The sequence below is a fragment of the Aegilops tauschii genome, chromosome 4 (genome assembly GCF_002575655.3).
Source record: "Aegilops tauschii subsp. strangulata cultivar AL8/78 chromosome 4, Aet v6.0, whole genome shotgun sequence".
Lineage (NCBI taxonomy): Eukaryota > Viridiplantae > Streptophyta > Magnoliopsida > Poales > Poaceae > Aegilops > Aegilops tauschii.
This window is the reverse complement of record NC_053038.3, coordinates 344,530,174-344,818,531: the sequence shown is the minus strand read 5'-3', so window position 1 is coordinate 344,818,531 and position 288,358 is coordinate 344,530,174. Positions and strand designations below refer to the sequence as shown.

Here is a 288,358-nt window from a genome sequence, read left to right as displayed (position 1 = left end):
GGCCTGGTGCAGCGGCTTGCTGACGCGGTGCCGCGTATCGACGCTGTGAAGCGGTCGGCGTGCATTGAAGGTGCACGGATGGCCTTCGCCCGAGTCAAGACATTCTGGGGGAAGATGAAGGCCATCAATATTGCAACGAAGAGTCCACCCGAAGGCAAGGACCGTCTGGAACCGGAGCATTATTTTGGAGATGTCCTAGAGGCCGCCCGCTTGATAGAGGGTCAGTGCTTGAAAGACATAATATTCGAGTGATGTGTACAAGGGTTGTAACAGACAACTTTATAGTTAATCTATTTTTTTGCTTGAAAGCTTGTATTCCTCCTGTGCGGCCGTTTTAATGTAATTTGAAAGTTTTCCAGTCGTCGGCTTCAGCCCCCTCGTAGGAAATACGAGGGTGTTCGGAAAAGCATTGAATCACTCTTTATCCAACGTCTTGGTCCATAAAGGAGGTGATAATGCGGCGAACCAGGCAATCGGACTATAGGGCGTTAACACTTTCACTTAGCCATATGAGTTTTATGGTGGGGCTACGACATAGCCCCTGGTACGTATGCGGCATATCGTAATATTATGCCTTACATGTTTTGATCTGAAAAAGATCCTTCGTGTGACACGGAGAATCGCTAAAGATTCGAATAAGTCGTCAAGTGATTGACCAGCTCTCGCCGCATCATGACAGTCAGTTTTCGGCTTTCTCTACTGAGGTGCTCATCCGGTCAAAGTGTGACGCCCCTGATTTGACCGTACACTAATCATGCACGCAAATGTGTACGATCAAGATCAGGGACTCACGGGAAGATATCACAACACAACTCTAAAACATAAATAAGTCATACGAGCATTATAATACAAGCCAGGGGCCTCGAGGGCTCGAATACAAGTGCTCGATCATAGACGAGTCAGCGGAAGCAACAATATCTGAGTACAGATATAAGTTAAACAGATTTGCCTTAAGAAGGCTAGCACAAAAGTAGCAACGATCGAAAAGGCAAGGCCTCCTGCCTGGGACCTCCCAACTACTCCTCAAAGCCGAACTCCATGTAGCATCATCCTCGGGATCTCTAGCTCCTGGACTCCAGCATCTGGTTGCGACAATCCGGTATAGAAAAAGGGAAAAGAGGGAGAAAAGCAACCGTGAGTACTCATCCAAAGTACTCGCAAGCAAGGAGCTACACTACATATGCATGGGTATATGTGTAAAGGGCCATATCAGTGGACTGAACTGCAGAATGCCAGAATAAAAGGGGGATAGCTAGTCCTGTCGAAGACTACGCTTCTGGACATCTCCATCTTGCAGCATGTAGAAGAGAGTAGATTGAAGTCCTCCAAGTAGCATCGCATAGCATAATCCTACCAGGCGATCCCCTCCTCGTCGCCCTGTTAGAGAGCGATCACCGGGTTGTATCTGGCACTTGGAAGGGTGTATTTTATTCAGTATCCAGTTCTAGTTGTCATAAGGTCAAGGTACAACTCCGGGTCGTCCTTTTACCGAGGGACACGGCTATTCGAATAGATAAACTTCCCTGCAGGGGTGCACCACATAACCCAACACGCTCGATCCCATTTGCCGGACACACTTTTCTGGGTCATGCCCGGCCTCGTAAGATCAACGCGTCGCAGCCCCACCTAAGCACAACAGAGAGGTTAGCACGCCGGTCTAACCCTATGCGCGCAGGGGTCTGGGGCCATCGCCCTATGCACACCTGCACGTTGCGTACAAGGCCGGAAGCAGACCTAGCCTAGTGGCGTTCCAGTCCAATCCGGCGTGCGCCACTCAGTCGCTGACGTCACGAAGGCTTCGGCTGATACCACGACGCCGGGATACCCATAACTACTCCCGCGTAGATGGTTAGTGCGTATAGACCAAATGGCCAGACTCAGATCAAATACCAAGATATCGTTAAGCGTGTTAAGTATCCGCGAACGCCGACCAGGGCCAGGCCCACCTCTCACCTAGGCGGTCTCAACCTGCCCTGTCGCTCCGCCACAAGTAACAGTCGGGGGCCGTCAGGAACCCAGGCCCACCTCTACCGGGGTGGAGCCACCTGTCCTTTCAGCCCCCTCATCAGAATCACTTGCGGGTACTCACCGAGCCGACCCGACTTTAGTCACCACATGTGTCATGTATATAGTATATAAGTATATACCCGTGATCACCGCCCAGGTGATCACGGCCCGATAGTATAGCACAGCAGACGGACAAGAATGTAGGGCCACTGATGGAAAACTAGCATCCTATACTAAGCATGTAGGATTGCAGGTAAAGGTAACAACAGTAGTAGCAAGGATAGGCTATGCATCAGGATAGGATATCAAAAAGCAGTAACATGCTACACTACTCTAATGCAAGCAGTATAGAGAAGAATAGGCGATATCTGGTGATCAAGGGGGGGCTTGCCTGGTTGCTCTGGCAAGTAGGAGGGGTCGTCGACTCCGTAGTCGAACTGGGCAGCAGCAGTGTCGGTCTCGTTGTCTACCGGAGAGAAGGGGGGAAAGAAACAGTAAATACATGCAAACATAAGCATGACGATGCGTGACATGACAATGAGCGGTGCTAGGTGTGTCCTAACGCGACAGTAGGTGGTACCGGCGAAGGGGGGGAACATCCGGGAAGTAATCCCGATGTTTCGCGTTTCCGGACAGACGGACCGGAGGGGGAAAGTTGCTAGTTCGATAAGTTAGGGAGGTGTGGTGGACGAACGGACTGCGTATTTGGATTCGTCTCGTCGTTCTGAGCAACTTTCATGTACAAAGTTTTTCGATCCGAGTTACGGTTAATTTACTATGATTTTTCAAAGATATAAACAATCTTCTGAATTTATTATAATTCGAAAATAAATATTAAATTGCTATGGGCACCCAGTTCTGTGTACACAGAAGTGTACACAGAGGATGACAAGTGGGCTAGGGGAGGTCCAGTCAGCAGTTGACCAGTCAACTGTTGACTGGTCAATAGGGTTAAAGTGGACCCACATGTCATTGTCACATTAGGTTAATTAGCTAATTAGCTAATTAGCTAGGCTATCTAATTAATTAATTTAATTAAACAAGATTACTTAAGTTAATTAAGTGTTTAACTAATTAATTATTCTTATTAATATATATTTTTACACTTCCCTTTTTTTAGGGGAGGGGCCCCAGCTGCCAGTGGCACAAAGGCCACTGGAGCGGGCACGGCTAACGAGCGCTGCCCCGGGCAGAGGCCGAACCCGCCCCGGTGCGAGGCGAGGCGAGGCGCGTCGGGGCGCCGGCAGCCGGCAGGGACGGCTGCAGGGCCAAGCGTCGTGGGAGCAGCCATAGGAGGGGGGCAAGGCCATGCGGAGGCTGACGCCGGCGGCGAGGCGTGCTCGCGGTGTGAGCAACGGCGACGTGAGACGCGGACGACAGAGGGGCGAGCCGGGCACGGCCAGGGCGCGCCGGACGACGACGGGGAGAAGGGAGAAGGGGGAAACGGGCGGCGCTCACAACGGAGCTTAGGGGAGCGGCAGTGGGCTCGGGTGGGGCCGGGGAGGCGGTCGGCGACGTCGTGGCGAGGTCGCGTCGGCGTAGGGGCAGGCGACCCGAGGCGGCACCGGGCGGCGGCGTCGAGGCAGCGTTGACGAGCAGCGGCGGCGGGGTCGTCCGTCGATGGGGAGGCCTTCGGGCGACGGCGGACGAGGCGTCAAGCGCGACGAGTACGGCGGCGGTTCGATGACGGAGAGGACGGCGGCGGTGGTGGTGCACGGCGACGACGAGCAGGTGGGGCCGGGGCGTGCGGGAGGAGTCGGAGAGGCGGGCGGTGGCTTTGGGCGGCGCGGCTGGGGCCGGGCCGGGGAGGGGCGCCTGCGGTGGAGGCACGGGATCGGGCTCCTCCCCGATCCAAGCGAGTGGGGAGGGAGAGAGTGGGGGGATCGTGGGGGATCTGGGGGAGATGGGGATAGGTTAGGGTTTGGGGTCGGGGGGTTAAGCAGGGGTGAGGGGCCGGTTGGGCCAGTGGGCTGGCCGGCTGGGCCGTTGGCCCAGTTGGCCAGGGGGCCTTTTGTCTTTTTTTTTGGATTTTAGTTTCCTTTTGTTTTTTTGTATCTTATTTCTTTTCTGTTTTATTTTGTTCCTCATTTTATTTTAGTTTTGTAAAGTACAAAATGATCCCTAAATTAGTACTACCACTAAACCCACTGCGATAAAAAGTTTAACACCTAACTAGAATAGTTTAACATTTTATTAATTATAAAAGGCATTTCAATAATTGTTTTGACTACTGTTTTATTCATTTTAGAGTATTTAAAGATTTTATATAAGTGTGGTTTTCTCCATCATAATTATCCATGATTTATTTGAATCCCCCCGAACATTTTAGTTTTAATATTTGAAAACTTTTATTGTTTGCTTGATTTTGAATTTGAGTTCGAACCGGTTTCGAACTAACGAGAGATTAGTAACAGTAACCGAGGTGACGTGGCATCATTAGCGTGGGATCACTGTAGCCTAATTATCCGGGCGTTACACAAAGCCAGGGCACAATCGCAGTAGTTCTCCCTTTACTACCCTAGCCGATAGAACGGAACGTAGGGTAGCAAGCACAGGAGCCGGGCAACCCAACTATTGACCAAAGACAATGATTCGGAGTTGATGCATATAAGACCAGACTTGCGACGCCGAAGTACGCTATAGAGCTGTTCGGACTTTTATTGGCGACTCATTTGTTCCCATACCGAGCCCCTGGCAGGTTATGCCGAGGTGCGTCTTGTAACACCGCCGTTACGGCCGTACTCATTGTAAAAAGAGTATAGAAGATTAGTTCGGATGAAGTTTACTGGAAGTGGAGCAATAAGCCAATGATAAATTCATATATATAAAAAGAAGAGAAAAACCACAACCCGGCTATTTGACATGCTCGGGGTCGGGAACGGAGGAAAAAGGCATAGTACAGGCTCAGAATAAAGAGTGCGGTCTACAAAAAGCTATTTTGGACCTCCTGTCGCACGTCTGTGCCGCCCGTCCTCTGGGAGGGGAGTCCTTAACTGAAGTAGCCCCTTAGGTGAGTGTGCGGATCCGAACTCCGACAAAGTCCGTTGTATATGCAGTCCTGTCGGTCACCTGTTTATAATAAAGAAAAATAAAGAAAATGGATAAAAAGCGTTACGGGAATGCTTGCAGGGTTGTCCGTATTGTGCTTCCGCCGATGCCCATGGTATCTTGAGCGTGTAGTGATGTACGCGTGGTGTAAATCCTGCATCATAGTGGGTGGGTGGCGGAAGCCGAACAGCTATTTCTGCTCCGGTAGTGGTCGAACGTCGGAGGGAAACTGCTTCTGGCCCCCGGTGTTCGGCTGGCGAGCCTTGCCGTCGTCTTTATCGCTTGGTGGCCTTCTCCCTTTGTATTCGGCATTAAGCTTGCCTGCCTACTTGAAGACCCAACAGTTTCTGTTGGTATGATTAGCTGGCTTATCAGGGTGGCCGTGAATCTGACAGGGTCGGTCCAATATCCTGTCAAGGGCGGATGGTCCGTCCTGTTTGGCCTTAAATGGCTTCTTCCGTTGACCGGGTTTCGGATTGTGAAATCCAGCGTTGACCGCTGTGTCACGCAATCTTTTCTTATTGCTGCGACTGTTATGCTCTTTCAGTCGTGGCTTGCCGTTGCCGTCTCGGATTTCGGAAGTGCCCGGGTCGCTGGCATTGTTGCTTTTGCGAGCGAGCCAGTTGTCTTCTCCCGCACAAAAGCGAGTCATTAGAGCGGTAAGGGATGTCATGGATTTAGGTCCTTCCTGGCCGAGGTGACGTGCTAGCCATTCATCCCGGACGCTATGTTTGAAGGCCGCGAGGGCTTCCGCATCTGGACAGTCGACGATTTGATTCTTTTTGACTAGGAACCTAGTCCAGAGCTCCCTGGCTGACTCGCCGGGCTGTTGGACAATATGACTTAAGTCATCGGCATCTTGTGGCCGGACATATGTTCCTTGGAAGTTGTCACGGAAGGCGTCTTCCAGATCTTCCCAGCTGCCAATAGAATTTTCTGGCAAACTGTTTAGCCAGTACCGTGCTGGCCCCTTAAGCTTGACAGGCAGGTATTTAATCCATACTACGGAGGAGGAGGAAGTCCTCAATCCATACTGCGGGATCTGTTGTTCCATCGTATGATTCGATGTTGATGGGTTTAAACCCGTCTGGAAATTCATGCTCCATTACCTCGTTCGTGAAGCAAAGAGGGTGTGCGGCTCCTCTATGTTGGGCCACACTGTGAAGCACCTCCAGCGGACTCCACTTACGGTTTTCGGCCCGAGCGTGCTCGGGTCTGTTGTGTCCGAATAGATAACCGTTATTACTGGCCGGGGCTTGTCTCCGCGGTCTGTGTGTCGATTTTGTGTGTCCTGTTCTACCCTCCGGGTCTTGTTGGATGTCGCGAGTGCTCCCCTGAGCTTCTTTATTCTTGCTTGGACGGACGAATGGGTTGGCATGGTGCTCTGCTGGGGCTGCTGCTTTGCCCGGACCGAACTGTGGTTGGCCTACCGGCTTATTGGATGGTGGTGTGGGCTCCAAAGCCTTGCCATCATATTGAGGGAGCCACCTACTGTTGTGGTGGCTTTTGTCTGGGATGCTAAGGCCGTATTCTTTGGCGGACTTTGCGAGCTTTGCTATTATGGTTGGATCTTATGATGTTTCTCCCCCTCTACTCTCTTGTAATGGATTGATTTTTCCCTTTGAAGTTATCTTATCGGATTGAGTCTTTAAGGATTTGAGAACACTTGATGTATGTCTTGCGTGGGATACCCGTGGTGACAATGGGGTATTCTATTGATCCACTTGATGTATGTTTTGGTGATCAACTTGCGGGTTCCGCCCATGAACCTATGCATAGGGGTTGGCACACGTTTTTGTCTTGACTCTCCGGTAGAAACTTTGGGGCGCTCTTTGAAGTACTTTCTGTTGGTTGAATAGATGAATCTGAGATTGTGTGGTGCATATCGTATAATCATACCCACGGATACTTGAGGTGACATTGGAGTATCTAGGTGACATTAGGGTTTTGGTTGATTTGTGTCTTAAGGTGTTATTCTAGTACGAACTCTTGAATAGATCGATCCGAAAGAATAACTTTGAGGTGGTTTCGTACCCTACCATAATCTCTTCGTTTGTTCTCCGCTATTAGTGACTTTGGAGTGACTCTTTGTTGCATGTTGAGGGATAGTTATATGATCCAATTATGTTATTATTGTTGAGAGAACTTGCACTAGTGAAAGTATGAACCCTAGGCCTTGTTTCCTAGCATTGCAATACCGTTTACGCTCACTTTTATCATTAGTTACCTTGCTGTTTTTATATTTTCATATTACAAAAACCTATATCTACCATCCATATTGCACATGTATCACCATCTCTTCGCCGAACTAGTGCACCTATACAATTTACCATTGTATTAGGTGTGTTGGGGACACAAGAGACTCTTTGTTATCTGGTTGCAGGGTTGTTTGAGAGAGACCATCTTCATCCTACGCTCCCACGGATTGATAAACCTTAGGTCATCCACTTGAGGGAAATTTGCTACTGTCCTACAAACCTTTGCACTTGGAGGCCCAACAACGTCTACAAGAAGGTTGTGTAGTAGACATCAAGCAGCGCAGCGTTGGCGTGAGGCGGAGCGCGGACGGCGACAGAGAGCGACATCATCCAGCTTCAAAGCTGAGCTCCTCGAGCTGATCTAGGGCAGGGGATAAAAACCATTCGTCGAACCTGGCTTGGACCTTGTAGTTGGTACTGAACATGCGGATGTCAAGGCGTCTGGCTGGCCCAGGGTGGAGTGAAAGGATCTTCGAGACTGCGGCCATGCGTTTGCAATCCCCGTCGCAGAGGCAGCTGTCGACGGTGAGGTGGAGGGGGACGCGGCGCCAGAGGGGGCGCCACCGCCGGGAGAGCAGGGCGGTCCGCACGACAGATTTGGTGGGGAGGAGGCCGATGATGACGAGAAGCATGTCGTCGGGGAGGCTGCTGATGAAGTCCAGGCTCGCCGGATGCGGTTTTGGCTCGAGCCGCCTCCGCTTGTTGGCTGCCTCATCGTGTATCTCAACCGGCGGCGACGCCGGTGTACATGTGTGCTGGTGTGTGTTGTGTGCTGGCCTGCTGGGTGTGCGCGAGTGCGTCCTTCTGTGCATGCCACCGCGCAGTGGTGAATTGTGCGCGAGTGCGTCCTTCACGCGGAAGAAGTGTGTCCTCAATACGCCCTCAATTTACTAGCGTGCGGGGTGCTACCCCGAGTGGTTTCAACTTTGTTTACTTCACCGCGTGTCAGGTGGGCCTCTAGTTTACTTATTTTCACCCACTGCCACATGGGCCAGCACGCGAAGATAGAGAACATGAGCTGACAAGGCAGCATGTGGACTAGTTGACCAGTCAACTAAACAATATACGGAGCTATACGCTGACACAGTGAGTGTATAATCCATCGGTATAGGGAGTTCGAGTGAGAGGAGAGACCCGTGAGAGATAGCAGAGAGAGAAAGAGCTACTCCCTCCGTTCGATAATGTAGTGCCAACATTTTTTTTAAAGTCAAACTTTTGAAATTCTGACCAAGTTTATAAAGAAATTACTTATATCTAGCCAAAGATAAATGATAGTATGAAGTTAGTACATGTTGTGAAGAATCTAATGATCGTTCCAGATGTAAATGTTTTTCTCCACATATACCTGGTCAAACTTTTCTAAGGTTTGACTCTTCAAAACATCCATATGCTTATGGACGTGAGAGAGTCCCTAACTAGAGAGAGAGAGAGTGTGTGTGTGTGTGAAATAGAAAGAGTGAGTGAAAAAAGTGTGTCTGCGTGTGTGAAAGAGACATGGACAACACATGATAAAAGTAGAGAAAAGGCGTGTGTGTCTTATGCAAACATATCACACATGCATCTTCGACAACAGAAGCAAGGTGAGGAGATAGTGTGTGGTTGTTTGCAACCGAGAGAGAAAGACCCCTAGCACGTGGCCAAGAGGGGTCTGACAAACAAGGGAGAGAGGTCGAGAGAGACGTACGGAGAAAATGCAAACATGGGGAGGAGAGAGTGTATGTTTGTCATAGAGAGATCCCCTAGAGATCGTGATGGGACTACATGGGTGGGAGATCGAATGACAAGGTGTGTGCACGACAGAAGATACCCCGAGAGATATCAAGATAGACGTATGGATGGAAGGAGACAATACGTGTGTTCCTGATGGCTAGTGAGAGATAATCATACTTAGGGGGGGAGTGCGTGCGCCTATGATGGAGTGAGGGATTATGGTACTTAGGGGGGTGCGTGTCACATAGAGAGAGAGAGAGAGAACAAGGGCAGAGAGTGTTGGATGGGTCTATATGTAGCGCGAGCGAGACATGTGTATGTGTGAACCAGGGAGATATAAAGTTTGAGAGAGATAGAGGAGCCCCGATAAGACTGAGTGGTGCGTCAGATAGCTGAGAGGGGGAAAGAGATATTCCATCCGCTCGATAATGCAGTGCATGTAATTTTTTAGAAGTCGAACTTTGGAAACTTTGATCAGGTTTACGCAAATGTTATTTATATCTACAATACTAAAGATACATCATACGAAACTACATCTCATGATGAATCTAATGGTATATGTTTGCCATTCTATATGTAAATGTTTTTCTCCACGTACATGGTCAAACTTTGTGATGTTTGACTTTTCAATAAATCTATATGCTATGGACCGAAGAGAGTGCCTAAGTCGAGAGAGATCAAGTGCGTGTGAAGGAGAATGAGTAAGTGTGCAAAAAGATTATGTGTGTGAAAGAGAAAGGGACAACAAACAATAATTAGAGAGAGTGTGTTTTTCGTTTCTTATGCAAACATATCACGCATGCATCTCCGAGATAGAAAAGCGAGGTGAGGAGATACACGAAGATAGCTAGTGCGTGATTGTTTGCAATGGAGAGAGACACCCCTATAGCACATGTCCAATAGAGGTCTGGCCAACAAGGAACAAAGGTCGAGAGGGACACATGGAGAACATGGACACATGGGGAGGGAGAGAGGGTGTGTTTGTGATAGAGAGATCCCCTCGAGATCGTGAGGGGACTATATGGGTGGGAGATCGAGGGAGGTGCGTGCGCGATAGAAAGATGCCCCGAGAGAAATCAAGATAGACCATGCGCATGTTTGTGATGGAGACTAAGACTAGCTAGTCATATACATATAGGGGGGACTACGTGTGCCTAGAATTGAGTGAGAGACCATCATACTTGGCTAGGCATGAGATTGTGTGTGTGTGTGTGCATGTGAGATGGAGAGAGAACGATGGAGAGAGAACGAGGGACAGAGATAGAGTTTTAGATGGGTCTATCGAGTGCGAGTGAGATATGCAAGTGTATGTGTGACCCAGGTAGATGGAGAGTTTGAGAGAGAGAGAGAGAGAGAGGGAAGAGCTCCGAGACGACAGAGTGGTGCATGAGAGAGTTACGGGCAACGAGCCAAGGAATTTGTGTGCTTACGATGAGTGCACCCAAGATATTTAGCTTGGACTAGAGAATCATACATAGTGTGCGAGAGAGACCTATAGATGGATTATATATGCATGCGAACTAGAAAGACCCCCCACACACACACGCACAAAGAGAGAGAGAGAGAGAGAGATGGAGAGAGAGGAAGAGGGACCAACAAGGTTTGTGTGTTGGATGCGTTCGACAAAATTGAAGATTGTCGGCGAGAGAGAGAGAGAGCAGGAGTCCGGGAGAGGGGGACGTCCCGTTTTATGCATCAAAGACTGATACAAACCATGTTTCGATACAAACTTGCATTCAAATATTTAAATTAGAGAACATGTTGTCTACAATCCACACATGAACGGAGATATGCGTATATCAAACAAGTTCATTAATTTGACTTTCAACATGTTCATGGAGTACTATAATATTGTACAACATGCTACTCGATTGAGGTGTTCAATTTTGGATTTAGTTCACTATTTTGACCTGGTTAATGAGCTATTTCATTGAATTGAGATATTTCATTTTGGGCTTGATTCCCGTTTTTGAGTGGGTCAACTATATGTCATATAGTAAATTGCTAGCAACGAGCATGTAAAAACATATTACTCCCGAGCATCATCTCTCCATCTAAAAAAGAAGTGGAAAGCTAATATTTCAAAATTTGATTCGAATCGACTTGGTAAGGTAGACATGGATGCTCGTTCTCCCAAAATTTGAACGAACCGTTAAACACCCTCTGCTCGGTGGAATTCGCCCGAGCAAATAAATGCACTACAAAAAAAGACACATCCGTGACATTTTGGGCCGAATGAAAAAAAATCTGTCATACTTATGACACTTCTATGACGATAATTGTGACAAAACCCGGTATCAACATAGATGTGGTGGGGTCCTACTTCTATGACAAAAAATCATGACAGAAAATGGGCTTTTCGTCCTGGGCGGGCCGGAGACACAGCTGTATGACATTCTTTGGGCCGTCCATGACGAAAAAAACCGTGGTAGAAGCGAGGGCGAGGAAAATATCGGGGTGTTCCTAGTTACGGTAGGTGGTCGGGGCCGAGCGATGTGCGTTTCTCTCGTACACGCACGCGCGTGGGTGCGAGGCGTTGGGCTCTATCTGAACCCGAGCGAGGCGTTGGGCTCTAACTGAACCCGAGCGATTGCACTGCAGGCTACGCGTTACTGAACCCAAGCGATCGATCGATGGCTGTTAACTGAACCCGAGCGAGCGATTCCTTCGCTACTGCTGCTAATTGAAGCCGATCGATGCTGCCTCTGGATGAACAATGAGCGTTGCTGGGGGGGTTTGGATGAACAGTTCCCGGTGGGGGTTGATGAACAGGACCCCATGGTGTTGCCTCTGGATGAACAGGACCCCGATCGATCGAGCCAGTTGGGGCTGGATGAACAGGACCCCGTGGAGGGCTGGATGAACAGGACCACCCCGTGGAGGGCTGGATGAATACTAGACGGTGGAGGGCTAGATGAACAGTAGCCCATGGAGGGGTGGTTGAACAGGAGCCCGTGGAGGGGGCTGGTTGAACAGTAGCCGGTGGAGTAGCGTGCGGTGGAGGCTGGATGAACAGGAGCCCGTGGATGAATAGTCGCAGGTGTAGGCTGGAGGAGGTCGACGGTGGATGAACAGTAGCCCATGGAGGCTAGAGGGGGTCAACGGTGGAGATGAACAGTATCCCGTGGAGTCCCGTTTTGCAGTACGCCACACCCCTCCCGATGAACAGGACCCCCGTTTCGACCGTAGCGCTCCAACACAAGTCTGTTTCCTCCGTTTTGCGGTACGCCACACCCCTCCCAATCAACAGGACCCCCATTTCGACCGTAGGAGGTTCGTTTCCTCCGTTTTGCGGTACGCCAGACCGCTCCCGATGAACAGGATCCCGTTTCGAACGTGGCCGGTCGAACACTAGGCCGTTTCCTCCGTTCTGGGGCACACCAGGCCTCGTTTCCATCAGCTGTTCCATCCAAGCCCTCCTGATGAACACGACGACGCATTCCGTTCCGACCCAGCCGGTTGGCTCCCCATGAACACGACGACGCTGTTTCTCCGTTCCGACCAAGCCATGTACACGAGCCCTGGCCGTACGTATGCGCGAGTAGGCGTTCAAGACCCTGCCCGTATGTACGTACGTGGCCGTATTTTTCTTTCTTGCACACTGGCCGCTGTACATACGTGTACATGCTACGTGCGCGCCTCTACTACGACATGTGCGCGCCTCTACATCGACCAGCATGTACGTACACGTTCCCGACCAGAATGACAACGCTACGTACGCTTCGATCAGGTGGGTCCCGACTGTCAGGCACTTCCTTGCGTGCGAAGATGTAGCTGGCGGGTCCCGACAGTCAGGGGGGCAAATCGTTTTTTTTGCCCGGACACACTTCCTTGCAGGCGAAGATGTAGCTGGTGGAACCCAGCAGTCAAGGGGAAACTTTTTTTCGCGAAATACGGTGGCCTGTCCGGTGGGTCCCCGCTGTCAGGTGGAGGAATAATTATTTTGCGCGTAATAAGGAGGCACTTCCTTGCTGCGGGCCGTGGACCCAGCTGTCAGCCTCTCCACATACAGTACTCTTCCGATGGAAGTCGTTCCTTGACCATGTTGACCACGCCGCGCTGAGAGCACCAGGGCGGTGGACGACGGCGAGGCCTAGGAAGGGGACGACGCGGAGCCGGGGAAGACGCGGCAGTGGAAGCCCGCGCGGAGAGGAGTACGAGGGTTCACTAGTTCGGCTGCGGTGTGAGGCTGCCGTCGCCGCAGGGCCTGGCCAGCGGTGGGAATAGTAGGGGCGGTGAGGCCTCCGCGGCAGCATAGCCAGCCACGGGAGGCTGGAGCATGCGGCACGACCGGTGCTGCTTTGGGCGGCTGGAGCAAGAAGACCAGAGGTTGAAGAAGCACTACGGCCGTTGGATGGACATCGTACGGTCACTGGAGCTAGAATCGTTCATATTGACTAAGTTGACAAAGCACTCCGTTCCAGTCAACTTAGTAGGCCCACAAGTCAGCCACCCACCAAGGTGGGTCCCAACTAGCAGGGGGAGTATTCATTTTTTGTGCGTAATAAGGAGGCACTTCCGGTGGGTCCGAGCTGACAGCGGGGGGAACGTTTTTTCACGAAATACGGTGACCCATCCGGTGGGTCCCAGCAGTCAGGGGGAAACATTTTTTTGTGCAAAATACGGTGGCCCATCCGATGGGTCCCTGCTGTTAGGTGGAGGAATCATTATTTTCTGCGTAATAAGGAGGCACTTACTTGCTGCGGTTGTGGACCCAGCTGTCAGCCTCTCCACGTACAGGACACTTCCGATGGAAGTCGTTCCTTGACCATGTTGACCACGCCACGTTCCGTTGCATGCATGCGTCCATGGGCGTGGTGCGTTCCCACTGTCAGCCTCTCACGTATAGTCATCTTCCGATGACTCTCGGTTGTTGACCACGTTGACCACACCGTGCCGAGCGCACCAAAGGCCGGTGGACGACGGCGAGGCCCCAGACTGGAACGACCCGGAGATGGGGAAGACGGTGCAGTGGAGTCGCAGATGGAGAGGAGTGGGAAACTTGACTGGTTCGGGTGCGCGGCAGCACAGCCGCGATGCCGCCCACGGGAGACAGGAGCAAGAACAGAGGTTAAAGAAGGAGCACGGCTGTTGGATTAACATCCAACGGTCCAGCTACTAGAATCATTTGTTGATTAAGTTGACAAAGCCCTACGTACACGTCCACTTAGTTGGCCCACAAGTCAGCCACCAATCTGACGGGTCCCAGCTGTCAACGGGAGGAATAATTTTTTTCGCATAACAAGGAGGCACTTCCTTCCGTGCGAAGATACAGCCGGTGGGTCCCAGCTGTCAGGGGGAGGAAACATTTTTTTCAGCTTAATAAGGAGGAACTTTCCTTGCGTGCGACCATGGACCTCGTGGGTCCCAGCCGTCAGGCTCTCCACGTACAGTCCCTCTTCCGATGACTCTCATTTGTTGACCACGCCGCACCGAGCGCAGCGAGGCGGTGGACGACGGCGAGGCCCCGGACGGGAACGACTCGGAGATGGGAAGACGCGGTAGTGGAGTCGCAGATTGAGTGGAGGAGAAGGGTTATAACTGGTTCTGGTGCGGCGTGGGGCTGCAGTCGGTGGAGAATAACAGGAGGTGTGGAGGGGTGGAGGGATAGCCTGGCCGGCGGTGGGGTAGCGCTTCACAGCGATGCGTGCTAAGCAGAACCGCTAGCCGCCGGAGGCCGGACCAGGCGGTCCCGGCGACGCTGGAGGAAGAAGACGAGAGATTGAAGGTGCATGCCGACCAAGTTGACAACGCCCTGCGTAGGCTTCGACCTATTGGCCCACATGTCAGCCTACAAAAATGTGGCATGTATTTAACCCATGTTTTCTAGAATGTACAGTCCATTTGCTGGGCTGGGTGAAGAAATAATTTCACGTCAACGCGGCCCATTTATATTATCTAAGAAATCCCAGCCCATTTGCACTTCCTTCAAATAAACGAATTAGCTGGGCTCGTTATATATATAATGTTATGTTAGAAGGAGCAATTAATATAAAAAATAAACCGGAGAGGCACATTTTTTATATACATAATTAACAAATTAGCGAGTTATTGCTCAGAATAAAAATGAGCGCGTTATTATTACATTGGTCCTTAAAATCTTTGCAAGCTTTTGTACACAATCACCAGGATTTTCCTTGCCTGTGAGTCAAAAACAACCAGGATTTTCCTTGCCAACTTCTGTTAAACATTTACTTTTATAAGTTAATAACACCTGGGATGTTTTTATAATGTATATATAAGTCTCTATAAAATATACGATAATAGTAATAATATAAATATATATAATGTGGTTGAAAAAATACATTGGGCCGCCGATCTTTAAGAAAAAGCCCATAGGCCGGTATGGACCTCAAAAAATAAGTTGAAACCACTGTTACCATATGTCGTGGGCTACGCATGTTAAAATACAAAACCTAGGCCTAGCTGATACTTGTTCGCCCTCTGGAAAAAGTGATACCAGATCCCCGAGCGAACTGGATTATAGAGGGGGCGGGCGGCACGACTGAAGAAGCACATCAGGAGCGATTTTTTTTCTTCAGTGGAAGGCTCTCGATGGCATTTTTTTTACTTGCCTCTGCACCATACAACTTGTATTTTTAGCCTCCTAGCCCGTGGTGGACCAGCAGCCCATTTGCTGGGCGGGCCAACCTACAGAAACCAACACTCGATTTTTCATCAAGCCCCCAAAACAACACAGTACTATGTTTGTTTTGAGGCCGAAAACATTACGGCAGGGGTTGAGCGGGGGAGGGGGCAAGACAGAGCAAAAATATTAAAAAGAGCCGATGCGCCGTTGCTACCCTAACAAATCAGGTTCAATTCTTCTCGGGGAGAAGGTGTGCCGTTGACACCCACACATCACATACCCCACAGTAGGCATACTAACAAGTTCACACACAAGCACAACAGAAAAGGTAAACATTCGTATCAAACTCAGGTTCACGGGACACGTTCATATTCATAGCCAACATTCACTATCAACAACTCAAAAGATTCATATATACACAAGTTCAGCATGTCTATGGATCCAAATGATTGATAGATCACACAACAATATTCATAGATAATTCACAAAAAGATTTAGATATACACATGTTCAGTATGTTTATGCATCCAAATGATTGAGATCACAGCCAATAGGATCCATGTACAAACTTTAATTACCTAGGGTACAGACTGGTAAATGGTGTTCAGTCGGAGGTACTTCTTGCTAAAATTAATGCTTGTACGAGTAACCTTTCGAGTACATAAGAGGCAGCACAGACAATCTGAACTTTGCTCGTAGGTTTTATTCTCAAATAGTGGCCTCATGCCGAGGGAGGTTTGAGCAACTTGGCCACTACTTTCATCCAACTAGTTTACTGGCTCATCTTGGTCCTGTAGCTCGCCAAAATTCTACATTGCAGACTGGTAAATGGTGTTCAGTCGGAGGTACTTCTTGCTAAAATTAATGCTTGTACGAGTAAACATTCGAGTACATAAGAGGCAGCACAGACAATCTGAACTTTGCTTGTAAGTTTATCCTCAAATAGTGGCCTTGTGCCGAGGGAGGTTTGAGCAACTTGGCCACTACTTCCATCCAACTAGTTTACTGGCTCATCTTGGTCCTGTAGCTCGCCAAAATTCTACATTGCAGACGAGAAAGGAGGCGGTTGAGAAAATGAACCACCCAAATTTTTTGTGCAGTTCAACTGAAATGGAGCATCCCTCGCGTGCAGACTGATTAAGTGCCAGATGAATATACGCGTCAACCAACTTGTCTGGAATCTTTAGACTCCATGCCATACAGTTCGCTACCATATCTGCCGATAACCAAAAGGCACAAGTTGGGACCAAGACTGGACTGTGTTTTTCCGGGCTATGCGCCAAGCAATATTTTTAGCGTTCACTCTCCTAATACTTGGAGTTTGACAACTGGTTGACGCCGGTTGATACACGAATGAATATAGGCACTTCTTGTCAACATTGATGCTTGTCTGAGTGAACTTTGGAGTACATAGCAGCAGCATAAGTATCTGTCCATCTGATTTTTGTGTGCAGTTCTACTAAAATCACCCAATGCAATGATTTGCATGCGAGTTCAGGCTCCAAGTTACTCCTTTATAAAATCGGCAAACAGTAACACAATACCAAATTACCAATACATGACAAGCACAATAATCAGGATAAAGACTAGTACCAACCTGCGTGAGGTAGCATATCAATTACTTTTTCCTTTGACTGGAAGCCGAGATAAGCGAAGCGACTGACAGCAAAGGAAGAAAGCAGGCCCAGATTAGCGACAGACAGCAAAGGACGAAAGCTGTCGAGGCAATGAAGCACCCAAAGTTTTTGTGCAGTTCCACCAAAATTGAGCATCCCTGTTGGCACATATATTGACAGAGTGAGATTACTGTAATAGTGGGACTAGTTGATGAAACATACACTAAAAAATAGAAGCACCCTCATTATCTTAATGGATAAAGTTAGCAACATAGTAGTCTTGCTTAAAGAGAGGTGTTAGTTTATTTAATCAGTGCCAATTAGCTCAACACTCAAAGCATTGCCATGTATCATAGGTTGCAAAACATTAACGTGCAAAGATAAAGGAGTTTCTCATGAAAGTAGCACGATACAAATAGAGATGACAGCAAACTAATATGGATGAAGGCCTTAGGCCATACCAACCTGAGGAAAAAAGCTTATTCATGTAGTCCCATAAGAGATGATAAAGCACTCACTGGAATCACTCAATAGTATATATTTTTGTGCACTTCAAATGTGTGGTTGAAATCACTCTTGTTTACTAGTGCTGAGTTTATATCGAAAGATTATCAAGAACTTCCAGCAGAATTAAAGCACAGGCTGGGATACAGTTCATTGTATTGTCTTGTGTAGTTCCACTAAAATGTATGATTGGCACAACATGATCCCTGTTTGCACAAGTAGGAACAAGGTGAAACCTTCATTAGCTTAGTGAGAAAGGATAGAAAGACATTAGCATATTACTCTAACAGTAGCATCAAATTCATGATGGACAATACGCAAAACATTGCCTCATTGAACCAATGGCAATAAATTGACATGCAAAACAATAGCACTATTATGTCATGACACTAATAATATTCCCTCCCTGCTCCACCACATGATTCACCTCCATAGACAAACATACACACGTACATGATTCAGCATAGGGTGCTACTAAAGATTTGTTTAACTCCGACAGGAAAATTAGGGAGCAATAAATTAGTACTTAAGTACTCCTAATTAATTAAGTGAGATAGCAGAAGTGGAAGGGCTCCCTGGAGGATCGTCTCACATGTAAGGTAGTCGTTGCCGGAGCCCTTGAATGGCCTCGACTGAGGCCTCTGGCTTCAGCAAGATCGCCTTGGCACTGTTTATTATTCTTCTTCTCCCTCTTCATGCTCTTTTTCTCATTCTCCTCACCAGTTGGTGAAACCAAGTACATGATTGGCCTTCTATTTCAGAATTGGTTTTGTCAGTGAGGGAGTACAAGTGTACTAGTAAAAAATAGCATTATTTTCTCATGGCAGTCGCAAAATAGAGATGAACACATGCATTAAATAACATTCTTACCTAAAGGAAGGTTATGGTGCCAATATGGATGATGAGGATTGGAACACAGATCTCCCTTTGTGCAGTTCCACCGAAATGAACCAACTGTTCCATTCTGACATTCCAGTTAAACAGCACAAAAGTCACTTCTTTTAAGAAGAGTTTTGTGCAGTGCACCAAAAGGTCACAACAGCAACCAGGTGAAATGGATATCCCTGTTTACACAAAAAGCTACAGAGGAAACAGTCAGAGTCTCAAACAATTACAGGCAAAAACATTTGGCTAAACTTGTCATGGCTTATAACAGTGGCATGGCTTCATTTTTACCAGGGGCATTAGATTAAGAACAGCTAAATATTTGGTATAAGGGCATGGGACAGTGGGTGCACCAGCAGTCCAGCACCATGTACCTAAACAGGGGCATAAAGTGGTGATTCATAGTTTGTTGCCCCGAGAAACAAACATCCAAGAAACATATCTGGGTTGGTCCCATTTTTGTTCACTCTAGCCACCCACTCCTATGTGTGGATAGCAAATCTAGTCCTGGTCATACCACTGTGTTCAGCGTTACCCCTATATTTCCCTTTTCGACCAAGAGACCGGTTGGATGACCAGTCTGTACTACTTTCACCCCCTTTCCTTCCTGTTTGTACCCAGTCCGATGTACTACATGCTAAATTCCCCCACCCCCACTTTATTTCTTGTTTGAATCAAGTACAAGATTCGACTCCATGAAGTAGCTTTACCTCTAACAATAGAAGAAGAAAAATAGGTGACGTTGGACCATCCGATCGAGAGGGGCTGAGAGGTAGAAAATGATGCACATGCAGCGACGTAGCGAGCTGGGGAAGTAGAGCTAAGGCGGTTTCGAAGGAAGATATACCTGAAGGTCGTCGGGATGTGGATAGGTGGGCGGCGGGAGGCCGGATCCGCCCACACTAGGGCAACGACGAAGGGATCGGAGGACCTCCCGCGCCGGCGCTCGGCCAGAGATAACGGTGCGGCCGGCAGAGGGTCTCCTCCCTCACTGTCGACGACGGCCTAAATGCTTCCCCTCCTCCCCTTCACCGGCGAAGGGGGATACGTCCGGATCTGTAACCAGCGGTGAGGATAGAAAGACAGTGTTTTTTGAAGGGAGAAAGACAGTGTTACCACCCCTATCTTGTTTAGATCTGGAGAGGATGAGAGTTTGTGAATAGAGCAACCCTAGCAAGCAAGTGCGGAGGCTCATGCCTATATATACGTAGTGGGGTAGTTTTCTTTTTTCACTCCATCAAAACAATCGTTTAAAATTGTGTACTACGTGCCAGGTCGCCTTTTTTAGTTGTTGATTGTTTTTTGAGATAGATACCCGCTTGTTCCAAGTGGTGTTACGGTGTGCTAGGTCGCACTTTGTATCGTTCAAGTCTGGTACAAGTCCCTCCATTAAATGAACAACCACCCCCTCGTAAAAATTGTGAACAAGCCCAAGGCTAAAATTATCGGAAACGTGGGTTGCCCCAACATGCATTATTATTTATATTTTTTACTCCCTCCGTTCCTAAATATAAGTATTTTTTATTAGCCACACCTAAGAGAAGATTTTTTTTATTAGCAGTGAACCCCACATGTCATAGACACAAAAAGTGTGGCAAGATTCCCTTAGGCAAGCCAAAGTGTGTCTAACAATTTGAGCAACTCAAGTTAGGAAAGTGTGGCAAGTGTGGGAAAAATAATGTGGCAACATAATACAAACATAGTCACAATCCAAACAGCCCCGTAATTTTTTGTGACATCCATGAAAATTTGGTTAGTTAAATTTATAGTTAAAATTTAGCAAGGTGCATCAAATCGACATATGCAAGTATCAAAAGGGAAGTCACGGCATGCATGCATGCATTGTACTACCTCCGTTTCCAAATATAAGTCTTTTTAGAGATTGCAACAAGTGACTACATACGAAGCAAAATATGTCTACATACGTCCGTATGTAGTAGTCCATTTGAAATGTGTAAATAGACTTATATCGAGTGCAGTGCTTTGATGTGTCGCATCAACTCGTACAAGACCGAGAAGTTTGATTACTACAACGCCCTCTCCCTCGCGGAATGAGCTCCGGTGCCTTAACTGCACCTGCCTTTGGCTGCATGACAGGTGGGCCAACCACCTGTTGGGCCCACCTATGATAGATGCAAAGGCAGGAGCAGTATGTCAATGAAGCTGCGTCCCTCCCTCGCGCATGAGCGTGGTGGCTGGCAGGACTAGTAGGAGCTTTCGCTACACGCTTCTTGACGTCGGCGAACTTGCGGATGGAGTTGACCATCATGTCGTCCATGCGAGAGGCGAAGCCAGCGTTGGCGAGGGCTACGACGCCGGCGGTCGCCAGCACCGTCTGGAAACGCTGCGGCGTGCGGGGCCGCAGGCCGGCGCCTTGGATGATTTGGCACAGCCGACTGCCGCTCGCGACCATCGCCTCCATAGGTGCTTCTGGCTTCTGGTCACTTGGTCTTGGATTGGAGTGAGTAGTGTTGCGCAGAGACTAAGGAGTAGATGGATTGGAGTGGTGGGGCCCCTTTATATTAGAATCCAAACTCTGTTGCATTCACATCGTGCTGCCTCTATTCTGCTTCTCCAATTAATTCCCTCTGCATGTAGAGTAATTTGAGGATGCATCATTGACCGTTCAACGTCTCAGGAACCCCTACCCTCTCCCTCCTTGACATTCAAGCACCTATGGAGGCGACTGCCACTCGCGTCTATCGCGTGTCAGGAGACGTTCCCGTCGACGACGAGGTGCCTATGGTGACTTCGTAAATTTCAAGATGATAGTACTAGTATACTCAATATTGTGCACCGCGACCAAGGCCGAGAGGAAAACGAGAGAACTACGTATTTATTTACGGTGTAGATTCACTCATTTTGCTCCATATGTAATCCGTCTCGGTGTAGTCTAGTCACTTGTTGAAATCTCTAGAAAGGCAAATACTCCTTTCTGGTTTACAGGGCTATACTAGAAAGTACTACAATAGTGGGCTCACATAGCAATTTTGTCTCATGCAAGAGCCTCGCTATATGCGTGCTCCAAGGTTCGCAACTGCCACGTTCGGGTTGCACTTGGCTCTTCGCCTCTTCAAGAAGACGAACAATGATGTTACTACTAATGCTTCTATAGTATCGAATCCACTGCTGCATGTCCGTCCACCGCGAGCGGGAGGGATAGCTTGTTGTAGTACTATAAGCAAAAGCCTGTCCTCGTCTGCGAGCCACCGCGCGCATGGGCGAGGGAGAAGGCGTGTAGTAGTAAAATCAAGCTTCTCCTCGTTGTACGAGTTGACGCGACACATCATAGCACTGGCCCCACATGGTTGCCTCTAAACTTGGCTGGAAGACCCGCAATGTACAATACTCCATTTGCTGCAACCTCTAACATTTACCCCACCACAAATTAAAATATGTATTCCTGTCTTGACCAGATGAGCGTGCAAACTAGAATCACCAGGATGAGATGTAGGGCCAGAAGATTATTTTAATCAAAAAAATATAGCATGGAGCCGACCCCAACGATTTTAAGCTTACAGGCACGGTACACGCTATCCTAGACTACTCTACACATGAAACTGCCACACGAGCGTCCGGGTTGCGCTTGGCTCTTCGCCTCTTTGGGAGTACTACTGTAGTGGAGGAGCACTACAGTATGCTTCTCGCCATCTGACACCGATTGAACTGCTGCATGTCCACCGCGTACGGGAGGGAGAGCGTGTAGCGAACGAAAGCTTCTCCTAGTCCTGCCAGCCACCACGCTCATGGGCGAGGGAGGGACGCAGCTTCATTGACTTACTGCTCCTGCCTTTGCGTCCATGACAGGTGGGCCTAACAGGTCGGTGGCCCACCTGTGATGCAGCCAAAGGCAGGTGCGGTTAAGTCGAGAGGGCATTGTAGTAATCAAACTTCTTGGTCTTGTACGAGTTGACGCGACACATCAAAGCACTGCACTCGATATATTTCAATAATTTGCGTTCACCGATGCATTAATTACAACGCATGCATGCATGCCATGACTCTCCTTTTGATACTTGCATGTGTTGGTTTAATGCACCTTGAAGTAGTATGAATAGGTGACGGAAGCTTTGTAATGCCCCGGCCCTAATAAAGCGAGAGATGGTTGTGCACGAGGAGGGCGAGATCATGCAGACGGAACAGGACCCGACGATGGAGCTCTCTATGGTCTCGATGGACCTCACCTTGCTCCACTGCCCCTTGTGCCTCCGCCCCTTGAAGCCTCCAGTGTATGAGGTTCGAATACACCTCGTCCGTTCGGCTGATCGAGCAAGGTGCAGGTTTCTTGATTGATGTGTTGTTCGATTGATTTATGCAGTGCACGGGAGGGCACCTGGCTTGCGCGGACTGCCGCGTCGAGCGCCTCGGGAACCAGCGGCAGTGCCAGAAGTGCGAGCACGGTGGTGGCTTCGACGTGCCGAACACGGCGGTGGACGCCGTCCTTTCCTCGGTGAGGGTGGAGTGCCCGCACGAAGGCTGTGGGCTCTACATCACTTACCACAAGCTCGCCGATCACCAGAGCGTGTGTCCGCTCGCGCCCTACAAATGCCCCATGCCCGTCTGCGGCTACGAAGGCCCGCCGCCGGTGCTCTCCCACCACATCAGCACTGTGCATCCCATGCTCGTGCACAGGATCTAGTACGGCAAGGCGCTCCAGCTGCAAGTGCCACTGTCGGAGCCACGGCTCTCGCTGTTCGCGAAGGAGGACGAAACAGCTTATAATTTGGGTAAGGCGCTCCAGCTGCAAGTAATTTCGAACAGCCGAATGGATATTTTGTGTCTGTTGGATATAAAGATCCTTTGGGTAAGAAGTAACAGCTTATATGCTTTTTTTCGAAACGGAACAGCGATACTAGTATAATTTTTGTTGACATGCACTAATATTTTCGAAACGGACGTCGGGCTATAGCTAGAAGGGCGGCTGGGACGCTGCATCGGCCCATACCGCGGTGACCCCCGATTGGGACGCACCGACTATGGATTTTCTCCCTCGCCGATGTCGACCGCGTCTACGCAGAACATTGTTCCCTTCCCCCAGCTGCGGGATCAGGCTGGATATGTGACCAGCGGTGTGGCCACCTTCGTTCTATGCTTGTGAAGAGAGCAACCCAAGCAAGCGGGCTTGTAGCTTAGGCTCCTGCTAGTGTATATATAGTGGTTTTCTTTTTCTCTCCATATCAACCATTTTATATTGCGTACGTGTCATTGAAGAGTGAAATGATGGTTGCTTCTTCCGACTAACTTACTGTGTGCTTTGACTGCTCCTTTAGTGGCCCCTACATGTACTCCCCCTACGTGTATGCAACAGTCACGCATACACATGGACGCAAGAACGCGCGCGACGCCCTAATGCATGCATGTCCGAGCACACGACGGAACACACACGGTGACGCTCAAGTGCTCAACCTACACGTGCATGCACACACATACTCAGCCAGGGTGAGCTAGTGACCGTATAAACACCGGAAAATGTATATATTGAGCGCAATGAGCGTATTATGAAGTCCACTGACCGTATTTTTACAAATATACAGTGACAGACAGTGTATTTATCTCGTTTGAAATTAAGCCATCTTAACCAGAGAGGAGGCAGTATGGACTAGCATTACTTTGCTATATCCCGTCAACTTGCCAAATGAGGAGAAGCTTGCAGGACGGGAGAAGCTTGCGCGCGGTGGCTCGCAGGACAAGGAGAAACTTTTGACTAATGCAAGCTCTCCTTCGCTCAGGCGGTGGACGTGCAACAGTTAATTTGGTGTCAGATTGCCAGAAGCATACACTACACTAGTACTATTATTGTTGCACTTCCCGAAGAGGCGAACAGCCAAGCGCAAAGTTTACTAGTACTAGTAATACTACTATCGTCTATAGAGGTATGTACTATACTAGTACTAGGAACCGGATGGAGGAGTGTCTGCACTCTTATTATATTTTTAAAATGTGATAAAGCAATCTTCAACACATTTGGTTCTCTTCGAGGGTTCTCGCATGTGATAATGGAAGTTGATTGCATGGAACACTCGCCACAATTCTCGCTTAATTCTGGCTCATATCCTGTTACAAATAGGAGCGCTCGGTAATATTTCCTCTTTTTTTGTTATTCAGCATGTAAAGAGGTCAGCAAACCTTGCGGCGCATCTTTGTGCGAACCGTGCTTGATGCACTTTGAATGTGGCCGAGAGCTGTCTTGATGAAACACCTCGCTTCCTACTTCTTTTTTTGTGGGGTACCTCGCTTCCTAGTGACCAGTGTCTTGGCTGATCATCCTAAGAATGCTTATATATGAATAAAGCTCTCTCATTTACCCGCAAAAAAGATTAAGCCATATTAACCGGAAAGGAGGGAGTATGGACTAGCACTACTTGTTGGTGTGTCCCGTCAACTCGCAGAACGAGGAGAAGCTTGCAGGACAAGGTGAAGCTCACTTACGCCTTTTGACTAATGCAACGTACACTCACCCAGGCGGTGGACATGCATCAGTTCATTCGGTGTCACATTGCCAGAGGCATACACTGTAGTACCGAACATGCGGAGTACCATCATTGTTCGACTTCACGAAGAGGCGAAGAGCCAAGTGCAAGGTTTAGTGGTATGAGTAGTACTACTACTAGAACCGCATGGTGGAGCCTCTGTACTCATATTTTTTAATCTCTGATAAAGTACACATTTATTCCGGAGAAGGGCGGAAAACGGCAGCCCAAGATGTAATGATGATATCGATCAACCACGCTCGAATATATCTTGGCCTCCGTGCGAGCCCGTCTGTGTGTTCTCGCTCCTCGTCTCTCTCAAGGAACAGCGGGTTGGCCATTTTGCCGTCAATTGAGATCGGTTTGCTCACACTCCGGTCCCACATGTCAGTGATATGCCAAGAGGAGGTGCGTTGACCGACTGGCCATACGCGTACTTGGTTTTGCACCTTCATACTACTCCTCCCTCCGTCATAGTTTACAGGGCGCGCTTCATTATGATGCATTTCTCTCAATGCATTTCCACCACCATAGAGACTTTAGACGCGTTTGGTTTAATGCTCAATTAATTAGGGTGTGGTAACAACAATTTTCTCTCGATGTAGTACTACGGAGTGGAGTAAGTGCATGCATGTGTGTACCCGGGGTGGAAGCACTGCATGCATGTGTGTACGCATTATTTCCTCTAGTAGTAATAGACGCCGTGCTATAACTACCAATGCTATTTTTCAGGCCGATCGGTAGTCGCCTTGGTCCCAGAGATTTTCTCTTTTTCTAAAGCGCGCTCTATAAACAATGACGGATGGAGTAGTATGAGCGGATTCAAAGAAGAGCGTATTGATGGTTGCTTCTTCCGAGCAACTTACAGAGGGAAAGGTGGGGCTTATGATTTGACTACTCATTACTCACTATTAATGCGGCGCAACGACCGGTCTGAGTCTCCCATGCGGCTGTGCACTACCCCCTCGGTTCTTAAATATACTCCGGAGTATTTGTCTTTCTAGAGATTTCAACGAGTGACTACTCAAATATTTGTCTTTTTAGAGATTCAAATGGACTACTACATACGGATGTATATAGACATATTTTAGAGTGTAGATTCACTCCTTTTGCTCCGTATGTAGTCACTTGTTGAAATCTCTAGAAAGACAAATATTTAGGAATAGAGGGAGTACACATACGAAGCAAAATGAGTGAATCTACACTCTAAAATATGCCCATTTGAAATTTGTAAAAAGACAAATATTGTTGATGACAGTTGCGACGACAAAAAAGAAGCATATTCCTTGTCCTAAGGGAAGATAACAACACGGTTGTGTTTGTCTAAAATGGTGTGAGGACGAGATTGCAATATGGAAAGTACGCCGGACGAACTACGTTTTGTGCAAAGAACTATGGAAGATCCACATGCAGCGACGTGGGAAGATGGGCAGTGGAGCAAGGCCGGAGGGGATACCTGGAGGTCGTCGGGATGTAACTAGGTGAGCGGCGGCGGGCGGAATCTGCCCATACTGCGGCAGCGAGAAGGTGGCGTAGGCCCTACCACGCCGGAGCTTGGTCAGACAGAACGGCGTGTACCGCAGATCAGGACGTGCTGCCTCAGCGCCGTCGAACGGAGAAACGATGCACGTCCTCCCTTTCCGCCGGCGGATGGGATGCGGCCGGATCAGTGACCAACGGTGAGAGAGAGAGAGAAGCCACCACAACCTTGTGTGAGATACTCTGAAGAGAGACAAACCAGGCAGGGAGGCTCCATTGTATATAGTGGAGCGGACTACCTTTTCTCCATTAAAATCGTTTTATATTCTGTGTACGTGCCATTGAGCGATATAACTTTATTTAAAAATAACGCGACAACGCATCAAGTCAAACTTTGTTTCGTGCACGTGTGGTACACGACCTCCGTAGGTAAACAACCGCTACACGCGTTCAAATTACCACGTGGGCTGCCATTTCGTACAGAAATGAGCTCCACCGTGTACCCGCGTGGGTGTGGCTGGGTGATACGTCCATTTTGCATCATGCTTTTATATCGATATTTATTGCATTATGGGCTGTTATTACACATTATGTCACAATACTTATGCCTATTCTCTCTTATTTTACAAGGTTTACATAAGGAGGGAGAATGCCGGCAGCTGGAATTCAAGTCTTGAAACTCCACAAAAGTTATTTTTGGAAATAATAAAAAATACTGAGCGGAAGAAATACCAGAGGGGGCCCACACCCTGGCCATGAGGGTGGGGGCGCGCCCTACCCCCCGGGGCACGTCCCCTGCCTCGTGGGCCCCCTCTTGGCCCTCCGGTGCCCATCTTCTGCTATATGAAGTCTTTCGTCCGAAGAAAAATCATAAGCAAGCTTTCGGGACGAGACTCCGCCGCCACGAGGCGGAACCTTGGCGGAACCAATCTAGGGCTCCGGCAGAGCTGTTCTGCCGGGGACACTTCCCTCTGGGAGGGGGAAATCATCGCCATCGGCATCACCAATGCTCCTCTCATCGGGAGAGGGAAATCTCCATCAACATCTTCACCAGCACCATCTCCTCTCAAACCCTAGTTCATCTCTTGTATCCAATTCTTGTCTCTAAGTCTGGGATTGGTACCTTTAGGTTGCTAGTAGTGTTGATTACTCCTTGTAGTTGATGCTAGTTGGTTTATTTGGTGGAAGATCATATGTTCAGATCCTTTATGCATATTAATACTCCTCTGATTATGAACATGAATATGCTTTGTGAGCAGTTACGTTTGTTCCTGAGGACATGGGAGAAGTCTTGCTATTAGTAGTCATGTGAATTTGGTATTCGTTCGATATTTTGATGAGATGTATGTTGTCTATCCTCTAGTGGTGTTATGTGAACGTCGACTACATGACACTTCACCACTGTTTGGGCCTAGAGGAAGGCATTGGGAAGTGATAAGTTGATGATGGGTTGCTAGAGTGACAGAAGCTTCAACCCTAGTTTATCCGTTGTTTCGTAAGGGGCTGATTTGGATCCATATGTTTCATGCTATGGTTAGGTTTACCTTAATACTTCTTTTGTAGTTGCGGATTCTTGCAATAGGGGTTAATCATAAGTGGGATGCTTGTCCAAGTAAGGACAGCACCCAAGCACCGGTCCACCCACATATCAAATTATCAAAGTACCGAACGCGAATCATATGAACGTGATGAAAACTAGCTTGACGATAATTCCCATGTGTCCTCGGGAGCGCTTTTCTCTATATAAGAGTTTGTCCAGGCTTGTCCTTTGCTACAAAAAGGATTGGGCCACCTTGCTGCACTTTATTTACTTTTGTTACTTGTTGCTCGTTACAAATTATCTTATCACAAAACTATCTGTTGCCTATTATTTCAGTGCTAGCAGAGAATACCTTGCTGAAAACCGCTTATCATTTCCTTCTGCTCCTCGTTGGGTTCGACACTCTTACTTATCGAAAGGACTACGATAGATCCCCTATACTTGTGGGTCATTAAGACTCTTTTCTGGCGCCGTTGCCGGGGAGTGAAGCGCCTTTGGTAGGTGGAATTTGGTAAGGAAAAAATTTATATAGTGTGCTGAAATTTATTTACTGCCACTTGTTACTATGGAAAGTAATCCTCTGAGGGGCTTGTTCGGGGTATCTTTACCCTGACCAGTAGAGCAAAGAGTTGCTCCTCAACCTACTCAACCTACTGAACCTACTGAAAATGAAAATGTCTACTTTGAGATTCCTTCGGGTATGATAGAAAAACTGCTAGCTAATCCTTTTGCAGGAGACGGAACAATGCATCCTGATGAGCATCTAATATATGTGAATGAAGTTTGTGGATTATTTAAGCTTGCAGGTGTGCCCGATGATGTTATCAAGAATAAGGTCTTCCCTTTATCTTTGAAGGGAGATGCATTAACATGGTATATGCTATGTGATGATATGGGATCATGGAACTACAAACGATTGAAATTGGAATTTCACCAGAAGTTTTATCCTACGCATCTTGTTCATCGTGATCGCAATTATATATATAATTTTTGGCCTCGCGAAGGAGAAAGCATCGCTCAAGCTTGGGGGAGGCTTAAATCAATGTTATATTCATGCACCAATCATGAGCTCCCAAGAGAAATAATTATTCAAAATTTTTATGCTCGGCTTTCTGATAACAATCGCACCATGCTCGATACTTCTTGTGCTGGCTCTTTTACGATGAAGACTATTGAATTCAAATGGGATTTATTGGAAAGAATTAAACGCAACTCTGAAGATTGGGACATCGACGAAGGTAAGGAGTCAGGTATGACACCTAAGTTTGATTGTGTTAAATCTTTTATGGATACCGATGTTTTCCGTAAATTTAGCACTAAATATGGACTTGACTCTAAGATAGTAGTTTCCTTTTGTGAATCTTTTGCTGCTCATGTTGATCTCCCTAAGGAGAAGTGGTTTAAATATCATCCTCCCATAGAAGTAAAAGTAGCTGCACCTATTAAAGTTGAAGAAAAGACTATCACTTATAATGATCCAATTGTTCCTACTGCTTATGTTAAGAAATCACCTTTTCCTGTTAGGATAAAAGATCATGCTAAAGCTTCAACTGTGGTTCGTAAAAGCAATATTAGAACCTATACACCTCCTGAGCAAGTTAAAGTTGAACCTAATATTGCTATAGTTAAAGATCTCTTGGCTGATAATATTGATGGGCATGTTATTTATTTCTGTGATGGAACTGCTAGAATTGCTAAACCGTGTGCTAAAGATAAACATAGACCTGTGGTAGGCATGCCTGTTATTTCTGTTAAAATAGGAGATCATTGTTATCATGGCTTGTGTGATATGGGTGCTAGTGCTAGTGCAATACCTTTTGACTTATACAAAGAAATTATGCATGATATTGCACCTGCTGAGATAGAAGATATTGATGTCACAATTAAACTTGCCAATAGAGATACTATATCACCAATGGGAATTGTTAGAGATGTTGAAGTCCTGTGTGGGAAAACTAAATATCCTACTGATTTTCTTGTTCTCGGTTCCCCACAAGATAGCTTTTGCCCAATTATATTTGGTAGACCCTTCTTGAACACATTTAATGCTAAGATAGACTGCAAAAAGGATGTCGTTACTATTGGTTTGGGTGATATGTCTCATGAGTTTAATTTCTCTATATTTCGGAGACAACACCGTGAAGAGGAATTGCCTAGTAAAGATGAAATTATTAGTCTTGCTTCTATTGCCGTACCTCCTAGTGATCCTTTAGAACAATATTTGCTAGACCATGAAAATGATATGTTTATGAATGAAAGAAGGGAAATAGATGAAGTATTCTTTAAATAGGAACCCATCCTGAAACACAATTTGCCTGTTGAAATCGTAGGGGATCCTCCTCCACCCAAGGGTGATCCCGTGTTTGAGCTTAAGCTGTTACCTGACACTCTTAAATATGCTTATCTTGATGAGAGAAAGGTATATCCTGTTATTATTAGTGCTAACCTTTCAGAGCATAAAGAAGAGAGATTATTGAAAACTCTAAAGAAGCATCGTGCTGCTATTGGATATACTCTTGATGATCTTAAGGGCATTAGTCCCACTCTATGCCAACACAAAATAAATTTGGAAAAAGATGCCAAACTAGTTCGTGATCACCAACGACGGCTGAATCCTAAAATGAAAGAAGTGGTAAGAAAGGAAATACTAAAGCTCCTTGGGGCAGGTATAATCTATCCCGTTGCTGATAGTCAGTGGGTAAGTCATGTCCATTGTGTTCCTAAGAAGGGAGGTATTACCGTCGTTCCTAATGATAAAGATGAATTGATTCCGCAAAGAATTATTATAGGTTATAGGATGGTAATTGATTTCCACAAATTAAATAAGGCTACTAAAAAGGATCATTACCCCTTACCTTTTATTGATCAAATGCTAGAAAGATTATCCAAACTTACGCATTTTTGCTTCCTAGATGGTTATTCTGGTTTCTCTCAAATACCTGTGTCAGCCGATGATCAATCAAAGACCACTTTTACTTCCCCCTTCGGTACTTTTGCTTATAGACGTATGCCTTTTGGTTTATGTAATGCACCTGCTACCTTTCAAAGATGCATGATGGCTATATTCTCTGACTTTTGTGAAAAGATTTGTGAGGTTTTCATGGACGATTTCTCCGTTTATGGATCCTCTTTTGATGATTGCTTGAGCAACCTTGATCAAGTTTTGCAGAGTTGTGAAGAAACTAATCTTGTCTTGAACTGGGAGAAGTGCCAGTTTATGGTTAATGAAGGTATTGTCTTGGGGCATAAAGTTTCTGAAAGAGGTATTGAAGTTGATAAAGCCAAGGTTGATGCTATTGAAAAGATGCCATGTCCCAAGGACATCAAAGCTATAAGAAGTTTCCTTGGTCCTGCCGGTTTTTATAGGAGGTTCATTAAGGACTTCTCAAAAATTTCTCGGCCTCTGACTAATTTGTTACAAAAAGATATACCATTTGTCTTTGATGATGATTGCGTAGGAGCATTTGAAATACTTAAGAAAGCATTGATCTCTGCACCTATTGTTCAGCCACCTGATTGGAATTTACCTTTTGAAATTATGTGTGATGCTAGTGATTATGCTGTAGGTGCTGTTCTAGGGCAAAGAGTTGATAAGAAATTAAATGTTATTCAATATGCTAGTAAAACTCTAGACAATGCTCAGAGAAATTATGCTACTACTGAAAAAGAATTCTTAGTAGTTGTATTTGCTTGTGATAAGTTCAGACCTTATATTGTTGATTCTAAAGTAACTATTCACACGGATCATGCTGCTATTAAATATCTTATGGAAAAGAAAGATGCTAAACCTAGACTTATTAGATGGGTTCTCTTGCTACAAGAATTTGATTTGCATATTATTGATAGAAAGGGAGCTGAGAACCCCGTTGCAGACAACTTGTCTAGGTTAGAGAATGTTCTTGTTGATCCACTACCTATTGATGATAGCTTTCCTGATGAACAATTAAATGTCATAAATGCTTCTCATACTGCTCCATGGTATGCCGATTATGCTAATTACATTGTTGCTAAATTTATACCACCTAGTTTCACATACCAGCAAAAGAAAAAGTGTTTCTATGATTTGAGACATTACTTTTGGGATAACCCCACTACTAGGAAAAGGGCTATAGATAATATGGACACTAATGGTGCACCGGACATGCGGTGCGCCACTACTATATAGTAGTGGCGCACCGTGTGTTGGAGCACCATTAGTGTGATAGACACTAATGGCGCACCACAACCATGGTGCGCCACTACTAACATTTTTTTTCTTTTTTCCAAAAATACAAATGGCGCACCGGGGCACAGTGCGCCATTACTAGTTTTGACTAGTAATGGCGCACCAGTCACCCCGTGCGCCACTACTATCATTTTTTGTTTTTTTTGCAAAACTACAAATGGCGCACCGCCAGCTGGTGCGCCATTAGTAACCAGGGTTACTAATGGCGCATTTGTGGGTGGTGCGCCATTAGTAACCTGGGACCAGCTAGATATTTTGGACAGCCACCTACACACTCACTTTCCCCACTTCATTCTATCCACCTCCTCCTCCAAGCTTGTCTCGGCTGCCTCCTCCTCCTCACCTCATTTGCACCATAGATTCATCCAAATTAAGTGGTTAAATTACCTTTTTTGACAGGTAAGTAAGGGGAAATCTTTCTTTATGTTGTAGATCTATTTTTTTCTCCCTCCAACAACGTGCACACGCACTTTTTATGGCCTAGCTAGATCTATGTATGTTTGTGGTGTTGCATATGTTTGTGGTGTTGCATATATGTTTGTGTTTGCAGGTACCGGTATTTGAAATGCGATAGTTGCCAATATTTTGCCGGAATGTTGATTCATTTCTGTTTCGACGAGAATTTTGGCACTATGCATTCTTTTTGGTCCTATTTTTAGGCAAAGTCATGCCAAATTTTTTCTTGCTTCTAAAATATCGTTTTGCTCTACCCCGCAGGCGACCATGGTCCGCACGATGACCGAAGGCATCGTGAATAGGTTCTTGAGCTCCGCGAAGGCCGAGATGCTTCAAAAGAACGAGACGGAGATAAGATGTCCGTGTCGAAGATGCAAGCTGAGGAGCCTTATGGACCCGGATTCCGTACAGGTGCGGGGCCACCTGCTCTTGCGTGGTTTCATGGATGGCTATCGGTGGCAAGGTGATGAAGATGATTATGAAGTCGTCCATGGGGGCCGGGCAAGAAACGAGGAAGGGCAGCAAGACAACCGCGGCGAGGGCGGGCGAGAAGACGAAGAATCTCCAGGACATGATCACGAAGTAGATGCAATACACAGTCATCATGTAGAAGATGCCGGACATGATGATGAGGAAGATGCCGGAGCAGACAAAGGGCATGATCATGAAGATGAAGATGCCGGAGTAGACGACGATGGACCATCGATGGGCTGGGTGCAGGACCCTCATATTCAAGAGCTGCTTCTCAAGCAAACGGATAACGCAAGAGCCGCCGCCCGAGAGAAAGCCAAACTGGATCAACTGGAGATAGACGCGGTTACTCCATTGTATGAAGGATGCAGGCCCGAGGATACCCGCCTGAAAGTAACGCTCATGGCTCTGGAGATGAAGGTAAAACACAAATTGACCGACGCATGCTTCGACGAGAACATGTCATTCTGGCACGAATGTCTTCCCTAGGGGAACAAGTGCCGGACCAGTTTCAAGGAGGCGAAGAAAATCATGTGTCCTCTGGATTTACCGCACGTGAAATACCATGTGTGCATGAACAATTGCATCATTTATCGGGACGAGCACGCGAGTCTACCATATGTCCGGTGTGCGGCGTCACTCGATACAAGAAGAGGAAGAAAGCTCCTCGAAAAGTGGTGTGGTACTTTCCGATCACTCCTCGTCTGCAGCGGTATTTCGCAGACCCTAAGGTAGCAAAGCTCTTGAGTTGGCACGCGGATAGGGAGGAGAAGAAGAGAGAAGATGACGCAAATGATCTGGAGATAAATAAAAAAGACAAAATGCTGAGTCACCCTAAGGATGGGAGCCAGTGGCAAGCGTTGAACTTCGAACACCCAGAATTTGGGAACGAACCAAGGAACATCGTGCTGGGCGCGAGCACCGATGGAGTCAATCCGTTTGGCAGCCAGAGAAGCACACATAGCACCTGGCCTGTGTTTGTGTGGATGTACAACCTTCCCCCCTGGTTGTCCATGAAGAGGAAGTACATTCACATGAGTATGCTAATTGAAGGGCCGAAACAGCTAGGGAACGACATCAATCTGTATCTGGAGCTGCTGAAAGAGGAGCTAGACACACTGTGGAAAACGCCAGCCAATACGTGGGACGCCGCAGAGAAAGAATATTTCCCTATGAGAGCCGCACTGCTCACGACGGTGCACGACTATCTCGGTTACGGATATGTCGCGGGGCAGGTGGTCCACGGATTTTCTGGATGCGTCAGGTGCATGGATGACACAACGTATCGCCAGCTAGATAGAGATCCCGGGTCTTCGAAAACCGTGTTCATGGGACATCGAAGGTGGCTTCGCGACGATGACTCATGGAGAAAACGCAAGGATCTGTTCGATGGTGAAACCATAACCCGAAGACGCCCGCGTACGAGGAGCGGCGAGGAAATAGATGAGTTGTTGAAAAATTGGAAAGATTGCCCACTGCCGGGAAAGAAGCAAAAGGCGCCAGAGCCGGGAAAGAAGCGAAAGGCGCAAGAGCCGCTGCTGAAGGTATGGAAAACGAGGTCTGTTTTCTGGGACTTGCCGTACTGGAAGATCCACCGTGTGCCTCACAGCCTTGATGTCATGCATATCACGAAGAACGTGTGTGAGAGTCTGCTTGGTACCCTGCTCAACATGCCAGAGAGGACTAAAGATGGGCTGAAAGCAAGGGCAGACTTGAAATCAATGGGCATCAGGGAGGAGCTTCACGTTAATGATGATGATGATGAGGCGAAGCAGGACACGGAAAGTCGTCGCAAAGGCAAAAAGGCCAAGAAGACCGGAAATGACTTCCCTCCCGCGTGCTTCACTCTAAGTCAGGAGGAGATCGATCAGTTTTTCACCTGCCTCGTAGGAGTAAAACTTCCTTACGGTTACGCGGGGAAGATAAGCAGATACCTAGACTCAGCGAAGCAGAAGTTCAGCGGGATGAAGTCTCACGACTGTCACGTGCTGATGACGCAGATACTTCCAGTTGCAATCCGTGGGATCATGGACGCGCACGTCCGTGAAACGCTATTTGGCCTATGCAACTTTTTCGACGTCATCTCTCGGAAGTCGGTTGGCGTGAGGCAACTCAGAAGGCTACAGGAAGAGATCGTGGTGATACTATGCGAGCTTGAGATGTACTTCCCGCCCGCATTCTTCGACGTTATGGTGCATCTGCTGGTCCATATCGTGGAGGATATCATCCAACTCGGGCCGACGTTCCTGCACAGCATGATGCCGTTCGAAAGGATGAATGGTGTCATCAAAGGATACATTTGCAACATGTCACGTCCAGAGGGAAGCATAGCCAGGGGCTTTCTGGCCGAAGAGTGCATCTCCTACTGCACGAATTATCTAGGCATCGAGAACCCCGTTGGTCTGCCCGTCCACAGGCACCTCGGCAACCTCGCTGGATGGGGTCACCGTGAGGGTCACCGCGAAATGCATTTTGACTTCGAGGGTCGACTCGCCGACTTTGAAAGAGCAAACCTAGTCGCGCTACAACACATAGAAGTGGTCGATCCTTGGGTGGTAGAGCACAAAACCTTTATTGAGAAGACATACAATGATCGAGGCCAACAGAGGACGGACAGAGATATAATCAAAGAGCACAACTCATGTTTCACGCGTTGGTTCAAGCAGAAGCTTTTGTCGTACCCTTGACATGAGGATTCTTCCGCAGAAGAACAACTCATATTCGCCTTGTCACAGGGCGCTGAGCACAACCTGATGACGTATGAGGCGTACGATATCAACGGCTACACATTCTACACCGAGGGAAAGGACATGAAGAGCGATGGTTATCAGAACTCCGGGGTAACGATGGAATCCTACACCGGTAACGACAAGGACAGATACTACGGAAGGATCGAGGAGATCTGGGAGCTGAGCTACGCTAGAGAGAAGGTCCCGATGTTCCGTGTCAGATGGGCCAAGAGTGTCCTAAAAGAAGACCGGTATTTCACCACCATGGTTATACCCGAAGCCAAATCCAAGACCGCGGGTGCAAACGTCACCGTGAAAAATGAGCCATGGGTACTGGCTTCCCAAGTGGACCAATGCTTCTTCATTACCGACCCGTCAAAGCCCAGTCGTGTTGTCGTGAGGAGAGGCAAAAGGAAGATCATCAGAATGGATGGAGTGGCCAATGAGCAAGACTTCGACAAGTACGGCGACCCGAAGATGGAACATGACGACGACGATGAAGTACCAGCATACACCACAAGAAGAAGCAGGACCACCCTACCTAAAGGACGTTCGTTCAAGAGAAGAACTCCATTTACGAAAAATAAGGGCAAGAAGATTGTGAACAGATAGCTAGCTAAGATCGATTGTATTTAAATTGTAGCCTTCATTTCTCGATTGTATTTCGACATATTGAAATGATATTTCTTCTGTTCTAGTGTCCTCATGAATATTTATTTATGTTTATTATGGTATTGAATTTCTAACTCACAAAAAGTATTGAATTTGTTAATATTTTTTGAACTCATGAATATTTTTAAATTTCATGGGCACTTTTTGAATTCATGAATAATTTTCAAATTTGATGATATTTTTTCATATTCAATATGAAAAAAATATTGAATATTCATGAGGACACTCCATCTCGATCGCTGTCCCCCCTCACCAGATCCCCCTCGCCGCCGAGCACCCCCCCCACCCTCCCCCGCTCCACCGCCGCCGCCGACCCCCCGCATCCTCCCCCGCTCCACCGCCGCCGAGCACCCACCGCACCCTCCCCTGCTCCACCGCCGCCGCCGACCCCCGCACCCTCCCCGGCCCGCTCCACCACCGCCGAGCACCCCCGGCACCCTCCCCCACTCCACCGCCGCAGACGACCCCCCGCACCCTCCCCCGCTCCCCCTCTGCCGCCGACTCCCCGCACCCTCCCCGCTCCACCGCCGCCGACGACCCCCCGCACCCTCCCCTGTCTCCTCGCTCGGTTCCCCCTCCCTCCCCCCCGAGCGCCATTGCTATACAAAAAAAAGATTACTAATGGCGCACCTCTTTGGGGTGCGCCATTGCTATTGAAAAAGAAGATTACTAATGCCGCACCTCTCTGGGATGCGCCATTGCTATACAAAAAAAAGATTACTAATGGCGCACCGCGTGTGGATGCACCATTGCTATCAAAAAAAAATTCTAATGGCGCACCACTCGAGGATGCGCCATTGCTAACCCTTCCCCCCACTAAAATCCCCAGTCCCCTATCTATCTCTCAACCGCCCACTGCCCCGCCCCGACCCGACCCGTACTGCGCCGCCGCCGCCCCCGCGCCCTGTGCGAACCGCCGCCGCCCCCGCACCTTCCCACTTCCCCTCCCCTCGCGCTGCTTCACCCGACTATGTCGTCGCCGTCACCGCATCGTCCCCGCGACCACCGTCGTCCCCGCACCCCACCAAGGAGTCCAGGAGCTCACCGCGGATCGAGGTCTTCTTCCACCTCCGGCCACCGCGGCCTCACCGTCGATCCGCGTCACCTCGTCAACCCCGGCCCCGCACGAGCTCGCCATCGTCTTCCTCTCGGTGAGCTGCACCGGTTCCCCTCCCCCCCTTCGATTTCGTCGTCGTAGACTGTCGCACCACCGCGCCCCAGCTCCTGGTTGCCGCCCCCCGTGGCCGTGCTCCCCTCGGCCCCTGGTCGCGCCCTGGCCCCGCCCAGGCGCGCTCACCGCCCTCTTCTCCATTCGTTTCTATTTGCCCGCCGTCTACTTCAGTATCCCTAACATGGTCACCTCACGCGCAGACCACAGCGTGCCTCTTCCCGGGACGCCGTGCTCCCGCTGTTGCAACCCTAGTGCCGGCGCCATTTACCTCGTCAAAGGTATCATTCCCCTCTCTTCCTCTCTCTCCCCCTCTGTTTCATTTCCTTCCTCTGAATTTGATGTCCAAATTGGTTGCTCCGCTGCAATAGTAGACGTGAGAAAACTGGAACCTTTCTTCAGACAAGTCCTATCTAGAGTGCATCTGCTCATGTGCATGTCATACTGGTGAAACTGATTGCAGGGATTCGAGCAGTTATTGTATATATGTCGTCACTTAACCAACATTGACCAGTCACAGCGGACACCAATATGTTGTCGTTTGGCTTTCCTGCAAAAAAAGAAAAAGAAAATGAATGCGTCCGTTAGCTGCTGTAGGCGGGCGATCTTAGTTGGTGCTGTCAAAATTAGTGACAAACAAACATGTGTGTGGCCATATAGCCTTCTCCACTAACCATTCCATGCTACATGAAGTGATGCATCCATACAAGTTACTAATCCAGATTTGTTTTGTTTTGTTTTGGACAGTAGATGCACTGCAGATTTCTGTTCATGTTTTGGACAGTTCAACTTATAGAAAAGGTGTCTTGTTGGTTAGTGGAATTTAGAACCTGTTATTCTTTTTGAAAAGTTTTATGTTGATTCTCTGGGATCTTGTTGGTGCCTTTTAAATTTAATTCTTGCCTAGCTAATGCCCAGATTGTGATATATTATTCATTCTACGGGGATGTTTTTGTCGACTACTACATTGCTCCAGTCTTATGTGCTACTGTCAATGTGGGATGTATAATAGGCCAGGCTGATTTTTACTCATTCCATCGCTTCATTGGCCTGCCAATGAACTGAGTTGGAATAGAAAAAATAGTTCTAGGTTTATTAAATTTGTTATAAAATGGTAAAATGGTGATGTCTCCTGCTGTAACATGTACCATCACATATGGTATCTTGTTTGAATTTGGCAATGGTATAACAGTGCTCCTTGGGGTTTCTACCACTAGGATCTGCTGAAGTGCTATTTTTTTACCATGCTCATCCGTTCCAGTAATAAAGATAACCCTCTTCTCTAGCAAGAAAAAAGTATTCTTGTTGATTAGTAGGATTTGCGTACTGTTATTTTTTTCAAAAGATCAAGTTGATTCTTTGGGATCTTGCCGGTTCCTTTTAGATTTAGTTCGTGTATAGCTAATGCCCATGGAGTGTAATCAGTTTGTTTGTTCATTCTATGGATATTGTTTTTTCAGTTACATTGCTCCAGTATGTAGGTGCTACAATGTGGGACATATAATAGGTCAAACTATGTAGTGCCTCCACACTTGAACTGTATGTTGAGCTGCTAACACTGAGTAGTTTTGAGCTGTTTTACGTCGAATATGAGTTTTCCAAACTGTTTTACCTCTTAGCTTCCGATTCTATAGTCCTGGAATCTGTTAGATAAGTTGGAAAGAACTGTAATGTAGATCTGGAATGTTTCTTAGCCTGCAAGTACAAGTGAACAACTTGCTGCTATTAGATCTGGAATGGAAGCTCACATATGTTGAGCTGCTTTTTGTCCATATGAAAGCAGAGGACCATATGCTCTGTGGCCTTTTCATCCATATGACAGTAGAGGCACATTGTGGTGCTAGTTTGCTAGGTTTTGTCTCCGACCATCGTGTCGTGATGATTTTGCAGGTACCCCGAGAGGCCCTTGAGTTTGCCGGAATGTCGATTAACTTCCGTTCCGGCAAATTCGGGTACTCCATATGTCCTATTTTCAGCAAAGGTCATGCTGAAATTTTCCGTGAATTTTAGCATGACTTTGCTAAAAAATAGGACATATGGGGTACTTGCGACTAATGCATGGGCCGGGGTATCTTAGTACTTAATTAAGTAGGATCAACTGCTCCTTTATTCTTGCTGCATTAAACCATAGGTGGCAATAGAGCCAAGTGATTAGGCCCAACTTATAATTCTCCTTCCCTTTTCTTGATAGGGTATATTATTAGAAGATACCCATATATATCAGTCAACCTAGGGTGCCTCATCTTCGATAAATCCTAAATGATGAAAACTTAACTTAGCATTTAGGGTGCCTCAGCGTCGACAAACCCTAAATTATAAAACCTTGGCTTTTAGGGTGCCTCGGTGTCGATAAAAACCTAAATGATGAAAGCTTAGGCTTTTCGGGTGCCTCGGTGTTGACAAACCCTAAATGATAAAAGCTTAGCTTTTAGGATGCCTCGGTGTCGACAAACCCTAAATGATGAGAGCATGATCTTGTTCCTTGACAATAACCAACTTTTTGACCAAACTTTTTTCCTATTTAGAGCGAAACATGGCCCACAACGATGAGGCTGGCGGTTCGGGCGGCAAGGCATTCTGGGAGCTGTCCCAGGAGATGGAGGAAGAACCTCACCGCTATGAGGACGCCGTGGAAGACACTGATCCTGACTACACAAACCCCTAGTGGCGTCGGGGATGACACCACTGATGATGCCACCGAGGATGCCACCACTGATGATGGCAGCACACGCACAGATGGCAGCCAACCAAAGAGGCAACGGAAGGACCGGCGCCCGAACGTGCTCGGCACCGTCAAGGAGGAATTTACTGAAGTGAACTACGACGGGGATCCAACGGCGCCCAAAGAATTAGTCAAGGGGTACTTGGTTCAGCTCGGGTGCATTCTCCGGAGCACCGTCTTGATCAACACCGAGAACCTAAGGCATAAGGACCGAGGGAATTTGCGCAACCTCCTCTTCACGAAGGTGCACAAATGATACAAGTTCCCCGCTGACTTTGCAAACACACGCCTCTCAGGGAATAAAGTGAACAGTGCCGCCCTCACGAAGATGAGCACGGCCATGTCTACTTGGAGAAGCGCGGTGAAGAGAATGATTAACAAAGGTGATAGTTATGAGAAGATCAAGGCGAAAAATCCTTCGATCAGCAAAGATGACTACAAGGAGTTCAAGATCAAGTGCGAGAGCGGCGCATCCGAGGAATCAAGTCAGTGGGGGGAAACAGATGCGGGACTTGAACTTAGGGGTCCACAAACTCGGTCCCGGCGGTTACAGAGTGGCGGAACCTATATGGGACAAGGAGGACGCGGAGCGTGCCGAGCAAGGCCTATCGCCCCGCTTCGAGAAATACCATGAGAAGCAGACCAGGAACTATGTCAGGGCCCGATACAAGGAGGACCCGGTAACAAAGGAGCTTACCACGGATCCGAAGACCAAGGCACTTGAGCGTGTTCTGGTAAGGAATACACCCCCGCGTAATTAGCTCCATATGGTTGCATTCTAATTAATGAAGCCAAATTTCTAAATGGTTCACATTCCTTCCGGAGGAGACTGAAAGCAGTAGCGCAGGGTCGTCTCAGAGCTCCCCTTGGGACAACACTCTAAATAGGGCGTTGAACATAATGAAAAACAAGGATAAGCTCAGTAAGCCGTCGTTAGCTGGTCGTGTGGCTGGCAAAGGCTTGTCCACAAAATGGTCGTCATACTATAACGCTGGTGGGCGAAAGGAGAAAAAGACCAGCTCGGAAAGCCAGTCGCGTGAGGTTCAAGAACTCAAGGCACAAGTGGCGCGGATTCCGGAGAATGTCCAAGAGCAAGTGCAACAACAACTGGGAACGATGCTCACCGCCATTGTGCCTACCTTGATTCAGGGGCTGCAGACGTGGATTGCAGGCGGCCAACAGGGGCCGCCCCCGGTTCCCAGCTTCACATCCAGCAACTCGCACAACGCGCAGGCGGCGCCATTGGTGTCTCCGATGGAGGCGGTATTGGTGTCTCCGGCGCCGGCACGGGCATTGGAGGTAATGCACCCGGGTGTACGCCGGCCGGCACCTCGGCAGCAAGCGGCCCCTTCGTCAGTTGCACGCCCGCCGTTGGCGGTGCCTCGACATTAGCCGAGCTCGACGCCATCACGGTAACTAAGCCTCTCGGCTGATGACTTCATCTCCTTGCCTTTGACTGGGCATCCCTGACGCCCTACATGTTTTCGCAGGGCGCCGCCGACGTTCCATGCACTCTCCTGCACTTTGTGGGCGGCGAGTTGATCGATGTCGCCAAGGGCAGAATCGTTCAACCGGGCAACCCCGTGTTCCACGGTAATCCGATGCCACCCACCGTGTATAGGGTTGAACTGGTTCGGGTGCTGGGAGGCTGCGACGAGTTGTTACCTCCGATTCGACCCGCTAGGGCCGACGAAGATGATGTGATGACCCTCAGCGCCTGCGTAAGCTGGCCCCTGCTTTGGCCGAAGAGCCAAATTCGTTTGGGGGCGGGGGACACCACCCCACAGACAACACCGCCAGTCGTGTCAGCGCCAAGCCATGGCAAGACCGCCGCAACGCTACCGGACATGCCGGACATCCCTATGGCACAGGATCCAGACATGCATATGGCACAGGATCCGGGACAACGACGACAACGATGACGGTACATTTACCAACGTCGATAAGTACTTTGCCGAACATGGGTACGGTGATGAATTATTCGGGCCTCCTTCTCAAGAACCCAACCCTGAAAAAGACGACCGCGATCTAGCTGGTACCGCGGAGAAACCCAATTGCAACAGGCGTCGTCTGGCGTTCAGTTCTCAGGAGACGCCTCCAGCTGCCGCCTTCACCGAGCCTCGGATAGCCGAGGTGCCGAATATTATCAGCCCCAACACACTCAAGAAGGCGGTCTCTGAGCAGAACTCGATCCCATTACAGCAGATGAGGAAGAAGGAACAGAAACGAAAGAATAACAAGGGCGGTGCGAGCCAGCCGGCACCGAGTATGATCCGTGCTCAGGACGGGCCACCTTCACCTAAGGATATCTCGAGGAGGGTGCATGTGGTGGGTAGGCCAATGGTACCGACTAATCTGCTCAATGCTGCAACCGGTGCTATGCGGAGTCTGCATGACAGTGTTCTTTCTTTGGAGAAGCGGCGTCTCTCCGAGAATGATGTGGCATACCCGGTTTTCGTGGCCAAGGTGCTAGAGGGCAAGGGCTTTGTGGATAGCGCCATCGAGGGTACGATCGTCCTGCAGTTTGATGACATCTTCGCTATGTTTAACCTTCATCTGCTGCACTACACCTTCGTTCGGCTATTTTCGCTGAGTATGGAGATGCGGATCATTAGAGACAAGACCCCGGACATCGTGATAGTCGACCCCTTCTACATGCGTGCCAAGATCTTGGGCAGCGCTGGGGACCGGCAAGTCGCGAGTTCATACCTCGAAGGCGTCATTCTGGCAAACCCAGATAAGGATAACTTCCACGTGCCTTACTTTCCCGAGTAAGTCATCCCCTCACCGCCCCGTAACATACGATTTCTTAGATTTCAATCGTTCTTTTTTTTCTAACATTCCGTGTTTTGTGCAGTGACACACATTGCACACTCATCCTCTTAAGCCTGAAATATTCCATGGCCACGTATTTCGACCCGGACCGTCAGTCGAAGAAAGACTACACAAATATCAAGAAAGTTCTTGATGATGTTCTCCCCGGCTACGCCAGATCTGGAGGCACCTTCAGCAGGCCAGTTCGTAGGTACGGCAAGCACATCTTCACCCACAATACGACGTTCCCCTGCGTCAAGCAGCCGTCTGGCGGTCAGAAGGATGCCTACTACGCCCTCCATCACATGCGGGCGATCGTACGGGACCATAATCACCTTCTGCTACCAAATAATCTCAAAGATTGGGACGCACGCTTGTCGGCAATCCAGGACGCGGACATCAGACAAGAATTCTTTCGCCTCCAGTCGGAGTTTGCGGAAATCATCCATCAAGATGTCCTTCGTACCTCGGGGCAGTTCTATCTCAGACATCAACCGTCCAACAGTGAGATAGAAACAACGCTACAAATGCAGGCTGACAATGCCCGTGATTTCATGACCATCACGAAAGACGGCGGCTTCATCCATGCTTCGGTCCCTGAGTCGAGTCGAAAGTAGTGATGCTATGTAGTTCTGAAATGTCGATTGGCTCATGTTGTAATATTAAACTTTAATGAACTTGTATGTCTCTTTGGTTTGGACAGTCGTTCAACTTATATGTAATCGATGCTATTTATTAGTAGGACCATGAATCGTGCTATTAATGTGTTGCTTTTCTCTTTCGATCCTTTTGTTGCATACTTATATATTGCTTATGTATTGTCTGTGAATTGCTACTAACGTTTTGTTTGGCTAGTGCATAGAGATGCCATCGTATGTAGTGTACAAGGGTAAGGTTCCCGGAGTCTACGATGACTGGGAGGAGTGTCGGAGACAGGTTCACCGTTTCAGCGGTAACAGTTACAAAGGGTACACCACTAGGGCGGAGGCAGAAGCTAGATACGCGCGCTATCTAGCGGGAGGGAGGAGGGAGCGGAGGAGGAACCGGATGAAGACCAGTTTCATCGCGATGATGCTAATCGTGATGACCGCAGCTCTCTTCTATGTGATGGTAGTTTAGATGATCGATATCGACTTGTAATGTGAAGAAAAACTCGCTACTCGTGGTTTCGAGACTTGTAATGTTCTAACTTTGTTCGGTCTTTTGAATTCGGAGGCTAATATGATGAATTGTATTCGGAGACTAATCTTCTATTGTATTCGATAACTCTGCTGTTTATATGTTGTGCTGTCTATATTCTGTGCAGTAATATGTTTTGTAACCTGTGCAAATATTAGAAAAGAAAAAAATCCCTAATATTCATACTAGTGGCGCACCATCCAGCACTTTAGTGGCGCACTGCAAAATGCACACTAGTGGCGCATCATCAACAAGTGTGCCATTAGTAAGCCAGAGCACATGGTTAAATATGCCCCCCTGGGAGGCATACTAATGGCGCACCATATGGTATACTAATGGCACACTACCTGGTGCGCCATTAGTAAAAAAATCTAATGGCGTGATGCTAGTGGCGCACCTGTAGTGCGCCATTAGTAGGCAAAACAGGTGCGCCACTAACAGGCCTTTTCCTAGTAGTGCCCACATCTTTATAAAGAAGGAGTAGATGGTGTTATTAGACGTTGTGTGCCTGAGCATGAACAGGAACAGATCCTACGCAAGTGTCACTTCGAGGCTTACGGAGGACACCACGCTGGAGATAGAACTGCACATAAGGTATTGCAATCCGATTTTTATTGGCCTACTCTCTTCAAGGATGCCCATAAGTTTGTCTTATCTTGCGATGAATGTCAAAGAATTGGTAATATCAGTAGACGTCAAGAAATGCCTATGAATTACTCACTTGTTATTGAACCATTTGATGTTTGGGGCTTTGATTATATGGGACCTTTTCCTGCCTCTAACGGGTATACACATATTTTAGTTGCTGTTGATTACGTTACTAAGTGGGTAGAAGCTATTCCAACTAGTAGTGTTGATCATAACACCTCTATTAAGATGCTTAAAGAAGTTATTTTTCCGAGGATTGGAGTCCCTAGATATTTAATGACTGATGGTGGTTCCCATTTTATTCATGGTGCTTTCCGTAAAATGCTTGCTAAGTATGATGTTAATCATAGAGTTGCATCCCCTTATCACCCACTGTCTAGTGGTCAAGTAGAATTGAGTAATAGAGAACTCAAATTAATTTTGCAAAAGACTGTTAATAGATCCAGGAAGAATTGGTCCAAGAAACTTGATGACGCATTATGGGCCTATAGAACTGCATACAAAAATCCTATGGGTATGTCTCCGTATAAAATGGTTTATGGAAAAGCATGTCACTTACCTCTCGAACTAGAACATAAGGCTTATTGGGCTATTAAAGAACTCAATTATGATTTCAAACTTGCCGGTGAGAAGAGGTTATTTGACATTAGCTCACTTGATGAATGGAGAACCCAAGCCTATGAAAATGCCAAGTTGTTTAAAGAAAAAGTAAAAAGATGGCATGACAAAAGAATACAAAAGCATGAGTTTAATGTAGGTGATTGTGTATTGCTATACAACTCTTGTTTAAGATTTTTTGCAGGAAAACTTCTCTCTAAATGGGAAGGCCCTTACGTTATCGAGGAGGTCTATCATTCCGGTGCCATAAAAATCAACAACTTCGAAGGCAGAAATCCGAAGGTGGTGAACGGTCAAAGAATTAAACATTATATCTCAGGTAATCCCATAAATGTTGAAACCAATGTTATTGAAACCATAACCCCGGAGGAATACATAAGGGACACTTTCCGGAACCCTTCAGACTCCGAAAAGGAATAGGTATGTGGTACGGTAGGTAAACCGACTCCAAAACAGTTCTAAAGGCAATTTTTCTCCGTTTTGAAATATTTAGAAAAATAGAAAAATAAGAAGCAGTCCGGGAAGGACACGAGGGCTCCACGAGGGTGGAGGGCGCGCCCCCTGCCTCGTGGGCACCTCGTGCGCTCTCCGGACTCCGTTTTCTTGCAAGTTACGTATTTTGGTCGGTAAAAATTCATTATATAATCTCCTGAAGGTTTTGACTCCTGTATCACGCAAATATCCTCTGTTTTCGTTTCGAGCTGTTGCTGCTGCAGATTAGAGCAAGATGTCTTCTCAAGAGTCAGTCCGGGAGAGCCGGGTGTCTCATCCGGCACCGAGATCAAGGACAAACAGCGATGCTGACCACTTCGGGCTAGCAACTGAGGAAGAGATGGAGGCTGATTTGATGAGGATGGACGCCATGGAGGAGGATCAAGAAGTCACTTCTCGCTTCCGAGCTGGATTCACAATGGGAGAACTACTGAGCTCGGCTATTCCAAACTCGGTTATCCCTTCCAATGTTAGATTTCTTTCTTATGAAAATATGAAGAAGAGTGTCACTTGTTCTCCCGCAGCTATGCAACACCCTTGGGTGCAAGGAGTTTTGGTCGTTACAGGAAAGCTTCGTAAGGAGATAATGGATCTCAAGCAGCAACTCAATAAGCTCGAAGAAGAGAATCGTATCCTGAGGAGTATCATCGCCAAGAATATCACACCATCACCTCCGAAGAAGAACATAATCACATGGGTATGGGCACTCCCCTTGGCAACTGCCAAGCTTGGGGGAGGTGCCCCGGTATCGTATCACCACCACATCTCTATCTTTACCGTTTTTCTTAGTTTGATCCTTTCAGTAATATCTTGATCTAGTAGAATAAAGTTTTAGTATGATTTAGTTTTGAGTTTTGCTTTATGATCCCTCTTTGTAATCGAGTCCGTGAGCTATATAATAAAGATTAGTGTTGAGTCAAGGCCTTGGTTATTTTGCTATGATCTTGAGTGAATAAAAGAAAAAGAAAGAATAAAAAGAAATAAAAAGAGATCATATTGATCTTATGGATAGTAATGACTTCACATAGAAAGAGCATGATGATTAAAAGTTGTTGAGAGTTGACAAATTTAGTTTTGGTCATCGTTGCAATTAATAGGAAGTAATAAAGATAGAGAGGTTTCACATATAAATATACTATCTTGGACATCTTTTATGATTGTGAGCACTCATTAAAATATGACATGCTAAAGAGTTGATGTTGGACAAGGAAGACAACGTAATGGCTTATGTTTTCTTATATCTGAGATAAAGTATATTGTTATGGATCATCCAACATGTTGAGCTTGCCTTTCCCCCTCATGCTAGCCAAATTCTTTGCACCAAGTAGAAATACTACTTGTGCTTCCAAAAACCCTTAAACCCAGTTTTGCCATGAGAGTCCACCATATCTACCTATGGATTGAGTAAGATCCTTCAAGTAAGTTGTCATCGGTGCAAGCAATAAAAATTGCTCTCTAAATATGTATGATTTATTACTGTGGAGGAAATAAGCTTTATACGATCTTGTGATGTGAAAGAAATAAAAAGCGACGGACTGCATAATAAAGGTTCATATCACAAGTGGCAATATAAAGTGACGTTATTTCGCATTAAGATTTTGTGCATCCAACCCTGAAAGCGCATGGCAACCTCTGCTTCCCTCTGCAAAGGGCCTATCTTTTATTATTACCTTCTACCTTATGCAAGAGTCATGGTGATCTTCACCTTTCCTTTTTACATTTTATCCTTTGGCAAGCACAGGATGTTGGAAAGATCCTGATATATATATATATATATATATATATATATATATATATATATAAATATATATATAATTGGATGTGGGTTAGCATGAATTATTATTGTTGACATTACCCTTGAGGTAAAAGGTTGGGAGGCGAAACTATAAGCCCCTATCTTTCTCTGTGTCCGATTAAAACTCCGTAACCACAAGTATTGCGTGAGTGTTAGCAATTATGAAAGACTAAATGATAGTTGAGTATGTGGACTTGCTAGAAAGCTCTGACATAGACTCTTTCTGATGTTATGATAAATTGCAATTGCCTCAATGACTGAGATTATAGTTTGTTAGTTCTCAATAAAGTTTCTGATTCATACTTTGCATTGTGAATAGATTATTACTTGAGCATAAGAAATCATATGACAATATCCATATATGTTGCTGTTATGAGAATAATCATGATGCCCTCATGTCCGTATTTTATTTTATCGACACCTCTACCTCTAAACATGTGGACATATTTATCGTTATCGGCTTCCGCTTGACGACAAGCGAGGTCTAAGCTTGGGGGAGTTGATACGTCCCTTTTTTATCATCCTTTTATATTGATATTTATTACATTATGGGCTGTTATTACACATTATGTCACAATACTTATGCCTATTCTCTCTTATTTTACAAGGTATACATAAGGAGGGAGAATGCCGGCAGCTGGAATTCTGGCGAAAAGGAGAAAATATTAGAGACCTATTCTGCACAACTCCAAAAGTCCTCAAACTCCACGAAAGTTATTTCTGGAAATAATAGAAAATACTGAGCAGAAGAAATACCAGAGGGGGCCCACACCCTGGCCACGAGGGTGGGGGCGCGCCCTACCCCCCTGGGCGCCCCCTGCCTCGTGGGCCCCCTGTTGGCCCTCCGGTGCCCATCTACTGCTATATGAAGTCTTTCGTCCGAAAAAATCATAAGCAAGCTTTCGGGACGAGACTCCGCCGCCACGAGGCGGAACATTGGCGGAACCAATCTAGGGCTCCGGCAGAGCTGTTCTGCCGGGGACACATCCCTCCGGGAGGGGGAAATCATCGCCATCGTCATCACCAACGCTCCTCTCATCGGGAGAGGGCAATCTCCATCAACATCTTCACCAGCACCATCCCCTCTCAAACCCTAGTTCATCTCTTGTATCCAATTCTTGTCTCTAAGTCTGGGATTAGTACCTGTAGGTTGCTAGTAGTGTTGATTACTCCTTGTAGTTGATGCTAGTTGGTTTATTTGGTGGAAGATCATATGTTCAGATCCTTTATGCATATTAATACTCCTCTGATTATGAACATGAATATGCTTTGTGAGTAGTTACGTTTGTTCCTGAGGACATGGGAGAAGTCTTGCTATTAGTAGTCATGCGAATTTGGTATTCGTTCGATATTTTGATGAGATGTATGTTGTCTATCCTCTAGTGGTGTTATGTGAACGTCGACTACATGCCACTTCACCATTATTTGGGCCTAGAGGAAGGCATTGGGAAGTAATAAGTAGATGATGGGTTGCTAGAGTGACAGAAGCTTAAACCCTAGTTTATGTGTTGCTTCGTAAGGGGCTGATTTGGATCCATATGTTTCATGCTATGGTTAGGTTTACCTTAATACTTCTTTTGTAGTTGCGGATGCTTGCAATAGGGGTTAATCATAAGTGGGATGCTTGTCCAAGTAAGGACAGCACCCAAGCACCGGTCCACGCACATATCAAATTATCAAAGTACCGAACGCGAATCATATGAACGTGATGAAAACTAGCTTGACGATAATTCCCATGTGTCCTCGGGAGCGCTTTTCTCTATATAAGAGTTTGTCCAGGCTTGTCCTTTGCTACAAAAAGGATTGGGCCACCTTGCTGCACTTTATTTACTTTTGTTACTTGTTGCTCGTTACAAATTATCTTATCACAAAACTATCTGTTACCTATTATTTCAGTCCTTGCAGAGAATACCTTGCTGAAAACCGCTTATCATTTCCTTCTGCTCCTCATTGGGTTCGACACTCTTACTTATCGAAAGGACTAGATAGATCCCCTATACTTGTGGGTCATCACTGGGCATGAAGCGTGAGTACGTGCACGGTGCACCTATTCTCTTCTTGTATACGTACACCACCTACGCGGGGTTGTGTGAGAGAGATACAAACGTAGAGATATATAGTGTGTGGGTTCGTGAGAGTTTTGGGGGGGTTAATCAAAAAATGTAACATATGCAATGTGTGTGAAATAGAGTCCTGGATATATCATATATATAGAGCGGGCGATCCACGAGAAGAGAGTGGAGGTATCATCGACTTGAGGTGTCCATAGAATCGTAGAGAGGGATGATGTGTGTGTGTGTGTGCGCGCGCGGTCGATATAGAGTGCCATCGAATTTGTGTGTGCCCATGTCAAAGATATAGAGTGGCTGGCCTACTAGAACGAGAGAGGGGACAGGTGCAGTTTGTCTCTGTGGCATGAATACCTACCTACAGCGCTCGACTATCGATGTGTGGTGGGGGGGGAGGGAGGCCTAATTAACTATAGAGGTACAATGGCTGGTATATGTGTGGAGGAGGAGAGAGGCCTACCTCATGTATTAAGGGAGATCGATCTACCTCATGTATTAAGGGAGATCGATCGGCATCCATGCATAGGTGTAGGAGAGGAATAAGGTTGGGAGAGACACAGAGCTAGAGTGTTGGAGGGGGTGGTAGTGGAGTTGCTTCTAACAAATGGTGGGATAGGCTTGCTAGACAACCGGAGGGCACGCTTGCAATATCAATAAGAGAGGGGATGGCTGCCTGTCTGTGCACGTGCATGTGAGAGACGGGTCAGGAGGCATGCACGATGAGGGGGGACGATATGGCTGTGGTAAGCAGACATAACTACATAGGAAGATCAATCGTCCTTTGTCAGAGAAAGGAGAGACATAACTTGTGAGGTACGTCGATCGATGGGGGGGAATAGTTAAAGTAGACCTAGGTATATGTTGGGAGATCGATCGGTATACATGCATGTGTGTGTTAGAAGCAAATGAGGCACGGGGAGAAGGATAGAGTGAGAGGGATGCATCTAGGAGGTGGTGCGAGAGTCATACTATATCGAGGGGGAAGGAGTGTGTGAGTACGAGATCGATGAAAAGAGTGGTGGGAGTGAGGCATGCACGGTGATAAGAGAAGAGGGGAAGCTTGTGTTTGTGCTAGGAACACCTGGCTAGAGAGGCATATCGATCGATGTGTGCCGTAAAGAAGGAGCTGGGGGGCCTACACACACCGTGGGTGAACGACCTAAAGTGAAAAGATGAATTTGCGCGATGGAGCTAGAGAATGCTGAGGGAGGGTGAGAGGGATGCGGGCGTGTGCATGCACGAGAGAAAGTTAGCGCTAGCTAGCTACAAAGATAAGAGGATTGTGTGGGTGTAAAAGACGAATAGAGATCATACTTCATTATAAAAAGCGAATTCGGATATTTGAAGATTTATCATAGTGTTTTAAACCGACGCATGTGTGAATATATATAACGGTGATACACATGGTGTGGTTATGAACATGTTATACTACATATAATATATTTATCTCTACTCTTATAAAAACGGAGTTGTTGATGATGGTGTGCCTGCCATCCTGCAATATAGGTCGTCCGATTTATATCTGACGGATAGGAAGGAAACTATGGCAATTTTGAAAAAAGATACCCACACCCCTCTCCATATTTGCAAATTAGGCCTCCCCTTGATCATGTTGATGTTCTGTGGAATGCATGGGCATCTTGCTAGTACTAAGTATAATATATAGAACATTGATCATAATTTGGGATAATGTGTGGATTTTGCAGCTCAGGTCTAAATACTTGTCATAATGTAGGGGGCCGGTCACTATACTATGTGTGATAAACATGGTGTACACGTATGGAACATGGTTTAGATTATGAATATATAGTTAGTACATCAAATGTACTATTATTTGGAATCAACATCAAGTGTATTCAAAAAATAGAATTCGAGTTCATGTAGTACACATAGTTCATATCTATCTCTATAGTAATCATGTGGTGTGTTATTAAGGTAATACACGAATGATGGTTGAAGATGGCAACAATCATGATTGTAGATTCTTATTGAAATAGAGAAACGAATTCAAATTCAGTTCGAATTGCAGCGGTAGTATAGACATTTGGAATGCACTAAAATGTTGGTATGAGTAGGTTACATGCATTATACAGCAAGCGAAAAAAATTAATTGGACATAACATGGATTCATACTCCCTCCTTCCATCTATATAGGGCGTAATGCGTTTTTTAAGACCGCCTTTGACTATTGACAAGATTAATAGTACATGACATGCGCAATGTGAAAATTATATCATTGAAAGAACCTTTCACAAACGAATTTAACGGTGTGCTTTGTGTAAGTTGCATGTCATATATTATTGCTCTAATATTTGGTCAAAGTTAGCATTGAAAAACGCATTAGGCCCTATATAGATGGAAGGAGGGAGTAGCTTTGAATAGCATTTTTATAGTAAAACAGGGCAAGACTCTCTCTTTGTGTGGTGTGAATAGTTTTATTTTTTCGTTTTCTTTTTGGTTGAGGGAAGTGCGAATTGATTTGGTATGTACAAGTACAATATTACACGTTAGGCTTGTCCCTAAAATTCAACCCGCGCCTTGTTATATCCCGAAAATTCAGATATCGTGCTCCCAAAACTGGCGCCTGCACAACCCGCGCCTTGCTATCCCGCAATTACAACGCGCGCGAAAACTCTCTCCAGTTGCCAAATCCCGACACGTGAAATCCCCCTTCTAACCCATAGCCGAAAGGGCTTCTAGTTCAAATTGGTGGGGGGGGGTACTTTTGTAACACACTCTACATTTTGGACAAGTGCGTCCCTAAGTCATGGTTCACCCCCTCCCATCGCCTCCTTTTTACCATTCGAAATCCTAGGCCGCCATAACCTCTCCGCTCCAGCCGCGAAACCCCACCCTCCTCCGTCCGCCACCTCACCGCTGCCCAGCCGGAGCCTCTTCCCCGACGACGTCGTCCACTGCAACAGCTCGACGTCCCTCATCCACCTCCCCGGATGAGGATCCGTCGTCCATATCGTCGTCCCGCCGGTTCAGCCACCCCATCCTCCACCTCCAAGGAGCTGCTCCGACGATCGCCTCGTCTATCGCGGCTGCTCCATCCCCACAGCGCCGCCTTAACCTGCTCCACCGGAACCGCAGCATCCTCACCGACTCCTCGGACAAAGCCGAGGCCTACTCGGCGTCACCAAAGAGGTTGTACACTCATTGCATCGCACCTTCTCCTTAGCTCGACCTCCCGGCGCTGACGATGCTCCATCCCGCACCCCCAAGGAGCGGCTACCTTGAAGCCGGCACCGCGGGCGACATCTCAATGGTGGCTCTCCCCCAGTGCGAGGCCCCTTCGGCGCCGGCGTCCATACCAGCCTGATCTGCTGCTGCTGCTCCGGCTCTCGCTCGCTCGCTGCTGTTGCTCCGGCTCTCGCTCGATCGCTCGCTCGCCCAGCTGTTGCTGCTCTGGCTCTCGCTCGCTCGCGCTGCTGCTGCTGCTCTCCCCCTTGCTCGTGCTGCTGCTCTGCTCTGATTTAGCTACACTTCAGTCGACTGAATCGACTATTGGGTCAGTCGATTTTCAGGGGGTGGGGGGGCTTGCCGGAGTTAAGGAAGAACCACCCGCAGCGAGGACGGGGGCTCGCCGGAGAGGTACCCCACTATCTATCTTAGGGTTCAGGGTGGGCGCCGGGGGCCTACAGGGCTGGCCGGGGCGGCGGCGGACCGGTGGTGGGGAGTTGTTTCGGGGCGGCGAGGCGGCGCCGGGACCGGCGGTTCGACTGGTGGTGGCTGGCGGCTCAGGGGGTGTAGGTTGAAGATGAACTGCAGGCCCTCCCTAAAGTACATGTCAAGTGCCTCTCTGCTACCATTGCGTTCAGTTTCGACAGTAACATTCAGATTCCACAGTAAATTTCAGTTTCGACAGTTAAGTTCAGAGTCAACAGTTTTTACCTCATCTATTGTAGTCAGGTGGTTTTTGGTGATGTAAAGTTTACATCTATTTTACATCATATATTGGAGATGCTATTAGAATCCCACTTGAGATTGACGATGTCTGTCTTGTTCTGCTTCAGCCTTGACGTCTTACGGCTCACCGGGGCTGCTCCAACGACAGAACGATCCATCACAACAGAGCAGTGCCATGGATGTTGTCTACAGATTCCTCAGATCTTCCTCCACACCTCCGATAGCCACCTCTGCCTCAACTGCTTCAGCGACCAACCCAATGATGCTGAGGTCGACATGGCTACGGCAAAGAGGTTGTACACTTGTTGTATCACTTATTACTATACATTCATGTCGATCCATTAGGGCTATTTTGGTTCAATGGAAAAACATAGCAATAGGGAATTTTCCAATGGCACTCTACTATTCAATTATTCATGCATTTTGTTGAAAGGAATGATGCATTTTGGTTCACCTACTTTTCAAAATCCGACGCATTAAACAAGACCAAGTACATTAGTGGCAAAATAACATTCTAACTGTACACGCTTTCATATGGTTTCACTTTATTTTGGCCATGTTTCTTTGCATTCCTCTGCTCTTCCAATTCCTGTAAACCAAACACTCAAGTTGACAGAAATCCTGTGTTTACAAATGCTCTGTTTACCATGTGCATTCCTATCCTATTCCGGTGTTTTTCCTATCCCTGCGTTTTTAGAATCATGCAAGCCAAATGAGCCCTTACAGAATTACTTCAGTTATAGGTAGGTGTCGAAGGGAAGTTTGTGTGGTTTGTCCTGCTCCTGCCGCGATGTCGTCCACCTCAACTGAGCTGCTCCATCGACAGAAACATCCACCAAACCAGACATCATGACTCCTGACCGTCTTTCGCCGCCTCAGATCTCCTTCCCTGCTGCCGGCACCCACCGCAACGGCATCACCATCATCGACTCAGCAGATGAACCTGAGGAGTACACGGGTCCACAAGAGAGGTCACACTCTTTTGTTTCTGCTTATGTTATGCATTGCTTAAAATTACCTGCTACTTTATCGTCATGTTCACCTCTTGGACTCCAAGTCAGGTCCAAATTAATGTTCAAACTTGAGTTCTAAATTAGTTGTGGGGCACATATCGAGGAAGCAATGAATAGTATCTCTGTCTAATATCTGGTTCACCTAGGGTATGCCTATCTTGTTCATCTTGGGTGGGAAACAAATAGTAAATCAATCATCATCTGTCTTTTTATTAAATTAAAGCAATCATCAGCCTGCTAAATCATTATTTTTTGATCCATCCACTGGTTGTTACCATCACTCTAAATTTCTGCATGCTCTCCTTACATAATCTCACCATATTTTTTTCATATGCATGTTAGATATTGTACACAGTCATGCTGAACATGTAGAGAAAAAGAGAAGAGTTTTGCGCGGCAATACAATGTCATGCAGACATCGCTCCATGGTGGGTTCAATGGCAAATCCTCCCCACCCCTCTCCAGGTTGTAATCCAGAGGAAGATATCTGTTCTGAGGCGGATTCAGACGCCGCTGACCACTCCTATTTACCCCCCAAGGTGTTTGCTCTACCTTGGCATGATGATGTTAGTCATATCATGCATATGTTGCCTTGCAGTGCCTACTTTTGACATCACATATGTCATCTGCTTAGTTTAGACATGTTCTGTAATGCCACCTGTTTAGTTTCTATATCATATATGGGAATTATGCAGTCTCATGTCTTTTAGCCAGCCATAATATACGTGAAATGTGCAATGCCATCCTGTTTAAAGGCATCATATATTTGAATGATATCTTGCCCATCCTTTTCTTCATTACATTTCCATTTGTCGACAATGTTTGTACATTAAACTACTCTTCCTGTGAATAAGCCATTTGAGTGGGAGATTGAAAAATCTGGAGTGAAAACAAGGCCTTCAGAGCAGACAGTGCTACCTATCGAAGTAGATCTCTTGTTGGGTCCTTATAGCTCCTCAGAGATGGACTCAGAGACAGGTGACCAGTCCTATTCCCCCACCGAGGTGTATGCTCTAACTTGGCACGGTTATACTGCTCATATCATGCATATGGTGTCTTGCATTGCATAGTTTAGACATCATATACACAATATTCAACACCATGTTCTTAGTTCAGACATCATATCTAATGCCCTCTGTTTAGCATATAAATCACATATGTGAATTAATTGATGCGATCCTGATTACTTAGATAACATGTAGGTGAATTATGTCATGCGATCCTGTTTAGTTATTCATCATATCTTTGAATTATGTTATGCTATGCTATCCAGTTTAGATAGACATCATATATGTGAAATTATGTCATGCTATCCGTTTTAGTTAAACAATATACATGTCAACTATTTCATGCCCTCTTTCTTCCACACTATCTATTGCATCTGTCTCTCATACAATGTCTGTACATTCAACTATGTTTCCTGTTTATCAGCCATTTGAATTGGAGCGGGTGATGCCAGCATCTAGCGGACTAAAAGCACGGTCTTCAAAAAAATAGTGCTACCTCTTGGTGGAGATAGCACCCCGGTTGTACATGCATGAGAACCAGCCCTACCACACATAACCCAAACTCTCGCAGATTGTACCCCTACTGCGATGGACAGAGAACCAGCTTCACCCAATCTAACCCCAACCCCAGCAGATAGTAACCCAATTCCTGTTGACACAACACCATCTCCACCACAGAGCTCCCAAACAACATCAGTTAGTAAGGCAGCTCCAGTGCCCAAAGGGCCAGTACTACCACGGCGAACCCCAACTCCACCAGTTAGTACGCCTATTCTTGTGTAGGAAGCACAACCAGCTGGTCGTAGTTTAGCATCTATCGCATTTGATGTTGTTAAATCGTATGTGTGTATCTTCCCATCTTGGAAATATTATACTGAAGATGAAGGAAAATGCCAGTTGTAGGTGTTTGTCCAGGAGTTATGTGTAAGTAATGTTATTCATGGCAATTACTTTGCTTTGTCCCGTACATCCTACCTCCATGATGGTTATAATACAGCAAATTTTCCCATTTTTCTCCATAGAGAAGGACCGATTTGGAAACTCAGGATGAGGTAACCTGTGCTAATACCTCTGCTATCTTCAAGAATGCTTGGTGGCAGTATAAGAATTACCTGAAGAAAACGTACTTCACCGGCAAAGAAACTCATCAAATTCCCTTACGTTCTCCTAAGACACATTTACTGGACGATGACTGGGAACGCCTTGTTCTGTACTGGTCCCGAACCAAGAATGTGGTAAGGTCTATGAGCTCATTTTCTATTTTTAAGTACTATATTCGTGCATCTTAATGTACTCTGTTCATGTAGAACAAGTGCCTAAACCTGAAGAACAACTGTTCTAATTTAAGATTCCATTGCTATCATAGTTCAAAAAAGCGCTAGGCGTTAATTGTGTGTTTTGCCACTGCCTTGCGCTTTACTGACCAAAGCGCATGCTTATGCGCAGTTATGCACAGATTAAGCGTAGTTATGCGCAATGCGTTTCACCAACGCCTAGAGCCAAGGCGCGCTTAAACGCTCGCTTAGGTGCGCCTTTTTTAACTATGATTGCTATCGTGCATACTTCTTTGCTCTTGTATCACTGTATTTACTCATACAAACTTATTTTTAAATTGAAAGATCCAATCAAAACTCCAATGGCACAGCAGGTATGTTCATGCATGTTTCTTTAACAGGCTTGCTCTTATCAATAGCTCTATTGGTTTCAATTTCAATTGTGTATACAGTTGACTTCTCATATCATGCACATTACTAGCATCACAACAGAGCCAATAGTGTTGTTGTACATGTAGACCCGTGGTACCCATCTGAAATCTTGTTGTGCCGTGTAGTTTCCCACGCTTTGTATTCTTTCACTACTGCTTTGTCTTGAACTGATATGATTTGAACCGTGTCACTATTTTGATTTGGCAAGACAATGCAGTGACCATAGGACATAGATATATGTTTGTTTGATGCTTTTATTATGTAATAGTACTTGGCAATAGAAGACTTGGTAGTTTAATCCTGTCCACCTTACTAATGAACTGGTTCACCGAAATGAGTTTCATATACTAGTACATGCTAAACCTGTTATGTGTCTGCTTGTTTCTTCTTTTAGAATGCTAACAGAATATTGGGGAAGAGTGCCTTATTAAGCAATGGTAAAGGAAGTAATACAGATAAGGTTCAGGATAGTGACACATCCTTGTTGGTCTCCAACAAAGCTGATAAAACAGCTAAGGAAGACTATCTCGAAGACAGTGAGACGACCCCAAAGTCCTGTCTTGGTTTAGTGTTCGAGTTACTGGCCACTAGCGCTTGCACAAGCTATTCAAACTCACTGTCTGAATCAGTTCGGTTTCTTGAGTCTCAACTACAAGCTGGAAGACATCGATCAGCTGTGTTGCGACAAGAAGCGGAAGGACTGCGGAAGTCCCTGGAGCATTCAGATGCATACTTTCTAGTGCAACAGCAAGTGTTGGAGGATTTTAGCGCCAAATAGGACAAAGCTAATAAGCTTGCTAAGCTTATTGCCAGCATGGTGGATACCACGTTTCTTGAGCTCTTCTGAAGTTGTTTCAGTTATGCTCTTGTTTTCCTGCCGCGTTTATTTGCACTGGTGGCCAATTTTGACGGCCAGTGTATGTAATATGCTGCTTTGTTCCCTATATTTGCACTGGTGACGAACTTTGATGCCCAGTGGATGTAATATGTGTAATAGCGGTAATAGGCTAGCGTTAATTGCTTGCTTATTTATTTCCTTATTGTCTTGTTTATTTGTTTGCTTGTAGTTACTGCAGTTCTTTTCCTGTGTTTTTCTAGTGGCCACAATAACCTAGTTTTGGAAACTAGGCCAAAATAATCATGGCAACACATGGACTCTTGTAACCATGGGCCTCCTGCAGGCCGTATGATCCATGGGCCTTCTACGGGCCGTAGGATCCATTGGCCTTCTATACGGGCCGTAGGATCCATGGGCCTTCTACAAGCCGTACGATCCATGGGCCTTTTACGGGCCGTCGGATCCATGGGCCTTCTATGGGGCGTATCGTCATTTCGCCAATCATGGGTCGTACTATTCATGGACAATAACGGGCCGTTAATAGGCCGTATTTGATAACTCTATGAAAACGGCCCAACGTATTAACGGGCCATAAACGGGCCGACTGTAACCATGGGCTGAATTTGGCCCACAAGCAGAAAATGACAGTAATGGGCCGTAACTAACCGAATGCTGGAAATGAGCCCAAGAATAAATGGGCCCTGAGAAGGCCGAAAGATAACATGGGCTGGAAACGGCCCAACGGAATAATGGGCCGTTAATGGGTATAAAGTGATACAGTGTTCATTACGGGCCAGTTTACCACGGGTCGTTAAGGGGCCGAGGGTTACTAAGGGCCTCATATGGGTCGAAAGACGTCGTGGGCCATACATGGGCCGGAAGTTAAAATGGGCTGGAATTATATTGGACGGCCCAGATGAAGCTACTGGGCCTAATTCGGATAGGCCCTAAACGGGCCCTGGGATAGCGGGCTGTAAATGGGCTATATGCGAACAGGATGTTAACAGGCTTGCCGTGGGCCGGCCTTTTCACAGGAATGGGCATCTGTTGGGCCGTGCCACGTGTCGACGTATCATAGGCGCTTTGGGTCAAATGAGTGGATGACATCTGTCCCAACGGTGAGCCGACACGTGTTTCCTCCAGCCAATGATGATTTTACACGTAGAAAATCCCCATTGGTCGGGGCTGTTTACGGGTTATCGAATCCAAAACTGGACCCGGTAGCTTAACGGTGTTTCGTTACGGTGGATGCCACGTGTCGGTTACCCTTGACGAAAGCACTTCTGTGACGCTCGATATATCGTCATGGAAGTGGACACTTCCGTGATGATAATTTTGGTAATGTCATGGAACACTTCTACGACAGCACAGGTATGACTACTTGATTCTGTCATAAAATTGTCATGGATGTACATGCATGACAGAAAACGTGACCTACTGTGACAAACACGTATCATCACGGAAGTGTATTTTTTTGTAGTGATGGGAGATGCGAAATTACCGGCCTATGTGGGACACGCATCAATTGGCCCGTTGTACATCGAGGGTAGGTTTGTAACTTCATCCAAGCGCGCCTTCTCCTCGGCCGAAATGACAGGTGCCGAATAAATCATAAACCATGGTCGGCAAAACACCCTCTCCTCGCCGAAATAGCTCGCGCCCACTGTCGGTGTCAAAACCGGCGGATCTCGGGTAGGGGGTCCCAAACTGTGCGTCAAAGGTCGATGGTAACTGGAGACAGGGGACACAATGTTTACCCAAGTTCGCGCCCTCTCTATGGAGGTAATACCCTACTTCCTGCTTGATTGATCTTGATGAATATAAGTATTACTAGAGTTGATCCACCACGAGATTGTAATGGCTAAAACCCTAGAAGTCTAGCCTGTATGACTATATATGTTACCGGACGCCCTCCGGTTTATATAAACACCGGAGGGAACTAGGGTTGTACAAAGTCAGTTACAGAGAAAGGAATCTTCATATTTGGTCCCCAAGCTTGCCTTCCACGCCAAGGAGAGTCCTATCCGGACACGGGAGAAAGTCTTCGGTCTTGTATCTTCACAGCCCATTAGTCCGGCCCATGTCCAACAGGCCGGACGCCCGAGGACCCCTTAGTCCAGGACTCCCTCACCTAGTATTTCAAAACACGCTCTCCTTGCCCGAAATCGCTCGCGTCCACTATATTTCAAAACACACCCTCCTCGCCCGAAATCACTCGCGCCCACTATTTGGGGAGAAGCAAAGTTACTCTACTATCCCCGACCCTCAAAACACAGTGTTGGGTAACGTAGCAATAATTCAAAATTTTCCTACGTGTCACCAAGATCAATCTAGGAGATACTAGCAATGAGAGAGAGAGGGAGTGCATCTTCATACCCTTGAAGATCGCTAAGCGGAAGCGTTACAAGAACGCGGTTGATGGAGTCGTACTCGCGGCGATTCAAATCGCGGAAGATCTGATCTAGCGCCGAACGGACGGCGCCTCCGTGTTCAACACACGTACAGCCCGGGGACGTCTCCTCCTTCTTGATCCAGCAATGGGAGAGGAGAAGTTGAGGGAGAACTCCGACAGCACGACGGCGTGGTGATGGTGGAGCTCGTGGTTCTCCAGCAGAGCTTCGCCAAGCACTACGGAGGAGGAGATGTATGAGGAGGGAGGGGCTGCGCCAAGGAAGGGGTGTGGCTGCCCTCCCACCCCCTCACTATATATAGGGGGAAGGGGAGAGGGGTCGGCCCCTCTAGATGGATCTAGAGGAGGGGCGGCGGCCAGGGGAAACCCTAGATGGGTTTGGGCGCCCCCACCCCCTAGGAAACTTGCCCCCCAAGCCGGGAGGGGCGGCTGCCCTAGGGGTGGTGCCCCCACCTCTCCAGGTTACGTGAGATGGGGTGGGAGGGGCGCTCAGCCCCTTAGTGGGCTGATGTGCCCCCTCCCCTTGGCCCATAAGGCCCCCAACGCTTGTCGGGGCCTCCGAAACCCCTTTCGGACATGCTGGTCATCACCTGGTACCCCCGGAACAATTCCGGACTCCAATACCCTTCGTCCAATATACTGATCTTCACCTCCGGAACATTCCGGAGCTCCTCGTCATGTCCGGGATCTCATCCGGGACTCCAAACAACCTTCGGTAACCACATACTATTTCCCATAACAACTCTAGCGTCACCGAACCTTAAGTGTGTAGACCCTACGGGTTCGGGAGGCATGTAGACATGACCGAGACATCTCTCCGGTCAATAACCAACAGCGGGATCTGGATACCCATGTTGGCTCCCACATGCTCCACGATGATCTCATCAGATGAACCACGATGTCGGGGATTCAATCAATCCCGTATACAATTCTCTTTGTCAATCGGTATGTTACTTGCCCGAGATTCGATCGTCGGTATCCCAATACCTCGTTCAATCTCGTTACCGGCAAGTCACTTTACTCGTTCTGTAATGCATAATCCCGTGACTAACTACTTAGTCACATTGAGCTCATTATGATGATGCATTACTGAGTGGGCCCAGAGAAACCTCTCCGTCATACAAAGTGAGAAATCCCAGTCTCGATTCGTGCCAACCCAACAAACACTTTCGGAGATACCTGTAGTGCACCTTTATAGCCACCCAGTTATGTTGTGACGTTTGGTACACCCAAATCATTCCTACGGTATCCGGGAGTTGCACAATCTCATGGTCTAAGGAAATGATACTTGACATTAGAAAAGCTTTTAGCAAACGAACTACACGATCTTGTGCTATGCTTAGGATTGGGTCTTGTCCATCACATCATTCTCCTAATGATGTGATCCCGTTATCAATGACATCCAATGTCCATGGTCAGGAAACCATGACCATCTATTGATCAACGAGCTAGTCAACTAGAGGCTCACTAGGGACATGTTGTGGTCTATGTATTCACACATGTATTACGGTTTCCAATTAATACAATTATAGCGTGAACAATAGACAATTATCATGAACAAGGAAATATAATAATAACCATTTTTATTATTGCCTCTAGGGCATATTTCCAACAGTCTCCCACTTGCACTAGAGTCAATAATCTAGTTCACATCACTATGTGATTTTAATGAACCCAACACCCATGGTGTTTGATCATATATCGCTTGTGAGAGAGGTTATTAGTCAACGGGTCCGAACCTTACAGATCTGTGTGTGCATTACAAATCTCTATGTCAGCTTGCAAATGCAGCTACCACGCGCTATTTGAAGCTATTCCAAATAACTGCTCTACTATATGAATCTTGTTTACTACTCAGGGTCATCCAGGTTAGTGTCAAAGTTTGCATCGACGTAACCCTTTACAACGAACTCTTTTACCACCTCCATAATCGAGAAAATTCCTCAGTCCACTAGTTACTATGGATAAAGTTGACCGCTGTCCTGTGATCCATTCCTGGATCACTCTTGTACCCCTTGACTGACTCATGGCAAGGCACACTTCAGGTGCGGTACACATCATAGCATACTATAGAGCCTACGTCTAAAGCATAGGGGACGACCTTCGTCCTTTCTCTCTCTTCTGTCGTGGTCAGGTCTTGAGTCTTACTCAATACTCACACCTTATAACACGGCCAAGAAATCCTTCTTTGCCAATCTATTTTGAACTCCTTCAAAATCTTGTCATGATATGTGTTCATTTGAAAGTACTATTAAGTGTTTTTGATCTATCCTTATAGATCTTGATGCTCAACGTTCAAGTAGCTTAATCCAGGTTTTCCATTGAAAAACACTTTTCAAATAACCCTATATGCTTTCCAGAAATTCTACATCATTTCTGATCAACAATATGTCAACAACATATACTCATCAGAAATTCTATAGTGCTCCCACTCACTTCTTTGGAAATACAAGTTTCTCATAAACTTTGTATAAACCCAAATAATTTGATTATCTAATCAAAGCATATATTCCAACACCGAGATGCTTACTCCAGTCCTTAGAAGGATTGCTAGAGCTTTGCATACTTGTTAGCATCTTTCAGGATTGACAAAACCTTCTGGTTGTATCACATACAACCTTTCCTCAAGAAAATCGTTGAGGAAACAATGTTTTGACATCCTATCTGCAAGATTTCATAAATAATGTAGTAACTGCTAATATAATTCCAACACACTCTTAGCATCGCTACGAGTGAGAAAGTCTCATCGTAGTCAACTCCTTGAACTTGTCGGAAAACATCTTAACGACAAGTCGAGCTTTCTTAATGGTGATACTTACCATCATTGTTCGTCTTCCCTTTTAAAATCCATCTGTACCCAACAGCCTTACGACCATCAAGTAGTTCTTCCAAAGTCTATACTTTGTTTTCATACATGGATCCTCTCAGATTTTATGGCCTCGAGCCATTCGTCGGAATCCGGGCCCACCATCGCTTCTCCATAGCTCGTAGGTTCATTGTTGTCTAGCAACATGACTTCCAAAACAGGATTACCGCACCACTATGAAGTAGTACGCATCCTTGTCGACCTACGAGGTTTGGTAGTGACTTGATCTGAAGTTTCATGATCACTATCATCAGCTTCCACTTCAATTGGTGTAGGCGCCACAGGAACAACTTCCTGTGCCCTGCTGCACACTAGTTGAAGTGACGGTTCAATAACCTCATCAAGTCTCCACCATCCTCCCACTCAATTCTTTTGAGAGAAACTTTTCCTCGAGAAAGGACCCGTTTCTAGAAACAATCACTTTTGCTTCCGGATCTGAAATAGGAGGTATACCCAACTGTTTTGGGTGTCCTATGAAGATGCATTTATCCGCTTTGGGTTCGAGCTTATCAGGCAAAAACGTTTCAGATAAGCGTCGCAGCCCCAAACTTTTAAGAAACAACAACTTAGGTTTCTCTAAACCATAGTTCATACGGTGTCATCTCAACGGAATTACGTGGTGCCCCCTTTAAAGTGAATGCGGTTGTCTCCAATGCCTAACCCATAAACGGTAGTGGTAATTCGATAAGAGACATCATGGTATGCACCATATCCAATAGGGTGCAGCTATGATGTTTGGACACACCATCGCACTATGGTGTTCCAGGCGGTATTAGTCGTGAAACAATTTCCACAATGTCTTAATTGTGTACCAAACTCGTAACTCAGATAATTATCTCTATGATCATATCATAGACATTTTATCCTCTTGTCACGATGATCTTCTACTTCACTCTGAAATTACTTGAACCTTTCAATAATTCAGAATTGTGTTTCATCAAGTAAATATACTCAACATCTACTCAAATCATCTATGAAGTAAGAACATAATGAAATCCACTGCATGCCTCAGCACTCATTGGACTGCACACATCAAAATGTATTACTTCCAACAAGTTGCTTTCTTGTTCCATCTCACTGAAAACGTGGCCTTTCAGTCATCTTGCCTATGTGGTATGATTTGCATGTCTCAAGTGATTCAAAATCAAGTGAGTCCAAACGATCCATCTGCATGGAGTTTCTTCATGCGTATATACCAATAGACATGGTTCGCATGTCTCAAACTTTTCAAAAAACGAGTGAGTCCAAAGATCCATCAACATGGAGCTTCTTCATGCGTTTTTATACCAATATGACTCAAATGGCAGTGCCACAAGTAGGTGGTACTATCATTACTATCTTATATCTTTTGGCATGCACATGTGTATCACTACGATCGAGATTCAATAAACCATTCATTTTAGGTGCAAGACCATTGAAGGTATTATTCAAATAAACAGAGTAACCATTATTCTCCTTAAATGAATAACCGTATTGTGCTAAACATAATCCAATCATGTCTATGCTCAACGCAAACACCAAATAAAAATTATTTAGGTTTAGCACCAATCCCGATGGTAGAGGGAGCGTACGATGTTTGATCACATCAACCTTGGAAACACTTCCAACACATATCGTCATCTCACCTTTGGCTAGTCTCCGTTTATTCCCTAGCTTTTTATTTCGAGTTACTAACACTTAGCAACCGAACCGGTATCTAATACCCTAGTGCTACTAGGAGTACTAGTAAAGTAAACATTAATATAATGTATATCCAATATAATTCTGTCGACCTTGCCAGCCTTCTCATCTACGAAGTATCTAGGGTAGTTCTGCTTCAGTGACCGTTCCCCTCATTTCAGAAGCACTTAGTCTCGGGTTTGGGTTCAACCTTGGGTTTCTTCACTAGAGAAGCAACTGATTTGCCGTTTCATGAAGTATCCCTTCTTGCCCTTGCCCTTCTTGAAACTAGTGGTTTTACTAACCATCAACAATTGATGCTCCTACTTGATTTCTACTTTCGCGGTGTCAAACATCGCGAATAGCTCAAGGATCATCATATATATCCCTAATATGTTATAGTTCATCACGAAGCTCTAGTAGCTTGGTGGCAGTGACTTTGGAGGACCATCACTATCTCATCTGGAAGATTAACTCCCACTCGATTCAAGCGGTTGTAGTACTCAGACAATCTGATCACATGCTCAACGATTGAGCTTTTCTCCCTTAGTTTGCAGGCTTAAGAAACTTGTCGGAGGTCTCACACCTCTTGACGTGGGCACGAGCCTGAAATCCCAATTTCAGCTCTTGGAACATCTCATATGTTCCGCGACGTTTCAAAATGTCTTCGGTGCCTCAATTATAAACCGTTTAACATTACACACTGAACTATCACGTAGTCATCAAAACGTGTATGTCAGATGTTCGCAACATCCACAAACGACGCTCGAGGTTCAGCACACTGAGCGGTGCATTAAGGACATAAGCCTTCTGCGCAGCAATGAGGACAATCCTCAGTTTACGGACCCAGTCCGCATAATTGCTACTATCAACTTTCAACTAAATTATCTCTAGGAACATATCTTAAACAGTAGAACTAAAGCGTAAGCTACGACATAATTTGCAAAGACCTTTTGACTATGTTCATGATAATTAAGTTCATCTGATTATTTAATGAACTCCCACTCAGATAGACATCCCTCTAGTCATCTAAGTGATACATGATCCGAATCGACTAGGTTGTGTCCGATCGTCACGTGAGACGGACTAGTCATCAATGGTGAACATCTCCATGTTGATCACATCTGCTATACGACTCATGTTCGACCTTTCGGTCTTTTGTGTTCCGAGGCCATGTCTATACATGCTAGGCTCGTCAAGTCAACCTAAGTGTTTTGCATGTGTAAATCTGGCTTACACCCGTTGTATGCGAACGTTAGAATCTATCACACCCGATCATCACGTGGTGCTTCGAAACAACAAACTTTCGCAACGGTGCACAGTTAGGGGGAACACTTTCTTGAAATTTTATAAGGGATCATCTTATTTATGCTACCGTCGTTCTAAGCAAATAAGATGTAAACATGATAGACATCACATGCAAATCATAAAGTGACATGATATGGCCAATATCATCTTGCGCCTTTTGATCTCCATCTTCGAGGCGCGGCATGATCACCTTCGTCGCCGGCATGACACCATGATCTCCATCATCATGATCGCCATCATCGTGTCTTCATGAAGTTGTCTCGCCAACTATTACTTCTACTACTATGGCTAACGGTTAGCAATAAAGTAAAGTAATTACATGGCGTTTTCATTGACACGCAGGTCATACAATAAATTAAGACAACTCCTATGGCTCCTGCCGGTTGTCATACTCATCGACATGCAAGTCGTGATTCCTATTACAAGAACATGATCAATCTCATACATCACATATATCATTCATCACATCCTTTTCGCCATATCACATCACATAGCATACCCTACAAAAACAAGTTAGACGTCCTATAATTGTTGTTGCATGTTTTACGTGGCTGCTATGGGTTTCTAGCAAGAACGTTTCTTACCTACGCAAAATCCAGAACGGTGATATGCAAATTTCTATTTACCCTTCATAAGGACCCTTTTCATTGAATCCGATCCGACTAAAGTGGGAGAGACAGACACCCGCTAGCCACCTTATGCATCAAGTGCATGTCAGTCGGTGGAACCTGTCTCACGTAAGAGTACGTGTAAGAGTACATCATCCCACAATGCCGCCGAATCAAGATAAGACTAGTAACGGTAAGCAAATTGAACAAATCATCGCCCACAACTACTTTGTGTTCTACTCGTGCATAGAATCTACGCATAGACCTAGCTCATGATGCCATTGTTGGGTAACGTAGCAATAATTCAAAATTTTCCTACGTGTCACCAAGATCAATCTAGGAGATACTAGCAACGAGAGAGAGAGAGAGAGAGAGAGAGGGAGTGCATCTTCATACCCTTGAAGATCGCTAAGCGGAAGCATTACAAGAACGCGGTTGATGGAGTTGTACTCGCGGCGATTCAAATCGCGGAAGATCCGATCTAGCGCCGAACGGACGGCGCCTCCGCATTCAACACACGTACAGCACGGGGACGTCTGCTCCTTCTTGATCCAGAAAGGGGAGAGGAGAAGTTGAGGGAGAACTCCGACAGCACGACGGCGTGGTGATGGTGGAGCTCGTGGTTCTCCAGCAGAGCTTCGCCAAGCACTACGGAGGAGGAGGAGATGCATGAGGAGGGAGGGGCTGCGCCAAGGAAGCGGTGTGGCTGCCCTCCCACCCCCTCACTATATATAGGGGGAAGGGGAGAGGGGGCCAGCCCCTCTAGATGGATCTAGAGGAGGGGCGGCGGCCAGGAGAAACCCTAGATGGGTTTGGGCGCGCCCACCCCCTAGGAAACTTGCCCCCCAAGCCGGGAGGGGTGGCTGCCCTAGGGGTGGCGCCCCCACCTCTCCAGGTTACGTGAGATGGGGTGGGCGGGGCGCTCAGCCCCTTAGTGGGCTGATGTGCCCCCTCCCCTTGGCCCATAAGGTCCCCCAACGCTTGTCGGGGCCTCCGAAACCACTTTCGGACACGCTGGTCATCACCTGGTACCCCCGGAACAATTCCGGACTCCAATACCCTTTGTCCAATATACCGATCTTCACCTCCGGATCATTCTGGAGCTCCTCGTCATGTCCGGGATCTCATCTGGGACTCCGAACAACCTTCGGTAACCACATACTATTTCCCATAACAATTCTAGTGTCACCGAACCTTAAGTGTGTAGACCCTACGGGTTCGGGAGGCATGTAGGCATGACCGAGACATCTCTCCGGTCAATAACCAACATCGGGATCTGGATACCCATGTTGGCTCCCACATGCTCCACGATGATCTCATCGGATGAACCACGATGTCGGCGATTCAATCAATCCCGTATACAATTCCCTTTGTCAATCGGTATGTTACTTGCCCGAGATTCGATCATCGGTATCCCAATACCTCGTTCAATCTCGTTACCGGCAAGTCACTTTACTCGTTCTGTAATGCATAATCCCGTGACAACTACTTAGTCACATTGAGCTCATTATGATGATGCATTACCGAGTGGGCCCAGAGATACCTCTTCGTCATACGAAGTGACAAATCGCAGTCTCGATTCGTGCCAACCCAACAGACACTTTCGGAGATACCTGTAGTGCACCTTTATAGCCACCCAGTTATGTTGTGACGTTTGGTACACCCAAAGCATTCCTACGGTATCCGGGAGTTGCACAATCTCATGGTCTAAGGAAATGATACTTGACATTAGAAAAGCTTTTAGCAAACGAACTACACGATCTTGTGCTATGCTTAGGATTGGGTCTTGTCCATCACATCATTCTCCTAATGATGTGATCCCGTTATCAATGACATCCAATGTCCATGGTCAGGAAACCATGACCATCTATTGATCAACGAGCTAGTCAACTAGAGGCTCACTAGGGACATTGTTGTGGTCTATGTATTCACACATGTATTACGGTTTCCAATTAATACAATTGTAGCATGAACAATAGACAATTATCATGAACAAAAAAAATAATAATAACCATTTTTATTATTGCCTCTAGGGCATATTTCCAACACGCAGACCCAAGCCGAGAAGCCTAAAGGCAGGGGTAGAACTGTAACTCCCTGCATTTCAGAAAAATGTGTCCGTAAGACATGGTTCCACTCCCCTCCCAATTCCCCATTCATAGCTCGTGGGCACCAAATCACCTTATCCCAGGAAGCTCCCTTCTCCCGAGCCGCGAAACCTCAGCCCCTCCTCCATGGCGCCCCCACCGCACCAAATTCACAGCCGCCCTCCTCCCTAATACCGGAGACGTTGTCCATTTGCCGTCGTGCACTGGGCCGTGTGCCTCTTACTCCGTGCTACTGGAGCTGCCACGACGACGGCCGCGCCGTACCGGAGCCGATTCATCCCCGCTATTGTTCACGGCACCGGAGTGGCTCCAACTTCGGATCCGTCCAGAGCCCCGGCGCTGCTTCCACGTAGCCGTCGACCATCGCGACATCTCTACTTCCCTGCCCCTAGTAGCCACCGCAACCGCACTGGCCTCACTGACTCGGCAGCTGGAGCTGCCTACTTCACCGTGCCGCCAGATAGGTCACACCCTCATCTCAAATCACTTTATTTAGGCGTTAGTTGTCTGAATTTTTATTCTGGGCCAATCGATTCCCAATGGGAAGCAGCACCCCTCGAGACGGCGGAGCTCCTAGGCTGCCGGTTGGCTGGTGTCTAACATAAGGTTGCGGGGGCGCAAGTGCACCGCGGAAGCAGTGCTTAGATGGCTATCTTAGAGTTGCGTGGGTTGAAGGTACTGCCACCGCCGGATCTGGATGATGGCGAGTCTTTGTGGATTGGCCCGGGGATGGCACAACCATGGCAGCGCGGTGGGGCAGGGAGTGGGGTTTTGGTCAGGGCCACGGACGGCGGAGGCAGGCTGCTCTGCCGGTGGCCGCTGGCTCTTCGGGGAAGATTTCGAACAGTGTCAGCCGGGAGGCACAAATGGCCATCAAGCCATCCGGTGTAGATCGGACAGTACCAAAATAAAATAAAATCATGTGACCCCAGTTTAGTCTTTAGTCAACAGACATGTGACCACTCTCGTACCTTGCTGTTGATCACTTAGGGTATTTCTTCAGATCAAAGAGATGTGTCGTTCTTAACATTATGCGTTTTCTGCATCTTCAGCCACACTGTCTTCCGACTCACCGCAGCTGCTCCAACAAGGGAAGCATACACGAGAAGGGAGCTATAGTTCCCCTCAACAGTTCCCTGCATCGAATGCGCGTGCCTGACATGGACAACCACAACAACTACAGGGCCATCGACAAGTCAGCACATGATGCTCACTCCTATGGATGGCGGCAAGATAGGTTGTACCCTCATCTTACTTGTGTGCAACATTTATGGCTTTGTCATTCATCTAAGCATGGAAAATATATTATCACATTTCACTGTATATTCATGTTGATCTCTTCCGGGTCTTGTTCAGGAGTTAACGTTGTTCCATAGTTCAGCTAAGAGACTTGTTCTTTAGGTAACGCTGTTCCATAGTTATCATCCATCAGCCAATGCTATCCCACAGGCTGGTGATTATAGTATTATACCACTTCTAGTATTACCTATGTTCTTTAATACTTTTGTGTGCCATATAGTTAATCTCGAGTACAAATGATACATATTCTGTAGCTTTCATATGTGTTCTCCCTTTAGTTTTTGAGACCTGTTGCTGCTAGTTAACCCCAACTCTACTATTTATGTCGTCTCCTACACGCACTCATTACATAAATCTAACTACTAGTTGTCTTCCATGCATGTCAGATATAATTGCACACACTGATTTATCCACAAGAACCTCACGGAGCAATGTAACGGCCAACAAACTTGACGTCAATGATACCCAATATGATGGAACATGTAAATGCAGTTCTTCACAAGACTTGTAGAAAGATGATGAATCCTATTCACCCCACAAGGTCATTGCTCTTACTTGGCCCTTGATATGGGTACAACATGCATATAATGTCCTGGAGTGCATCTACTCTGTTGCAATGCCTTGTGCTTAGCCTGCTGATCATGCATGTAAATATGGCATGCCTTCCTGTTTTTCAGTACCTATTCCATTCATGATAACATGTTTTCAAATTCAAGTACTATCATTCTACTCTATCGCAATGCCATCTGCTTAGTTTGGACGTCATGCTTCTGAATATCTTATGCATTGTTATTCATAAGTATGTACTTCATCTGTCTACCATACCATGTTCTTTTTTACATTGAAGTGTTGTTCTAGTGGTCTCTTGCAATGCCATCTTAGTTTCCCAATCATACACGCATATGTTGCCTTAGTGTTTTTCTGTATGTATTCCGCTAGCATACCGTTTTACATTCAAGTAGTGTTTTTTACACTGTTATCCTGTCGTATCCCTAGCTCTTACATCATACTCCCTCCGTCCGGATTACATGTCGCAGAAATGGATAAAACTAGATGTATCTAGAACTGAAATACGCCTAGACCCATCCATTTATTTCTGGATGGAGGGAATACATGTCAATATGTCATGCCTTTCTATTCTTCAGTACCTATTCCATCTCTGCTGTAGCATGTTTTATAATTGAAGAACCATTCTTCTATATAAGGCATGCAAGGGGAAGACGGCTATGTTAGAATCTGAAGGGTTACAAACCAGGTCTTTGTAAAAGATCCAAACACTAGGAGATAATAAGCCAACTCCAGTTTTCATAGATACTGCTCCAGCATAGAGAAACCCAACTCCCACTGATAATAAGAAGATTACAGTGGCCAAAGAACTAGTCCGCTCCAGTCCAGCAAAAATATGTCAACTCCATTCTAAGAAGTGTGTGCGTATCCTTGCATCATGAAATTTTATAGCATTCTGATCATATTTTCTACATGTTTCTTACCCATCTCTCTTTTAGAAAATAAGGTTAAACGATAGAAGACTTCTTTCATTGGGATCGTATTCGAGGAAAATTTCTTGCGGGAATTCTCTGTGCTCCAATGCTGATGTAAGTACCTGTTGTATATCACCCACTCCCACTCTCCCCCCCTTGATCTGTTCTCCCCTTCCTGAGAGCTCGCCATCATTGCCGACCACCTCCCTTCCTCGTCGCGGCCAAGATGCTTTCTTGGAATGATGGAGATGAGAGCTCCGACGACAACAGCATGGGGGGCAACCTGATGGACGTGGAGTACTTTGTAAGTCTCATCCTCCTCCCTCTGCCATTATTTAGGGTTAGGGTTGGAGTTCAATCGATTTGGGAATTAGGGTTGATGATCTGCACATATGTATGGATGGTTTCCTTTGGTTAAGGGTTTGGTTTAGCCAGTGCTTGATGGATCGGCAACTATTGGACGCATTGGTTGTCTGGTCTACCTTGTATTGTATGTAGGACACACCTGACACCATCCCTGGGCCACTATGGTGTGGTGCTCCCATGGAGGAAGTTGCCAAGTGCGCTTTGCACCAGATGATGGCTAGGAAGTGTGTTGCTTTTGAAGGTGCTAACACTGGGAGGAGGTTCTATGGATGCACTGTTTAGGTGAGTAATGTAGTAAATTAGTAGCTCATTATTATCTGAAGTCAGTGTTCTTATTTTTAGAGAGTGGTTTTCTACTTGATATATGAAGTCAATGATTCATTTATGCTTTGTGGTTATTAGTTATGCTTAATGGATTCAGTTATGCTGGACGGATTCAGTTATTGTTTAGTGGTTTGAAGATTGCAGAAAGTGGTTTTCAAAATATTTGGCACTGGATTCAATTATGCTAAGTGGTGGTTTGTGTTTGCATTAAATAGAGTGCAGAAATGCTCTGTATTTGTAGCTAGAGTGCAGAAAGGCTATCTTTCTCTATTTCAAAATAGGTGGCACTGGATTGAGTTATGAATGTGTATATATCATGTCTAGCTTAACTCTGTATATATCCTATGTATATTAATTGTATTGAATTGCATAGATTTGTGAATTTGTACATCTCCTCCTTGTATATTAGCTCTGTTTTAATTGAATTTAGTACTGGATTTATGCATTTTCTTAAGTATGTGTTGTGTGATCAAACTTAATTTGTTTCTGAATTTAATATTGTTGTTTGACTTAACAGGGAGAGGTGAACTGTGGTGTAGTTAAGTGGGTTGATCCAGTCCACCCTGATATACTGAAGAACTCCCTCATCAAGCTATGTGAATTTTTCCATGAGCAAAACCTTGGCAGGATTCAATACAAGAATGCATATGATGTTGAGTTAGCCAAGTTGATGAAGGAGAAGGATCATCTGTGTGAGGAGTATCAGAAAATTGTTGATGATGTTTCCAAGATGTTTGATTGACAGGATGGTGTTGGCAAGGTGGACTACCAGAAAGCAATGGATGCTGAGAAATTTGAGAAGCAGAAGGAAGAGCTAGAGATGGAGATGAAGATGGAGAAATTTAGGCTAGGAAAGGAGCATAGGTGTATCCTTTAGGCCCAGGCAGACATAATACAAAATACTAGGAAGGCTATGAAAGAGATCAAGGTGGACAGGGATCTTCTTGCACAAGATAAGAAACAGCTGGACAAAGTTGTAGCTGATCTGCTCAATGCTGGCCATGGGAGCAAGGAAAAACTTGAGCAAATCAAGGCCATACTAGAGTCATGAAGATCAGACTATGGTTGTTAAGTAAGTTGGACTACTATATATAACATGCCTTGCAAGTTGATGGTGGTAGTTGTATATTTTGTGCAGCACTATATGAACTCCTTAAGTTATGGTAACTGGAGTGAAGGGAGGTGCCAATGTTTAAGTTATGGTTATGTTAAATGATGAAGTGTTGAGAACCTATCTTAAGTAATGAAGTGAAGAACTATTTTATTAGTTCTAGTTGTTTTAATGCAGTGAATAAGTGTTTTAGTGCTCTGCTATTTTATTTTACAGTTGGGCTTAATGTCTCACTTATCCAATGTGGGCCTGGAAGGCTGTTATCCAAACTTGCAGCCTTCCTACCATCACCCAGTGTCCATCTATAAATCCCACCCTAAGCCAGAAACCCTACTGTAACCCAAACCTCTACCTTCTCCTCCCCACAGCCCCCAAAGAAATCCCTAGATCCGTAGCTCAGCGGGCATGGACCCTGGAGAGGTTGTAGATGTGGAAGAGGAGGTGTCCATGGGAGACATACAGAGAGAGGGAAGAAGAGCAGTAAAGCATAGGGGGGAGGCCAGCGGCGGCAACAAGATACATGACTGGGTATCGCCGTCATCTGGCTAAGAAGATCTTGGTAGCTTGCAACCGCAAGGAGAAGGAGCAGTTCCTGGAGGCCTTCCCCAATGGCTCTAACCTAATGATGATCATATCATCTACTGGGCAAGGAGGAGGGCCAAATTTCATCCATTTCAAGTAACTAGGCATATGTGAACCAGGATTCTGTACCCATGAGTGCTCTGGTTATGTTTTATTAATCCTTGATCCATGTATGAATGATTCCTTGATGTGTTGAAGGATCTATCTATATGTATTGAAGGATCTATCTAGCTATTGATCTATGTATGAATGATATATCTAGTATTATGTGTTTGAATGAAAGGATGACTTGTTATTATGTATGAATGAACTCATGAATGATCTATCTAGTTTTATGAATGAAAGGCTTTTTATGTGGATGGATGATTTATATGTGCTTGAATGAATGAATTGCTTATTCTACTTGAATGACAAGGTGCCCCCTAGATGGCCTAATTTGGCCAAGTTAGGGTTGGTTGATAAGATGCCCCCTAGACGGCCTAATTAGATCAAGTTAGGGTTGGTCGACAAGGTGCCCCCTAGATGGCCTAATTAGGCCAAGTTAGGGTTGGTCAACAAGGTGCCCCCCTAGATGGCCTAATTAGGCCAAGTTAGGGTTGGTCAACAAGGTGCCTCCCTAGATGGCCTAATTAGGTCAATTTAGGGTTGGTCAACAAGATGCCCCCTAGATGGCCTAATTCGGCCAAGTTAGGGTTGGTCAACAAGGTGCCCCTAGATGGCCTAATTAGTTCAATTTAGGGTTGGTCGACAAGGTGCCCCCTTGATGGCCTAATTAGGCCAAGTTAGGGTTGGTCGACAAGGTGCCCCCTAGATGGCCTAATTAGTTCAATATAAGGTTAGTGGACAAGGTGCCCCCTAGATGGCCTAATAAGGACAAGTTAGGGTTGGTCGACAAGATGCCCCCTAGATGGCCAAATTAGGTCAATTTAGGGTTGGTCGACAAGGTGCCCTCTAGATGGCCTAATTAGGCCAAGTTAGGGTTGGTCGACAAGGTGCCCCCTAGATGGCCTAATTAGGTCAACTTAGGGTTGGTTGACAAGGTGCCCCTAGATGGCCTAATTAGGCAAAGTTAGTGTTGGTGGACAAGGTGCCCCCCTGGATGGTATAATTAGGCCAAGTTAGTGTTGGTCGACAAGGTGCCCCCCTAGATGGCCTAATTAGGTCAATTTAGGGTTGGTCGATAAGGTGCCCCCCCTAGATGGCCTAATTAGGCCAAGTTAGGGTCGGTCGACAAGGTGCCCCCCTAGATGGCCTATTTAGGTCAATATAAGGTTGGTCGACAAGGTGCCAACATATCAAATCTAATCATTTCAAACAATGAGCAACATCTAACATAGTCATGCTCATATCAAATCAAAATACCTCAGACAACGACATGACAGAACATTACTTAATTGTTCCAAGCAGCTCAAACAAACATAGTTCAGGGCAACCAACAGAGTTCAGGGCAACAAACAAAGATAGGAAACTAACTGTCCCAAGCATGCCTAACAAACATAGTTTAGGGCATGGCAAATATATGTTTCATAACCATATTACAACAGATTCAGTGGTTGCCACTAGCTGTGAAATACAAATCAAATTTGCTTGGGGACTTCATCTTCCTCTTTGAACTATCACCTGCTTGTGCTGAGGTTGATGATCCCTTGGAGCATTGAGACCTCTTGCAACTCTTGATCTGGTGTTCTTTGCTGGAGATCATGCACTTGACCTGGTGTTGTTGGCTGGTGCTGAAGATGTTGGGTACTTTATCTTTGATCCTGCTGTTAGGTGATACATCTACATCATATCTACTTTTCCAAACTCTTTTGCCCTTGTTTTGGACTCTAATTTGCATGATTTGAATGGAACTAACCCGTACTGGTGTTGGTTTCAGCAGAATTGTCTTGTTGTTATTTTTGTGCAGAAATAAAAGTTCTCGGATTGACCTGAAAATTTACTGAGATTATTTTTGGAATTAATGAAAATATCAGTGAAAGAATCAACCAGAGGAGGCCACCCAGAGGTCACAAGCCCTGGGGGCGCACCCACCCCCTGGGGTGCGCCCTGCGGGCTTGTGGGCTCCCTGGACCTCCTCCGACCCTAATTCCAACGCTATATATTCACATCCGTGGAGAAAAAAATCAGAGAGAAGGATTCATCATGTTTTACGATACGGAGCCACCGCCGCCTCCTATTCTTCATCGGGAGGGCAGATCTGGAGTCCATTTGGGGCTCTAGAGAGGGGGATTCGTCTCCATCATCATCCCCAACCTTCCTCCATCACCAATTTCATAATGCTCACTGCCGGGAGTGAGTAATTCCATCGTAGGCTTGCTGGACGGTGATGGGTTGGATGAGATTTATCATGTAATCGAGTTAGTTTTGTTAGGGTTTGATCCCTAGTATCCACTATGTTCTGAGATTGATGTTGCTATCACTTTGCTATGCTTAATGCTTGTCACTAGGGCCCGAGTGCCATGACTTCAAATCTGAACCTATTATGCTTTCATGAATATATTTGTTTTCTGGATCCTATCTTGAAAGTTGTAGACACCTATTACGAATTATGGTCCGCATACCCCAAGGTGACAATAATTGGGATTCTTTCCGGTGATTACCGTAATTTGAGGAGTTCATGTATTCACTAAGGGCTATTGCTTTGGTCTTTCTCTATTAAAAGGAGGCCTTAATATCCCTTAGTTTAAATTAGGACCCCGCTGCCACGGAAGGGTAGGACAAAATATGTCATGCAAGTTCTTTTCCATAAGCACGTATGACTATATACGGAATACATGCCTACATTATATTGATGAATTGGAGCTAGTTCTGTGTCACCCTAGGTTATGACTGCTACATGATGAATATCATCCGACACAATTATCATTGTCGTGTCATTGCCTACAAGCTTTCACATATTGATCTTTGCTTAGTTACTTTCGTGTTGCTACTGTTACAATCACTACAAAAATTCTACTGTTACTTTTGCCACAGTTGCCGTTACTTCCATACTACTTTGCTACTAAAACTTTTGCTGCAGATATTAAGTCTTTCAGGTGTGGTTTAATTGACAACTCAGCTGCTAATACTTTAGAATATTCTTTGGCTCCCCTTGTGTCGAATCAATAAATTTTGGTTGAATACTCTACCCTCGAAAACTGTTCCGATCCCATATACTTGTGCGTTATCATTGAGACTGTAGTAGTAGCAGTGGTTGCTCTTGTTGTAGTTTGGGGCTTGGCAACAGATTGGGTGGCCCTAATTGAAGCTGCGGCTAGTTTGCTAGCCCTAACTGCATTTGCTGAAGCTGCAGCAGGACCAGAAGCCTGGGTGGCAACAGATTGGGTGGCCCTATCTCTAAGTGCACTTGTTGTAGGTGGCCTAGGTGGTGCTGAAGCTGCTGGGTAGGATGCTCTATTTTCCTAATATTAAAACAAGTAGCAGTTGAAAAGATTGATGCATTGATATTTGCTGCATAATTTTAAGAAATATTGTGCATTGGCTTAGTTACCCGGTGCATGTTTTTCCTTGACATAAACTTGGCCTTAAGCCTGTCTTCACAGAGTGTCCAGCTGTGGCCTTGCTTGCCACTGTTATTCCATGTTATTGTGCCCATCCTTGATGTATCCTTTGGAGCCGGCACTTCAAATTCACCCTTTCCCCTAGTTGTCTACTTCTTCCCTTTCTTCCCCCTAAATACTGGTTCTTGAATGTCTGGTGTGTTGGTGTTGGGCCAGAATTCAGGCCCAGGAACAGGGTCGATGATGTGCTGGTATGCAACATTGTATGTTTCCTACTTAAAGAATGGATGCACATAACTCGTTTGGGTGAACTTTTATCTTCTGCATTGCAACTATTGCATGGTGGCAATGTGATCCAGTCATGTCCCATCTCCTGTAAGAATAGCTCCTTCATTCAGCTTCACACAGTAAGTGTTCTCTCCACTAGTAACTTGCCAGATGTTGGGAACATTGATGTTTGCTTCACAGTATTTAGCCCATTTCTTGCTCTCTTCAAGCTTCTCCATGTAATGTGGGGTTATTTCCCACCTACAACTCTCTGTTTTCTCTCTGATGCCCTGGTACTTAACCATTAGTTTGGTCCTCAACCCTTCAAACATGGTCTTAATTGGTTTGGACCTAACATCTACCATCGTTTTGCTGAAACCTCACTAAGGTTGTACACAACCAAGTCAGTCTTGCACACATGATCCATTGCATATCTATCCCAACACTCCTTAGGGATGCCATTCAACCACATGTAGGCTGGTTCACATGCTACTTTCAAACCAGCCAATCCTTCTTTGTGACCATGTTCAGTGAAGGAATAGGTAGCTTTGTCAACCCATTTTTTAAGTTCTTCTGCTCTAAAGCCAGCTAACTGGAAGTTAGCATATATGTGTCTAAGGCAATATCTTTGTGGGGATTGAGGAAATACTTCTTTAATTGCCTTAAGAAGATCCTGATGTTTGATTACCTAAGCAAATAATAAGATAACTATAGCAGCATGGCTATGTTCATAAGATTAAGGCAGAGTCGGAGAAAATACCTTCTACCTGTCAGACGTGATGGTGTAGTTCCAAAATTTATTACTGGTGCCAATGCACACTCTAAGTTGGTTTAGAAAATCCTAGGTACATGCACCCCAAACTTCTTCTTAGTATGTTTCTGAATTGTCTCTACATCAGCCTTTACTTTGATCTAATTGTGTCCTCCATAGCTTTTGCAACCCAATCTGTAGTCACCTTGGTACTCTCTCCACTAGCTCCACAACTATGATCCAGGTCGCACTTCTTGATTGTGAATGTATCTTCATGGGATACTTTGGAGGTAGTCATGAAAAAATCACAACCGCTCTTCCTCTCTGGTCACCAAACAATAATCCATGTTGGTTCATTCCTATGGTACTAAAAGTTTCTCAAAGTCCTAACATGAAAATTTCTCAATGCCTTTCTAAACTCATACACATTGGTGAAGCAAAGGTCCTTGCACAACTGCTCATGTGCATCAGTTAGTTTTGGGTCATACAATTTCCTCTCTTTCTTCTTCTTCAATCTTCTCGTTCTTCTTCTTCAATCTTCTCTTTATTCTAGAAGGTAGACCTCTCCATCTGAATCAGAAATACCCACATCACCAGGGAAGCAGTATCCTTTAGGTTCAGGTACAAAATCTTGAAACTTGGGGATCTCTGGCTGACTGTGAGCTCTAGAAGTAGACCTGGATTTACTGCTTCTTCTAATAGGCTTCAGTTTCTCACACCTGCCTTTTACCACAACTCTCTCATATCCACTGCCAGCCTCTTTCTCCTCCTGCCAAAACTCTGAAACATCACTGTCACCTTCAAACTCTGGTCTGTTTTCTGCAGTATCTATTTCTTATACAATATTTTATTGACCTCCCTTCCAAGCCTTGTAAGACATCTTTATCCCTCTATATATAGTCACCCCTATCAATCTCAAAGTCTGAGGATGATTTTTCAATATCATCATCTGGTACACCAGCACATCCATCCTCACCACCAGCCTGTCCATCATCACTACCAGGAGCTTCTGTAATGTTCAAGTTGCAACTCTGTTGTGTGTTGACATTAACTTCAAGAGGATGAACTACTCCATCTTGTGGTAGACTTAACACAAAATCAAGGCCCCCACTGGATTGCCTATTGGAACTTGTTCTTCATAAGCATTGTGAGCCATGTTAAATTCAACATCTCTATCGTCATTTGCCTTGCCCACAATGATATTCAGCAGTGTGAAATCAGAGTGGTCTATCATTTCTCCAACTGCATCTTGACTGTCCAGAAGCAATAAACCATCATGTCCAATTCCTTCTTCTTTTACCCGGTACAGGTAGTCATCTAACCCATAGCCTTAAGTTGCAATAAGTGATATCAAGTTGAGAAAAGTGATGTGTGAAAGAGAAAACCTTCTTCCCAAGTTATCTCTGCCCTGGAAATGCAGCCTCACCTCCCAAATTTCATCATCCATCCTGCATTACATAATATGTTATTCCAAAGCCTAAATAAGTGTTTTTTGCTACAAAATTCAGTTCACACTAACTAAAAAGTATAGTAATACATCTGAATCCAACAAATGCTTCTCTAAATCCACCGTGCATTTCTACTGAATCCAACTAATCCTTCACTGCAAAATGCAACTAGTGCATCCAACTAACTACTCTCAGTGCATGTTCTAAGATGAATCACAACTGCATTAACCTAGCACTGGTGTGTGTCAGTCCTAAACAAACAGTTTTTAAACCCTTTCCGCGACGGCTTTTGGACCGTCGCCAAGTGAGTGTGGGTGATAGGGGGGTCCTTCCCACACGACCCAGAAACCGTCGGGGATAGGGAGCCTTGATGCATACAGTTGTCCCTATATAACCGTTTCCGATATCTCAAATATCCCAAACTCTTCATCCTTGCTACTCGTTTGTGCTCGCATTGCCATCGCAGTCGGAGTTTTGTGGTTTTGCCTAATACTAGGCAGATTCCACGCACGGGAGTTTTCCAGGAAGATTCTAGGCACAGGAGTTTTACGATGCCTGGCACATCACAAATAGTTCATGATTATAAACCATGTACGATAGGTAGACAATCACACACATTTAGTTTTCCCGCACCGTATGTGATAGTGTCTGACATCACACACGCTTTCCAAATGGCAACTGTGTGCATGCTTGCACATGTTTCCTCTCTATGAACCATCTTGGATTATGGTGTATATCGCAAACGTTTGTGTTTTACCAACCGTGTGTGCCGTAATGACCTGCACAACGTAATTCTGCCCTAATTTAATTGCCGCTATTTAAAATTGTACCTAATTTAAACTTGAAAGTAGGCTATATCTTTATTCATATCCATCAGGTTCAAAGAACCAATGCATTATTTGATTCACAGGTACATATGTTGAAGAATTACATAACCACCAAATAAAGAATGATGTACCAGGGTTCTATACTTGTACTATTAGAGATGGTAAAGAAAGAGGCGACAGACATCCCAGTTGCTGAACAAGGTGAAGCGGAATGGCCCTATTGTGCTCTCCTGGATGCAGAAGGCATGCAGGACTCTAGTCCAACCCCTTGTGATGGCCGGCCGCCAATCATGTAGTTTGAGAGGTAATCTTGTGTAAACTGCTTCAGGATCCACTACAAAAGAAAAAAGATTCAGATATTGTCATCTAACACAACTCATTAGGGGCAGTAAAAAGAAGGCTACAGGGTTCTTACTTACCATCCTGCAGTTCACTGTTGTCTTGCATAAAGTGTAAACAAATAGTTCGATTGACATCTTTTGACCCATTTTAATAACAATCTTTATCAGTTTCCTCACTTGATGCTGGTTCATGAATATCTCATTGCCCCATACGCAGAAAGGGTCGAAGTGTGGATCTTTGGCAATGATATATGTACCTAAAAGCACCAAGTTAATATTAGAAGCTAAATAACAATTGAAAAATGACGTAGTACAACACTCCATCCAACCCATTATATAAGATTTTATTACATGTATATCTAGACATCATCAGAACATTAAGGTAACACTCTTCCTTGTTGCTATGTAGCCTCGGATTGCATATTTAGTCATTCAGTACAATGCATGTTGCTAAACAACAACTGAAAAACAAAAAGGCATGTTAACTGCAATATCCTTAACAGCAACCAAATATCGTAATTCATATTGTTATTGATGAAATTGAACTCCACGGCAAATAGTTGCACATATAGAGCATCACATTGTGAAGAACTGAAATAAACAAGTCATAAGGACATCTCTAGGCCATCCTTAAAAAGTTAAAGGACTAAAACCCTTAGTGGATATATATATATACATGTATATATATACTCCAGCAATTTTTGGCCTTTTCTAGTCGATCCCCTCAACTTAAGGTTGTAAACTTCAATTTGATCAAGTTCAAAGCTGGTTCAACCGAAAGTAGCATGCATTCAAACATAAACATAGATAGTTTTGCACAATGGCAGAGACAGGGGGCGAGTAGGGGCCTGGCCCCCCTATCAATCGAGTAATTACTGAGGGTATGCTAGTTAATTAGCGATATGTTTCACGTAAAAAGTACTTGGCCCCCCCTATCTTGATTCTAAAAAAGGGAAAATAGGCCTATGTGAAAATAAGTTGCGTATTTGCGAGTCCATTGCAAGGCCTGATTTGGCGGTTGGCCTCCGCTAATGTCCCTCGCCGCTGGGAATTCCATCCCGTCATTAGCGCGTGGGTCGATTAGTAATGCACCGCCGCCGTCTTGTGCGAGTGCCGCCTACCCGCCTCTACTATCCCTGCCCACGATCCAGTTCAAATGGCGATGCAGGTTGTTCCTTTCGTCAATTCTGAAGTCTCCAGCCAACAACGAATTGACCAAGGTTAATATACCATTTACTAATCTCCCTCTCATTTCTCATCTTGTATCATTATACATCATTTTCTTTTGTTGCGTGATTTGTGACGCGTTGCCATGCTAGGGCATAGGCACCCATAATCGTTTGAAAGCTTGGACCGGTCAATGCTTTGTCGTGCATCACTGCATCCGGAAGCAATGATGGTTGTCGTGAGTCTGTCAATGACGACTAGCCGATCTATTTCGAGCTAGCGGCAAAGGGGACAGGCAGGGGCTAGATTTGATTCTCCAGGTTTGTAACATTGATCAATTTTTCCTAATACGATAAAAAAATATCCTAATACCAGTCATGATTTTTCACCGAAACCCATATAGGAGTACAATGATTGTCCTTGTCTATATATCTTAAAATTTTCATATGACAATGTTTTGTAGCAAGGCATGCCATGTCATATTAGGGAGTGGTTTGAATATGAACTTCGTCTACTCAGTGAATATGTGAATTATATATTGGCTTATATTAGCTATAGCTCGACACGCTCCAGCTGAAAATAATAGTGTACCTATGCAAAAAATGTGAATGATACTTGGATATAAAACTATTACTTAGTTTGTGAAGCACAAAATAAAATTTCTAGCTTCACCATTGTCTTGCCCCCCCCCCCCCCGTATGCCTGAATCCTGGCTCCGCCCCTGGTTTTGCATAACCAAACATAAAACATAAATTTAAACTAAGCTAAACTACTTTCGGTCGAAGTAGAGGTCGAGTCAATCCTTCCTCGTCATGTACGGTGTGCCGCGAGCCGGGTCCATGCCAGTACCATCGTCGGGGTCGTTGGGGAAGGCACTCCTCCACTCGTCAACATCGATATCCTCATCCTCGGGGCCCAGCTCGACGCCCTCCGTGCCGCCATCGCCGTCGCCTTCGACCTCGTCATCAGAGGGGAGCGCGATAACCTCGCTGCCCTCCGCGCCGTCGTCCTCGCCACCTTAGACCTCGTCATCAAAGGAGAGCATGATAACCTCACCGCCCTCCGCGCTGGCAAAGATCGCCCGCTCCGCCTCCACGAGCTCCGGGTGCTGCCGGCGGAGCTCTAGCATGTAGGCCTCGTCGGCGGCCTCGGCCTCGAGGCGCTCCAATGCCTCGCGGTCCTCCCGCGCAATAGCCGAGCTCACCACCCCTGGCTCCAGCGGAACAAGGTCGGCCAGACGTGTGCCGAAGGGGAAATTGAGCCTAGCCGCCGCACCGTGGTAGCAGACCTGCCAGTGGTCGTACTCCATGGCCGCGAGCTCGGCCGTGTGGAAGCTACCGAGCCACCGGCGGGTGTGGGTCTCTCGATCTGTAATCTCGACGACCCATGTCCCCCACCGCCGCTACCGGACCCCAAGGTAGGACTTCATCGGCTGCCGGGTCCGAGGGAGGACGGGGAAGTCCTCAAACCGGCGTAGGGGCGCCGCGGCAGGCGGATCGGGGGACCAGCGACGGCGGATCAGGACCCCGGAGGACGATGGGGACACCTCGGCGGCCAGCTCACCGGCATCGGGCGAAAAGGCCGCGATAAACCTCCTTTTGGCCATTGGCTCCTCGAGCTCCCCGACACACAGGCAAAGGTTGAGGATGGAGGCACCGGCGATGGCGGCGACCTACCAATGGTTTCGAGGGTTCTGTGTGTCTGTGTGAGCGGAGGTTTTGGGGTGTGAGTGGAGGGGGCCGGGGGGCAAGGTTGTGTTTGAGGAAATATTGCGGCAACTAAAATTTTTACTAGGCGGGAGTAACAAGGCGGGGCTACTAAAAATTTGGATCAAGGGCGAGCAGATATTTTTGAGATTGTGAGGGATGCAGAGGCGAGAGTAAAATGCCGGGGCTACTGAAAATTTGAATCAAGGGACTGAAGCAGAGCGGGAGTAACATACATCGCACACGGTCCGCACATGCTAATCGTGTGCTATCAAACATTAAAACCTTCCAGGCGGTAGATATTTTCGAGATTACGAGGTAGTAATATTTTTGAGATTGCAAGGGATGCAGAGACGGGAGTTTTTGCGGAGCGAGCTAGTGTGCTTGACACGCCGGCTGTGGACTGTAACCGACACACCTTCTCGCGTAAGCCATAGGCGTACTATACACTGACGGTGCTCCAAGATATTTTGTACTACATCTCACACGATTGGTGATAATAAACTGTGTGGGTTCTACTTGATTTGAATTACAAAATGGGATCACAACGGCAAAGGACGCTGTTTGAATTACTAGACCTTTTATATGCAGTGAACATGCAACTATATGTGTCGTAAAAATTTGGAATTACTCAGGGTTCGTTTGGACATTTTATACATTAAGGTGGTTTTCTAGCCATTTCAGGTGCACAATTCAAAATTAAACTACATGCACATGCTCCGGTGCATACAAATTGGTTGAAAAATCAAATCTGTGTCCTTCAGTGCATGCTTAGGTCCCATGCAAGAAATGGGAATGAATTTTTCGGGGTTCGTTTGGCCTTGTTTATACATTAGCTGGGTTTTCTAGGCATTTTCTGTGCATAATTCAAATTTGAACTACAAGCACATGCTCCAATGCACCAAAGTTGGTTAAAAAATCACATGTGTGTCCTTGGGTAAATTTCTAGGTCTCATGCAAGAGATGGGAATGAATTTCAAACACCAGGGCACTGTTGATTGCCAGCAAAACATTGAGATACCTGGTTTTTAAATTCTAGTAAATGCAAAACTCGTCTGAAATTCATGAAACTTGGCATGCTATCATGGAGCGGCATCAACATGCCGTGGTGAAAATTTTGTCCCATTTGGGGCAGGTTAATTTGGGTATAAGCTTCTCACAAACCAGAGCTTCTCACAATAAGCATGATGGTTTCGATAGGGAATGTACCACCATTGGGGACGGGACGATATCCGTTGCCTCTTATTGCTTTCAAAAAATTTCTAGTGTCAACATAGAACAACAGGAGTGTTGTGTTTAATCTTGGAATTTTTCGGGGTTTGTTTGGCCTTTTTTATACATTAACTAGGTTTTCTAAGCATTTTATGTGCATAATTAAAATTTGAACTACAAGCACATGCTCCAATGCACTAAAGTTGGTTGAAAAATCACATATGTGTCCTTGGGTGAATTTCTAGGTCCCATGCAAGAGATGGGAATGAAATTAAACACCAGGGCACTGTTGATTGCCGGTAAAATGTTGAGATGCCTAGTTTTTAAATTCTAGTAAATCCAAAACTCGTCTGAAATTCATGAAACTTGGCATGCTATCATGGAGCGGCATCAACATGCCGTGGTAAAAAAAATCCCATTTGGGGCAAGTTCGGGTATAAGCTTCTCACAAACCAGAGCTTCTCACAACAAGCATGATGGTTTCGATAGGGAACGTCCCGCCTTTGGGGACAAAACGATATCCATTGCCTCTTATTGCTTTCAAAAATTTTCTAGTGTCAACATAGAAGAACATGAGTGTTGTGTCATTTTTTGTGATTTTTCGGGGTTCGTTTGGACATTTTTATGCATTAACTGAGTTTTCTCGGCACTTTACGTGCATAATTTAAATTAGAACTACAAGCACATGCTCCAATGCACTAAAGTTGGTTGAAAAATCACATATGTGTCCTTGGGTGCATGCTTAGGTCCCGTGCAAGAGAAAAGAATGAATTTCAAACACCAGGGCACTGTTGATTGCCGGCAAAACGTTGAGATACCTGGTTTTTAAATTCTAGTAAATCCAAAACTCGTTTGAAATTCATGAAACTTGGCATGCTATCATGGAGCGGCATCAACATGTCGTGCTGAAAATTTTGTCCCATTTGGGGCAGGTTAATTTGGGTATAAGCTTCTCACAACAAGCATGATGGTTTTGATAGGGAACGTACCACCTTTGGGGACGGGACGATATCCGTTGCCTCTTATTGCTTTCAAAAAAATTCTATTGTCAACATAGAACAACAGGAGTGTTGTGTTTAATCTTGGAATTTTCGGGGTTGGTTTGGCATTTTTATACATTAACTAGGTTTTCTAGGCATTTTATGTGCATAATTCAAAATTGAACTACAAGCACATGCTCCAATGCACTAAAGTTGGTTGAAAAATCACATGTGTGTCCTTGGGTGAATTTCTAGGTCCCATGCAAGAGATGGGAATGAATTCAAACACCAGGGCACTGTTGATTGCCGGCAAAACGTTGAGATGCCTAGTTTTTAAATTCTAGTAAATCCAAAACTCGTCTGAAATTCATGAAACTTGGCATGCTATCATGGAGCGGCATCAACATGCCATGGTAAAAAATTGTCCCATTTGGGGCAGGTTCAGGTATAAGCTTCTCACGAACCAGAGCTTCTCACAACAAGCATAATGGTTTTTTTTCATAGGGAACGTCCCATCTTTGGGGACAAAACTATATCCATTGCCTCTTATTGCTTTCAAAAATTTTTCTAGTATCAACATAGAACAACAGGAGTGTTGTGTGATTTTTTGGGGTTCGTTTGGACATTTTTTGTATTAACTGGGTTTTCTAGGCATTTTATGTGCATAATTCAAATTTGAACTACAAGCACATGCTCCAATGCACTAAAGTTGGTTGAAAAATCTAATATGTGTCCTTGGGTGAATTTCTAGGTCCCATGCAAGAGATGGGAATGAAATTCAAACACCTGGGGACGGTTGATTGCCGGCAAAACATTGAGATGCCTGATTTTTAAATTCTAGTAAATCCAAAACTCGTCTGAAATTCATGAAACTTGGCATGCTATCATGGAGCGGCATCAACATGCCGTGGTAAAAAATTTGTCCCATTTGGGGCAGGTTCGGGTATATGCTTCTCACAAACCAGAGCTTCTCACAACAAGCATGATGGTTTCGGTAGGGAACGTCCCACCTTTGGGGACGAAACGATATCCATTGCCTCTTATTGCTTTCAAAAAATTTCTCATGTCAACATAGAACAACAGGAGTGTTGTGTCAATTTTTGGGATTTTTCGGGGTTCGTTTGGACATTTTTATGCATTAACTGAGTTTTCAATGCATTTATGTGCATAATTCAAATTTGAAGTACATGCACATGCTCCAGTGCATATAAATTGGTTGAAAAAACAAATCTGTTTCCTTGGGTGCACGCTTAGGTCCCATGCAAGAAATGGGAATGAATTTCAAACACCAGGGCTCCGTTGATTACCGGCAAAACATTGAGATGCCTTGTTTTTAAATTCTAGTAAATCCAAAACTCATCTGAAATTCATGAAACTTGGCATGCTATCATGGAATGGCACCCAACATGTTGTGGCATTTTTCGTGTCCATTTTGAGAGAAGGCGCACTCGAATAATGCCAGCCAACAAAGGCATTTTGAAAAAATAGCTGCCACTTTAATATCTCAAACGTTTGTATAATTCAAACTGTGTGCGTTCTGTTAACCATTCACGTGATGCCACGTGTCTTGGTTTTAATGGTTGTAGTACGTGCCATGCGGACAACTGCTTGACCTTGACTGAACGAGAGGCATGCGAGCGCAGTCCGGTGCGCACGCTGACCGAGAGGCGTGCAAGCTGTCCTCCAATGCGCAGGCTCACCAGGAAACGTGCGAGCTGTACGCTGCGCAGGCTCACTCGAAAGCGAGCCCTTTGACTTCCATGGCCGCCTGCCTTCCTCTCCATTAATGGCGTCCGAGCCGCTATTTAATACAGGCGGCCTTACTGTTCACCTCCCATTCCCCTCCCTCCCGCAGACCTCCACCAACGCCATGGTGCAGAATGATCATCTGCCACTAGTCTTCATGTTTGGTGAAGTCGACTCCGAGCCGGAGGAGATAGAAAATAAGGCGGAATGGGGCCTCATGGACATGGCCCAGAACGAGTTGGCCGCGGCGGTTGATGCCCCCGCTCCCGTCCCAGCTCCCATCCCCGCGCCCGCGCCAGCGGCCATCCCCGTAGCATTGATGGGCTAGTCACTGAGCACTATCGCAGAGCTGGAAGCCGTGGGCGTCAGCTAGGTCTCCGCGGACCCGCGCAAGCTCGTGTACATGCCAGCGCCAGCGCCCATGCCCGTGCCTATGCGCGCCCCTCCACCCACCGTGGCGCCGACCCCCGTGCGTTTGGCTGCACTCGCCGCGCCCGTGCCCCTGCCCGTGCGTGCCCCTCCACCCACCGCGGCGCCGGTCCCCGTGCATTTGGCTACACCCGCCGCGCCCGTGCCTGTGACCTCTTGAGCATGCGTTGGTTTTCCCTTGAAGAGGAAAGGGTGATGCAGCAAAGTAGCGTAAGTATTTCCCTCAGTTTTGAGAACCAAGGTATCAATCCAGTAGGAGACAACGCACAAGTCACCTAGTACCTGCACAAACAATCAAGAACCTTGCAACCAACACGATAAAGGGGTTGTCAATCCCTTCATGGTCACTCGCAAAAGTGAGATCTAATAGAGATAGTAAAGTAAATATTTTTGATATTTTTGTTCTATAGGTTGGAAAGTAAAGATTGCAAAATAGTAAACGAGATGCGATGTAAATAAAAGAGATGTAATATAATAGGAAAGAGACCCGGGGGCCATAGGTTTCACTAGTGGCTTCTCTCAAGTTAGCATGTATTACGATGGGTGAACAAATTACTGCCGAGCAATTGATAGAAAAGCGCATAGTTATGAAGATATCTAAGGCAATGATCATGAATATAGGCATCACGTTCGTGTCAAGTAGACCGCAACGATTCTGCATCTACTACTATTACTCCACACATCGACCGCTATCCAGCATGCATCTAGAGTATTAAGTTCATAAGAACGGAGTAACGCATTAAGCAATATGACATGATGTAGAGGGATAAACTCAAGCAATATGATATAAACCCCATCTTTTTATCCTCGATGGCAACAATACAATACATGCCTTGCTGCCCCTACTGTCACTGGAAAAGGACACCGCAAGATTGAACCCATAGCTAAGCACTTCTGCCATTGCAAGAAAGATCAATCTAGTAGGCCAGACTAAACCAAATATTCGAAGAGACTTGCAAAGATATCAAATCATGCATATAAGAATTCACAGAAGAACCAAATAATATTCATAGATAATCTTGTTCATAAATCCAAAATTCATCGGATCTCGGCTAACACACCGCAAAAGAGTATTACATCGAATAGATCTCCAAGAACATCGAGAAGAACTTTGTATTGAGAATCAAAGAGAGAGAAAAAGCCATCTAGCTAATAACTATGGACCCGAAGGTCTGTGGTAAACTACTCATGCTTCATCGGAGAGGCAATGGTGTTGATGTAGAAGCCCTCGGTGATTGATGCCCCCTCCGGCAGATGGCTAGAAAAGGCCCCAAGATGGGATCTCGCGGGTACAGAAGGTTGCGGAGGTGGAAAAGTGGTTTCGTGGCTCCACCTGATGTTTCTAGGGTACAAGAGTATATATAGGTGAAAGAAGTACGTCGGTGGAGCTACGAGGGGCCCATGAGGGTGGGGGGCGCGCCTGCCCCCTCGGCGCACCCTCCTACCTCGTGGCATTCCAGACTTCGACTCCAAGTCTTCTGGGTTGCTTTCGGTCCAAGAAAGATCATCGCGAAGGTTTCATTCCGTTCGGACTTCGTTTGGTATTCCTTTTCCGCCAAACTCTACGTAACGCCCGGATAGTGATGCTACAGTAATCCCATGCTAATGTTGCCACATCACCGCAATTACTGTTGTTAATCTCGCGATGATTCAATCCCGTTCGTTTTCAAAATTTAAATTTAAATCAAACAGCAAAAATGAATAAAAGAAAAGGAGAAAGCAAACAGAAAAAAAATATAAAACAAAAGAAGGCCCCCGGCCCAACTGGGCCAATCAGCCCACCTCTCCCTGCATAACCACCCTCCCACTCCCCAGAAATACTAGAGCCCAACCCCACTCCCCACGATCCCTCCCACTGACCCTCTCGCTCCCCATCCCCTTCCTCCCCCGTCTGGATCGGGGCTGAGGAGCCAGATCCCACGGCGCCCCGACGCCCGATCCTGCGACCCCGCCGCCACCCTTCTCGGCGCCACCACACCGGCGCTACCTCGCCGACGCCGCCTGGCGCTGCCCCGTCGTCATCCTACTCGCGGCCCCATCCTCCTCCCCGTTCCAGGATCCGAAAGGGCCTCCTCGCCCCGACCTCATAGACGGACGCCGCTCGCCGGAGCCGCTCCGCGTCACCTCGCCTCCTCGACCCCGACGTGCCACCTCCCCGTCGTCGCGTTCCCCTGCATCGGGCCTCCCCTTCAACGCGGGTGAGCAACACCCCCGTCGTGACCTCGCCGTTGTCGCGCCGCCCGCAGTGGCCCTGTTCGCCGGCCGCCCTCAGCGCGCGTCTGCGAGTCGCGCCCCTCTCCCCGCGGCTCTGCTCCACCTGCGTCGCCGCCCGTGCAGCCCTGCCGCTGCCTCCGCGCCTAGTGCCGCCGCTCGGCCTCCATCCCGCTCGCCTCGCCTGCCCCGCCCATGGCCGTGCCTACTGGCCGTGGCCCTCCGCCGTCGCCATCCGCGCTCGCCCGCCTGCAGGCAGGGCCTCACCCTCGCAGCCTCCCGGCTAGCGCTGCTGCAGCGGCTGCCGCCCGCAACCGCTACGCCCGCCCTGCTCCACTCGCCCGCTAAGGCCCCAGTGGGCCACATACACGTGGGGCCCAAACCCCCCCTGTAAAATGGGTTTAAAAATATATATTAATTAATTTGTTAATTAATTAATTAAAAAGTTAATTAACTTAATTAACTTGGGATTAATTAGCCTAATCACTGGATTAGTTAAAACCGAATTAGTTAACTAGCTCAGTCAATGACACAGGGCCCCACCCCGTGTTGACCAGTCAAAAGTTGACTGGTCAACTAGGACCCCCTGGCCCACCTGTCAGCCACTATGTGCACTTTTGTGTACGTTGTGCTAGGTGCACTTAGCATTTTAGCTATTTAATTCGAATTAAATTAAAATTGCAGAATATTGTTAAAACTTTGAAAAATCATATATAATAATCCGTAGCTCGGATGAGAATGTTTTATACATGAAAGTTGCTCAGAAAAATATGACGAATCCGAATACGCGGTCCATTCGTCCGCCACACATCCCTAGCATAGCGAACATGCAACTTTCCCCCTCCGGATCGTCTGTCCAAAAATGCCTAACTCCGGAAAACTTTTCGGATGTTATCCCCCTTCGCCGGTATCATGTAGCACCGCGTTAGAACACCCCTAGCGCTGCTTATTGCTTGTCATGGATATATTTGCTCTGTATTTACAGTTTCTTCCCCCTTTCTCTCCGGTAGACCCCGAGACCGATGTCGATGCCCCTGTGATCGACTACGTCGACGACGACCCCTTCTTCCCTTTCAGCGGAGCTTCCAGGCAAGCCCCCCTTTGATCATCCCGATATCGCCCATTCCAGTCTCTCATGCTTGCATTAGATTTTGCTACTGTTATTGTTTGCTCCTATTCTGATGCATAGCCTGCTTTTGTAACATGCTCATTGTACCTTACCTTCTTATCCTAAATTGCTTAGTATAGGTTGGTTAGTGATCCATCAGTGACCCCCACCTTGTCCTTGTTGCCCCTGCTTCATCATCGATGGCTCGATCAACGTGATCGACGACCAGAGCCTGACACCTCACATCACATCACGCCCCCTTTTGTTGCTCGACTATGCAGAGCTACTATCGAGTGCCGTGGGTGATCCCTCATAACGCACTCCTGATGATAATTCTGTAGTGTAGCTATACGGTCGTGGTCATTGAGGGTGATTTCCTCTTTCACCATTCCCGATATAGCTCTGTCGTGTAACACCTCAAGTGTCAACCTCGAGGGTGGTCCCTCTTACGTTCACCTTGATGATTACATTGAGTGGAATCCACCGGGGGTGATCCCTCGGGTTTTCCCCTTGATGTATGGACACACAGTTACCTTGACTTTACTTGAGACCGTTGTGAAAGCCGGGCGGGCCCGGAGAGCACCCGTGCGATGTGACAATGGCGGCTGGCTGTTTAGCGGTATCACCCAGGAAGGGTGATAGCTCCGGACTAGTCCCGACAGCCGTCACTTCTTTTAATAATGCACTAACAGGTTTGGGTATTTGTTCTGAGTTGGCCTCTGGCCTTTACGCACTAACCACCACGCGAGAATAGATATGGGCCTCGACGTCGCAGTATCAGCTGAAGCTTTGTCAGACGTCCAGTTCAGCATGGCGGCACGGTCGGATCGTGCTGGCCATCCGAGGCGGTGCTTGTATCCACCCTGAGCGCAACGACCTGGAGTGCAACGGGCGATGGGCCCAAGACCCCGGGGCGCTTAGGATGTAGACCGGCGGGGACCTCTCTGCTGAGCCTAGGTAGGGCTGCGACGTGTTGATCTTCCGAGGGCGGGCATTGACCCCAGAAAGGTGTGTCGGGCTAGAGTGATCGAGCGTGTTGGGTAACATGGTGCACCCTGCAGGGAAGATATATATTCGAATACCGTGTCCACGGTAGTGGACGTTCAGACTTATATCCTAATCTATTACAACTAGAAATGGATACTTGAGATATGTGGCCTCGGGATTGCTTTCTCGCAGGGAGTCGAGGAAGGATCTCTGGGCGTTGATGTTACAACATGCTTGTTAAATATAAACTGCTATTCTTTACTCTTCTACATGCTGCAAGATGCTTGGAGCTGCTTGAAGATGCTAGTCTTAGATAGGCTAGGCCTTCCCCTCTATTCTAGCATTCTGCAGTTCAGTCCACAGATACAACCCTTCCATTTGATACCAGTGCATACTTAGTATAGATCTGATGCTTGCGAGTACTTTGGATGAGTACTCACGGTTCCTTTGCTACCCCTTTTCCCCCGTCCTTCTTCTTTCCGGTTGATGCAACCAGATGGTGGATCCCTGGAGCTAGATGCCACCGATGACAGATACTACTACATGGAGACCATCGACGACTAGGAGTAGTTAGGAGGTCCCAGGCAGGAGGCCTTGCCTCTTCGATTGTGTTGCTTTTGTGCTAGCCTTCTTAAGGCATCCTTGTTTAACTTATGTTTGTACTCAGATATTGGTGCTTCCGCTGACTCGCTTATGTATCGAGCTATGTATTCGAGCCCTCGAGGCCCCTGGCTTGTAATATGAAGCTTGTATTATTTCATTTTGTGTCTAGAGTTGTGTTGTGATATCTTCCCGTGAGTCCCTGATCTTGATCGTACATATTTGCGTGCATGATTAGTGTACGGTCGAATCGGGGGCGTCACAAGTTGGTATTAGAGCCGACTGCCTGTAGGAATCCCCCTTTCCAACTCCTTGGCCGAAGCTGTGTCTAGTATTTGAAAAACTGATTTACTATCATGGCTGTGTGGCTTACGGACCCACGTCGCTGAATGGGTGGTATTAGGATCTTTTATTCCTCGCCTATACTCAGGGACTCTGATTTCTCTTCTATTCGGGTTAAATGTTTTTGCTAACTCTATCTTAGGGTCTCGTGATCACATCCATCCGGAGATTTGTATTATGCCTTTCTTGAATTGGAAGCCAGGATCTGCTTCACATTGTTCACGGGCCGCAGGATCCTTTTATCGAGGGCACCCTGTGTCGTCCCCTGCAGATTCCTCACTCTAGTGGTTCTCTCCGACGTTGATGTAGCCTTCGCTATGTCCCGTTGTTGTATCCTTCCATCGCGTGCCAGCGTGCCGCCTAGTATGTCTAGGATGATTCTCTTGTCCGAACTCATACTAACAACGTGTAAATGGCTCTGTAGATGTATATGTATGTCTTTAATGACTACTACTTTGTACATAATGCGCCTTTGCGCATTGTTCAAGTTACATCATGAATGACTCCATACACCTGCTCCAACCTCTTGTTAAAGCTACTCCCTGATGTTTTTAGCAGGATGGCTGATGATCCTCCACCTCCACCTTATATTGCCGCAATGATGCATCAGTTTGAGCTGAATCGTCAGTTTATGACTGGGGTAATGGCCCAGTTTCCAAACCAGAATGCTCATCAACAGCCTGCCCCAATAACACTGCCAGAATTTGTGTGCCTCAACCCATCCATTTTCCGCAACTCCACCAATCCTATGGATGCTGATGATTGGCTTCGTGACATCCTGTTTGAGATGGAGTCAGCTAATGTTGCCCCTGCCAGTTATGTCACCTTTGCGACATTTCACTTGAAGGGTCCAGCTGCTCAATGGTGGGAAAGCCACAGGGGTATGCTGCCTACAGAGACTGTAACCACTTGGCAGGAATTTCAGTTAGCCTTCCGTGCACGACACATTCCCCAAGGTATGATGGACCAGAAGAAGAAGGAGTTTCGCAAACTCTCACAGGGCACAATGACTGTGGATGAATATCAGAGGAAATTCCTTGAATTATCTCGCTATGCTGCGGATGACGTCTGCACTGACGCTCGCATGCAGGAGAAATTCCGTGAAGGACTGCGTCCCGATATAAAGCTCGCACTGGTTGCTCATGATTGCGCAGACTTTGCGACGCTTGTCAGCCAAGCTTTCCGAGCTGAAACTGGTCTGACCGAGTACCAGGAATCGCTCAAGCGTACTCGAGATGTTGGCTCATCCTCGAGTCAGCCTGCTCAGAAACGTCGAGTCTGGACCCACACAATGTTCAACATCGACCTGCTCCAACACCAAGGCCGTCTTATGTTGCACCTCGTCTGCCTCCGCCGCGGAGACAACTAGCGATTCAGGGTGGACAGTCAGGACACCCTACCCTCGATTGTCACCAGGGTCAGCTGCAGAATGCATCATGTCTTCCTGTTGGTTGTAAGAAGAGCAACCAAAACCGTCATTCCAGAAGAGGTAGTGCCAGGACACCTGCCATGAGTTGTGGTCAAGTCACCCATGTCAAGATTGAAGGAGCTCGTGAGTCCCCAAAAATCGTGATGGGTACCCTTCGCGTTAATTCAGTGCCAGCTTCTGTTCTCTTTGATTCAGGAGCATCACACGCTTTTGTGTCCCAACAATTTGCTAAGTTGCATGGGTTAGATATGGAAAATTTGCCCACTCCTTTAGCGATTCAATCTCCGGGATCCAAGTGGCAAACCACAATGTTATGCCCTCGCAACCAAATCGAGATTGGAGGTCTACTTTTTTCGGCTTCTCATTGTACTCGGACCTTCCAACATAGACATCATTCTTGGTATGGATTGGTTGACAACCCATAATGCTTTGATTGAATGTGCTACCAAGATAGTCCACCTCACTCACCCTTCTGGCCAGACAGTCCAATACTCAGCCAGAGCAGCTCAGGATGCCGAGAATCAGATATATGTTCTGAATGCATTAAATGCTTCACCTCTTGAGGGAATAGAGAACATTCCAGTTGTTCGTGAATTCAAAGATGTCTTCCCAGAAGAACTTCCAGGAATAGCTACCAAGACAGTCCACCTCACTCACCCTTCTGGCCAGACAGTCCAATACTCAGCCCGAGCAGCTCAGGAGGCCGAGAATCAGATATATGTTCTGAATGCATTGAATGTGTCACCTCTTGAGGGAATAGAGGACATTCTAGTTGTTCGTGAATTCAAAGATGTCTTCCCAGAAGAACTTCCAGGAATACCCCCTGCTAGAGCTGTTGAATTCGTCATAGACTTGAAACCGGGCACAACTCCTATTGCCAAGTGACCCTACAAGATGCCGCCACATGAACTCCTTGAACTTAAGGAGGAAATCGACAAATCTCTTCACAAGGGATTCATTCGTCCTAGTTCCTCTGCTTGGGCAGCACCTTCTCTCTTTGTCAAGAAGAAGGATGGTACAAACCGTTTGGTCCAAGATTACCGTCCTATCAACCAGGCAACAATTCAGAACAAGTATCTGCTTCCAAGAATCAACGATCTGTATGATCAGCTTGCTGGTTCCTCAGTATTCTCAAAACTTGATTTGAGGTTGGGTTACCACCAGATTCGGGTTCGTGAAGAGGATATTCCCAAGACCGCCTTCGTTACTCGCTATGGTTCATACGAGTACACCGTCATATCCTTTGGTTTGACAAATGCTCCAGCGACATTCTCTCGTCTGATGAACTATATATTCATGGAATACCTCGACAAGTTCGTCGTAGTTTATCTGGATGATATCCTGGTATATTCCAAGAATAAAGAAGAACATGCTGAACACCTTCGATTTGTTCTGGAAAACCTTCGAGAACATCAACTATATGCTAAGTATTCCAAGTGTGAATTCTGGCTACCCGAAGTGACCTACCTTGGGCATGTCATTTCCAAGGATGGTATTGTCGTCAACCCAGAGCGAGTTCAGGCTATTCTCGATTGGACTCCTCCAAAGAATGTCAAACAAGTCAAAAGTTTTCTCGGACTCGCCAGCTATTGTCATCGATTTGTCGAGAACTTCTCCAAGATCGCCAAGCCCCTGACTGGTCTGCTTCACAAGGGCGTCAAGTTCGAATGGACAGAAAAGTGTCAAGAAAGTTTCCAAGCACTCAAAGACAAGCTGACTTCTGCCCCAGTGCTTGCTCCACCTGATACTAAGAAGGACTTCGTCATTTACTGCGACACTTCACGACAAGGATTAGGCTGTGTCCTAATGCAAGAGCGCAAAGTGATTGCGTACGCCTCTCGTCAATTGCGCCCTCACGAAGAGAACTACCCAGTTCATGACCTCGAGCTTGCTGCTGTCATACATGCACTGAAATAGTGGCGACATTACCTTCTTGGTAATCGTTGCGAGATCTTCACCGACCACCAAAGTCTGAAGTACATGTTTACTCAGCCAGATTTGAACCTCCGTCGGCAGAGATGGATGCAGATCGTAGCAGACTTTGACATGGGCATTTCTTATACACCAGGCAAGGCTAATGTAATGGCTGATGCTTTGAGCCGCAAGTCATATTGCAATCACCTCGAGGTTCGAAAAGTTCAGCCTTCGCTTATTGAAGAATTCAGAAAGCTGAACCTCCATATTGTTCCTCCTGGTGCACTCGCCCCCCCCCTCCTCCAGAATTCCGCAAGATGAACCTTCGCGTTGTTTCCCAGGGCTCCCTCAATACCCTGGCTATCGGACCAGATCTGTCATTGAAACAAATCTGTTTTGTCTCTGTTTTCTTTTCGGATGATGAGGATGAGCCAGCCGATCCTAACATAATTTTGGAGGAGCCGGACGACGAAGCCTCAAAATCAGATAAAGATGTCTCCGACGCGACCGGACTTCCACTAGATTTTTATAGGGGTCAGGAGGGAAAAGATATGTTGTTTTCTATCAGTCCCAAGCGGATACTCCCCAGCTTCCACGGTCCGCTTACCGAGGAAGAGATGCGGGAGGACCCAGGGCCAGAGCAAGTTGGGTTGGGGTATAGAGCCGTAAGCGCGGTGGGGGTGACAGAGGATGTGCTCGTACGGTTCATAGTTCTTGGACTCCATCAAGAGAATTCAGGGATATGACTCTCAAGTTGAGAAGATTAAAAGCTACGTCGCAGAAGGAAGGCCCTCATTCTTCACTATTGATAATGATGGCACTTTGTTCTTCAAAGGCCGCCTAGTGGTTCCTTCAAAAGACAACATGGACATGATTAGGGAGGTTGTGAAAGAAGCTCATGATACACCTTTGTCTATTCATCCCGGTAGCACCAAGATGTACCAAGACATTCGTCAGAGATTCTGGTGGTCAAATATGAAGCAAGACATTGCTCGTTATGTTGCTGAATGTGACATTTGCCGTCGTATCAAAGAAGAACATCAAAGGCCTGCTGGAACTCTGCAACCTATCTCTATTCCTGAATGGAAATGGGACCATGTTGAAATGGACTTCGTCACTGGATTTCCCAAATCACAGAAAGGTAATGATGCTATACTTGTCGTCATCGACCGGCTTTCCAAAGTTGCACACTTTCTGGCCGTCAAAGAAACGATCACTGCTAGTCAGCTGGCAACCCTTTACATGTCCAGAATTGTTTCACTCCACGGTATTCCATTGGTTATCAGCTCAGACCGTGGCCGCTTATTCACTTCAAGATTCTGGGCAAGTTTCCAAGAAGCTATGGGAACTCATCTGTCTTTCAGTACTGCTTTTCACCCTCAGTCGCAGGGACAAGTTGAACATGTCAATCAAGTTCTCGAAGACATGCTTCGAGCTTGTGTCATTTCATTTGGCAAGAAATGGGAGGAAACTCTCCCGTACGCCGAGTTCTCCTACGACAATAGCTATCAAGCTAGTCTGAAGATGGCCCCATTCGAAGTGTTATATGGACGAAAGTGCCGAACCCCTCTGAACTGCTCAGAAACTGGGGAACGTCCACTCTTCGGTCCGGATATTATCCAACACGCCGAAGAACAAGTCCGCGTCATTCGCGAGAATCTCAAGACTGCTCAGTCACGTCAAAAGAGTAATTATGACCGTCATCATAAAGACATGGTCTATCAACCTGGCGAAAAGGCTTACCTTCGAGTCACACCAATGAAGGGTGCACACCGCTTCGGGATCAAGGGCAAGCTAGCTCCTCGCTATATTGGTCCTTTCACTATTCTCGAAAGGCGTGGAAAAGTGGCATACCAGTTGGAGCTTCCGTCGAACCTTTCTCAGGTTCACGATGTGTTCCACGTGTCACAACTCCGCCGCTGCTTCAAGGACCCAATCCGAGCAGTCGATCATGAAGTGCTCGAGTTGCAACAGGACCTCTCCTATAAAGAGCATCCGGTCCGCATTCTCGACCAAGCTGAACGCCGCACATGTCAGAAAGCGATCAAGTTCCTCAAGGTCCAATGGTCGCATCACTCTGAAGATGAAGCTACTTGGGAACGCGAGGATCGCCTGCGTGAAGAATACCCCGCTTTGTTTCCTTCTACCTCCTAAATCTCGGGACGAGATTTCTTGTAGTGGAGGAGAATTGTAACGCCCGGATAGTTATGCTACAGTAATCCCATGCTAATGTTGCCACATCACCGCAATTACTGTTGTTAATCTCGCGATGATTCTATCTCGTTCGTTTTCAAAATTCAAATTTAAATCAAACAGAAAAAATGAATAAAAGAAAAGGAGAAAGCAAACAGAAAAAAATATAAAACAAAAGAAGTCCCCCGGCCCAACTGGGCCAATCAGCCCACCCCGGCCGGCCCACCTCTCCATGCATAACCACCCTCCCACTCCCCAGAAACCCTAGAGCCCAACCCCGCTCCCCACGATCCCTCCCACTCACCCTCTCGCTCCCCATCCCCTTCCTCCCCCGTCTGGATCGGGGCTGAGGAGCCAGATCCCATGGCGCCCCGACGCCTGATCCCGCGACCCCTCCGCCGCCCTTCCCGGCGCCGCCACGCCGGCGCTACCTCGCCGACGCCGCCTGGTGCTCCCCATCGTCGTCCTACTCGCGGCCCCATCCTCCTCCCCGTTCCTGGATCCGGAAGGGCCTCCCCGCCTCGACCTCGTCGACGGACGCCGCTCGCCGGAGCCGCTCCGCGTCACCTCGCCTCCTCGACCCCGACGCGCCACCTCCCCGCCGTCGCGTTCCCCTGCATCGGGCCTCTCCTTCAACGTGGGTGAGCAACCCCCCCCCCCCGTCGTGACCTCGCCGTTGTCGTGCCGCCCGCAGTGGCCCTGTTCGCCGGCCGCCCTCGGCGCGCATATGCGAGCCGCGCCCCTCTCCCCGCGGCTCTGCTCCACCTGCGTCGCCGCCCGTGCAGCCCTGTCGTTGCCTCCGCGCCTAGCGCCGCCGCTCGGCCTCCATCCCGCTCGCCTCGCCTGCCCCGTCCACGGCCGTGCCTACTGGCCGTGCCCCTCCGCTGTCGCCGTCCCCGCTCGCCCGCCTGCAGGCAGGGCCTCGCCGTCGCAGCCTCCCGGCTAGCGCTGCTGCAGCGGCTGCCGCCCGCAACCGCTACGCCCGCCCCGCTCCACTCGCCCGCTAAGGCCCCCAGTGGGCCACATACACGTGGGGCCCAAACCCCCTGAAAAAAAGGGTTTAAAATATATATTAATTAATTTGTTAATTAATTAATTAATTAAAAAGTTAATTAACTTAATTAACTTGGGATAATTAGCCTAATCACTGGATTAGTTAAAACCAAATTAGTTAACTAGCTCAGTCAATGACAGGGGGCCCCACCCCCTGTTGACCAGTCAAAAGTTGACTGGTCAACAGGGACCCCCTGGCCCACCTGTCAGCCACTATGTGCACTTTTGTGTACGCTGTGCTGGGTGCGCTTAGCAATTTAGCTATTTATTCGAATTAAATTAAAATTGCAGAATATTGTTAAAACTTTGAAAAATCATATAAAATAATCCGTAGCTCGGATGAGAAAGTTTTATACATGAAAGTTGCTCAGAAAAATATGACGAATCTGAATACGCGGCCCGTTCGCCCGCGACACATCCCTAGCATAGCGAACATGCAACTTTCCCCCTCCGGATCGTCTGTCCGAAAATGCCTAACTCCAGGAAAACTTTCCGGATGTTATCCCCCTTCGCCGGTATCGTGTAGCACCGCGTTAGAACACCCCTAGCGCTGCTTATTGCCTGTCATGGATATGTCTGCTCTGTATTTACTGTTTATTCCCCCTCTTCTCTCCAGTAGACCCCGAGACCGATGCCGATGCCCCTGTGATCGACTACGTCGACGATGACCCCTTCTTCCCTTTCAGCGGAGCTTCCAGGCACGCCACCCATTGATCATGCTTGCATTAGATTTTGCTACTATTCTGATGCATAGCCTGCTTCTGTAACCTGCTCATTGTACCTTACTTGCTTATCCTAAATTGCTTAGTATAGGTTGGATAGTGATCCATTAGTGACCCCCACCTTGTCCTTGTTGCCCCTGCTTCATCATCGATGAATCGATCAACGTGATCGACGACCAGAGCCCAACACCTCACATCACATCACGCCCCCTTTTGTTGCTCGACTCTGCAAAGCTACTATCGAGTGCCGAGGGTGATCCCTCATAACGTACTCCTGATGATAATTCTATAGTGTAGCTATTCGGTCGTGGTCATTGAGGGTGATTTCCTCTTTCACCATTCCCGATAAAGTTGTGTCGTATAACACCTCAAGTGTGAACCTCGAGGGTGCTCCCTCTTACGTTCACCTTGCTGATAACATTGAGTGGAATCCACCGGGGGTGATTCCTCGGGTTTTCCCCTTGATGTCTGGACACACAGTTACCTTGACTTTACTTGAGAGCGGTGTGAAAGTCGGGCTGGCCCGGAGAGCACCCGTGCGATGTGACAGTGGCGGCTGGCTGTTTAGCGGTATCACCCAGGAGGGGTGATAGCTCCGGACTTGTCCCGACAGCCGCCACTTCTTTTAAAAAACACTAACAGGTTTGGGTATTTGTTCTGAGTTGGCCTCTGGCCTTTACGCACTAACCACCACGCGAGAATAGATATGGGCCTCGACGTCGCGGTATCAGCCGAAGCTTTGTCAGACGTCCAGTGCAGCATGGCGGCACGGTCGGATCGTGCTGGCCATCCGAGGCGATGCTGGTGTCCACCCTGCGCGCAACGACCCGAAGTGCAACGGGCGATGGGCCCAAGACCCAGGGCGCTTAGGATGTAGACCGGTCGAGACCTCTCTGCTGAGCCTAGGTAGGGCTGCGACGTGTTGATCTTCCGAGGCGGGGCATTGACCGCAGAAAGGTGTGTCCGGCCAGAGTGATCGAGCGTGTTGGGTAACATGGTGCACCCCTGCAGGGAAGATATATATTCGAATACCGTGTCCACGGTAATGGACGTTCAGACTTATATCCTGATCTATTACAATTAGAAATGGATACTTGAGATATGTGGCCCCGGGACTGCTTTCTCGCAGGGAGTCGAGGAAGGATCTCTGGGCGTTGATGTTACAACATGCTTGTTAAATATAAACTGCTATTCTTTACTCTTCTACATGCTGCAAGATGCTTGGAGCTGCTTGAAGATGCTAGTCTTCGATAGGCTAGGCCTTCCCCTCTATTCTAGCATTCTGCAGTTCAGTCCACAGATACAACCCTTCCATTTGATACCAGTGCATACTTAGTATAGATCTGATGCTTGCGAGTACTTTGGATGAGTACTCACGGTTGCTTTGCTACCCCTTTTCCCCCTTCCTTCTTCTTTCCGGTTGATGCAACCAGATGGTGGATCCCTGGAGCTAGATGCCACCGCTGACAGATACTACTACATGGAGACCGCCGACGACTAGGTGTAGTTAGGAGGTCCCAGGCAGGAGGCCTTGCCTCTTCGATCGTGTTGCTTTTGTGCTAGCCTTCTTAAGGCATCCTTGTTTAACTTATGTTTGTACTCAGATATTGTTGCTTCCACTGACTCGCCTATGTATCGAGCTATGTATTCGAGCCCTCGAGGGCCCTGGCTTGCAATATGAAGCTTGTATTATTTCATTTTGTGTCTAGAGTTGTGTTGTGATATCTTCCCGTGAGTTCCTGATCTTGATCGTACACATTTGCGTGCATGATTAGTGTACGGTCGAAGCGGGGGCGTAATACTCTAAAATAGGAAAAAAAACTGGTACTAGGCATCCGGTTAATAGGTTAGTCCCAAAAATAATATAAAAGAGCATATTAAAGCCCATTAAACATCCAAAACAGATAATATAATAGCATGGAACAATAAAAAATTATAGATACATTGGATATGTATCAAGCATCCCCAAGCTTAATTCCTGCTCGTCCTTGAGTAGGTAAATGATAAAAACAGATTTTTTGATGTGGAATGCTACCTAACATAATTATCAATGTAATTTTCTTTATTGTGGCATGAATGTTTAGATCCGAAAGATTCAAGACAAAAGTTTGATATTGACATAAAAACAATAATACTTCAAGCATACTAACAAAGCAATCATGTCTTCTTATAATAACATGGCCAAAGAAAGCTATCCGTACAAAATCATATAGTCTGGCTATGCTCTATCTTCATCACACAAAATATTTAAATCATGCACAACCCCGATGACAAGTCAAGCAATTGTTTCATACTTTTGATGTTCTCAAACTTTTTCAGTCTTCACGCAATACATGAGCGTGAGCCATGGATATATCACTATAGGTGGAATAGAGGGGTGGTTGTGGAGAAGACAAAATAGAGAAGATAGTCTCACATCAACTAGGCGAATCAACGGGCTATGGAGATGCCCATCAATAGATATCAATGTGAGTGAGCAGGGATTGCCATGCAACGGATGCACTAGAGCTATAAGTGTATGAAAGCTCAAAAAGAAACTAAGTGGGTGTGCATCCAACTCGCTTGCTCACGAAGACCTGGGGCAATTTGAGGAAGCCCATCATTGGAATATACAAGCCAAGTTCTATAATGAAAAATTCCCACTAGTATATGAAAGTGAGAACATAGGAGACTCTATCATGAAGATCATGGTGCTACTTTGAAGCACAAGTGTGGTAAAAGGATATTAGCATTGCCCCTTCTCTCTTTTTCTCTCATTTTTTTATTTTTTATTTTTCTTTATTTGGGCCTTTTCTCTCTTTTTTATGGCCTCTTATTTTTCGTCCGGAGTCTCATCCCGACTTGTGGGGGAATCATAGTCTCCATCATCCTTTCCTCACTGGGACAATGCTCTAATAATGATGATCATCACACTTTATTTACTTACAACTCAAGAATTACAACTCGATACTTAGAACAAAATATGACTCCATGTGAATGCCTACGGCGGTGTACCGGGATGTGCAATGAATCAAAAGTAACATGTATGAAAGAATTATGGATGGTGGCTTTGCCACAAATGCAATGTCAACTACATGATCATGCAAGGCAATATGACAATGATGGAGCATGTCATAATAAACGGAACAGTGGAAAGTTGCATGGCAATATATCTGAGAATGGCTATGGAAATGCCATAATAGGTAGGTATGGTGGCTGTTTTGAGGAAGGTAAATGGTGGGTTTATGGTACTGGCGAAAGTTGTGCGGTACTAGAGAGGCTAGCAATGGTGGAAGGGTGAGAGTGCGTATAATCCATGGACTCAACATTAGTCATAAAGAACTCACATACTTATTGCAAAAATCTATTAGTCATCTAAAAAAAGTACTACGCGCATGCTCCTAGGGGGGTAGCTTGGTAGGAAAAGACCATCGCTCGTCCGCGACCGCCACTCATAAGGAAGACAATCAAAAAATAAATCATGCTCCGACTTCATCACATAACGGTTCACCATACGTGCATGCTACGGGAGTCACAAACTTTAACACAAGTATCTCTCAAATTCACAACTAATCTACTAGAATGACTCCAATATCACCATCTTCATATCTCAAAACAATCATAAAGAATCAAACTTTTCATGGTATTCAACACACTTTATATGAAAGTTTGTATTATACCCATCTTGGATGCCCATCATATTAGGACTAGTTTTATAGCCAAAGCATATTACCATGATGTTCTAAAAGACTCTCAAAATAATATAAGTGAAGCATGAGAGATAAATAATTTCTATAAAATAAAACCACCACCGTGCTCTAAGAAGATATAAGTGAAGCACTAGAGCAAAATTATTTAGCTCAAAACATATAAGTGAAGCACATAGAGTATTCTAATAAATTCTGATTCATGCGTGTCTCTCCAAAAGGTGTGTACAGCAAGGATGATTATGGTAAACTAAAAATCAAAGACTCAAATCATACAAGACGCTCCAAGCAAAACACATATCATGTGGTGAATAAAAATATAGCCTCAAGTAAAGTTACCGATAGACGAAGACAAAAGAGGGGATGCCTTCCGGGGCATCCCCAAGCTTAGGCTTTTGGCTGTCCTTGAATTTTACCTTGGGGTGCCTTCGGCATCCCCAAGCTTAGGCTCTTGCCACTCCTTATTCCAAAAACCATCAAATCATTACCCAAAAACTTGAAAACTTCACAACAAAAAACTTCAACAGAAAATCTCATGAGCTCCGTTAGTATAAGAAAATAAACCACCACTTTAAGGTACTGTAATGAACTCATTCTTTATTTATATTGGTGTTAAACCTACTGTATTCCAACTTCTCTATGGTTCATACCCCCCCCCCCCCCCCCCCCGCTACTACTCATAGATTCATCAAAATAAGCAAACAACACACGAAAAACAGAATCTGTCAAAAACAGAACAGTCTGTAGCAATCTGTAACCTTCGAATACTTATGTAACTCCAAAAATTCTGAAAGAAATAGGTGGACGTGAGGAATTTTTCTATTAATCATCTGCAAAAAGAATCAACCTAAAATTACTCTCCAGTAAAAAATGACAGCTAATCTCGTGAGCGCAAAAGTTTCTGTTTTTTACAGCAAGATCGCAAAGACTTCACCCCAAGTCTTCCCAAAGGTTCTACTTGGCACAAACACTAATTAAAACATAAAACCACATCTAAACAGAAGCTATATGAAATATTCATTCAAAAACAGAAAGGAAATATATTGGGTTGCCTCCCAACAAGCGCTTTTCTTTAAAGCCATTAAGCTAGGCTTTGAGATTCCGATGATGCTCACATGAAAGACAAGAATTGAAGAACAAAGAGAGCATCATAAAGCATGTGAAAAACACATCTAAGTCTAACATACTTCCTATGCATAGGCATCTTATAGGCAAACAAATTATCATAACAAGCAAAAACTAGCATATGCAAGGAAGAGGAAAGAAACAATAGCAATCTCAACATAACGAGAGGTAATTTAGCAACATGAAAATTTCTATAACCATATTTTCCTCTCTCATAATAATTGCATGTAGGACCATAAAAAATTCAACAATATAGATATCATATAAAATATTCTCAACATGTCCACATGCATGCAAAGTTTACACTCTTCCAAAATAGTGGGGTTATCAACTAAAGTCATGACCTCTCCGAACCCACTTTTCTCAAAAACTTCATAAGATTGAACATTATCAAATATGTGGGATCCAAAGTTGACACTCTTCCAAACCCACTTTCAATATTATTGCAAACATTCTTATCAATCTCATATTCATCCTGGGGCGTAAATAAATTTTCAAGATCATACGAAGAATCACCCCAATCATGATCATTGCAACAAGTAGTGGACATAGCCAAACTAGCATCCCCAAGCTTAGGGTTTTGCATATTATTAGCACAATTGACATCAATAGAATTTACAATAAAACCATTGCAATCATGATTTTTATTCAGCGAGCTATCGCGAATCACTTCACAAATTTCTTCATCACAATTTTCAGATTCACGAATTTCAAGCAAAACTTCATAAAGATAATCTAGTGCACAAAACTCACTAGCAATTGGTTCATCATAATTGGATCTCTTAAAAAGATTAACTAGTGGATGAGGATCCATATCAATAGATTTTTTAGCAAGCAAAGATGCAAGCAAATTGAAGGCACATGGCAACACAACCAAAGATAGCAAACGAGCAAAAAGGCATATGGAAAGAGGGCGAAGAAAAGGCAAATCTTTTCAAAAATCATTTTAGAAGTGGGGGAGAGGAAACGAGAGGCAAATGGAAAATAATGTAATGCGAGGGAGAAGAGTTTATGATGGGTACTTGGTATGTCTTGACTTGGTGTAGATCTCCCTGGCAACGGCAAACGAGAGGCAAATGAAGAACCAAATAACATTCATAGATAATCTTGTTCATAAATCAACAATTCATCGGATCTCGGCAAACACACCGCAAAAGAGTATTACATCGAATAGATCTCCAAGAACATTGAGGAGAACTTTGTATTGAGAATCAAAGAGAGAGAAAAAGCCAACTAGCTAATAACTATGGACCCGAAGGTCTGTGGTAAACTACTCACGCTTCATTGGAGAGGCAATGGTGTTGATGTAGAAGCCCTCCGTGATCGATTCCCCCTCCGACATATCGTCGGAAAAGGCCCAAAGATGGGATCTCACGGGTATAGAAGGTTGCGGCGGTGGAGAAGTAGTTTCATGACTCCCCCTGATGTTTCTAGGGTATAAGAGTATATATAGGCGAAAGAAGTACGTTGGTGGAGCTACGAGGGCCCCACGAGGGTGGGGGGCGCGCCTGCCCCCCCCCCTGGGCTAGCCCTCCTGCCTCATGGCTTCCTCGTGGCGTTCCAGACTTCCACTCCAAGTCTTATGGATTGCTTTCGGTCCAAGAAAGATCATCGCGAAGGTTTCATTTCGTTTGGACTCTGTTTGGTATTCCTTTTCTGCAAAACTCTAAAATAGGCAAAAAAAACATAAACTGGCACTGGGCCTATGGTTAATAGGTTAGTACCAAAAATAATATAAAAGAGCATATTAAAGCCCATTAAACATCTAAAACAGGTAATATAATAGCATGGAACAATCAAAATTTATAGATACGTTGGAGACGTATCAGTGCTCGTGCCCGTGCGCGCGCCCCCCTCATCGGCATGGGACGCTGCCGTCAACCGCTACCTCTCAGCGGTGCCAGTTGCCGTCCTCCCGCGCCCCGCCCGTCGATCGCGCGACGACATGATGTTTGATTTACAAGTGAAGAACATTTTGTGCTGCCTTGAAGACTTCAACAACGGCGTCCCGGAAGACGACAACGACAACGACGGCACGGCACGCCGCTGGAAATAGTTTTTTTGGGGTTTAATATTGTATCTCGAATTCTCGATCATATGAATATAAATTCGCAGTGTGACTGAATGAAAGATATGGTTTGAACGAACTTGTGTTTTTCTCTCTTAATGTACAGACTTATCAAACGATATTCTTTTGAAAACACGTCAATGGTTTTCAAATATAAAACACGCATCGCAAATGTTTTAGTTAGAACACACGTATGCAAACCGACAGCTTCCCCAGGAAGCCAAGGGAAAATGTGCCGAGCGGGATTTCTGCATCCCTTCAACACAAACGATTGTTTTGCATGACCCATGTGCAACCACGTACAAACAATTGGGTAAGATTTGCATATCTGTCATTTTGGGTATGTTGCCATTTGTCAAACTGGAAAGATTGACATTTGTTTATCTAGTAACATTGCCATTTTCCAACCTTGTAACACTGCGATTTGTCAAAATATGCAGCTAAAAATCACTAGCACTATCTAATTTTTGCAACTAAAATCACTAGCACTGTTCATATGGACACCACTAGTAGGTGTGAGTTGATGGACGCATATGCAAATGTACCATAGATTACATACAACAAGTCATCAACCCACAACGACAACGAGGATACACATTGGATTATAGATCATTTCCAACAAAACATTCTAGTAAAGTTTTTCTCACACGACAAATAACAAAGCGATGAAATGAACTTCAGCTCAACCACTCGTCGGCGTTGGAAACACTTGCTTTGAACCAGAAGTGATTCTCTGGGAAGGGCCAGCTACTATCAATCTCGATACCAACGCAAGACTGATTATCCAGGCTGAAGCGGCCTATGTCAGGACCCATATTGGGACAGTAGGGAAGCATAGCAATATCCGACGTATAGATGTAGTTGCTTCTCATAAATGGTAGTAACCTTGTGTGATACGTCTCCGACGTATCTACTTTTTCTCAAGCTTTTCCTCTTGTTTTGGAATCTAATTTGCATGATTTGAATGAAACTAACCCCGGACTGACGTTGTTTTCAGCAGAACTACCATGGTGTTGTTTTTGTCCAGAAATAAAAGTTCTCGTAATGGAACGAAACTTTGCGAGGATTTTTTATACCAATAATAAGAATTTCTGGAGCCAAGACCCACCAGAGAGGGGCCCCTGGTTGGGCACAACCCACCACGGCGCGCCCCCCTCTCCTGGCGCGCTCAGGTGGGTTGTACCCACCTAGTGGCCCCGCTGATGACCCCCCTGATACTATAAATTCACATTATTCCAGAAAAAAAGGGAGAAAGGATTATCACGATCCACGAGACGGAGCCATCGCCAAGCCCTGTTTTCCTTGGGAGGGCAGATCTGGAGTCCGTTTGGGGCTCCGGAGAGGGGGATCTTTGTTCTTCGTCATCACCAACCCATCTCCATCGCTAATTCCATGATGCTCCCCACTGGGAGTGAGTAATTCCTTCGTAGGCTCGCTGGTCGGTGAGGAGTTGGATGAGATTCATCGTGTAATCGAGTTAGTTTTGTTAGGGCTTGATCCCTAGTATCCACTATGTTCTTAGATTTATGTAGCTATGACTTTGCCATGCTTAATGCTTGTCACTTTGGGCCCGGGTGCCATGAACTCAGATCTGAACCGTCTATGAATTCATCATTATATCCATGTTTTAGATCCGATCTTGCAAGTTATAGTCACCTACTACGGTTATGATCCGACAACCCCGGAGTGACAACAACCGGGCCCACTCTCGATGATGAACGTAGTTTGAGGAGTTCATGTATTCACTATGTGTTAATGCTTTGTTCCAGTTCTCTATTAAAAGGAGGCCTTAATATCCCTTCGTTTCCAATATGGACCCCGCTGCCACGGGAGCGTAGGACAAAAGATGTATTGCAAGTTCTTTTAATAAAGCACGTATGAGTATTTACGGAATACATGCCTACATTATATCGATGAACTGGAGCTAGTGCCATATCGCCGTAGGTTATAACTGTCACATGATGAATATCATCCAACAAGTCACCGATCCAGTGCCTACGAATTTATCCTATATTGTTTCTGCTGTGTTACTAATGCTATCATCACTGTTACACTTGCCACAAATTACTGCCATCACTGTTACTGTTACCGTTGTTGCTGTCACTACTATTGAAACTATCATACTACTTTGCTAATGATCACTTTGCTGCAGATAATTAATCTCCAGGTGTGCTTGAATTGAAAATTCAGCTGCTAGCACCTTCAAATATTCATTGGCTCCCCTTGTGTCGAATATATAAATTTGGGTTAAATACTTTACCCTCAAAAACTAATGCGATCCCCTATACTTGTGGGTTATCAAGACCTTTTTCTGGCGCCGTTGTCGGGAGCATAGCTATATTTGTGGAGTCACTTGGGATTATTATCATATTATCACTATGAAGAATCTAAAGGATCCAAAGACTAAGATATTTCCTCAAGTACGAGGGGAGGTAAGAAACTGTCATCCAGTTCTGCTTTAGATTCACCTTCTGTTATGAGTAAACTTGCAACACCACCACATGCTATTAATCCTGATATGTCGCAAGTTATTGATGATGCTACTTCTACTATGAATGATGCTTATGATGATGCTAGTACCTTGCTTGATAATGATGATGTGCCACTTGGTGATTTTCTTGATGCACAAATTGCTAGAGTAATACAACATCATGTTGTTGAATCTGGTGATGAGCTTGAAACTGAATCTCCTGAAACACCTACTAGAACTAGCCTTCCTAGATATGAATTGCCTAAGGTACTGGAAGGTTATGTTATGAGTGAAGAAACAACTAGAGATATTCTTGCTTGCAATGATAGAGATGATCTAGAGAAATTACTACAAAAGTATAAAGAAAAATGTCTGAATGCTAGAATGAAATGTGATCCTAAGTTTGCTACTTCACCTCTCTTTATTGATGACAAGGATTATGAATTCTCTATCGACCCAGAGTTAATTACTTTGATTGAATCTAATCCTTTCCATGGTTATGAAACTGAAACTATTGTGGCACATCTTACTAAGTTGAATGATATAGCCACCCTTTTTACTCATGATGAGAAAACTTGCTATTACTTTATTCTAAAATTATTCCCTTTCTCATTAAAGGGTGATGCTAAAGCTTGGTACAATACTCTTGCTTCTGGTTGTATGCGTAGTCCCCAGGATACGATTTATTACTTCTCTAAAAAATATTTCCCTGCTCATAAGAAACAAGCTGCCTTGAAGGAATATTTAACTTTGTGCAAATTAAAGAAGAGAGTCTCCCACAAGCTTGGGGGAGGCTTTGCCAATTACTTAATGCTTTTCCTGACCATCCTCTTAAGAAAAATGAAATACTTGATATCTTCTATAATTGACTAACCGATGCTTCTAGGGATTTCCTAGATAGTTGTGCTGGTTCTGTTTTCAGGGAACGAACTATTGCTCAAGCTGAAGAATTGTTGAATAATATATTGAAAAATTATGATTATTGGACTCTTCGTGAACCACCGGCTAAACCCACTCTGAAGAAGAGGGGTATATTATATCTCAGTCCTGAAGATATGCAAGAGGCAAAGAAATCTATGAAGGAAAAAGGTATTAAAGCTAAGGATGTTAAAAATCTACCTCCTATTGAAGAAATACATGGGCTTAATACACCACCAATGCCTAAGGTGGTAGAGGTAAATTCTCTCATGAAGTTCAATGAAAATGACAATCCTCACAATATGCATCCTAGTCAATGCCTTTATGAGTTTGAAAACTACATTATAAAACAAGATCACTTCAATGCAAATGTTATGAAACAACTGAAATATAATTCTGATATGATTGCTCGCTTGGGTGACTTGTTATTTAGAATCTCAAATGATGTTAGAGGTGTTGGAAAACATGATTCTATGGTTCAAACTCAACTAGAACAAGTTGCTAAATCACAAAGAGAATTACTTTGTTGTTAGAGTTGCAACTAGAGGAGGTAAAATGACTCAGGAACCACTTTATCCGGAGGGACACCCAAAAAGAATTGAACAATATTCACAAACAAATAACACTAGTGCACCTAGTCCTTCTAGAAAGAAAAAGAAAAAGAAAAATGATAGGACTTTGCACACTTCTAGTGAACCTGAAATAGAAAAACCTCCTGATAAAGATAATGAAACTTCTATCTTTGATGCTGAAACTCAATCTGGTAATGAACACTCACCTAGTGATAATGAAAAAGATAACGATGAAGTTCATGAAGACTCTCAACCAAACAATGATAAAGAACCAGATAATGACGTTGAGATAGAACCACCTGTTGATCTTGATAACCCACAACCTAAAAAATAAAGGTATGATAAAAGAGACTTTGTGGCTAGGAAACACGGTAAAGAAAGAGAACCATGGGTTCAAAAATCTATGCCTTTTCCACCCAAGTCAACTAAAAACAATGATGAAGAATTTGAACGCTTTGCTGAAATGCTGAGGCCAGTCTTTTTGCGTACTCACTTGACTGATATCTTGAAGATGCCTCCTTATGCAAAATACATGAAAGCCATCATCACAATTAAGAGAAAAATACGAAAGCTGAAATCTCCACTATGCTTGCTAATTATACTTTCAGAGATGGAGTACCTAAAAAACTTGGAGATCTGGGAATACCAACTATACCTTGCTCTATCAAAAAGAATTATGTGAAAACTACTTTATGTGATTTAGGAGCTGGTATTAGTGTTATGCCTTTATCTTTATATAAAAGACTTGACTTGAATAAAATCACACCTACTGAAATATCTTTGCAAATGGCTAACAAATCAATTGCCATACCTATCGATATCTGTGAGGATGTGCCCGTTGTTGTTGCTAATGTTACTATTTTGACTGACTTTGTTATACTTGAGATGCCCGAGGACGACAACATGTCGATTATCCTTGGTAGACACTTCTTGAATACTACAGGGGATGTTATTGATTGCAATAAAAGCAAGGTCCTTTTCATGTCAATGGTAATGAGCATACGGTGCACTTTCCGAAGAAACAATTCCAAGTGAATGGTATTAATGTTATTGAAAAATCTCCGGTAATCACTATTGGAAGTTTTCCAATACCTCTACCTACTCTCAAAAAGAAATATGGAATGCTTATTGTTGGGGAAATACATATCCCCATTGAGGTAACTTAGTGATTTACGAAAGTTCTTCGGTTTCATGCTAATCGAAAGTGGTTGTTAATAAGACCTGATCAACCTTATTAATGAATCATTATTGAACGGTATGAAGTTGATGAATCTATTAAGCACTACCTTCTCTCCCTACTTTGAGTTTTCTGTTTTTATTAGTTAAATAAAATAAAATGCCATGTTTTGTCTTTTTTGAATTTTTCGTGCAATAAAAAATGACCCAAAAATAAAAGTTCTCAGAATGCCCTGAAAATTTTATATGATTTTTTCCTGAATATTTAAGAATTTTTCGTGCAAAAATTACCAGAGGGAGGTGCACCAGGTGGGCACAACCCACCTGGGCACGCCAGGACCCCCAGGCGCACCCTGGTGGGTTGTGGTCCCCACGTGGGCCCCCTCACTTATCTCTTCATCCCACATTGTCACCTATCTCCAGAAAAAATCATGCTTGCTCTCTCTCCTGTGTTCTTGAGCTCAAACCAACGGATTTTGATCTCTTTTCTCGAAGCTCCGTTTCCGAAACTGTTTCGGGGGATTGTTGCTTGGTACGTGACTCCATCATTTTGTCCAATTAGGTTTTGTTTTAGTGGTTTATACTTTGAATAAATAGCTACTCTTGGTGTTGCTGTAGTTGTGCTTGCATGTTCAATTCTTAGTGTTCTAAGTAGTTTGAATGCTTGCTATGGCCTCTATGTATCCCTATGAGTAGTTGCTACTAGTTTTGTAAAGTTTTGTTGACAAATTTTTGTCACCCCAAAAATTATATTTTCAGAAAATTGTACACGGACATAATGAACCTATTTGGAAGGAGTTCCTTGAGGAGACGATCCTCGGGGGCATCTTCTAGTGACAGTTCTGCCCGTCGGTCCTATGTAGAACCAAGTGAAAGTTCCACGCGAGATGCCGCCACCAAAACATGCTTATGGCCTTGCGATGAATATATGGTGCAGGTGGGCATCAAGGAGGAATTTGAGCAATATGTTCACAATGCCGGTCTCGGTCCCTACCTTTCAGATAAGTGTGAACAGCGCCATCTTCTCACTGAATCATTTGTCAAAGGATTTAAATATTTTCCACGTGAGTCTAGGGTGTCTTTTATGTTTTATGATGAACCATTTACTATCTCACTAGAGAATTTTTCTTACCATTGCAAACTTCCATTTTGGGGTTTGCTTGATGAGCCATCAAAGGCTGAGTATGAGTCTTTCTTGACTAGCCTTTGTTATGGTGAAAATAGAGGAGTGAGACAAGGAAGAACAAAGAGTATTCACGGGAAATGCATAGTAGGCAAGCAAGACTGCATCATACTTTGCTCGCTAGACTTGAGCCTCATTCACACCGCTCTCTCTTGTGAAAGGAATTATAACCTTGGAGCGACTGTTGCACGTAGACTTCAGCATAATGTCAAGAGTGGCTGGTTCTATGGTGGAATTTATGCCACACGTCTGGCACGAGGATTGGGTGTTTCACCTTTGCCCTTTGATCCTATCCTACCCACTCGATATTTAGATTTTGATGCCTTAAAGGAGCATAAGATTCTCAAGGGAAGGGCTGATAACTTCACTTATAATTTGTTATTTAACCAATCACATGTTGTGGACACATATTTGCATGCGCCTGCTCTCTTTGATTATAATAGCAGGGAAACATATTTTGTTCTTGAGAGCAAGGCCCAAGCTCACAACGCAGCAGTGATGGCAGCCCGGCAGGCCGAGGCATCCGCACCGAGAGCCTCCGTGAGCTACCACGCCGACTACTACCCTCCAGGCTACTGATCGATTACCAACTTAGACCAAAAGCCTAAGCTTGGGGAAGTACGTGTTTCTCACCGACATTACATTCATGTCTACATATCATTCCATTTGTCGGTGTTCACACTTTTTCATTGTATCATCCATGCTTAGATTTATTTTCTTGCCTTCTTCTTGTGTGTTTGAAAAACTTTAGAAAAACCAAAAAAAATAGTTGTAGTAATTTACTTTCTATGCGTGCTTAGTAGTAGTATTAAAAAGAAAACCCAAAGAGATTTCCTTGTTCTTCTTTTGCTTGTTGGGAGCTTTCCCGTGTAAATAGTTTTTCTCATTTTTGCTTTTTTATTTTGCTTGTTGATGGAAACCAAAAACTCCAAAAATATTTCAGTGTGTTTCTCTGAATTTCTTATCTTTTTATTCGGGTTGTACCAAGGACAAGACCATGATGAAAATGTTGAGTGGCTCTCACATGAATAACTGTTGAACTAATAAGAGCACATTTTACCTTGTCTTCTCCTGTTGAATAAAATGTTTGCAGATTCCAGCTTAGTCCACGGCATTCTTGCACTATTATTATTTTGATATCATTCGATCGTGCAAGTGAAAGGCAATAATGACGACATCCGATGAACTAGCCGTGGCAAAGAGAAATTGGTATGAACTCAACTTGTTTTGTTTGTGTAAATATGTTAAACCTAGTATCTAGGATTTAGCCCATTATGATTAAACATGTTTGCAATGACAATTAGAGATTATAGTTTCTCATGCCATGCATAAGTAGCTGGGAGTTGATAATGATTTATCTTGGATATCAACATAGCGTTAAAATGATTGTGATGTAGTATGATGATATGGTATCCTCCTCTGAATGTTCGAGTGGCTTGACTTGGTACATGTTCATGCATGTAGTTGAATCAAAACCAACATAGCCTCTATAATGTTTATGTTCATGGTGTTCGTATCCTACTCATGCTAGTGTCCAATGTTACTTATGCATAATGCCTGGTCATGATCATTGTTGCTCTCTAGCTGGCCGCTTCCCAATCTTAATTGCTAGCCTTCGCCTGTACTAAGTGGGAATTCTGCTTGTACATCAAAAACCATGAACCCAAAGTTATTCCATATGAGTCTACCATACCTACCTATATACGGTATTACCCTACCGTCCTAAGTAAATTTGCATGTGCCCCCTCTAAAAACTTCTAAAAATTATCCATTTTGTGTGCCTGGATCGGTCATGGAACGACAGGAGGTGGTCGATATCTTCCGTGCTAAGCGGGTTATCCTCAGGTCGAGTGTTTATTCACTCGCCATCGCACGAGGAAATGGGCGGTAATAGGGATGCCCAGTCCCAAACTGCAAACATGAAAAAGAGTTCATCTCTTGAATAATCAAACAAAAACTCCCAATGGAGTCAAAACCTTTACTTTCCGCTTGGGAACCGCCACTAGCCTGCTTAGCATGGAAGATGTTGATAACTGATAGTCGTGAAGTGAATGAGAAGGGTGCATGTCTCAAAATATCATTTATCTCTGTTTTTAATACTGAGCTCCGGCACCTCTGCAAATCCCTGCTTCCCTCTGCGAAGGGACTTTCTATTTACTTTTATGTTGTGTCATCGCCTTCTAAAAACAAGTGCCAAAAACTGAGTAGAGCACATCTGTTATGATTTATGCATTGTGTATAGCTAATGTTGGGTGCATCATGACTGGATCTTTTCTACCTTGAATTACAATGTTTAGTCGCTGCTTGAACTTTGGAGGTGCTCTGCATTTATGTTTTGCGGTCTCAGAAAGGGCTAGCGAGATACCACTATTGTCATATTATATCATGGTTGTTTTGACAACGTGTTGCTGTTTGAGATATCCTAATATTGCTCGCTAGCTGATTATGTTATTGATATGAGTCATTATAATCTTTAGGAGTTATTGTTGACATCGTTAGTTATAATGTTAGCTAAAAACCTGGGTGTTGTTTAAACTTATTTATGCAAACAAGAGCAAAAGAGTTTGTAGAAGTTTTTCTTTCTCACTTTCAGTTTATCAACTGAATTGCTTGAGGACAAGCAATGGTTTAACCTTGGGGGAGTTGATACGTCTCCAACGTATCTACTTTTTCTCACGCTTTTCCTCTTGTTTTGGACTCTAATTTGCATGATTTGAATGAAACTAACCCCGGACTCACGCTGTTTTCAGCAAAACTACCATGGTCTTGTCTTTGTGCAGAAATAAAAGTTCTCAGAATGGAACGAAACTTTGCGAGGATTTTTTATACCAATAATAACAATTTCTGGAGCCAAGACCCACCAGAGAGGGGCCCCTGGTTGGGCACAACCCACCAAGGTGCGCCCCCCTCTCCTGGCACGCCCAGGTGGGTTGTACCCACCTGGTGGCCCCGCTGATGACCCCCCTGATACTATAAATTCACATTATTCCAGAAAAAAAAACAGGGAGAAAGGATTATCACGATCCACGAGACGGAGCCGCCGCCAAGCCCTGTTTTCCTCAGGAGGGCAGATCTGGAGTCCGTTTGGGGCTCCGGAGAGGGGGATCTTCGTTCTTCGTCATCACCAGCCCATCTCCATCGCCAATTCCATGATGCTCCCCACCGGGAGTGAGTAATTCCTTCGTAGGCTCGCTGGTCGGTGAGGAGTTGGATGAGATTCATCATGTAATTGAGTTAGTTTTGTTAGGGCTTGATCCCTAGTATCCACTATGTTCTTAGATTGATGTTGCTATGACTTTGCCATGCTTAATGCTTGTCACTTTGGGCCCGGGTGCCATGAACTCAGATCTGAACCATTTATGAATTCATCATTATATCCATGTGTTTAGATCTGATCTTGTAAGTTATAGTCACCTACTATGGTTATGATCCGACAACCCCGGAGTGACAACAACCGGGCCCACTCTTGGTGATGACCGTAGTTTGAGGAGTTCATGTATTCACTATGTGTTAATGCTTTGTTCTGGTTCTCTATTAAAAGAAGGCCTTAATATCCCTTAGTTTCCAATATGGACCCCACTACCACGGGAGGGTAGAAAAAAGATGGCATGCAAGTTCTTTTAATAAAGCACGTATGACTATTTACGGAATACATGCCTACATTATATCGATGAACTGGAGCTAGTGCCGTATCGCCCTAGGTTATAACTATCACATGATGAATATCATGCAACAAGTCAGCGATCCAATGCCTATGAATTTATCCTATATTGTTTCTACTGCATTACTATTGCTATCATCACTGTTACACTTGCTACGAATTACTGCTATCACTAGTACTGTTACCGTTGCTGCTATCACTACTATCAAAACTATCATACTACTTTGCTACTAATCACTTTGCTGCAGATAATTAATCTCTAGGTGTGGTTGAATTGACAACTCAGCTACTAGTACCTTCAAATATTCTTTGGCTCCCCTTGTGTCGAATCTATAAATTTGGGTTAAATACTTTACCCTCGAAAACTGTTGCGATCCCCTATACTTGTGGGTTATCATTGTGTCAACAGCAGCTGATTGCCATCCATCATCATTGGATAGTTTTGTCCAAGGAAGAGCGAGTTTCCTCCAAGACTTTCAATACTGAACCAGGGAGAAGGTGTTGGCGCTAGTACACTAGTATCCATCCCGAATACCCTGCAACGGATGTTGGAATAGGTCTGGAGAGTGCGACCATGCGAGACAACATATGCTTCCTTAGTAACATCAACAGTGCCCTGTATACGGACAAGAAGAGGTGATCCATCGGAATAAGTTGCCAGGCGCCACTGAGTATATGGTTCTTGCTCGTCCTCATGCTCGTGATCATCAGCATTGTCATCTCCCCCTTGGTTATAAATTTTTTTAAGTATAGGTGGTGGAATGTTCACAGGACCTTGGAAACATAAGAAGGTTAATTAGTAAAGGGAAACTAGCTAACCCTCATGCATGTGGATGAAACAATTATAATTACGCTGGAAGACAAACATACCGAAAGCATCAGGATTCCATGCAAAAACAATGCCACGAGTGGTGGCAGCAAACACAAGACCCTCTTATTGAATTGCATCACAGTACTCATCCATGTACAGAAATTGATTTTTGAGCAATATCCATCGAGGCGTGGAAGTAAGGACGGCAACAAGCTTGTTGAAGATAGCAACAACTTCATAGTTCGTGTAATCCCAAGAGTGGTTGGGAACTCGACAAATTGCTATCTTCCATAGATGACAGTCACCATGATCGTATTTGAACTCACGTAGAATACCGGTGTACTCAACCTCTGGGCAGTCGTTTGAGATTTTTGGAAGTGGAACCCAGTGACGAGTGTACACATTCACAAGTTCCCACTCGCAGTTGTACCCAACATAAACAACCCAATCTCCATTTGCGCCTGCCCAAGCCTTGCCCTCAAGAGATGGCATCTTAACATCATACGTATCATTATAAAGCGGCATCAACTTGCACAAGGCGAGGCTTCCCTCATCCCCGCGCCAGTCAGTAGGGTCACGGCGAAGACGATAGGGGAGATCAAACCGCTCCTGGACCCTTGGGTTCCTTGTAATGATGTTATTAGTTGAGTCAAGAATGGTCTTGAATGAACCTGCCATGCTAGCCGAGGTGATGACATCTCACCGATCAATGAGTTCCTCCACCACGTCATCTTTCAGATCGGGGCAAGAATAATGGGGTCGTTTCCGGCCTGTTCCCTCCATGGAGAAGATGATCGAACAATGGCAGAAGGAAGGGTGAAGGCAAATGGAGGGAGGAAGAGTGTGCGACACCAGTTCCAAATCGAGAGGGAAAGGTGAAGAGGCGGTGGACGGTTGCCACGGTACACGAAGAGGCGCCTGGGGAGTGAACGGTTGCCACAGAGGTCACACACTGATGACAAGGGCCGAGTGAACCGCATGCGTATATCGCAGACACCTTGATATGGCTGACCATTTCTTTTGTGTTGCCTAATCACAAACAGTTCATCCAAGTGAACCATATGCTGTATATCGCACACACCTTCATCTGGTTGCCCGTTTATTTTGTGTTGCCTAATCACAAACAGTTCATCCGAGTGAACCGTATGCTGTGTATCGCACACACCTTCATCTGGTTGCCCGTTTCTTTTGTTCCTCCTCATCGCAAACAGTTAATTGAACTGAACCGTACGCCCTTCATCGCACACGCAACTAAAATCTGAACCGTGTTTGATGCATCCGTCATCGCAATCGTTTTATACATTTTTGACGGTTTTCATACACCACAATTTGCGATCATTGCATCGCACACAGTTTCTCGAAGGGTCTCTGATCGTAGTGTCGCGTTAGCAGCATCCTGCAGTAGTGTAGGGTTTGGTAAAAAAAATCTGTTAACGATTGCCTCAACTTTGTACTAAACTAGCACTAATGAATTCAAATGGGGTATGTTGAAGGAGCCGATGAAGAGAAGAAGAAAAATTACTCAACCCCTCCAAATGCAGAGGCCCAGTGGTGGGAGTTGGCCGGAATCGCGGTGACAGGAGTGGCGATAGCTCTAGCAAGAGACCTCGCCGCTCTCAAGCGAGAACTGCTGATTCTCAGGCGATGGTGGTGCAGCCTGTGGCGTCATCGTAGGTGTCCAATTCTGCAGCGGCTGCGCCGCCAGCTAGGTTGCGAAGCTATCGCTCCCTATCCAGTTATCAACTTCCGAGTATTCTCTGTCGCCATCCCCCATTCCACCACCCCCTTAGAGTGGCTGCCGACGCCATCGCCTAGGTCTATGCAGGGGGGAACAGAGGACATGACTCGATCGTCTTGACCACAGACGAAACGGCGCGCTCTAACGGCCGTCATCACGCGCAATGTCAGCCTCTAGCTGACAGAACCCTGACGGGCAGACCCCACGTGTCATAAGCGTGCTTAAAATGTAACGATTTGGCCACTAGGGTTTTTTAGAACAGCCCACCAATTTTGTCTTAGTTTTTTGAAAAATAAAAAAATGGTAGTTTTTTGCAATGATAGCCTGTAATGTGGTAGTTTTTTGCTATTCACTCCTCAAGATCACGCTCCATATGTACCGCGAGCGTGTCAACCCCTTGGACGAACGCCTACACGAGTTCGGGCAGAGCCAAGAGCTACAGTACGCAAGGCTGCTGGTCATGGACTCGTTTTCTTTTGTTCAGTCGTTTCGACGTTGATCATGTTTCTTGGATTATTTACAAGAGGTATTCAAGCTCTTATTTTTGCAACATTAGCCGCAGCCTATATAGGTGAATCCATGGAGGGTCATCATTGAATTGACTATTTTTGGAAATACTATTTTTTTGCAGCTTAGCTCAATTCATGCATGGTTCCAGATAATCTGCTTGGTTGCAAAAATGTATTCACAACAATCATAATATTGCTCTATCTCAATATGTGTACTCATTTTCCATTATTATATTTTGTTCTGTCTCAATGTGTCTATATATGCTTTCCATTCTGTACATGTGGCTGATAACAACAAGATAGAAATTAGTACACGAAAATAGATAGAAAATGGAGTTCAAAATATATATTAATCGTTCAGTAGTTCATCACGTACAATGCATATAAAATTAAAAACGAACAATACTAAAACTAATAATCCCTCCTTAGGGGGGCAGTATTCCAGCAGCTCCCTGCTGCACGGCGGCTTCCCAACACGGAGGTAGTACTCTGCCTCCTCCGCCTCATAGCGCTTGACATCCTGATCTGCCTCTTGCTCGCGGACGCGTGCGAACGATCTTGCTGTTTCGTTGGGCGCCCACTGGAGCTCCTCGTCAGTAGCACGTTGGAGCTTATCGGCCCACCTCCACACAGCGATGAGGCGCCTAGCGCCTTTGGCCTTCCTGGCAAAGTACTGGCCGTCTTCATACACCTCCTTCGCACGTCGACGCACCCGCCCCAAAGCTCCACCACCTCCTTTTCCCAGGCAGCCTCATGGGCTGCCTGGTACCTGGCTTCCTCCTCCGCCATCTCCTTGAAATCCACTTGCCTGGCTTTCTTAGTCGGCGGCATCGCCTTCCACAGACGAAGATTGTAATGGCCCCAAAACCACTCCAAAGTTGGGGGGTCGGGTGCAACCTCGTCCGGCGGCGCGTAGGGGTCCTCCTCATCGGTGCTCTGTGACTGAACGTCCTCTTTTCGATAAGTAAGAGTGTCAAACCCAACGAGGAGCAGAAGGAAATGACAAACGGTTTTTAGGAAGCTATTCTCTGCAAGCACTGAAATTATCGGTAACAAATAGTTTGATAACAAGGTAATTTGTAACGAGAAACAAATATCAATGGTAACAAATGTGCAGCAAGGTAGCCCAATCCTTTTACAGCAAAGGACAGGCTGCACGTTTTCTTATAACAAGCAAATCGTTCTTGAGGACACATGGGAATTATCATCTAGTCACTTTCATCATGTTCCATTGATTTGCGTTCGCTAATTTGATAGTTTGATATGTCGGTGGACCGGTGCTTGGGTGTTGTTCTTACTTGAACAAGCCTCCCACTTATGATTACCCCCTCTCGCAAGCATCTACAACTATAAAAGAAGAATGAAGATAAATCTAACCATAGCATGAAACATATGGATCCAAATCAGCCCCTTATGGAATAATGCATAAACTAGGGTTTAAGCTTTTGTCACTCTAGCAACCCATCATCTACTTATTGTTCCACAATGCCTTCACTTAGGCACAAGGATGGTGAAGTGTCATGTAGTCAACATTCACATGACACCACTAAAGGAAGCAACAACATACATATCATCAAAATATCGAACGAATACCAAATTCACATGATTACTTACAACCAAACTCCTCCCATGTCCTCAAGAACAAAAGTAACTACTCACAAATCATATTCATGTTAAAGATCAAAGGGGAATTGATTATCATTAAGGATCTGAGCATATAATCTTCCACCAAATAAACCAACTAGCATCAACTACAAGATGCAATCAACACTACTAGGAAACCACAGGTACAAATCTGAGGTTTTGAGACAAATATTGAATACAAGAGATGAACTAGGGTTTGATATGAGATGGTTATGGTGAAGATGTTGATGAAGATTGCTCCTCCCACGATGAGAGGATCATTGGTGATGTTGATGGCTTCGATTTCCCCCTCCCGGAGGGAAGTTTCCCTGGTGGAATCGCTTCGCCTGAGAGCAAAAGTGCTCCTGCCCAAGTTCCGCCTCGAGACGGTGGAGCTTCATCCCGAAAGTCTTATCTTCATTTTTTCTAGGGAAAATGGCATCATATAGGAGAAGATGGGCCTCGGAGGCCTACCAGGGGCCCCACAAGCTCGGGGGCACACCCTCAAGGCTTGTGGCTACCTAGTGGGTCCCCTTCTGGTAATTCTATTGCCAATAATTTTCATATATTCCAAAATAATTCTCCGTAAATTTTCAGGTCATTTGGAGTTGTGCAGAATAGCTATCTCTGCTGTAGCCCTTTCTGGTCCAGAATTCCAGCTGCCGGCAACTCCCTCTTCATGTCAAACTTGCAAAATAAGAGAGAAATGGCATAAGAATTGAATCATAAAGTGAAATAACAATCCATAATACAATAAATAATAGTAGGAAAATATGATGCAAAATGGACGTATCAACTCCCCCAAGCTTAGACCTCGCTTGTCCTCATGCAAAAGTCAAAATTGATAATCATGACCACATGTTTAGAGAGAGAGGTGTCAATAAAAATAAAATACAGACATGAAAGCATCAAGGTCATTATCATAGCAGCAATATATCATGAAACTTCTCATGCTAAAGTAACAATTCGTTCACAAACTGAAGTATGAAACATAATCTTCATTGGAAACTAACAAACTATGATTTCAGTCACTGAAACAATCACAATCCATCATATTTTCAAAAACAGTCTATGTCCGAGCTTTGTTTAGCAAGTTCACGTACTCAACTATCATTTGTCTTCTATGATTGCTGACACTCAAGGCATATTTATAGAGCACGGGTTTCAGTCAGATGCATAGAAAGATAGGGGCTTATAGTTTCGCTTCCCAACTTATTTACCTCAAGGTTAACGTCAACAATAATAACTCATGATCACCTATATTCAACGGGATATATATATATATATATATATATTATGGATCTATCTCCACCACATGATGCTTGCCACTAAAGAGTGCATAGAGCGGAATTGGGATGAACATTATTGACTCTTGCATAAAAATAATACATAAAAGTAAAAAAATAGGCTCTTCGCAGAGGGAAGTAGAGGTTGTCATGCGCTTTTTATTTTGGGTGTGCAAGCTATTAATGTAAAGGAACTTCACTTTATATTGCCCCTTATGATAGCAACCTTTATTATGCAGCCCGTCACTTTTATTTCTTTATCATCACAAGATTGTACAAAGCTTATTTTCCCTTAAAATAAAAGATCATACATATTTAGGAGAATTTTTTATTGCTTTATGCACCGATGACAACTTACTTGAAGGATCTTATTCAATCCATAGGTAGTTATGGTGGACACCCGTGGCAAGAGTCTGGGTTAAAGGGTTTTGGATGCACAAGTAGTATCTGTACTTAGTGCGAATTTTGGCTAGCAAAAGATCCTAGACAAGCACCACATGTTAGAGGATCCATGACAATATAACTTCTATGTGAATATAAGCAATCACAACTCATTACGTTGTCTTCCTTGTCCAACGTCAACTAATTGATATAGAATATTTGATGGGGGCCACAATCATAAAAGATGTCCAAGATAGTATATTTATATGTGAGTCCTCTCTTCCTTCACTACTTTTTCCATGGATTGCACTAATGGCCAATGCTATGTTTGTCAACTTCCAACAAATTTTACCAACTATACTTCCTTTATGTGAAGTCATTGCTCCCCATGGAATTAGCATATGATGTTTTCATTATTTTATTATTTTTCTTTCATTGCTAAGATTGAAACAAGAAAGAAAAGCAAAACTCAAAACTACTCTTTGTCATATAACTCTCACACGACTACATAAATAGATAGATCACAAAGCAAGCACTCAAAACTAAAGCATACTGAAACATTATTCTTCTAAATCAAGAAATAACTAAGGAACGAACTAAGATAGATAATGATGATAAAAGTGATGGTACAGGGGCACCTCCCCAAAGCTTGGAACAAGCCAAGGGTGGTGCCCATACCTGTGTACTCAAGCGTCTTTATTTGGTGATGGTGGTGATGCGAAAGTGGTAAGCTTGTCCTGCCACTTGAGGATAAGATTTTCCTCTTTCAACCTGCAGACTTCCTGCTGAAGTTCCCAGATTTTGTGACGCAACTTGTCCTCTTCTTCCTGCACACGACGAAAAGGAGTGAATTGGAACTTAGAATCTTTTATTGTGTTTAGGAGGCTTTATTTCTTGAACTCTGTCGGATTTCGGGTTCCGACAAACCCTTGAGGTTCGAACACTGGGGTGCGCACGAAAATCTCTTCCTCCCTAGCCCGCTCTCGCAACGATCGCAAGGCCTAGCTCGACAAACCCAAAGAACGAGAGACACAAGAGTTTATACTAGTTCGGGCCACCGATGTGGTGTAATACCCTACTCAAGTGTGGTGTGGTGGATTGCCTCTTGGGCTAAGGTTGAATAGTTACATGGGAAGAATAGCCTCATGAGGAGAGGTGCTCTTGTGTTTGGTGAGTTTGTGCGGTGGCTATGGATGGAATGGCCCCTGTCCAAGATGAGATCTGCCTCCTATAGTGGCGGCTAGTCCTATTTATAGAGGCCCTGGTCCTCTTCCCAAATATTGAGCGGGAATGGATGCCACAACGGCCAAATTCGAAGGGAGACAACTAGTTCAAGTTATCCTGACTAAAGGTGGTCTTCGCCTGCCAAAGGCTCTGGTGGTGACGCCGTCTTGGACTCCACGGTGACCTCCATCCTGCCGTCCTGCTGGTCTTGGTCTCGTTGCACTGATATGGCAACCTTTGCCTGATGCCTCGGGACTCCTCGCTTGTGCTTGCCTCTTTAGCACCAAAGCGGAAACGAGGACATTGTGCGTGCTGGCACCCGCCTGGCGTCGGTCGTCATGGCTTATGTCACAAGAACCTCGCGAGGTGCCCCTTGCCTTGATCTCTCTGCCCCTCGCGAGCTGGCCTGGTGAGGCCGCCCCCCGGGAGGTCTTGCGTCGTCCGCCTCGCGAGGCTTGGCCCCTCGCGAGGGTCTTGAGTGTTTGCTGGTGAAGACGGGCCGTACAGGGCCGCTAGTGGAGCCACGCCGTGGGCCGCAGGCAGGCAAGTCTGGGGACCCCCGTTCCGATGATGCCGACAGTAGGCCCGGGGTCCCAGGCGCGCTCGGACTTGGCTTCGAGGCGAAGCCAAAGGGCAAGTGCAGAGCGCCGCGGGCCCCAACAGCCTGCGGCCTTGGTTGACGCGTGGCGATTGATTGGACGTGGGCGTCTCCGCTTCCCCATGCTGCCTCGGCAACTACCCGACTTGACGAGTCCCTGCGGCATGCAAGGAAAAATCAGCATTACCTGTGATCGTGGGGATCGCCGGTTGGCCTTCTCCCGCTATAAATGAGGAGGGGGCGGAGCCCCCGTTGCTTAGCTCTTCCTGCTCCGCTCGCTTCTTCTCCGTTGCTTCATTGCCGATAGCGACACCCATGGAGCCTACGAAGAGGTTCTCAGCCGCAGAGAATGGGAAGGCCCGCTAGGAGGGGCCCGGCTCTCCGCCGCCCAAGAGGGGGCGTGGCCGTCCCCGCAAGCACACCGCGATCCCCGCCGTGGCCCCTCGCGGCCGTGACAGGGCCTCTTCGCGTGGCGGGAGTCGCCCAGGTCATGGAAGCCCCGTCGATGATGGGAGGCGCGCCATGGTCGCATGGCCTCCCCGGCCGTGCTTCCACTCGGCGGAGGTGTTGCCGGAGTTCGTCGTGTGGTCGGAGAACCCGGCCGGCAATTGGCTTCAGCTCCCGCGCTTCTTCGCTGGCGAGCTGCCGGCCATGGGTCCAGGCGGGCTCTGGCTGCAGGCGGATGGCTGCTGCAGCAAGGCTTCATGGGTCGCGGTCGAGATCTCTGTCACGGGCAACGCAGCCCTAGCCCGCGGCTGGCAGACGTTCGCCCGCGCACGCGGGCTGGTCAGGCGGTGCACCCCCTACTTCAAGTATGACGGCAATGCGACCCTCTACGTGAAGGTGTTCGGAGAAGACGGCCGCCGCGTCGGGTGCTTCCCCGAGGACAACAACGGCGGCGAGGTGCTTGGCCTTGGCGATGGTCGTGATGAGGGTGAGGATGGTCTTGCCCTCGGCGCTGGCCGCTGCTCGTCCAACTTTGGCGGTTCTTCCTCCGGCGACAGCTCCAGCAGCGGAGGCTACGACCAGCCGCCGCGCCCGCTTCAAGGGCGGCAGCGGGTCGTCTCGTCATCGCGCCCCAGTGAAGCGTGTGGAGGGGTCCGGCTGAGCCCAGGAGAGCGTCATGGGTCCATCCTCGCGAGCTGTTGCAGGGGCACGCGCCACTTTTGTTTCGTTCTTTCTTTTCTTCCTGCATTAAGAGAGAGACAAGTATGGGGCCTTGTAGGGGCGTGCAACGAACCATGGTTTCCAAGTTGCTATGCTATGTTTATTGTTCCTGTGTTGCATTGCAGCATCAACGTCTTATGTAGGCGCGTAGAAATAACTTAGCTTGGCACGCTCGAAGTAGTTTTTGCCTCGTGAGGCGCTCATTTCCCAGTACCTGGCGAGGCCTCCTTGGCCTGTGAGGCGTCTAGGAACTGCAAAAATTCATTAGGAAACTCTTATTCTTTCGAGCCCTGGTTGCAGGCGCCGCTGGCCACAACCCAGCGCTTCGCATCGCGGTACCCGAGGGGCACGGATTGAGAGAGGTGCACCAGCTTGCGAGCTCGAACGAGGGTGCCTCATGAAAAATAGGAAAAACGCTCACGAGGGCACCTGTCCAGCCCCCTCGCGAGGCATCCAAGTGAGAGTACGGGTCAAAACAAGAACCGAGGGCAGAAACGAAGGCAAAAGGCGACGGAACCAAGTCGGCAAGGAACACCAGAAAGCAAATTTTCATTAAAGAGGGGCAAGCCAACTACGGAAAGCAAATGAAAAGCCGCGTCCAGCACCTAGTCTAGTCTTCTTGTCTTCTCACCAGCATGGAGCTAAGTGCTGCCACTAGGACGTGGGAGGGAGCCCCCGAGGCCCGAGGGCGGCACTCCTGAGACTCCGGGGCGTGTACAACCCCACTCATTATTACGTGAGAGTGTCACGAGCGGAGACCTTCACAGGCATTGGGCCTTGCTTCACAGGCGCCGGGCCTTTCTTCATGGGTAGAACTTCCGGAGGTGCTGGATGTTCCAGGCGTTCTGGATGGCGACCCCGTCCTGCGTCTCCAGGCGCGCGGCGCCAGGCCTGGAGACATGGGCGACCCTAAACAGGCCCTCCCACATGGGTGAAAGCTTATGCAGCCCTTCCCTAGAGAGCACCCGCCTTAGGACAAGGTCACCCACCTCAAGCGTCCTGGAGCGGATGCTGCGGCAGAGATACCGCCGCAGTGCCTGCTGGTATCTTGCCGCTCGAAGCGTGGCTTCACGGCGGCATTCCTCGCTCAGCACAAGGTCCATCCTCCGCATGGCGTCCTGCTGCGTCTCATCAAACGCCAGGACCCGCGTGGAGCGATGCTTGACCTTGTGAGGGAATACCGCTTCTGCTCCGTAGACGAGGAAGAATGGGGTCTCGCCCGTTGGTTTGGTGGCGGTGGTGCGGATGGACCACAACACGGACTGGAGCTCGTCGTGCTAGCCCTTGGCGCTGGCCTCGAGCTTCTTCTTGAAGGTCCTGGTCTTGAGGCCTCTCAGGACCTCCGCGTTGGCGCGTTCGGCTTGACCATTGCTCCTGGGGTGTGCCACCGAAGCGTAGCAAATCTGCATTCTAAGGTTAGCACAATATGCCTTGAAGAGATTGGTAGTGAACTGTGAGCCGTTGTCGGTGATGATGCAATTGGGGACCCCGAACCGGCTCACGAGACCCTTGATGAACTTGACCGTGGATCCGTCTGGGATGGTGCGGATAGCTTCTACCTCCGCCCACTTGGTGAACTGGTCGATGGCGACGTAGAGGTAGCAGTAGCCCCCAGGCGCTCGAGGGAACGGGCCCAAGATATCCAGCCCCCAGACTGCGAATGGCCACGAGAGTGGGATGGTCTGGAGGCCCTGAGCCGGCTGATGGATCTGCTTGGCGTGGAATTGGCAGGCCTTGTAGGACTTCACCAGCTTCGTCGCGTCGTTGAGCGCCGTAGGCCAGTAGAATCCACTGTGGAACGCCATGCCGATGAGGGTTCGTGACGACGAGTGGTGCCCGTAGTCTCCGCCGTGTATGTCAGCTAGCAGCTCTTTCCCCTGTTCCCTGGAGATACAACGCAAGGAAACGTCATTTGTCCGCTTCCTGTATAACTCACCGTCCTGGATGCAGTACGCCGTGGCCTGTCGGGCCACACGCTCCGCATCCTCCTCTTTCTCCGGCAGCGTCTCTTGCATTAGATATTCCTTGAACTCCTTGGTCCAGCACCCTCCTGAGCCTCAAGCGCCAAGAGTAAGCGCGCTCCTGAGGCCGGGCCGGAGGTCGGGGCTCCCGAGACTGGTGGTTGGGGGAGCTCCTCTCGAGGCGGCACCAGCCTGGAAAGCGGAGGCGCTGCCGATGGCTTGAGGAGCCGCTTCTCGAAGACGCCGGGCTCTTGGGGTAGTCACTTGGATGCTCTCTTGGCGATGTCGTCGGCCTCCTTGTTGGTGCCACCGGGCACGTGTTGCAATTCTAGGCCTAAGAACTGCTTTTCCATTTTGCGTACTTCCGCGAGGTATGCCTCCATGTGCTCGTCCCTCAGCTCGTATACCTTGTTGGAGAAGTTGACGAGAAGCTGCGAGTCGCCCCTGATGGTGAGGCGCTTCACCCCCAGGGCCACCGCAGCCTTAAGGCCAGCTATGAGGCCTTCGTACTCCGCTATGTTGTTGGAGACCTTCTCACCCTGCTGGAAGCAGAGCTGCACGGCGTAGTAGAGCTTGTCCTGAGTGGGTGAGATGAGCACTGCTCCAGCCCCCGCGCCCTGGCGCGCGAATGCGCCATCGAAATACATAACCCAGCCGTCTGGCGCTTCACTTCCCAGCGAGAGGGATCGGTCCTCACCTGCCCCAAGCTCCGGGGCATCCGTCCATTCTGCCACGAAGTTGGCGAGCGCGGCTCCCTTCATGACCCTGGTTGTGCTGGACTCCAGCTGGAATGCCTGCAGCTCGATATTCCACTCGGCGACTCTTCCAGCAGTGTTGGGCCTCCTGAGTACCCTCTCCAGTGGGTAGGCCGAGACGACCTTGATTGGGTGACCTTGAAAGTAGTGTCGTAGCTTACGTGAGGCCACCAAAAGCTCGAGCAAGAGCTTCTGAGGCATGGGGTACCGTGCCCTTGCATCCCGCAGTACCATGCTGACAAAATATACTGGGTCCTCGACGAGGGTTGGCGCATCGACGAGGCCTACGTCTGTCAGAGGTTGAGGCGCCTTTTGAGGCGATGAAACTTCCGGAGCCTGGTCGCCCATTGGGGCCTCTGCAGGCCCAAGGGCGCCATCTTGCTGAGCCTGGTCATCCGTTGGCATTGCTGCGGCCCTTGCGGTGTCCCCCGGGTCTTGCATCGCCCTGGCCGGGGGCGTGGCTTGGCGAGACATATCCTTTGCCTGGCGCTCTTCCCGAACTGCCACCAGAGCTGCACTGGCTGAGTAAGGAGCGGCAAGGAGGTAGAGCACCGGGGGCTCGAGAGGGCGGGGCGCCACCATCACCGGAGGGCTGGTCAGGTATCTCTTGAGGTCTTGAAATGCTTGGTCAGCCTCCAGGGTCCACTCGAACGGGCCCTTCTTCTTCATCACCTTGAAGAATGGTAGGGCGCGCTCTCCCAGCTTGGAGATGAAGCGCCCCAACGAATTCACGCGGCCGGCAAGCTTCTGCATCTCCTTGAGGGTTTGTGGTGGACTCATGTCGTCGATCGCCTTGACCTTTTTTGGGTTGGCCTCGATCCCCCAGTGGGACACGAGGAAGCCCAGCAGCTTGCCGGAGGGGACACCAAACACGCACTTCTCTGGGTTAAGCCGCAAGTCTACCTGGTGCATGCTCGCGAAGGTCTCCTCCAGGTCCTGAATCAAAGTTCTCGCCTCCCGAGATTTCACCACAATGTCGTCGACGTAGGCTTCAGTGTTCCTCCCGAGCTACTGGCCCAGGGCGATGTGCATCAGCCGCTGGAAGGTCGCGCCTGTGTTGCGCTGTCCGAATGGCATGCAAGTGTAGTAGTACACTCCGCACGGGGTTAGGAAGGCCGTCTTCTCCACATCCTCTACCGCCATCATGATATGATGATAGCCTGAGAACGCATCCAGGAAGCACAGCAGGTCGCACTCGGTGGTGGAGTCGACGATCTGGTCGATGTGTGGAAGTGGGAACGGATCTTGGGGACAGGCCTTGTTGAGGTTGGTGAAGTCGACACACATGCGCTCCTTCCCGCCTTTCTTTGGCACAACGACGGGGTTCGCCAGCCACTCGGGGTACCGAACCTCACGAATGACACATGCTGCTTCCATCTTGCGGGTTTCCTAGACAATGAAGGACTGCTTCTCCGTGGACTGTTGCCGCGCCCTCTGCTTCACAGGGCGCACATTGAGGCACACCCTTAAGTGATGCTCGATCACCCCTCTTGGGACCCCTACCAGCTGTTTGGGCTCCCAGGCGAATACTTCCTTGTTTGCGCGCAAGAACCTCACCAATGCCTCCTCTTGATCTGGGTCGAGGTTGGCACCTAAGGTGGCTCCAGAGAACCCATCTTCCTCGACCGCCACCTGCTGGGTTTCTGCCCGATCTTGAGTGAACAACTGCTTCTTCTTGGCTGGCGCGGCCTCCTTAACTCTAGAGGTAGCTTCGTCGGCCAGTCGCGCCGCCGCGACGGTCTTGAGGGCAAGCTTGAGCGCCACCAGAGCCTCCTTGGTATCTCCAACTACGATGAGGACGTCCTTGCTCCTGGGCATCTTCATGAGGTTGTAGGCCGGATGGGTCGCCGCCATAAACTGAGCCAGAGCCAGGTACCCGAGGATGGCGTTATATGGAAGGCCAATGCGGGCGATGTCAAAGTCGATCGGCTCCGTGCGATAGTTGTCGCCGGTGCCAAAGGTCATGAGAAGACGAATATGCCCTAGGGGACTGGAGGAGCCGTCGCCGACCCTGGAGAAGGGCTTGCGGGGCAGAGCCGCTCGAGCGGTACGTGAAGGAGGCTAAAAGCCTCCACAGAGAGCACGCTGAGGCCGGCGCCGCCGTCGATGAGGGTCTTGGTGATGGCTACGCTGCAGATGGTGGGCGTGCAAAGCATTGGGAGCACGCCCGAGCCGACGGTGGTGACAGGGTGATCCCCCGCGTCGAAGGTCAGGTCGGCCTTGGGCGCCGCCCAAGCCAGGGGAGCCCCTTGCCGCGCGGAGGCGGCGCCGATCTGGCAGAAGAACGGCTTGGTGTGACGGTCCGAGGGCGGCGCCTGCGAGCCGCCGAGGAGGGCCACGACGACGAGGGGCACGGTGCCGCGAAGTGCGCAGCGAAGAGGCTGCACAGCTCCTCCCAAGATGTCACCGTAGATCCTGGGAGGTTGAACACCTAGGCGCGCGGAGCACCAGTGAGGGCCATGGGAAGCCAGTTGGCCATGACCTTGTCGTCGCCCCCAGCCTTTATGACAGCCTCTTCATACGCCAGCAGGAAGGCCGACGGGTCCACCGTGCCATCGTAGCGTGGTGACATCTCTGGCTTGAACTTGGGTGGCCACTGCACCCGCCGCAAGTCGGGGGCTAAGGCTCGGAGCCCCCTGGCCCCTCCGCAGGCATCTATCGTCGCAGCCGAAAGAGCAGCGCAGGCCATGGAGGCGAATTGCGGTGGTTGCGGAGCGTAGATCGACGGAAGGAAGGCTTCAGCGCACCACTACCTGGCGCGCCAAATGTCGGATTTCGGGTTCCAGCAAACCCTTGAGGTTCGAACACTGGGGTGCGCACGAAGATCTCTCCCTCCCTAGCCCGCTCTCGCAACGATCACAAGGCCTAGCTCGACGAACCCAAAGAACGATAGACACAAGAGTTTATACTGGTTCGGGCCACCGATGTGGTGTAATACCCTACTCCAGTGTGGTGTGGTGGATTGCCTCTTGGGCTGAGGATGAACAGTTACAAGGGAAGAACAGCCTCCTGGGGAGAGGTGCTCTTGTGTTTGGTGAGTTTGTGCGGTGGCTATGGATGGAATGGCCCCTGTCCAAGATGAGATATGCCCTCCTATAGTGGCGGCTAGTCCTATTTATAGAGGCCCTGGTCCTCTTCCCAAATATTGAGCGGGAAGGGATGCCACAACGGCCAAATTCGAAGGGAGACAACTAGTACAAGTTATCCTGACTAAAGGTGGTCTTCGCCTGCCAAAGGCTCTGGTGGTGACGCCGTCTTGGGCTCCATGGTGACCTCCATCCTGCCGTCCTGCTGGTCTTGGTCTCGTTGCACCGATATGGCAACCTTTGCCTGATGCCTCAGGACTCCTCGCCTGCGCTTGCCACTTTAGCACCAAAGAGGAAACGAGGACACTGCGCGCGCTGGCGCCCGCCTGGCGCCGGTCGTCATGGATTACGTCACAGGAACCTCGCGAGGTGCCCCTTGCCTTGATCTCTCCGCCCCTCGCGAGCCGGCTTGGTGAGGCCGCCCCCGGGGAGGTCTTGCATTGTACGCCTCGCGAGGCTTGGCCCCTCGCGAGGGTCTTGAGTGTTTGCTGGTGAAGACGGGCCGTACAGGGCCGCTAGTGGAGCCACGCCGTGGGCCGCAGGCAGGCAAGTCTGGGGACCCCTGTTCCCAGGACGCCGACAAACTCCACATGCATGTCCCCTGGTTGAGGTAGGGGGCATCTTCTTCTTCTTTTCTTGAGCAATCTGTCTATTTCAAATCCGTCTCTTCTTCTTCATTGTGGGCCACTCATATGGATCAACATCATCGTAAATCCTTGGATTTGCAACATAATGAGAAACCTAGCTCTCTCCATCCAAGTCTTGGGACGACATGCTGTCAGATCTTCCAGGAAAACAACCCGAAACAAGAATAGAGGAGAAACTTGTGATACGATGGTCAAAACATCCTAGAGTATATATAATGAATTTTTCCTGTCCAGGACAAGTAATATGGAAAGTCCACGAGGGAGCCACAAACTCGGGAGGCACGCCCCCCAGGCTTGTCGCTTCTTGTCGCATACTGTACCACGTACCTACTCCTTTTGAGGGTTCTGGAGCATTCCGGAAGGTCTCTTCTATGTGCTCCTCCAGTGTCATTACTTGAATAATATTATTTTCATCATTAATAATGGGCATAGCTGAGATATAATGTTTAATTCTTTGCCCATTAACCACTCTTGGATTGGTGCCCTCGGCAGTGTTGATCTTAATACCTCTAGAGCGATAAACTTCTTCGATGATATACGGCTCTTCCCATTTGGAGAGAAGTTTTCCTGCAAAGAATCTGTAACAAGAGTTGTACAAAAGAACTTGATCGACTACTTTAAATTCCCGTTTTTGGATTCTTTGTCATGCCATCTTTTAACTTTTTCTTTAAACAACTTGGCATTTTCATAAGCTTGTGTCCTCCATTCATCTAACGAGCTAATATCAAATAACCTCTTTTCATCGGCAAGTTTGAAATCATAATTGAGTTCTTTAATTACCAATAAGCTTCATGTTCCAACTCACGAGGTAAATGACATGTTTTTCCATAGACCATTTTATATGGAGACATTCCCATAGGATTTTTATGAGCAGTTCTATAAGCCCATAATGCATCGTCAAGTTTCTTAGACCAATTCTTTCTAGATCTATTAATGGTCTTTTGCAAAATTAACTTTATTTCTCTATTACTCAATTCAACTTGACCACTAGACTGAGGATGATAAGGTGATGCAATTCTATGGTTAACATCATATTTAGCAAGAAGTTTATGGAATGCACCATGAATAAAATGTGAACCACCATCAGTCATTAAATATCTAGGGACTCCAAACATCGGGAAAATAACTTCTTTAAGCATTTTAATAGAAGTGTTATGATCAGCACTACTAGTTGGAATAGCTTCTACCCACTTAGTAACATAATCAACAACAACTAAAATATGAGTGTACCCACTAGAGGAATGAAAAGGTCCAATATAATCAAAACCCCATACATCAAATGGTTCAATTGAAGGAAATATGCCCTAGAGGCAATAATAAAGTTTTTATTTTATATTTCCTTATTCATGATAAAGGTTTATTATTCATGCTATATTTGTATTGATCGGAAACCTAAATACATGTGTGGATGCATAAATAAACACCGTGTCCCTAGTGAGCCTCTACTTGACTAGCTCGTTGATCAAAGATGGTTAAGGTTTCCTAACCATGGACATGAGTTGTCATTTGATAATGGGGTCACATCATTAGGAGAATGATGTGATGTACAAGACTCATCTGTTAGCTTAGCATATTGATCATTGAGTTTATCGCTATTGCTTTCTTAATGTCAAATACATATTCGTTTGACTATGAGATCATGCAACTCCCGGATACCGGAGGAATACCTTGTGTGCTATAAAACGTCACAACATAACTAGGTGATCATAAAGATACTTTACAGGTATCTCCAAAGGTGTCTGTTGGGTTAGCATGGATCGAGATTAGGATTTGTCACTCTGTGTATCGGAGAGGTATCTCTCGGCCCTCTCGGTAATACACATCATAAGCTTGCAAGCAAACGCTAAGGAGTTAGTCACGAGGTGATGTATTACGGAACAAGTAAAGAGACTTTCCGGTAACGAGATTGAACTAGGTATGAAGATACCGATGATCGAATCTCGGGCAAGTAAAATACTGATAGACAAAGGGAATTACGTATGTTGTCATAAGGTTCGACCGATAAAATTCTTCGTAGAATATGTAGGAGCCAATATGGGCATCCAGGTTCCGCTATTGGTTATTCACTAGAGAGGTGTCTCGGTCATGTCTACATAGTTCTCGAACCCGTAGGGTCCTCACGCTTAACGTTCATTGATGATATAGTACTATATGAGTTATGTATGTTGGTGACCGAATGTTGTTCGGAGTCCCGGATGAGATCACGGACATGACGAGGAGCTCCGGAATTGTCCAGAGGTAAAGATTGATATATAGGATGATATGGTTCGGCTTTAGGTCCGTGCAAAAGGAGTTTTGCGGAGGCCAGGGGGCCAAATGCCGGAGACCCTTGCGTCCGGGCTAGACACCAAGGACCGTGGCGTCTGGTCCTGGAAGTCCGAGAAGGACTCTTCCTTGCGGGCAAAACTGACTTTGAGGAGGCTTTTACTCCAAGTTTCGACCCCAGGGCTCAACATATAAATAGAGGGGCAGGGCTAGCACCTGGAACACATCAAGAAACACCAAGCCGTGTGCTGGCAACCCCGTCCCTCTAGTTTATCCTCCATTATAGTTTCTGTTGTGCTTGGTGAAGCCCTGTGGAGATTGTTCTTCACCAACACCGTCACCACGTCGTCGTGCTGCCGGAACTCATCTACTACTTCTCCCGTCTTGCTGGATCAAGAAGGCGAGGACGTCATAAAGCTGAACGTGTGCTGAACGCGGAGGTGCCGTACGTTCGGTACTTGATCGGGACGGATCGTGAAGGTGTACGACTACATCAACCGTGTTGATAAACGCTTCCGCTTTGCGATCTTCAAGGGTATGAAGATGCTCTCCCCTTCTCGTTGCTATGCATCTCCTAGATAGATCTTGCGTGAGCGTAGGAATTTTTTTGAAATTGCATGCTACGTTTCCCAATAGTGGTATCACAGCTAGGTCTATGCGTAGATGATATGCACGAGTAGAACACAAAGAGTTGTGGGCGGTGATAGTCATACTTCTTACCACCAATGTCTTATTTTGATTCAGCAGTATTGTTGGATGAAGCGGCCCGGACCAACCTTACATGAGCATGTTCATGAGACCGGTTCCACCGACAGACATGCAACTAGTTTTTGCATAAAGGTGGGTGGCGGGTGTCTGTTTCTCCTACTTTAGTTGAATCAAATTTGACTGCGGCCGGTCCTTGTTGAAGGTTAAAATAGAAAACTTGACGAAACACCGTTGTGGTTTTGATGCGTAGGTAAGAACGGTTCTTGCTAGAAGCCCGTAGTAGCCACGTAAAACTTGCAGAAGAATTATGTCCTTAATGCACCGCTAGGTGACAGACCTATTGCAGGAGCAGATGCAGACGTTATGAACGTTTGGCAAGCTCGATATGATGACTACTTGATAGTATAGTGCACCAAACTTCACGGCTTAGAACCGGGACTTCAAAAACATTTTGAACACCATTGAGCATATGAGATGTTCCAAGAGCTGAAATTGGTATTTCAAACTCATGCCCCTGTCGAGAGGTATGAGACCTTTGACAATTACTTTGCCTACAAGATGGAGGAGAATAGCTCAACCAGTGAGCATGTGCTCAGAATGTCTGAGTACTACAATCGCGTGAATCAAGTGGGAGTTAAATCTTCTAGATAAGATAGTGATTGACAGAGTTCTCTAGTCACTATCACCAAGTTAGTAGAACTTCGTGATGAACTATAACATGCAAGGGATGACGAAAACGATTCCCAAGCCTTTCGCGATGCTGAAATCGGCAAAGGTAGAAATCAAGAAAGAACATCAAGTGTTGATGATTAACAAAACCACTAGTTTCAAGAAAAAGGGCAAGGGAAAGAAAGGGAACTTCAAGAAGAATGGCAAGCAAGTTGTCACTCTCGGGAAGAAGCCCAAAGATGAACCCAAGCCTGAAACTGAGTGCTTCTACTGGGAAGGAAATGGTCACTGGAAGTGGAACTGACCAAAATACTTGGCGGATAAGAAGGATGGCAAAGTGAACAAAGTTATATTTGATATACATGTTATTGATGTGTACTTTACTAGTGTTCATAGTAGCCCATAGGTATTTGATACCGGTTCAGTTGCTAAGATTAGTAACTCGAAACAGGAGTTGCAAAATGGACAGAGACTAGTTAAGGGCGAGGTGACAATGTGTGTTAGAAGTGATTCCAAGGTTGATAAGATCACCATCGCACAATCCCTCTACCTTCGGGATTAGTGTTGGACCTAAATAAATGTTATTTGGTGTTTGCGTTGAGCATGAATATGATTGGATCATGTTTATTGCAATACGGTTATTCATTTAAGTCAGAGAATAATTGCTGTTCTGTTTACATGAATAAAACCTTCTATGGTCATACTGAAGGAAATATGCCCTAGAGGCAATAATAAAGTTGTTATTTATATTTCCTTATATCATGATAAATTTTTATTATTCATGCTAGAATTGTATTAACCGGAAACTTACTACATGTGTGAATACATAGACAAAACAGAGTGTCCCTAGTATGCCTCTACTTGATTAGCTCGTTAATCAAAGATGGTTAAGTTTCCTAACCATAGACATGTGTTGTCATTTGATGAGCGGGATCACATCATTAGAGAATGATGTGATGGACAAGATCCATCCGTTAGCTTAGCATAATGATCGTTTAGTTTTATCGCTATTGCTTTCTTCATGACTTATACATGTTCCTCTAACTATGAGATTATTTAACTCCCGAATGCCAGAGCAACACCTTGTGTGCTATCAAACGTCACAACGTAACTGGGTGATTATAAAGATGCTCTACAGGTGTCTCCGATGGTGTTTTTTGAGTTGGCATAGATCGAGATTAGGATTTGTCACTCCGTGTATCAGAGAGGTATCTCTGGGCCCTCTCGGTAATGCACATCACTACAAGCCTTGCAAGAAATGTGACTAATGAGTTAGTTGCGGGATGATGCATTACGGAACGAGTAAAGATACTTGTCGGTAACGAGATCGAACTAGGTATGAGGATACCGACGATTGAATCTCGGGCAAGTAACTTACCGATGACAAAGGGAATAACGTATGTTGTTATGCGGTTTGACCGATAAAGATCTTCGTAGAATATGTAGGAACCAATATGAGCATCCAGGTTCCGCTATTGGTTATTGACCGGAGATGTGTCTCGGTCATGTCTACATAGTTCTCGAACCCGCAGGGTCCGCACGCTTAACGTTCGATGACGATTTGTATTATATGAGTTATGTGATTTGGTGACCGGATATTGTTCGGAGTCCTGGATGAGATCACGAACATAACGAGGAGTCTCGAAATGGTCGAGAGGTAAAGATTCATATATAGGACGATAGTATTCGGACATCGGAAGTGTTCTGGCGGTACCTGGTACGTATCGGGTCACGGGAAGGGGTTCCGGGCACCCCCGGCAAAGATATGGGCCTTATTGGGCCTAGGGCGTGACATACCAGCCCCTTGTGGGCTGGTGCGCCCCCATATGGGCTGATCTAAGTGGAGAAAGGAAAAGGGGAGGAGGAAAGGAAATAGAGGGAATAGGATTCTCCCTTCCTTTCCCCTCTCCCCTCTTTCCTTCCCCCCTCCGGAGATAAGGAAAGGGGGAGGCCGAATTGGAGGAGGCCCCAAGTAGGATTCCTCCTACTTGGGGCGCCCCATGGCTGTCCCCTCCCCCTCCCACCTATATATATGTGGGGAGGGGGCGCCTAGAACACACAACAAACATTGTTAGCCGTGTGCGGCGCCCCCTCCACAGTTTATGCCTCCGGTCATATTCACGTAGTGCTTAGGCGAAGCCCTGCACGGATCACTTCACCATCACCGTCACCACGCCGCCGTGTTGACGGAACTCTCCCTCGATACTTTGCTGGATCAAGAGTTCGAGGGACGTCACTGAGCTGAACGTGTGCAGATTGCGGTGGTGCCGTGCGTTCGGTACATGGATCGGTTGGATCGCGAAGACGTTCGACTACATCAACCGCGTTACTAAATGCTTCCACTTTCGGTCTATGAGGGTACGTGGACACACTCTCCCCGCTCGTTGCTATGCATTACCTAGATGGATCTTGCGTGTGCGTAGGAATTTTTTTGAAATTACTGCGTTCCCCAACAGTGGCATCAGAGCCAGGTCGATGCGTAGATGTTATATGCACGAGTAGAACACAAACAGTTGTGGGCGATAATAGTCATACTGCATACCAGCATGTCATACTTTGATTCGGCGGTATTGTTGGATGAAGCGGCTCAGACCGACATTACGCGTACGCTTACGCGAGACTGGTTCTACCGACGTGCTTCGCACACAGGTGGCTAGTGGGTGTTTGTTTCTCCAACTTTAGTTGAATCGAGTGTGACTACGCCCGGTCCTTGTTGAAGGTTAAAACTTCAAACTTGACAAAAAATCGTTGTGGTTTTCATGCGTAGGTAAGAACGGTTCTTGCTAAGCCCATAGCAGCCACGTAAAACTTGCAACAACAAAGTAGAGGACGTCTAACTTGTTTTTGCAGGGCATGTTGTGATGTGATATGGTCAAGACATGATTATATAAATTGTTGTATGAGATGATCATGTTCTGTAACACAGTTATCGGCAACTGGCAGGAGCCATATGGTTGTCACTTTATTGTATGAAATGCAATCGCCATGTAATTGCTTTACTTTATCACTAAGCGGTAGCGATAGTCGTAGAAGCAATAGTTGGCGAGATGACAACGATGCTTCGATGGAGATCAAGGTGTCAAGCCGGTGACGATAGTGATCATGACGGTGCTTTGGAGATGGAGATCAAAGGCACAAGATGATGATGGCCATATCATATCACTTATATTGATTGCATGTGATGTTTATCCTTTATGCATCTTATTTTGCTTAGTTCGGCAGTAGCATTATAAGATGATCTCTCACTAAATTTCAAGGTATAAGTGCTCTCCCTGAGTATGCACCATTGCTACAGTTCGTCGTGCCGAGACACCACGTGATGATCGGGTGTGATAAGCTCTACGTTGACATACAACGGGTGCAAGCCAGTTTTGCACACGCGGAATACTCGGGTTAAACTTGACGAGCCTAGCATATGCAGATATGGCCTCAGAACACTGAGACTGAAAGGTCGAGCATGAATCATATAGTAGATATGATCAACATAGTGATGTTCACCATTGAAAACTACTTCATCTCACGTGATGATCGGACATGGTTTAGTTGATATGGATCACGTGATCACTTAGATGATTAGAGGGATGTCTATCTAAGTGGGAGTTCTTAAGTAATATGATTAATTGAACTTTAATTTATCATGAACTTAGTCCTGATAGTATTTGCATAACTATGTTGTAGATAAATAGCTTGCGATGTAGCTCCCCGTTTATTTTTGATATGTTCCTAGAGAAAAACTATGTTGAAAGATGATAGTAGCAATGATGCGGACTAGGTCCGTGATCTGAGGATTATCCTCATTGCTGCACAGAAGAATTATGTCCTTGATGCACCGCTAGGTGACGGACCTACTGCAGGAGCAGATACAGACGTTATGAACGTTTGGCAAGCTCGGTATGATAACTACTTGATAGTTTAGTGCGCCATACTTTGCGGCTTAGAACCGGGGCTTCGAAAATGTTTTGAATGCCACGGAGCATATAAGATGTTCCAAGAGCTGAAATTGGTATTTCAGACTCATGCCCGAGTCGAGAGGTATGAGACCTCTGACAAGTACTTTGCCTACAAGATGGAGGAGAATGGCTCAACCAGTGAGCATGTGCTCAAATTGTCTGAGTACTACAATCGCTTGAATCAAGTGGGAGTTAATCTTCCAGATAAAATAGTGATTGACAGAGTTCTCTAGTCACTATCACCAAGTTACTGGAACTTCGTGATGAACTATAATATGCAAGGGATGACGAAAATGATTCCCGAGCTCTTCGTGATGCTGAAATCGACGAAGGTAGAAATCAAGAAAAGCATCAAATGTTGATGGTTGACAAGACCACTACTTTCAAGTAAAAGGGCAAGGGAAAGAAAGGGAACTTCAAGAAGAATGGCAAGCAAGTTGCCACTCCCATGAAGAAGCCCAAATCTAGACCCAAGCCTAGAACTGAGTGCTTCTACTGCGAAGGAAATGGTCATTGGAAGTGGAACTGCCCCAAATACTTGGCGGATAAGAAGGATGGCAAAGTGAACAAAAGTATATATGATATACATGTTATTGATGTGTACTTTACTAGTGTTCATAAGTAAGCCCCTGGGGATTTGATACTGGTTCAGTTGCTATGATTAGTAACCCGAAACAGGAGTTACAAAATGAACAAAGACTAGTTGAGGGCAAGGTGACGATGTGTGTTGGACGTGATTCCAAAGTTGATAAGATCACCATCGCACACTCCCTTTACCTTCGGGATTAGTGTTGAACCTAAAATAAATGTTATTTGGTGTCTGCGTTGAGCATAATATGATTGGATCATGTTTATTGCAATACGGTTATTCATTTAAGTCAAAGAATAATTGTTATTATGTTTACATGAATAAAACCTTCTGTGGTCATACACCCAAGTTGAATGGTTTATTGAGTCTCGATCGTAGTGATACACATATTCATAATATTGATGCCAAAAGATGCAAAGTTGATAATGATAGTGCAACATATTTGTGGCACTGCCGTTTAGGTCATATTGGTGTAAAGCACGTGAAGAAACTCCATGCTTATGGGCTTTTGGAATCACTTGATTATGAATCACTTGATGCTTGCGAACCATGCCTCATGGGAAAGATGACTAAGACTCTGTTCTCCGGAACAATGGAGCGAGCCACTGACTTATTGGAAATAATACATACCGATGTATGCAGTCCGATGAGTGTTGAGACTTGCGGCGGGTATCGTTATTTTCTGACCTTCACAGATGATTAGAGCAGATATGGGTATATCTCTTTAATGAAACATAAGTCTGAAACATTTGAAAAGTTCAAAGAATTTAAGAATGAAGTGGAAATCATTGTAACAAGAAAATAAAGTTTCTACGATCTGATCGCGGAGACAAATATTTGAGTTACGAGTTTGGTCTTCATTTGAAACAATGTGCCACCTGGAACACCACAGCATAATGGTGTGTCCGAACGTCGTAACCGTACTTTATTAGATATGGTGCGATCTATGATGTCTCTTACTGAATTACCACTGTCGTTTTGGGGTTATGCATTAGAGACAGCTGCATTCACGTTAAATAGGGCACCATCTAAATCCGTTGAGACGACACCATATGAATTGTGGTTTGGCAAGAAACCTAAGTTGTCGTTTCTTAAAGTTTGGGGTTGCGATGCTTATGTGAAAAAGTTTCAACCTGATAAGCTCAAACCCAAATTGGAGAAGTGCGTCTTCATAGGATACCCAAAACAAACTGTTGGGTACACCTTCTATCACAGATCTGAAGGCAAGATCTTTGTTGCTAAGAGTGGATCCTTTCTGGAGAAGGAGTTTCTCTCGAAATAAGTGAGTGGGAGGAAAGTAGAAATTGATGAGGTAATTGTACCTTCTCTCGAATTGGAAAGTAGCTCATCACTGAAATCAGTTCCAATGATGCCTACACTAATTAGTGAGGAAGTTAATGATGATGATCATGAAACTTCAGATCAAGTTACTACCGAACCTCGTAGGTCAACCAGAGTACGATCCGCACCAGAGTGGTACGGTAATCCTGTTCTGGAAGTCATACTGCTAGACCATGATGAACCTACGAACTATGAGGAAGCGATGATGAGCCCAGATTCCACGAAATGGCTTGAGGCCATGAAATCTGAGATGGGATCCATGTATGAGAACAAAGTATGGACTTTGATTGACATGCCCGATGATCGGTGAGCCATTGAGAATAAATGGATCTTCAAGAGGAAGACGGACGCTGAAGTAGTGTTACTATCTACAAAGCTCGAATTGTCGCAAAGAAGTTTTCGACAAGTTCAAGGTGTTGACTACGATAAGATTTTCTCACTCGTAGGGATGCTTAAGTCTGCCTGAATCATGTTAGCAATTGCCACATTTTATGAAATCTAGCAAATGGATGTCAAGACTACATTCCTTAATGGATTTCTTAAAGAAGAGTTGTATATGATGCAACAAGAAAGTTTTGTCAATCCTAAAGGTGCTAACAAAGTGTGCAAGCTCCAGCGATCCATCTATGGACTGGTGCAAGCATCTCGGAGTTGGAATATACACTTTGATAAAGTGATCAAAGCATATGGTTTTATACAGACTTTTGGTGAAGCCTGTATTTACAATAAAGTGAGTGGGAGCACTACAGCCTTTCTGATAAGTATATGTGAATGACATATTGTTGATCAGAAATGATGTAGAATTTTCTGGAAAGCATAAAGGAGTATTTGAAAGGAGTTTTTCAAAGAAAGACCTCGGTAAAGCTGCTTACATATTGAGCATCAAGATCTATAGATATAGATCAAGACGCTTGATAAGTTTTTTCAACGAGTACATACCTTGACAAAGTTTTTGAAGTAGTTCAAAATGGAACTGTCAAAGAAGGAGTTCTTGCCTGTGTTGCAAGGTGTAAAGTTGAGTAAAGACTCAAAACCCGACCACGGCAGAAAATAGAAAGAGAATGAAAAGTCATTCCCTATGCCTCAGTCATAGGTTCTATAAAGTATGCTATGATGTGTACCAGACCTATTGTGTACCTCACCATGAGTTTGGCAATAGGGTACAATAGTGATCCAGGAGTGGATCACTGGACAACGGTCAAAATTATCCTTAGTGGAATAAGGACATGTTTCTCGGTTATGGAGATGACAAAAAGTTCATCGTAAAGGGTTACGTCGATGCAAGTTTTGACACTAATCCGGATGACTCTAAGTCTCAATATGGATACATATTGAAAGTGGGAGCAATTAGCTAGAGTAGCTCCGTGCAGAGCATTGTAGACATAGAAAATTTGCAAAATACATACGGCTCTGCATGTGGCAGACCCGTTGACTAAACTTCTCTCACAAGCAAAACATGATCACACCTTAGTACTCTTTGGGTTTTAATCACATAGCGATGTGAACTAGATTATTGACTCTAGTAAACCCATTTGGGTGATAGTCACATGGAGATGTGAACTAATCACATAAATATGTGAACTATTGGTGTTAAATCACATGACGATGTGAACTAGATTATTGACTCTAGTGTAAGTGGGAGACTGAAGGAAATATGCCCTAGAGGCAATAATAAATTTGTTATTTATATTTCCTTATATCATGATAAATGTTTATTATTCATGCTAGAATTGTATTAACTGCAAACTTAGTACATGTCTGAATACATAGACAAAACAGAGTGTCCCTAGTATGCCTCTACTTGACTAGCTCGTTATTCAAAGATGGTTAAGTTTCCTAACTATAGACATGTGTTGTCATTTGATGAACGAGATCACATCATTAGAGAATGATGTGATGGACAAGACCCATCCGTTAGCTTACAATAATGATCGTTTAGTTTTATTGCTATTGTTTTCTTCATGACTTATACATGTTCCTCGAACTATGAGATTATGTAACTCCCGAATACCGGAGGAACACCTTGTGTGCTATCAAACATCACAACGTAACTGGGTGATTATAAAGATGCTCTACAGGTGTCTCCGATTGTGTTTGTTGAGTTGGCATAGATCTAGATTAGGATTTGTCACTCTGTGTATCAGAGAGGTATCTCTGGGCCCTCTCGGTAATCCACATCACTATAAGCCATGCAAGCAATGTGACTAATAAGTTAGTTGCGGGATGATGCATTACGGAACGAGTAAAGAGACTTTCTGGTAACGAGATTGAACTAGGTATGAGGATACCGATGATCGAATCTCGGGTAAGTAACATACCGATGACAAAGGGAATAACGTATGATGTTATGCGGTTTGACCGACAAAGATCTTCGTAGGATATCTAGGAACCAATATGAGCATCCAGGTTCCGCTAATGGTTATTGACCGGAGATGTGTCTCGGTCAAGTCTACATAGTTCTCGAACCCGTAGGGTCCGCACGCTTAACGTTCGATGATGATTTCTATTATATGAGTTATGTGATTTGGTGACCGAATGTTGTTCGGAGTCCCGGATGAGATCACGAACATGACGAGGAGTCTCTAAATGGTCGAGAGGTAAAGATTCATATATAGGACGATAGTATTCGGACACCGGAAGTGTTCTGGCGGTACTTGGTACATATCGGGTCACCGGAAGGGGTTCCGGGCACCCCCGGCAAAGATATGGGCCTTATTGGGCCTAGGGCGTGACAGACCAGCCCCTTGTGGGCTGGTGCGCCCCCATATGGGCTTATCTAAGTGGAGAAAGGAAAAGGGGGGAGGAAAGGAAATAGAGGGAAGAGGATTCCCCCTTCCTTTCCCCTCTCCCCTCTTTCCTTCCCCCTCCGGAGATAAGGAAAGGGGGAGGCCAAATTGGAGGAGGCCCCAAGTAGGATTCCTCCTACTTGGCGCGCCCCATGGCTATCCCCCTCCCCCTCCCACCTATATATATGTGGGGAGGGGGCACCTAGAACACACAACAAACATTGTTAGCCGTGTGCGGCGCCCCCCTCCACAGTTTACGCCTCCGGTCATATTCACATAGTGCTTAGGCGAAGCCCTGCGCGGATCACTTCACCATCACCGTCACCACGCCGTCGTGCTGACGGAACTCTCCCTCGACACTTTGCTGGATCAGGAGTTCGAGGGACGTCACCGAGCTGAACGTGTGCAGATTGTGGAGGTGCCGTGCGTTCGGTACTTGGATCGGTAGGATCGCGAAGACGTTTGACTACATCAACCGCGTTACTAAACGCTTCCACTTTCGGTCTACGAGAGTACGTGGACACACTGTCCCCGCTCGTTGCTATGCATCACCTAGATGGATCTTGCGTGTGCGTAGGAATTTTTTTGAAATTACTGCGTTCCCCAACATATACACCCAATGTAAGTGGTTTATTGAATCTCGATCGTAGTGATACACATATTCATAATATTGAGGCCAAAAGATGCAAAGTTGATAATGATAGTGCAACATATTTGTGGAACTGTCGTTTAGGTCATATTGGTGTAAAGCACATGAAGAAACTCCATGCGGATGGACTTTTGGAATCACTTGATTATGAATCATTTGATACTTGCGAACCATGCCTCATAGGCAAGATGACTAAAACTCCGTTCTCCGGAACAATGGAGCGAGTCAATGACTTACTGGAAATAATACATACCGATGTATGCGGTCCGATGAGTGTTGAGGCACGCGGCGGGTATCGTTATTTTCTGACCTTCACAGATGATTTAAGCAGATATGGGTATATCTACTTAATGAAACATTTGAAAAGTTCAAAGAATTTCAGAGTGAAGTGGAAAATCATCGTAATAAGAAAATAAAGTTTCTATGATCTGATCGCGGAGGCGAATATTTGAGTTACGAGTTTGGCCTTCATTTAAAAACAATGTGGAATAGTTTCAAACCTCAGGCCACCTGGAACACCATAGCGTAATGGTGTGTCCGAACGTCATAACCGTGCTTTATTAGATATGGTGCGATCTATGTTGTCTCTTACCGATTTACCACTATCGTTTTGGGGTTATGCATTAGAGACAACCGCATTCACGTTAAATAGGGCACCGTCTAAATCCGTTGAGACGACACCATATGAACTGTGGTTTGGTAAGAAACCTAAGCTGTCATTTCTGAAAGTTTGCGGTTGTGACACTTATGTCAAAAGGCTTCAGCCTGATAAGCTCGAACCCAAATCAGAGAAGTGCATCTTCATAGGATACCCAAAGGAAACAATTGGGTACACCTTTTACCACAGATCCGAATGCAAAATCTTTGTTGCCAAGAATGGATCCTTTCTAGAGAAGGAGCTTTTCTCAAAAGAAGTGAGTGGGAGAAAAGTAGAACTTGATGAGGTAATTGTACCTACTCTCGAATTGGAAAGGTAGCTCATCACAGAAAACTGTTCCCGTCATGCCTACACCAAGTAGAGAGGAAGCTAGTGATAATGATCATGAAACTTCAGATCAAGTTACTACTGAACCTTGTAGGTCAACCAGAGCATGATCCGCACCAGAGTGGTACGGTAAACCTGTTCTGGAAGTCATGTTACTAGACCATGACGAACCTACGAACTATGAAGAAGCTATGATGAGCCCAGATTCCGATAGATGGCTTGAGGCCATGAAATCTGAGATAGGATCCATGTATGAGAACAAAGTGCGGACTTTGGTGGACTTGCCCAATGATCGGCAAGCCGTAGAGAATAAATGGATCTTCAAGAGGAAGACGGACACTGATAGTAGTGTTACTATATACAAAGCTCAACTTGTCGCGAAAGGTTTTCGACAAGTTCAAGGTGTTGACTACGATGAGATTTTCTCACTCGTAGCGATGCTTAAGTTTGTCTGAATCATGTTAGAAATTGCCGCATTTTATGAAATCTGGCAAATGAATGTCAAAACTGCATTCCTTAATGGATTTCTTAAAGCAGAGTTGTATGTGATGCAAACAGAAGGTTTTGTCGATCCTAAAGGTGCTGATAAAGTGTGGAAGCTCCAGCGATCCATCTATGTACTAGTGCAAGTATCTCGGAGTTGGAATATACGCTTTGATGACGTGATCAAAGCATATGGTTTTATACAGACTTACGGTGAAGCCTGTATTTACAAGAAAGTAAGTGGGAGCTCTGTAGCATTTCTGGTAGTATATGTGGATGACATGTTGTTAATTGGAAATGATATAGAATTTCTGGATAGCATAAAAGGATACTTGAATAAGAATTTTTCAATGAAAGACCTCAGTGAAGCTGCTTACATATTGGGCATCAAGATCTATAGAGATAGATCAAGACGCTTGATAAGACTTTCAATGAGTACATACCTTGACAAGATTTTGAAGGAGTTCAAATTGGATCAGTCAAAGAAGGAGTTCTTGCCTATATTGTAAGGTTTGAAGTTGAGTAAAGACTCAAAATCCGACCACGGCAGAAGATAAAGAGAGAATGAAAGTCATTCCCTATGCTTCAGCCATAGGTTCTATAAAGTATGCCATGCTATGTACCAAACCTATTGTGTACCTTGCCATGAGTTTGGCAAGGGGTTACAATAGTGATCTAGGAGTAGATCACTCGACAGCGGTCAAAATTATCCTTAGTTACCTAAGAGGACTAAGGAAATATTTCTCGATTATGGAGGTGGTAAAGAGTTCGCCGTAAAGAGTTACGTCGATGCAAGCTTTTACACCGATCCAGATGAATCTGAGTCTCAATCTGGATACATATTGAACGTGGGAGCAATTAGCTAGAGTAGCTCTATGCAGAGCATCGTAGACATAGAAATTTGCAAAATACATACGGATCTGAATGTGGCAGACCCGTTGACTAAACTTCTCTCACAAGCAAAACATGATCACACCTTAGTACTCTTTGGGTGTTAATCACATAGCGATGTGAACTAGATTACTGACTCTAGTAAACCCTTTGGGTGTTGGTCACATGGCGATGTGAACTATGGGTGTTAATCACATAAAGATGTGAACTATTGATGTTAAATCACATGGCGATGTGAACTAGATTATTGACTCTAGTGCAAGTGGGAGACTGAAGGAAATATGCCCTAGAGGCAATAATAAAGTTGTTATTTTATATTTCCTTATTCATGATAAAGGTTTATTATTCATGCTAGAATTGTATTGATCGGAAACCTAAATACATGTGTGAATACATAAACAAACACCGTGTCCCTAGTGAGCCTCTACTTGACTAGCTCGTTGATCAAAGATGGTTAAGGTTTCCTATACCATGGACATGAGTTGTCATTTGATAACGGGATCACATCATTAGGAGAATGATGTGATGGACAAGACCCATCTGTTAGCTTAGCATATTGATCGTTCAGTTTATTGCTATTGCTTTCTTAATGTCTAATACATATTCCTTTGACTATGAGATCATGCAACTCCCGGATACCAGAGGAATACCTTGTGTGCTATCAAACGTCACAACATAACTGGGTGATCATAAAGATACTCTACAGGTATCTCTGAAGGTGTCTGTTGGGTTGGCATGGATTGAGATTAGGATTTTTCACTCCGTGTATCGGAGAGGTATCTCTGGGCCCTCTCGGTAGTACACATCATAAGCTTGCAAGCAAATGACTAAGGAGTTAGTCACGAGGTGATGTATTACGGAACGAGTAAAGAGACTTTCCGGTAACGAGATTGAACTAGGTATGGAGATACCGACGATCGAATCTCGGGCAAGTAACATACCGATAGACAAAGGGAATTACATATGTTGTCATAAGGTTCGACCGATAAAGATCTTCGTAGAATATGTAGGAGCCAATATGGGCATCCAGGATCCCCTATTGGTTATTGACCAGAGAGGTGTCTCGGTCATGTCTACATACTTCTCAAACCCGTAGGGTCCGCACACTTAACGTTCGTTGACGATATAGTACTATATGAGTTATGTATGTTGGTGACCGAATGTTGTTCGGAGTCCCAGATGAGATCACGGACATGACGAGGAGTTCCGGAATGGTCCGTAGGTAAAGATTGATATATAGGATGATATGGTTCGGCCAAGGGGTGAAGCCTATGGGGCTTTAGGTCAGTGCGAAAGGAGTTTTGCGGAGGCCAGGGGCCAAACACCGGAGACCATGGCATATCGCCCTGGGCCATACGCCAAGGACCATGGCGTTTGGTCCTGGAAGTCCGAGAAGGACTCCTCCTTGCGGGCAAAACCGACTTTGAGGAGGCTTTTACTCCAAGTTTCGACCCCAGGGCTCAACATATAAATAGAGGGGCAGAGCTAGCACCTGGAACACATCAAGAAACACCAAGGTGTGTGCCAGCAACCCTGTTCCTCTAGTTTATCCTCCGCCATAGTTTCAGTTGTGCCTGGCGAAGCCCTGCGGAGATTGTTCTTCACCAACACCGTCACCACGCCGTCGTGCTGTCGGAACTCATCTACTACTTCGCCCATCTTGCTGGATCAAGAAGGCGAGGACGTCATTGAGATAAACGTGTGCTGAACGCGGAGTTGCCGTACGTTCGGTACTTGATCGGGACGGATCATTAAGTTGTACGACTATATCAACCGCGTTGATAAACGCTTCCCCTTTGCGGTTTTCAAGGGTATGAAGATGCTCTCCCCTTCTCGTTGCTATGCATCTCCTAGATAGATCTTGCGTGAGCGTAGGATTTTTTTTTTAAATTGCATGCTACGATTCCCAACATCAATAACAAATGAATAATTCATAGGAATTTCTTGACGTTTATCAGTATTACCAATTCTTTGACATTCATCACAAGATAAGACAAACTTACGTGCATCCTTGAAGAGAGTAGGCTAATAAAAACTAGATTGTAATACCTTATGTGCAGTTCTATCTCCAGCATGGTATCCTCCGTATGCCTCGGAGTGACACTTCCGTAGGATTTGTTCCTGTTCATGCTCAGGCACACAACATCTAATAAACCATCTACTCATTCTTTATATAGATGTGGGTCATCCCAAAAGTAATGTCTTAATTAAAGAAGATTTTTTTCTTTTGTTGGTATGTGAGACTAGGTGGTATATATTTAGCAATAATGTAATTAGCATATAGTCTGCATACCAAGGACTATTATGAGAAGCATTTATAATAGCTAATTGCTCACCAGGAAAACTATCATCAATGGGCAGTGGGTCATCAAGAACATGTTCCATCCTAGACAAGTTATCTGCTATAGGATTCCCAGATACCTTTCTATCAATAATATGAAAGTCAAATTCTTGTAGCAAAAGGACCCACCTAATCAATCTAGGTTTAGCATCTTTTTTTCATAAGATATTTAATAACAGCATGATCGGTGTGAATAATAACTTTGGAATCAATAATATAACACTACTGCAGGATGCTGCTAATGCGGCACTACAATTAGAGACCCTTTGACGAAATTGTGTGCGATGCATAAATCGCAAACGATGGTATAAGAAAACTGTCAAAAATGATACAAACTATTTGTGATGGTGGAGTCATCAAACAACGATTCATATTAGAGTTGCATGTGAGATACATGGCTTACAGTTGATCCATACGAATTGTTTGCGATTAGCCGGAACAACAAAAACGATGGGCCATATCAAGGTGTTTGTGATATACGACATATAATTCACTCGGATAAACTGTTTGTGATTAGGGAACGCAGCCGAAACGGTCAGCCATATCAAGGTGTGTGCGATATACGGCATAGAGTTCACTCGGATGAACTGTTTACGATTAGGGAACGCAACAGAAATGGTCAGCCAGATCAAGGTGTGTGCAATAGGCGACATACAGTTCACTCGGATGAACTGTAAGCGATGAGCCAAAACAACATAAACGGTCAGCCGGACCAAGGTGTGTGTGATAGAAACAGAATACAGATCACATAGATGAACTGTTTGAGATGAGCCAAAAGATGTGTGTGATACGCGGCAAACAGGCCACTCGGATGAACTGTTTGCGATGAGAAAAAAATAACACAAACGGTTACTACAGTCATTTCATGTGCGATTATGTGTGTAGAAAAAACTTTGAATATGCAAACGAGTTGCTTGCGATGGCTAGGAGTATCGCACACGATGCGCGGTGCGAGTACTCGTGTGCGATGATTAGTAAGTTACACATACGTTTTCTTATTTAACACGTGTGTGATAACATGTGACACCGCATACAGTTGTGTGCTCCACTTAGTCTTCTGGCGTAATGACCAGCCATGGGGGTGAATTGTAAAATCTGCAATCCCCTAGCTGGCTGCTAGCTATAAATAACCACAACAATAGCCAGCGGCGGCGACTCGCTACTGATCTACTTGCTAACTAGTTACCCACACATACGAGCATACCTCCATCGGGTGACAACAGGATGGAGTTGCGCGATGGCAACGGACGCCGGAGATCATAGTTTAGGTTAATTAATTATACCTCTAGAGCGGGATGAGCACCAATTTCATTACATTTCGGGCATTCTTCAACTAAAAGCGGTGCTCGTCCGGCTCTGGAGGTATAATTAATTAACCTAATCTATGATCTCCGGCGCCCATTCCCCATGTTCGGCTGAGATCAAATAACTGAAACTTCTTCTCAAGCTCCACCTCGCCGCTCTCCAGCTCCGCCTTAAGAGCCCCTGGAAGTGAAGCTATCTGGCTCCACATCATCGCCAAGCAGCTAATCGGCAGTCGAGGTTCAACCCACCAAGCTTGGCTACAACCGGAGGGGTGGAGCGGGCCTTCCTGGGACCATCGTGCCGCACATAATTGCATTGCGGCGATGCGCGCGGCGCAACCGCGTGCATATGGGGCCCCCAACATGATCGTGCGCCAGCCCCAACCGCTGGCAGGGCGAGCGCGGAGGGACGCGAGAGCAAAGCGCACGGAGGGACGTGACCTGAGCGCGCCTCGGCGCCTAAACGGCGAGCAGAGCGCGCAAAGGGACACGACCAGAGCGCGCCGCGGCCGCCTCAACGACAAGCAAGCACATGCATAATTACTGCATATAGCAGTTGAACATAGCAGGGAATAGCCGTCAACAAGCCGGCGGATGCATATACCAGCTCGTACCTACCAACACAGACGCCCAGTGCAGAAATTAATGGCGTTATACACGTGTCCCGCAATCCACGCCAATGCTTCCCACCTCTTCCCTCATCGGTTTCCCGCCACCAGCTAGTGGCTAGCTCCATATGACCTAGGCAGCAACGCACTGTAGCGACACTGTGCGTAGATCTACTCCACACCCATCTACCATTAGTTATTCGATGCATGCCAGACAGCCAAATCTTTGACGTCGACCCCTTCATAGATTACATCTTCGGCGAGGAGAACGAGCCAGAGCAGGTCGGAGAGCAAGAACTTCGTCGGCCGGTGCAGGCGCCATGACCCATCGGCAGCGATATCGCAGTGTCGTTCCTTGGGCGCACAATGGACATATTGGAGAGGAAATGTGATGAGCAGTTTGTCATCCACCATGCAAAGGATCCAGAGCTGCTAGGCGGCATGATCGACGACCCACCCAAAAAGCCACCGTCACCGGTGCTCATCGAGAGCCTTATGCCCCGACAGGAATGGGCAGAGGTCCTCTGCGATGCAGTTATGAGAGAGCCTGTCTGCCGCCTCATCATTGCCGCCGCCGGTCGTGTCAACCTTGATCCCGACGATGTGGTGGCCAGGCTCGAGCGCATCCTTGGCGGAGTTCACGTCCCCGACGAAGTAGAACATCACCAACATGATATCTTGAGGATGCAGGTGATGGAAATTTTTTGCCACCAGTGCAGAGACATGGAGATGGGGCAGTTCTGCGGGCGTGTCATGCACACGATCGCACGCTGTCAAGCTCTACTGGAAGAGGCCCTGCAGCCCCAAGAGCCTCCCAGCGCCAACAGCTCCACATGCAGAGACGGGTACCGTGGCCGCGGGTCCGGACACTCGGAATGAACGGTCGCAAGGGTGCTATGCTAATCATGGAGTCCGAGAAGACCGTCGTCGGAAGGCCGCCAGCTCAGCCTTTTAGCCTATATTTTATTATAATTGTATGGAAATGTCACATATCGACATTTTAAGTCACTAATCATATGTAGGTCGTGTGTGTTTTGGGCGTTGCCGCATGTGGCACTTTAAATTATCCTGAATATGTAAGACAATTATTAACCGTTGCCATTGTAAATTTGCCTCAATGATGAGCAGAGCACACGCAGGGACGGCAGAGCGGAGCGCGCCACGGTTGCCTCAGCGGCTAGCAAAGTGTGCGGACGGACACGAGCAGAGCGTGCCGCGGCCACCTCAACGACAATTTAATTTGAGAATTATATAATTAGTGATAAGATACTAACGTGGCTTGGCACCTAGCTTAAGTGCAACCATTCAAATGCAATTATTCTCTTAGCTAAGATTGAAGGATTTGTGAGAATGGAAATATTACACCTTCACGAGCTGGTAAACTTCTTTCTACTCAATCGTCAAACTCCCTTTTGTTCTCTTGATTTCTTAGTTACTCGAGGGCGAGCAAATCATAAGCTTGGGGGAGTTGATGGCCCCAGAATTTGTGACTTTTAACAAGGAGTTTTGACTTGGTTTTCATCGGGTTTTCATTATTTCTCGTTTATTTCTAACACTAATCCCTCGAGAAAGAATAAAACTAGTTTTCCATTGTTTGGCAGGAAAAATCATTTATGAAAGAAAACCAAGGAGGATTACTCCAAATTAAGCCAAATGGAGCAACTTCCATCCGGGGAGATTTACCATCATGCACACCAGAGCGCAAGATGGTCATCCATACGAGCGTTTGCGCTCGTATGAGTGATCGTACAAGGCGCCAGAGGCCTCCCCTCATCTATACAAGCAACTTTCATGAAGGGCAACAACGCAACAGAGAGACCTAGCTGCCACCACTTCATCCAAAACAGAGAGAAGAGATCCGAAGAAGAAGAACCACCGAAGATCCTTGTTTTATTCTTCCACCTTCATACTCATTTCATTTCATCATCACTGATGTAAAAGAAATTCCAAGTTGTAAGATCAGGGTGTATAATTCTATTCATACCTGGAGATTGAGACTTGTTGAATCATTCATCTTATGGTGGATCTTCTTGGTATTATTGATATGGTTTTCATGAATTTATTTTTTATGATGATTGGTTATTTTCTTCTTTTTTTCTTGAATATGCACGAGCGTGCATATCATATATCAAAGAAGAAGAGCAAAAGAATGCCTCCACCATAGTTACAAATGTTTTAAGTCACTCTACTCCTCATGCCTATCCCACCTCGCCACCCGACTAAAGAAGGGGATGTGTGAGTAATTCTCCCTAGGTGTGGAAGGTGTAGGTGAATGGTAAGATTCATTTGTGTCTGTCCTATATCTCGTCATTCGTGTTTATAGTATTATGGTTTGTCTAGTATATTGTTATATTGTGGTGAGCACTATACGTGTTGTCCAATTTAAGGATACAGACAACATGATCTAAAGACCTAGACATGTAACATATATTGTTTAGGAACCTTGCAACCTCTGACATGATAGATAGAGATATCTATGAGAATCAAAGTTAATATGAGATAACGGCGCTCCACCGAACTTACTGCATGGTTCCGGTTTACCAACCTTAATTGTAGAGACGACCACGCCGTGACAACGTCAAAGTAGGAATACCAATCCCGCAAGGAATTTCATAACTTTAGTGTGATCCACCTACAGAATAAACGAATCAAATATGAAACTCGGGATATAAAGTAACTGAAATTACCATTGAAACGGCACATTTAAGGTATACCATGACTATTTTTTCCCACAGCGACGCTGGGGCAGCATTATGCCAGTATTATACCATATTCCTGGCAGGCCATCGCCATCGCATGCAGTACCAGTGTACGTGTACCCCTGTGAACCGTGGTATGAAACTTCAGCTCCGCTCTAGTCTTCTGTGCATCGACAGGGTCGGTTGCACGACTCGTCATGAGTGATCACAAGGCACAAGCTAGCCATTGACAAGGGTGGCAACTCGATGACGGGGCCATGCATGTGGGCGCTCCGTCAGCATCGACGGCGACGTCCCGTGACACGCCCACGTCGCCCGCAACGACAAGAAGGTTTACAAACCAATGGGGCTGAAGAGGACGGGATGGATGCGTACGCGCGAATCGGAGAAGTTTGCCAAGCTAGTCCCGTGGTTACATCGAAGATGGCCCTGGAGCTAGCGAAGATGGACAGTAGCCCGGTAGGACGGCACAAATGAGAGCCGGCCGATCGAGCGTGCACGTACGTACCTGCTGTGCTGCACCGCAAGAACAAGAGAGTGGCAAGTGGGATCCGTGACTAGCTAGATACTAGACTGCCAAAAGGTGTGGTTTATTTCAAGGCGTACATGATTTTACATACATGCACTATGCGTTCTCTTTCCGGCGAAAGGGATGTGTGGCTGCGCACTTGCGCTACCTGTTGGGTTTCCATTGGCTCGACATGCTTCGATTTAAAAGGTTGCCGGTTCTTGTGTTTTTTAAGTAAGTAACAAGAAACAACTGTGCAAGGAACATCGTAAGTAATTAAAGCTGTGCAGCGTCTTTAATGAAACCCGTATTGGGGACATAGGAATCTCACGGCCAGGAGCAATAGTGAATCCCTTCCAGGTCCTGATTCGTTGCGTGGTCCGTCATGGATTTCTTTGAACTATTTGGACATAGTTGAGCACCGTTGTCCTTAATCTCTCTCACTGCATTTCGTTCTCTTTTTTAATTACGAACACTTCCGTCCCAACTCAAAGCGCTCATCGCCTCTTCCAATAGAACATCTTTGTTAAGGAAAATTACATGTGATGCAACTATAAGTGTCAACATCAGAGAAACTTCAGATGAGCATCTTCCTTTTTCGTGCGAAATGTAGGCACGTCCCACATTTAGACTAACTATCCAAACTTGACTCCCGTGGAGTTTAATTGGCTTGTTGAGGTAAGCATATATATAGATCAAATTGTTGACACGCCTCCCTAGCTTAGCTATTCTCCGTAGTACAGTAGAAGGTCCATACATATATGTACAGTTCGCGCCCCCTAGCTTAGCTGGCTATGATGCTTGCTCCGGTGCACCCCCCGGGGCTGAACTCGAGGGGGAGAAACACAAGGACGGATGAGATCTGTCAAAAACGATTCGTGAAGAGGGGCACGATCGTCTTTTTATGCCCGCGGAGAGCGCGCGTACAGCCCTATACAAGCCCGCACCGGCTCGATTAGTTTTGTACACCGGGGGTATACATGTATTGTACGTGGGCGATTCGTTTTCCCTTGTCACGTGCGGCGGTCGTGGGCGTGGGCGGCGGCGGTCGTGGGCTAGCCACGCGGCCACGCGGCGCACGAAAACTTCCAAAACGTCACATCTTATAAAGAGGGAGGGGAACCACCACCGGCCGCATCGCCCCCCCCCCCCCCCAAATCGGCTCACTCCCTCTCTCCTTGCCGCATCGTCTCCCCCTCGTCTCCATCGCCCCGCCACTGCACCTACTCCCTCAACCTCACCGCCTCCCTCTCTCCGGTGGGTTCTCTTAGGCTTCGATGGCGCAAGGTGGTGGCGCTGCCGCCACTGCGCACGGAGTTGCGGTCGAGGCCGCGAACACCGCGGCAGATGCCGTCCAAGAAGTGGCCGTCGTCGGCGGTGCGGGAGATGCTGCACCCGCAGTCGCTGGATCGGTCGCTGCGGCGGCGGATCTGGTGGAGCAGGGGGTGGTGGGCTCGGACTCCGTCGTGCCGGACCTGGTGGTGACGGCGTCTGGCGGCGCACTGGATGCAGGTGCGGAGGCGAGCGACAAGCAGGTGGTGGATGTGGTAATCCTTCTCGTTCCCCTCCTCTCTTAGTTGTAGTTGTTAAGCAGAAGATTTAGTAGATAGGGTTTTTTATTGTAGATTTGTGATTGAATGCGGCACCCCCTTCTGCTTGTTAGGGTTTTTTGATTGAATGGGGAACCCCATTTGAGAGTTAGGGTTTTTTGTAGTTGATTCGTGGTTGAATGCTAGAGAGATCATAATGAGAGTTAGGTTTTTTATATTAGAATCTGGATTGCCTCATGTGCTCAGATTTTGTTCTATGCTGTATATGTTGTTAGATTTGTTTTGCATATTTCCTCAGTGGGCCACGGCAGGGGCTGAGCCGCCACCCAGTGTATCTATTAAAGTTGATATTGTACAAATGAGGTTAAAATCCTACTTTGTTCATTTGATGTCTATCAATTAATTGTTGAAATGAACACAGTAAGTTTAACTAGTGCACAATTTCAAAATAGTTAGGAGCTTCACTTCATTATCCATAAACTAAAATTGTAGGTAGGTTTTATTTTTGATCTGTAGGATTACTGTACTTATAAAGTAAACCATAAGTAGATTTGCTAGACATGCAACTATGCCAGATGACCAGGTCATATTAAATTTATGTTGCATAACTCCATGAATGAATGTCATATGAAATAGTTTCACACCTAGCACCAAAAATTGCACTAAGATTTCCTTTCCTGAAGCTCATGGCATTACAATATACTATCCAATATAAGGTTCAGATTATAGGGCAGCTGATGCACCACTATGTACATTACATGAGCCAGATGAAGTAAATGCAATTACTTGTTGTCAACCAATGTACTACTTCCATTAATTGGCAGACCTGAGCACTCACAAAATTATTGTTGGTGCCCAGTCTGGCATTATAGTTTGAAGGACCACAGTCAGCATAATCTAAAATTTTAGTTTGACCAAGCTATCATTGTAGAATGCTTGACCTTTGGATAATTTGAGGTCAAAGTAACATTTTAGGTTATTAGAAGCACATTGCAGATTGCTTGACCTTTGCATACTATGTTATATGTAGCTAGTAGTATAATTGAATTAATTACTTATATTGCAGAATGAGGAAGCTGCTGGCAACAAGAGGAAGCTGGACATCGCTGGGTTCGACGACCCGTCTGATTCTGACGACGACGAGGAGGTAACCCCAAGTTGTTTTTGGTCTGTTTATTAATCTGTGTGAGATGTTGTTTGTTGATGATGCCCTATATGAATGCCTCTAAATTGGAATGTTATATAGTTTATTCATTGATATCATAAAGTTGTGTTGTTTGGTCATTAATTAGCTCTAAATGGCATATCTGTGGTCTTTGATCATGAAACCATATCTGAATGCACATAAATGGAAATATTGTGTTGTTTGTCCATTGAATTATTCTAAAATGGAAAGTTTTGTTGTACTTTCAATTAATTCCTCTCAAAGTTGTGTTGTTTGTGCATTAATTAGCTGTAAATGGGATATGTGTGATGTTTTTTCATGAAACCATATATGAATTCATATAAATGGAACTATTCTGTTGTTTGTCCATTAAATTCTTCTAAATGGAACTATTCTGTTGTTTGTGCATTAATTAGCTGTAAATGGGCTATTATGTTTGTTTGTTCATTAACGGGCAAGTAAATGGAAATTATTTGATGTTTGTTAATTACATTACTCTAAATGGGAAGTATGTATTTATGCAAATCATTTGTATGTGCAGTACAACTCTGGAGATGAGGTGGAAGAGTGGAACCACAAGTCCTTCATTGAGCATGAAGCCAACAAGATCAGGGAGAAGGGGAAGGCGGCGTACTACAAGTGGGGCAAGTTCAGGTGCCCATACTGCACCACTAAGCCAATTCCCAAGGATGGGCTGTATGAGCACCTTATGTCCCATGCACACGGTGTAGCGACAAGTGGGAACGACGTGAAGATCAGGGCAGAGCATGCAGCCCTCCTAAAGGCTATGGGTCCCATCTAGTCACCCTCTGTGAAGCTGGTAGTGGTACTCATCATCAATATAGTTGATGATGTTTAACTTTTGCGCTAGTATGGTTGTGAACTGTGAATCTGGAAGGTGGAAGTGTTTGTGAACTGTTAAGTAGTATGGCAGACTCTTAAGTAGTATGGCAGACTCTTAAGTATGGCAGAGACTTAATTAATCTAGTATGTCTCTGAAGTATATCAACTGTCTAGATGCAGGTCAGCTATGCTTTGTTGCAGTGTTTATATTCTGATGCTGCAATGATCACAGTAGGTGCTTCAATGTTGCTTGACTGATGAGACATGCTGCATACAGTGGGCATGTGCTTGGTAATGGTGTGTGCAAAGAACAAGCCTTATCTACATAGGATAGATAGTAAAAACATTGACTTGAGGTTTTCATAAGTTAGCATGATCGAATCTTCCATTACAAATATATTATTAAATTTAGAAAATGTTGAAAATCATTTTTTGTCAATGTTCTTAAGTTAGCATGATTGAATATTCCATTTCAAATATATTATAAAAATTGGAAAATGTTGAAAATCCTTTTTTGTCAATGTTCATAAGTGAGCATGATTGAATATTCCATTTCAAATATATTTTTAAAATGAGAAAATGTTGAAAATCCTTTTTTGTCAATGTTCATAAGTGAGCATGATTGAATATTCCATTTCAAATATGTTTTTAAAATTAGAAAATGTTGAAAATCTTTTTTGTCAATGTTCATAAGTTAGCGTGATTGAAACTTCCATTTGAAATATATTATAAGAATTAGAAAATTTTGAAAATCTTTTTTTGTCAATGTTCATAAGTTAGCAAGATTGAATCTTCCATTTCTAATATATTTTAAAAAGTGGAAATTTTGGAGGTGGTCGATAAAATCACTGCATTCTGGAGGGACCATTTGGTCAAACTTACATGGTGATTTTTTGCAGTTAGTCTATAGGGCAATATAAATTCAAAAAAATTAAAACTAATATAAAAACTTGGAAACCAAGCTTTGTTTGTGCAAGAGATCATGTGTGCCCAAATTTAGGTGATTTGGAGGTGGTAGAAAAAATCACCGCATTCCGGAGGGGCCATTTGGTCTAACTTAAGCCAGTTTTTGAACATACGTGATTTTTTCCACCACCTCCAAATCACCCAAATTTTCTTGTACATGGTGACCCACATGTGCCAAACATGGCTATGAAAGAAATTTTGGAAAAATAATAATTTACAATGCCCCCTTGAGGTATAGACTGATGTTTTGACCAGTCAGTCTAGAGGGCATTATAAATTGATAAAAAAATTCAAAAAAATGTAAAACCTTGGAAAACTAGCTTTGTTTGTGCAAGAGATCATGTGTGCCAAAACTGAGGTGATTTGGAGGTGGTCGAAAAAATGCCCGCATTCCGGAGGGGCCATGTGGTCTAACTTAAGCCAGTTTTTGAACATACGTGATTTTTTCCACCACCTCCAAATCCCAAATTTTCTTGTACATGGTGACCCACATGTGCCAAACATGGCTATGAAAGAAATTTTGGAAAAATAATACTTTACAATGCCCCCTTGAGGCATAGACCGATGTTTTCAGCACTCAGTCTAGAGGGCATTATATATTAAAAAAATCAAAAAAATACAAAAACTTGGAAACCTAGCATTGTTTGTGCAAGAGATCATATGTGCCAAAATTGAGGTGATTTGGAGATGGTCGAAAAATTGCCCGCATTTCGAAGGGACCATTTGGTCTAAACTTAAGCCAGTTTTTGAAAAAAGGTGAATTTTTCCACCGCCTCCAAATCACCCAAATTTTCTTGTACATGGTAACACATGTGCCAAACATGTCTATGAAAGAAATTTTTGAAAAAAATTATTTTACAATGCCCCCTTGAGGCATAGACCGATGTTTTCAGCAGTCAGTCTAGAGGGCATTATAAATTCAAAAAAATTAAAAAAAATACAAAAACTTGGAAACCTAGTTTTGTTTGTGGAAGAGATCATGTGTGCCAAAATTGAGGTGATTTGGAGATGGTCGAAAAATTGCCCGCATTCTGGAGGGACCATTTGGTCAACTTAAGCCAGTTTTTGAAAAAAGGTGAATTTTTCCACCGCCTCCAAATCACCCAAATTTTCTTGTACATGGTGACACACATGTGCCAAACATGTCTATGAAAGAAATTTTTGAAAAAATATATTTTACAATGCCCCCTTGAGGCATAGACCGATGTTTTCAGCAGTCAGTCTAGAGGGCATTATAAATTCAAAAAAATTTAAAAAAATACAAAAACTTGGAAACCTAGTTTTGTTTGTGAAAGAGATCATGTGTGCAACATGTCTATGAAAGAAATTTTTGAAAACAATTACTTTACAATGTCCCCTTGAGGTATAGACCGACGTTTTGAGCATTAAATCAGGGTGTGTACAACTCTAGCTTGTTCTTGCCAAAATGCAGCATGATGGACAGGCTGCAATGGAAATAATGGTGACAAATGAAAAAAATGAAATAGACAAAAAAAAAAGCCCGCCTACTTGCCCGCTTTCACAATTCAACGGCCTGCATACAACTAGTAACCCAATCATTTATTGGGCCAGGATGCAGAGGCCCGCCAGATTATGAAAACAGGTAGCAAGTAGGCCCCACAGGGCAGGGACGGAGACAGTTAGGCAATGTGCTGCCCGCTTTAGAAAGGAACTTGAGAGGGAAAGCTTAGCCCGCTATATAAACCGGTGCTAGCTCCCCTCGCTCGGCGAGGTGGGACTAAACTCCCTGCACCCCTGGGATGTGCCCGGCGCGAAGCTCGCTTGGGCCTAATTCGGGTGGGCCGTCCCATGCCAGCCTCACCCGCTGGGTCGCTGGATGGACTGTTGGGCCATCTCGTTGTCTGCGCCTGAGGCCTGCATGCATGGGAAGGGTGGCGACGTGGGTTTGCATGCGCGGGTGGCGGACGTGCATGCATGCGAGCGAGGCGATTAAAACCTTGTTTTCACACTTTTCGATTCAACGTGGCAATTAAAACCTTGGTTTCACACTTTTTTGATCCACCCGCATGTATTCAACGTGGCAATTAAAGCCTTGGTTTCACACTTTTTTGATCCACCCGCATCTATTCAATGTGGCAATTAAAGTGGCATATGGATCGTTCGACGCGGCTAGTTTGAACCTAAGGGCGGTAGGTTCCCTTCCCTTCCCCTTTCCCTATTTAAACCACCAGCCCTCACCTTCTGCACACATCCATTTGCGCCGCCCTTCTCTTCTTCCCCAAACCCACTCTCTGAGCGAGCCGCGAGGATGCAGTACAACGGCCCCACCTACCGGCTCCCACCGACCGTGCCGGAGAGACAGTATCCGGCCGGCGTCGTCGTGGAGAGCACGCTTCGCGTGTGGGCGTTCTCACGCTGGAGGGGTGCAAGGGGCTTTGCTCAGTGGTTCCTCCGTGCGGGCTTCGCCCACCTCCCGGCGGGCTCGCCGGTGATGTTCCGACTGGATGAAGTGCGTCCAAACTCCTGGTCTCCGCCGATAGGGCTCACCGTGACCTTCACCAACAGATTTGATGCGTACTACCTCCTCGGCAAGGTGTTTTGGTGTGGATGCGAATTCATCGCATTCACAACCCACAACATCTTCACAAACTTCGATTGCGTCTTCCCCACCCGCGACGGTATGCACACCCTCCCCTACTACATCGGCGAGGACGGGATGGAGAGGAGCACTGGAGAGGAGGCGCAGTGAAGATGGTGGTGAAGGCCCGGTCTCGTCAGCTTGACTTGCCCTAGCATGTTAGGGCAAGTTTTTTATCTTTTAAATATTTCTATTAAATCATGTTGTTGGTTCTACCGTGAACTTTATCTATCCGAACTATGTATACCCGTCTATTTGATATGTTGTTGGTTATCTGTGTTTTGCTTGCTATTTCTATCTTCTTCCCTTGATATTTCTGTCTTATTTGACGTCCAAACCAGCAAGTTTTGGGGTTAGCTCAGATTTCACGCGGCCCACGGGGGTGTGCTTGCGCGCTTGATGGAAAAAATTGGTGTCATTCAACTTAGCCGTTCGGGTAGCAGGGGATGTTCCGTCTGGGAAGACGGATTTTTTCGGCATGCTTGAAATGGACCCAAAAAAATTTTGAAACCCTTGTACCAACATGACAAGCATCCATGCCAACTGGAAATTGTTTTGCGACGTTGTATGGTTTTGTAGGCTATAATGATTACACGTGTAGATGAAAGGCACGAAAAAACAGTTTCAACAAAGACAACATAAATGATTTTTTACAAGTTTTATAGATGGAAACTTCTTTAGATGCAATGCCATCTCACAAACAACTCAGAAACAACTGTATGATTGATCATAAAACACATGCATTGTTGTTCAAAGAACTGTCTCATGAATAAATTGTACCATAATTGCGAACATAGTGTGAAACAGAAAAAATGTTTGTTTGCAACAAAATAATCCTGGTTTGAAGCTTAAACTGGTTGAAAAACATTTGAGCCTACTCCATATGGTCTTCTGCACTGCCAAAATCCAGTGACCTCTTGCGTTGCGACGTTGGAGATTGCGTCGGGCTTGGCGACGACCCATGTGCTTCAATCTTTTTCTCTTTTAGATCAATGTAACCATACAACTGAAGTTGTTCTTGTTCTTTCTCCGCCAACTCTCTAGCAAGACCCTCCGTTTCTTGGATTCTCACTTCCTGTAGGAAACCATAGGAATTCTATTAGGAAGAACTTAAAAATGACGTAGCCATAAACTAGATGCATGTAACATGTAAAATTTGAACCTCTGGATCAATGTCACCCTCGGGAAAACAACCCGTAGTTCTATTGTACACAATGTACAGGTGACATGTCTTGCTGCCATTCAGATCAGAAAGCATTTTTTCTACATCATCTGGTCCTGCAATCAAGAACATTCCTTCTGGCAGCTTCCACGCAGACCCGGGTAAGAAGTAGTACAGTTCTGCTCCCAGTTTGCAACCAAAAGTATCTCTCATTTCACTCATAATGAGATCGTAGGTCACTTTGGCGGGTTCAGAAATTCTGACTTCTGCCGGGTGTTCATCAAAGTATGCTCTCGGGACATGTGACATCTCATCATCCCTACTAACAAAAAATTCCATGACCAGCACCTAGTATCTCACATCAGAGTTAATACATTCAATGAGTAAAGGGGCAAACATAATTTTTTATGTGCATAGCAACATTGCGGTGTTGTTACCTGCTTTTGTGGAATGTATCCTTCATGTGGAGTGACTGGGGATTGTGCCATCTCAAACCTTCTCACCTTGTTATGTGGAATGTATCCTTCATGTGGTGTGACTGGGGACTCTGCCATCACACGTTTCTTATCCTGCGTATGAAACGTCGACAGTGGGTTTACACACAAATTTTAAAAGGTCATACCATATCTTGGGTATGGCATCGTTGGGAGGTACTTACAAGGGGAGAATTGAAGATATGTTGTTGGGGTGGAGTGATGTGGCATTGAACGGGTGACTCTATCGCAATGTCTCGAGTGGATGGCGACTGTGCCGTCTCATGATGCTTAGCCTACCTACAATCGCCGACATAAGGTTGCCACAAATTGAAGATGTTTGTATCATAGAATACGTAGGTCCTTAATATATACAATCGGTGCGAGATACTTACAGGGGGAGAAAAATTGAAGACATGTTGTCGGGGTGGCCGTGAGATCGCACGGGCTTCTAACATATGTCCTTCCAAACGGACCTTCTCCAGCATGGCCTTATAATCCATGTCCGACCGCTCCTGTAGCAGCTTGCTGTCCATATCCGAACGTGCCTGCAACACATAGGCATCCATCCTGACTCGCTATGTCTGTATAATATGTCCACAAGCTTCCGGTCCTTCTGCAACATTTGATGCATTTCCTTGTAGCCAAGGAAAAACTTTTTTTCCATGTCCTCACAGTCCCGCTTATACTTTTCTTCAATCTCAAGACGCATCTTCGCCATCTTACGGGAAAACTCCTCACGCTCCTCCTTTATCATCCTGTCCACGTATGAACGTTCTTTTTTGAGTTTCTTTTCTACCTCAGCGCGATCCTTTTGCACCTTCAAGTCGATCTCCCGGCGCGCTTCATGCAAAGACTTGTCGTACTCCGCACGCTTGTTATGCGCCTCTGAGACCATGGTCCCTACAACAACACATATACCCATAGTATGAAAACTGTATCCACAACCTCATCCAACTAATTCCTGACAATACCACCGAGAAAATATATTCATAACCAGTTCGTACGAACAACTACTACAAACTATCAATCAAAAAGCTCTTGCATGACATCATGTACTCCAATTACACCAGAACTACTCAACTATGGCAAAGGCTGTATTTTCTAATCTCTTCGGAAATGACTTCTTGGTCGAATCAATGGAAAAAATAATCAACACTGCAATCGAAGATGGGAGGAGCCGTGGAGGAGACCTTTTTAATCCGGCGTCGGCGTGGTCGCTTGAGAAGCGATGGCGCGATCCCGGCGATGGCTATGTGAGGAGAAACAAGGTAGATGGGGGTGGTTAGGATAGGGTTGATATGCGGTAGAATGGGAAGGTATATATCCGTGATTGTAGGGTTAATTAGTTATTTTGAAGTAATGCGCTTCGATGCAAGTTTTTTTAACGAGCACGATCTTTTGGGGGCTTCCAAAACATGTGCACTGACCGCGGGTCCAACCACATATCACAGAAGCCCGAGTCAGAAACTTATTGTTCTCTAAAAAAGGAAGAGCAATAAATTCCTTCCAAGAATTTCCAGAAATAATTGTCAACCCATTTTCATTGGTAATTACGTGATATGTTTGGCGCAATTAGTGGCTAACTGGTTTTTTTAAGAATAGTGGCTACTTGGTTTGATACATGCCAAACGTTACGTTCAGATTAGTTGCATTATTTCGTTCATTTTTTACCAAAAAATCTATACAAAGTGTTAATTGGACAATGTGAACAATGTGGCATGTACCCTGAACCCTAACCCACCCACCCCCCCCCCCCCCACACACACACACACACAAAACCGTAAAAACATTCAAAATTTTGCCCCGCATGGAAACCATTATGCATGCATTCTCTATGGGGTCATGGGATGCCATGAAGAAAGTTTGGGATTATACACGCAAGTACGATCTCTGACACGCGCATTTCCGGCCTAGCATGTCAACACCCCGAAAGCCCCCTTGAGGTATAGACCGATGTTTTGACCAGTCAGTCTAGAAAACTAGCTTTGTTTGTGCAAGAGATCATGTGTGCCAAAACTGAGGTGATTTGGAGGTGGTAGAAAAAATCATCGCATTCCGGAGGGGCCATTTGGTCTAACTTAAGCCAGTTTTTGAACATACGTGATTTTTTCCACCACCTCCAAATCACCCAAATTTTCTTGTACATGGTGACCCACATGTGCCAAACATGGCTATGAATTTTTTTTTGGAAAAATAATACTTTACAATGCCCCCTTGAGGTATAGACCGATGTTTTGACCAGTCAGTTTAGAGGACATATTTTGTTTCAAACTTGTGTGCAAAATTAGACATTTGACATATGCAAAAAATTGAATACAAATTTAAAAATTTACTTTGGGTATCCTCACATGGTGGAAATGTTTGGTCCAAATATTTTTAATATTTTTAAATTTTAAATTTAATTTGTAATTTGAAAATTTAATGATTCAAACTTGTTTGCAAAATTTGACATGTGACATATGCAAAAAATTAGACATGTGACATATGCAAAAAAATTAAATAAATAATAAAAATTGCCAACTTGTTTGCAAAATTTGACATGTGACATATGCAAAAAATTAGACATGTGACATATGCAAAAAATAATAATAATAATAAATGCCAGCCTACACCAACAGCATTTATATGAAACCCCACGGCCTGCATACGACTAGTAACCCATTGGGCCAGGATGCAGGCCCGCGGTGAATGTATATAAGTTGCCGGTAGGCCCAACGGGGCATAGAGAGACTGGTTAGGCAATGAGCTGCCTCTTTAGATAGGAACTTGAGATGATTAGCTCAGGTGGGTTTATAAACCGGTGCGAGCTCCTCTCCGTTGGCGAGGTGGGACTAAACTCCCACCACCCCGAGACAGTGCCTGCCGCGGCTTTGATTTGGGCCTAATTTGGGTGGGCCGTTCCAGGCCGGCCTCACACGCGGTTATCAGCTGGAGAGGGGAAAAATTCCCCATTTCATCTGGCAGATACGAACCCTAGGTCTTTGCTTCTGTTCCCCATTCACTCCGTGTGCTCAAATCTCACATCTGGCGTCGCCGGCGATGGGGGACAAGAAGGGAAGGAGGTCGCGGTCAGCAAGTGATTGCCGCCGCGCTCAAGAAAAGTGGGAGGAGGCAGTTGGGAAGTTCTGTCAGGGCGATCTGGAGAAGAGGGCGAATGTGGAGGAGATCTACAGCTGGTTTCCCAGCTTGCAGATGTTCATCGACCACGGTAGGGGTCTCATCAAAGTGCTTACGGGCAATGAGAAGAAATCGTTGTTTGGTCCTGCTCGAGGAGTTGTTCCAGTCCAGGTTTTCCTCTGGGCTATGGACGAAGCGGAGAACTCCCCGGATCCGCGTCAGCGTGCGAGGTGGTACATGTACCGCTCCCACCGCCGCGCCCCTCCTATTCTAGTGTCAGATCTTGTCGGAGTGTTGCTCGCGGTGCCTGCTCCGGTTGATCAGTCCAATGTTCACTCTGACAGTGATGTGGAGCAAAGAAAGGATGACAGTGATAGTGAAGATGTGGAGCATAGCGAGGATGAGAGTGATAGCGAAGATGTGGAGCAGAGCAAGGATGAGAGCGGGGAAGAGGAGGTTGTTCTGCTGCTGGACGACAGTGCTGGAGAGGAGGAGCAGGATGATGTTGTCCAGGAGCAGCCGGCGGACGTGCAGATTGTGGGTCCAGGGATCCCGCAGCTCGGAGACAGGACCATGCCGATTGAAGCGGAGACCTACATCCGTATGGGCATTCGTCACTCAGAGCGCATCAGCAAGTTGAAGGACAAGAAAACAGAGTGATGGCATGTCAGTGTCTTCAGTTAGTCTATCTGTGTGAGTCAGTTTGGACCCGTTTGATAGCATACTATGTTCTAAGTTCTTTGAGAATACTTCAGTATTTGAGATTATGTTAGTTTTTTTTATAGTGAGCTGTTTGGTTGCCCCTAATAAATGTGATTTTAGTACTACAGTATTGGGAAAACTATAGTTATTTCTCTGCATGAAAAATGTAGCCCCTAATAGGATTGTTGATTGATCTATTTTGCAGACAAAGGAGCCACAAAAAAGGTGCTGGAGGTGGGAGCAAGACTGCTAGAGAGAGTAGCAAGTGAAGTGTACACAGCGAAGCAGGGGTGGAGAATCAACGTGGCAAGACTGGAAGGATAAAAAAGAAGACTCTACTTCCTGCTGAAGATGTGGCCTTTAGTTTGTTGCGATGTTTTAGTAGTTGTTGCTGTTATTTTGCGGTGCTCATGAACTTTGTAAGCCTAGGATGATGGGTTAGGCAGACTGCAGGCCATGCTGGCTTTTGGTTATATAGGTTTATGCTGGCTTGAAGTGGAAATAGAGCATTATTAATGATATATGGATCAGCCAGTTCTTCAACTCTAAGGTTGCGTTAATTTGGTTCTAGATTCAAATACATAGCTTAACCCTGCAAGGTTAGCGATAAAACCCTAGAACAGTGCCCCGACATGACGCAACGTGTGTATTGTGTCCGAATTCGTGCACACCTTGCCTGGGGGACCACATTGGCCATGCCCACATGCTCCGAAAAAGTTGGGGTCATCTCATGCATGCCTCCACATGAACCATGTACAAGCCGGACCATTCGGGTTTGCCGGAGGGCAAGTTTGAAAGAGGTTTTCCTTGCCGGTCCCACCAAATGATCCCAAACTTTATGCACACCCTACCATGACCATGGCATGCATGTGGGAGCAGAATTCATACACCACGGCCTCATTTTTGTTGAAATCCCATTAATAGCCATGTGTATTACATGTAAGTGAGCATGTGTAAAATTTATTAGGTGATTTGAAGGTCAAAACATTAACTTGTCATATATGCAAAAAAATGTGTATTGAATGCAAGTGAGCATGTGTATAATTTAGTGTGTGATTTGAAGATCAAAACACATGGCAATATGCCAAAAAAAAGTGCCCACCTACCAGAGCAGGAGAATTCATACACCACGGCCTGCATACGACTAGGAACCCAGCCGTTCATGGGCCAGGATGCAGGCCCGTGGTGCAGAATATCTCTGCTGCTAGTAGGCCCCACGGGGCAGAGGGGCCGAGAGTTAGGCAATGTACTGCCTGCATATGATAGGAGCTTGGGAGGGGAGTCGCAGCCGGGTATATAAACCGGTGCGGCGCTCTCTCGCTTGGCGAGGTGGGACTAAACTCCCACCACCCCACGGCTGTGCGCTGCGCTGTGCCTTGCGCGGCTCTGCCTTGGGCCCAATTCGGGCGGGCTGGCCCAGGGCAGCCTTACCCGCGCACTGATCTGTTTTATATTCTCTTTGTTTTTCACTTCTTAACTCCAAAATTTATTTTCTTGTTTATATTTCTAATATTTAAAATCAAATCTCTTTTTTCTATATTATTTCTAACAGTGTTTACTAAAATTAAAAAAATATGCCAAATTTTGTTGTGTTTTATTTCATTTGTTCGTTCTCGTTTTTATATTGATAATATTTACGAAATATAAACTAAAATGGTGTGTTTTATTTCAATTCTTCATTCTAATATTTCTTATCTTTATTATATTTGAAATGTTTGTAGTTTGTAAAATAAAATGTTCTGTTTTATTTCACTTCTTCATTCTAATATTTGCTCTCTTCTTTATATTTGAAATATTTTCAAAATGTAAGATAATATGTTATCTTTTATTTCACTTCTTCATTCTAATAGATCTTATCTTTTTTACATTTGAATTGTTTTTTAAAATCCTAGTAAATGCATCGAGTGTCGGAAATCGATGATAATTGGCATGCATGATGTCCATGGTCATCCCGTTGTGTGAAAAAAAATTGGGGCCATTTGGTTGAGTCCAGAAAAACAACGTCCTTCGGGCTCCCCCTACGGCAGACCCGAATGATGGTGATTGCACATGTGCTATGTGCTGGCCTGCATGAAATGACACCAAACTTTGGCACCATGTGAGGATGCCCAATGTAGGCCCCCATGCAACATCTGAGCCATTCCTGACACCGAACGAACATTGCGTCATGTCCGGGCAGCGTTTCAGGTTCCTTTCGCCGGCAAAATCCTAGTAAATGCATCGAGTGTCGGAAATCGATGAGAATTGGCATGCATGATGTCCATGGTCATCCCATTGCGTGAAAAAATTTGGGGCCATTTGGTTGAGTCCAAAAAACAATGTCCTTCGGGCTCCCCCTACGGCAGACCCGAATGATGGTGATTGCACATGTGCTATGTGCTGGCCTGCATGAAATGACACCAAATTTTGGCACCATGTGAGGATGCCCAATGTAGGCCCCCATGCAACATCTGAGCCATTCCTGACACCGAACGAACATTGTGTCACGTCCGGGCAGCGTTTTGGGTTCTTTTCGCCGGCAAAATCCTAGTAAATGCATCGAGTGTCGGAAATCGATGAGAATTGGCATGCATGATGTCCATGGTCATCCAATTGCGTGAAAACAATTTGGGGCCATTTGGTTGAGTCCAGAAAAACAACGTCCTTCGGGCTCCCCCTACGGCAGACCCGAATGATGGTGATTGCACATGTGCTATGTGCTGGCCTGCATGAAATGACACCAAACTTTGGCACCATGTGAGGATGCCCAATGTAGGCCCCCATGCAACATGTGAGCCATTCCTGACACCGAACGAACGTTGCATCACGTCCAGGCAGCGTTTCGGGTTCTGTTCGCCGACAAAATCCTAGTAAATGCATCGAGTGTCGGAAATCGATGAGAATTGGCATGCATGATGTCCATGGTCATCCAATTGCGTGAAATTTTTTTGGGGCCATTTGGTTGAGTCCAGAAAAATAACGTCCTTCGGGCTCCCCCTACGGCAGACCCGAATGATGGTGATTGCACATGTGCTATGTGCTGGCCTGCATGAAATGACACCAAACTTTGGCACCATGTGAGGATGCCCAATGTAGGCCCCCATGCAACATGTGAGCCATTCCTGACACCGAACGAACGTTGCGTCACGTTCGGGCAACGTTTCGGGTTCTTTTCGCCGGCAAAATCCTAGTAAATGCATCAAGTGTCGGAAATCGATAAGAATTGGCATGCATGATGTCCATGGTCATCCCATTATGTGAAATTTTTTTGGGGCCATTTGGTTGAGTTGAAATAATTATTTGATATCAAAATTTTCTAATATGATAAAGAAAAGAAAAAAAGTACATGAAACGAGCCCCTCATCGCTCAAAGAGAGGAGCAGCTGCGATTTGTTACACAATTCCCGGATCGGAATCTACAAAAAAAACTCGAGCGTGGGAAGCCTATCCCTTTAATTTAGGACCACGTACTGCCTCTCCTCAACTAAGGAAGGCAAAGATCATGGGCGTTCTATCCCTGGTGGTTACGACGACCTAGGAGATCCTCCTCCTCCTATTTAGTCTCGGCATCGTCTTTCATGTCGTCTACGACGGCTCCTACCGCCGAGTCGACGACAGCTGCGTCCCTAGCATCGGCCCAACCCCAGCAAGATCGTCGAGAACATCCAGGTCGTCAGCGCGTGCTGGCCGTCGTGGACGAACTGCGTCCACGTTACAACGCCGACAACTTCCATCTTCATCGAGCGATCCAGTATGTTGGCAACCGTACCGCATCCATGATGCTTTTCTTTGTGCGTCTGTTAGATTCGATAGGACTAAGATTAATTAGCGCATAATCTTCGCATTACATCTGTTGGAGTAGATGTTTTTTGTTTGTGCGTGTATTTGATTAGATAGGCCTATGACACTAGATTTGTTTGTGCGTGTATTTGATTAGATAGCCCTACGATTGCAAATTAGTTTCTGCATGTTGTTTGTTGTCTTTCACTTGTAGGTTGGATTGATGAATAAACAACAATTTTTTATCAGTGTTAGTTATAGCATAGTCACTTTAAGTTATAGCAATGCCCTAAGACATGCATGTTGCAACTATGAGACGCCGACTAATATTGTATGTGATGCACGTTTGTTTGATGCATGTTCCAGTATGCATAATTTCGTTTTTTTTCTTTTCAATTTACTGTTAATTAGGCACTGTCACCGATTCTTATATCTATTTGTACAGTACCATATGAAAATAAATGATTAGATAAATTATGTTGCTTTTTATTATGAAACTAATTGGTTAAATAAGTACTTGTTAAACTGTCATTTTATGTGCTGCACGTGTCTCTGCTGAATGTTTCAGTATGAATAAATTATGTTGTATAGTTTTCTATCTACTGTGGGATAGTGTATTCCATTATTATGTTTTATGCAACAATATGTTAGGAAAAAAGTTGATTACATAATTTATGGTACTATAACCAAGTATATTTTTTAACAGGATGGATGAACTCAACGGAGAAATTGTTTGCGCCGTAGAAAAATGGTGCAAACTTATTGCCGGTCTATCTTCCGGTCAACGGGCCGCACTTGCCGAAACACCACTCCGTAGCATGCTTCAGATACCTTCGCTGAAGATGCGTACACTGTTGATCCGGTACATGGTTGAGATATTTAATCCTAGCAAGGGCAGATTCATTGTACAAGACTTGGTTGGCGAAGTGTCTCTCGGTGCCGTGGATGTTGAGTGCATCTTGGCCTTGGAGAACCACGGACTGTCGGCAGAAGGTATTCTCGGTGAGGAAGGTGAGGATGTTAAAGATCGAGTGCCGCCTCAATTCCTGAGCAAGACCACAGGTAACATAGTCATCGATGATCTGATTGTGGACATCACAAAAAATAAATCTGCCGACGACGATTTCCTTCGGAGAGTTGTCCTCGTGTTGCTTGGAACAGTTCTTGCTCCCATGTCGAGCAAGACTGTACCAAAGCAATATTACGCATTGGTGGACGATGTGAAGCGTATATCCAAGATTAATTGGAATGCATTCACCCTCCGGGTTCTGCTGGACTGCCTTCGCAACGTGAGGAAAGGCAAACACCTCCGCCAATGGCCGAGAGGGAACTTACCTCTCCTGCAGGTACACCTTTCAGACTTGTACCATTGCAAAAAAAATATGATTGCTAATTTACCTGCTGTATAGTACTAATTGTAATTTTTCATATTCATGCAGTACCTGTACTGGGAGAAGGTTCAGCCTCTGGAAGGTGAATGCGCATTCAATCCTAGCTTGTCCATGGAACCTCTAATGAGGAATTGGACTGAAGCTGCAGCCTCAAGGAGAGACAAGTTTGATTATGACCAAGGCCGTGGCCGTGGTAACATCAAGGTAATTCATTACGTTGGGTACTTCTTAACTTTTATATAACATAATTAGTTGTATTAATATTTTTATTGATCACATATACTTGTATTTCACATGCAGATTGAAGACAACATAACCAAGGAGTATAGGGCGCAAGAGCGCAAAGTACCCGAACTAGAAAAGCCAAAAATGAAGCCCGCCGTTGGTGCGGCAAAGAAGTCCAAGTTAGCCTCAAACGCGGACGAGATGATGAACCTCATCATGAAGCGGTGTATGGATTACATACGCAGCCAAATGAAGGAAATACCAGAACAAGTAGCCGAGGTGACACACCCTTAATTCTATGTTTACAACATTTTTGAAGTTGCAAAACCGTGCCGACATTAATTAATATTTTTTATGTAATGCAGAGATTGTTAGAGAAGTTGAACCAAAATGGTGTGATGTACAAGCCAGCGGCTGCTGCAGCTTCCGGCAACAACGATGCCGACCTAGAAGTGGATTCCTTTGAGAATGGTCCGCCAGAAAAAAAAAAGAATTCGTGTACAAGGATGACTCTGACGGTCTAGAGCCGGTGATTGATTTGACACAGCCTGACGAGCCTGTTGTAAACCAGAACAACGATGATGAGGAAGTATGTTTTCATTTATTTGTCTTCATTTATCTCAATTATGCATCTTCATTTTCGTTAACTGAACCTATCACATTATTTTTTTTGTTAACTAGAAAACACCTGCCAAGTTAAATGTTGACAAGACAACGAAGCCTACTGATGAGTGCGACGCAACACCGGAGAACCCTTGGATTGTAGGTAATTCTCCTCGAGCAGAATCGTCCGACATTGACATTTCTGCAAGTTCTATCGACAGGATGGTGGGTAAGAGCAAGGGGAAAAAGTCTGCAGCAACCGCAAAAGAAGACGATGTTATATCCAGGAAGCGCCGACGGACTGTTCCCAAGAAATTTGAGTCCCCCTTTAAACTTGACAAGCCCGGCAAGCGAAGCGCTCGCGGTACTAAGCCATCCGGCAACACTACCGCAACTAGAGGTACCGTTAGTAGCTATCTTAGTGCTTAATTTACTACCATTTCATGTACTCACCGTTCGTGACGTTCGTAATTTATCATGCAGCTCTGTTTAGTGACAATGACATGGAAGGCTCTGTTAAGGATGATTTGACACCGGAACTCATCGATGCTGCTGTTGCGTTTGTGGAGGCAGCTGCTCGGTCTGAGAAGAATATGACAAAAAGAGTTTACTACAATGAACGTGGCACCTCTGTGACTGTGGAGAGAATACGACCGGTACTTGAGCATACATGGCTGGCGGATGACGTAAGATCTATTACCATGTCCTGCTATTTAAGTGCATAATCTAGGTGTCACCTATGAAATAAAATGTTCTATTATTTTACGCAGGTTATCGATGCTTATCAGACACATTTGGCTCTGCGCGTTGGTCATGATCGGCACCTCTGTCCAGCCTGGAGGTCCAAATACCTTGTTGATCATGCTAAGGCACGAGACAACCCTAAACCGTCGAAATACAACATGGATAGTGCGCTGAGCAGAGCTGGAGCAGTACGTAGGGTTCTGGACGAGTATACCGTCCGTGATAAGGTATGATATGTTCTTACTAGTTCATTAACACTCATTTCAACAAGCATAATTGCATCTGATTACAAATGTGTTCCACATTTCAGTCATTTATCCCGTTGAACGTCGGCAATACACACTGGATCACCGTGGTGATGCACAACCGCAAGAAAGAATTCCGAGTTTTTGATTCGCTCTATCCTCTCGAGTTCTCTCTCAACACTGTGAAAGCACTGGTACTCTCCCCGACATTGAGCATTCTTCATATGAAATGTCATATGGTTTCTCACTACTACTTTCTTTCAAATAGCGACTAGCAATAGCAATCGATATGGAAGAGGCAAACCGTATTACACCTGGCAAATATCCAGACGTCACTAAGTGGCCTATCATACCTCAGATCGACATGCCACCACAAGAGGACGGGTGAGTTATGGTTCATCATTTTCTACTTACGAAAGACATGTTCGTGTGCACGGTGACTAATGTTTGCATATATATTAGGAACTCTTGTGGCCTTTTTGTGATTGAAGTTATGGAGCATTGGGACGGGGATCGATGGACTGCCGATTTTACCCAGGTAATTTGTCCTCTCTGCTCGTACACTTGTACAATTATCGTATAATACCAACTTCTATTCATTAAACCTTGTTCTAAAAATTGCAGGGCACGGTTAATGAAAGGAGAAGGCGTCTCATCGCCGAGTTGGTTCTCTCACCTACCAACACGCTCGAATGTGTGAAGAACAAAATCCGCGACATCGCAAAGAAAAGCAAGGCGTGAAGACATCATACATGATTCAAGATTCTAGTTTCAGTCGTTTGTTTTAAGTCCGGAAGCACGTTTCCCGGCATGGACAACTTTGATTTTCTATCATTCATGTAATAAGCACGATACCATGGATTTTGTGTGGATTTTTGGTCGCTCACATATACTTGTGTATGTGTAATGCAGTCAGACTATACGTTTCGTACCAATAAATTTTTGCTTCCCTTCATTTGTTCTACCTTAATGTTTTTTGCTGCTGTGTTCATTCTTTTCTTCCATGGAAGAGTAATTCATTTCCTTTTTACTTTTGCATATTTTTTTATTTGATTTGGCATTATTCAACAATAAGAAAAAAAGTTGATAAATTCCTTTTTGTTTGCCTGAGAATCAACCTCGCCTGTCGTGCCATCCGGTGTGGGATCCCGCGCCCGAGACAACGACAGATCCGGTCCCAGCGCGGGCGACCCAGTCGACGAGCGCCAGTTGGCGCGGGGGGCGCGCCAGGTCCGGTCCCGCCCGACCGCTCGGTGGAGACAGCCCGCGTGTCGGACGCAGACGGGCCACCCGTGGATCCTGCGGTTGGTGGAGTAGGCAGATCCGCCTGGGATCCCGTGCGCATGATTGCCGCTGGATCTCTCGGGATCGGCGTCCACAGGTGGATCTTCCTCGTGTCTTGCGCCAGACTCCCTTGGCGTTATGTGTTGCTTCAAATCTCGTTGCACAGTTTTTTTGCTGCATTTTTGTTAGCCTTTTCCTTTTCTGCATCATGAAGATCAGGATCAGTAGCACCATCAATCACATGATCAACTACTATTTCGCCCCCTTGATTAGTGTGATTTAGAGCTCCGGTGGAAGCAAAATAATTTCAATGCTAGCCAAGAACTATTTCGAAAGTGATATAATTTATTGGTTAATATAATATACTTAGACCTTACACAAATGAACTGTCCACAATGCAAATAGGACTTGATCATTTTGTTCAACAATAAACCACAAAACATACTTAAAATTCATCACAAATCTCCTTCAGCTTCTTGATCTTATCAACGTACCCATGTTTCTGTTTGAGAACATCTGCAATAATATACTCAAGTTTTTTCTTCTCTTGCTTCAGCTGGTCCCTCTCTCTCATCACTTGGTCTCTCTCTAGCACCACCCGGTCCCGGTCTTTCTCAGCCTTTACCCTCAGGACCTGATGTAGATTGGCACAACCATGATCTGCCATCTTATTCTTCTCCAGCTCCTCTTTGAGATCGCTAAGTGACAATCTTGCATTGCCCAACTGTGTGAGAGCATCCTCCTTATCAGCCACCAGTTTAGCAAAGTCCATTTTGAAAAATCTCAGCTCTTCCTCCGTCCTCCTCTTTTCTCCAATTAACATGCATTTTTCTTCAGCATTCTTAATATTCTGTCTCAGCTTCTCGTCATACATGCTCCATAGTTCTCTTAGGCAGAACTTCGTAGCCACTGACCACTCCGGGTCTACCCATTCCACATAGTTACATTTCACTTCTTCCTACAGTATGAAAAATATGGTCTCAATCATATATGCACAAATGCAATACAATTACATGCAATGCACTAAAAATATGGTCTCAATCATATAAACACAAAATGTAGCATGCAATGATATACATATATATATATATGGATCAATTAACTACAAGTATATGCTATTATGTGCTAAAACAAATATTAGACCGTAAAAAAACAACATAAATACGGACTTTGTAAATGCACAAATTAATTGAAATGTATGCAATTTTGGGCAGAACAATGGATTACCGCGAAGTAAATCGAGCACGAGGTAATTTAAACATATATTTACAGTACGGAACAACATACCTTCTGACCACAGACAAGAAAACTTCTGCCAGTGTCCAAGGAATCAAAAGCAACTAGCCTGACGCAAGGTTCTCGATGCAGACAACGAGAAGACAGATCGTGAGCAATGCCACTCCATTCATAGCAAGGGATAGTCGTAGGAAGCTAAACGAAACAACAGAGATAATGCACAAATCAACGCCCTGCGTTAAATACCGGAAATGAAGAACTCTAACCCTAAGCCTAGCACTATTTGGAGATTATATAGTAGGAGCGTACCTGCAGGCTAGTCACGGATTCGCCATCCGAAGAAGAGCTCGACTCGTTGCTCCACGAAACCATGGCGTAACGTGACCGGCGGCAAGACGTGGATCGGTGGCGGCAGCGGCGGCGGCGGTTGCAGTGGATAGATAAAACGCGCGTGGAGATCGCGAGGGAAGAACCGCCCCGACCAGGTGGCCAGCGCAGCCCATTTAAACGGGCTGTAATCAAAATAAAAATTGTTAAATGGGCTCGGCAATGGGAGCGGCCGTGTGTCACGCCGTCTTACGGCATCCGTCACCCCCCCTCCACGTCATCGCGACAAGCGGCCCGAGTTACACTACAAGCCATAAAATGGTGGGTTTTTCTTTTCTTTATGAGGGGAAAATGGTGGGTTTTTGGTATGAAGTCTATACTATAGACCAAAGTGAGCTGGTATCTTCTATATCTAAATGGTGGTGAACCAAAGGAGTGAAAAAAATTTAATTATTATCACACATAATTACATCTTCTATATCTAAACAACTAGCCACCACTAACCTATTTCTCTTAACATGCAAGTTTGCCACCTCGTCATTCAACATGTATGGAGAAAGGTCCACCACAACATGCAAAGAAAATATTCCCGCAACAACATATACATGTTACACGTAACCATTTCTCTATGAATATATTGCAAAGGGAGCATTCCCGCAACAACATGCCGGGTATCGTCTAGTTTTCTAATATAATATAACTACAGTGGACAACACAAAAGATGCCATCATTACAATGGCTAAAATGCTATCCATTTTCCATGATTAAAGTCCCTAGTGACCGCCTCCTGTTTAGTCCATATATGCTACAAGCACTATCTCAAGGTACTGGCCTCTTGCAATAGTATATATCATGTATCATGTATGCAGTAATACATTGTAAAAACCTCACTATTAGATCACTGGATTCATCCTAACATAACTTTAGCAACTGTTCTACTCTTCTTCGCCCACCACGCTTCTGCACACGATAACAGGAAAAGTTAATGAATGACAAGTGAAAAACAATTATAACCTACAATGCATACAAAAACTTACTTCTTATTTAGTTTGCATTTCTTGCTACGTTTAGTGTGCCCTAGCAATTTGCATGCGCCGCACCTGATTCTGATCTCGTCGTACGAAAGTGGCCTACCATTTTTCGACATAGGGCGGTTCTCATCTACCTTAGTTGCACCTTTCGTTGATACTTTAATAGGATCATGAACTTCAACTATGTTGCCTTCACCATCATCTACATATTCAATTGCACAAGTACTAAGATCAGCCGTTTTCTTACTCAAATTTTCCTTTAGCTGATCATACTCATGGCTCTTAGCTATCACGGCCTTCAAACTCTCCTATAACTGATCCCACAAAGTTGGGTGTTTGCATGCTGCATGCATAGCTTCTGAAGCCAACACACTGACCTGGCTATATTTCATTCTTTCAGCTGCTCCAGTCCATCCAAATCCCAACAGATCGCTTGTGCGCCTGGCGGGCAGTCCCAACCTTGCGTCTTTCGTGAACCGCACAAGAACTAAACACTTTGGTATTTCAGATATATTCAAGTACTTCAGTACATGGAATATGTGCTTGCAAGGTAGACCCTTTCGAATCATTCTTCTGCAGCTACACCTTATAGTTTCTGCGGAATTTACTGGAGTGTACTCCACCCAAAAACGGCTCTTCGGGTTATTCTTCCAGGCCACGATGTACTGTTGTGATCCGTCTCCGAGCTTTATTTCTACAATCTCCATGCCACCAATTTTACTAAGATCAGCTTGCAACATATAGAAGTTTGCTGGAGTGAAGACGTGAGAAGCAGCTATCTCAAGTTCCCTCGAGCTAGTAACTGGCACCGGTAAACTCTGTGAGGCCGTGCAATCATCTCGTGCCTCATTCTCAGGGATACGTACAACGGCGTTCTCATAGTGCAAAATCATATCCACCAGGGTCATTTCACCGTCTAGGTGGAGGTGAAGGCATGAGTTTAGACTTTCACTCCTCTGGTTGCTTTTCATGCCAAGCCAAAAACCCTTTGTCAGATAAGTCGCGGCCCACAGTCTCCTCTTCTTATACATCCGTCTCAACCATGTTACTGTTTTTTCCGACTGCCATCTTTTGGAAAACGCGTGCCATCTCTCCTCAAACGTGGCCGTGGACGTGCTGTAGTACAGAAGAGTTCGGAACTCCTTCAAGGACTTGTGACTGAGGTGAATCTTCATATTTTTTTCTATATGCCACGTACATATACGGTGCCACACGTCTGGGAAGACTTGGCGAATTGCCTTGATCATCGCAGCGTCGGCATCCGTGATAACACTCATAGGCATCTTTTGACACATGGACCTCAAAAAAGTCTCCAGCAGCCACACATATGTCTCTTCGGTCTCGTCCGAAACTATGGCACAAGAAAAAACAGTGGTCTTCCGGTGATTGTTAAGACCAACAAAGGGTATGAATGGCATACCGTACCGGTTCATCTTGTACGTGCTGTCAAATACAAGCACGTCGCCGAAGTCCTCATAGTCATGACGAGACTGGGAGTCACACCAGAACATCCTATTCATATGTCCTTCCTTGTCTAGCTTGTACTCGAAAAAGAAGCTAGGATCCCTCTGTTTCCTACTGACCATGATGCCTATGACTGTGGCAGCATCACCTTTTGAAAGCAGCTTCCTCTTCTCCCTGGCGCAAAGGTTGTATATTTCACGCCTGGTAAAACCAACACCGCCATACCATACATGTTTGCTGATGAAGCAATCCATCATGTCGTGAATTCTAATCCCTGCAGCTCCCATGGACATTATCTCATGCTTCTGGTACTCTTTGATTTTTCTGTGGGACCAAAGAAAAGGTACCTCGTCCGGTCCTGCCAAGATATGGCTATGCTTGTCCTCAAAACTATCAACATACCAAACCCCACGCTTTTGGTCAAGCTTCACGGTCAGGTGCGCTTCGCAGTGGCAGCGTGTCTCGGGTCTGAGCCTACGGCTGTGTCCTTCCTCGGTTAGCAACCTGCTGTCACGTTTTCCTTGTCTGGAACAAACAAACCGCCTATAACGCATATGACGTGACTCGGTTTTGCTATACCTGACCCTATTCTTTCTAATGCTGAAACCATTATCTCTAGCATAGCTGTTGTACAAATCATACGCAGCCTCGTGAGACGTAAAAGTCATTTGTATTATCTGCATGAACATATCCCTCTTACCATCTGCACTAGCAGTATCTTGGACATTCTTTTTACCCTCAACTTCTGTCACCTACACAATCATAACATAGCCATGAAAACAGTTTTCTATGGTATAACATTACTTCCATACAACATTGATTACATACATACCTCACTCATGATGACCGACGATTGTGACTCCCCAGAATCAGATGCAGCTAATGATTCGACATCAAGGCCTGTCTCCGCGTCGGATTCACCGTAATAGTCGTACGCATTATGACATTCGGAAATGAGCTGAAAAATATAACACAAATACATAAGTACTTATCATATAATATTCCAGGATTAATTCAATTTGCATGCATGCCAACAAAAAATTCCACTTCCATACCTGACTAATGTAATCTTCATTCGAGATCTCCGAGTTGTTTTCCTCACCATCATCATGCTCATTGTTTTCCTGACCATCATCATGTTCATCCATCTATAAATTTTCAAAATATAATATTGTCGGATGCCACCAAAAAATTACAACATGATAATGCCACTCACATTAAGATCTTCCAATACGTTCCCATTCTCTGACCTATCTCCACGATCTGAATTTTCATCATCTGACCAATCTTCTATCCAGTCTTTCATCAGTTCTCCAAACTCCATGTCATACATCATATCAGTTAACTCATCGTCCGCCATTTCCTACAACAATTAATATGTATCATCACATGTGCAAACATTATCAATGCTGACATATACAACACCTAGCGCACGATCACGGATGTTAAATAAACTACACCAACCGGAGAGCGCCCCAACCGAGGGCGTTCAGATCGTGCACACAACCGACGCCAACGACCTCTGATCGGCCATGGATCCTCCCCCTCTCCACACCAAGCGGCGTTAAGGTACGTCCCACGAATCCAGTACGTGATCACTTTGGATCACGAGAAGCAGCGCTACCCGTGATAACATGCACCGCCAGATTCCTAGCCCACGGCACCAGTCGTGATTATTTTGGATCGCCGGATACCTAGGTAAGCCGCCGCATCAAATAACGGAGCCGTCGTGCACACAACCGACGGCAACCGACGCTAGGTTAACCCTAGAAAGAAGAAACCCACTTTAGCCCGCGTGATCACTGTGTATATCATGACGAGCAGCACTACCAGAACAAGATCTGCGATGGCCTGGACCGCCAGAAAGCTAGGTTGCCCGCCCCGCTAGGTTAACCACTACGACGAAAACAACGGCAGTTCGTTTGATGCTGCCGCGAGCGAGACAAACGTGGGGAAACGGGATGCGGTACCTGCGATCGCTGGAGGTTGACGACGGTGCCGCGCGCGCTCTCGGACGAGATCGCCGGCGATAAGATCGCTGCCGCCGATATTCCTACAGAAACTCACCAGAATGATGGAGGAGCTGCGTGATTGATTGAGCTGCGTGATTGATGGATCGGCCGTCGTGGGGTCGTGTCATCCTTTTTTTTGGGATGTCACCGTATACATACGTATGGGTCATACGGGTTATACGGGGCTTGGATATGGGCTACGGGGCTTGGATATGGGCAGCGGCAGGCCGGAGAAAAAATAGATGGCGGGGGTCAAGAATACCCCTAGGAAATTGAGTTAGGGGGGAGCACCGGAGCAGAAACCGCTGGCTATAAGTGTACGTATAGGGAAAAAAAGTGTACGTATATCTCCGTCGACGGAGTAGACAATGAGACAGAATAGCGAAGCAGCCCATACTACTTGGAACCTCCAAGGATAGATGCATGTGTCATGGAACAATGATCAAGCTAGCTAACAATGGTCCATACATGTTGGCGGAATGATTGAGATCCCATGTCCTTTATGTCGGGAAGATACTATTGGGTCAAGACGTTATGGTCGTGTTAAAAAAAACATTATGGGGTGCAAATAATACGCTGTCCATCCTTGTGCACACGTTACACGGAACTTTTTTTTAACACACTACATACACACTCATACATGCGCACATACTACATTTCATTTATTTTTTTTGAACCAAAGTCCAAATTAAATGTCATTTTTATATTCGTGTTTCTGGTAACAAGGGCTTTCAAATGAGATCCATTTTGAATACATTTTGAAGAGTTTTTAAGATTTCATTAATTTTATCTTTTGAAACTTTGTACAAGCGACTTACAAAATCGTCAGTTTCAGAACCCGCGGCCGACAATAGAAAGTTTTAAGTTTCAACCCTGAACCTTGGTATGAGCGACCGACAATATTGTCGGTAGCTGCAACCGATAGAATCGTAAGTTTTAGAATTGAAAACTTAAAACTTAAAACTTGTTGGCCCTCATGGAGGATCCCACGCTTCGTGAGACAATTGAGTGGTTGGCACGGCTGTGTAGGTTGTGGACGTCCCTTAATTTCTAGGCGATAGGTGTAGAATACAATGGCGGCGGAGGAGAGTGCAGATGTAAAGTAAGGGGGGCAGGGACGAAGTGGAAGAGAATGGGACTGGAGGGAGGATTTAAGTGGGCCAGGGATGTCGGAGTCCTACGTGGCGGTGGTCTAGGCTCTCGCAAACCGCACTCCCGGTTTGTTTCCAATTTACGGAAGAAATAACTTCCGGACCGCTCCACAGACCGATACCGGGTCACGTTGGATGGCAAAATGCATTTGGACCACGCGATCCAGACGGATACGGGCGGTTTGAGGGTCGGCCTTGGAGATGCCAGAACCCTCTGCCCTCGGTCTATTTGGAGATTCCGGGGGAAATGGCGCTCAATTGATTCCACGGAGGGCTCATTATCCACAACAGAGTTTGGACGGCTGATAGGCTTCGGAGGAGAGGATGGCCAAATTGTGACAAATGCCCACTCTGCAGTCAGGTGCAAGAATCTGCAGCACACCTGATCTTCAAGTGTCGTTTCTCTGTTCGGATTTGGAATACGGTCTTCTCATGGCTTGGGCTTGCTATCCCACGGCTCCGTGGCTCCTGTTTGATTCGGTGAAATCTTCGTGGGATGCGGTTCTCTCTGATAATACACTCCCGACGAAGGCCCTATCTTCCCTGTTACTTCTTGTGGGATGACAGATATGGAATGAAAGGAATGCGAGCAAAGCGGCGCCGGTGGCGATTGTCATGCGAGGCATCAAAGAGGAAGTTTTGATTTGGGCCAATGCAGGTGCTAAGCATTTGCGTAATGTAATGCCGCGAGAGTAATTGTTTTGCTTTTCCGCCGCTTGGCGATGTCTGTTCTGAAACCTCTCCTTATTAAATGAAAATGGCAAGTCTTTTACCTTGTTTCAAAAAAAAAATAAGTTTTGCATCCTCTTCTCGCAGTGGCAGATTTCTTCACGTAACCGCACTCCGACCCTGTCCACGCTGACGCGGACTCTACGAATTGTGGCGAACCAACGCTGCCTGCCTCCCTGGCTCGACGAATCGGAGATGCCTGTCCAACTCACGCATCTCCCAATGATTCATATACGCCATTGCGCGTGCACATGCTGCATGTCTGATGCCAACGTGACAGTGACGACAGGGAGCCAAAAAAGAAAGAAACAACGACGACGGTGCGGTCAGTCCTCCCTACAAGTGACCTCCTACTATTGGTTTGCCCATATATGGCGTGCTTAGCATGCTTACAAAGTATACTTAATTACATCTTGTGTGAACTTTCAGCGTAGTACATGTGGTAGTTGGGTTCCCCTACAAAAAGTCTGGTGGTAGCTGCTGGGTGTGTGTGTGTGTGATGTCTTATCTCTTACCTCTTCTCACTCAAATAATGCATCGAACCATTGGAACGAGGAAAATATGCATGCATACGTGTATCATACAAAGCATATCTGGCATCCTACAATTATCAGGGCATCATGATCTATTGACTTGACCAATATTGCTTATTTTCATAAACAAACTCAATAATTGTCTTCCCTGCCTAAAAACAGCTCAATAGTTATCCAAAAGTAAGATCGAGAGTTTTATTTAGGCCTTGTTTGGTTCATAAGTCCTAGGACTTTTTTTAGTCCCAACTTATAGTCTCAAGTCCCTAAAAAGTCCCTATCTGTTTTGTTCCTGTGACTTATAAGTCCCTATAAGATCATATTACAACTATAAGTCCCTATAAGACTCTCCTTGAGAGTCTTATTTCATGAGTCTCAAATGCCCACTTTAAGTCCCTATAAGCCCCTCCTGTTTGGTTTAGATGGGACTTATAGGGACTTTTTTAAGTCCCTAAACCAATAAGTCCCTGAAAACAAACACCCTCTTATTTCCACTGCAATAATGCTATGTAGCATATATCTCAAATGGTCTCTATTTTTTCAAGAAGGATTCTCTCCTATTTTATTTCTAAGAAAAATGTAGAATTCTTCCAGTCAACTTTTTTCCGATAAATAATGTATTTTATTGATTTACAGTGTCGCATCAAGAGAAAACAATTACCATGAGTAGACATCCAGCCTCTGCATGACTAAGATGCAGACAACCAACACGAACACACACGCAAAGAAAAAGAAAAGGCAGAAAATTGCAGAGTTCTTACAGCGATACGAGATTGATGACTAAACAAAGGAAAAAGTCTTAGGGGAAAAGCACATATCTCCACCCATCCTTCTCCAAAAACTAAGAAATGGCTAGAAGTGTTTGGTTTCCAGAAGATCATCACAAAAGCATGATTGCTACCGTACCGCACACGAATTCAGCCACCAACGAAGCAATAATCTAAAGATGCACATATGTTACCTATGCTATAAAGACCATGCATGGCCACCACCTCCGCAAGTCTTCTAGGTTCGAGTGCGAGAGCATTCTGCTCATTTTACTTCCGCAGATCCAGGTATCAACACAACAAAAGATTTGGTGTATCATAGAGATGGGGTAATGAGGATAGATCATCTAAGAATGCGTTATATTTCCTGCTATCCATATGCTGACAGATAATAACAGATATCCAATTCCCACTAACTTTCTTCGAGTGGAAGAGAAACATACCGGGAAAGCCATACGTAATGTTAAGCTAGAAGGAAATTGACATGTACATTTCAACTCATTTCAACACATTCCAAATGTACTTAGCAACAATACATCTAAAGAAGAAATGATCAATTAACCGATTCATCTTCGGGGAGTGACCAACACTTTTTATGTTTGTGCTATCTTCTATACGCAAGAGATTGTCTCTAGTAATAAGGGTACTTCATTTTGAGATTAACCAGAAAAATACCTTGATCTTTGGTGGAATAAAAAAATTAGATATGTTGATACTGGCAAAACGGAGTTGTAGATAGAAGGATTTGATGGAGAAACCTTCAGAGGGATTATGGAGTTCATCTTAGCTTAGTGATCACTCACCCAATGGTACCTTAATGTACTAGTAGTTTAAGACGATACTACTCATATACTGGGATATTCTTGTACTCAATATTGTCATTTGGATCTTGTAGTAGGTAAGAAGTTGTGTATCTCGTGAGTTGTGACTGTGGATCTAATTAACCTTTCAAACAAGTTAAAGGGCAAGAGCAACTTTTTGTCATGGTGTGTTCCACTTCGATTCTAGGCGTCCATGCATGAGAAGATGAGCATATGTGATGAGAAAGGGTCAATTGATTGATTCATCTTCGGAACTTATTGGCGATCAGTTTTTATCTTTACGCTATTCTCCCTATGCAAGAGATGTCTCTGTTAAGGGTCTTTATTTTGAGGTTAATCAAGAAAAGACCTTGATCTCTGGCGGCAATCACAATTTTTACAAGAAACAATGTGTTGACATAGGCACATTGGAGTTGTAGATGGAAGGATTTGTCAGAGACTCCTTCAGTGGGATTACGAGCCCACTCGAGCACAGTAATGTACTAGTAGTTGAAATGACAATATAACTCTTAAATTTGGATATTCTCGTACTTGGTATCTTCATTTGGATCTTCGATTAAACCACCAAGTCGTTCGTCTCGTTACGGTTGATCTAACCTTTCAACTAAGGTAAAGGGCAAGAGCACATTGTGCATTGTCATGGTATTCCACATCGATTCTTGGCATCAATGAGACGGTGAGCATAATGATGCAAATGAAACAACCTTTGACAACTTAACTATTATTTTTTTGCGTGGAAATTAATTAATTATTTGCGAAATGTTATCCTGTCCCTAGAATATATATTACTCCAGTCACTCGCCAATCTTTCGGCACAAAAAAACATACACTTGTTCATAATTATGAATTATACACCATTGGAAAAGAGCAAAGCTGCTTCCTTTTGCTATAAACAAGTCGTCTCCTAAACAAGAGGGAGTGAATCAGCTGAGCCGTGTCTTTTGTCCCAATCGGCAACCGCGTCAGACGATCCCTAGCTATGATTGGTTTCACCGTACTCCCTCGGTTTTTAAAACTAACAACAATGAAAGGAGAAACACTCCAAGTCAAATACCTTAGCATCCTGAAAGTAACACGAATCCCTGAATAATACGCTAGTGGCTGGGAAGCAGTTTAAAACTCTCTGGCTGACAACAAAAAGAATGAGCTTCGATAGGGAGGAGAGGTTCATGTTTGATACTTAGATCCGATGCACAAATATGCTAATCTCCTGATAGGATAATGCCTCGATGATATGGCACGTTGGGTGCACTTCGCACATGTAGAGCAACTTGCGGTTGCAGGTCGGCCGGTATAGCGTCGTGCATGCAATGCATCACCAGCATGTGTGACGCCTCTTCCAGCAACCTGCGGACGGTGGGCTACCTGAACGCTAATTTTGTGCTTTTCGTCTTGTTATCGTGCGCTCTCGACGGTTCGTTTCAGAGTATGAAGGGCCAAATGTACTTGGCTCAAATTAAGAACTGGGTGAGAAAATATCTTATTAGTCATGCTAGCTTGTAGGAAGCCTGCTGCTAAAAGGAACTCGTAGGAATGCGACCTCATGCGACGTAGACTGCAACCATCGATGATGGGTATACTGACGGTGAGTTTGGACGTGCAGTTCGTCAGTCAGTTGTAGCACGTAGTAGTATATAGGACGGACGGAGCAGCATTTCATTTTCATCGGTGGTAACCACTAACAAGATGCGCAGCAGAATGGCAATTATTTTGGAAGCGAAAGGCCAACTGTTATCATGGGCGAGTTAGATTAGAAGTAGCTCAATTGACACTTGAACTTGCGGGTGGCCGCGCGCAAAATTTGCAGGTGCTCAAAGGTCGTCGTAACCGGATCAGTGGCTCTCCCCACGTTTTGTTTCCTTCTCTCCTTTTCCCACTTGAGGAGTTTGACAGTTTCGTCTGCGAGAGCTTCCGTTTCCGCATCCCGCGTGCAATGGCACAGTTCCTACGTTGACATGACATTTTTTCTCTCTCTTTCGGGGTAAAGAAGTGAAACCAAAAAGCAACAAAACTGTCCCTCTGTTGTCATGCGTCATAGTGACACAATCTTACGTTCTTAAAAGGTTGATCTCAATTCTCTTAATATGCATAAGTGTCCACCACAACGTCCCCACTAAGCCATGCATTTAAGTCTCCTCTCCCAATAAGCCATGCAAAATGTGTCACATAAACAAACTTATAAATTACAATTTTTTTTGCATTAGGATATGCATGTAATGCTGCCGCATCATACATACATGTTATTCATCCTTCATATTTTTGTTCAAAATGGTATTTTTAACAGTTATCCAAAAGTTTTTACTCTATTTTTAGAAACTTCCTTTTATTGATTCTCTAGCTTTTATTTTTTATCAGATTTAGTTATTTTTAGCAACTATTTACGTTTTTTTAATAAAGTTACCGCAGCAACACACAGGGCATCATCTAGTTTCATTTATTGTCACGCAGAAGCCGGGGCTTATTCTCCTTCTCGAAAAGAAAAAAATATTGACGCACAGACTATCTGTTCTTGGTGTCATTAGCGATGGACAATGTCCACTTTTCACCTGTAAATTAGTGGCTTATGTCATTTTTTCCTAGACTATTTTAGACTTGCTGAACCCTAAACTACCATATTTTAAAGGGCACTTTAATTTTGAGCTGAGCCAGAAGGATTTTCTTCCCATGGTGTATTTTTATGATCTTTTATATCTAAATAGCTTTTTATTTTAACACTTGTATCTAACTAGCTAGCCACCAACATATTTCACTCAACATGCGCCTTAGCACGTAGTATGCATGGAATACATGTCCATCTCATGCAACCGTTAATATGAAAGAAAAAAACTCAACATGCGAACCATCCATTACATTTTCCATTCTATTATGTTGTTTATATTTAATAAATATTTTCCAACTATACAACAATCAAATACAATAAATCATATGTAATTTAGTTTTGGTTATCATACTATCAACCAAAACTCACTCAAATGTACTGCAAAATATTCCTGTGACAACATGTGGGGTATTATCTAATTTTACATAAAGACTATGTACGGAGCTAGCATAGTAAAAAAGCAAAAGGAGTACAACACATATAAACAAGATAAGCCATGTGTACTACTGGAGGACTGGACATATAGCGTGTTTGGATCGATTCCTCCCAGGTAGCTCACCTGCCAAGCAGCAATCCCAGCCCCACGCATACCAAATCGGACGCATGAGAATGTTGCATGGGCCAGGCAGCTTTTCGAGGAAGCTAACCAAACTAGTCCTTAGTCCTGAAATGCTCATATTCATATTCAAGGTCACTTTATATCTCCTAGTTAGTTTCTATCGTGTAAAATCGCTTTGGAAAAATTTCAAAATATAAAATAAAAACTCATGTTAGTTGTGGTGTCAAGATTATGCATGTAAATATTTACATCATAAATATGACCATTTATGACATGTGCAAAACAAGTAACAAGATAAAGTGCTTAATTTTATTTTTGGACAAACCAAAATAGTCACTTTCTAACCAAATTTCAATGCATGTACTTTATACCATGTAACTTACGTATATGATTATTTTAGATTGTTCATTTCCACTAATGCGATATATCGCTTATAAGCAATCTTAAACATAGCGATCACTCCCAATATGCACATACTGGGCTGGCCCGTTTGCGCTATTAGCGAGTGGCTCTCGGGAATCAGCGGGGAGGGGGTGGAAACCCAGTTTCACTTCCAGTTTTTTCGTATTTGTTATTATATTTTCTTCCTTTATTTACTGTATTAAATTCCTGAATATTTTAAAATTCTGTGAACAATTTTTAGATTTGAAATTTTTAAATTTTCTGGAAAAACATTAATTCATGAACAGTTATTCAAATTCACACACATTTCCCAAATCACAAATATTGTTCGAATTTGTGACCATTTGTTAAATTCATGTACACTTTTTGAATTTTTGAACATTTTTTGAATTACTGAATATTTCAAATTCATGAAAGTTTATCAAATTCGTGAACTTATATGAATTCATGACCATTTTTAAAATCCATGATTTTTAAAAAAATTGATAAAAAATACAAATCCAAGAACATTTTTCAAATTTGCAAACATGTTTTGCATTTGTTGAACAATTTTTGGATTCATGAACATTTTTAAAATAGACTAACATTTCTGAAATCCTCAAACATTTTTTGATTGCTGTGAAAATTTTACAAATGCACTAACATTTTTTTAATTCAGGAACATTTTCAAATTTCCAATCATTTTTTGTCTCGAACATTTTTTTGTTCGTGAACCATTTTCCAAAGTCATGAACAATTTTTTCTCCCGTGGATACTTTTCTGCATCAACTTTTTCAAAGCTTTAAAACCCATTGCCTACTTTTTTTCCTAAGCAACTATGAGCAAGAGAAAAACAGTGATTGAAAAAAGAATGATATGAACGAGCGGAGAAGGTGTCTGGCGAACGAGAGGAAGCTTTACGAGCTGGCCTACCAATTGATAGCTTGTTGCTTGGTATGTTCACGAGAGCTATATCTGGCTTATAGCAAGATGGTAGCTTCTCGAGCATCGAGTGTCAATAGTAAGGGGCCGGACAATTAGGCACTTAAAAGATATAGAGAAGCGAAAAAGGGAGCTCGCGAACCCCAGGATCTCTTCGTTCCAGCGTAGTGCTACTAGCACTAAGCCATCATCAAGTTTGTGTCATACTACTAGGGCGCTCCCTCTTGAAGGAAGAGTCGGGGTTTCACTGGCTTTCCGGGTTTTCTTTTCACCGGTTCTTCTTCATTTATTTCTCGGTTTTTACTGGGTTTGTTTCTTCTCTTTCTTTTTTTGTTGTTTTTCTTCAATTTTCAATGCCTTTTTTGTTTCCTTTTCTTTATTTTTCTTTAGTTTTGTTTCTTTCTTTCTTCAGCATCATCTCTTTTTTTCCCTCTGGATTTCATTGTTTTTCTATATACACTTCTGTTATATATCCAATACATTTTTATAATACAAGTTTAACATTTTCCAAATACAAGTTTAACATTGTTAGAATACATGGTCAATACTTTTCTATAGACAATTTTTAAACATTTTTTTCAAATGCTTGACTATCATTTTTCAAATACAAGATTAACATTTTTTTAATACATGATCAACATTTTTTCTATACATTTTTAACATTTCCAAATGCTTGATTAATATTTTTCAAATAAAATGTTAAAATTTCTTTAATACATGGTCAATATATTTTCTATAAACATTTAATATTTTTAAAATGCTTGCTTAACAGTTTTCAAATACTTGTTCATCATTTTTTAAATGCTTCATTAACTTTTTTGTATATATAATAAAAAATCAAGATTTTTAATGCATTGTCAATATCTTTCTATTTCCAAATTCTCGATTAAAAAATTCCAGAAAAAATTCAAATGCATGATTAACATTTATATATATAGGATCAATTTTTTTCATCATATTTAATACATGTCCAGCATTTTTTCTATAAATATTTAACACTTTTCAAATGCTTCATTATAAAATTCAAATACTTATTCAACATTTTTTCCAAATTCTTGATTAACTTTTTATATACATGATAAATTTTCTCATAATTTTTAATACATGTTCAAGATTTTTCCTCTACACATTTAACATTTTCTAAATGCTTAATTAAAAAAATTATATACTTTATCAATACATTTACAAATGCTTCATTATTTTTTGTAAATAATGATCCAATGTTTTCATATACATTTGTATTTTTTTGCATAATTTCGTATACATGATAAACATTTTCTTTAATGTTCATGAATTTGAATAATGTCCACGTATTTGAAAACAAATGGTTGCAAAATTGAAAATGTTCAAGGATTTAAAAAATTCAGGATTTTGAAAATTTTCATGAAATTTAAAAAAATTCATGATACACATTTAACACGTTTCAAATACAAGTTTAACATTTTTTTAGCACACAGTCAACATTTTTCTATACACATTTTAAACAGTTTTCCAATACAAGATTACAATTTTGTTAATGCATGCTCAACATTTTTTCTGTACACATTTTAAATATTTTTCAAATACAACACTAAAAATTTTCTAATACAAGGTCAATTTTTTGTGTATATATACTTAATATTTTGCAAATGCTTGATATACATTTTTTCAAGTACAAGATTAAATTTAATAAATGGCCACATTTTTTCTGTAGACATTTAACATTTTTAAATGCAATATTAACATTTTAATACATGTTCAACATTTTTTCTATACACATTAAACATTTTTAAATGCTTGTTAGCATTTTTTTTTCAAATGCTTGATTTATATTTTTAATGCATGATTAGCATTTTTCGTATACACGAGAAATATTTTGTCCGTACACATTTAATATTTTTCAAACACTCAGTTAACATTTATTTCAAATGTTTAATGTAAATTGTTTTTGTGATATGTTTTATTTAGAACATTGGAAGTATTAAAAATTAAAACAAAAATAAAAAACAAGATTGTGGCCTCCAGCGCACCTGGGCCGGCTCATCTTGTGTTGTCCTGGATGCGAGGGTTTCCTAGGTCGCCCTATAAGCAAGACATATAGGGGCGCCCTTTGGCGATTTCTCCCACAACTAGCGATACATATCACCACCCTTAGTTTTCCTCAAAGCATATGTGCTTACTGGGCCGAAAAAACGGAAGATATGTCTTCCTCGTCCCACCAGGACCAGCTGCATGATCCTGAATAGTTGGATTATTTTGCAACAGAAAATCATGGTCTATCAGATAGACTGGGTTGCATAAGATTGTTTAATTCATGTGATCCAAGTGTCTTCTACGGCAATCCTATGCAATGCTTATGTGACAAATAGAGTGTACATTGTACAAGGCGACCACACCCCGAGCGAGCAGAGTTTAGTAGTGGGCAGACTGTACTCCTCCATCTGGTTTTGTGAACGTTCTAGAATGTTCAACACACTGTTTTTTCTCCTTGTTATTCGTTCGGTTTTTCAGTTTTTGCTTCTTGTTTTTGTTTCTTTTTATTTTTTAATGTATGTTCCTTTCCTTTTCTTTTTTCATTTTGAAATTCGCTAAATTTCCCAAAATACACAAACTTTTCCAAAATTTATGAACCTTTTCAGATCCATGGACACTTTATTTAAATTCACAGACATTTTTCAATTCATGTTTTTTTTACAAATGACTGATTTTTTTTCATTTTCATGAACGTGTTTTAAAATTAATGTTTTTGTCCGAGTTATCATGTTCTTTTTAATAAAAACAATCGTCCCAAATGAAAAAAAAGGAGAGGCGATGCATAGCAAACAAGCAAAAGCAGCGAACATGCGAAGCGCTAATGGGTTCTGGCCCCAAAATATTCTGCCTAGGCGCTGGTTCAGCAGCTGGCATGTGGTTCAGCAGCTGGCATGTTAAGCATCGAAGAGGAGGTCAAGGGCCGGTCCTGAGTTTTTGGGGCCCGGGGCGAACCTAAAACTCGGGGCCCTTAATATACACATCATAGTATAAGCAATGAAGCAATGAATGTACATATATATATTGTTACAAATAACATTTAACATTTAAATGCATCCAAAATCAATATGTTTATCAAGTAATTTAGACTCTGAAATTACCTTAAAAATTCTCTAACACTCGTTGATGCAAAGTCACTTATGATAGGGTCGATGTCAATCTCATCCAATAATTTTTTCTCGGTGCATAATGTAGTCAAACCATTTAACCTCTCTTGAGTCAATATTGATCTCAAATAATTCTTCAACTATTTCAACGTCGAAAAGCTTCTTTCAGCCGATGCGGTTGTCACGTGCATGGTAAATAAGATGCAATAAGCAGAGATATTGGGACAACAATCAACTTCTCTGACATGTTCGAAAATTTCATCAATAGTAGCAAATTGTGCATGTATATTTGATGAATTACCAAGCCACTTACATTGTTCTCGCCTATGTTGGTGTCGACATTTTCTTCTTTCGAATTCCCATTAGTCTATTGCTCTTCCTCTATGGCAACGATCACCTACTAATCATCTGGGTTTATCAAAGCGGTGGAAGCGCCAGTATCACTCTTCTTGAAAAAGATTGTTTTTTTTCGATCAAAGGGGAGCCCCCCGGCTCCATTTCATAGAAACGAAACCAACACCGCACAAACCCACGCAGGTTCCCTGGTCCACATGCCAGGTCCAAGGTGTCTCAAGATTATACCAAAGACGAAGAGCAACAAAAAATCTAACAGACTCCTAGGAAGTCAAAGACAACACATAGCCTAGGCACATCGCTATGCTAGAGAACGCAATACTCTACTATCAATACTTAAGAAACTGCAAAGCTCATGCCATCGGGAAGAACACCACATGGATCTCATCCATCATCCTCGGGTTGTTCTTCAGCTCCTCCAAAGTAGTCCTTCCCCCGTGCGCAGTGCCTTCAATGGTTTTTGACCAAGACAGTGGGCGCTGAGACTCATTGCACTTCAGTCTGGTTCGAGCTCCGGGGGTAACTTCAGCTTCATCTGCAGATGGTCTCTAAACTGAGTTGTTCGCCCTTCCAGCAATTCCTTGTGAGGTTTTGCCCAGTCTCCTAGATAGAGGATTATCTTCTGCCAGACCTGCTTGACAGAGATCCATTTAGTTCTACTAAAAAAATATAATTCCTAGTATTCCACAGCCCCCAAAGGACAGCAAAAGACACTACATTCGAATGCAAGAATCTCTTGTTACAGAGCCAATTACTAGCTAGTTCTAAAAACGAGTTAAAGTTCCTATCAAAAACTGACTCTACCTCTTTCCAAACTAATCTAGCAACCACACATTCAAAAACAAGTGATGAACCGACTCGATCTCAGTACAGTGGACACACTCTAGAGGTTTTGGAATACCTCTTTTTCTCAGGTTATCACAGGTCATGATCTTATTCTGGGAGAACAGCCAAAGGAAACCCTGGATTTTTGGTGGAATCTTAATCCCCCAAACAGACGGGAGGTAAATAGGTTGCACCCCTCTAAAGTTAACAATAGCATGAATATACGCCTTTAGATTCATATTGCCAGATCAGCTTATCGTTTTGATCAGAAAAAACAATAGATCTAGCAACATTTTCTAGGTCAAGCCATTGTAACATAAGCTCCTCATCAAAGTTTCTCCTAAAGGAGATTTTAAGAGACAGACCATCCCAAATGTCTGCCACCATTTTGTTTTCCTCATTCACTATGCAGTACAAGCCCCAGAATTGGGTAGCTAGGGGTGAGTTTCCAAACCAAATATCTCCCTAAAAGAGAATTGATCTGCCATCACCCACACTCCACCTATATCCAAATTTGATTGCTTTCATGTCCCACATCACACCCTTCCAGAATTGAGATGGGTGTGGATCATGACAACAAAGGATGTTTGGACTCCTAGTATTATACTTAGCATCTATCACTTTCCTCCACAGGGATCCCTCACTAAAAATGTATCTCTTAATCCAAGAACCGACCAGACACAGGTTCAAGTCCTGCAGGTTAGGGATCCTATCCCCCATACTCTTTTTTCATACAAATAGACTGCCAGATAGCTAAATGGAGCCTGTGTTCTCCTTCACTGTCACTCCAAAGGTAGTTAGCTAACTGTGAATTAATCAAAGAAATAGCCCATTTGGGGAACTTAAAGAAAGACAATAAGTAAATGGGTATGCTAGCTAAACAAGAAAAAAATTGTGAATATGTCAGTGTTGTGATTGTATCAATTTATCCACTTCCTTCTTCCTTTTCTTTTTGTGGCTATGATACGTCTCCATCGTATCTACTTTTCCAGACAATTTTGCCCTTGTTTTAGACTCTAACTTGCATGATTTGTATGAAACTAACCCGGACTGACGCTGTTTTCAGCAGAATTGCCATGGTGTTATTTTGTGCAGAAATAAAAGTTCTCGGAATGACCTGAAACTTCACAGAGAATATTTTTGGAATTAATAAAAAATACTGGCGAAACAATCAAGGCCAGGGGGCCCACACCCTGTCCATGAGGGTGGGGGGTGCGCCTACCCCCTGGGCGCGCCCCCTGCCTCGTGGGCCCCCTGGTGCTCCACCGACCTCAACTCCAACTCTATATATTCACGTTCGGGGAGAAAAAAATTAGAGAGAAGGATTCATCGCGTTTTATGATACGGAGCCACCGCCAAGCCCTAATCTCTCTCGGGAGGGCTGATCAGGAGTCCGTTCGGGGCTCCGGAGAGGGGAATCCGTCGCCGTCTGATACGTCTCCAACGTATGTATAATTTTTTATTATTCCATGCTATATTATATTCTGTTTTGGATGTTTAATGGGCTTTATTATAAACTTTTATATTATTTTGGGACTAACCTATTAACCGGAGGCCCAGCCCAGAATTGCTATTTTTTTGCCTATTTCAGAGTTTCGCAGAATAAGAATATCAAACGGAGTCCAAACGGAATGAAACCTTCGGGAACGTGATTTTCGGAATGAACGTGATCCAGAGGACTTGGACCCTACGTCAAGAAAGCTACCAGGAAGGCACGAGGTAGGGGGCGCGCCTACCCCCCGGGCACGCCCTCCACCCTCGTGGGGCCCACGTTGCTCCACCGACGTACTTCTTCCTCCTATATATACCTACGTACCCCAAAACTACCAGATACGGAGCCAGAAACCTAATTCCACCGCCGCAACCTTCTGTACTCGTGAGATCCCATCTTGGGGCCTTTTCCGGAGCTCCGCCGGAGGGGGCATTGATCACGGAGGTCTTCTACATCAACACCATAGCCTCTCCGATGATGTGTGAGTAGTTTACCTCAGACCTTCGGGTCCATAGTTATTAGCTAGATGGCTTCTTCCCTCTCTTTGGTTCTCAATACAAAGTTCTCCACGATTCTCGTGGAGATCTATTCGATGTAATCTTCTTTTGCGGTGTGTTTGTTGAGACCGGTGAATTGTGGGTTTATGATCAAGTTTATCTATGAACAATATTTGAATCTTCTCTGAATTCTTTTATGTATGATTGGTTATCTTTGCAAGTCTCTTCGAATTATCAGTTTGGTTTGGCCTACTAGATTGATCTTTCTTGCAATGGGAGAAGTGCTTAGCTTTGGGTTCAATCTTGCGGTGTCCTTTCCCAGTGACAGCAGGGGCAGCAAGGCACGTATTGTATTGTTGCGATCGAGGATAACTGAAAGGATTGATATAGTTGACTAGAGGGGGGTGAATAGGCAACTAACAATTTTTAGCTTTTCTTTACCAATTTAAACTTTGCATCAAAGTAGGTTGTCTAGATATGCAACTAGGTGGGCAACCTATATGATGCAACAACAACTAGCACACACGCAAGGAAGGGATACAACACAATATAAGCACGCACAAGTAAAGGTAAGAGATAACCAAGAGTGGAGCCGGTGGGGACGAGGATGTGTTACCGAAGTTCCTTCCTTTTGAGGGGAAGTACGTCTCCGTTAGAGCGGTGTGGAGGCACAATGCTCCCCAAGAAGCCACTAGGGCCACCGTATTCTCCTCACGCCCTCACACAATGCGAGATGCCGTGATTCCACTATTGGTGCCCTTGAAGGCGGCGACCGAACCTTTACAAACAAGGTTGGGGCAATCTCCACAACTTAATTGGATGCTCCCAACGACACCACGAAGCTTCACCACAATGGACTATGGCTCCGCGGTGACCTCAACCGTGTAGGGTGCTCAAACACCCAAGAGTAACAAGATCCGCTAGGGATTAGTGGGGGGAATCAAATTTCTCTTGGTGGAAGTGTAGATCGGGGCCTTCTCAACCAATCCCGAGCAAATCAACAAGTTTGATTGGCTAGGGAGAGAGATCAGGCGAAAATGGAGCTTGGAGCAACAATGGAGCTTTTGGGGGAAGAGGTAGGTCAACTTTGGGGAAGAAGACCTCCTTATATAGTGGGGGGAACAATCCAACCGTTACCCCCCACACCAGCCCCGCAGAGAGCGGTACTACCGCTTGGCCAGCGGTACTACCGCTCCCCCTCGCGGTACTGCCGCTGGGCCCAGAGCGGTACTACCGTGGTGGTCAGGGCGGTACTACCGCATACGAGCGGTACTACGGCCCCACTGCCGCGGCTAGTATCGTAAAACCCGACACGAAAAAAGACCCCTCGAATCGAGGCGGTACTAGCACGAGACCGCAGCGGTACTACGGCTGGGGGCTACCAGCGGTACTACCGCTTGTAGCACCCAAGCGGTACTACCGCTCCGGCCCGCGGTACTACCGCTGGGACCAGAGAGGGCACACTGAGAAGGGGAACGAGCCCATCATTGAAGCGGAAAGGCTCGGAGGGGGGCAAAGGAAGTGTACGTGATGATTCCGCCCTAGCCTTTCCAAAGCGGACCCCCTCTTGATAGTACGGTGAACCCTATGAAACTAGTCCACCAAACTAATTCGAAAGGACTACACCGTCTTCGCTTCAAGCTCCGAGGGGAGGGAATCGTCTCGTGCCAAAAGGATGAATCTCTGAAAACACTCAATGCACACGATTAGTCCGCAAAAGCATTTTCATCAATCACCAAAACATCTTAGGGATAAATATGCCCTTACAATCTCCCCCTTTTTGGTGGATTGATGACAATACGGGATTTGCACAAACGGGAGAAGACAAAGGACATAAGCAAACCCCAAATCTCTAAAATATAGACGGGCTCCCCCTAGATGTGTGCCATCAAGATAAGTGCTTTGGACTGCACGACACACATACTAGGATCAACACTCCCCCTGTATTTTAGAGACCAACAACCTAAGCGAGATTCAAGAGAGCGGGATATATAACATAATAAGCATGCAACTCATGAGATACCAAAAGACTAGAGACATAGATAAAGATATGATAAGGATAAGGTAGCATATGTCTCACACCATATGACTGGAACTAAGGTCTCACTGAACACAAAACCAAACAAAGCACAAGGTAGCAAACACAACGAAAGCACAAAGACAAAGACACACTCGCAACACAACGACGCAAATCCCTAAACTCTCTCCTCCTTTGGCATCGAGACACCAAAAGGGGCAAAGAGCTAACCTACGGCTCCAGGTGAGAGCATGCTGAGGATCTCGAACATTAGGACTCCGCGTGATCATCTGCACCGCCGTCCTCGGCCGGAAACTGCTCGGCATCTGAATCGGTCCACGGACAGTGCTGCTGGATCCACTCCTCCTCCTCAGCGATCTGACCCTCAGAGCCGCTGGAGACTGTCGCACCCAACTGACGCATAAGCTCCTTGTGATGTCCCCTTGCCTTCTTCTCAGCCACATGAGTCATGTACTGACCGTGAGACTCCATGCAGAACAACTTCTTCATCTTGTGTTTGAGCTTCTTTGCCCAAGAGGGCTCTGCCGCAGAAGGCTCTGTCCCAGAAGGCACATAATCCTCATCGTCATCATCGGCATCAGCCTTGCCCTCGGTCTCCATGGCAGCAGCAGAAGATGGAACTCCAGATCTAGGAACGGATGTGCCCCAATTATCCTTCTTCCTCAGACGCTTGATCTCATGAGAAACCAACTCTCCAGTTTCCAGCTGCTCCTCAGGATAGGTACGTCTCCAGGCCTTCTCAATGAGCAACATAATGAACGGACCATAAATCGGGCACTTGCGCTTAGAAATAGCAGCAAGAAGTTCAGACCACATAACATGAGAGATGTCCAGGGACTCGCTAGTGTTTGCGTCCTTCTCACGCTGGCAGAAGAGAAGCATGTCCACGAGATAAGAGTGTACCATGTCCAGATTCCCGATACGAGGGAAGAGAGTCTCGTGGAAGATACGGTGAAGGATGTCCAGAAAGGCAGACGACTCATAGGTTTCCTTCCTGGTCTCAGGGTTGACCTTCCGAGTACAGTAGGGCCAGAGGGCTTGCTTGTGAGTGGAGGTAACATTGCGGTGAGGACGAAATCCGACTGGAGTCTCGAGCCCTTGATCTTCCACCTCAAGCAACTCCATGAAGGCCTTCCACTTGACAGCTAGCAACTTCCCATTAGTCATCCAAGTCAGAGTCCTGTCTTCATCAGTTCCTAGGTGGACAGTGGCAAAGAACTGAGCTAGCAAATCTGCATCAAAGTCCTTGTTGAACTGCATGATCCTAAGAATGTTCAACTGAGAGCACATCTGAAGGGCATCACCAAAGTACTCAGGGTCCTTCTCCATAGCATCCGTGTTGATGGAATGAACATTGACAAAGAGGTTCTTCTTAGCCTTGATCACGTCAAAGTAGGTGGCATACTGAAACCGGTTCCAGAACGGGCGATTGACAAGGTTGGATTATTGGTCTTCCTCATATGGGTTGCGGCGACGCCTGTCCCAGAATTCCTTGCTAGTCATCTCAGTCACCTTATTGCCACTTAGCTTCGGCTTGTTGGCAGTCTTCTTCTTGAGAGGAGGATTAGCACTTGAGGAAGCACCTACTGGCGGTGGTGGAGCACTGGAGGAACCACCTGCAGGCTCAGATGAGCGGTACCGCTTTGACGTTGAACGCCCGGGGTTGACACGGCGGACTTGCTGCTCAGGATGTTCATCACCTGGAACCAAACACACGGACACACGAAACAACCAGAAGGAATGATCAAAACCAAATAAACACAACAAATATGGATCAACATGTGGTAGGAAACGATGGAACTGGGCATCCGGCGGTAGTACCGTGCCTGCACAGCGGCAGTACCGCACCAGCGGTAGTACCGTGCCTCCACAGCAGCAGTACCGCTCCAGCGGTAGTACCGCGCCAGATGGGCGGTAGTACCGCCCGAGACGGGGCACGGAGGATCCCTACTGCCGTGGTCAGATCCGGCACTACCGGGGATGCCAAATTCAAAAATAAACCTACCAAACATCAATCCAAAGAGTCTAGTTGCCTTCTCCAACCTACTCAAGCCTAGATTTGGACGAAAATCTAGAGATGCAACCACTATTGCCCCTAAAACGCGAGATCTGAAAACTAGACAAGAAGAGAAGAGGAACGGGGGCAATACCGGCATCCATGGCAAGAGAACGAGGTGGGGATCGACTCCACCGAAGGAAATGGAGAGGAACGGTCTGGAGACGGAGGGCCGCCGGAGCCCTCCCGCGGCGAGATGGCGCTGGAGAGAGGAAGAGGAACGAGGGGACGAAGCAAATGGGTATGGGGGGAGGAAACCACCCCTGCCCATGACTTAACCCCCTGGCCCCGCCCCTCAGCGGTAGTACCGTGGTGATTGGCGGTAGTACCGCTTAGCCACATGAGCGGTAGTACCGCTCCAGTGGTAGTACCACGCCTTCACGGTGGTAGTACCGCCCAGCGCAACTCAAAACTAGACTCAACACCCATGGCAAAAAAAGAAAAGAAGGGAAACGACGTCAAGAAGAGAGAACCAACACAAAGCAACAAGAGCACCAACAAGAGAACAAGAACCACACACCTCTACACGAGAGGGCGGTGGCCGAGGCCACCTATGTTTGAGTCAATTGGTATGGCACCGCGAAGAATTATCCTTGGGCCCATGACCAAAAATCGTCTTTGAAGCACAAGTACCATCAAAAATGGCTAATGTGAAAGAGTGAGATTAGTTTATGCATTATGGGGGGAGGAAGAGTTCATTGAGAGAACAACACTCCCCCTATGTCCATGCCTACACCTAGACAAGAATGCATGATTAATGTGAGGGGTGTGCAAAGGTTCAAACCACATTGCTCGAATCAATGATATTTAGCTCATGCCTTAACTCGCGAAATCTTGCTTCATCCAATGGCTTCGTGAAAATATCTGCAAGGTTATCATGAGTGTTGACATAGTTGAGCTCGATCTCCCCTCGCCTAATATGATCCCGGATGAAGTGATACCGAATCTCAATATGCTTCGTCTTGAAGTGTTGCACCGGGTTGAGAGAAATCTTGATGGCACTTTCATTGTCACACCAAAGAGGCACTTTGTCACAAATGACACCGTAATCCTTTAAAGTTTGCCTCATCCATAAGAGTTGTGCACAACAACTCCCGGCCGCCACATACTCCGCTTCGGTGGACGAGAGAGACACACAACTTTGCTTTTTAGAAGACCAACTTACCAAAGAGAAACCAAGAAATTGGCACCCTCCGGAAGTGGATTTCCTATCCACTTTGTCTCCCGCCCAATCGGAGTCCGAATAACCTACAAGCTTGAAGTTTGCTCCTCTTGGGTACCATAAGCCAAAGTTTGAGGTATGAGCCAAATATGGAAAGATTCGCTTGACCGCCACAAAGTGGCTTTCCTTAGGTGCGGCTTGAAACCGTGCACAAATTCCCACACTCAACATGATATCCGGTCTAGATGCACAAAGGTAAAGCAAGGATCCAATCATGGAACGATATACCTTTTGATCCACCGCTTTACCATTGGGATCAATGTCAAGTTGGCACTTGGTGGGCATTGGAGTGGAAGCCGGCTTGACATCACTTAGCTTGAATCTCTTTAGCATGTCTTGAGTGTATTTGGCTTGGTTGATGAAGGTTCCTTCTCTTCTTTGTTTGATTTCGAATCCGAGAAAGAACTTCAACTCTCCCATCATAGACATCTTGAACTTTGAGGTCATGAGAGCGGCAAATTCTTCATTGAAAGCTTTGTTAGGGGAACCAAAAATAATATCATCAACATATAGTTGGCACACAAACAACTCCCCTTTGACCTTCTTAGTAAAAAGAGTGGGGTCGATTTTCCCGATTTTGAATCCACGATCTTGTAACAACTCCGTAAGATGCTCATACCACACACGTGGGGCTTGTTTAAGGCCATAGAGCGCCTTATGGAGTTGATACACATGATCGGGGAAATAGGGATCTTCGAACCCGGGAGGTTGTTTGACATACACCAACTCATTTATGGGTCCATTAAGAAAAGCACTCTTCACATCCATTTGTTGCAACTTAAAGTTGTGATGAGAAGCATAAGCAATCAACAAACGAATAGATTCAAGGCGAGCAACGGGAGCAAAGGTTTCACCGTAGTCGATACCCTCGACTTGGGAGTAGCCTTGTGCCACTAATCGTGCCTTGTTGCGGATGATGGTCCCATGAGCATCTTGCTTGTTCTTGAATATCCACTTCATTCCAATGACATTGTGGTTCCCCGTTGGCCTTGGCACTAATCTCCACACCTTGTTGTACTCGAAGTTGTTGAGTTCTTCATGCATGGCATTGAGCCAATCCGGATCTTCGAGAGCTTCAAATACCTTTTGGGGTTCCACACAAGAGACAAACGCGTGATGTTCACAATAGTTTGCTAGTTGTCTACGAGTGCTTACCCTCTTTTGAATGCTTCCAAGTACATTCTTCATGAGATGACCCTTGGTGGAGAGCTTGGAAGCAATCTTGGCGGCACGACGCTCCAATTCCTCCTCGGAGGTGAGTTGAGGAGCGGTCACTTGATCATGTTGAGCGCCGTCTTGAGCTTGTTCTTGATCTTGAACTTGCTCGGAGGAGAGAACTTGACCTTGGGCATCACTTGGTGTGTCTCCACTGTCTTGATCATGATTTTGCCCTTGGTCTTGTTCATGAGGTTGAGGGCCTTCACTTTGTTCTTCGGAAGTGTGTGGGCCTTGGGTTGGTGATGGCTCCACTTGAGTGGACCATTGTCCTTCTACTTCGGCCACAAGGGGTTCCTCAATGGGTAGGATAAAACCAACACCCATTCTTCTTATGGCTTGAGGAGGAATTTCATCACCTACATCACAAGTGCCACTTTGCTCCACTTGGGAGCCGTTATTCTCATCAAACTCCATGTTACACGTCTCCTCAATAAGTCGTGGATTTATTGAGGACACGGTAAGCATGAGAGTTTGTAGCATAACCAACAAATATGCCCTCATATGCTCTAGCCTCAAATTTAGACAATCGAACACCTTTCTTGAGAATGAAACACTTACACCCGAACACCCGAAAGTACTTGAGGTTGGGCTTGTTACCGGTGAGTATCTCATATGGAGTCTTGTTCAAGCCCTTGCGGAGGTAGAGCCGATTGGATGCATGACACGTGGTGTTGATGGCTTCGGCCCAAAAGTTGTATGGAGACTTGAACTCCGCCATCATGGTCCTTGCGGCATCCATCAACGTCCGGTTCTTCCTCTCCGCAACACCGTTTTGTTGAGGGGTGTAAGGTGCGGAATATTGATGCTTGATCCCCTCATCACCAAGAAACTCATCCAAGGTGTACTTCTTGAACTCGGTGCCGTTGTCACTTCTTATTGTCAAGATCTTTGCATTGTGTTGACGTTGGGCTTCATTTGCAAAGTCAATGACGGTTTGTTGGGTCTCACTCTTCCTCTTGAAGAAATACACCCAAGTGTATCTTGAATAGTCATCCACAATTACCAAGCAATACTTTCTACCCCCAAGACTATCAAAGGATGGAGGCCCAAAGAGATCCAAATGAAGGAGCTCCAAAGGCCTCTTCGAGTAAATGAGAGTCGTGGGAGGGTGAGCCTTCTCATGAAGCTTTCCTTCGATACAAGCACTGCAAGCACGATCTTTAGCAAAACTAACGTTCGTTAGTCCACGGACATGGTCCCCCTTGAGAAGACTTTGCAAAGATCTCATATTGACATGGGCTAAACGGCGATGCCAAAGCCATCCCACTTCAACTTTAGCCATTAGGCATGTCGCGGTCTTAGTGGGTCGCTCCGAAAAGTTAATCACATAGAGACCGTTCTTGACATGCCCAACAAAGGCTACTTTAAGAGTCTTGCTCCACAAGAGGGCCACGGTATCAATATCAAAGAAAGTGGCAAAGCCCATGATAGCAAGTTGACGAACGGAAAGTAAATTGTATGCAAGGGACTCAACTAGCATGACCTTCTCGATCGTGAGATCATGAGAAATGACAACTTTGCCGAGTCCCAATACCTTAGAAGACGAGGCATCACCCCACTCGACATTGGTGGGCATAGATGGAATCTTGTGCACGTCCACCACCAAGTCCTTGCTTCCGGTCATATGATTTGTAGCTCCACTATCGAGTAACCATGATCCCCCACCGGAAGCAAACACCTACAAGAGATCAATGCTTGGTTTTAGGTACCCATTTTGTAATGGGTCCTTTGATGTTAGTAACAAGGGTCTTAGGAACCCAAATGGACCATTCAATATACTCATGAGGAGAACCAACAAATTTGGCATAAACATGCCCATCACTAGCATGGCATAACACATAAGAAGGATTAAAGTCACCGGCTTTGTTGGATGGGGTGGTATTACCCTTCTTGACACCGTCACCCTTCGCATTGTTCTTCTTCTCCTTGGAAGCACCCCCTCCCTCCTTCACAAAAGTTTGCTTGAGAGGAGGAGGTCGTTTGGTCTTGTCATTCTTCTTCTTGTTCTTGGGCTTGGGTGCGAACCCAATCCCCTCCTTGGCCACAACTTCCTTTTGGTTTCTCAAAAGGTCGTTGAGGTTCTTCTCACCTTGTATGCATGACACAAGGCCTTTCTCAAGTTGCTCCTTCAACTTAGCATTCTCCTCAACAAGATGCACATGCTCACAACAAGGGTTAGTAGCATTTGCATTATCAATTAACACCATATGAGGAAAGGTGGCTTTCTCCTTAGTTAGCTTTACTTGGAGTTGATCATGAGACTCCTTGAGGCTAGCATGAACGCCCTTCAAGACTTTGTGAGCCTTGTCGAGAATGTCAAACTCCTCTTTAAGTCTAGCAAGATCAACCCCAAGTTTTGCCTTCTCGGAGTTTAGCACACGAGACACAACAAGAGCATGATCAAGATCTTTCTTTAACTTAGCATGATCATCGTTGTATGACTCCTCAAGAGCCAAACGAAGACCACACTCTTCGTCAAGAGCATTGGAAAGATCCAAAACCTCATCGGCATAGTCACGACTATGCCCCTCCATCTTAGAGATGGTATCTTCATGAGCCTCGATCATGTCATTGGCTTCACCAAGTTGTTCCAAGAGAGCAACGAAGTGCTTCTTGGATTTACCCTTGAGTTTACCCATAAAGGTCTCAAACTCATTTTCCTCCACATTTGTCCCCTCATGTTCATCAATGCTATCCGTCGAAGAAGGATGATTAATGATGGTAGTTTTGATGTTGGAGGTTACCTTGTTGGTGGCTTTAGCCATGAGGCACTTGGCGGTGATGTTCTCATTGGGTGAGTCGAAGAGAGACATCCGTGGAGTCTTCGCAATGGCAACGGAGGCCATGGCAACCGACTCACCATCTTCATCATCGTCATCATCCTCGTTGTACTCTTCTTGTACCACCAATGCCTTGGGAGGAGTCTTCTTGGTGAAGTTGCTCTTGTTGGGGAATGACTTGGCCTTGTCCTTTCTAATGAGCTTGCCACCATTGTCCTCCCTCTTCTCGTAAGGGCACTCCGCAACAAAGTGGCTCACATTGCCACAATTGAAGCAAGTCCTCACTCGTTGCTTGACCTTTGCGCCACTTGAATTGTTCTTGTTGAAGTTTGGCCTTGTGTTCTTCTTGCTCCAAAATTGCCTTGAAGCAAGAGCCATGTGTTCATGATAGGCATACTTCGTATCTTCGAGGTTGCCCTCCTCTTCTTCCTCTTCATCCTCTTCCTCCATACTAACCTTGGCCTTTAGAGCAAGGTTGGGCTTCTTTACTCTTTGCGAGCGAAGAACCGCATTGTCGGCGGTCTTGTCCAAGATGCTCATAGCAACAAACTCATCCAACACTTCACTTGATGACAAGGTGTGGAAGTCCGGCCTTTGACGAATTACGGAGGACATGGCTTTGTGGTAGGGCATCATTGCCTTGAGGAATTTGCGCTTGATCCAATTGTCATCCGTGTCCTTACTTCCATGATCTCGGAGAGAGACCGCGAGTTTGGTTACTCTCCGAAAAAGCTCACGAGGTTCTTCATCTTCTTTCATTGCAAACTCGTCGACTTCATCTTGCACCACTTCATAGTTGGAGTGTTGAATGCTTGCGCTTCCCCGATAGAGGGAAACAACTTGGAGCCAAGCATCTTTGGCCACGGTGTAAGGCCGGAGATGAGGAAGATATTCGGGTGGGATTGCTTCTTGGATGATGAAGAGAGCATTCTCATTGAATTGATGATCCACAACTTCTCTAGGAGTGAAGTTACTTTGGTCATGCGGATAGAAACCTTCTTCAATGATTCTCCAAAGGTTAGTGTTCACATGATTTAAATGACGCTTAAAACGATAGATCCAAGAATCAAAATCTACATTCTTCTCAATCTTAGGAGCCGGGCCGGCATGATTTAAATGAGTGGAAGGGAGCGGTCCACCATAGACAGGTGGAGGTTCCACATGGGCAAAGATGTCGGTGCCCTTTTTACCACTAGAAGAAGGAGCTTTCTTGCTAGTAGCTTCCCCTTTGTCGGAGGTAGCATCCGTCACCTTGTTGGCGGGATCACCCACTTTCAACGGTGCGGTGGAAAGCTTAAGCCCTTCTAAGTATTTATTAAACATGCTTTCGACCTCGGTAGTCATGGAGGTTTTCAATGTGTCCAATGCCACATTTAATTCCTCACGAGAGACCGCGGTTCCCCCATCTCCCGTAGACGAGACCGGATTCACACCGGAGTGCTCCTCCACACCGTCTACGACGTCAACCATACTCTTCGGACGGTAAAGTCCTTAAAAAGAGACGAGGCTCTGATACCAATTGAAAGGATCGATATAGTTGACTAGAGGGGGGTGAATAGGCAACTAACAATTTTTAGCTTTTCTTTACCAATTTAAACTTTGCATCAAAGTAGGTTGTCTAGATATGCAACTAGGTGGGCAACCTATATGATGCAACAACAACTAGCACACACGCAAGGAAGGGATACAACACAATATAAGCGCGCACAAGTAAAGGTAAGAGATAACCAAGAGTGGAGCCGGTGGGGACGAGGATGTGTTACCGAAGTTCCTTCCTTTTGAGGGGAAGTACGTCTCCGTTAGAGCGGTGTGGAGGCACAATGCTCCCCAAGAAGCCTCTAGGGCCACCGTATTCTCCTCACGCCCTCACACAATGCGAGATGCCGTGATTCCACTATTGGTGCCCTTGAAGGCGGCGACCGAACCTTTACAAACAAGGTTGGGGCAATCTCCACAACTTAATTGGAGGCTCCCAACGACACCACGAAGCTTCACCACAATGGACTATGGCTCCGCGGTGACCTCAACCGTCTAGGGTGCTCAAACACCCAAGAGTAACAAGATCCGCTAGGGATTAGTGGGGGGAATCAAATTTCTCTTGGTGGAAGTGTAGATCGGGGCCTTCTCAACCAATCCCGAGCAAAAAAACAAGTTTGATTGGCTAGGGAGAGAGATCGGGCGAAAATGGAGCTTGCAGCAACAATGGAGCTTTTGGGGGAAGAGGTAGGTCAACTTTGGGGAAGAAGACCTCCTTATATAGTGGGGGGAACAATCCAACCGTTACCCCCCACACCAGCCCCGCAGAGAGCGGTACTACCGCTTGGCCAGCGGTACTACCGCTCCCCCTCGCGGTACTGCCGTTGGGCCCAGAGCGGTACTACCGCGGTGGTCAGGGCGGTACTACCGCATACGAGCGGTACTACGCCCCCACTACCGCGGCTAGTACTGTAAAACCCGACACGAAAAAAGACCCCTCGAATCGAGGCGGTACTAGCACGAGACCGCAGCGGTACTACGGCTGGGGGCTACCAGCGCTACTACCGCTCTAGAGCGGTACTACCGCTTGTAGCACCCAAGCGGTACTACCGCCCGGCCCGCGGTACTACCGCTGGGACCAAAGAGGGCACACTGAGAAGGGGAACGAGCCCATCATTGAAGCGGAAAGGCTCGGAGGGGGGCAAAGGAAGTGTACGTGATGATTCCGCCCTAGCCTTGCCAAAGCGGACCCCCTCTTGATAGTACGGTGAACCCTATGAAACTAGTCCACCAAACTAATTCGAACGGACTACACCGTCTTCGCTTCAAGATCCGAGGGGAGGGAATCGTCTCGTGCCAAAAGGATGAATCTCTGAAAACACTCAATGCACACGATTAGTCCGCAAAAGCATTGTCATCAATCACCAAAACATCTTAGGGATAAATATGCATTTACAATCTCCCCCTTTTTGGTGGATTGATGACAATACGGGATTTGCACAAACGGGAAAAGACAAAGGACATAAGCAAACCCCAAATCTCTAAAATATAGACGGGCTCCCCCTAGATGTGTGCCATCAAGATAAGTGCTTTGGACTGCACGACACACATACTAGGATCAACACTCCCCCTGTATTTTAGAGACCAACAACCTAAGCGAGATTCAAGAGAGCGGGATATATAACATAATAAGCATGCAACTCATGAGATACCAAATGACTAGAGACATAGATAAAGATATGATAAGGATAAGGTAGCATATATCTCACACCATATGACTGGAACTAAGGTCTCACTGAACACAAAACCAACAAAGCACAAGGTAGCAAACACAATGAAAGCACAAAGACAAAGACACATTCGCAACACAACGACGCAAATCCCTAAACTCTCTCCCCTTTTGGCATCAAGACACCAAAAGGGGCAAAGAGCTAACCTACGGCTCCAGGTGAGAGCATGCTGAGGATCTCGAACATCAGGACTCTGCGTGATCATCTGCACCGCCGTCCTCGGCCCGAAACTGCTCGGCATCTGAATCGGTCCACAGACAGTGCTGCTGGATCCACTCCTCCTCCTCAGTGATCTGACCCTCAGAGCAAAAGACACTACATTCAAATGCAAGAATCTCTTGTTACAGAGCCAATTACTAGCTAGTTCTAAAAAGGAGTTAAAGTTCCTATCAAAAACTGACTCTACCTCTTTCCAAACTAATCTAGCAACCACACATTCAGAAACAAGTGATGAACCGACTCGATCTCAGTACAGTGGACACACTCTAGAGGTTTTGGAATACCTCTTTTTCTCAGGTTATCACAGGTCATGATCTTATTCTGGGAGAACAGCCAAAGGAACCCTTGGATTTTTGGTGGAATCTTAATCCCCCAAACAGACGGGAGGTAAATAGGTTGTACCCCTCTAAAGTTAGCAATAGCATAAAGAGATTTTGAAGAATATACGCCTTTAGATTCATATTGCCAGATCAGCTTATCGTTTTGATCAGAAAAACAATAGATCTAGCAACATTTTCTAGGTCAAGCCATTGTAACATAAGCTCTTCATCAAAGTTTCTCCTAAAGGAGATTTTAAGAGACAGACCATCCCAAATGTCTGCCACCATTTTGTTTTCCTCATTCACTATGCAGTACAAGCCCCAGAATTGGGTAGCTAGGGGTGAGTTTCCAAACCAAATATCTTCCCAAAAGAGAATTGATCTGCCATCACCCACACTCCACCTATATCCAAATTTGATTGCTTTCATGGCCCACATCACACCCTTCCAGAATTGAGATGGGTGTGGATCATGACAACAAAGGATGTTTGGACTCCTAGTATTACACTTAGCATCTATCACTTTCCTCCACAGGGATCCCTCACTAAAAATGTATCTCTTAATCCAAGAACCGACCAGACACAGGTTCAAGTCCTGCAGGTTAGGGATCTCTATCCCCCCATACTCTTTTTTCATACAAATAGACTGCCAGATAGCTAAATGGAGCTTGTGTTCTCCTTCACTGTCACTCCAAAGGTAGTTAGCTAACTGTGAATTGATCAAAGAAATAGCCCATTTGGGGAACTTAAAGAAAGACAATAAGTAAATGGGTATGCTAGCTAAACAAGAAAAAAATTGTGAATATGTCCGTGTTGTGATTGTATCAATTGAAGGAAATATGCCCTAGAGGCATTAATAAAGTATTATATATTTCCTTATATCATGATAAATGTTTATTATTCATGCTAGAATTGTATTAACCGGAAACATAATACATGTGTGAATACATAGACAAACAGAGTGTCACTAGTATGCCTCTACTTGACTAGCTCGTTAATCAAAGATGGTTATGTTTCCTAGCCATAGACATGAGTTGTCATTTGATTAACGGGATCACCTCATTAGGAGAATGACGTGATTGACTTGACCCATTCCGTTAGCTTAGCACTCGATCGTTTAGTATGTTGCTATTGCTTTCTTCATGACTTATACATGTTCCTATGACTATGAGATTATGCAACTCCCGTTTACCGGAGGAACACTTTGTGTGCTACCAAACGTCACAACGTAAATGGGTGATTATAAAGGTGCTCTACAGGTGTCTCCAAAGGTACTTGTTGGGTTGGCGTATTTCGAGATTAGGATTTGTCACTCCGATTGTCGGAGAGGTATCTCTGGGCCCACTCGGTAATGCACATCACTATAAGCCTTGCAAGCATTGTGACTAATGAGTTAGTTGCGGGATGATGTATTACGGAATGAGTAAAGAGACTTGCCGGTAACGAGATTGAACTAGGTATTGAGATACCGACGATCGAATCTCGGGCAAGTAACATACCGATGACAAAGGGAACAACGTATGTTGTTATGCGGTCTGACCGATAAAGATCTTCGTAGAATATGTGGGAGCCAATATGAGCATCCAGGTTCCGCTATTGGTTATTGACCGGAGAAGTGTCTCGGTCATGTCTACATAGTTCTCGAACCCGTAGGGTCCGCATGCTTAACGTTACGATGACAGTTTTATTATGAGTTTATGTATGTTGATGTACCGAAGGAGTTCGGAGTCCCGGATGAGATCGGGGACATGACGAGGAGTCTCGAAATGGCCGAGACGTAAAGATCGATATATTGGACGACTATATTCGGACTTTGGAAAGGTTCCGAGTGATTCGGGTATTTTTCGGAGTACCGGGGAGTTACGGGAATTCGTATTGGGCCTTAATGGGCCATACGGGAAAGGAGAGAAAGACCCCAAAGGGTGGCCGCACCCCTCCCCATGGGCTAGTCCGAATTGGACTAGGGAGGGGGGTCGCCCCCTTCCTTCTTTCTCCTTCACCCTTCCCTTCTCCTACTCCCACAAGGAAAGGAGGAGTCCTACTCCCGGTGGGAGTAGGACTCCCCCCTTTGGCGCGCCTCTCCCCTTGGCCGGCTGCCTCCCCCTTGCTCCTTTATATACGGGGGCAGGGGGGCACCCCATAGACACAACAATTGATCCTTGATATCTCTTAGCCGTGTGCGGTGCCCCCCTCCACCATATTACACCTCGATAATACCGTTGCGGAGCTTAGGCGAAGCCCTGCGTCGGTAGAACATCATCATCGTCACCACGCCGTCGTGCTGACGAAACTCTCCCTCAACACTCGGCTGGATCGGAGTTCGAGGGACGTCATCGAGCTGAACGTGTGTAGAACTCGGAGGTGCCGTGCGTTCGGTACTTGATCGGTCGGATCGTGAAGACGTACGACTACATCAACCGCGTTGTGATAACGCTTCCGCTGTCGGTCTACGAGGGTACGTGGACAACACTCTCCCCTCTCGTTGCTATGCATCACCATGATCTTGCGTGTGCGTAGGATTTTTTTTGTTGAAATTACTACGTTCCCCAACAGTGGCATCCGAGCCTGGTTTTATGCGTTGATGCTATGCACGAGTAGAACACAAGTGGGTTGTGGGCGATATAAGTCATACTGCTTACCAGCATGTCATACTTTGGTTCAGCGGTATTGTGAGATGAAGCGGCCCGGACCGACATTACGCGTACGCTTACGCGAGACTGGTTTCACCGTTGCGAGCACTCGTTGCTTAAAGGTGACCGGCGGGTGTCTGTCTCTCTCACTTTAGTTGAACCGAGTGTGGCTACGCCCGGTCCTTGCGAAGGTTAAAACATCACCAACTTGACAAACTATCGTTGTGGTTTTGATGCGTAGGTAAGAATGGTTCTTGCTAAGCCCGTAGCAGCCACGTAAAACTTGCAACAACAAAGTAGAGGACGTCTAACTTGTTTTTGAAGGGCATGTTGTGATGTGATATGGTCAAGACATGATGCTATATTTTATTGTATGAGATGATCGTGTTTTGTAACCGAGTTATCGGCAACTGGCAGGAGCCATATGGTTGTCGCTTTATTGTATGAGATGCAATCGCCATGTAATAGTTTTACTTTATCACTAAGCGGTAGCGATAGTCGTAAAATAAATTAGTTGGCGAGACGACAACGATGCTACGATGGAGATCAAGGTGTCGCGCCGGTGACGATGGTGATCATGACGGTGCTTCGGAGATGGAGATCACAAGCACGGTGCTTCGGAGATGGAGATCACAAGCACAAGATGATGATGGCCATACCATATCACTTATATTGATTGCATGTGATGTTAATCCTTTATGCATCTTATCTTGCTTTGATTGACGGTAGCATTATAAGATGATCTCTCACTAAAATTTCAAGATAAAAGTGTTCTCCCTGAGTATGCACCGTTGCGAAAGTTCTTCGTGCTGAGACACCACATGATGATCGGGTGTAATAGGCTCTACGTTCAAATACAATGGGTGCAAAACAGTTGCACACGCGGAATACTCAGGTTAAACTTGACGAGCCTAGCATATGCAGATATGGCCTCGGAACACGGAGACCGAAAGGTCGAGCGTGAATCATATAGTAGATATGATCAACATAGTGATGTTCACCATTGAAACTACTCCATCTCACGTGATGATCGGACATGGTTTAGTTGATTTGGATCACGTAATCACTTAGATGATTAGAGGGATATCTATCTAAGTGGGAGTTCTTAAGTAATATGATTAATTGAACTTAAATTTATCATGAACTTAGTCCTGATAGTATTTTGCAAATTATGTTGTAGATCAATAGCTCGCGTTGTTGCTTCCCTGTGTTTATTTTTGATATGTTCCTAGAGAAAAATTATGTTGAAAAATGTTAGTAGCAAAGATGCGGATTGGATCCGTGATCTGAGGATTATCCTCATTGCTGCACAGAAAAATTATGTCCTTGATGCACCGCTAGGTGACAGACCTATTGCAGGAGCAGATGCAGACGTTATGAACGTTTGGCTAGCTCAATATGATGACTACTTGATAGTTTAGTGCACCATGCTTAAACAGCTTAGAATCGGGACTTCAAAGACGTTTTGAACGTCATGGACCATATGAGATGTTTCAGGAGTTGAAGTTAATATTTCAAGCAAATACCCGAGTTGAGAGATATGAAGTCTCCAACAAGTTCTATAGCTAAAAGATGGAGGAGAATCGCTCAACTAGTGAGCATGTGCTCAGATTGTCTGGGTACTACAATCGCTTGAATCAAGTGGGAGTTAATCTTCCAGATAAAATAGTGATTGACAGAATTCTCTAGTCACCATCACCAAGTTAGTAGAACTTCGTGATGAACTATAGCATGCAAGGGATGACGAAAGTAATTCCCGAGCTCTTCGTGATGCTGAAATCGACGAAGGTAGAAATCAAGAAAAACATCAAGTGTTGATGGTTGACGAGACCACTAGTTTCAAGAAAAGGGCAAAGGGAAGAAGGGGAACTTCAAGAATAATGGCAAGCAAGTTGCTGCTGAAGTGAAGAAGCCTAAGTCTGGTCCTAAGCCTGAGACTAAGTGCTTCTACTGCAAAGGGACTGTGTCACGACCGTTTTTCCAACAAAAATATTTATTGAGAAACCGATCCCTTTTACGGACCAGTAGAGAAGAATTCCTCCTCACTGGTAGACAACGTCTTGATCACAGAAGAAAAACCAGGAGTACTAAATATAATACAAGGCTGAGCGGAGACTGCTCAACAAATTATTACAAGCACGCCGATAAGACATAACGGCGGATAGGGTGGCATAACTACTGACTCACAATAAAAGCGGTGGTGGATATATCACAGGGAAGTGGGTGACATGACTCCTGAATCTAACAACCCTTCGAGCGTCGGAGTGAGGCTCAAGGATACTTATTGTGGGTGGCGGAAGCGTTTATAATACAAGTGACCAATATCCAGGATCGCACGGGACTGACTGGGATTCCTCTAGGCGTCGGACTCACTATCGAACTCTTCATCCATGAGATCGCCTTCGTCAACATCTGGCCAAATCAACAAGCCAGGTGAGTACTATGAAAGTACTCTTAAGACAGTTCGGACATAAGATATAACAAATGTAAACATGATGCATATGAACAGATTAATAGAGCGCACTCAAACAACGAGATAATAATGCATGGGAAATAAAAGGGAAGTCGGGCGGTAGTCCTCCCGAAATCCCAAAGTAATACTGAAGGCCAATCGAGTGTCTGAATGACTCCTCGAAAGGGATACAAATGAAATAACAATGCCGCAGTCGGGCGTCAAGGCGACACCACATAAAGGGCTTATAATGGAAAATAAATGACAGTGCGTGCCACAGTCGGATGTCTGAAGTGACATCACATAAAGGGCTTATAATGGAAAGTAAATGACAGTGCGTGCCACAGTCGGACGTCTGAAGCGACATCACATAAAGGGCTTATATTGAAAGTAAATGACAGTGCGTGCCACAGTCGGACGTCTGAAGCGACATCACATAAAGGGCTTATATTGAAAGTAAATGACAGGAGTGCCACAGTCGGACGTCTGAGCGACATCACATAAAGGGCTTATATCAAAAGTAAAATAACGGACATGCCACAGTCGGACGTCTGAGTGACATCACATAAAGGGCTTATATTGAAAGTAAATGACAAGAGTGCCACAGTCGGACGTCTGAAGCGACATCACAATAAGGGCTTATATTTCACAACTTAATATTTCATTAGCTCATGAATTTAATTCATTTCACGGGAATAATCAAGTACTAGATAAAATAAAGGTTAGTCCATCCACAGGAATAACAATTCAAACGGGTATACCACTTAAGCTTGTTCACCGGGGATTTACCACGAGGACTGACATAGATATGGATAAGTTGGCCACGGTCCTTGATCCTGGACATGATGACTCGGAAAGATTTGACTCTGCAGAGTTTGTACTTTAACCACACCCAACGGATTTCAGTAGTCACAAGGACTAGTTCCGTTTACGGTGTTTTAGGAGAAACACATCTAACCAGTACACACCCATTCAACATTCCGATGCCAGGAATCACCCTCGGCAACGTTCAAGAAAAACCTTGAGACGGGGAGGCTACAACCTCGCGTAGCATGGGATCAAATTTATATACGCGCGCTCTAAGGGGTGCCCCCCTCTCGGTCCCAACCGGAAACACCCATGCCCCCTGACCGGATGACTGGCTTTAATCCAGGGCCATGGAACCCTCATCCCGGCCCCTCTATTTGGTGTGTACAAGGAAAGAGGTTAACAACTTACTAAATCGTATTCTTTGCAGAAAACATGTGGCAGCGCGAAAGGGAAGGAATGGTAACGTGACTCAGTCCACGTTAACGTCGGAGTTTAATGGATGACGTAAGGCTGGCATGCTACAACAATACCACCTCACTACCTTTCATGTCACCACATGATCAGGTCATCTCTCATCAGAGATCACGATAACTTCGAAACACACGGTCAGTTGCCTTGCATGCAACGAGATACTCACCGATGCTCATATGCCATGCACAACCATTCAAGCAAACATGCAAAACACCTATCATATCAAAGGTTCAAACATGCTTGCCTGGTTCGGAGAAGTCGGAGTCTAGCTCGGCGAAGTTCGCGGCTCCGTCACCTCCTCCGGAACCTACGGTATAGCGAAAATGTACACTAACGTGAAAATCATCGCGTGCATAAAATTTGTTCCAAAATTTTTCCAAATAAATACTATGAAAAACTAGACAAAAATATAAGACTGACAGAAAAAGAATCAATCAAAAATCATCTTTTATTAAAAAGATATAAGGGTTTTAGTCCAAGGACTAATCTGTGATGAAACAGAAAAGATCCAGGGATTTAACTGAGAAAACAGAAAATGGTTCGGAAAGAAATGCGCCAGCCCAAAGAGAAAACGCATTTGCCCGAAGGTGCCAACAGAAAACGGTTCGAGGGGGGAAAAGAAGAGAGGCTGGCGGGGAGGGGGGGGTCCACACGTCAGGTTTAAAAACTTCGCCGGCGCCCGAAGGCTGCGGTGGTCGCCGGCGTTGAACCACGGCGAGGCAGGGAGATCGGAGGGTACCAAGAGGTTCAGTGTGTTCTTCCGCGTCGGTGGGTGGTGGACTTGGCCGTCGGAGAGCACCACGTCGACGGCGACACTTTCTCCGGCGGACGGTGGTTCGGGCGATGGTGGAATACTCCGGTGGTTGCTGCAAACTCCAAATTGAAGCGCGGGTCAGCAGAGTGGATGTACTAGGAAGCTACTGGCAAGAGCTGAGGGGTAGAGGTGCACGCACGGGAGCGAATCGAGCTGGACCCCGTGGCGGGTCGAGGCGGCCGGAGTTGGGGAAGAAGGCTCCCTCGGGGCTCTTCCAGTGGCTTGGCGTGGTATTGGTGGAGTGCAGAGGTGGTGTGGGTTCGAGTTCGAGCTCGGGGCCTCTATTTATAGGCGATCCGAGGGGGTGGCCGTGAACGGGATATCTTCGGCGAGCGATTACGGCGAGGCAGAGGTTGGGCAGGGGGTTTAGGGGGCTAGGCACCATCAGGGAAGATCACTGGTGCCGTTCCACCGCTAAACCTCGGTCGGGCAAGGCATAATGCGCCGATCCTCGACGGGGCGGCCGTACGGGCACGGCGGTGGCAGAGAGCGCGCTCCGCGCCTAGCAGTTCACGACGAAGGATGGCAGCACGCACGGGTGAGTGGATGGCCACGCGGCGGTCTCCGGTGGCTTGGGCGGCGCTGGACGGCGCCGTCCACGCTGCGCCTCTCTCTGGCAGCCGCAAAGCCGCTGCTGCCGTCGCTCACGGGGTGGCGCACCTCCTCCTGCTCGTCGCCGACGCCCGCAAACCTCCAGGCGATCGTGCGGCGCAGGGATAAGGAGGGGACAGGGAGCAAGGCGCCACCACGGTACTGGCGAGATCGACATCGGGCTCTGAAGAAAACGACAGCAGTTTACTGAAACTGTTTATCTGAACTCTGAACATGACAGTGACAATGCTTTGCAGGTGTTCGACGAAATGATTTGGCACGAAGAAAAAAATTTCTGGAGCTGGGACTTGGTGAGGTGACCTCTCAATGCATCCAGAGGCTGCCTGAATTTTCTCAGATTTTTAGGAGGAGAAAACAATTGAATTTCATCAAATTTGGCAAATAAGGTCCAAACTTGCAGCAAATACAATTTGAAATATTTGAACTGGAGACCAGTGGATCTTCATGGATCTTGGTTGAGGGCTCTAAGGACTAGCTAGGGAAATTGGTTTGGAGGCAAAATTCAAAGTAGAAATGGTAGCTCCTTTGCAAATCTCCAAGAGCCAAAGTAGAGGGCAGAAATTATTTTTGATAAGAATTAAATGGAAGAAAATTTATGGGGAGGTTCAACTTGCTGGATTTGAAGCATATCATGATCCAAAGATGGGGAAAGGCTTTTGGGAGAGGATTTCTACTTGGTCATGGCAAGAGGGATTTTTGAAGATCACTCCAAATGCCATAGGGCTATTTAAAGGATTTTCAAAAAAAAAATTCCAGATGAAAAACATTTGAGCCAACAAGAGATGAAAAAACCTCCAAGACCAATAGTCAAGTCTAGGATGAAACCAAACAAAACATTTGTCAAAGAAAGGGAATTTTTGAGAGGGAAAGTTCTTTTTAGGAGAAAATTTAAATACCCTCCTCAAATCAAATAAAAGATTTTGATAAAACCAAAATAAAAATTTTGGGTGTCACAGACTGATCACTGGAAGCGGAACTACCCCAACTATTTGGTGGATAAGAAGGATGGCAAAGTGAACAAAAGTATATTGGATATACATGTTATTGATGTGTACTTTACTAGTGTTTATAGCAACCCCTCAGTATTTGATACTGGTTCAGTTGCTAAAGTAGTAACTCGAAACGGGAGTTGCAGAATAAACAAAGACTAGTAAAAGGCGAGGTGACGATGTGTGTTGGAAGTAATTCCAAGATTGATATGATCATCATCGCACACTCCCTATACTTTCGGGATTAGTGTTGAAACTAAATAAGTGTTATTTGGTGTTTGCATTGAGCATGAATATGATTTGATCATGTTTGTTGCAATACGGTTATTCATTTAAATTAGAGAATAATTGTTGTTCTGTTTACATGAATAAAACCTTCTATGGTCATACACCCAATAAAATGGTTTGTTGGATCTCGATCGTAGTGATACACATATTCATAATAATGAAGCCAAAAGATGCAAAGTTAATAATGATAGTGCAACTTATTTGTGGCACTACCGTTTAGGTCATATTGGTGTAAAGCGCATGAAGAAACTCCATACTGATGGGATTTTGGAATCACTTGATTATGAATCACTTGATGCTTGCGAACCGTGCCTCATGGGCAAGATGACTAAAACGCCGTTCTCTGGAACTAAGGAGAGAGCAATAGATTTGTTGGAAATCATACGTACAGATGTATGTGGTCCGATGAATATTGAGGCTCGTAGCGAGTATCATTATTTTCTGACCTTCACAGATGATTTGAGCAGATATGGGTATATCTACTTAATGAAACAGAAGTCTGAAACATTTGAAAAGTTCATATAATTTCAGAGTGAAGCGGAAAATCATCGTAACAAGAAAATAAAGTTTCTACGATCTGATCGTGGAGAAGAGTATTTGAGTTACGAGTTTGGCCTTCAGTTAAAACAATGTGAAATAGTTTCACTACTCACGCCACCTGGAACACCACGGTGTAATGGTGTGTCCGAACGTCGTAATCGTACTTTATTAGATATGGTGCGATATATGATGTATCTTACCGATCTACCACTATCGTTTTGGGGTTATGCATTAGAGACAACTGCATTCACGTTAAATAGGGCACCATCAAAATCCGTTGAGACGACGCCTTATGAACTAAGGTTTAGCAAGAAACCAAAGTTGTCGTTTCTTAAAATTTTGGGGTTGCGATGCTTATGTGAAAAAGTTTCATCCTGATAAGCTCAAACCCAAATCGGAGAAATGTGTCTTCATAGGATACCCAAAGGAGACAGTTGGGTACACCTTCTATCACAGATCCGAAGGCAAGACATTCGTTGCTAAGTATGGATCCTTTCTAGAGAAGGAGTTTCTCTCGAAAGAAGTGAGTGGGAGGAAAGTAGAACTTGATGAGGTAACTGTACCTGCTCCCTTATTGGAAAGTAGTTCATCACAGAAATCTGTTCCTGTGACTCCTACACCAATTAGTGAGGAAGTTAATAATGATGATCATGTAAACTTCAGATCAAGTTACTACTAAACCTCGTAGGTAAACCAGAGTGAGATCCACACCAGAGTGGTATGGTAATCCTGTTCTGGAGGTCATGATATTTGACCATGACGAACCTACGAACTATGAGGAAGCGATGATGAGCCCAGATTCCGCAAAATGGCTTGAAGCCATGAAATCTGAGATGAGATCCATGTATGAAGAACAAAGTATGGACTTTGGTTGACTTGCCCGATGATCGGCGAGCCATTGAGATTAAATGGATCTTCAAGAGGAAGACGGACGCTGATAGTAGTATCACTATCTACAAAGCTAGAATTGTCGCAAAAAGGTTTTCGACAAGTTCAAGATGTTGACTACGATGGGAGTTTCTCACTCGTATCTATGCTTAAGTCTGTCCGAATCATGTTAGCAATTGCCGCATTTTATGAAATCTGGCAAATGGATAAACAAAACTGCATTCATTAATGGATTTATTAAAGAAGAGTTGTATATGATGCAACCAGAAGGTTTTGTTAATCCTAAAGGTGCTAACAAAATATGCAAGCTCCAGCGATCCATCTATGGACTGGTGCAAGCATCTCGGAGTTGGAATATACACTTTGATAAGTTGATCAAAGAATATAGTGTTATACAGACTTGCGGTGAAGCCTGTATTTACAAGAAAGTGAGTGGGAGCACTACAACATTTCTGATAAGTATATGTGAATGACATATTGTTGATCGGAAATAATGTAGAATTATTCTGCAAAGCATAAAGGAGTGTTTGAAAGGAGTTTTCAAAAGAAAGACCTCGGTGAAGCTGCTTACATATTGAGCATCAAGATCTATAGAGATAGATCAAAACGCTTGATAAGTTTTTTCAATGAGTACATACCTTAACAAGATTTTGAAGTAGTTCAAAATAGAACAGTCAAAGAAAGAGTTCTTGCCTGTGTTACAAGATGTGAAATTGAGTAAGAATCAAAGCCCGACCACGGCAGAAGATAGAAAGAGAATGAAAGTCATTCCCTATGCCTTGGCCATAGGTTCTATAAAGTATGCCATGCTATGTACCAGATCTATTGTATACCCTACACTGATTTTGGCAAGGGAGTACAATAGTGATCTAGGAGTAGATCACTGGACAGCGGTCAAAATTATCCTTAGTGGAATAAAGGATATGTTTCTCGATTATGGAAGTGACAAAAGGTTCGTCGTAAAGGGTTACGTCGAAGCAAGTTTTGACACTAATCTAGATGACTCTAAAGTCTCGGTCTAGATACATATTGAAAGTGGGAGCAATTAGCTAGAGTAGCTCCGTGCAGAGCATTGTAGACATAGAAATTTGCAAAATATTTACGGATCTGAATGTGACAGACCCGTTGACTAAAATTATCTCACAATCAAAACATGATCACACCTTAGTACTCTTTGGGTGTTAATCACATAGCGATGTGAACTAGATTATTGACTCTAGTAAACCCTTTGAGTATTGGTCACATAGAGATGTGAACTATGGGTGTTAATCACATGGTGATGTGAATTATTGATGTTAAATCACATGGCGATGTGAACTAGATTATTGACTCTAGTGCAAGTGGGAGACTGAAGGAAATATGCCCTAGAGGCAATAATAAAGTATTATATATCTCCTTATATCATGATAAATGTTTATTATTCATGCTAGAATTGTATTAACCGGAAACATAATACATGTGTGAATACATAGACAAACAAAGTGTCACTAGTATGCCTCTACTTGACTAGCTCGTTAATCAAAGATGGTTATGTTTCCTAGCCATAGACATGAGTTGTCATTTGATTAACGGGATCACCTCATTAGGAGAATGACGTGATTGACTTGACCCATTCCGTTAGCTTAGCACTCGATCGTTTAGTATGTTGCTATTGCTTTCTTCATGACTTACATGTTCCTATGACTATGAGATTATGCAACTCCCGTTTACCGGAGGAACACTTTGTGTGCTACCAAACGTCACAACGTAAATGGGTGATTATAAAGGTGCTCTACAGGTGTCTCCAAAGGTACTTGTTGGGTTGGCGTATTTCGAGATTAGGATTTGTCACTCCGATTGTCGGAGAGGTATCTCTGGGCCCACTCGGTAATGCACATCACTATAAGCCTTGCAAGCATTGTGACTAATGAGTTAGTTGCGGGATGATGTATTACGGAACGAGTAAAGAGACTTGCCGGTAACGAGATTGAACTAGGTATCGAGATACCGACGATCGAATCTCGGGCAAGTAACATACCGATGACAAAGGGAACAACGTATGTTGTTATGCGGTCTGACCGATAAAGATCTTCATAGAATATGTGGGAGCCAATATGAGCATCCAGGTTCCGCTATTGGTTATTGACCGGAGAAGTGTCTCGGTCATGTCTACATAGTTCTCGAACCCGTAGGGTCCGCACGCTTAATGTTACGATGACAGTTTTATTATGAGTTTATGTATGTTGATGTACCGAAGGAGTTCGGAGTCCCGGATGAGATCGGGGACATGACGAGGAGTCTCGAAATGGTCGAGACGTAAAGATCGATATATTGGACAACTATATTCGGACTTCGGAAAGGTTCCGAGTGATTCGGGTATTTTTCGGAGTACCGGAGAGTTACGGGAATTCGTTGGGCCTTAATGGGCCATACGGGAAAGGAGAGAAAGACCCCAAAGGGTGGCCGCACCCCTCCCCATGGGCTAGTCCGAATTGGACTAGGGATGGGGGCGCCCCTTCCTTCTTTCTCCTTCCCCCTTCCCTTCTCCTACTCCCACAAGGAAAGGAGGAGTCCTACTCCCGGTGGGAGTAGGACTCCCCCCTTTGGCGCGCCTCTCCCCTTGGCCGGCTGCCTCCCCCTTGCTCCTTTATATACGGGGGCAGGGGGCACCCCATAGACACAACAACTGATCCTTGAGATCTCTTAGCCGTGTGCGGTGCCCCCCTCCACCATATTACACCTCGATAATATCGTTGCGGAGCTTAGGCGAAGCCCTGCGTCGGTAGAACATCATCATCGTCACCACGCCGTCATGCTGACGAAACTCTCCCTCAACACTCGGCTGGATCGGAGTTCGAGGGACGTCATCGAGCTGAACGTGTGTAGAACTCGGAGGTGCCGTGCGTTCGGTACTTGATCGGTCGGATCGTGAAGACGTACGACTACATCAACCGCGTTGTGATAACGCTTCCGCTGTCGGTCTACGAGGGTACGTGGACAACACTCTCCCCTCTCGTTGCTATGCATCACCATGATCTTGCGTGTGCGTAGGATTTTTTTTTGAAATTACTACGTTCCCCAACATCAATTTATCCACTTCCTTCTTCCTTTTCTTTTTGTGGCTATGATACGTCTCCATCGTATCTACTTTTCCAGACAATTTTGCCCTTGTTTTGGACTCTAACTTGCATGATTTGAATGGAACTAACCCGGACTGACACTGTTTTCAGCAGAATTGCCATGGTGTTATTTTTGTGCAGAAATAAAAGTTCTCGGAATGACCTGAAACTTCACGGAGAATATTTTTGGAAGTAATAAAAAATACTAGCGAAACAATCAAGGCCAGGGGGCCCACACCCTGTCCACGAGGGTGGGGGGTGCGCCTACCCCCCTGGGCGCGCCCCCTGCCTCGTGGGCCCCCTGGTGCTCCACCGACCTCAACTCCAACTCTATATATTCACGTTCGGGGAGAAAAAAATCAGAGAGAAGGATTCATCGCGTTTTACGATACGGAGCCGCCGCCAAGCCCTAATCTCTCTCGGGAGGGCTGATCAGGAGTCCGTTCGGGGCTCCGGAGAGGGGAATCCGTCGCCGTCTGATACGTCTCCAACGTATCTATAATTTTTGATTGTTCCATGCTATATTATATTCTGTTTTGGATGTTTAATGGGATTTATTATACACTTTTATATTATTTTGGGACTAACCTATTAACCGGAGGCCCAGCCCAGAATTGCTATTTTTTTGCCTATTTCAGAGTTTCGCAGAATAAGAATATCAAACGGAGTCCAAACGAAATGGAACCTTCGGGAACGTGATTTTCGGAACGAACGTGATCCAGAGGACTTGGACCCTATGTCAAGAAAGCTACCAGGAAGGCACGAGGTAGGGGGCGCGCCTACCCCCTGGGCACGCCCTCCACCCTTGTGGGGCCCACGTTGCTCCACCGACGTACTTCTTCCTCCTATATATACCTACGTACCCCCAAACTACCAGATACGGAGCCAGAAACCTAATTCCACCGCCGCAACCTTCTGTACTCGTGAGATCCCATCTTGGGGCCTTTTCCGGAGCTCCGCTGGAGGGGGCATTGATCACGGAGAGCTTCTACATCAACACCATAGCCTCTCCGATGATGTGTGAGTAGTTTACCTCAGACCTTCGGGTCCATATTTATTAGCTAGATGGCTTTTCCCCTCTCTTTGGTTCTCAATACAAAGTTCTCCACGATTCTCGTGGAGATCTATTCGATGTAATCTTCTTTTGCGGTGTGTTTGTTGAGACCGATGAATTGTGGGTTTATGATCAAGTTTATCTATGAACAATATTTGAATCTTCTCTGAATTCTTTTATGTATGATTGGTTATCTTTGCAAGTCTCTTCGAATTATCAGTTTGGTTTGGCCTACTAGATTGATCTTTCTTGCAATGGGAGAAGTGCTTAGCTTTGGGTTCAATCTTGCGGTGTCCTTTCCCAGTGACAGCAGGGGCAGCAAGGCACGTATTGTATTGTTGCCATCGAGGATAACAAGATGGGGTTTATATCATATTGCATGAGTTTATCCCTCTACATCATGTCATCTTGCTTAAAGCGTTACTCTGTTCTTTTGAACTTAATACTCTAGATGCATGCTGGATAGCGGTCGATGTGTGGAGTAATAGTAGTAGATGCAGGCAGCAGTCGGTCTACTTGTCGCGGACGTGATGCCTATATACATGATCATACCTAGATATTCTCATAACTATGCTCAATTCTGTCAATTGCTCAACAGTAATTTGTTCACCCACCGTAATACTTATGCTCTCGAGAGAAGCCACTGGTGAAACCTATGGCCCCCGGGTCTATTTTCCATCATATTAATCTTCCAACACTTAGCTATTTTTATTACCTTTTATTTTACTTTGCATATTTATCATAAAAATACCAAAAATATTATCTTATCGTATCTATCAGATCTCACTTTCGTAAGTGATTGTGAAGGGATTGACAACCCCTTTATTGCGTTGGTTGCGAGGATTTTATTTGTTTGTGTAGGTGCGAGGGACTCGTGCGTGGCCTCCTACTGGATTGATACCTTGGTTCTCAAAAACTGAGGGAAATACTTACGCTGCTTTACTGTATCACCCTTTCCTATTCAAGGGAAAACCAACGCAGTGCTCAAGGGGTAGCAAGAAGGATTTCTGGCGCCGTTGCCGATTAGTCTATGCAAAAGTCAACATACCAAGTACCCATCACAAACCCTTATCTCCCGCATTACATTATTTGCCATTTGCCTCTCGTTTTCCTCTCCCCCACTTCACCCTTGCCGTTTTATTCGCCCTCTCTTTTCCGTTCGCCTCTTTTTCGCTTATTTGTCGTTATGGCTAGTCCTCTGTCTTCTCCGTTGTCTCCGAGAACGAAGTTCTTAATTTTAAGCAAAGGGAGGGAGAAAATCTAAAAGACACTTGGTATAGAATTTGCAATGCTCAAAATAGATCTACCAGGAAGCCATCTACTTCCGTTCTTCTCCGCAGTTTTTATGTAGGCGCTACTCCTTGGTACAGATATATCCTTGATACCATTACCGGAGGGAATTTGTTGGGTAGCTATACTTTTGATTCTTATAATGCTATGATAGATTTGTTTGGCTCACCACCTCTTTTGGTTAATGGAACTATGTTAACTTTGGAGCATGTAATGCAAAGACTTGAAATTATTGAAAATAAAGTTCCGTAGAGTTAATTGAAAATTTGGATAAAAAGATCCACAACCAAATTACCCAATATGGATCTAAAGTAGGAGTCACTTTGAAAAATATTAAGGAGAAGGAACCCATAGTTAATGAAAGAATAAATCAGGATTCCACTAGAATCGATAAACTTGAGGGTATCATTACCAACTTGGGGACCACTTTCTATTCCGTAAAAAATACTCCAAGTCCTCCAACTAAAATTTCCAACTTATGTATGTTCCTAAAAATAAAGGTGAATCCTCTAGTAAAGAAACTGCATATCTCAAATCTATAAGTATTCATCCCAATCTTTTTGCTATCATTAAGGAACCATTTGCTACAAATGATTTTTTTGATTTTGTGCCTAGAAGTTTGATATTTAATAAAGAGAAAGAAACTCCTAAGGGTAATAGGTGTCTTATTGAAGAATAACCTACCAAAGATGGCAACACCTAGATCTATCCTTGCTATTATGCCTAGCTAGGGGCGTTAAACGATAGCGCTTGTTGAGAGGCAACCCAATTTTATTTTTAGTTTTTTGCTTTTTGCTTATGTTTAGGAATAAATATTTGATCTAGCCTCTGGTTAGATTTGTTTTTATGTTTTAATTAGTGTTTGTGCCAAGTTTAACCTATAGGATCTTCTTGGATGATAGTTATTTGATCTTGCTGAAAATTCCAGAAACTTTCTGTTCACGAAAACAATTGTTAAAAATCACCAGAGCGTGATAAAATATTGATTCCAATTGCATCAGATCAACAAACAAATTGTCTAGGTATTCCAATTTTTGCTGAATTGTTTGAGTTCCAGAAGTTTGCGTTAGTTACAGATTACTACAAACTGTTCTGTTTTTGACAGATTCTGTTTTCGTGTGTTGTTTGCTTATTTTGACGAATCTATGGCTAGTAAAATAGTTTATAAACCATAGAGAAGTTGGAATACATTAATTTTAACACCAATATAAATAAAGAATGAGTTCATTACAGTACCTTGAAGTGGTGTTTTCTTTTCTTTCGCTAACGGAGCTCACGAGATTTTCTGCTGAGTTTTGTGTTGTGAAGTTTTCAAGTTTTGGGTGAAAGATTTGATGGATTATGGAACAAGGAGTGGCAAGAGACTAAGCTTGGGGATGCCCATGGCACCCCAAGATAATCTAAGGACACCAAAAAGCCAAAGCTTGGGGATGCCCCGGAAGGCATCCCCTCTTTCGTCTACTTCCATCGGTAACTTTACTTGGAGCTATATTTTTATTCACCACATGATATGTGTTTTGCTTGAAGCGTCTTGTATTATTTGAGTCTTTGTTTTTTAGTTTACCACAATCATCCTTGCTGTACACACCTTTTGAGAGAGTCACACATAAATTGGAACTTATTAAAATACTCTATGTGCTTCACTTATATTTTTTGAGCTATATAGTTTTGCTCTAGTGCTTCACTTATATCTTTTAGAGCACGGCGGTGGATTTGTTTTATAGAAACTATTGGTCTCTCATGCTTCACTTATATTATTTTGAGATTCTTAAAATAAGCATGGCAATTTGCTATAATTATAATATCATGAGAAATTTGATGCTTGATAATTGTTTTGAGATATAAAGGTGGTAATATCATAGTCGTGCTAGTTGAGTAATTATGGAATTGAAAAATACTTGTGTTGGAGTTTGTGATTCCCGTAGCATGCACGTATGGTGAACCGTTATGTAACGAAGTCGGAGCATGAGGTATTTATCGATTGTCATCCTTTGTGTGGCGGTCGGGATCACGCGATGGTTAACTCCTACCAACCCTTCCCCTAGGAGCATGCATAGTAGTACTTTGCTTCGAGGGCTAATAAATTTTTGCAATAAGTGTATGAGTTCTTTATGACTAATGTGAGTCCATGGATTATACGCATACTTACCTTTCCGCAATTTTCTAGCCTCTTTGGTACCGTGCATTGCCCTTTCTCACCTTGAGAGTTGGTGCAAACTTCGCCGGTGCATCCAAACCCCGTGATATGATACGCTCTATCACACATAAACCTCCTTATATCTTCCTCAAAACAGCCACCATACCTACCTATTATGGCATTTCCATAGCCATTCCGAGATATATTGCCATGCAACTTCCCATCGTTTCGTTTATCATGACACGCTTCATCATTGTCATATTGCTTTGCATGATCATGTAGTTGACATTGTATTTGTGGCAAAGCCACCATTCATAATTCTTTCATACATGTCGCTCTTGATTCATTGCATATCCCGGTACACCGCCAGAGGCATCCACATAGAGTCATATTTTGTTCTGAGTATTGAGTTGTAATTCATGAGTTGTAAGTAAATAGAAGTATGATGATCATCATTATTAGAGAATTGTCCCAAGTGAGGAAAGGATGATGGAGACTATGATTCCCCCACAAGTCGGGATGAGACTCCGGACTAAAAAAAAGAGGCCATAAAAAAAGAGAAAATGCCCAAGAAAATGAGAGAAAAAGAGAGAAGGGACAATGTTACTATCCTTTTACCACACTTGTGCTTTAAAGTAGCACCGTGATCTTCATGATAGAGAGTCTCTCATTTTGTCGCTTTCATATACTAGTGGGAAATTTCATTATAGAACTTGGCTTGTATATTCCAATGATGGGCTTCCTAAAATGCCCGAGGTCTTCGTGAGCAAGCAAGTTGGATGCACACCCACTTAGTTTCTTTTGTTTGAGCTTTCATACACTTATAGCTCTAAGTGCATCCGTTGCATGGCAATCGCTACTCCTTGTATTGACATCAATTGATGGGCATCTCCATAGCCCGTTGATTAGCCTCGTCGATGTGAGACTTTCTCCTCTTTTTTGTCTTCCCACATAACCCCTATCATTATACCTTATTCACCATAGTGCTATATCCATGGCTTGCGCTCATGTATTGCGTAAGAGTTGAAAAGGCTGAAGTGCGTTAAAAAGTATGAACCAATTGCTTGGCTAAAACCGGGGTTGTACATGATATGAATATTTTGTGTGGGGAAGATGGAGCATAGCCAGACTATATGATTTTGTAGGGATAACTTGCTTTGGCTATGTTATTTTGTAAGACATAATTGCTTGGTTAGCATGCTTGAAGTATTTTTTTTATGTCAACATTAGACTTTTATCTTGAATCATATTAAATCTGAACATTCGTGCCACAATAAGAAGAATTACATTGAAATTATGCTAAGTAGCATTCCACATCAAAAATTCTGTTTTTATCATTTACCTACTCGAGGACGAGCAGGAATTAAGCTTGGGGATGCTTGATACGTCTCCAACGTATCTATAATTTTTGATTGTTCCATGCTATATTATATTCTGTTTTGGATGTTTAATGGGCTTTATTATACACTTTTATATTATTTTGGGACTAACCTATTAACCGGAGGCCCAGCCCAGAATTGCTGTTTTTTTGCCTATTTCAGAGTTTCGCAGAAAAAGAATATCAAACGGAGTCCAAACAGAATGAAACCTTCGGGAACGTGATTTTCGGAACGAACGTGATCCAGAGGACTTGGACCCTACGTCAAGAAAGCTACCAGGAAGGCACGAGGTAGGGGGCGCGCCTACCCCCTGGGCGCGCCCTCCACCCTCGTGGGGCCCACGTTGCTCCACCGACGTACTTTTTCCTCCTATATATACCTACGTACCCCCAAACTACCAGATACGGAGCCAAAAACCTAATTCCACCGCCGCAACCTTCTGTACTCGTGAGATCCCATCTTGGGGCCTTTTCCGGAGCTCCACCGGAGGGGGCATTGATCACGGAGGGCTTCTACATCAACACCATAGCCTCTCCGATGATGTGTGAGTAGTTTACCTCAGACCTTCGGGTCCATAGTCATTAGCTAGATGGATTCTTCTCTCTCTTTGGTTCTCAATACAAAGTTCTCCACGATTCTCGTGGAGATCTATTCGATGTAATCTTCTTTTGCGGTGTGTTTGTTGAGACCGATGAATTGTGGGTTTATGATCAAGTTTATCTATGAACAATATTTGAATCTTCTCTGAATTCTTTTATGTATGATTGGTTATCTTTGCAAGTCTCTTCGAATTATCAGTTTGGTTTGGCCTACTAGATTGATCTTTCTTGCAATGGGAGAAGTGCTTAGCTTTGGGTTCAATCTTGCGGTATCCTTTCCCAGTGACAGCAGGGGCAGCAAGGCACGTATTGTATTGTTGCCAACGAGGATAACAAGATGGGGTTTATATCATATTGCATGAGTTTATCCCTCTACATCATGTCATCTTACTTAAAGCATTACTCTGTTCTTTTGAACTTAATACTCTAGATGCATGCTGGATAGCGGTCAATGTGTGGAGTAATAGTAGTAGATGCAGGCAGGAGTCGGTCTACTTGTCGCGGACGTGATGCCTATATACATGATCATACCTAGATATTCTCATAACTATGCTCAATTCTGTCAATTGCTCAACAGTAATTTGTTCACCCACCGTAATACTTATGCTCTCGAGAGAAGCCACTAGTGAAACCTATGGCCCCCGGGTCTATTTTCCATCATATTAATCTTCCAACACTTAGCTATTTTTATTGCCTTTTCTTTTACTTTGCATCTTTATCATAAAAATACAAAAAATATTATCTTATCATATCTATCAGATCTCACTTTCGTAAGTGACCGTGAAGGGATTGACAACCCCTTTATTGCGTTGGTTGGGAGGATGTTTGTGTAGGTGCGAGGGACTCGTGCGTGGCCTCCTACTGGATTGATACCTTGGTTCTCAAAAACTGAGAGAAATATTTACGCTGCTTTACTACATCACCCTTTCCTCTTCAAGGTAATACCAACGCAATGCTCAAGAGGTAGCATCGTCGTCATCATCAACCTTCCTCCATCACCAATTTCATGATGCTCACCGCCGTGCGTGAGTAATTCCAGCTTAATCCAATGCACGTGCACTATTATTATTATCCACATCGTTCGGTCGTGCAAGTGAAAGGCAATAATGATGATATATGATGGACTGATTGAGATGAGAGAAGCTGGTATGAACTCGACCTTTCTTGTTTTTGTAAATATGATTAGTTCATCGTTCCTGATTCAGCCTATTATGAATGAAACATGTTTGCAATGACAATTAGAGATTATAGTTGCTTATGCCATGCTTAATTTGCTAGGAGTTTATAATGGTTTACCCTGTGTGCCAACATGCTATTAAAATGGTTGTGGTGTGGTATGATGGGGTGGTATCCTCCTTTGAACGATTCGAGTGACTCGACTTGGCACATGTTCACGCATGTAGTTGAAACAAAATCAACATAGCCTCCACGATATTTATGTTCATGGTGGATTATATCCTACTCATGCTTGCACTCAATGTTCATTAATTTTAATGCATGTTCATGACTGTTGTCGCTCTCTAGTTGGCCGCTTCCCAGTCTTTTTTCTAGCCTTCACTTGTACTGAGCGGGAATACCGCTTGTGCATCCACTTCCATAAACCCCAAAGTTATTCCATATGAGTCCACTATACCTTCCTATATGCGGTATCTACCTGCCGTTCCAAGTAAATTTGTATGTGCCAAACTCTAAACCTTCAAATGAAATTCTGTTTTGTATGCTCGAATAGCTCATGTATCAACTAGGGTTGTCTGTATCTTCCATGCTAGGCGCGTTATTCTCAAGAGGAGTGGACTCCGCTCCTCACTCACGGGAAAAAGGCTGGTCACCGGGATGCCCAGTCCCATGCTCTAAGCAAATCAAATCAAAATAATTGCAAACAAAACTCCCCCAGGGTTATTGCTAGTTGGAGGCACTCGTTGTTTCGAGCAAGCCATGGATTGATGCTTGTTGGTGGTGGGGGAGTATAAACTTTACCATTCTGCTTGGGAACCGCCAATAATGTGTGTAGCATGGAAGATATCGAGATCTCTGGGTTGTTATGTTGACAATGGAAGTATGCCGCTCAAAATATTATTTATCTCTATTTCAAAAATCAAGCTCTGGCACCTCTACAAATCCCTGCTTCCCTCTGTAAAGGGCCTATCCATTTACTTTTATGTTGAGTCATCACCCTCTTATTAAAAAGCACCAGCTGGAGAGCACCGCTGTCATTTGCATCCATTACTATTAATTTACATTGACTATGACTATGACTGGATCTCTTTTACCATGAATTACATTGTTTAGTCAGTCCTTGATCTTCAGGGGTGCTCTGCATTTATGTTTTGCGGTCTCAGAAAGGGCTAGCGAGATACCATCTTGTTATATCATATTATGATTGTTTTGAGAAAGTGTAATCACCCGAGATTTATTATTATTGCTCGCTAGTTGATTATGCCATTGATATGAGTAAATATGAGACCTAAGTGTTATTGTGAATATGGTTAGTTCATAATCTTTGCTGAAAACTTGAATGCTGGCTTTACATATTTACAACAAGAGCAAACAGAGTTTGTAAAAGTTTTCTTTATAACTTTCAGTTTGTCAACTGAATTGCTTGAGGACAAGCAAAGGTTTAAGCTTGGGGAAGTTGATACATCTCCATCGTATCTACTTTTCCAAACACTTTTGCCCTTGTATTGGACTCTAACTTGCATGATTTGAATGGAACTAACCCGGACTGACGTTGTTTTCAGTAGAATTGCCATGGTGTTGTTTTTGTGCAGAAATAAAAGTTCTCGGAATGACCTGAAACTTCACGGAGAATATTTTTGGAATTAATAAAAAATACTGGCGAAAGAATCAAGGTCAGGGGGCCCACACCCTGTCCAAGAGGGTGGGGGCGCGCCTACCCCCTGGGCGCGCCCCCCGCCTCCTGGGCCCCCTGGTGCTCCACCGGCCTCAACTCCAACTCTATATATTCATGTTCGGGGAGAAAAAAATCGGAGAGAAGGATTCATCGCGTTTTACGATACGGAGCCGCCGCCAAGCCCTGATCTCTCTCGGGAGGGCTGATCTGGAGTCCGTTCGGGGCTCTGGAGAGGGGAATCCGTCGCCGTCGTCATCATCAACCTTCCTCCATCACCAATTTCATGATGCTCACTGCCGTGCGTGAGTAATTCCATCATAGGTTGCTGGACGGTGATGGGTTGGATGAGATTTACCATGTAATCGAGTTAGTTTTGTTAGGGTTTGATCCCTAGTATCCACTATGTTCGGAGATTGATGTTGCTATGACTTTGCCATGTTTAATGCTTGTCACTAGGGCCCGAGTGCCATGATTTCAGATCTGAACCTATTATGTTTTCATGAATATATGTGAGTTCTTGATCCTATCTTGCAAGTCTATAGTCACCTACTATGTGTTATGATCCGGCAACCCCGAAGTGACAATAATCGGGACCACTCCCGGTGATGACCGTAGTTTGAGGAGTTCATGTATTCACTAAGTGTTAATGCTTTGGTCCAGTACTCTATTAAAAGGAGGCCTTAATATTCCTTAGTTTCCAATAGGACCCCGCTGCCATGGGAGGGTAGGACAAAAGATGTCATGCAAGTTCTTTTCCATAAGCACGTATGACTATATTCGGAATACATGCCTACATTACATTGATGAATTGGAGCTAGTTCTGTGTCACCTTAGGTTATAACTATTGCATGAGGAATCGCATCCGGCATAATTCTCCATCACCGATCCAATGCCTACGAGCTTTTCACATATTGTTCTTCGCTTAGTTACTTTGCCGTTGCCACTATTACAATTACTGCAAAACTACTACTGTTACTTTTATCACCGTTACCGTTACTTCCATATTACTTTGCTACTAAATACTTTGCTGCAGATATTAAGTTATCCAGGTGTGGTTGAATTGACAACTCAACTGCTAATACTTGAGAATAATCTTTGGCTCCCCAATGTATACATGATGAACCACATCCGGCATAATTCTCCATCATCGATCCAATGTATACGAGCTTTTCATATATTGTTCTCCACTTATTTACTTTTCCGCTGCTACTGTTACAATCACTACAAAACCCAAAAATATTACTTTTGCTATCTTTACCGTTACTTCCATACTACCTTGCTACTAAATACTTTGCTGCAGATACTAAGTTATCCAGGTGTGGTTGAATTGACAACTCAACTGCTAATACTTGAGAATAATCTTTGGCTCCCCTTGTGTCGAATCAATAAATTTGGGTTGAATACTCTACCCTCGAAAACTGTTGCAATCCCCTATACTTGTGGGTTATCAAGACTATTTTCTGGCGCCGTTGGCGAGGAGCATAGCTCTATTCTTTGAGTCACTTGGGATTTATATCTGCTGGTCACTATGAGGAACTTGAAAGATGAAAGAACTAAGATTTTTCCCTCAACTACGAGGGGAGGTAAGGAATTGCCATCTAGCTCTACACTTCATTCATCTTCTGTTTTGAGTAAGCTTGCGACACCTAAACCTGCTTCTGCTATTAATTCTGATATGTCGCGTGTTATGGATGATGCCACTTCTGCTATGCATGATACTTATGATGAAACTACTTATGCTTGATACTACTGTGCCACTAGGTGAATTTCTTGATGAACAACTTGCTATGGCTAGAGAGAATGAAATTATTGAAACTGATAATATTGATGAAAGTGATGATGAAGATTCTCCCCCTAGATACGAATTTCCTGTTGTGCCTGAGGGTTATGTTATGGATGAAGAAACTGCTAGAGACCTTCTTGCTTACAATGATAGAAATGATCTTAAGAAATTATTAGCTAAGCTGAAAGAAAAGTCTTTGAATGCTAGAATGAAATATGAGCCTGCTTTTGCTACTTCACCTATCTATGTTACTGATAAGGATTATGGTTTCTCTATCGATCCTGAGATAATTACTTTGGTTGAGTCTGATCCTTTTTATGGCTATGAATCTGAAACTGTTGTGGCACATCTTACTAAATTAACTGATATAGCCACCCTGTTCACTAATGATGAGAAAACTCGCTACTACTATATCCTTAAGTTACTTCCATTCTCATTAAAGGGTGATGCTAAAACATGGTTTAATTCTCTTGATCCTGGTTGTGTGCGTAGTCCCTAGGATATGATTTATTACTTCTCTGCTAAATATTTCCCCACTCATAAGAAACAAGCTGCTTTAAGGGAAATATATAATTTTGTGCAAATTGAAGAAGAGAGTCTCCCACAAGCTTGGGGGAGGCTTCTCCAATTACTTAATGCTTTGCCTAATTATCCTCTCAAGAAAAATGAAATACTTGATATCTTTTATAACGGACTAACCGATGCTTCCAGAGACCACCTGGATAGTTGTGCTGGTTGTGTTTTCAGGGAACGAACAGTTGATCAAGCTGAATTGCTATTGAATAATATGTTGACTAATGAAAATAATTAGATACTTCCTGAACCAACTCCTAAGCCAACTCCGAAGAAAAGGGGTATTCTATTTCTCAATCCTGAAGATATGCAAGAGGCAAAGAAATCTATGAAAGAAAAAGGTATTAAAACTGAAGATGTTAAGAATTTACCTCCTATTGAAGAAATACATGGCCTTAATTTGCCGCCTGTTGAAGAAATACATGGTCTTGGTAACCCGACACAGGTAGTAAAGGTAAATTCTCTCTATAGATTTGACGAAGATGATATTCCTCGTTATAAGTCTGCTAGCCAATGCTTAGATGAGTTTGATAATTTTATTGTTAAACAAGAAAACTTCAATGCTTATGTTGGTAGACAATTGAAACATAATGCTTATATGATTGAACACTTGAGTGATTATATGTCTAGAGTTAAAGGTGAACTTAAACTCATTAGTAAACATGCTTCTATGGTTACCACTCAAGTGGAACAAGTGCTTAAAGCTCAAAATGATTTGCTTAATGAATTAAATAATAAGAAAAATAATAATGTTGTTAGAGTTGTGACTAGAGGGGGTAAAATGACTCAGGAACCTTTGTATCCCAAGGGCCACCCTAAGAGAATTGAGCAGGATTCTCAGAGAACTAATATTGATGCACCTAATCCTTCTAAAAAGAAGAAAAAGAAAAATGATAGGACTTTGCATGCTTCTAGTGAACCTGTTATTGACACACCTGAGAATCCCAATGATATTTCTATCTCTGATGCTGAAACACACTCTGGTGATGAACATGAACCTAGTGATAATGTTAATGATGATGTTCATATTGATGCTCAACCTAGCAATAACAATGATGTAGAGATTGAACCCGTTGTTGATCTTGATAACCCACAATCAAAGAATCAACGTTATGATAAGAGAGACTTCGTTGCTAGGAAGCACGGTAAAGAAAGAGAACCATGGGTTCAGAAACCCATGCCTTTTCCTCCTAAACCATCCAAGAAAAAGGATGATGAGGATTTTGAGCGCTTTGCTGAAATAATTAGACCTATCTTTTTGCGTATGCGTTTGACTGATATGCTTAAAATGAATCCTTATGCTAAGTACATGAAAGATATTGTTACAAATAAAAGAAAGATACTGGAAGCTGAAATTTCCACCATGCTTGCTAATTATACTTTTAAAGGTGGAATACCTAAGAAACTAGGAGATCCAGGAGTACCAACTATACCATGCTCCATTAAAAGAAACTATGTTAAAACTGCTTTATGTGATCTTGGAGCCGGTGTTAGTGTTATGCCTCTCTCTTTATACCGTAGACTTGATTTGAATAAGTTGACACCTACTGAAATATCTTTGCAAATGGCCGATAAATCAACTGCTATACCTGTCGGTATTTGTGAGGATGTGCCTGTTGTGGTTGCAAATGTTACTATTTTGACGGACTTTGTTATTCTGGATATTCCCGAGGACGATAGTATGTCAATTATCCTTGGTAGACCCTTTTTGAATACTGCAAGGGCTGTTATTGATTGCAAAAAAGGCAATGTCACTTTTCATGTTAATGGTAATGAGCATACAGTACACTTTCCGAGGAAACAACCTCAAGTCAACAGTATCAATTCTATTGGAAAAATTCCATCGATTACTATTGGAGGTTTTGAATTTCCTCTTCCTACTGTTAAGAAGAAATATGATATTTTTATTGTTGGGGATGTGCATATCCCCGTTGAGGTAACATAGTGTTATTCGAAATTTCTCCGGTTCCATGTTATTCGAAATGAGTTTGTTAACAAGATTTGATCAACCTTGTTAGTGGATTCCTTTTGATGAGCATGAGATGGATGAAGTTAGAAAGCACAACCTTCTGTACCCTCCTTTTACTTTCTGTTATTTAGATTAAATAAAGCAAAAATAGTATATTATGTCTGTTTTCTGAATTATCCGTGCAATAAAAAATATCCCGAAAATAAAAGTTCTCCAAATGCCCTGAAAATGAAATATGATTTTTTCTAGAATATTTGAGAATATTTGGCACTGAGAACACGTCAGGGGGAGCAAGCACCTGGCCACGAGGGTCCAGGGCGCGCCCACCCCCTGGGCGCACCCCCTGCCTCATGGGCCCCTGGTGGCCCCCCTCCACTTATTCCAGCCACCACGCACTCCTTCTTCCTCCCAAAAAAATCACCAACCAGCTCAAGCACGAGTTCTAGCTCATCTTGCTGCGATTTTCAATCTCCTTGCTCAAAGCTCCACTCACAAAACTGCTTTGGGGGATTGTTCTTCGGTATGTGACTCCTCCAATGGTCCAATTAGTTTTTGTTCTAGTGCTTTATTCATTGCAAATTTTTGCTGCCTAGGTGACCCTGTTCTTGAGCTTGCATGTCAAATTTATTTGGTCCCAAGTAGTTCTAATGCATGATATAGTCTATAGGCACTTGTGGGAGTAGTTGCTATCAATTTTGTTGAGTTTGGTTTACTTTTATTTTAAGTTAAAATTTTCAGAAATTTTTCAGAGGAAGAAATATGTCTAGGAAAATGTACCAAGGTGGTTCTTCAAGGAAGCAAGGACCCAGGCCCGCAATACGTGAGCCGAACCATGAACCACCAAGAGAAGCTCAAGTGTGGCCTTGTGAATGGCCGTCAGAAGATTTCATGGTTCGAGTAGGAATTAAGGAGGAATTTGACGCATATGTGTGTAATGCTGAACTCGAGGGTTTCATGCTAGATAAGTTCCCTCAGTATTATCACCTAACTGATTCCTTTGTGAGAAGGTTCAAATTTTCATCTTCACGCAATTCTCACACCTTCCTATTTGATATCTATGGTAAATCTTATACTATGGACTTAGAGGATTTTAATACTGCTTGTAAACTTCCGCAGTGGGGTAGTGCGAGTGAACCTCGCAATGAGTTTAAGGATTTTCTTGCTAGTATCACTGTGGGGGAATCCAGGGAAATAACACAAGTTACCATAGGGAGCATTCATTTTCCTGCTAGACATTATTTTGCTCTCTTTATAGGTAGATGCATAAATGGTAAGGATGAGGCATGTCACATGTGTGTTCCTGATCTTAGTGTCCTCAAGAGTGCTGTTTTAGGAGATAAACAATATAACTTGGGGGGCCATTGTTGCACGAAGGTTGCATAATAATGGTTTAAGTGGAGACTTGTTTGGTGGGATTTATGCAACCCATGTGGCTAATTTTCTTGAGATACCCATACATGAAAATGATATGGAATTGCCTCCCACTTATCTAGATTATAATGCTATGGTTCGCCATCAGTTTATTGAGAGGAATGAACAGCCTCTCTAGTACCGACTAATGTTTGACAGGCGCCGCACTTTCCATGTTGCTCTCCCTGCTCCTACTTTCTTTGACTTTCAGGAAAAAGGGAGATATGTGATAACCAGGGAGGAGGCGAACGAGTATAAGAGGAGGATGGAGGCAGCTCGCCTCCAAGCGGCAGCTCATGAGGCAATAGCTGCTGCATCTCAGTACGACCCCAGCTACAACTTTGGATATCCGCTAGGCCAGCCATGGCCATAGACCAACTTAGGCCAAAAGCCTAAGCTTGGGGAGTACGTATCTCTCACCGACATTACATTCATGTTCACACACTCATGCTAGTCGTCGGTGCTCATACGTTTTCATTGTACTATCCATGCTAGTTTATTTTCTTTTCTTGCTTTCTTCTTGTGTGTTTGAAAAACCTTAAGAAAAATCAAAAAAATTAGTTGTAGCTTTTGGCTAGTTTACTTTCCATCCCTGTAGTAGTAATTAAAAGAAAACCCAAAAATATTTCTCGTTCTTCTTTTGCTTGTTGGGAGCTTTCCCGTGTAAATAGTTTTATTTCTTTCCTTTTCTTTGGGGGTCGAGAGGAGAAGACCATAACGAAAGTGCTGAAGTGGCTCTCATATGCATTATTGTTGATTTAACAAAGAGCCCATGTTACCTTGTCTTCTCCTTTGTATTGAATGCTTGCAGATTCCAGCTTAGTCCAATGCACGTGCACTATTATTATTATCCACATCGTTCGGTCGTGCAAGTGAAAGGCAATAATGACGATATATGATGGACTGATTGAGATGAGAGAAGCTGGTATGAACTCGACATTTCTTGTTTTTGTAAATATGATTAGTTCATCATTCCTGATTCAGCCTATTATGAATGAAACATGTTTGCAATGAAAATTAGAGATTATAGTTGCTTATGCCATGCTTAATTTGCTAGGAGTTTATAATGGTTTACCTTGCGTGCCAACATGCTATTAAAATGGTTGTGATGTGGTATGATGGGGTGGTATCCTCCTTTGAACGATTCGAGTGACTCGACTTGGCACACGTTCACGCATGTAGTTGAAACAAAATCAACATAGCCTCCACGATATTTATGTTCATGGTGGATTATATCCTACTCATGCTTGCACTAAATGTTCATTAATTTTAATGCATGTTCATGACTGTTGTCGCTCTCTAGTTAGTCGCTTCCCAGTCTTTTTCTAGCCTTCACTTGTACTAAGCGGGAATACTGCTTGTGCATCCACTTCCATAAACCCCAAAGTTATTCCATATGAGTCCACTATACCTTCCTATATGCGGTATCTACCTGCCGTTCCAAGTAAATTTGTATGTGCCAAACTCTAAACCTTCAAATGAAATTCTGTTTTGTATGCTCGAATAGCTCATGTATCAACTAGGGCTGTCTGTATCTTCCATGCTAGGCGGGTTATTCTCAAGAGGAGTGGACTCCGCTCCTCACTCACGAGAAAATGGCTGGTCACCGGGATGCCCAGTCCCATGCTCTAAGAAAATCAAATCGAAATAATTGCAAACAAAACTCCCCCAGGGCTGTTGCTAGTTGGAGGCACTCGTTGTTTCGAGCAAGCCATGGATTGATGCTTGTTGGTGGTGGGGGAGTATAAACTTTACCATTCTGCTTGGGAACCGCCTATAATGTGTGTAGCATGGAAGATATCGAGATCTCTCGGTTGTTATGTTGACAATTGAAGTATGGCGCTCAAAATATTATTTATCTCTATTTCAAAAATCAAGCTCTGGCACCTCTACAAATCCCTGCTTCCCTCTGTGAAGGGCCTATCCATTTACTTTTATGTTGAGTCATCACCCTCTTATTAAAAAGCACCAGCTGGAGAGCACCGCTGTCATTTGCATCCATTACTATTAATTTACATTGAGTATGACTGGATCTCTTTTACCATGAATTACAATATTTAGTCAGTCCTTGATCTTCAGGGGTGCTCTGCATTTATGTTTTGCGGTCTCAGAAAGGGCTAGCGAGATACCATCTTGTTATATCATATTATGATTGTTTTGAGAAAGTGTTGTCATCCGAGATTTATTATTATTGCTCGCTAGTTGATTATGCCATTGATATGAGTAAATATGAGACCTAAGTGTTATTGTGAATATGGTTAGTTCATAATCTTTGTTGAAAACTTGAATGCTGGATTTACATATTTACAACAACAAGAGCAAACAGAGTTTGTAAAAGTTTTTCTTTATAACTTTCAGTTTGTCAACTGAATTGCTTGAGGACAAGCAAAGGTTTAAGCTTGGGGGAGTTGATACGCCTACATCGTATCTACTTTTCCAAACACTTTTGTCCTTGTTTTGGACTCTTAACTTGCATGATTTGAATGAAACTAACCCGGACTGACGCTGTTTTCAGCAGAATTGCCATGGTGTTATTTTTGTGCAGAAATAAAAGTTCTCGGAATGACCTGAAACTTCACGGAGAATATTTTTGGAATTAATAAAAAATACTGGCGAAAGAATCAAGGTCAGGGGGCCCACACCCTGTCCACGAGGGTGGGGGCGTGCCTACCCCCTGGGCGCGCCCCCTGCCTCGTGGGCCCCCTGGTGCTCCACCGACCTCAACTCAACTCTATATATTCACGTTTGGGGAGAAAAAAATCGGAGAGAAGGATTCATCGCGTTTTACGATACGGAACCGTGCCGTTCCAAGTAAATTTGTAATCGTGTAGTATCCACTATGTTCTGAGATTGATGTTGCTATGACTTTGCTATGCTTAATGCTTGTTACTAGGGCCCGAGTGCCATGATTTCAGATCTGAACCTATTATGTTTTCATGAATATATGTGAGTTCTTGATCCTATCTTGCAAGTCTATAGTCACCTACTATGTGTTATGATCCGACAACCCCGAAGTGACAATAATCGGGACCACTCCCGGTGATGACCGTAGTTTGAGGAGTTCATGTATTCACTAAGTATTAATGCTTTGGTACGGTACTCTATTAAAAGGAGGCCTTAATATCCCTTAGTTTCCAATAGGACCCCGCTGCCACGGGAGGGTAGGACAAAAGATGTCATGCAAGTTCTTTTCCATAAGCACGTATGACTATATTCGGAATACATGTCTACATTACATTGATGAACTGGAGCTAGTTCTGTGTCACCCTAGGTTATAACTATTGCATGAGGAATCGCATCCGGCATAATTCTCCATCACCGATCCAATGCCTACGAGCTTTTCACATATTGTTCTTCGCTTAGTTACTTTGCCATTGCCACTGTTACAATTACTACAAAACTACTACTATTACTTTTATCACTGTTACCGTTACTTCCATATTAGTTTGCTACTAAATACTTTGCTGCAGATATTAAGTTATCCAGGTGTGGTTGAATTGACAACTCAACTGCTAATACTTGAGAATATTCTTTGGCTCCCCTTGTGTCGAATCAATAAATTTGGGTTGAATACTCTATCCTCGAAAACTGTTGCGATCCCCTATACTTGTGGGTTATCAGGCTACCCGATGAATATATCTTATTGCTGGACGACATGATAACACACACAATGCTGAAAATGAAACAGTTTGTTACATCAATGATCAATCGTTGAACGGTGCCGGCTATGCAACCACGGAATTTATTGTATCAACATTATATGAATATATACCTCAATTCCTGAATCCTGATGATCGAACTTCAGTTCGTCTGCCTATACAACGTTGCAGCAGCGTAGCGCTTAGAGTCCTGGAGAGGATTGAGAGAAGAGCAACTGAGCAAAGGCCACATGGGCATGATGTTGGGATGAAATCGGCCGCATACATAACTGTATTAGTAAGGAAATTACCGGGGGACGACTGCGAGGCGGGAATACATGTAGGACGTCGGGCGTCGGCGGCCTAGGGCTCCGGCGCGATGGAACAGAATAGGAAGGGAACCACCAGAATTGGATTGATCAGTGATCGCTCTTTTTCTTTCTTTGTTTATGCGATAGCTATTCCTTTTTATGTGAACGAACCGCTCGCTGCCTCGCTCGCTAGCTTTTCCGAGGAAACGAATCGATCGATCGGCCTGCTGCTCCCTACGCGCTTCTGCAGTATGGGCCATAGACTAGCCTACCTAGTACCTACATACACCTCCGGGGGCCCCTTGAATTCGGAATTACTCTACAGCCGATGCTTAGTGCCCGATTTGCAGCCGATGCTTAATCCAGTGGGTGTGCTACTCTTGCTCATGCCCATGCATGGTTGGATCCATGCCATCGTGCAAGAATCGGCTAGACAACGTCGTCCGTGTAGCAGCACTCCCCTGAATTTTGGGGGGCCGGGGCGGCCGCCCCCCTGCCCCTCCTCAAGGTCGGCCCTGAGGAGGTCTCTTCAACTGATCCTCAAAAAAAGGAGGTCTCTTCAACCGGAGACTATAGTTGCAATGGTCTGATACCTATTTAGCGCATAGGGCGTGGGGTGTCAACCAAAGGTGCACCCCCCCTGCAGTGATAGTAGGCTAGGCAGGTGTAGGTGAGGTGGTGTTTTTTCCCATTCTTGCTTCTATTTTTTTGTTTTGAAAACGTCCTAAAAGGTGCTTTACTTCTTTTTTCTTCTGACAATTTTATTGTATTCGTCTTCTTTTTTTGTCCTATGTCTTTTTCTTTTTCTTGTTTTCTTTTTACTTGTTTTCATTCTTTCAAATTCATGATTTATTTGAAATTTGAAAATGCATTTTTAATTCATGTTTTGTAAAAAAAAAGTGTTTTGTGACTATTTTAAATCTTAATATTTCTAAAATTCATTAAGTTTCGAAATAATTGGATATTTTTGAACATTTTTTAAAATGGTGAACACTTTTTAATATTCAAGAACTTTTTTCAAATCTGCAAACATTTTTCAAATCCATGAACAATGCACAAATTCTAGAACATTTTGAGATTCATGGAGTTTTTTATTAGAATCATTTTTCTAAACCCATTAACACTTTTTCATGAATCCTTTTTTACATTCTTGACTATATTTCAGTTTTGGCGACCATTCAAAAGAATTTGTGACCATTTTTCATGATTTTTAAAACACATAATTTTTAAAAATACCATAAAAATAATATAAAATCAGTTAAGAATCTGTTGACCTAGGCGCATCGCAGTAGCTCTGCTAAGCGAGTCGTCACATCGAGTTGACTGGCCTATTCCTCGAGCATCCATTGCGGTGGTCCGCCTACTGTTAGTCTTCATGTCTCCAGTTCTGTGCCAAATGATATGTATCACTTACTGCGATTCATATCACAGCGATCACCCACAAATGGCTCGACATGGCCGGCACATTAGAGGACGGCGGTTCGTGTGGGAACAAAATGGTTTTAGCAAGCTTATGGAGGCTTCTCATCCTATTTTAGGAAGCTTATGGGTTGTTGTTTTTCTTTTTATTCTCTACATTTTTGTTTTATATATTTATTTATTTTCCTTTCTGTTGCCAATTTAATTTTTCCTTTTATCTTTCTTTGTTTTCTTTCAATTTTTTCCTTTTTGGATTTACTGAAAAAATTTCCTACTCCTGAATATTTTTTGAATTTTAGAAAATTTTATTTTCAATACCAACATTTTCTGAATTCATGAGTATTTTAAAATTTGTGATTTTTTAAATTCCGCAAACATTTTTTCCAAATTCACACACATGCATTGAATTCATGAACATTTTTTTTTATATTTGTACATTTTCCAAATTCGTGAACATTTTCAAAGCAAACTCTTTAACCGAACCCTCAAAATTGAACTCCTCAACCTCTGGAACCCACAAACTTAACTTCTTAGACAAACTATATCCCACATGAAAATCTCTCTTCCAACGACGATTTCTTGACAGTACATGATGTCCTAGAGCTAGATAGGGCCTAGGGTAGATGACCTACAAAAGCAATATGATAGAAGGTCACCAAGCCCGACGTGCGCGTGCGAGGAATGACTCAAGAAAGTCAACGAAATTCGTCCTCCACGACCCATGGTTTGGGCACTCTTTGTCCTAATGAGTTCTTCTCCTCTTCGCTCTCCAAGGACGAGGACGAGGAGCACGAGTGCGGCCGAGTATGACAGAGAAGACAAGAAATCGAAGAAAAACCTCGACGGAGTTCGGCGGGTTGCACGGGCGTGGTCACGGAGGTTGCTGGGGAGGTCGGATGCATGCCGGGGGGCGATGTGTGTTGCTGGGCGTCGTGGGAAGAGCGAGGCAAACCTAATCATTTTGTTTTATATAAAGACTGCATGAGAGACCCGTACAATATAAATAGGAGCATCAAGATTTGAACCCTAGTGTGTAGAGTCATGCCCCATAACCCCGCCACCCCACCAAGAGGAAAAGGAATCTCCTGACGGGACTTGAAGGTGGCCGCTCAAATTTTAGCAGGAGGAGCAAAATTTGAGGCTTAACTGCTCAATTTTTTGAGGAATTAACCATTTGGGGATCAGTTTGACTTAGCTCCTCATAATGATTTTTTCTAAAGGAGTTAAAAGTTTTTGAGGATTCTATTAAAGATGCACTAAAGATTGGGCAATGTATATGGATCCTTGTCTTGTGAGTTACTCCATTAATGTCCCTTTTTGAGTAGTACTCAGTTAGGACTAGACTGATTGAGTGCATCTGCATTCATCATTTGCTTCTTATTACACCCGTGACAGTTGACACTTTACCAGTTTGATTTGAGAGTAAAGAGAAAGGAGACCTACGCATGCCTCTAGAGCTAAGAACTTTATTCCACGTAGTATTTACGGAGGAGTGCAGACCAGGTGATTCCCCTGCACATCTTTACTTAGCATTATATAGTCCGTGTGCACAGTAGTTGTCGAACGGCTACTCGTTGGATGAAACAAAAGCGAGCAAAGAGAAGGAGCACCCGATTCAGCATGGGTGAAGAAGAGTAAAATGCATCATAAGTCCTACAACTATGCGAGGTGTGTCAATCTAGTCCTAAAACTTCAAAAATGCATAATTGGGTCCCAAATGTTTTCAAGGCGTACAACCCAGGTCCCAAACTCGCTGCAGCTGCGTTGACTGGCAGATGTGGCGCTTGGACCGTTGCCACCTGGACCCGTGGGACCAACCCAGTAACCGGCACAGCATACATTTGCAGCAAAGCCCTTGGAACGTGTTTCATCTCATTCTCACATCCCGCGGCTCTCTTCCACGCACAAAGCTCTGGAGAGGCGGCGACATGGAGGCGACCGGCGACGTGCGTGCTTGATGGCAGGCGACGAGAGGTGTAGAACCAAGAGAGTGGGAAAAGATTAATGCTGCTCCAGTTTTGCCATCACTGTATGAAAAACATGTTGGGAGGCCTAGCAACAAAACAAAGAAGAATCCTGTAGAGACTGATGAAGGCAAGTTGAGCCGGCATGGTGCAATTTCTCATTGCAGTATTTGCAGGTCAGTTGATCATAATAAAAGAACTTGCCCTAATAAAGGAGTACAAGGACAACAGCCTGAGGCAGTGCAAGGGGAGCAACCTGAGGTAGGGCAAGGTCATCGAGATGAGGCAGGGCAAGGGGAGCAAATGCAACAAGAGGAGGCAGTACAGGGACAAACCTCAATTCCTAGTCATATTGTAAAAAAGACCAAATTACCAGTGAAAAGAAAGATTGTTTCAACTGCTAAGGTAACAACTACTCCCTCCATCCGGAATTACTTGTCGCTTTATTACTTGTAGTGTGTAAGTTGCTAACTCACTCTCTAGAATTAATGTTATCGCTCTCGAATTGTAGACCACATCTTCTGCAAGTGCTGGTGGATTTGGTGTGACACAAGTCTATGATCAGAACATGTGTGTACTGGACATACTAATGCAATCTGTAAGTCCTTTTGAACTTTTGAACAACTCATGCAAACTCATTCCAAAACTGATCTACTATATGTTTGCACATTTAGTCACAACCATCCCAATCTTCCCAAGCACCAAGACCTCTTCCTGAAAATCATTTTCTTGCAAGCCAAAGAGATGATCTGCCAGTGACAAAACAAACCACAACAATAGTCCATGTAGCACCAAAGAAGAAGAAACGTAAGGAGAAGATCAAGGAGAAGGAGAATGTTCTTCCTAGGAAAAAGAAGTGGAAGTGAACATGCTGGACATAACTTGGTTTCATTTTGGACACAACTTAGTTTCATTTTGGACAGAGTTAGTTAGGGCCTTTTGAAAGTGGAGGCTTTATTTTGGCCTTATGTAATATGGTACTGCATCATGCAGAGTGCTACCCAGTACCACATTACATAGTTGCTTCATGTTATATGTTCCTGTAAGAGTACTCTACTATTTATGTAATGACACTACACTTATGTCTTTGTTAAGTTGCAACATCATTTCTCTATTTTGTCATTTGTCCAAACCATTTGTCCAGCAACAGATAAGATGAACTGATGAGAGAGAGAGAGAGAGAGAGAGAGATCTGAGTGGGGAAAGGACTGGCTGGAGAAGGCAACTACATAAATGGGGTCAATTGCAAAAGATCTCAACCGCCAGCGGCGGGAAATCTCCCGCCACACGCCCTGGGTCCAGGTGGCAACGGTCCAAGCGCCACGTCTGCCAGTCAACGCAGCTGCAGCGAGTTTGGGACCTGGGTTGTACGCCTTGAAAACATTTGAGACCCAATTCTGCACTTTTGAAGTTTTAGGACTAGATTGACACACCTCACATAGTTGTAGGACTTATGATGCATTTTACTCGGTGAAGAACAGGTGCACGTCCGGCCTTTATGGGTGTGTTTGGTAGTGTTGAGTATATGTTTTCTTAGGCAAACTCACAAAGCTTTTTATTAAAACGTCACGTTTACAGGGACGGAGGAAAAATCTCCTGGGTGGCCTAACCAAACATGGCGGCCGGTTCCGAGAGTTAAAGCATGCTTTGCTAGTTTGTGGGCCTCGGCATTCGAGGTTCTAAACTCCTGACTAAAAACACAAGAAATAAAATTTCTAGAGTGCTGCTTGATCACTTGCACAACAGCTCCATACGCCGACGATGTCCCTTTGTGTATAGCTTCAACAACTAGCTTGCAGTCCGATGCCACAGATATTTTCTGAATATAGAGATCATCTGCTAGAGCTAGAGCTTCTCTAATTGCCAGACTTTCCAACACTTCCGGCTCGTCGATGTTTCTGAAAACGACAGCAGACGCTCCCTGATAAACGCCTGAGGAGTCCCGTCAAATAGCTCCTACAGCACCGTACCCTCCCGCTCTGGGAATCGCCGCATCGACGTTAAGCTTGGCATGCTCCTCACATGGTGGCAGCCAGGTTGACGGTCTGGGCTGAGTCGCCGGACGTGTCCTGATGGCCGGTTTGAATATCAATTGTAAGTCACTTATGTAGCTCCTGATAAAGGAATGCGTGGAGAAAGGAGTCTGAAACACCCCTTCGTGTATCAGTTTCCGGCGAGCATGCCAAATTGCCCGGAGGGTGACAATCATAGTGGTGAACTCCTGCTGCGTCAATGACTCATTCATAGCAAACAGCCAGCCCTTGGCACTATCATCCATGTTCATGGAAATATGTTCGACTAGATCTGCACTTGCGAGGTTCCAAACACTTCTTGACATGGTGATATCTAACATGGAATGACACCAATTATCTTCAGCGCCACAAATAGCACACTCATGGGACTGAGCCATATTTCGATGGTGCAGGATGTCATTCGTTGGGAGAGAGTGTTGGGCAAGGCGCCATGTAAAAACCTTCAGCTTCGACGGCACTTGCATGCCCCAGATGGAAGACCACCCCCTGCGCTCACCAGTATTGCTGGACATGTCCTCTATACCCTCAAGCCATGCCTCTCTGCCGGTCTTTATACGAAATATCATGTTATAAGCCGACCGTACAGAGAACAAGCCCCTTGGGTCCTCGGCCCAGCCCAAAAATCATCAACTTGTGGTATGCATATTGGTATCTTGAGTATGGCCTCACCATCCACACGTACAAAAACTTGCCGCACCAAGTCCTCCTTCCATTTTGCTGTACTGTGATCGATCAGCTCGTGTACTGTCCGAGGAGGGGCTGCAACCAGCGAAGAAACATGCCTATAGAAGCCACCCCTTGGAATCCAATTCTGAGTCCCTATATGTGTTGATGAGCCATCTCCTATCCGGCGCATAATTCCTTACTTCATAATGTTCCTACCATCGATGATTGCTCGCCAAATTTGAGAGGGTCGGGACCCTAACTTTGCTTCGAGGATTGTTGTGTTGAGTATATGTGTTATGTGCATATTGTGTATTGGGCCCACCTCCTAGTTTCTTGTATAGTTGAGGTCTGTGGCCCACCTTTGTACATCATATGTATGTGCCTATGCACGAAGAGCAATACATCGTGCAATCACATTTTACATGGTATCAGTTTCCGGGTTCTGACCCTAGCCTTCCGCCGCCGCTGCCGCGCGTCTCCTCTGCGCCACCGCCGCCGCCGCTGCCACCTACCCGCCGCCGTTCGCGCGCCCTCCGCGCCAGCCGCCGCTTAGCCTTCCGCTGCCGCCGCCACCGTCTCCTCCGCGCCGCCGCCGCCACCCAGCCGCCGCCATTCGCGCGCTCTCCGCGCCGGCCGCCGCTCCCGCCTCTTCCTGTCGCGCGCTGTATCCCTCTGCAGCCGCCGCAGCCTCCCGATCCCAACCTGTCACTAGCGCTACCCGCAGCCTCCCGATCCCACGCTCGCCCGCCTGCCATCTATCCAATCCGGCGTCTCCTCTTGTTTGTATGTATTCCGGCGAGATTGATCGAAGCATGTACGTGCGTATAGCTAGCTAGTGCAAATCTAGCTTACGTGAAGGATCGATCCAGCTGCTTGCTGGTCGTACGTGACCACGTGTGCGTTCTGGCCGAAGTATCAATTGATCTAAGCGATCAGGTTGTGCACTTGTGCGTCTCTTCGTGCGTGCGATCTGCTGTGACCAAAAGTATCGGTTAGGGAGTTCGTCGAGAAAGTACTTCGGTGACTCCGTCTGGGCCAACGATGGCGTCCATCGGCCCGTCCATCGCCGCTTCTGCCATCCCGCTGACGGCGCCTTCTAGCGCGGCTCCGCCGCCGGCATCCTACGGCGCGGCCCCGCCACCGCCGACGCTCTCCGGCCAGTCCGTCATCACCCCGCCGCCGGCGCCGCCTCTGCCCGTCGACCCCTTGCTGTTGCGCGGGGTGTTTGACGCGCCCGCTCCCGCGTACGGGACTCCTACATACGTGGTTCCGCCCGTGTACGGGTCTCCCGGGTACTGGTGGGGGCCGTCAGTAGGCCAGCACTCGCAGCAGCCTGACGGCGCCCAGCACCTGCAGCATCTATCCGCGGGCCAGCAGGTTTTTCCGGTGGGCCATCCGGCCTACCCGGCTCCGCAGTCGCAGCCAGGGCTGCTACCCATACCGTATGGAGAGTACCCACCGCCGCAACCGAGCGGTGGCTACGGCCTCCCCATGGCGTCTCCGTCCCCCTCGCCGGCCCTGCCGTCGGTGCCCTGGGATCCGGTGCTCCTCCCTGCACTGCATGCCGCTCCTACGACGAATAACTATACTGGAGGAGGTGATTGGTACATGGACACCGGTGCTACGGCTCACATGTTTTCTCATCCTGATAACCTTGCCTCCTTCACTCATGTCTCCACCGACCGCCGCATCATTGTCGGCGACGGTTCCACAGTTCCTATCACACCATTGGGCACACTTCTTTCCTTCTAGTTCTACTCCATCATTTTTGTCTAACATACTTGTGTAACCTCATCTTATTAAGAATCGCATTTATGTCTGTTGCTTCACTCGTGAAAATCCTGTTACCGTTGAATTTGACGAGCTTGGTTTTTGTGTCAAAGACGCTCGAACCAAGATGGTACTTCACCGATGTGACAGCCCCGACGAGCTCTATCTGGTGCACTCGCCTTCATCCACCACCACCGCACCGGTTGCTCTCTCTGCTGGAGTCGATCTTTGGCACGCTCACTTGGGTCATCCCAACCCCGTCACAATGCGTCATATTCTTAGGAGTTTCAGTTTCAGTTGCAATAAGATCGAGGATCACACTTGTCATGCCTGTCGAGTCGGCAAACATGTTCGTCTGCCGTATAATAATGCCACCACCATTGCTTCTTTTCCTTTTCAGTTGATTCATATCAATGTGTGGGCTTCTCCGGTTCCCAGTAACTCGGGCTAATTATATTATCTAGTCATTCTTGATGATTATTCTCATTATGTGTGGACTTTTCCTTTGCGCAGAAAGTCGGATGCACTCTCTACCTTGACCGCTTTTTACTCCTATGTCCGCACACAGTTTGGGTGTCCCATCCTTGCGCTTCAGACGGGCAATGGAAAAGAGTTCGTCAACCTCGCTTTCCGCACCTTTTTGTCGCATCACGGTACAGTTTTCCGCCTCACATGCCCGTACACTTCATAGTAGAACGGTCGAGCCGAACGCGTCCTTCACACTCTGAATGACTGCGTTTGCACGCTCCTTTTTCATGCCAACGTCCCGCCTCGTTTCTGGCCGGTCGCACTCGCCACTACATCACTTCTTATTAACATTAGACCATGCCGCCCATGGTGGAACTACGCACCTCACCATCTTCTCTTTGGTACGCCCCCGTCTTATGACGACTTGCGTATTTTTGGGTGCCTTTGCTATCCCAGCACTGCCAACATTGCTTCTCACAAGCTTGCACCTCGATCTGTCGCTTGCATCTTCATCGGCTACCCCTCTAACTCCAAGGAATATCGGTGCTATGATCTTGTCTCCCACCGTGTGTTCACTTCCCGGCACGTTTACTTTGATGAGCATGTGTTTCCGTTTCACCACGTACCCCCGGCTGTTCCTCCGGCCACCAGTGACGCGGGCTCCTCGACGCCTCTCCCAGGGTGCTCGCGCGCCTCTCTTGGCCCGCCCCTAGCTTTGAGGCGCGCCCCCCGCATGTGGCGCCTCCTACAGCCGCGACGCTGGCGCCCCCGACTTTGGCGCCCGCGGCCCCCGCGGCCCCCCCGGTGCCCGCGGTCCCCGCGGCTCCCCCGGCGCCCCTGGCGCCCTCGGTGCCCCCGGCACCCCTGGTGCCCCCGGCCCCCTCGGCGCCCCCGGCCCCCTGGCGCCTGTGGCCGGTCTGGTCACCCGCGCCCGTACGGGCGTTTTTCGCCCGAGCTCGCGCTACGCCTCGGATGACTACGTCCATGCGGCGTCCACCTCTGAGTCGTCGCCTTTGACGTCCTCCGTCCGAGCCGCTCTTTGTGACCCGCTCTAGATGGCTGCGATGCAAGAGGAGTTTGATGCCCTGTTGCGCAACCGGACGTGGCAGCTTGTTCCCCGTCCCCGGCACGCCAACGTGATTACCGGGAAGTGGGTCTTTAAACACAAGCTCCGTCCTGATGGTACCCTTGATCGCTACAAAGCACGCTGGGTCGTTCGTGGCTTCCAACAACGTGCTGGCATTGACTTCACCGACACCTTCGCTCCGTTCGTCAAGCCTGGCACAATACGCACGGTTCTCCACCTTGCGGTCTCCCGTGCTTGGCCGGTGCACCAGATGGACGTCTCTAACGCCTTCCTCCATGGTCACCTCGAGGAGCACGTCTTTGATGCGTCTCCGTCGTATCTATAATTTTTGATTGTTCCATGCCAATATTCTACAACTTTCATATACTTTTGGCAACTTTTTATATTATTTTTGAACTAACATATTGATCCAGTGCCCAGTGCCAGTTCCCGTCTGTTGCATGTTTTATGTTTCGCAGTATATCCATATCAAACGGAATCCAAACGGGATAAAAACGGACGGAGCTTATTTCTGCAATATTTGGAAAATTCCGGAAGAAAAATCCACGCGAGACGGTGCCCGAGGTGGCCACGAGGCAGGGGGCGCGCCCCTGACCCTCGTGGGCCACCCGTAAGGTGGTTGATGCCCTCCTTCGGCCGCAAGAAAGCTAATTTTTGGCAAAAAATCACGGCGAAGGTTTCAGCCCAATCGGAGTTACGGATCTCCATATATATATATATATATATATATATATATATATATATATATATATATATATATATATATATATATATACGAAACGGTGAAAGGGCAGCAGAGGGAAACGCAGAAACAGAGATAGACAGAGAGACAGATCCAATCTTGGAGGGGCTCTCGCCCCTCCCACGCCATGGAGGCCAAGGACCAGAGGGGAAACCCTTCTCCCATCTAGGGAGGAGGTCAAGGAAGGAGAAGAAGAAGGGGCCTCTCTCCCCCTCTCTTCTGGTGGCGCCGGAACACCGTCGGGGCCATCATCATCACCGCCATGTTCACCAACAACTTCACAGCCATCATCACCAACTCTTCCCCCCTCTATGCAGCGGTGTAACCTCTCTCTTACCCGTTGTAATCTCTACTTAAACATGGTGCTCAACGCTATATATTATTTCCCAATGATGTATGGCTATCCTATGATGTTTGAGTAGATCCGTTTTGTCCTATGGGTTATTTGATGATCAAGATTGGTTTGAGTTGCATGTTTTATTATTGGTGCTATCCTATGGTGCTCTCCGTGTCGCGCAAGCGTGAGGGATTCCCGCTGTAGGGTTTGCAATATGTTCATGATTTTCTTATGGTGGGTGGCGTGAGTGACAGAAGCACAAACCCGAGTAAGTAGGTTGTTTGCGTATGGGATAAAGAGGACTTGATGCTTTAATGCTATGGTTGGGTTTTACCTTAATGATCTTTAGTAGTTGCGGATGCTTGCTAGAGTTCCAATCATAAGTGCATATGATCCAAGTAGAGAAAGTATGTTAGCTTATGCCTCTCCCTCAAATAAAATTGCAATAATGATTACCGGTCTAGTTATCGATTGCCTAGGGACAAATAACTTTCTCGTGACAACAAGCTCTTTACTAAAACTAATTTAGTTGTGTCTTTATCTAAACAGCCCCTAGCTTTTATTTACGCGCTCTTTATTTTCTTGCAAACCTATCCAAAAACACCTACAAAGTACTTCTAGTTTCATACTTGTTCTAGGAAAAGCGAACACTAAGCGTGCGTAGAGTCGTATCAGTGGCAGATAGGGCTTGAGAGAATATTTGTTCTACCTTTAGCTCCTCGTTGGGTTCGACACTCTTACTTATCGAAAGAGGCTACAATTATCCCCTATACTTGTGGGTTATCAAGACCTTTTTCTGGCGCCGTTGCCGGGGAGCAATAGCGTGGGGTGAATATTCTCGTGTGTGCTTGTTTGCTTTATCACTAAGTAATTTTTATTTGCTGTTCTTAGTTGTTTTTTATTTTTAGTTATGGGTCGGAAACGCAAAATACCAAAAAAATAGTTGTACCTACTGAACCAATTGTTGAAGAACCAATCAAAATCTATCACACTCCTGAAGCTTTTTACTTGGATCATCTTCGATCCCTATGTGCTCGTGCTGAAACCCCAACTAGCTTAGTTGAGGGAAAATCCTTAGATGAGCATGCTTGTCATGTGCGACACCGAATATCTGAAAAAGGGAAAATTCTATTGGGTCAAATTCATCGTTTGCAATGCTATGCTTGGAATTTATGTGAAATATATGATTTTACTTGTTGTTCTGAAAACCCTAAGAAACACCTTCCCTATCAATGTGAGTTTAGTGATAATGTAATCGTATCTTCGTATGCTAAGGGTGTTTATAGTTACTATAATGTTCAACAAATTGAAGAATTTGTTGCTTTTAAGGGTGCTTACGAAATTGCTTCTTTGATTGAAAAGTATGGTGCTACTCTTTACAAATCTGAAAATTTTGCCATACTTAAATATTGCTATGATAATTATGCTTCTAATGCCTATGTTGAACCATATATTGAGGACTACTCCGCTATCCCAGAAGAGGCTAATATTTTGCAGGAATCTATGGAAGAAGAAATTGACGAAACTGTGAGCTCATTGGATGAAAAAGATGAGGAGGAGAGCGAAGAACAAAAGGAGGAAGAGCGGATTAGCTACCCGTGCCCACCTTCTAATGAGAGTAACTCTTCAACTCATACATTGTTTAAATTCCCTTCGTGCTTACCGAAGGATGATTGCTATGATGATTGTTATGATCCCGTTGATTCTCTTGAAATATCCCTTTTTGATGATGCTTGCTATGCTTGTGGCCAAGATGCCAATATGAATGATGCTTATGGAGATGAACTTACTATAGTCCCTTATGTTAAACATGAAATTGTTGCTATTGCACCCACGCATGATAGTCCTATTATCTTTTTGAATTCTCCCAACTACACTATATCGGAGAAGTTTGCTTTTATTAAGGACTATATTGATGGGTTGCCTTTTACCGTTGCACATGATGATTTTGATGAATATAATATGCATGTGCTTACTGCTCCTACTTGCAATTATTATGAGAGAGGAACTATATCTCCACCTCTCTATGTTTCCAACACGATAAAATTGCAAGAAATTGCTTATACTATGCATTGGCCTTTACTATGTGTGCATGAATTGTTCTTTTATGACATGCCGATGCATAGGAAGAGAGTTAGACTTCATTGTTGCATGATATATGTTACTTTGTGCTCACTACTAAATTACAAATCATTGCTAATTAAAATTGGCTTTGATATACCTTAGGATCTGGGTGGATTCATTACTTGAGCACTATATGCCTAGCTTAATGGCTTTAAAGAAAGCGCTGCCAGGGAGACAACCCGGAAGTTTTAGAGAGTCATTTATTTCTGTTGAGTGCTTTCATATAGTTTAAAAACAACAAAAGTAAAGAGGGGAACCCAAAACTTTTTCAAAAAGAAAAGCGAAAGTGAGAAAGACAAGCATTGTTGAAGTGGGAGCTAGCCTTGAACTTTGTTCATGCTCACGGAAACTTTGTGAATCTTGATTACAGAAACTTTTCAACAAAAATAATTACCCCCTTGTACAATTCCATTGTATTATAAAAATAATGTGCCAAGGTTTGCCTTTAGGATGTTTACAATGCTTGTTGGTTTGTATGGTGCAGGACAGAAACTTTGGCTGTAGTGCGCGATTTTACATTTTTTTACTGGAACGTCAAATGATTCTGATTCTTTTTGCACTGTCTTTCTATACAAATTGCTTATTTTTCCTAATTTTGGCAGAATTTTTCAAGTATCATAAGTATCGTGAATGTTCAGATTATTACAGACTGTTCTGTTTTAGACAGATTCAGTTTTTGATGCATAGTTTGCTTGTTTTGATGAAACTATCAATTTATATCAATGGATTAAGCCATGAAAAAGCTATATTACAGTAGAAACAATGCAAAAACAAAATATGAATTGGTTTGCAACATTACTTAGAGTAGTGATTTGCTTTATTATACTAACGGATTTTACCGAGTTTTTTGTTGAAGTTTTGTTTGGATGAAGTGTTCGATGATCGAGAAGGTCTCGATGTGAGGAGAAGGAAGAGAGGCAAGAGCTCAAGCTTGGGGATGCCCAAGGCACCCCAAGTAAATATTCAAGGAGACTCAAGCATCTAAGCTTGGGGATGCCCCAGAAGGCATCCCCTCTTTCTTCAACAAGTATCGGTATGTTTTCGGATTCGTTTCGTTCATGCGATATGTGCAAATCTTGGAGCGTCTTTTGCTTTAGTTTTCACCTTTTCTTTTACGCACCATGCTGGTATGAGATGGTCCTTGGTTGATTTATAGAATGCTCTTTGCACTTCGCTTATATCTTTTGAGTATGGCTTTATAGAATGCTTCATGTGCTTCACTTATATCATTTGAAGTTTGGATTGCCTGTTTCTCTTCACATAGAAAACCGCCACTTGTAGAATGCTCTTTTGCTTCACTTATATCTGTTAGAGCGTGGGCATATATTTTGTAGAAAGAATTAAACTCTCTTGCTTCACTTATATTTATTTAGAGAGTTGACAGGAATTTGTCATTCACATGGTTAGTCATAAAATCCTACATAAAACTTGTAGATCACTGAATATGATATGTTTGATTCCTTGCAATAGTTTTGCGATATAAAGATGGTGATATTAGAGTCATGCTAGTAGGTAGTTGTGGATTGTAGAAATACTTCTGTTGAGGTTTGTGATTCCCGTAGCATGCACGTATGGTGAACCGTTATGTAACGAAGTTGGAGCATGAGGTATTTATTGATTGTCTTCCTTATGAGTGGCGGCCGGGGACGAGCGATGGTCTTTTCCTACCAATCTATCCCCCTAGGAGCATGCGCGTAGTACTTTGTTTCGATGACTAATAGATTTTTGTAATAAGTATGTGAGTTCTTTATGACTAATGTTGAGTCCATGGATTATACGCACTCTCACCCTTCCATCATTGCTAGCCTCTTCGGTACCGTGCAGTGCCCTTTCTCACCTCGAGAGTTGGTGCAAACTTTGCCAGTGCATGCAAACCCCGTGATACGATACGCTCTATCACACATAAGCCTCATTATATCTTCCTCAAAACAGCCACCATACCTACCTATCATGGCATTTTCATAGCCATTCCGAGATATATTCCCATGCAACTTCCATCATCATCATATACATGACTTGAGCATTTATTGTCATATTGCTTTGCATGATCGTAAGATAGCTAGCATGATGTTTTCATTGCACATCCTGGTACACCGCCGGAGGCATTCATATAGAGTCATATCTTTGTTCTAGTATCGAGTTGTAATATTGAGTTGTAAGTAAATAAAAGTGTGATGATCATCATTATTAGAGCATTGCCCCGGTGAGGAAAGGATGATGCAGACTATGGTTCCCCCACAAGTCGGGATGAGACTCCGGACGGAAAAAATTAAAAAAAAATTAAAAAAAGAAAGGCCAAAAAAAGAGAAGGCCCAAAAAACAAAAAAATGAGAGAAAAAGAGAGAAGGGGCAATGTTACTATCCTTTTACCACACTTGTGCTTCAAAGTAGCACCATGTTCTTCATATAGAGAGTCTCTTGAGCTATCACTTTCATATACTAGTGGGAATTTCATTATAGAACTTGGCTTGTATATTCCGACGATGGGCTTCCTCAAATGCCCTAGGTCTTCATGAGCAAGCAAGTTGGATGCACACCCACTTAGTTTCAGTTTGAGCTTTCTTACACTTATAGCTCTTAGTGCATCCGTTGCATGGCAATCCATACTCACTCACATTGATATCTATTGATGGGCATCTCCATAGCTCGTTGATACACCTAGTTGATGTGAGACTATCTTCTCCTTTTTTTGTCTTCTACACAACCTCCACCATCATATTCTATTCCACCTGTAGTGCTATGTCCATGGCTCACGCTCATGTATTGCGTGAAAGTTGAAAAGGTTTGAGAACGTCAAAAGTATGAAACAATTGCTTGGCTTGTCATTGGGGTTGTGCATGATGTGAATATTTTGTGTGAAGAAGATGGAGCATAGCCAGACTATATGATTTTGTAGGGATAACTTTCTTTGGCCTTGTTATTTTGAAAAGACATGATTGCTTTATTAGTAGGCTTGAAGTATTATTTCTTTTATGTCAAATGATAGACTATTGCTTTGAATCACTCGTGTCTTAATATTCATGCCATGATTAGACATATGATCAAGATTATGCTAGGTAGCATTCCACATCAAAAATTATCTTTTTTATCATTTACCTACTCGAGGACGAGCAGGAATTAAGCTTGGGGATGCTGATACGTCTTCGTCGTATCTATAATTTTTGATTGTTCCATGCCAATATTCTACAACTTTCATATACTTTTGGCAACTTTTTATATTATTTTTGGAACTAACATATTGAGCCAGTGCCCAGTGCCAGTTCCTGTCTGTTGCATGTTTTATGTTTCGCAGAATATCCATATCAAACAGAATCCAAACGGGATAAAAACGGACGGAGCTTATTTTTGGAATATTTGGAAAATTCCGGAAGAAAAATCCACGCGAGACGGTGCCCGAGGTGGCCACGAGGCAGGGGGCACGCCTGCCCCTGGGCGCGCCCCTGACCCTCGTGGGCCACCCGTAAGGCGGTTAATGCCCTCCTTCGGCCGCAAGAAAGCTAATTTTTGGTAAAAAATCACGGTGAAGGTTTCAGCCCAATCGGAGTTACGGATCTCCATATATATATATATATACGAAACGGTGAAAGGGCAGCAGAGGGAAACACAGAAACAAAGAGAGACAGAGAGACAGATCCAATCTCGGAGGGGCTCTCGCCCCTCCCACGCCATGGAGGCCAAGGACCAGAGGGGAAACCCTTCTCCCATCTAGGGAGGAGGTCAAGGAAGGAGAAGAAGAAGGGGCCTCTCTCCCCCTCTCTTCCAGTGGCGCCGGAACACCGCCGGGGCCATCATCATCACCGCCATCTTCACCAACAACTTCACCGCCATCATCACCAACTCTCCCCCCCTCTATGCAGCGGTGTAACCTCTCTCTTACCCGCTGTAATCTCTACTTAAACATGGTGCTCAACGCTATATATTATTTCCCAATGATGTATGGCTATCCTATGATGTTTGAGTAGATCCGTTTTGTCCTATGGGTTATTTGATGATCAAGATTGGTTTGAGTTGCATGTTTTACTATTGGTGTTGTCCTATGGCGCTCTCCGTGTCGCGCAAGCGTGAGGGATTCCCGCTGTAGGGTTTGCAATATGTTCATGATTTGCTTATGGTGGGTGGCCTGAGTGACAGAAGCACAGACCCGAGTAAGTAGGTTGTTTGCGTATGGGATAAAGAGGACTTGATGCTTTAATGCTATGGTTGGGTTTTACCTTAATGATCTTTAGTAGTTGCGGATGCTTGCTAGAGTTCCAATCATAAGTGCATATGATCCAAGTAGAGAAAGTATGTTAGCTTATGCATCTCCCTCAAATAAAATTGCAATAATGATTACCGGTCTAGTTATCGATTGCCTAGGGACAAATAACTTTCTCGTGACAATAAGCTCTTTACTAAAACTAATTTAGTTGTGTCTTTATCTAAACAGCCCCTAACTTTTATTTACGCACTTTTTATTTTCTTGCAAACCTATCCAAAAACACATACAAAGTACTTCTAGTTTCATACTTGTTCTAGGAAAAGCGAACACTAAGCGTGCGTAGAGTCGTATCAGTGGCAGATAGGGCTTGAGAGAATATTTGTTCTACCTTTAGCTCCTCGTTGGGTTCGACACTCTTACTTATCGAAAGAGGCTACAATTATCCCCTATACTTGTGGGTTATCAGTCTTCTGCCAGCAGCCCACCGGGTTTGTTGACCCGGCACTTCCCGACCACGCGTGCCTGCTTTCGCGGTCCTTGTACGGACTCAAGCAGGCTCCGCGCGCTTGGTACCAGCGCATTGCGGCGTTTCTCCACCAGCTTGGGTTCCGCTCTATCCGCTCGGACGCCTCGCTCTTCGTCTATCATCAGGGCTCCAACACGGCCTACTTGCTGCTCTATGTCGACGACATCATCCTGACGCCATGTACGGCCGGTCTCCTCAGTCAGCTCACGGCTCGTCTTCGCGCTGAGTTCGCCATCAAGGAGTTGGGTCCTTTGCACTACTTCCTCGGTGTCAAGGTGGTGCGCCGTCCCGATGGCTTCTTCCTTCATCAGCGGAAGTACGCTCATGAGCTCCTGGAGCGTGCCGGCATGCTTAACTACAAGCCCGCCGCTACGCCTGTTGATACGAAGGCCAAGCTTTCTGCCACGGATGATTCTCCTGCTTCGGATGCTGCTTTCTATCGGTCTATCATTGGTGCTCTTCAGTACCTCACTCTGACTCGACCGGAGATCCAGTATGCCGTACAGCAGGTGTGTCTTCATATGCATGCTCCTCGAGACGTTCACTGGGCTGCGGTCAAGTGGATTCTCCGCTATGTCTGTGGCACTATGGATCTTGGCGTCATGCTTCATGCCTCCGCCGACACCGCCCTCACCGCCTACTCCGATGCAGACTGGGCGGGCTGCCCTGATACTCGTCGCTCCACCTCGGGCTATTGTGTCTACCTTGGACCCTCACTTATCTCGTGGTCGTCCAAGCGGCAGCCTACGGTCTCTCGTTCCAGTGCTGAGGCTGAGTATCGCGCGGTGGCCAACGCCGTCGCCGAGTGTTCGTGGCTTCGCCAGCTACTTCAGGAGCTTTCTTGCCCTTTTGACCGTGCCACGGTGGTCTACTGCGACAACGTCTCGGCGGTCTACCTCTCCACTAACCCGGTGCATCATCGACGGACCAAGCATATTGAGTTGGATATTCATTTTGTTCGGGAACAGGTGGCCCTTGGCCATATTCGTGTTTTACATGTCCCTATTTCCCAACAATTTGTAGATATCATGACTAAGGGCTTGCCTATGGCGTCATTTGAGGAGTTCCGGTCCAGTCTTTGCGTCAGCCGCGGTGCCGCTTCGACTGCGGGGGAGGGGGGGTGTTGAGTATATGTGTTATGTGCATATTATGTATTGGGCCCGCCTCCTAGTTCCTTGTATAGTCGAGGTCCGTGGCCCATCTTTATACATCATATATACGTGTCTATGCATGAAGAGCAATACATCGTGCAATCATCGCATCTTACAGGTAGCATGCGTGAAGAGTGTATATCTCCCTTGATCACCAGAGCACCAGTACGGTGCAATGCTCCTCAAAACTTGATCTACACATCTCACAAGCTTTTTTTGCAGGAGAGGAAAATGAGCCAGTCAAACACAGCCCACCACATATTTCATTATCCTAACCTTCCATTTCTTTTGAACAAAAAGAATCACAGGTTAACGGCACATGACGGCTTTACGCAACCAGCAGAAAATTGGTGAAAAAGAGAGAGATGGCGGGCATCCATCCTTTGAGTTCTTTCAACTGCCCTTTGCTCTTCTGTATCTGTATCTGCATGCAACACTGACCGGAGGAGCCTCGTTGGAGCTCCGTTTTACCTATGGGAGGGAGGCTACTCTTGGCGTTGGGTGGAGGCACTGGAGACGATGCGGGCGTAGAGGAACTGGTTCCAGGTGTCGGGCAGGCCCGGCAGGCACCAGTGGATGCAGTCGGCGTACGTCTTGGGGTTGGCCTGCTGCTCCGGCGTGAGCAGCTTCCCCTGCCGGAGCGTGTGCACCGACGTGTGCGCGTCCTTGCGGAGCTCCGACAGCGCCGTGATGTCCACGAAGTGCACCGGCACGCGGCGGAACGTCTTGAGCACGTCCTGGGCGCCCGCGTAGAGGCGCCAGTCCGTGCCCACGTCCAGCGTCGCGCTCCGGTTGGCGATCGGCTGCGTCTCCATTGCGCACTTGATGCCGCCCTCGTTGCCCCATGCCTCCGGCCTGTGTTTTTTGTTGACATGATCGAAGTTTAATTAGCACGACAAACAATGTATATGATCGAGAATAGGTGGCACATGTGCATCTCCGAAGTTTAGGGGTCCTCTCTCGCCACCAACTTCATTTAGATGGTAAAGCAAGTGTGACTTCTTAGGTAACATCGGACAATCCCTGTCACTGTTTGCCTTTTGTGCGAATTAAGGCAATGCTCAAGCTCAGCTCAACACCTAATTGAAAGGGAGATCTCACTGCGCGCGGGGGTCCCTCTCTCGATAAACCAATCCTCAAGGAAACCATATGATATGTTTGTAGCGTACACTGCACACGCATGTTTTTCTAAATCTGAACTGAAGCAAAGAAACTCCTTCCGAGAGAAGAAAAACTGAAGCAAAGAAAAAGATGGAACGTGTACGTACAATGCAAGCAAAGAATGAGAGGTGATACGTATAGTATAGTAGGGCTTACGTGATGTGGTTGGGTGACATGCCCATGAAGAAGACGGTGGTGCTGTTGGGGTCAATGTTGCGGTCGACCCACTTGGCCCACGTCTTGAGCACCTCGCTGTACGCCACGGGCCGGTCCACCTCCTCGTACTCGGTAGCCCCCTCGTCGAACGACCCTTTTTTCCTGTCACCGTATCCGTATGTGGTTGTCAGTGCCACGAGTAGTACGTCGAGATACCAAAGCAACTGAGAAATGTTGCTACTGTCCATGGACAACTTACAGGACTTTCATGTCGAGCGCGCTGAGCCACCAGATGTAGGTGTTGAAGACGAGGTAGTCGACGCTGACCCAGTTCTTGGCGTGCTTGGCGATGGAGTGCCACTGTATGACGCGGTCCGGGACGCTGTGCACCTTGGGGTTGTCCGAGTTGGACTCCACCAGGAAGGGCGCCCAGTAGAACTCCACCGTCGCGTTGTAATCCTGCAGCATCAGCATGCACCATCACCATCCATCCATGACCATGAGCTCCTCTCTCTCAGGCTAGATCACGTAATAACAGCACAATTAGAGGGATTAGGCACGTACGTGGGCGTAGAAGACGTTGCTGGATCCGTTGTTGACGAACTTGGTGAGGGTCTTGTGGCCCTTGGGGATCACCGACTGGACCAGGCACACCATCGACTCCCACTGGTTCCGGTTCAGCGAATCCCCCACGAACATCAGCCGCTTGTTGCGCAGCCGCTCCAGCAGCAGACGAGCGTCGAACCTGCAGTTTCATGGCATGTTCAACACTTTTCAGCCCCACATCCCTAGTGCTTCAAACTAATACAGCATTGTGCCAGACACCAACAATGCTACAGTACGTTGTGCATCATTTTCGTTGTGCCAGTGCCACTTGCCTCCGTCGTGCCGAAAAACAGTTTCCCGTATGGAAAGTCGAAGCTGTCGGATGCTCAAACTAACGCGGCTTAACAGGAGTAGAGAACACTGCTCCTAGTGGTGTTTGTCTCATAGTACTAGTACTATTCATAGATTAACAGGAGTAGTAAAAACAAGTGGCCTCAGTTTCCGGAAACCGATGATGATCTCCGGCTCGTACATGCTGACAAACCAGACCGGCCATTCGGCCTCGCATCCCGGCGTGGAACCCGAATTTCAGATCGCAACCCCACAAACCGCTCAGAAAAACCGGCGTAAAACGGTCACACGAGAACGAAGAAGAAAAAAACGTACCGGGGGAGGTCGCAGTCGGTCGGCTGCCACCGCCACTTCTGATACGAGTCGTCGCGGCGGCCGTTGCGCATGCAGGTCACCTGCTCCGTCAGGAACTCGCAGTGCGTCTCCTTGTACACCGGCGCGTTCACCTCGTCGTACACCCAGCTGCCGCGGTACAGGTCGCACGTCTCCGGCACGCTCACCACCGCCGTCCGCAGCGCCGCCGCCGTCGCCGCCGCGGCCTTCGCCGTCGACGCCCGCTCGGCCGCCTCCTCGTCCTCCCGCCGCTTCGCCTCCTCCGCGCCGCCGCCTCCCGTCACGTTCGGGAGCGTCACGTCCCTGTCCTTCTCCTGCCCCTCCTCCTCCTTGCCGGCATTGGCGCCGGCCGTGTTGGCGTTGGCGTTGGAGACGGCGCTGACCTTGGCCACCACCACCCCGGTCCCGGTGGCGTTTTTGCCGTTACCGGCGCCCGCGTTGGCTACCGGAAGAAGGGCCCCGGCGGCTGGCGCGTCGAGGACACGCACGATGGCCTCCTCCCCGCGCATGGCGAGGGTGGTGACGGCCTGGTGCGCGGCGGCCTCGGCCTCCTGCAGGAGGTGGAGGTCGGGGGACTTGGCGCGGAGCGCGCCGGCGCCAGCGCCGAAGGGGAAGTCGGCGATGGACTTGATGTCCTCGTTGTAGAGGAAGGTGGCGAAGACGAAGAGCGAGAAGACCACCGCCGCCATGGAGAGCGGCGTGCCGTTCTTGCGCGCCGCCACGCCCGCCCCCAGCGCGGCCTGCTTCATCGCGTAGGGCGCCGACCCGAACACCGACTTGCGCCGCTGCTGCATGCTGGCCGGCCTCCGGCTCCCGCCCCCGCGCTTTAAAGGAACTTACCACGATCTCCCCGGCCGGCCGGCCTTTGCTTGCAAGCCCAGGGAAGATGGAGTAAACAAAAACTTCTTTACTTCTCCGCTTTGCTAGCTGCTATTGCCTATCTAGCTCTCTCCCTCTATGAAATGAAATGATATGAAACGGAAAATGGAGAGCTGCTGCTGCTTCTTCTCCCGCGTTGCGTTCTCGCGGTGGCTTGCTGTCCTTCTCGCCTGGCTATATACGAGGCTATCACTTTACGAGTTTGGTGCCTCCCCTTTGTTGGGTGTTCGATTTCCTTTGCTTGCTTCCCTTTGGTATGTTTGGTTTGGTTCGCCTGCTTTCTTCTTTTATTGTTGCGGGATCTCTTCTCTCCACCAACACTCCCCCTCCTCCTAATTACTCGCTCCCTCTCTATATATATTTGGTAGGAACTAATTCTCTTCAATTTCCTCCATTCTTTCGAATTTTATAGATAGCTTTTACAAACCACAAGTGGTCCTCCATCTTCTCCCTTCGTATACGGGGTTGGTCAAATGAGAAACACGCAAGCTTGTAAAGCTTCCATTGGATGTTTAATTTGGAGGTTACATTGGCATTGCCTTGCCAAACATATGCATCCGTTACTTGCCTTGTTGGCGTGCATGCGTATTTTGGGGTAGCATATTTAATGGTTGCTTGCTAATTGATATTCCTCTTTTTGTGCTTTTCGTTTTCGGATTTTGGTGCGAGATGCAGATGGTTGTATGGTCGCGAGTGTGTTCGTTTGTGACATGGAGTGGTTAGACTGTGACTGTCTCGCTCGCCTGGCCGGGGTCGCGAGATCGGGAAGCAAGCAATGGCGAGCGAGCGTAGAGACGACTCAGACGAGGCAGCCGCAGCCCCACCCTGGCGTTCAGGGACGGCTTCGTCGCTACTCCATTTTCGTGTTCTTGCACAAGATCCTTCCTTCCTTGGTGCTTTCTGACCTATCCCCTCGACTTGTATTCTGTACAGTTCAACCGTGACGGAATGAATTACACTGCGAAGCGGTGGCCGGGGTTTTGAGAAAAAAGGTTTCCCCCTTTTGTATTACAAAGCAACCATCCAATACAACCAACGATAGGTGCTGAAGCGGAAGCAGCACAAGCACACTTAGAAGAAAAGAAAAAGAAACAAATGCCGACGCAGGTCGACGAAACAAAGATGACTAGTGACCGCTGCACCCACCGGAGAAGTACCACCGCGCTTCTAGCACTCCGAGGCGTCGCGTACCGATCAACACCTTCAGGAAGAAATGCGACGATGACGCCGCTGCTGCCCGGACAAGTCCAAGGGTTTCCCCCGGTACGCAGAGGGCAGTGGGGAAGGGGCAGATCCGACGCCCTTCAGGAAGGTCCGGCGGCGCCCGTAGGCGTCACCGCGTCGGTCATGGACGAGCCACCAGGGATTTCTCCCAACCCAAACAACCACCACCACCCCGGACGATCGGAAGTGCTCCACCAGAACTGCCGCCCACCAACATGTGCCACCACAGTCACTAAACCATCATCGCCGTCTCGCTGAGCCACCGACACGAGACCTGGAGGAGGGACGAGGGGCCAACGGGCTCGGGGGCAGCCGCAACTCAGCCGATGGGAGGGGACTACCACCACCGCCGACGCGGAGCCGACCGGACGTGACGACATGAGCTTACCAGGCCCGCACAGGCCCGGCCGGACCCCAAAGGATCCGGACAACCCCTGCCGCCACGCTGCAGCACATCGGCCGACGAAGCCGCCACCACCCGCATCCCTCGACGCCGCGCCACCACCACCAGGGAGCCACGCCACCGCACGCCGGAACGCCAGCCCGCCCCAACCCAGCTGAGGCCCAGAAGAGCCCAGATCTGGGCGGAGCGGAGGCCGGCGGCTAGCCGCACCACCGCGCGCCCCGCGGCCAACGGCCGCGCCACCGCATCAGAATCGCCCGCGCCCCACGGACCCCGCCGCCAGGACGCACCATCGCCAGCCGAAGAACACCGCCGCCAGCCACCATCGCCCGAGCAGAGGAGGACGCGCGCGGGGACAGGCAGGCCCGCCGCTGTCGGCACCACACGGGCAAGGCCCGGCGGCGCACGCTGGCGGCGGCGGGAGGAGGGAGGAGCTTGGGGGCGCGCGGGAGGGGAGCGGCGTCGGACCCCCCGGTCGCCTAGCCCGAGGAGGCGACGCGGGGGGTACAGGGACGGGAGGAGGTGGAGGGAGGGGGGGAGGCGAGTGGCGACGGCGGGCTCCGGCCGCGGCAGCGGCTCCGCGCGGGGGAGCCGCCGGCGGCGGCACGGAAACCCTAGGCGGAAGGGGAGCGGGGGGGATCGTGGCCGGGGTTTTCAGGCTTCAGAGTTCAGAATCTTCAGCTATTGCCATGCACTGAAAACCGCAGGCTAAGAAATTGCACACGTCACAAGTTCAGTGCTCAATAGTAGCGCTACATCCCTAAATAGTGGATCGGAGGGAGTATTACTTTGTTTAATTATCAGAAGAAGAAAAAAAACTACTCAGTTTGGGTTGTTGCGAAAAGGCTTACTAATTTATTTTTATTTTTATTCTTTTTGTAAATGTCTTACTCAGTTCTTCAACCACTTGGAATGGCACGGAATTGGTAATGCCAGGGAGGATGGTGAGGTCGCTATGCAAAAGATAACCAAGATGTGATGTATCTCTCATAGATCGTTGTCCTGTTTCTGTAGAGTAACACATACCTCAGCCTTTCTTGAATGTTTACGAATATATAACATCCCATCTTCTCTTTTTTGATGAAAATGCTGGCTTTTCATTAATTTGAAGAAAGACAAGGATCTTCTCAAGGCTGATGATCTTAGTTAGTACGCACACCAACTGATAACTTGATATCCCTGGCTATTATACTGGACCATTTCTTCCCACTTTCAGATCTCACCATAATACCACTTCTGAACATCCTGATAAGTTTATTATTGTGTTACTGTCAAATGATGCTTTGATTTAGGCCAAAACCCCACCTAGAGAAATCGATCCGAGAAAACAAAACACAGAAGAGAACATCTTGGATCGAGCTCCTCTGTTTGCTTCTTCAACTCCTTGGCATTTCCCGTGATCTGCATTTGGCATTTGGAGCTGACATCCCCAAGGTTCCATTTGATCAAGACAAGTGTTGGTATGCTCCATTAGTTGCTACTCCATTCATTTGGGGTACGTCTGGCAGCGATGCAGAATGTTCCCTGTGGAAGCAGCCTGTTCCAAAAGAACGAGGGGAAGGTACAACACAGTATAACTGATCCACTAGGCCCATACAAATTTCAGTCCACTTACGACACTAGTCATAGTTTAATCTTGGGAGGTACAGAGCAAGCAGCTAATCATGGAGATATCCTGTGTCGGTCTAACCTAAAGAGCTTGTTAAGATATTATCCGGGGCCCAAAAATAATTGCATGTACCTAAACTCGCACTGAGATTGCTCCCATTATGATCCATGCAGTGAAACGGAGCTAGAGTTGCTCAAGTCAACGAGCTGGTAATGATCCGGTCACAATTGGCACATTGTTCTCTCCTCGTGCTGATGAACGCAAGTAAACTAGGCTGATCCGCCTTGCGTTGCGTGAGCAGTGTGAAGTAGCGATCGAAGCTGTCTTGGACGCGGAATGTTCGTCGACGAAACTGACTAGAACTTGGTAGCCCCGTAGCTCTTTTTTCCTTTCCGGACATGAGGCTTGAGCAGAAGTGGCGTGGCATGTTTTAGGTGCTCTCCTCGACTGATGCATTCATGTCATATGCTACAGCACTTGCAGCGCACCTAATTCTGATAAACTGTCCATGCAGCCTAAATCGGTGAACAGTCTCTAAAAGTGGATTTGGTGAGTCCCTTTTGGGTTCCTTGAATAGAACCCATGGTGAGTTGCTCGTACTCTTTGTTCTTTGGCTCAACACAAGTGGAGCAAGTACTGGAGTTCAGGATAACTCTGCTTCAACAGAACCATACAACCTGATGTCTGGACCATGGTGACACTGGTATCAATCATTCGCGCGGGCCTTTTAATAGCGTGTGCGCACAAATTGTACATGTACATGTAGACTTGCATTTGCATTCGCTAGTTTTTTTTCTTTTTGACGGGATCTCGTCGATAGGGCAGTATGATTTCATATAGAAGAACAGGCGTGGTAATGCCGACAACGACCGGATGGATCCAGCGTGGCGTTCGTCATTGGTGCCAGGACTTGGCTAGATCACCGAAGAAGGCGTCGCTGGATGGTTTTGTACGGCGGCGAGTTTGATATCAGTTCCGGATCCGTTGTACAACCGCATGGGTTTTTTCTTCTTCATGTTTTTGTTTTTCTGTAGGGAGTCTTTATGTTTGGTCTGCGAAGGCGAGGCGGTGGCATTGTCTAGGGTAGGAATAATGTTATCCCTGCCTAATCCCCTTCCGTTGGTGTGCTTTGCTCCGGCGGAGCGCATGTAGAGCCTTGTCCCCGACGGGTCTTCTGGGATCTGGCTGATTTAGGTTTTTGATGGATCCGTATAAAACCAACCATCTTTCGCAGCCTTGGGGTTTCTACAGGCCCTTATTGCATTTTTTTTCTCCGGGGCGACGATTTCCTTCGCATACCATGACCGTTGACATCTCCTGGTCTATATCAACTTCCCGTCCGCTGCTTCTACAAGCTCCCAAGTTTTAAAAAGCTTGCTCTGCCAAGGTTGAGACCCATAGGCGGCATCGAGCTATGTTGACGGTGCGCTGCCAATGGATGTAGGAGGAAGATGACTCCGGTGCCCCCAAGATTTGGAATATATTTTTCTCTTTCCATGTAAGGGTGTATTTCTAAGGATCTATGATACTTAATATATAGACTTAGGCCTTTTCGCAAAAAAAAGAATAGACTTGGTCCGGTTATACACACTAGCTTGATTTATTAAAGGACTATCAAGTAAAAACCTCAACTAGGATGACAAGAAAAGGAAAACAACAATGTCGGCGCCGACCTGTAACATCCCAAATTTTCAATTTGGAATGTTATACATAGATCATCATTGCATATCATATATTTTTTATTGCATTTGACAAATCCTCAATAAATCCTAAGCAACTCAAGGACCCTCGGAGAGAGTTGGGGATTTTCTCGATTTTTTCATATTTGATTTTCATCAAATAATAAAACGAGGATTTTGGTTTTAATTATTTTCTCTCCGGAAAAATATTTCATTTAAAAATAAATGAGAGGAGAAAATATGACTTCTCCAAAACAATGGAAATATCGGAGGAAAAATATTAAAATCATATATTGGATTTTATTCGGATTTTATTTGCAATTTTAATTGCATTAAAAATATTGCACATTTCCAAACTGCATTTTGTATCAAAAAAATGTTCACCCTGTTCTAATTATTTTAACTAGACGAGGAAAATTTGTTTTATCTTTTTTGGATTTTTATTTATTTTTTTATGAATTTTTCGGCGGAATGTTTAAAAAAAAACGCGCCGCGCCCGACCGGGCCGAGGCCCAGCCGAGCAGCCGGCCCAGCCGCGCGTCTCCTCCGCGAGCACGCCAGCGCCGCCGCGCCCCTGTCCGGCTCGGACTCCGCCGGAGCCCCCGCCGCCTTGCCCCCTCCTCCAAGCAGCCCCCTCCTTATATACCCCGCCGCCGCCCCCTCCCTCGCCACCCCGAGCCCCGCCTCGACCCGCACCCGCCGCCGCCGCCGGAGCTCGAGGAGCCGCCGCCCCGCTCGCCGACCCCCGCCGCCGTTCGCCGCCCCTCGCCGCCCCAAGCCCCGCCGCACCCCGCCGCCCTCGCCGCCCCTCGCCACCCCTCGCCGGAGCCCAGCCGAGCCCCGCCGGAGCCCCGTCCCGACGAGGTACCACCTCGCCGTCGTTTGCCGGTTTATTTAAAAAAACATTCGTTTTTTTAAACTCTAGATCGGTTTATTTCTTCAGTTTTATTATTTAGTGAGCGTTCACCGACCCGTTCGTTTCAACGAACGTGTTCGTCGGATTTTCTCTGTTAACGAACGTCCATTCTTTAACCGTTCGTCAGTTTTCTTTTTCGTCGGATTTTTCCCGATTATTTCAGATCTCGATTTCTGATCGGATCTTCGTTTTCGTTTAACTTTTCGCTCGTTTATCGGAATCAGGCGATTCAAGCGCCTAGAGTTTCGTCTCGAAATTCTCTTTCCGTTTAGCCTACTTAAACAAGTTTTTCCTACTGTAAAATTTGACCTAGATCTAGATTAGTAAACGAAGCTTGTTTCTTTCGCCGTTTGACTTTCGTTGCTTCGTTCGAGTTGATTCTTTTGCAAACCGGAGTTCTTAAGTTGAACTTTCTGGTTGGATCTTTCATTCGAGTTTTACCTGTGCATTAGATGAGTACTTATTGTTTGCTTGTTTGTTTGCGATAGAGTACCCGGAGTGTGCCACTTGTTACTTCGAATCGCTAGGTTTCGCGGATCATCAGCAAGGCAAGTAACACTTTGATCATACCTTTCCATACCCAATTTTTATTGCATTAGATCAGTCCTCAAACATTGCATGATTAGGATCTAATTAAATTGTGGGTATTGGGAAGTAGTTGAGGTAGTACCTATTACCTGTTTTTTTATCAAACCCCTGGGAGTTACTTCTACGTTGCTATTATATTGTCATGCTATGCTCGTAGACGTGGATTGGGTTTGAGTGAAATTCATGACAGATGTGAGATTGTTAATAATGGTTTACTTAAGGTGGCAACTAAAACTCACATCTGGGTGGATTGAGGCACCTGGAGAACCCAGTGTTGTCTGTTTGTATAAGGACCGTCACCCAGGCTCAAAGGGATCATAAGATTATTCATGCTAGAAACTTCCGTGTGCAGCCACAAGCTATTATGGGCTCTAGCATAGTTGAGTAGGTTACATGATCTCTTGAAGAGGTGGGCTAGCAGATGTAGGGGAAAGTAGGTGTAACTGTCCATCCGGAGTAAAGAGTGATTGTTTCTGAAAGACTGTGTCTCGGTCATCAGTTTCTCAAACATCATGTAGTGCGAGAATCAAGCGAAGGCGATCGAGTCTTGTGGGGAAAAGTGCGCAAACCTCTGCAGAGTGTACAAACTAATCATGGTTAGCCGTGTCCCCGGTTATGGACAACTTGAGTATCTAGTACCTGGATTATCATGTGAATCTCATCACCATGTTACTTTTAATTAATTTTGTTGGGTTAATGATGACATTTAATTGGGATTGAGATGCTGTCAACCATCTCAATGTTTCACAACCACCATGATAGTTAAATAAAATTTATTCCTTTGCAGTATAGACAAATTGGCTTTTCGCAAAACTTTAACCATAGAGATTCCCACCAGCCATATATGCATGTAGTATAGCATTATTATGTTCATTACTCTCTATGTGTTATTTTGCCAGCATATTCTATGTGCTGACCCGTTTTCGGGCTGCAACGTTTCATGTTGCAGACTTTTCAGACGACGAGTAAGGTGCTTTAGGTCGTGGTCTTATACTCAGTGATGCCGTTGGAGTTGATGGACTCACTTATCTTCCAAGTCTTCCGCTGTTATCGTATTTAGATGGCCTTAAGCCATATTTTCATACTTATTTCTCTTTGGAGATATTCGATGTAATAAGTGTGTGATTGCTACTCTGTTATAAATCCTCCATTTGTACTGTGCGTGTCAGCATTACTGATCCAGGGATGACACTGGTGCACAGCAGCACAGACTATTTGAGGTCTGGTCGCTACAAAGGTGGTATCAGAGCACACGCTGACTATTGGACACGACCACTAAGCTTAAGCCCTAGAACACTTCTCTCTTCTCATTTCTGACCCCTCTCCACCTTCTACTCTTTTAGGAATGGCGGATGCAAGGAGCAAGTTCATGCAACCAGATGAGGACACGCCTTTTGGACGACACTTGAAGGAAGTCACTAAGTACTTGAACATAGGAATACCAAGCATCACCGGAACCTACAACGCCACATTACCCGAAGAGGAGAGCTGGAAGATTCAAGTTCACATTCCAGGAAGGACGTTTGTGCCAGTTACTGAACCCATAAGATTGGTTTTCGAAGCACCAACCTGGAGTTTAGGGAAGAGCATGGCTGCCCACATCGCTATGGGACGCATTGGAGAAGTCTATCACAGGGAGCTTAAGGATACTATTTATCAGATTTGTGGACGCCGAGACGCGCAATGGGAGATGATCAGAACCAAGAAGGATGGATCAATTGCAGCTTTCATCCGGGAGCAAAACCAACATATTCGTCGCCAGGAGAACCAGATGTGCTCAGACAAGGAAGAACTGAAGAAGGCATTGACGAAGATCAAGGAGCTGGAGGAAGAACTCAAGGCTACACGCGAGGATTATTTGGAAGAAATCGTCGCATTAGTAGGGAAGAATGACGACCTAGAGAAGAAGATTGGAGTATTCATGGGAAATCCAGTGCCAAAAGCAGAAGATGACGAATGCACTTGCCCGGATAACTACATCATCATCGACGACACCGACTCGGAACCAAGTGAAGATGACTTTGTTGATGAAGCTGGAGCAGACATCATGGAGTCTTCAACTGATCAGAATTTCTAGTAGACCACCATATCAGTAGTAGTTTTCCCCCATTTAATAGTATAGTTCAAGCACTTTGTAACGCTAGTTAGATCGATGTTATGCCTTGTTTGAATTGATTGAGTGATATTGATTGTATTTGTCTCATGAGCATATGGGTAGTGTTTTCCCTCTAGACCTCATTCTATTCTTAACTCTCATCTTTTCTAACCCATCAGATGCCTCCGAGACGCGACACCGGATTTGTTTTCCCACCGGAGATCACCCAGTTGATTCAGCAACAGAATGCCCTGATGCAAGTGTTAGTGCAGAACCAAGGCAACAACAACAACCCACCACCACCACCACCTGTTGATCACTTAGCCCGTTTCTTGAGGCTAAACCAGCCGGTGTTTTCCAGTAGCACCGAGCCGATTGTTGCAGATGATTGGCTCCGCAAAGTTGGAAGGGAGTTGACCACTGCAGGATGCACAGATGCGGAAAGAGTGCGTTTTGCCGCACATCAGCTTGATGGACCCGCAGCATCATGGTGGGAGAATTATACCGCCACACACCCTATTGACACTGTCACATGGGACCAGTTTCAGCAAGCTTTCCGTACAGCTCATGTTTCAGCAGGAGCTATGGCTATGAAGAAGCGTGAGTTTCGCAACCTACGCCAAGGAGGACGCACCGTAGGCCAGTATGTGGAGGATTTCAGTAAGTTAGCACGTTATGCACCAGATGACGTTGCTACAGATGCAGCCAAGCAGGAGAAATTTTTGGAAGGACTGAATGATGAGCTGAGTATGCAGTTGATGGTAGCAACCTTCAACAACTACCAGGAGTTGGTAGATAGAGCACTTATGATTGAAGGAAAGCAGCAGCCGATTGAAAACCGTAAGAGGAAGTATGGACAAGGGAAGTATAATTCTGGAGCCCAGCAGAAGCCACGATTTGCCCCGAAACCGGGAGGACAGTTTCAGCATACCCATGGAGGAGGTAGTTCGCACAACCATAATGGCTCCAAGAATGGTAATGGGAATGGAGGAACCAACGGACAGAACCGTAATAACCCATCTACCCCAGCCAAGAGGGATCTGAGTCACGTTACCTGTTTCAAGTGCCAGAAGACTGGACACTATGCAACTGATTGTCCTGAAGCCCAGAATGGTAATGGAAATGGAAGCTCTGGGAAGAAGCCGAACCCTTTCAATAAAGGACATGTGAACCACGTGAGCGTGGAGGAGGTTGAAGCACAGCCTGATGCAGTAATAGGTAAGTTTTTGGTTAAGTCGTTTACTGCAATCGTTCTTTTCGATACTGGTGCATCGCATTCATACATATCAAGGGGATTTGTGGATAAGTTTAAGTTGCCCACCAAAGTTCTCAGAACACCTATGCTAGTAACCTCGCTAGGAGCAGAGTATATGGCAAGCCAAGGATGTTTTCAGATGCCATTGGCCATTGGTAGGCATGTTTTCCCCTCAGACCTAATAATTTTGGAGTCGCAAGGTTTGGATGTGATTTTGGGAATGGATTGGCTATCGATGTATGGAGGAAACATCGATTGCGCCAGTAAGTCGATTTTGCTTACCACCCCAGAAGGAAAAAGGATCAAGTATGTATCCCGGCATATGCCGAAGAGGACTCAAGTGAATTCCTTATCAGGAGTTGTACAGGAGGAAGTACCAGTAGTGAAGGATTACCCGGATGTATTTCCAGAAGAGTTGCCAGGCATGCCACCAGATAGAGACATTGAGTTCTTGATTGAACTTTTGCTAGGCACAGGGCCAATATCTAAGAGACCGTACAGGATGCCCGCAAAAGATTTGGAGGAAATTAAGAAGCAGATTAAGGAGTTATTGGATAAAGGCTATATTCGCCCAAGTTCGTCACCTTGGGGATCACCAGTACTTCTAGTGGAGAAGAAAGATGGATCGTTGAGGATGGTTGTTGATTACCGTGGATTAAATGAAGTGACCATCAAAAACAAGTACCCACTGCCGATGATCAATGATTTGTTTGACCGCCTACAAGGAGCTAAAGTATTTTCCAAGATCGATCTACGATCAGGATACCATCAGTTAAAGATTCGAGAGCAGGATATACCTAAGACGGCTTGTACCACCAGATATGGACTGTATGAGTATACCGTTATGTCATTTGGTCTGACTAACGCACCTGCCTATTTCATGAACCTGATGAACAAAGTGTTTATGGAGTTTTTGGATAAGTTCGTCGTGGTGTTCATTGACGATATTTTAGTCTTTCCCAAGAATGAGGAAGAGCATGAGGAGCATTTGCGATTGGTACTTGAGAAGCTCAGAGAACATCAGTTATATGCCAAGTTCAGCAAATGTGAATTTTGGATGAAGGAAGTTGGATTCCTCAGACATGTTATTGGAGAAGGAATAGCAGTAGACCCTGCCAAAGTTGACACAGTGACAAGTTGGGAATCACCCACGTCAGTTGGAGAGATCCGGAGTTTTCTTGGACTTGCCGGATACTACCGGAGGTTCATCGAGAATTTCTCGAAGATCGCTAAGCCCATGACTGAGCTATTGAAGAAGGACACCAAATTCAATTGGACTGAGGATTGTGAAGCTAGTTTCCAAGAGTTGAAGAAACGATTGGTTACATCACCAGTGTTGATTCTGCCAGATCAACGGAAGGATTATGAAGTTTATTGCGACGCTTATCGTCGAGGACTTGGAGCAGTGCTTATGCAGGAAGGAAGAGTTGTGTCATATGCTTCACGACAACTTAAACCCCATGAGAAGAATTATGCTACGCATGATTTGGAGTTAGCAGCCGTGGTGCATGCGTTGAAGACATGGAGACATTTTCTCATCGGAAACCATTGTGAGGTGTACACGGATCACAAGAGTTTGAAGTATATTTTCACGCAGAAGGAGTTAAATCTCAGACAGAGGAGATGGTTGGAGCTTATTAAGGATTATGATATGAGATTGCATTATCACCCAGGAAAGGCTAACGTAGTAGCAGACGCGTTGAGCCGCAAGAGTCATGTCAACACCCTCATGACAGGAGAGTTACCTCAGGAGTTAGCCGAGGACCTTCGCGAGCTATGTTTGGAGATAGTCCCAAGAGGCTATTTAGTGACACTGGAGATTCCGTCTACCTTGATGGAAAGGATCAGAGAAGCTCAAAAGACAGACAAGGAGATTGACGAGATAAAGGAGAAGATGAGCAAAGGAAAAGCCAAGGGATTTCGTGAGGATGAACATGATACCTTATGGTTTGAGGACCGCGTTTATGTGCCAAATGATCCGGAGATCAGGAAGTTGATTTTGCAAGAAGCCCATGATTCACCGTACTCGATTCACCTAGGGAATACCAAGATGTATTTGGATCTGAAGAATACTTTCTGGTGGACCAGAATGAAGAAGGATATTGCGGAGTATGTAGCAGTTTGTGATGTATGTCAGAGAGTGAAGGCAGAGCATCAGAAGCCAGCAGGATTGCTACAACCATTGCCGATACCCGAATGGAAGTGGGATAAAATAGGCATGGATTTTATCATGGGATTACCCAGGACTCGTTAAGGCTATGACTCAATATGGGTTGTAGTCGACCGTTTGACGAAAGTAGCTCATTTCATTCCAGTGAAGACCACTTACACCAGTGCTAAGTTGGCAAAGATATACATGACCAGGATCGTATGTTTGCATGGAGTTCCGAGGACCATTGTATCAGACAGAGGAACCCAGTTTACCTCGAAGTTTTGGAAGCAGTTACATGAAATATTGGGAACCAGGCTAGAATTTAGTACAACCTTTCACCCACATACAGATGGACAGACCGAGAGAGTCAATCAAATTTTGGAGGACATGTTGAGAGCTTGTGCACTAGATTATGGATCTAGTTGGGACGACAATTTGCCATATGCAGAGTTTTCTTACAACAACAGTTATCAAACCAGTTTGAAGATGGCCCCTTTTGAAGCTTTGTACGGAAGGAGGTGTAGAACACCGTTGTTATGGGACGAAGTTGGAGACCGTCAGTTGTTTGGACCCGATTTGATTAAGGAGTCTGAACAGAAAGTGAGGTTGATTCGCGATAGGCTCAAGGTAGCCCAGTCCAGGCAGAAGAGTTATGCGGATTCTAAACGAAAGGAGACAGTCCATGAAGTCGGAGACAGAGTGTATCTTCGAGTATCACCACTCCGAGGAGTGAAGCGCTTTGGAGTTAAGGGAAAGTTAGCGCCCCGTTTTATCGGACCATACAGAGTTTTGGAACGTATGGGAGAAGTTGCCTACAAGCTGGAATTACCCGAAGGATTGTCAGGAGTTCATGATGTATTTCACGTTTCCCAGTTGAAGAAGTGCCACGCAGAGATGGCTGAGATACCGCTGAGAGATACCGTGCCGCTGGAAGCGATTCAGCTGGAAAGTGATTTGACCTATGAGGAGAAACCAGTTAAGATTCTTGAGTATGCCAGCCGAGTTACCCGCAGTAAGGTTATCAAGTTTTGCAAAGTCCAGTGGAGTCACCACACAGAAGATGAAGCCACCTGGGAGCGAGAGGAAGATCTACGGAAGGACCACTCCCACCTGTTTTCTAGCCAACCCGAATCTCGAGGGCGAGATTCATCTTAAGGGGGGTAGGTTTGTAACATCCCAAATTTTCAATTTGGAATGTTATACATAGATCATCATTGCATATCATATTTTTTATTGCATTTGACAAATCCTCGATAAATCCTAAGCAAGACCCTCGGAGAGAGTTGGGGATTTTCTCGATTTTTTCATATTTGATTTTCATCAAATAATAAAACGAGGATTTTGGTTTTAATTATTTTCTCTCCGGAAAAATATTTCATTTAAAAATAAATGAGAGGAGAAAATATGACTTCTCCAAAACAATGGAAATATCGGAGGAAAAATATTAAAATCATATATTGGATTTTATTCGGATTTTATTTGCAATTTTAATTGCATTAAAAATATTGCACATTTTCAAAACTGCATTTTATATCAAAAAAATGTTCACCCTGTTCTAATTATTTTAACTAGACGGGAAAATTTTGTTTTACCTTTTTTGGATTTTTATTTATTTTTCTATGAAGTTTTCGGCGGAATGTTTAAAAAATAAACGCGCCGCGCCCGACCGGGCCGAGGCCCAGCCGAGCAGCCGGCCCAGCCACGCGTCTCCTCCGCGAGCACACCAGCGCCGCCGCGCCCGTGTCCGGCTCGGACTCCACCGGAGCCCCCGCCGCCTTGCCCCCTCCTCCAAGCTGGCCCCCCTCCTTATATACCCCGCCGCCGCCCCCTCCCTCGCCACCCCGAGCCCCGCCTCGACCCGCACCCGCCGCCGCCGCCGGAGCTCGAGGAGCCGCCGCCCCGCTCGCCGAACCCCGCCGCCGTTCGCCGCCCCTCGCCGCCCCAAGCCCCGCCGCACCCCGCCGCCCTCGCCGCCCCTCGCCGGAGCCCAGCCGAGCCCCGCCGGAGCCCCGTCCCGACGAGGTACCACCTCGCCGTCGTTTGCCGGTTTATTTAAAAAAAACGTTCGTTTTTTTTAAAACTCTAGATCGGTTTATTTCTTCGGTTTTATTATTTAGTGAGCGTTCACCGACCCGTTCGTTTTAACGAACGTGTTCGTCGGATTTTCTCTGTTAACGAACGTCCATTCTTTAACCGTTCGTCCGTTTTCTTTTTCGTCGGATTTTTCCCGATTATTTCAGATCTCGATTTCTGATCGGATCTTCGTTTTCGTTTAACTTTTCGCTTGTTTATCGGAATCAGGCGATTCAAGCGCCTAGAGTTTCGTCTCGAAATTCTCTTTATGTTTAGCCTACTCAAATAAGTTTTTGCTACTGTAAAATTTGACCTAGATCCAGATTAGTAAACGAAGCTTGTTTCTTTCGCCGTTTGACTTTCGTTGCTTCGTTCGAGTTGATTCTTTTGCAAACCGGAGTTCTTAAGTTGAACTTTCTGGTTGGATCTTTCATTCGAGTTTTACCTGTGCATTAGATGAGTACTTATTGTTTGCTTGTTTGTTTGCGATAGAGTACCCGGAGTGTGCCGCTTGTTACTTTGAATCGCTAGGTTTCGCGGATCATCAGCAAGGCAAGTAACACTTTGATCATACCTTTCCATACCCAGTTTTTATTGCATTAGATCAATCCTCAAACATTGCATGGTTAGGATCTAATTAAATTGTGGGTATTGGGAAGTAGTTGAGGTAGTACCTATTACCTGTTTTTTTATCAAACCCCTGGGAGTTACTTCTATGTTGCTATTATATTGCCATGCTATGCTCGTAGACGTGGATTGGGTTTGAGTGAAATTCATGACAGATGTGAGATTGTTAATAATGGTTTACTTAAGGTGGCAACTAAAACTCACATCTGGGTGGATTGAGGCACCTGGAGAACCCAGTGTTGTCTGTTTGTATAAGGACCGCCACCCAGGCTCAAAGGGATCATAAGATTATTCATGCTAGAAACTTCCGTGTGCAGCCACAAGCTATTATGGGCTCTAGCATAGTTGAGTAGGTTACATGATCTCTTGAAGAGGTGGGCTAGCAGATGTAGGGGAAAGTAGGTGTAACTGTCCATCCGGAGTAAAGAGTGATTGTTTCTGAAAGACTGTGTCTCGGTCATCCGTTTCTCAAATATCATGTAGTGCGAGAATCAAGCGGAGGCGATCGAGTCTTGTGGGGAAAAGTGCGCAAACCTCTGCAGAGTGTACAAACTAATCATGGTTAGCCGTGTCCCCGGTTATGGACAACTTGAGTATCTAGTACCTGGATTATCGTGTGAATCTCATCACCATGTTACTTTTAATTAATTTTGTTGGGTTAATGATGACATTTAATTGGGATTGAGATGCTGTCAACCATCTCAATGTTTCACAACCACCATGATAGTTAAATAAAATTTATTCCTTTGCAGTAGAGAAAAATTGGGTTTTCGCAAAACTTTAACCATAGAGCTTCCCACCAGCCATATATGCATGTAGTATAGCATTATTATGTTCATTACTCTCTATGTGTTATTTTGCCAGCATATTCTATGTGCTGACCCGTTTTCGGGCTGCAACGTTTCATGTTGCAGACTTTTCAGACGACGAGTAAGGTGCTTTAGGTCGTGGTCTTATACTCAGTGATGCCGTTGGAGTTGATGGACTCACTTATCTTCCAAGTCTTCCGCTGTTATCGTATTTAGATGGCCTTAAGCCATATTTTCATACTTATTTCTCTTTGGAGATATTCGATGTAATAAGTGTGTGATTGCTACTCTGTTATAAATCCTCCATTTGTACTGTGCGTGTCAGCATTACTGATCCAGGGATGACACTGGTGCATAACAGCACAGACTATTTGAGGTCTGGTCGCTACACGACCTAACCGGAACTCCACCGCTAACATGCTAATTAACCACAGAGAAATGAGCAGGGTCATCGGAGGCGCCTCCATGAAGGTAAAATTGACACCCATGGGCGGCGCACATCGACCTAGTTGATCATTAAAGCTTTCTCCTAGAAACCGCCCACGGCCCACCGCCGGGTAGGGTTCGGCCATGCCAAAAACCAACAAGACAACCTAAAAATTGGTCAACCACAGCTTAGTGGAGGGGAGGAACCCTTCGGCATAGTCCAAAGAAAGAGTGCGAGCCTCGCCATTTTTGCTGGTACCTGTGGATCACATCAAAAACAAAGCTTTCACATAGAGCAATGTGCCCCTCTATTTGTTCAAGGCCTTGGGAAGGTGCCAAGTTGTTGGAAACATGCCCTAGAGGCAATAATAATTGTATTATTTATTTCCAAGTTTATGATTAAATGATTATGTTTTATGCTATGACTTTGATTCTACTTTAACCAAGAGACTTAGAGGAAAACTCATATGCACATGTAGAAATATAAACGGTAGAATAGATTTCTAGTCTTGTCTCTAGGACTAGCTCAAGTGTTGCATGATGGTTCTGTGTTCCTAATCATATGCATGTCTTAAGTGTAACAATAATGCCGACAACATTGAGGGCACGATATTGTGTTGAATTGACTCAAGTTGTATGTTATACTTAGAGATGATTTCGTCGCAAGTCTATAGTCCATAACACATGATGATAACGTATGCACAATTCCTTAGACCATGGGAGTATCGAGTCACTTCATACCAGACGATACACTTTGGGTTGTTCCAACGTCATCCGTAACAGGGTGATGATAGCGACAACTTGCAGGTTTACTAGAAACATATGACAAGGGACTAGATAGCTTGAGGCTGGGATTAGCTCCACCGATGATGGAGAGATATTTTTAGGTCCCTCTCGGTGTGACGGCATCCATCATTGTCTGGCCACACACAACGTGAACTGCTCACGGGAATGCCATCATTTGAAGACGAGAAGAGGGAACAAACCGGTAACGAGGAGACTTGCATAGTGACAATGTGCTTGACTCACAGGGGTGCCGATACATCTCACCTCAGGTTTTGTAAAGTATCCCGAAGCAAAAGGAATATCATATGATAACAAAAGGTTCACTGGAATATCATTTGTGTGAGTATAGAGGTCAATATGGATGTCCACGGTTCCGCTAGATCATTGAGCGAAAGTGTTTTTGTTCATGTCTATATTTCACTGATCCTATAGGGTCACACACATAGGGGTTTATGATCTGTTGAGTTGTATTGGAGTTAGGAGTTTGAGAAAATACCACGAAAAATTTCCAGAGATAATAGAAATTATTTCAAGAGAAAACCGAAAGCATTTCGAAGAAAATCAGGTTAAACTGGAACGTGGGAAAAGTTCCGAGGTACTAATAATAATAATATAGGAGGGATCCGATAATTACCGAGGGCCCCCAGAACTAGTCTAGGCGCCATGGGCTACCTAAAATGGCCCATTAGGGGGAGGTGCCCCTTTAGCTTATTGGACAAGCTAAGGGGGCGTGAGAGTTGGAGGAGGAGTCCTCCTCTTTGGCCGGCGCGCCAAGGGAGGGGAGCCCCGCCTCCAAGTTGGCTAGCCCCTCCCCTCCACCTATGTATACTTGAGGAGGCACCCACTATTGAACACACAAGTTCTCTCCCGTTGAGGTGCCTCCTCTAGTTCTCCAGATAATTTAGAGAGACGTCGTGTGATACGTATCTGTCGTATCTATAATTTTTGATTGTTTCATGCTAATATTCTACAACTTTCACATACTTTTGGAAACATTTTATATTATTTTGGGATTAACATATTGATCCAGTGCCAGTGGCAGTTCCTGTTTGTTGCATGTTTTTGTTTCACATAATATCCATATCAAACGAAGTCCAAAAGCAATAAAAATTCACAGTGGGTAATGTTGGATTATAATTATACAATAATGTTACATCAGGACATGATGGGATTTGATGTTATATGTACTAACCCTTCTAATAAAAAGTCCGGTTAAGTTTTGTATGGATGAAGTGTTCGATGATCGAGGAGGTATCGATATGAGGAGAATAAGGAGAGGCAATAGTTTAAGCTTGGGGATGTCCGGGGCACCCCAAGTAAATATTCAAGGAGACTCAAGCGTCTAAGCTTGGGGATGTCGCGGAAGTCATCCCATCTTTCTTCGACAACTACCGGTATGTCTTGGGTTTTTTGTTCACATGATATGCGTAAATTCTTGGAGCGTTGTGTGATTTTAATTTTATTTTAATAATGCACCATGCTGGTATGAGATTTTCCTTGGTTGATTTATATAATGCTCTTTGCACTTCACTTATTCTTTTGAGTATGGCTTTATAGAATGCTTTATGTGCTTCGCTTATATCATTTGAAGTTTGGATGCCTGTTTCTCTACATATAGAAAACCGTTATTTGTAGAATGCTCTTTTTTTCACTTATATTTTTTAGAGCGTGGGAAAGTCTTTTGTAGAAAGAATTAAACTCTCATGCTTCACTTATATCTATTTAGAGACCATGGTGAGTTGCCCACACTCTTAATAATGTGTTTGGTGAGTCCCTTTTGGATTCCTTGAATAGAAACCATGGTGAGTTGCTCATACTCTTAATAATGTCTTCTTTGGCTCAACTACAAGTGGAGCAAGTACTGGAGTTCAGGATAACTCTGCTTCAACGGAACCATACAACCTGATGTATGGACCATGGTGACGCTGGTATCAATCATTCGTGCGGGCCTTTTAATAGCGTTTGCGCACAAATTGTACATGTACATGTAGACTTGCATTTGCATTCATTTTTCCCTTTTTGACGGGATCTCGTCGATAGGGCAGTATGATTTCATATAGAAGAACAGACATGGCGATGCTGGTAACGACCGGATGGATCCAGCGTGGCATTCCTCGTCGGTGCCAGGACTTGGCTAGATCACCGAAGAAGGCATCGCTGGATGGTTTTGTACAACGGCGAGTTCGATATCAGTCCCGGATCCATTATACAACCGCATGGGTTTTTTCTTCTTCATGTTTTCTTTAGGGAGTCTTTAAGTTTGGTTTGAGAAGGCGAGGCGGTGGCATTGTCTAGGGTAGGAATAATTTTCTCCCTGCCTAAACCCCTTCCATTGGTGTGCTTTGCACCGGCGGAACGCATGTGGAGCCCTCTCAGGAAGTGAGCCTAGCTCAACTCGTTGGTAGAGTGGATGTACAAACCCAACATCTGAGTTCAAATTCTTACAGAGACGAATTTAGGTTCCTATTTATTCTTGAGGACCAACCTTTCCTGATACTCATGTGGTTTATCTAGAGGACCAAACTTGGATATTAACCAAGATAAAAAACATCATATTCATCTTAATGGGTGTATGCATCCTTAGTTGGTGCAGAGGCCGAGGACGTGAAATTCTCCCTGATTTAAAAAGGACCGCACACGGTTCTACTTTTAGACCTCCCACGACCATCGCGTCGCCAACCCTGGGAACACGGGGGGAGATCACGCCGCCGGCCCTCGGCCTCCTCTTCTCGTTCCCTCCCTCCCACCGCCGCCGGAGATCATGTCGGGGGAAGCCCGTGCTGTGGGCGGGAGGGGGGCATTCTCCCTCGCGCGGCGGCGGTGAACCACTTTGGTGGCGGCGACACACATCACGACGCCGATACGGCGGTAAGGAGCGGCGGGATATCGGCGGTATGAGTGGCAGCGGTGACAACGAAGGCGCAACCACCCCACGCCGGAGGCGCTCCTGTGGCGGCGGCCGGGCTCACGAATCTCACCCGACCTAGTTGGGCTTGGGCGGGCCAGCAGCTCAGTTCTGCAGCGACGGGTTAGCGCGGTAGGCCTGACCATGCCGGTTGCTTAGGCACCGTGGTGGTGCCGTGGCCGGTCAAGCCGTGGCGGTTGGACCCTTTTCGTCTAGTCTGCGTCAGAGAAGGCGGCGATCCGTTGCTACCTCTTGAGCTTGCGTTGGTTTTTCCCTTGAAGCGGAAAGGGTGATGCAGCAAAGTAGACTAAGTATTTCCCTCAGCTTTTGAGAACCAAGGTATCAATCCAGTAGGAGACAACGCGCAAGTCACCGAATACCTGCACAAACAAACACCAACTTGCACCCAACACGATAAAGGGGTTGTCAATCCCTTCACGGTTATTTGCAAAGTGAGATTTGGTAGAGATGGATAAACGTAAAATAATATTTTTGGTATTTTTGGTTTATGGAACGGAAAGTAAAAGAGTGCAAAGTAAAGGAACGGCGACAGAAATTGGCAAGTTGACGGGAAACTAATATGATGTAAAATAGACCCGAGGGCCATAGGTTTCACTAGAGGCTTCTCTCAAGATAGAAATTATTACGGTGGGTGAACAAATTACTGCCGAACAATTGATAGAAAAGCGCAAAGTTATGACGATATCTAAGGCAATGATCATGAATATAGGCATCATGTCCGTGTCAAGTAGACCGAAACAATTCTGCATTTACTACTATTACTCCACACATCGACCGCTATCCAACATGCATCTAGAGTATTAAGTTCATAAAGAATGGAGTAACGCATCTAGAGTATCAAGCATCCCCAAGCATAATTCCTGCTCGTCCTCGAGTAGGTAAATGATAAAAATACAATTTTTGATGTGGAATGCTACCTAACATATTTATCCATGTAATTCTCTTTATTGTGGCATGAATGTTCAGATCCATAAGATTCAAAACTAAAGTTTAATATTTACATAAAACAATAATACTTCAATCATACTAACAAAATAATTATGTCTTCTCAAAATAACATGGCCAAAGAAAGCTTATCCCTTCAAAATCATATAGTCTGGCTATGCTCCATCTTCATCACACAAAATATTTAAATCATGCACAAAACCGATGACAAGCCAAGCAATTGTTTCATACTTTTGATGTTCTCAAACTTTTTCAACTTTCACGCAATACATGAGCGTGAGCCATGGACATAGCACTATGGGTGGAATAGAAGGTGGTCGTGGAGAAGACAAAAGGAAGGAGATAGTCTCACATCAACTAGGCGTATCAACGGGCTATGGATATGCCCATCAGTAGATATCAATGTGAGTGAGGAAGCCCATCATTGGAATATACAAGCCAAGTTCTATAATGAAAAATTCCCACTAGTATATGAAAGTGATATCATAGGAGACTCTCTGTCATGAAGATCATGGTGCTACTTTGAAGCACAAGTGTAGTAAAAAGGATAGTAGCATTGCCCGTTCTCTCTTTTCTCTCCTTCTTTCATCTTTGGCCTTTTTTTTCATCTGGAGTCTCATCCCGACTTGTGGGGGAATCATAGTCTCCATCATCCTTTCCTCACATGGGACAATGCTCTAATAATGAAGATCATCACACTTTTATTTACTTACAACTCAAAAATTACAACTCGATGCTAGAACAAGATATGACTCTATGTGAATGCCTCCGACGGTGTACCGGGATGTGCAATGAATCAAGAGTGACATGTATAAAAATGATGAATGGTGGCTTTGCCACAAATACAATGTCAACTACATGATCATGCAAAGCAAAATGACAATGATGATGCGTGTCATAATAAGCAGAACGGTGGAAAGTTGCATGGCAATATATCTCGGAATGTCTATGAAAATGCCATAATAGGTAGGTATGGTGGCTGATTTGAGGAAGGATATATGGTGGGTTTATGGTACCGGCGAAAGTTGCGCGGTACAAGAGAGGTTAGCAATGGAGGAGAGGTGAGAGTGCGTATAATCCATGGACTCAACATTAGTCATAAAGAACTGATATACTTATTGCAAAAATCTATTAGTCATCAAAACAAAGTACTACGCGCATGCTCCCAGGGGGATAGATTGGTAGGCAAAGACCATCGCTCATCCCCGACCGCCACTCATAAGGAAGACAATCAAAAAATAAATCATGCTCCGACTTCATCACATAACGGTTCACCATACGTGCATGCTACGGGACTCACAAACTTTAACACAAGTATTTCTCAAATTCACAACTACTCACTAGCATGACTCTAATATCACCATCTTCATATCTCAAAAAAAATCATAAGGAATCAAACTTCTCATAGTATTCAATGCACTTTATATGAAAGTTTTTATTATATCCCTCT

The 288,358-nt window shown here is 45.2% G+C and overlaps 2 protein-coding genes across 2 annotated transcripts; one reads left to right on the top strand and one right to left on the bottom strand.

Moving 5' to 3' along the window:
• The first annotated feature begins 174,627 nt into the window (after positions 1–174,627).
• Positions 174,628–177,404, top strand: LOC141021871 (uncharacterized). The gene is made up of 12 exons (XM_073497722.1): positions 174,628–174,801; positions 174,895–175,050; positions 175,147–175,350; positions 175,437–175,542; positions 175,596–175,660; positions 175,753–176,038; positions 176,158–176,330; positions 176,445–176,645; positions 176,729–176,857; positions 176,932–177,047; positions 177,126–177,201; positions 177,288–177,404. The coding sequence occupies exons 1-12, from the start codon at positions 174,628–174,630 to the stop codon at positions 177,402–177,404; spliced, it is 1,803 nt and encodes a 600-aa protein (XP_073353823.1).
• An 85,826-nt stretch (positions 177,405–263,230) lies between these two features.
• LOC109778715 (xylan O-acetyltransferase 6) lies at positions 263,231–266,651 on the bottom strand. Its single transcript, XM_020337279.4, has 5 exons — positions 265,499–266,651; positions 264,851–265,031; positions 264,546–264,745; positions 264,287–264,448; positions 263,231–263,824 (listed from the first exon to the last, which is right to left on the bottom strand). Exons 1-5 carry the CDS (start codon positions 266,308–266,310, stop codon positions 263,455–263,457), a joined length of 1,725 nt encoding a protein of 574 aa, XP_020192868.1. The 5' UTR covers positions 266,311–266,651; the 3' UTR covers positions 263,231–263,454.
• Between the last annotated feature and the right edge of the window lie 21,707 nt (positions 266,652–288,358).

Bases quoted from the DNA above. Each gene is read 5' to 3' on its own strand.
- LOC141021871 (XM_073497722.1), top strand. From the start codon at position 174,628: ATGTCGAGCAAGACTGTACCAAAGCAATATTACGCATTGGTGGACGAT. The intron at 175,351-175,436 runs GTGACACACCCT...TATGTAATGCAG, and splicing joins TACCAGAACAAGTAGCCGAG to AGATTGTTAGAGAAGTTGAA. The intron at 176,039-176,157 runs GTACTAAGCCAT...TTTATCATGCAG, and splicing joins CGGCAAGCGAAGCGCTCGCG to CTCTGTTTAGTGACAATGAC.
- LOC109778715 (XM_020337279.4), bottom strand. From the start codon at position 266,310: ATGCAGCAGCGGCGCAAGTCGGTGTTCGGGTCGGCGCCCTACGCGATG. The intron at 265,032-265,498 runs GTACGTTTTTTT...ATGAAACTGCAG, and splicing joins ACCGACTGCGACCTCCCCCG to GTTCGACGCTCGTCTGCTGC. The intron at 263,825-264,286 runs GTAAGCCCTACT...CAAAAAACACAG, and splicing joins ATGTCACCCAACCACATCAC to GCCGGAGGCATGGGGCAACG.